At 41.1% G+C, this 243,793-nt stretch overlaps 1 protein-coding gene and 1 pseudogene across 7 annotated transcripts; both read left to right on the plus strand.

Annotated features, from left to right (window-relative positions):
* The first annotated feature begins 104,896 nt into the window (after positions 1–104,896).
* On the plus strand, positions 104,897–105,516 carry LOC110126610 (platelet-activating factor acetylhydrolase IB subunit alpha1 pseudogene; annotated as a pseudogene).
* A 12,455-nt stretch (positions 105,517–117,971) lies between these two features.
* Positions 117,972–240,296, plus strand: SYBU (syntabulin). 7 transcript variants are annotated; one of them, XM_070477241.1, is made up of 9 exons: positions 117,972–118,149; positions 161,162–161,242; positions 162,981–163,185; positions 184,217–184,414; positions 186,923–186,982; positions 225,937–226,039; positions 233,913–234,116; positions 236,271–236,420; positions 238,430–240,296. In XM_070477241.1, the coding sequence occupies exons 2-9, from the start codon at positions 161,219–161,221 to the stop codon at positions 239,529–239,531; spliced, it is 2,046 nt and encodes a 681-aa protein (XP_070333342.1). In that variant the 5' UTR covers positions 117,972–118,149; positions 161,162–161,218; the 3' UTR covers positions 239,532–240,296. The 7 variants fall into 7 exon arrangements, with proteins under 7 accessions (XP_070333342.1, XP_070333340.1, XP_020732030.2 ...); XM_070477239.1 differs by lacking the exon at positions 117,972–118,149 and adding an exon at positions 157,142–157,297; XM_070477240.1 differs by lacking the exon at positions 117,972–118,149 and adding an exon at positions 160,946–160,970.
* The last annotated feature ends 3,497 nt before the right edge of the window (positions 240,297–243,793 follow it).

Here is a 243,793-nt window from a genome sequence, read left to right on the forward strand (position 1 = left end):
GTTCCTGTGGGTCCCTCTCCCTGAGGAGAATCTTTGAAGGGGACATTGTGGGGTGAACCAGAATTTCAGTCACTGTGGTTAGTCACCAGGCCACAAGTGGTACTCACCGTCATGCTCCTCCACCTTCCATTCTAAACCGCCTGCATCTTCATTTGTGATCTCAGGAGGTGTGGGTGGCTTGTCTGGTGCACGTGTGCGTGCTAGGTCTCTTCAGTTGTATCCGACTCTGTGCGACCGCATGGACTGTAGCCCACCAGGCTCCTCTGTCCATGGGATTTTCCAGGCAAGAATACTGGAGTGGGTTGCCATGCCTCCTCCAGGGGAGTTTCCCAACCCAGGGATCAAACCTGCATCTCTTACGACTCTTGCATTGGCAAGAGGGTTCTTTAGCACTAGCGCCACCTAGGAAGCCCCTGTCTGAGCTGGTGAATGTTCAAATGTCTCTAGAACTATGTGATTCTATCAGATCTTCATTTTGTTCTGAAGCTGGGCTGCTGCCTTCATAAACATCCTCCACCTCCCCAGTTATGTCTAAATCGTCACACTTCTACAAGGGCATTTCCCCACACTGGTGTGCTTCGCCAGGTTTCCATTAGTGAGATATTTAGCAATTGGGACACCAAATTTTTCCAGGGATGATCTGCTCAGGATGGCATCTTCTCTGCCCACCAAGCGCTTAGTGAGATAGTTCCACACCCTTATCCTTCCATCTGTTCTCCTGGACCACTCTCATAACCACTTGAGTTAGCTTATTTCCTCTGAGAAGCACATACAATATGAGATTACACATATACATGTATCTTTTCAAATTAGTGTTTTGAGGGGTTTTTTTCGGATATATATACCCAGGAGTAGTCCTATTTTTAGTTTTTTTGAGAAACCGCCATAATGTTTACCACAGTGGCCGCACCAGTTTACATTCCCAGCAACAGTGTAGGAGGGTTCCTTTTCCCCCACATCCTCACTAGCATTTGCTTTTTGTGTTCTTTTTGGTAATCACCATTCTGACAGGTGTAAGATGACAGCTTGTGTGGTTTTGATTTACCTTTCCTTGATGGTTAGGATGTTGAGCATCTCTTCATTTGCCTGTTGGCCATCTGCATTTCCTCTCTGGAACAACAGCCTGAAGGCTTTCTTTATGTCTTTCCTCCGCCAAACCTGGGACAGTGTTGACCATTGAGCATGACAATAATGCTGCAAAACTGAATGGAAGTGAAATTTGCATTTGAATTTTTAATGGATGTGTTACTAAATTTTCCCATATTCCCAAGTCCTTTCGGTCTTAGGACAGGTTACAATACGTACAAGGCATACGAAGCACTATTTATAACAGCTCTTGTTTTTTTCTATTAATACTTTTTAAAGTTCACTTCTGTTGGTAGATTGACAACCACATTACAGTTCAGTTTGTTGGGGATTTGGATACAAAAGGAACTCGGGTGGATAATTAACATAGCCTACTACCTCTGAAAAGTCATATTTTTTATAAACACCCCTAAATACAGGTTGTATATTCTTAGTACTTATTTTCTGTTAAACTTAAAATGAATTCATGTCATAGGAAGCACAACTATTAAGGATTTTTGTTTTGTCAGATATCTTCTTTCAAACATAGCAGTTCTTTATAACCCTAGACGTTCATTTACTCATCATTGAAAAGGCTACTTTAAGATCCAGTGACCAGAAATATAAAGAGAAACTATATTTTCTTTCTAGTTGACTCTTGGAGCTATTGTAAATGCAGAAAACAGTGTTGGTGCCCAGCCAGCACCCATCTGCCCATTCCACATCAGCTGTGAGTTGGTCGGCTGTTAATGGTTTATAACCATTCAACCAATGGGAGCAGATTCATCCAGACAGTTACACACTGCCTCCCAGCCTCCCAGCCCTATGGGGAGCCCACAGACAATGACTGACACAGGGTGCAAAATCCAGCCTCCTGTCCTCACCACAGATCAATCTCAGTGATGTAATTCAGGCTTCAGCATTCCCCACCTCAGATTCTGCATCTGGGGAAGGCAAGCTAACACACACATAATAATTTTAATAATTTCGTAAGCTTTTACATATAAGCCATGCTTTCCTTTAAATAGCATGGTAAATTTCCCAGCAATAAAGTCCTAGGGGAAAAAAATAGGTTTGTAGAAAAATGATTGGAAAGAAATGCAAACTGTCACAGGTAAATTAATCTGCAGATCATAGCCAATAGCCTACTGACTTTGAAATCTGAAAAAAATAAAAATAAATTTATTATAAACATTTCAATTTTCCCTCTATCTGTGAAGGAAATATTTGAATAAAGACCTTCAAAACCTGGACTAGAATTCATCTCATCTCCAGTACCATGCAAACAAATTTTTATATGCTTAGGAATATGTGGGTGAAAAGAAGAGACCAATCACATGGAAAAACTCAATTGTTTGAAGAAAAACAATGATAGGAGAACAAAAGTGAACTTTTAGGAAACAACACTGAAGCAAGAATAAGACAACATTTAAAATCTCCAACTTATTAAAAAAGACATAGGAGGTATGCAAAGGAGTAAATCATGAAAACAGAATATTCTGAAATCAGAAAAGATTCTTTTTTCAAAATGAAAACCATGGTCACTAAGTCCAAATCTAAATAGAGACTCCCTTAGATCAATTATGAGAACTGTGTTAGTCATGATTTTTTATTCCATGCTTTCGGTGCATTGACATTTTGGGATCTTGCTGACCCTAGAAGGAATGACACTCCCAGGGCTAGCTAATTACTAGAGATAAAGAGAGGACTCATCTGCCAGTGCTCCTATCCTGTGCAAAGTAATTAATCGAGAACCTTTATCCCCACCCACCTCATTTATCAGGCTCTCACCCTCTGGACCACTTTCCACCCCCTCTAATAACTACATGGCCAGGTATCAGACAACCTGAGACAGTCTCTACATGCCAGAGCCCACTGAAGTTGGACTCCTAAACCAAACCTGTTCCCCTTGCCTCCTGACCAAATCTGGTGGTTCCCACATGGCCCTGTATGGCTTGCCATGCATTCTATTTCTAGGGGTCTAGTAAACCTCTTTCCTCATGACTGTCCTTCCCAGGTCTGGGTTGTCTTGTCATACTATTTTTTTTTTTATATTTATTTGACTGTTCCAGGTCTTAGTTGCAGCACATCAGATCTTCCATTTTCCTTGAGGCAGGAGGGATCTTTAGTTGCATTTAGTTGCAGCATGTGGGATTTTTAGTCCCAGCATGAGAAGTCTTCAGTTCAGGTCAGTTCAGTTCAGTCACTCAGTCGTGTCCAACTCTTTGCGATCCCATGAATCACAGCACGCCAGGCCTCCCTGTCCACCACCAACTCCCAGAGTTTACTCAAACTCACGTCCATCAAGTCAGTCATGCCATCTAGCCATCTTATCCTCTGTCGTCCCCTTCTCCTCCTGCCCCCAATCCCTCCCAGCATCAGGGTCTTTTCCAGTGAGTCAACTCTTCCCATGAGGTAGCCAAAGTATTGGAGTTTCAGCTTCAGCATCAGTCCTACCAATGAACACCCAGGACTGATCTCCTTTAGGATGGACTGGTTGGATCTCCTTGCAATCCAAGGGACTCTCAAGAGTCTTCTCCAACACCATAGTTCAAAAGCATCAATTTTTCGGCACTCAGCTTTCTTCACAGTCCAACTCTCACATCCATACATGACTGGAAAAACCATAGCCTTGACTAGATGGACCTTTGTTGGCAAAGTAATGTCTCTGCTTTTTAATATGCTATCTAGGTTAGTCATAACTTTCCCTCCAAGGAGTAAGTGTCTTTTAATTTCATGGCTTCTATCACCATCTACAGTGATTTTGGAGCCCCAAAACATAAAGTCTGACACTGTTTCCACTGTCTCCCCATCTATTTCCTATGAGAAGCATTAGTTGTGGCATGTTGGATCTAGTTCCCTAGCCAGGAATTGAACTCAGGCCCCCTGCACTGGGAGCATGGAGTGTTATCCACTGAACCACATGGGAAGTCCCTGTCTTATCACACTATTAAAACAAATCCTGGATACTCTCAAAACAAGAAAATATCAGAAAAATCCAAGTTAAAGGACATTCTACAAAATACTATTCTACGAAGTACTCTTCAAATTTGCTAAGGTCAAGAAAGGCAAATAAAGACCACCACCATCAGGCTGTAGGTGCTTAAGGAGACATAGCAGCTAAATATAATGTGGTTCATCCTGAAATGAACCTACAAGCAGAAAAGAGAACTTAATTTAAAAACTGGAGAAATTAAAATTGTCTATGCCTAGTTAAAAGTATTTTATCAACAATATTGCCTTAGTTTTGATAAATGTACTGTGTAAATAGTTATGTAAGCTGTTATTAGGAAATGTGTAAAGGCTATATAGAAACTCTCTGTGACTATCTCTGTAACTCTTCTGCAATCTAAAATTATTTCAAAATAAAACTCTACATAAAAGAAAGTGAAAAAAAAAACTATTTTAAGTCAATAAACAATAGAAGATCAGTCTAAATGATCCATTCAAAGGTCAAAAGAAAAGTATGCATATTAAAATAAGAGAAAAGCTAAAAGACATAAAAGATAGGATAAGAAAAATATAGTAAATGTATAATATTAACTACAAAAATATATGCAAAAGAGGAAACAGATATAGTAGTGAAAATACTTACATTTCAAGGAATACATAAAAGTAATTACCAAGTGAAATTAATGGAAAGAAACACCTTTGGGGAAAATCTTAATATTTCCCAATCAGGCAGAAAAAAAAATGTAGTAGATATAAAAAGGAACAATAGTCAGACTGACCTCAGATTTCCAAAGTGCAACACTAAATGGCAATGACCAACCATTTTGAATATAAAATTTTATAGACTATGAATTCCATACCCAATAGTTATATTAGGCATTAATAATATATGTATACATAATTATGTATATATAATAGTATATATACACAGTACATAAAACATTATTTATATATGAAATCAATATAAAATATTTTTGTTTTATATAAATATATATTTATATAAATACATATTTATATACATATATATTTTTATATATCCCAACAGCCCCCAAAATATACTTTATATGTGATATTTGTTTTTCACACTCAATTTTTGAAATGTGTGTTTTATACTTCTAGCACATCTCAGTTCAGATTAGCCACATTTCAAGTGCTCAGTAACCACATGTGACTAGTGACTACCATACTGGACAGAAAAATGGGCTGCAACATAGGAAGCTATGATGACCTTAGAGTAGACAGACTTCTAAAATAAGGCTCAAGAAAACTAATCATGTCAGAAAGATACATGAATTACATTTAAATTATTCATTTTTATTCATCAAAATTAACCATAAGGGTGTAAACAGATAAGCCATGGAGTGGGAGAAGGTATTTGAAACACTTATAAATGATTAAGCATTAAAGAATTCTTAAAAGTATAGCAAAAACAAATATATATATATATATATATTTCTGGATACAAAAGAAAAAAGGAAGGGATTTTAAAGGATGGTATTAGTGTACAAGAGAAGCCAGAAAAAAACCCAACAGAATTGTGAACAACACAGGCTTCAGTGGTTACACTCCACTCTTCCTACGGGGCTTCCAGGGAACGTGGGTTCATTCCCTGGTCAGGGAACTAAGATCCCACGTGTCACACAGCATAGCCCAGAAAGAAGTGTGAACAACAGAAATTTGTTTTCTCCCAGTTCTGGAGGCTAGAAAGTCTAAGATCAAGGTGCTGGCCGATTCTGTTTAAAGTAGGTGGAGAAGGAGGTGGGAGGGGGGACCGGGATGGGGAATACATGTAAATCCATGGCTAATTCATCTCAATGTATGACAAAAACCACTGCAATGTTGTAAAGTAATTAGCCTCCAACTAATAAAAATAAATGGAAAAAAAAAATAAAGTAGGGGCTTTTTTCCTGGCTTTCACACAGTGATTCTTTCACTGTGTTCTCACATGGTAGAGAAAGAGAGATGGAACCAGCTTAATCTTGTTTTAAAAAATTTTAAATAAACATTGTGTATATTTAAGGTGTACAATAATTACAACAGTGAAGTTAATTAACGTATATTTCACATAGTTCACTCTTGTCTCTTCCCATAAGGACACTACTCCTTTCAGATCAAGGCTTACCTTTATAACTTCATTTAACTTTGATTACTTCATAAAGTCCCTGTATTATCCAAACACAGTCACATTGGAAGCTGAGTCCTGAACAGATAAATTGCGGGCACACAAATCTGTCCATAGCACTCCATCCTTGGCCCCTCTAAATTCATATCTTTATCACATGCAAATGCATTCATTCCATCCCAACAGCCTCCAAATTCTTAACTCATTCCAGGATCAACTGTGAAATCTAAAGTCAACAGTCTTATCTGAATGTCATCTAAATCAGATATGGGTGAGACCTCAGGTAGCAGCATCCTAAGGCAAAAATCCTCTCCCTATGAACCTATAAAATCAGACAAGTTATGAGTTTCCAAAATAAGATGGTGAGACAGGCATAGAATAGACATTCCCATTCCAAAATGGAGAAGTGAAAGAAGGAAGGAAGAGCTGGAAGTTCCCAAATAAATCCAGAGTTTAGCAAATTCCATTAGAAATGGAATGGAGGCTTGAAGAAAGCTGTAGATGAAAGCTTATTTATCCCTCACAGTATAAAATGATTTCCTGATTATGATTCAGTAAGCCAGGAGTTCAATACAGAAGTGTATCAGAAGCACATTATGGAATATTGTAGATTGTATCAGTTACCTAATGGAAGAAAATGAAGATGCTTACAAGAAACAATTATTTCAATACATAAAGAGCAAAGAAACTCCAGATATCATGGAGGAGCTGTCTAAGAATGCTCATGCTGCTATAGAGAATCTGGCTTATGAGAAGAAAACCCAAGAAAGAAATTAAAAAGAAGAGATGGAATTGCCCCAAAATGTCTCTTACCCGGAAGAAAGATTAGGCAGCTCAAAGACAACCTTCCCCAGAGTTGGAGTGGGCTGCTAAGAGCTAATAAGCCAAATTGCAATATTCTGTGAAGATATTTGAGATGAAGATAATAAACTTACTGACCAAGCTGCTTTAAAAAAAAAAGCAAATTTCATTAGATCTTAGGCTGTAGAATAATCCTCTTTGGATCAGTGTTCTGTGTTCCAGGCTCACTGCGGGTAGCAGCATCACACCCAGAGCTCTGTGGGACACCGTGGCTCTGAGAGCCCAGACACTGAGGCTCAGGGCAGCAGCCTCGCTTTCCGAAACAGGAGCAAACAGCCTTGCCCCTGGGTCTGCGGTGGGAGTGGCAGCTCAGAATTGCTTTGGGGGTCATTCTTCCCTTTCCTTGAAGAATAGGGCAGACACATTGCAACCCAATAACTCTACAGTCTGGTCCTTTAGAATCTGAGAAGTCTGTCAGCCTTTCTTCATCCCATGCTACTTACTGTCTCTCTCCTTTACTTCAAATTGATAGTTCTTCTGGTATAATTCCACCTCTATTCCTGTTTCTGTCGAAACGGCTGATTAAGCCCATGAATCACATCCATGGTCTCCTTATCAAATGCTTGTTCATCCGCAGACTTCGTGTTCTCTTCAGAGCAACCTTTCTCATTTTTTGCAATAAGGACAGACTGAGAATTTTCTAAATCTCTACGCTGGATTCATTTTTGCTCAATAATTCCTTCTTCATCTCATGCTGCTCTTGCATTTTAGTATAAGCAGTCAGAAGGATCCAGGCTGTACCTTCAACATTTTGCTTAAAAATCATCAAATTTCATCCTTGACAAGTTCTACCTTCCACAAAATGGTTGAACCCAACTCACTTAAGTTCCTTGCCACTTTCAACAAGGATCACCTTTCCTCCTGTTTCTAATAATGTGTTCCTCACTTCCATCTGATACTTCACCAGAATGACCTTTAACATCCATATTTCTACCCAGATTCTGTTCAGGATTACTTATTTATTCTTAGCCAAAGAATACGTTTAATCAGAGAAGTCAGAAAATGCAGAAACAAAGGAAAACAATCCAACAAGACCAAATAATAATAGTTTAGGCAGTAAACATAGTCAAGGACCTTTAGTTCCTCCTCAAGGGCTATAGGTAACGTTCTGAACCACATTCGCTGAGCTGTCTGTAGATAACGAAACCCCCAGCAGGTGGGAGAAGTGAACCCCCTGATGACCAGACTGTCGCCATGACATAAGCTGCCACAATCCCAAGAGGTGGCTTCAGAGAAATGGGAAGAAACCATCCCAGACAGACACGACAGAATAACATGTAGAGAGGGGAGACATTCACGAGCTGGAATTTCACGAAGTAGCTGCAGTAATTACATGTTCTTAATTTTTAAAGGTTGTCTGGCTTGGCCTTCTTGCCAACTCCCCAAATAAAAGATCTACTACACCTGAAGATAACTACACTCTGAAGTTAATCCTTTTGTCTCTAATTTCCTGATTTTGCATTGCTTTCCTATCCTAAACAACGAAAGGATGACATAAATAAACTTCTTATGCAGTCATCCTTGCTTTCCAAATACCAACTAAGAATACTCAGAAGGCAGAGAGCATGCAGGTAAGAATGTGCCCCCAACATCTAGAACAGTGATTGGGACATAGTCTATGTGGGATCATTGTTTAAATAACTTAATTTTCTGATTTTAAAATGATGTTTTAATAAGAACCTTTCATCAGTCTTTATTCCCCCTGCGTCAAATGTGTAATGATTCTTCAAAAGAAAAGGATGAATTACCATACTGAAAAACACTGGGCTTGAACTATGTCATGATTCCATGAACTTTTTTCACAGATGAGAAACCTGTGCCCAAAGACTGTGCAAAGTCTCTCTTCTATTAAGTGAGGGCCAGGTCTATAGGAAAGCTCAGGCTTTTTAATTACTAAATGAAAGGTTTTTTCCTGCCTCCTTGTGAGTTTTCCCTTTGTAAGTTACCTGATCTACTGAATAAAGTGTGTCATTTATTATTTTTAATCATTTCCGAATTTAAATCATCTTCAATCATCTTGACCTTTTCTAACTTGCAGTTGAAATGTTATGTAAATCTTGCACTTGCTGCAAAGACTATGAAAGAGCAATTTTATGGCTAAGATGATTCTGATTTTTTACCCTAAAATGCAAATCTTATCCCGGGTTATTAATGCTGAGGCTGAAAAGTATAACTCAATTCCGTTTCCCATGTGTTCAGTGTTCTGAGGTAACCCGGAAAAGTTAGACACTCCTAAACTCTGGAGGTAACATCCGAAGAGGAACTCACACCAAGATCATTCATCTTCTCAGTACAAACATCACTCCATTACTCTCTTGAAAGGTTTCTTCTTGAATACAGCGTTTTAACTGCAATAAGAAAAGGCACCCAAAGTCCATTAGTAACTCTCTAACTTCTGAAGTTCAGTTTATTCCAAATGTAAAATATATCACTGTGGGAAAGCATTTGTTTTAATGAGAAAATTCCCCAAGAGAAGAAATACTTCTCAGCAATGCACTGATCATTTAGAATTTCCAGAGTCACTGTACTATACATAACTTTTGACACCTTATATATGGTTCTGAAATTTCTTAGAACCACAAAATGAAAAACTGTTAAGAGTTAATGTTACAGTCTTTACATTTTGTTCTCTGTTTAATACCAACATGATATTAATGCCACTCACTAAAAATAATTATAATGAATTATTTTCATTCATTCAAAAAAAGGAGATGATTTTTCACTTTTCCTTATTTTTTATCAATAATAATTTATTAGATTCAACATGAAGATTCAAGATACAATGCAATACATGATGTCCCTCCAATAGGAAAGGAAAAAATCTTAAAGGTCTGATCCTGAAAGGTCTCAGAAGTCATCTGTATAATTCTCCTCACTTTAAAAGAAATAAACTGAATCTGATGTTCAGAGACTTGAGCCAATTTTCATCCCAAAGATGACAAGATCCTTGAAGGAGCAGATAATGATCAAAACAACAACCAACTGTTCTCAAGCCTTTCTCTCTCCTATTTTAAAACATGAATTTTTCTTTCTTTGTACTGTCTTTAACAAATTGGATCTGTCTCCACTTTTAAAAGATCTGGGCAAGGATGACAGTAAAGGCTGTTTTGTTTCATGAAAGTAGGAGAGTCAGACACATTTCCTAATAATCTATACTAAATGCAGAGCTACACTGTGTGTTTTTAAAATTAACTGTGAACAGTTCTGACATGTAAAGAGGTGCTGGCTGTTCTGTTGCTGATACTGCAAAATGAATTGGGAGGAGAAAGCAACTCGCAAAATAAGATCCTTTTGACTTTTTCTGAAGAAACAGTACACAGAAGAATCTCACTAAACAAGATCACTGGTATTTCTCTCATGCTGTGTCCAAGCAGAAAATGATGATTAAAAATCAAAAACAGTCTTAGTCGTTATTTTCTGCCTGAGTTGTCACTAATGTCTTCTCTTCTTATTGGAGCCCAGGCATGCTTAAACCCTCACAGCCTTCCGACTCTTGACTGTCGTGTATCACCTGGCCAAAGAGTTTATTGCGCGAGAATGTGATCAACTCTCCACCAGCACCTCATTTCTCACATTTGTACCATATACGATCAGTATTTACATCTTACCAACACAGTGGGGAAATCCAATCATAAGTAAAATGGCTTCTATGCCCTTAAGAAGCCCAAGGAAGTAGAAATGTAAATCCAGTTGCAAAATGAGAGGAAAATGTCTGTGCTAGAGGAGATAATAATGCTTTCCTTACAGTGGCAGCAAAAAGAGAGAAAATCTTTCTTCCCCAGGGAACTGGGAAAGGTTTCACAGAGAAGATGAGGTCTTGAGTTTCCAGGTTAACGATGAGAAGGCATATAGAAAGGTGAAGGCATATAGAAAGATTTTTCAAGTATAAGGTACTCCAGTAGATGGTTAAAAAACAAAATCAGATGCTTAGAGAGGATGAAGTTATAGATAAAGAAGGAAATAATACTGGAAATACAAGTTGAAGCTAGATTGGGAAGAATTTTGCAAATGCTATTCAGTTCAGGGGCAATTTCAAATCAATGAGGATGGTTCCATTACGCACTGTGGAGCATCATTTTCCTTTAGATGGTTTTGATATGAAATCTTTTGTTCTGTTGGGTCAAATATCATTATATACCAATCAACTCAGGAACACGCTGTGTTTGGGGAAATAGATGTTAACACTGCAAAAGAAAAGTCAATTAGGATGCTTTGGGCTAAAAAAAAATAATAAACTCAAAATGGCTTCACTAAATATCTCACTACATGAGAAATGTTGAGATAGCTCCTGTTAAGGTTGTTTATTTCAGAACTCATCAAAACCATCAAAGGCCCAAGTTCCTTCCTTCTTTCAACTAATATGTTGGCTGTGGCTTTGAAACTAGTCCCTTCAAAGTAACAAGAGTGCTGTAGCAGCTCCATGCATTACATCTGCACACAGCACAGCTCAAAGACGGGAAGAATGTCTCTTCCTTTTATCCCTTTGTAAAACAGAGAAAATTTTTTCCAGAACCTGTTAATAGATATTCCTTCAAGTCTAATGACTAAGAATTACGTTATATGATTATTATTCCTAAGCCAGTAGTCAAAAGGAATGGAATTAGCATGATTAGCTTAAGGTAATCAAGATTTACTCAGTTCATCTTGAAGTATGTTGCCTCTAAATGCCAAATTTAAATCTCAGTTTTGTTAGTTAGCAAAGGATTAAAAAAAGGAAAGAAATGTTATCAGGTAGTGACCAGATAGTGTTTTCCATGAGAACTTAGCATAGGAGAGGCAGTATTATTTTGGTATTACATTATTGGGGTTTTCTTTGAAGACAAAATTTAACCTATGTCTGTCTTGCTTCACTTCATCTTCTTTATTACATTATCCTGTTAAACTCCTTCCATTAAATTGGTCAATTTCTGAAATTAACATTTTTGTATACTTATTATTTGTATGTTTTCTATCTCATTTCACTGTAAAGGGGTCTTGTTCTTGCTCACCACTGTGTCCCAATGATTAAAAGAGTGCCTGCAATAAACATTTATTGATGAAAGTTATAAATGAACAATATTGTTTTCATCCTGTGGGCAATTCAAATCAACACAAATTTCTTTTTTTTATATATTTATTTATTTGGCTGCATGGAATCTTAGTTGTGGGACACAGAATCTTTGATTTTCCTTCTGGCATGCCAGATCTTTAGTTGAGGCATGTGGGATCTTTAGTTGTGGCATACAAACTCTTAGTTGGGCATATGGGATCTAGTTCTCTGACCAGGGATCAAACCCAGGCTCCCTGTGTTAGGAGCGCAGAGTCTTAACTGCTAGACCACCAGGGAAGTCCCACAAATTTCTTATTTATTGAATGTGTATCCTTTTAAAACTACTATATGCATACTTTGTCAGATGTGTGTAATCATTAGAGGAAAGATGGTAGGGTACAAACAAAAAGAGGTATAAGAGGCTTTTTCTTCCAGGTCATAATCTGTCATAGTCTGACACAAAAGTACAACTGGTTTGTTTAATTTTAAAGCTTTAATTCTCTCTACTGGACACAATATCAGTAAGAAACCTAAAGCTCTGACTTCTCCAACTGAAGGGGAAAATGTTTAATAGCCTCAATTCCTAGATACAGAGATGAATTCAAATTAATTACACAATAGACTTAAGCACATGTAGAAGCATTGCCATTATATTATAGACTTGCCACATTCGGCATCCACTATCACACTAACTGTTGCAATCTCTTGCCATGACAGGATTCCTTGATAATTTTATTTCAAATTTGCCATACAGAATAAATTCTAACAACCTTCGTACCTCCCATCACTGCTAAACTCATGAATGATAATATGGAGGAACTCTTAGTTTATTCTGGGTCAGAATACCATAATTCTGAAGAAGGTATTGATACTCCAAATACTAAGTGATTAATTTCAAATATCCTTCCACACTCTCCCTACAAAGTTGATCAGCCTGGGCCCATCATAAATTTCCTGGAAAAAATAAATGGCTGCCTTTACAATAATAAGAATAAGAAGGCAAAAAAGCTGATAATTTCTGAGAATTTAGGAAGTGTCAGACACTATTCTCAGTAATTACACAAGAAATAATTCAACTGATCCTCAAAACAACCCTAACAGATATGCTAAATGACTTTTCCAAACTTGAGTAAGTGGCAGAGACAAGGCTTAAACCCAGAAGCCTGGCTCCAGAATCCCTGATCTTAATCATCACAAGTATTGTCTTTCAGTGCCTCAGTTGAATTACTGTCACCAAGGTCACAATAAAAGCAAGCTTTGAAAAGAAAAAAATAGCATTTTATATAAATTCATTTCCCATTCCTCTAATTTTAAAAGAAAAGCAAAAAGAGGTAAACAAAGGGCTAGGGTAAGGTGAAAGAAGGCTTCTTCCTATCCTCTCTTCTTTGTACAATTTTCACTAAAGTTCCTGTTAGTGATCTTAGACTTGTATAGAAGAGTCAACTTTTTTCAAAACCTCTTCAACATATAAGTCTTGCTCAATCATCTAAGATAAGAAAAGAAGCTAAGTAGACATTATAAATGCTATTTTACAGATAAATAATGTATCCATATAAATGTGTAGACAGAGGTACAAGGAACCTAAGATCTCAAATTTATATCCTGTCTTTAAAGGGGCATCACTCTGTAAAATATCCCTCAGTGATGTGTATGCACAAAGAGCAAAGAGAAGGAGATAAATACTTTACCTATTAGCTTGGTCTTGATTTCAAACTCTACTTTAGTTCCCTAATGTATTAGCTGAGACACAAAAAACAAAAAACTCCTTTTGCCATTGCTGGAGGTAGATCCACTGCTGCAAATAAAATCAGGCTAGACAGCCTTCTTTATCCTTTCACCTCTAAATTCACACACAAATCGTAGATCTTACCATTTGATGAAGAGTCTTCCTAGGCTCCTCTCTTAGGTTGCTATTGCTCTTATGTACCCACTGGGACAAATGCAGTGAGAAGTACCATCAATCAATACTTTATTTATATCTTCTTCATACTATACCAGAAGCTTCCAAAGGTGTGAAGATAAAACAAGTTAGTTAATTTTATCACAAGGTCATTGAGAATTCATGTCATATTCTACTTCCCTGCTAAAAAAGTGTTTCAGTTAAGTGGGCCAACAAACCTAGCAAGCAGATGAAGCAAGGTGATGTGACCCAGAAGACAGTCTGGCCCAAATAACAGGCTGCCCATAGAACAAAATGCCTCAGACTTTAGTCCTTACTGCTAAATGTAACCACGTAAGCTCTTTTCTTGTATCAAGCTTATCTTTATTTGCACAGGGAACAAGATCCCACTGTGGATTTTCTTTGTCTATAATTTCAAGGTATCCAGGACAATCACCTTCCAGTTTCTCCAATAAACTCCAGATATCTGGATATTGCGATCACAAAAAATCAGTATCATTTTTCACATGATGATTTTTGCAAACATTATACATATACACATCACAACAACCCGTCCAATTGGGTGTTATTGCCCTTATTTTTCTTAAAATGTTTTACTTAAGTAAAGACATAAAGAATAAGAAAGTTCAAATTACTTGTAAGACCACACACTTAATTTAACCTCACCCCAAAATCTTTTTTATTTCCTATTCATTATACTGTCTCACTTGAGCAACTTAATAACTCTATTTTCTCAATGTTATTTCTCTCTCCTTCCCCCCTATTGAATCAACAAATGGAAAAACATATTCCCAATTACAGCTTTTATAAATGCAAGAAGGCTGGCCCCTCAGCTTTGTGACATCAATTAGAAACATGCTAGGAAACAATAGAAAACCAGGCTCTCCTGTTTTCACATGAAACATGAAAGCTGTAATAATATTCTAAATTTTGGAAATACCTGTTAAGAGGACGTACGTACTTCATTTAAATTGGTTCTGTTTACTCTGTGATGAGTTCAGATATTTTCCCAGCCAGTATTCTACTATGTATCATTTTATCAATGAAGATAAACTTTGATATTAGGAAGTTAATTCATTTTTAAAGAGTCAGTTTAATTTAGTGAAAATATTCAGGACAAGTTCCCATTTGTTCCTGACTCAATATATAACATACTTTTGGTCTTATGTTGGACTTTTCCCTGAAATACATTTCTCTGTATGTTTTCTAGGGCAAAAGTATTTCTCTCAGTGACACCTAGTCATTGAAAAGTTGACTTTAAGTTGATAGATCAGCAGTTTTATAATGGAGAGTCTCCCAACTCTGCATTTATGTTCAGTTTCAAACTCTAATGACTTTATATGGGTGATTTTCTTCTTTCAACAACTGGAAAAGCACTGCTATTGAACCTAGTTTTACATATTGTCTCATTTTGACCAAAATTTCTGAGTCAAGCTAAGCATCTGCATTTTTTTCTCTAAGTCTCAGATAAAAATGTTTCAAAGTATGAAAACTAAGTCAAATATAAAAACCTTTGTTCTCCATGGAACTACAAATTTCTGTCTAGGTTGAATAGTCTACCTTTTATGGACTCTAATGCTTCATGAAAAAACAAAACATGGGTATACAGGAAGCACTTTGTACCTTTAAAAAGTATTATCTAAACTACAAATTGCTTAATTGTAATATTCCCTTGGGAACTGAAACAGCATTGGGGAGTTTCCAGAGTTCCACTTAGTTTAAGAGATGATTCAAACCTACTCTCTTAGATGGAGATTTTGGACATGGATTTCCTTAATTGAAGGTCCATATCCAGGATATATTAAGAAGGGACTAAAATCTGATGACACAACATTATACTCTCTAAGAAGAATCTTCTAATTAGAAATCTCCCTACAAGTAAGAGTAGAGCTTAATTTTGAATCCCATTCATTTTAAGATGTTCCAAGATGCAGCTACTTTTCTCATATCAGTTCATAGAGTCTCTTTTAGTTTGAATATGATTATATCCATTTTTTAAAATATATTCAAAAGACGATTCTACACACAACATTTATTTCAACGCATTCTAAAGCTCTTTACTCAAAATTCAGTGATAATTCCAACCTGTTTGTGAAAGTCTCTTTAAAACATAGTATAATTTAACATATACCATACCTAAGGAGATAAAATTTTAATAAAGGCTTAAAACAACTATATTCAGATTTATGTAGGTCCAGTATAATAAATACTTTTTAACTGAACCAATAAAATATATTATCTCTGAAACGGTTCTCCCAGTAATTATGAAATAAAGGGAGGAAATTAAGCTTTCCAGCTTTAGAGTGGGAGGAATATATTGTTCTTGGAAATTGTCCATCTCATGCCTACTGTTCAATTAATTTCCAACTTTATTTCACTTTTCTTTTCTTCTTTTATAATATTTATATATTTTCCATACATAAATGATCTTTTTTTCCTTTTCAGTTCTTGATCTTTCCATAATCTATATGTTTGGAAAATGCAGACTTGAATCTTGCTTAGTGATCCCAGGTAGAGATTTTCTTATTATGTTACTTAGAGACACATGCTGGAGTGTTACATTTAAAGACAGATGGCAAAAATCATATGAGCACTCCATGTGGCTAGCTCTGGATCCATCAGTTTTCAGCTGAAGAGGCTAGCTCGAGCATCTGCAATAATGGGCAGAAGAGAAAATAAAAATGGAGAAGACTAGAAATTTTCACTCATTAAAAATCTGCTTTATTTGCTCTGACACCAAAATATACTGAATTTGAAAGTTCTTCAGATGGTTGTGGCATAAAGCACTCCTACAGAGAAATGACTATTTTCTATATATACATAGCTTATTTCCTCTGAGTAAGAATTTTAACTGGGAGCTGGGAATATACACAGCTATCTTAATGCTTTATGGTGGCAGCAAATAGAACTACATATTGTATAGGAGTGCTCCATAGCTACATTTCAAAAATAATAGGTTAAAAACTAATAATATCACCCACAGATCCTCTCTTCTAGTTATCCTCATATTCATCTAAAAAAATTGTTACTGCTGCCAGATTTATATTTCCACCACTGAAAACCCTGTGCCTTTCAAGAATACAAGACTCTCCTCCAAGAAAACAAATTCTCCATTGTTTCTGAGACTCACCAAGTTTCACTTTATCTTGGGAATCTTGTTCCATCTGTGAAGTCCTGAATATAAGCTAAACTTCTTCAATAATGCCCCTGCTCCAGCTTCTAGAGTCTTTCCTAGGGCAGGTATGTCCCAGGAAATACTTACTTCAGCCAGGACTTAGGTAACTCTGACTTCATCTCAGAATGAAAGTAGATATATGTACTCAACCACACAGATGTAAGGACATCTAACTGTAATATAACAAGTTTATATTTATACACAGCCATATAAACATATATTTACACAGACATGTGCACACATATACATACACACATACACACATGTACTCTCTCTCACTATTGATGTGAGAAAGGAACGATACTGAAAGGATGCAATAATATAGTACCAGGGGCTGGATATTTGTGTCCCCTCATAATTTATACATTGAGACCTTATCCCCAATGTGATTATGTCTGAATGTAGGGCTTTTGAGAGCTTATCAGGTCATAAGGGTGGACAGGATTATAGTGTCTTTATAATAAAGAAGCTTCAGCAAGATTCTCAGACCTTCCAACATGTGAGGACAAACAGAAAATGATCTCATCTATCTATGAGCCCAAAACCAGACACTGAGTCTGTTGATAACTTCATCATAAACTTTCCTCCCTCCAGACTGTGAGAAATCAATGCTTATAGTCCATCCACTTTGTTATTTTATTCTAGAGGCCCAGACAAAAAACATAAAGTATGAGGAACAAATATTAGAAGAGAATTAAAATGTTAAAGTGAGAAGATGATCAAATGAAAGTCAAACTAGTTGTGACAGGTTATGAGCAAAAAAGACAAAAAAGTAGAAGAGATTTGAGGAAATGAAAGAAACAGGAACATAAAAAACCCTGAATCAAAGGAAAATAGATGTTCCCTGTCAGCAACATTACCAGAATAAGCTTACAACTAATAAACTAGTAAATCCTTATTACCAGGATAAGCTTACAGCTGTTACCTTCGGTCCTATCTGATGTCTTTGCCTTAATTTTGAATACTTTGCTAGTTTAATGTCTCAAACCTGCTCTAAGAGTTCAGGCAAAGCTCTCAAGTTTATCAAGAAATCTCTTGGAACAAACATTTGGAGCATGAGGGCTTGGAACAGGGGATATACCTAGACAGGAATAAATCTTTCTCTAAAATCAGTTCTGTATCTCTTTTGTCTTCTCTAGTAAAGAAAAAAAAAAGAACTTTTCTGTCATTCATTAATTATGCACCTATTATAGGCTGAACTGGTTCTAATATCCACCTTAAACATACGTGAAAGGGTGGTTTATTTCAGAACTTTGTAAAGACAACTAAAGAAAAAATTGACAATAACGGACCCCATACTAGAGAACAAAATCTTAATTAAAAGGGCTAACTTCAATCCCTGAGACAGATACATCTTGAAGTTACCCCAGTAAGTCACTTTAGGCTGATGGTCCACTCCTCATTTGCATAATCTCTTCCCCTTGAGTGTGGGCAGGACCTGTGACTTGCTTCTTACTAATAGACTATAACAAGGCGATGGGCCACCATTCTCTTGACTAAATTATATAATATAACAAAGATGATGGGCTATGTCAGTCTTATGGTGACTCCCTCTTAGCCAACTGAGTTAACTAAATCTCTAAATGAGATCACAGGCCCAACCAACACTTTTAATTCATCCTGGTTAGACTCCAAACAAAGGACCAAACCAATGCATGCCCAGAGTCCTAAAACAGGGAAACTATGAAATTAAGAAATATGTTTTGCTTTGATCTGCCAGATATGTGGTAATTTGTTACATAGCAATAGAAAAGTAAGACAAACATGTATGTATATAAACCTACTCTGAACTGTTTATGACAATCTTCTTAATTTTAAAGGTCTCCTTGATTATTATATCAAGAATATTTTTAAATGTCATCACACTTTAAGAATATTTTTGCTATAAAAGTTTTTGGAGAGAACTTTAATAATTTTGTTTATTTAAGAATATTTCATTTAATTTTTCTTGTTATTTTACCTCTATCCTAAGATATAACAGTTGAGTTAAGTTGCAGTTAAACAAGCGATAAAACGTTATCTTCTATGGATATTTCATTAAATGTTGACTTCTTTTAATTTCCAGGATTCTCTTCCAATACTAGAGTCATTTTTCAGGTTGCACATGTATTTATAGACCATCTGAAAACTTACAGCCCTAGGAATTGGGCCTATATTACATAATGGAAAAAATGGCCCTGAACAAAAACAATTATAAAGAATAAAAGATAAAGTTGTGAAATTCACTTCTAATTCTATTTCAATAAGGGTTTAATGAAACTTTTGGCAAACTTTGGCTGAGGGGAAATTTTCCCTGCTGCTTCTTTACTTATCCTGATTTTTTCACGATCTAATTTTAGATTCTTGGCAGACCCTTTTTGTGTTCCATCTTGAGCTTCATCTCACGTGAATATGCACTGGATATACAGGGCAGTTGCAAAGGCATTTCATTCTCTCTGAAGATGATGTTCCAAGTGATCACTAAGAATTTTCATGAATTAATGCTCATCGCTCCAGCTGTTCCCACTCCTGTTAGTTACCACACGGATTGGCTCAGAAGTGATAGAGATCGTGTCTCCTTCAATTCTCTTAAAAATGACTGCGTGGTGACCAATTTTTCTGGAAATGACTTCCCTAGTTGGCTGTATCTTCCAGCCTTTGTGAACACATCTCTTCTCTCCTCTGTGAAGAACCTGTTCTAGGAGGGGGTTGATGTGGTTTTGCTGAGAAGGAAAAGCCTTTCACATCCTGGGCACTCCACCTTCAATAAACACACTCCCCTCAGTACGAACCCAGTTCAGAAGTTATTCACTCCACAGTGTTTTCCTTATTGTGCTGTCAAACGTCATCTTCCCACTACCACAGCCAGGATCCTGCTGTTGGTCATCTTTTATCAGCCATGTGTCGCACACATTTTCTCAACCATTTGTTTACCACCATGTCTATGACTTTGTAAACAACAACAACAAAAAAAAAAAAACAGCCCCCTAAGGGCAGTTACCATATACCAAAAAGAAAGGAGGCTAAACGGAACGTTTCCATTCAAGCAAATCCAAACAGTAAGATATGACAATAGATAATGACATTTGAAAGTCATGAAACGAAAGGGAGTAGCAAAGGTATCTGAAATACAACTTAAAGGACAAAGCATGACAGAAGGTGGCTAGAAAGAGCCAGGATGTATCTACTGCCTTCTAACAGGGACTGCTGGCTGTGTTTCTCCATACGTTATCAAGAGGCATGCACTTGGCATGGGTATAATACCACGGCATATAGAGAAACAGACCTTGATATCATGTTTTGGAAATAAAGGAAATATGTGAAAAAAGATTTGCTCTATCCAGTTTTCAAGCAAAGATATGCATCATATAGTCTTAAAACACATAGTGTATTCTACACTGCATATGCTCTTGATAAAGATTAAGTGTTCTACATCAAAAGCCTTTGATTATACAACAATAATAATAGTCATTTGTTACATTATTATAATTAACACCAAAAGGCAGTATCGTATAATGACTAATCACCATGAATTTTGGAGTCAGATAAATCTGCATTGGAATTCAGAGACCTCCATTTGGTAATGGAAGGGCTTTGGATGAGTGACTTAAACTTTCTAAGCCTCAGGTGCATTTGTAAAATGTAAGAAATCATGCCAATAAAAAATTAGATACTCTTTATATAGGGTCTTGGTACATAGTAAGTGTTCATTATATAATAGTAAGCTTTTTTATTTACTTATTTACTTCAAATGTCTTATAGAAGAAATTATTTCTTTTGTACTTATATAGAGAGAGGAAGCTGTGAAGGAAAGGAAAATCCAGTCCAAAATAATTGAAGACAGTGGTGAGATTAAAAAACACATCATAAAGTCATGTATACTCTGCTAGATATAAACCATGAATTTTTAAAAATACATATTTATTTATTTATTTGGCTGCATTGGGTCTTAGTTGTGGTATGAGGGATCTTTGTTGCATCAGGCAAGACCTTTCGTTGAGGTGCTTAGTTCTCTAGTTTTGGGCGTCTTTGCTCTATGTCACGTGGAGTCTCAGTTTCCTGACCAGATGTCAAACCCATGTGCCCTGCATTGCAGCGCAGATTCTTAGCCACTGGACCACCGGTGCTCAGTCGCTCAGTTGTGGCCAACTCTTTGCAATTCCAAGGACTGTAGTCCTCCAGGCTTCTCTGTCCATGGAATTTTCAGGCAAGAATATTGGAGTGGGTTGCCATTGCCCTAAACTACAAATTTAACTCAGAGGTTCATAGAAGCTAACGTGAAGAGAAAAATGTAATCAGTTATCTGACTTAAAAAATAAAAATAGAAAGCCATGTTTAAAAGAAACCCAGGTAGAGGAGTTCCCTGGTTGTCCACTGATTACAAATCAGGAATCGAGGCTTTCATCACTGTGAGCCTGGGTTTAATCCCTGGTCAGGGAACTAAGATCCTGTAAGCCATGTGACATGGCCAAAAAAAAAGACTTTTTTAAGTAAATAAAAGAAACCCAGATATTCTAGGAAACTGTATCAAGTCTTTAGGTCCTCACGATAAGTCCTCTATGTGAAGTGTATACCTTTTCATCAATTACTTTTTTAGAGTAAGCAAATAGAAAAGAGTTTTTGTTTTTTATAATATCCCTCAAATTTGACTAATGGAATAATACTAAATGCCACTTAGTGACCATAATTTTAAAATAGGATAGTTTAGGTGCATGACTCTCCAATGAAAAAATAGTACATGAATAAATAAGTCTTAGTAATAACCATCTTTCTGTAGCACTTTGAAATCCATGATAATTTTTAATTCCAAAAAGTAGGTGAGAGAGGCAGGTATGGTCATCATCATGTGTGCATGCTCAGTTGCATCCAACTCTTTGTGGCCTCCAGGCTCCTCTGTCCGTGGGATTTTCCAGGCAAGAATACTGGAGAGGATTGCCATTTCCTACTCCAGGGAATCTTTCCAACCCAGGGATCGAACCCCCATCTCCTGAGTCTCCGGCATTGCCAGGCAGATTCTTTACTACCGCGCCACCTGGGAAGCCAAAGCAAGTATATTCACCCTCATTTTACAGATGTGGAAACTGAGTCTCAAATAGGCTCTATGACTTGCCCAGAGTTCTATAGGAGATCAAAACAGATACTCCATCTATTTCTTAATCTCATGCCCTTTTCACAAATCCCACTCCCTTTTCACAATAATGTTCTGAAATGGACTGACCACTGGAGAAGCATAGAGAAGACTCTAGCTTCTCCCACTCTCAAGGACAGAAACCATCTTGAACAACCTTGTTTTGATAGATAAAACCAGATTGAAAACTCTCAACAAGGCAGAGCTGTTTCCATAATACTAATGTCTTGGGGGACTTCCCAAAGGTAATTCATAAAAAGCAAGTCATCTAAAAGCCATAAGAAAATAAGAACAATCATGTTTTTTATTTTCATAGCTCTTCAGATTTCTCAAAGCATTTGCATATATGATAGTTTGTAGTTCCCTAAAGGAGGCTGCTCCTGTAAAGCAAATCAATTTCTTCACACCAAATGAGAGGCTATTTAACTACATCTTTTTCAAAGAGCTGCAGATTAAGCAAGAGAAAATAAAATTGGATATGGACCCTCTGAAATGAGATCCTTTAACAAAGCATAACCGAATTGGTGGGCCTTTACAAATACATCACATGGCATAGAAATTACTCATATATTGACAGAAAATAGTACACATAGCGGCTTACCAATTTGTAAGCTGATATTTTATAGCACATGAAAGAAAAAAATGCAAAATTCAGCAAAGAATAAATATTTTAAAGAGGAAGAAGAATTCATAACCTATACTCAGACCTCAAAAAAGATAAAAGATTCCAATTGCAGTTTGAAAATGTTATACTGCTATTTTTAAAAGCAACCCACAACTAAATGCAAAATCTGGCTTTAGGGGAAATATTTGCTAAGTTCTTAAATTATGGAATATTCTGGCTTCCAAAAGATGCAAATATTTGGTCTGTCAATAATTAAGTTTCTATGTTTCCTGTAGGCAGTTAGTGCAGGGATAGGAATGGTGGTGTGAAATTCAACAGTTACTAAAATTGAGCAGCTCGGAAAGAAAATGGGCTTTTAAAATTTTATTATCTAATATAGTTCTGAATGTGGCAATGACCTAAGGATCGTGAATATGGAAAGCATCTCATTTTGAGCAAAACGGTTTGATCCTAGCACCTCATCTTCTTCCAAGAAAATAACATAATCAGGTTGAGAGAATACACACAGAGCCAAGATTAGCCAATTTTAACTAATGCTTCCTGGAAATGGTGCACAGTGTACCAAAGGGGCTCCCATCACCTGGGTGGCACTCGCCTGGTGACAGGAACCTGAAAAGTCAAAGTCCCTCAGTCATGTCCAACTCTTGGCGACCCCGCGGACTGTGTCCATGGAATTCTTCAGTCCAGACCGGAACCTGACTTCACTGATTTCCGCAAAGTGTGCTCCTTACTCACCGGATCCAGGCTGATCTCTTAAGCCAATGTCTGTCGGGGAACCATCTTAAAACAATCAATGCAACAAAACCATGACCTCTCAGAACAAGACAGGCAAATAATTTCTTTGTATCTATCACAACATCAAATGATAACCAAAAAATATTTTTTCTTATTTTTTAATGTTCCACTGAGAAAACAGAACAGCTATTACAGGTGCAGTTTGGAGTTGTTGTTTTGTTCTTCAGACTGTAAGCTCGATTTTTTAAAGGATATGCTGCTTTGTGCTTAGACCACATCTAGCAAAATATGGCAGTTACTCATGATAAAATATCTTTAGTACAAGACCTTCCCATGGTCCTATATTTAATATGGGAACTAAGAGAATATCACTTGTTTTCTTTACTCATCTTCTTGTGTCTTCTTCCTTTGTTCACTTTCTTTGTTTTATCTGTGAACACAGGTAATTAACAAAAGTGAATTTATGAAAAATGCAATATTTTATAATCTATGAGGAAGACTCCAAAGGTAATAGGAGCACTCATGGAAGTATATTTGGTTCACTTTTTACTCAAAAATCATTTTGGTTTCCAGGTACTGTTTGACATATGATACCACTTCTCAGTCTAAATGTAGATTATGCTTCTATGACAACCTAAGCACAAAAGCTTTTCTTCCTCCTGCCATTGAAATAGGCGCAGAGGAACCCTTGTACAGCAACAGCATTGTTCCCAAGGCCCCTGGACTGGAGTGATGAAGTGCAAGTGACAACTTAAAACTGAGCAACATGTTCTGGATTTACTTTGTTGCAATCAATAAGGAAATAAGAGGAGTAAAGGGGGAGATATTTATCCTACTTCTAGAAGGAAGTAAGAATGTAAGGAGGAAAACACATCCTCCAGTTAAAAGGGTTGAAGGAGAGCAAATAACATCATGGGAAAGAGAGGTTTCTATTAGGGAAAAAATGACAAAGGGAATGGGCAAAAGGGGGATAAGAATGAAAGAAATTTTCCTAATGGCAGAAAGCACAGCAAAAGGGTTTAGAAAGCCTGTGAGAAGCAGAAGACTGGGTCAAACGATGGAAGCAGATGAATGAGGGCACAGTAATGAGTCCTGGTGATAGATAACATGGGTAGTTGAGTTTCTAATACTGACTAATCAGAAGAAGTTTCTAATACTGACTAATCAGTGAACCATGATAGGATCAGTCCTGAAGAGGCATGAAGAGACCTCAGTTATGTTCATGGTGAACGTTTTGAGCCCAAGAAATGAGTGAACACCTTCTCAGAGGACTCTGCCCAGATCCACCAATCACTAAGAGCTCTCTTGTCTCTTAACAGTAAAACCAAAAATAAAATAAAATAAAATAAAATAAACATAATGAGCTAAATCAGAAACAAAAAAAAAATAAAAATAAATTGACTAAACATTTGGCTGAAAAAAAAAAAGAAGTCATGCAGTCAAGGAAGGGACAGACCCTCATGGACTAGGCAGCCAGGACCAATTGCTTCCCTTAGTGAACATGGTGTAATAGCTAAAGAACTTACATCATAAAAGTGATGGAAAAACTAAACATTGTAGGATGATTTATCCTTAATGTATATATTATTTTCCCTAACATGGGTGGCTAAAAGGATAATGGTTACTGTTCTCTTCCATTTCCCCCAAAGGTGGCTAAAACTTTGTACTCTACCCAAGGCTCACTGCTTCAGAGAATCTGAAATTTGAAAATAAAATCTGCTGTGCATAAACAATAATTCCCCCACGGGTTAAATTTGAGGTGAAAACACTTGGAGTGAACAGGATAAAGGTTGGTGCTAGGAAAGAAGACCACTGAAAGAAGTTTCCTGGGAACTTCCCCGGGGGTCCAGTAGCTAAGACTCCATGCTCCCAATGCAGGGGGCCTGGGTTCAATCACTGACCAGGGAACTGGATCCCACAACTAAGAGTTTGCCATAACTAAAGGTCCCATGTGCCACAACTTATACCCACTGCAGCCAGATAAATAAATAAATAATAATTTTTTTTTAAAAACGGTGGAGGGGGTGTAGTTTCCCCAGACAGGGTAGGCTCTAGGGGTTTGGGTCGGCTTCCACAGTAGCTCAGTGGTAAAGACTCTGCCTGCAATGCAGGAGCTGCAGCTTTGATCCCTGGGTTGGGCAGATCCCCTGGAGGAGGAAATGGCAACTCACTCCAGTATTCTTGCCTGGAAATCCCATGGACAGAAGAGCTTGGCAGGAGCTACAGTCCATGGGGTTGCAAAGAGTCAGACACAGCTGAGCGACTGAGCATGCACGCAGGGTTTGGGGAGATGCCGTGAATACAGATAATACCCCTGGTGTTGATGGCTTGCGGGGTACCCAGGGAAGCCAAGAACTGGTTAGAAACGGTCATTAGGGACCAAGCCTAGAGTCCATGAATCCTCTCTAGGATTTTTGGAGAACACATTTCTGAGCTTGTAGGAAGTATCAGATCTTGCTAGGTGGGGAAGAGAAAAATGGAAAGCAGCTTTTCCAGAAAAAGGAGTTACAGGAACAAGGAGGGCCTTCCACCTCCCACATCTTTCTATATGCACAGAAGTATCCTTTCCCCCTCCAAATTTGGAATCCAAGGCTTGAGAAGACAATAAAAACACGTGACTGAGATTTTATTTCTCACCTCCTTAGAGAGTAGGGGCACAGAGACATGTTTTATTTGAGTTAGAAAATTAAATCAAAATAACTTTTCCTGTACTGATGTATGAGAAGGAAATACTTATCTTTTCCACATTAAAAAGAAATGTCCTTGAAAATTATCTTTCTTGGTTATTAGTCCAACTCCTCTCAATATTACAAAGTTGCAATCAAATCGGGATGTGCCGAAAGCCTGTGATGTGCCAGGAGCACTACATATATTACATGATTTAATCCCCCCAAGGTTTCCAGATAAGTTGCATCTTATGAAATAAATGCAAGATGCATTTATTTCTAACACATAAAATAACAAATGAAAGCGTCATTATGTTAAAGACTATGGGGATCAAAGAACATAGACATAGCATTCTCAGAGCTTTTTCTCCTTTCTAGGCATAAAAAGGATATGTGTGCTTTTGAAGCAAATAACTTTGGGAGTAAAATGTAAAAAAAAAAATTACATTTCTCTCTTAAAATATTATTATGTAATGTACTAATGTGGTTTTATTAAGAATCAGGTATTCAGACAGGCTGCCATTAGAGTAGCTTCAATTCTCTTTTAAAAGTAATCAAAAAAAAAAAGGAATCAAATCAGAGCCAGTAATAAAACCAAGGTTATGTAAAATTGAATTTGCCAGTAAAAAATCAATTTTTTAACCCAAACTAAAAGGAAAAAAAAGATAAAAATTACTCACTTCTAATTACAAGAAAGTACAGGGAAAGTTATGTTGATAAGTGCGGGGGATATATGTAAGATCTACCACTGTTTTTAATTCAGTTCTGAAAAGAAGATTCTGACTTCAGAAAAAGCACATAAAATTGACATAATTTTAGTGAAAGTAAATCTGAACCTCAGACAGGGATTTAAAATTGTGTTCCATTCAAGTCTGGAAGTTAAAATTTGGTGGTAGTGAAAATTAGGTTATTATAATAAATGAATGTTAGTGTTTTTATATACTTTATTAGCTCAAATTATTATCAACAGATGGTTGAAAAGCCACAATGCACCAGAAGGGAGGTGACAAGGGGAAGGACAGAATAAGGGCAAGATGAAACTCAAACAAGAAGGAGGGAGTCAAAGAACAGATTCTCAGATTGTTTCAGAGAGGAGGCCCCCATGGTCAAGACAGTTTTAGGACCCAACTCTCACAACACAGGTTCTGGAATTAGTTAACAGCATGATTTTCAATCAAGAAAGCAAGATGGAACAATCAGATTTCTGCACGTTGGATTTTTAAGCAGGAAACAGTTGACTTACAAGAGATCGATAAATGTAAGGACTCCTTCTTAGATGAGGTTGAAGGTAGAGAAAGGGAAACTTTATCAAAGGCTTTTAAGTCATGCACAGGCCTTGTGAAAATTAATTCCCATCCCAGGGTAATATGAGCCTATAGCCACACTCAGCCTGGAATAGCTGGAAAAGACAGAGGCCAGCAAGTATATTATGCCAAATGAAACGAACACATTTGAAAGCACCTGTCTCCCCTTCAGAAATTGCTCACATTAGGTCCTATATTCATTTAAACTAAACTAAACTGTTTTCTCCCATTCAAACATAAAATTGTTTGAAGAGATTTAAAGGCAACCACTCAGAGCTGCTATGTCACCAAGCAGGTGTAACAGAATGGTACAGACATAGCTAAGAGAAGGGAAGGTTAAGAGGCACCTTGCAGAAGTCAAGGTCAAAGCCACTTCAGTAGCCCAGGCTCCTGACTTCGATCCAGATGTCAAGATCTGTCCATTACTGGGAATTCTCCCTGCCCTCTATCTTGTCCAAAATGGATTAGCATCTTCAGAGTATTCTTATGCCCTTTTTATTTTTTCATCACATTAACTTTCTTCCACAAAAGAGAACTCTTGCTGACATAAATGTTTGATTAGAAGCTTTCATATATTCCAATATGAAATGTTCCCTCTCAACCAGGGCTCATGAAATATACATCAAACAAGTTCTTTGTACAGCATAAAACAAATTTCAATACTTCTCTTCAAATAAAATAATAACAGCGTTAGATTATTTCTAATTCCTATAATTGGCTTTTGGAGGTAGTTATTATAGCCCAAGGATATACATACATGAAATTCGATTTTTCAATAAACCTACCCTGTCAGCCTGTGAATTCCAAAAACCAAGGATAATAACTTTTTTGGCTTTTGCCCCAATTATCTTACTAGAAGACATTTGATTGGAGTCACTTGTAAAATTTTGCTAAACAGTTCTTCATAATTCACTTTATTAATAATAGCCTTAGTTCTCAATTACATTAAAAGCTATTGTACTACAGGTTTACCCTTCATCTTACCTCTTTCTTATTTGCATTCATTTTTAGGCAATTCCCTCCAGTGTCAAAACTTTAAACACCATCTGTGGGAATATAACTGAGAATATAAATATAGCATTTATATTGAAAGACTCTATTAAGACTCCATTTTGACAACTGAATAGTGTCAGTCCCTCAGATAAGAAACGTAACAGAAGGCTTATTTGAGAATGTTGCTGTTCAGTCTCTCAGTTGTGTCCGACTCTTTGCCACTCCATAGACTGCTGCACGCTAGGCTTCTCTGTCCTTCACTGTCTCCCAAAGTTTGCCCAAACTCATGTCCATCCAACCATGTTGATGCCGTCCAACCATCTCACCCACTGTTGCCCCCTTCTCCTCCTGCCCTCAATCTTTCCCAGCATCAGGGTATTTTCCAATGAGTTGGCTCCTCACATCAGGTGGCCAAAGTACTGGAGCTTCAGCTTCAGTATGTCCTTCCAATGAATATTCAGGATTGATTTTCTTTAGGATGGACTGGTTGGCTCTCCTTGCAGTCCAAGGGACTCTCAAGAGTCCTCTCCAACACCACAGTTCAAAAGCATCAATTCTTTGACCCTCAGTCTTCTTTATGCTCCAACTCTCACATGCATATGTGACTACTTGAAAACCCTAACTTTTACTATACAGACCTTTGTCAAATAAAGGACCTTTGTTTAAGAATTAAAAATAACTAATTCATCTTGGAATTGATAGTTTGGGGAAACTAATGATATTTTCAAAGGAAATTACCCAATAGAGCCTGGATCTCTGGAGAGGGTCTGAAGTAGTGGTGTAATTTTTATAGTCATCAGGAGATGATGAAACCATGGCTTTGGTGACATTATCAGGGGATTTATGTCTCATGAAAAGAGAAGAATGAAGGTAGGAAATTCAAGAATACTGAGGAGTAAAGTGGCTTCCCAGGTAGCACTAGTGGTAAAGAACCTGCCCGCCAATGCAGGAGATGCTGGAGACAAGGGTTCTATCCCTGAGTTGGGAAGATTCCCTAGAGGAGGGCATGGCAATCCACGTCAGTATTCTTGCCCAGAAAATCCCACAGACAGAGGAGCCTGGTGCCCTGCACTCCATGGGGTTTCAAAGAGTCAGACACAACTGCAGTGACTTAGCATGCACACAGCACACAGGAGTAAAGACAGGACCGAGGAAAGACACACAGGGCTGGGCTATGAAGGCTTGGATTCCACAACCTAACCCCCTAGAGGTGATGGCATTAGTAGTGGGGTCTTGGGGAGGTGCTTAAGTCATGAGGCTGAACTTTCATGAATGGATCCTTAGCCTCTTCTACTATGTAAGAATATAGCAAGAAGATGCTGTCTATGAACCCTGAAAGGTGCCCTCACCAGGACACAACCAGGCTGGCACTTTGATCTTGGACTTTTCACCCTCCAGAAGTGTGAGAAATGTCTGTTGTTTATAAACCACCCAGTATATGGTATTCTGTTGCAGCAGTCCGAACATACTAATAGAGAAATTGGTGTCAAAAAGTGGGGTACTGTTATAACAAATATCTAAAAATGTGGAAACAGCTTTGTAACTATGTAATGGGTAGAGGCTGAAAAAATTTTGAGTTTCATGATAGAAAATGTCTCCATTGCCGTTAATGGACCCCATTAAGGTCAATTCTGGTGAGAGCTTGAAAGGGAAAAAGAAGAGCTATAGAGAAAGCCTCAACTTCTTAGAGTATACCTAAGGAATAATAAACAGAATGCAGATAGAAATAGAGGAACCATAAAGGCCATTTAGATGAGATCTCTGGTAGAAATGAGGAACATGTTACTGGAAACTGGAGGAAACACTATCCTTGTTATAAAGTAGCAAAGTATTTCATTGAATTATTTCATCTTCTGGTATTTTACAGAAGGTAGAATTTTCAACCTAGGAAATTGTATCTTTAGCTGAATAGATTTCTAAGCAAGGTTTGGAGGTGCCACTTAGATCTTCCTGATCGCTTATAGTAAAATGTGAGAAGAGGGAAAATTACTTAATTGTTAATCAAAAAGAAAGCAGAACTTAGACATTTGGGAAATTCTCAGCCTTTCTGTATTGCAAGAAAGAACACTGAGGATGGCCAAGTGACCCTTTCATAAGGAGATTAGTAGGGATCAGCTGTCTCTAGAAACCAGAAGCCATTCTTGAAAAAAGTGGAAGAACGTCCCTGAGAGCGATTCAGAGATCATCAGAGCTGCCAGTCCCATCACAGGCCCAGAGTGCACAGGCTCGGGAGCATGAATGCCTTCACCTAGGTTCAGAGGACCACCTGGCAGAGCCATGAGCATAGAACCTCAAACTGCCGAACCTCAGAGCCCCAGCAGAGAGTCGTGGCGTGTGTGGGGTCCCCACCAAGTGATGACGGAGGTGACATTGCCCCCTGCTATGGGTCTGGAAGGCAGAACATTGAGTCCAAGAGGATTGTTCTTGAGATTTAGGGTCTTATGAAATTTTCCCCATTAGGTTTTGAACTTGCTTGGGACTTATATCACTCCTTTCTTCTGTTAAAAGATGAACTAAGGCAAAATTTTCAGAGTTTATTTGAACAATCAATTTGAATCAGACGGCATCAAACCGGAAGTAGTTAGAATCACTTCACCTATAGGAACTAGAGGAAAAACTTTTATAGAGAAGATGCAGAAGCAAAGCAAAGCGATTATGTAATTGGCTGTAGTTAAGCAGTCACCTGGTTTGGGAAAGGCTAGTTGACTGTTTGTCATTGGTCGTCCTTAGGTTTCACTTTCTTAACTTTAAGGCATTACACATTTAGGTTTTGATTCACTTGTATAGGCTACCATGATGTTAAAGCCACCTCAGTCTCATGGCTTACTTAATTCATTTAATACTTCTTACCTATTTCTCTCTTTTGAAACAGAAATGTCTATCCCATCTCTGTTCCACCAGTGTAATTTGGAAGCATATAATTTGTTTGATTTTCACAGGTTCACAGCTGGAGAGGAATTTTTCCCCAGTATAAATTTTACCTCAAGCCTCACTCACTTATCTCTGATTTAATGTTATTTAAATGAGACTTTGGACTTTAGTGTTGATGCTGGAACAAGTCAAGACTTTTAGGGTCACTGGGGGTGAAATGAATTCATTTTCTATATGTTGTTGTTCAGTCTGACTCTTTGTGACCCCATGGACTGCAGCACGCCAGGCTCCCCTGTCCCTCCTTATGAACAGAAACCCATGAACAGTATAAAAAGACATTTTGTATGTGAGAAGGACATAAATTCAGAAGGTCCAGGGGAAAGTTCTATAAACTTTGGGTTTGTATCCCTCCCCCAAAACTCATATGTTGAAACCTAATCCCAATATGCTTATACTTGGAGGTGGAGCCTTTGGGAGGTGATCAGGATGTGAGGGTAGAGCTGTCAAATGTTAAATCCTTCTGTTTTCCCAACTGGGGCCTTTTCCAGCGCCACAAAAGCTCGTTCAACTCTTGTACAAGATAGTCCAAGATGCCAGGTAACCCCTTAACCAATGAGGGATGAGAGTTGTTGAATAAATAAGCCAGTTTTCTCTTCCACTGACAATACTGAAGTACATTCTACACGGTCTCTCAGAAGACCCCCCAGAATTGAGCCCTATTTGTCAATGATAATAACCCACTCATTCAGGCTTTTCTCCTTTTCCCTCTCTCAATTTTCTCACACCATCTATTGCACTTTCTGAGAGGAAATGGAGTAGGACCCTATGGTCCTACCCTCCCATGTCCTCAGCCTGCCTTTTGCCTGTGGAAAAAATTCAGCCAAAGAATAAGTTTAATCAAAGTGAGAAAATGTGGAAACAAAGGAAAACAGTCAAAGGAGACCAAATAATAATTTTATTCATAAGCAAAGTCAAGGACCTTTGAGTAGTCCATAGTCCTCCACAAGGGCTATGGATAGTGTGTGCCTGTGTGTGCTAAGTCGCTTCAGTCATGTCCAACTCTTTGCGACACTATGGACCAGAGCCTGCCAGGCTCCTCTGTCCATGGGATTCTCCAGGCAAGAATACTGGAGTGGGTTGCCACACTCTCCTCCAGAGGATCTTCCCGACCCAGGGATCAAACCACGTCTCTTAGTCTCCTGCACTGGCAGGTGATTTCTTTTCCACTAGTGCCACCTGGGAAGTCTGAACCACGTCCGGTGAGCTGTCTTCTAGACCCTGAAAGCTCCACCAGCTGGAGAAGTTACTACATGATGACCAGACTGTAACCATGACATAAGCTGCCACAGTTCTGAGAACTGGCCTCAAAGAAATGGAAACTGCATTACTCTGGAACTGAAGATTAACTGTACCTGAAACAACCAAGATAACACTGATCAGTCCACCAATGACCAATGTGAAGATGACTGCCAGAGCTGACTGTGCTGTTTCTGCATGTAGCCCTGTCCCTCAGCCTATAAAAGCTCTTGCCCACTGATTGTCAGGGTCAGAGTCGGGGTGAGGGAATCAGACTTTGGATAGGAGTTCCAAAGACTGCCCCCACCATTGCCAGCATCTGAAATAAAGGAAACTTCCACCAACCTTGCCTCCTCATTGACTTCTGAGAGGTGAACAGCCAGATTCCACTTCAGGTTACAGGATTGCTTCCCAAATAACATAGGTGCAGTTATTTTACTGTCTCGAGGTCTGATTTGGGGTAAACCCAAACTAAAGAAAGTATCCTCCATCATTAGTATACAACTTAAGTATTTTTTAGAAGTAGAAGTTAGAGCAAATGAAAATCCCCTGGGACAGATCCAGAAATACCCGAGAGAATACCCAAAAGCAGATGGCATTAGTGATACTTTCATCTTTATATCAGATGCCTACTTATAGACACGGGCAGTTCTATTCATATATAAGATTCTTAATCTCCAACTTTTTGTTTTTTGATTTGCAAGGTTTTACCCACTGCTATGCTTTGGGAAACCAGATGACTTATCTTGGTTCTGTATGTCTTTGCTTCAGTCATTCTAGGAGGCATATCATTTTCTGTGAGGTGTGTCACTGCTCTGATAAACTTCTCCCAAGCCAACAGAAGATGGAGACCGCTTTAAATTTTCATTAGCTTCTTGATGCCTCATCCTGCTTGTCATCCTGCTTGCCTGCCATTAGAAGGCAATTATTTGATGAGCTCGTTTAGAGGAATGAAAATGCTAAATGATGTTCACTTAGTGGTAACTTAAAAATCTGATCTCATTTCAGAGCCAGAGTTCCTGCTACATGAGGGGAGCCCAAAGAGAGGTTGGGGGCACTTCATGAAGATGCAAAGAAGCTGTTTCCTACTGGGATAGACATTGTAAAAATTCCTAATGGCATCCTTCTCTCAAAAATTTGACATTTGTTACTCTCATAGTTAAAGTGAGTGATTCTCTCCTTGATTTCTAGATTATTTGATCCACCTTCTAATGTTTAAGTGACAAGCTTCATTTCCCAAATTCAAATAGCTAAATCTTCATTCTATCCCTACTTCAAATAAGGATACTACTCTTAGGTTTGTGATGCACTGTTTGCAACTCAACATTTTGACACTTATATGATTTTCTGAGGCTCTTCCAGAATACTACACTAAGTTTTTACTGTTGAAATCATGTCTCTTCTTCTTTTAAAGCATAATAAATAGAAATGGCTAAACCAAATGACAACAGAGAAATCAAACTGAAAACTCTATGAAGACTCCACAAAATCTGCTCAGCTAGCATGAAAATATTGCTCCACCAAGTTGGACAGATGCTATAAACCATTATAAACTTTGGGGAAAGTCATTTTAGCATTTGCTGCTTGCTTAAACTTGCCTAAGTGACTCAAAATGAAAAGATCACATGCAATAAACAGCCACCTCAATCTCATTTGGCAAATAAGTATTATACACCCAGAAGATGAAATAAAACCAGGGGTGAACCCATAAAATACACATTATGTGCAAGGTGTAATTCATCAGTGGAGAGCCTTTGTAATGGAGACAACACTCATGATCCCATACAAACAAGAGAAATTATACTAACCATGAGCTTACCCGACCTGTCTGCTACTCCCAGAATTTCAAGTCAGCCAAATACAAGAGTCATCTGATTGGGGCAGGATTTCTGAACCAGAGCCTCATTCTGAATGTTTTTATTTTTTAAAGCAGTGATCCCAAAATTGAGTGTTAAGAGTAGACTGGTGATTATACCAATAGCTCAAGCCAAGCTAGAGAGAAGAGGTTGCACATCTGCTCTGACTTTAATGCCAGCTTCCCTTCCCGACACCAACCCCTCAGAGAGCAGAGTGTGGGAGTGCCTAAATCGGGCACCATATAAATTAATCTGTCAGCTAGTTACGAATGAACTAATCCAATCTGAAATACCTCCACCTTATGAGAAAATAATCAGAATCAATTATCAGTGGGGAGCTGCTCTGTAACAGGTTTTATTCACTCTTATGTGTCTTTAATAATTTAAATATTGTATAGATATAATTCAAATTTTTAACTCATTTGAAAAATATAGTTTCCTCTATTTAATAAATAAATCTGCTTCATTAAGAAGCTAAGGAGTTGAGGAAATCATAATTGAAAAAGACACATGTACCCCCAATGTTCATTGCAGCACTATTTACAATAGCTAGGACATGGAAGCAAGGTAGATGTCCATTGACAGATGAATGGATAAAGAAATTGTGGCACATATACATGATGGAATATTACTCAGCCATGAAAAGGAATGCATTTGAGTCAGGTCTAATGAGGTGGATGAACCTAGAACCTATTATTCAGAGTGAAGTAAGTCAGAGAAAAACAAGTATTGTATATTAATGCATATGTATGGAACCTAGAAAGATGGTAGTGATGAACCTATTTGCAGGGCGGCAATGCAGATGCAGACATAGAGAATAGACTTGTGGACACAGTGAGGGAAGGGGAGGGAGGGACAAATTGAAAGGATAATGCTGAAACCTATACATTACCTTATGTTAAATAGATAGCCAGTAAGAATTTGCTGTATGATGCTCAAAGCCCATATTCTGACAACTTAGAGGGGTGGGATGGGGTAGGAAGTGGGAGGAAGTTTCAAAAAGGAGGGGACATATGTATTCCTATGGTTGATTCATATATGGCAGAAACCAACACAATAGTATAAAACAATTATCCTCCAATCAAAAATATAATTTAAATAAAGAGGCTAAGGAGGCAAGAAGTTGTGTCATGTTTCTTTCCAAGAATGAGTCAAAATGGGGCTTTCTACCTTGCTGCTCTCTAGCTATACTATAACCATGGACGAGTTGCTCTAGGTCTCAGATGCCTTATTTTTAAGGAGAGGAGATTGCCCTAGATTATTTGTGTGGATTCTTGCAGCTCTAACATTCAATAATTATTCAATGATCACCATCTTTTTTTTTGACATCCAGTTCTGGGTTATTTCATTTTATAAGTCAGAGGCATTTTGTTTTTGTTTTGCCTTTTAATAAAACTGGGACTATAGAAACATTAACTTAAAAATAGTCTGCCCAGGATCATCTCCATTTGGTTTTGATAGAGAACAAACCATTCAGATTTTCTAGCTAGTTATAATTCAAGAGTCATAACTCCTAGCTATATTTATGCCACTATGTGCCTGGCATCCTGCAAAGTACTTTACACATATTGGCTCATTTGATCTGCATGCCAGCTCTGTGAGGAAATCAATTCAGAAAAATCAGAAGCTCACCCATTATCTGGCTTTTGGAAGTGATTGAGGCAAGAATCTCTGGCTCAAAGCCCACGCTCTTCAGAACTACATTATAGTAACTTAATTAGGGAAAGAATAAAATACTTACATTGGGCACAGCCTTTCAGTAGGAAAAAGTTGTGTTGGCATTTCCTGAGGAACCAAGAAGTACTAAGAGGTGTGCAGAAAAATCAAGACAGACACCCTTGAGATGAACTGATAGTGTTCTCCCAATTCAAAAAAATCCAACAGAGTGTTATAAACAATGCATTTGAAATTGTCATTTAAGATAGTCACTATTTGAAAAAGACAAGCAATTCTACCTGATACATGAAGATTTGTTTTGGTTGCATAATAACTTCAGGAATGCCCAGCTGTATTAATGTGATCTCAGATTTTCTTTGAGAATGATAAAAGCATAGGTTTAATTTAAAAGATCAGGAAACAATAACAACAACAAAATATTCCCTAGAAAGCATGCAGCAAGGGACCAGAATTTTTTTAGGATCAATTTGTTTCTGTAGATATGACTTGAGAATCATAATTAATTAATTTCCTTTAAATCTGTGATAGATTAGCATTAACATATTTTCCTGTGTGAAGAAATCTCAAATATCATGACTATCAATTTGTTTTATGAAATTTTCTATTTTAATATATCTAATCTATAAAAGTAAGGCAATGTATTTCTTTTCATTTCTTAATAAGGTTATTATTGTTCTCACATTAGAATATTTCAATACTCCAGTACCTCGCAAGCTATTTGTGAATAGAAATCATATCTTCTATTTCTTATGACATGTTAGATACAAGCTCATTAAGTGTTCTAAATCACATATTTTCTCTGAAATATATCATCTGCACTTTAATAAAACTCAATTCCTATTGCCTGTTCCTTCAACCTCAGATACACAGTGATAATGAGAAAAAGATGATAAATGGCCATGTAATAAAATACCAAGCAAGAAATCATCCAGATTTAATGCCGCTTAATAGTGATTCAACAAACCCAAACAAGAAAGGAATGTACATATTTCCCTAACTCTCTTAGTGAATAGGGAATGTAATTTCTTTTCCTCACAGAACATGAAGAGAGAAGAAAAAAGTCTCCAAAATCATACAGAAATGATCTTATGATGGAATGAGTTGTCTTCCATAGATGCAGGCCCCATAAAATCACTATTCAGGAAGTAGCTTCATGAACACACAAACAGCTATAGTCAGTTGACTTTAAGTGAAGTTGATTTCCTCCACAATGAGGCTAATGAGGTGGGCTTGAATCAATCAGTTAAAAGATCATAAAGGAAAACTAATTTCTATGAGAAAAAAGAAACTCTACCTTGAGACTGCCAATACCAGGTCTTGCCCAAGAGTTTCCAGCCTGCCAGCTTGTCCTACAAATTTTAGACTTCCCAGTCCCTACTTGCATAAGCAAGTTCCTATTTATCAAATTTCATCTATATTACTCTTTATGCGCCTGTGTGCTCAGTCGCATCAGTCATGTCCAACTCTTTGTGACCCTCTGGACTGTAGCCTACCAGGCTCCTCTGTCCATGGGATTTTCCAGGCAAGAATACTGGAGTGGATTGCCATTTCCTTCTCCAAGGGATCTTCCCCACCCAGGGATTGAACCCATGTCTCCTGCATCACAGGCAGTTTCTTTACCGCTGAGCCACTGGAAAAGCCCAATTCTTCATGTATTTACAATTAAACCTTTTGGTCGAGGGAGAGGAAGGGGAGTTAGAAGAGGACAGAACCACTGTTTGAAACTTAGGTAAATGCTGCTGATCAAAATAAAGACAAGGATAAAACAATTCAGGTGGAAATAGAGGCTTCACTTCTAGACATGTTGAATTTCATAAAATGGAGAATTCCAGTGGATATGTAGAGGAGGCAGATGGAAATAAGTCTTAAGCTCATAAGAGAAATTATTATAGTCTAAATATATTATTCAGCCAGAATAAATATAGTTTCTGGCTGCCTAAAAAGCACATATAACACACATTCACAGTGAGGCTGAAATTTACACGCCATAACTCATATATAGAAAAGAAAAATCTAGCTCTAGTTATTGTCAAAACATAACTTACCTTCTAACCTATTCCACTCAAAATGTAAAACTTGTCTTGTAAAATAGCTCAGTGTAAAACTTGCCTAGTAAAATAACTCAGTGTCTTCTCATTTAAAACAGAGGTTGGCACAACATTGTAGAACAACTATGCACATGCTCAGTCGCTCAGTCTTGTCCAACTCTTTGTGAGCCCATGACCTGTAACTCGCTAGGCTCTTCTGTCCATGGGATTTCCCAGGCAAGAATACTGGAGTGGGTTGCCATTGCTTTCTCCAGGGAAGCTTCCCAGACCATTGAACCCAGGTCACCTGCGGCTCCTGCATTGGCAGGCAGATTCTTTTCTACTGAGCCACCTGGGAAGCCCGGAACTATATTTTACTAGAAAAAATAAATAAATAAATAAAGCAATTTCTTTTTGAGAAATATCTTCTCAAGTCAGAGTTGAAACTCCCCATCAGGGTTGTTTCTCCCTCCATAAACTTTTCCTTCTGGAAGTTTGCACATCACCAGGACAATCAGATGGAGGAAGAGTGAAGGTTGTTTCTGTCTCACAAGCTGCCCTTTAGGTTGTCACTGACTTTCACTGGGATAGTTAGTGTGCATTTAAGTGAGCCAGATCTATGTGGGATAAATTTGAGCTAGATTTATGTGGGATCAAATCTCAGGTAAGTCACTTAGTAGCTACAGGCTTTGAGAAAGGTGCTTAACTTGGTAGATATTATCTTACTAACTTAAAACACTGAGTTCTTCTCTACTTTCCAGAGTAAAAGGCAAATTAGAAAGTGATCGTCCATCGAGTGGGCTTCCCTTATAGTTCAGACAGTAAAGCAACTGCCTGCAGTGCAGGAGACCCGGGTTCAATCCCTGGGTTGGGAAGACCCCATTCCTCTTGGCAAGGTCAAGAAGGAAACGGCAGCCCACCCCAGTATTCTTGTCTAGAGAATTCTATGGCCAGTGGAGCCCGGTGGGCTACAGCCCATGGGGTCACAAAGAGTCAGACACGACTGAGTGTCACACACGTCCATAGAATGGTCCATCAAGATGGCGGAGTAGGTCATGTGCTCACCTTCTCCTGTGAGAACACCAAAATTGCAACGGGCTGTTGAACAACTATTGACAGGAGGATGCTGGAACCCCTCCCCCGAAAAAGATACCCCGTGTTCAAGGACAAAGGAGAAGCCTCAATGAGATGGTAGGAGGGGGGCAATCATGATAAAATCAAATCCCACATCCTCCATGTGCACAACCCACAAACTGGAGAACAATAGTACCAAAGAACCTGCAAAGGTTCTAGGCCCCAAAACAGACCTCCCAACCTGGGGATCTGGCAAAGGGATTGGGAATCCCCAGGGAATCTGACTTTGAAGGACAGAGGCATTTGATTCCTCAACTCCCAAAGGACTGGGGGAAACGGAGACTCTTGGAGGGCACAAAAAAAATCCTGTGTGCACCCGGACCCAGGGGAAAGGAGTCGTGACCCACAAGAGACTGAGCCAGACCTGCCATGACTGAGGGTCTCCTGCAGAGACATGGTCAGCAGTGGCCTGCTGCAGGGACAGGGGCACTGGCCCCAACAGACCTGGGAGGTGTATGTTTGCATAAGTCCTTTTGGAGGTCACCAGCAATCCTACCATGGAACCTGCAGACTCCAGGACTGGGTCACCTCAGGTCAAACTACTAACAGGGAGGGGGCACAGTGCCACCCATCAGCAGACAATTGAATTAAAGATTTACTGAGCTTGGCCCTGCCCACCAGAGCCAGATCCCCACAGACAGTGCCTCCCAGCAGGAAGCTCACACAAGCTTCTTATCCTCATCCATCACAGAGCAGACAGAAGAATTAAGAATGTCCCCATCCCACCAAAGGAATAGCCACACCCAGTGATAAATTCTTATGCATCAAACAAATAAGGCTCTCCTTAACAGAATCTCAGGTGATAATAAAACTTCTAGGAGTTCTTTTCCTCAGCTGAGTGTCTGTACACAAAGATTTAGGCCCTATACTGTTTAAGATTGATCCTATTATTTTATATCATTCCTGATGTGCAATGATGAAGAGAAGTAAAAACTATAAGAAAATTAAGCCTCCTACTACATAGGATTTTGTCCACAATCCCACAGGTCTAAGACAAAAGATTGCAATTTTAGAAGACAAAAGCTTTTAGGATGTGTTGTAGTTTACTCACTAAGTCATGTCCGACTCTTTTGTGACCCCATGGTCTATAGCCCACCAGGCTCCTCTGTCCATGGGATTTCCCAGGCAAGAATACTGGAGTGGGTTGTCATTTCCTTCTCCAGGGATCTTCATGACCCAAGGATCAAACCTGCATCTCCTGCACTGGCAGGCAGTTTCTTTACCACTGAGCTATTAGAGAAATCCTTTAGATGAGTAGAAACACTGTCATCTGCTTCTTTAAAAGGCTTTGCCTGGGTGGTTCTAACTGGCAGGAACTGACTTCATTGGTGCTTATTCTCTAAGTTACCAAATGAAGTCCAGTCACTAATAAAAATAATATGCTTTCTTTGCCTCTTAGCTCTTCCACAGAATCAGCAAGATTATTTATACCAAGAATCAGCAGGTTCTCCACGCAGGAGACATCTGTGACATATGTCATGAATTCACAGCGGTGACATCTTCAAGGCAGCCCCCCGCCTGGCATTTCTCAGTCTTTACCTAAGTCTAGACCTGGGGTGTCTGCTGATAATCAGCTGAACATCTGTAGTTTCAAAACTCCTACAAGGGAAAGCAAGGAAATATCACAGAACCCAACAGGAGGCTTTCTCAGGGAGAATGATTTCTATATGCAAAAAATAAAAATAAAAAATTACCACAACTATGGCGGTGTATCTGTTGATACAATTGCTACTTTCTGAGGATATCTCCTGCATTAGCATCTGAGGCTGCCAAGACATGTTGAAATGACACATTTTTAGCAGTCAGCATGAGAATGGGGCTGACTTCTGGGCTTCAAAGAACCAAAACCCACTGTGAGACACAATGCAATATCTACTGTGCTAACAGTTAGCACTGCTCTAGTTTTTCTTGCCCTCACCCCACCCTCATATCATTTAGACTAGAACCTCCCAAATAGAATTTGGAGCCTCCCATCCAAGCTTATTGAAGGGAGGATCTTCCATAGTGACAAATGCTTATTTATTTTCATATGTGGAAACATCAAATATCTCCTATGAGAAAAACCTGTTTGCAACTTAAAAAATAATTTATTCTTTGTATATATGACCACTTCTTTATCCATTCCTCTGTCAATGGACATCTAGGTTTCTTCCATGTTCTAGTTATTTTAAACAGTAGACACAGTGGAGGAAGGAGACAGTGGGACGAAGAGAGAAAGTAGCATTGACATATACACACTATCATGTGTAAAATAGATAGCTGGTAAAGTTTCTCTATAGCACGAGAAGCCCAGCCTGGCACGCTGTGATGTCCTGGGGTGGGGGGGGCGGGGGAGCGGGGTGGAGGGAGGATCAAGAAGGAGGAGATACATATATAATTATGGCTGATTCACATTTTTGAATAGCAGAAGCCAACACAATACTGCAAAGTGATTTTCCTCTAGTTAAAAGGTAAATTTTAAAAACATAATAGTTTATTCTTATTCTCTTATTCTTTTCTGCTCCATTGCATGCTTTGAGTTACTTTTTCACTTCTCTCAAGCTACCAGTTATTATCAGCTCTCCTACAAATATAATACTCTATCTGGCAGGTTGCAACAAGCAAGGCAAAGAATAAAAGGGCAGTCAGCTATCTGATTTAGACAATTATATTTAGGGTCCAATTAAATTTGTGCTCTCATATGTTGTAGGTTAGTTGCAGATTATAACAATAAGAAATAAGAAAAAGATTTAAAGTGAAATGAGACAAGCAAAAAAAAAAAGCTTAAAATTGGTAATACAGCCACTTGGCTATTTATTTCACTCTTCTACAGTCAATAATACAATGAGAATTTTACTTTTCAAATTGGCAAGAAAAAAATTGAAATTATCTGAATTGAATGCAATGAAATATGCACACTCATACTCCTAGGAGTGTTCTTGTAGCCTTTTAGGAAGCCAATTCAGTATCATTTTTAGGATCATTAAGGGCCCTGATGCATTCTGATCCTTTGCCTCAGCAATTCTGCTTCTAGGAATTTGCTCTAATAATCAAAGGCACATACAAAAACTTATTTACACAGGACAATGGTTATACAAATTATGGAACACACATAACATGGTCATTTTTAAAAATCATCTTTAAAAAATGATTATTATGAAAAGTATCATAATGTATTTGGTGGAAAATGTGGCTATGAAGCCATGTTAAATGTTTATTCCTCTCCTGGAAATAAATTCCTTTGTGGAAAGCCATTTGTCAATATTTCATAAAAAGTTATATTTACATGCATATGTACATATACATATATGGCTTCCCAGGTGGCACTAGTGGTAAAAAATCACCTGCCAATGCAGGAGACATAAGAGACTTGGGTTCGATCCCTGGGTTGGGAAGATCCTCTGGAGGAGAGCATGGCAACTCACTCTAGTATTCTTGCCTGGAGAATCCCATGGGCAGAGGAGCCTGGCAGGTTATGGGCCACAGGGTCCCAAAGAGTCAGACATGACAGGCACTTACATATACATATATATAAATACATAAATATAATGTAAATTTATGTACATACATATATATTTATAGTTTTTAACTCAGTAAATCAATTTCTGTTCACCTCTCCTAAGGAACTAATCCTAGCAGACACAAAGACCTGCATGTGTGTGCACGTGCACTCAGGCTTTAACACATGATTATTAATAATTTAATGCTAAAATATTAGAAAAAAAGGTTAACGCTTAAGCAAACAATTACAGGAAGGTGCTATTAAAGGGGCAATGAAGATAATACCATAACAGAAGAAGTGTCTGTAATTTGAAGAAAAGGAAGTTAAAAAGATTTTTATGTACACACTGCTATGTTTAAGACAGATAACGAACAAGCATCTACCGTACAACACATGGAACTCTGCTCAATGTTATGTGGCAGACTGGATGGGAGGGGGGGGTCTGGGGGAGAATGGATAAGTCCCTTTGCTGTTCGCCTGAAACTGTCACTACATTGCTTGTTAATCAGCTACATCTCAATACAAAACTCAAATTTTAATAATAATAATAAAGCAATAAAGATATCCACCACTAAAAGTTTTTTAAAAATAAAAATGTGTTTATAGAATATAATTATAACTAAGAAAACCATGTATGCAGAGGAAGAATGACAAGTTGTAAATAAACTGAAAGCAAAATGCTAATATTAGGGTATAACAACATTTGGGTTTTTCTCTTTTTTAGGATTTTCTTCCATGTATTGCAATTTTTTTAATAAATACAATAAAATCCTTTAAAAAGAATGGAAAGGGGGAAGTGACAGAAGTTTAACTGAAACACAAAGGCTTAGCTTAGGACAGCTGAGAAATGAGAACCCACAAGTCAGGAAAAAGCTCAGAAGGTAATTTCTCTGCTTCTGAGGGGAGAAATTAGACCTGAGGTTGACTTAGGGAGGAGTGTATCCAGACAGAGGATTCAGATGCCTCAAGAACTTAGAATCCTAAAAGAAGATTAAGTTTGGCTTTGAAATGTGATGGTTTATCAGAGAAGAACTCTGGGGATGGGAGGAGGGGAGGAGATTAATGTTAATACTTGTAATGCATGTCACTCTGAGTGAAGTGGTAGATATTCACTTGTGGCCAGTATTTACAGGATCCACATTCAAACTCTGCTAATGGAGGAAAAGAGCTACTCTCCGGAGTATACATCAGTAGGATGTTGACAAGAGGTCCCAAAAGAATCTGAGAGCCAGGAAAAAAGCAAGAGACAATGTCATGGTAGCCGAATTAGAAACTTTACCAATACTGTACCACTAAATAATACCTACTCCCAGATAATCAGAAGTGGAACCAGATCAGCTGATCCTTGGGGCTATTGCTAGAGGGGGCAAATGAAATCCTACCATAGCATTCTGGGCCGCTGACCTAGTCCTAGCCAAAAGGGAGAAACCTGAATGGAGCATAAGAGACAGTGAAGAAGTAACCAGGAATTGCAATAAAACCCTTCACTCCAATCAAAATTTTAACTTTCCATTTATTGAGCTTTCACAGATGGCAAAGCCTACCTTACATAATAGGCATGATCCATCACAATAAAATAGCATTAAAAAGTTTCATGTCACAAAACAGAACAAAGCCAAAAAAAAAAAAAAAAAACAGAGCAAAACAAATTACAGTTCCACCAGCTGAGCAGGGACTCAGAAATGCCTCCTTAAGTAGCTGCTTTACCATAAAAACACCAAATACTGAGTTAGTTTAATCTAGAGATATTTTTCAGACAGAAAATGTGATATCAAGTCAAGACAACAAGGAAGGAAACATGAAGGCCCCTGGGAGATGGTCTGTACAGATGAGTTTACACAATGGCTACCTTTAACATTAGGTGGGAACGAGAGAGGAGAATAGACTGAGCCTCAGGTGCATGTGCGGAGGGAGGAAGTAAGGAGACATGGCCATGTCAGCTGACCATCTTCCACTTCCTGTAGAAGCGCAGGACGTTCTTAACTTCCACACCCGCTTCAGTTGCCGCCCCCAGCACCAGCTGCAGGGGGTATGAGAGATTCCTAGGGTTGTCTAAACAGATGCCCGTGAGGATGGTGATCATACTGCTGTGGTCTGGGGTCTCCGGCCAGGATGAGTCCAGCAGACCTCTGCAGAAGTCAAGCACGTTATAGAGGTCCCAGGCATCAGAGTCTGGCCTGGTCATCCTGGGTCTCACCGACGTCACAGACACACAGGACTGGCAGAGAAGGTACTGGTTCCCTCTCTTCAGCTCCCCCTCTAGGAAGGTGACGGCTGCCGAAGCCCGCTTGTCCTCCTTTCTCAGGATATACAATATGTCCACCACAATGCTGGGTACGACGAGGAGAAACTGGCCGCTGGCGGCAAGCTGCCGGATGACTGGCAGGTGCTCACAGAGGGCCCGGGGGTCAGGGAGCAGGCAAGGGGTCAAAGCCGACTGAATCTGGATGTGCCTGAGAGTCTTCTCCAGCAGCACCACCTCGCGTTGGAGCCACAGTTGTACTACGTCTTTGAAAAATCTGATCCTGGAAGTTTTCTCTAGCAACTGCTGAGATGGGTTGTCTGGTCCTTCAAACCCAGGGCTCACAAAGAGCCCTGAATGAGAGTCGTACCTCAGGAACTGTCCAGGGAGCGTCGTGGCGAAGTGGCCAAAGCTTCTGAGGAAACAGACACGCACAGCAGCTTCATCCTGGGAGCTGAGTGGAGGTGGGTCCTGCTCCAAGCCCGCCCTCTCCTGGGAAGCCTGCCGTAAGCAGTGCTGGCCCAGGGCAATGTCCTCTGGGAGCTGCAGGAACTGGGGGAGGTGTGGGCCCTTGCAGCTCTGCAGTAGCTCACGGAGATGGTGGGACAGGCCCAGGCCTGGCTTCTGAAGGTCTCGCACAGAGGGCAGCAGGTTCAGCAGCACGGACAGGTGGTCCCACAGGCAAAACAGGCTCCACCGACGTGCGGTGAGGAGACTGCAGTTGGCGCGGAGCCAGCCCAGTATCACCTTGACCGTGGGCAGCAGCCCCTCTGCAGAGAGGACCTGCAGTTTCTTCTGAATGGTCTGGAGGTTGCTGCAGGGTTGGCTGATGGAGGCGTTCTGCCCCGAGCTGCAGCCAACAGGAGGCTCTGTCTCAAGACAGCTGCTCACGCCATCCTCTGTGACAGATGCTTTGCTGGAGGCAGGACTTGGAGGCTTCAGGAAACTGTGGCTGAAGACAGGAGCCAAATGGAAGCCACGTTTGCCTGGGAGCTTGTGGCTGGATGGGGCTGGCAGGCTAGCGGAACTGGTTGTTTTTAAGAGACCTGGGAGATGACTGGGAGGTTGACACGTCTTCAGCTTATCCCCAGGAGGGGAAATTCTATCTTTGGATTTGTCTCCACCCTTCTGCATTGCTTGTGGATTCAGGGAACCACTTTCCTCATCATCAGTTGTGTCTGAATAAGTGGTTTCACTGCTGAGTTCTAAACTGACTTGTGAGCATAAGGATGTGTTTTCATCTTCGTCTGTCTCATCCCAGTCACAGCAAAAATGAAAACTGGCTTCCGGGTTGTAACCCACACTGGAAACGTGAGATGACCCTGTGGGTTTTCTGAGATTTGCTGTGGCAGGGCCCAGGGCAGGGGGCTGGAGGGTCTTGCTGCCTCTCCCTGGCCTCCACCTTCTGTTGGTCTTCCTTGTCCCTGGGGACATCCACCTCTGGAGTCAGCGTCCCTCTCTGGAGCTCAGCCTGGAGGCGCGTCGTCACGTGTTGAATTAAATGGGAGAAAAGGGTCAAGGTGAAGGTGACCGCTGTCCTGTGCTGCTTGGAGCCCGCGGTCCTCAGGCTGTGCACGCTCATGAGGCAGAGGACCACCATGCGGAAGATGAGGAGGTCCGGGAGGAACTGGTAGCCTCTTGCGGGCTTTCTCTCCCTGGAGGCCTGGCTCTGGTCGGATGGACGGGGCCGATAGGACAGACAGAGACGGAAGTCTTCCAGAACCAGCTGGCACAGGGCCATGAGCCTGGAGGCTCTGAATTTCCTCTGAGGCTGCAAGAGGCTCTGAAGATAGAGGAAGCTAACCAGTAACCTTTTGTTATCCCAACACCGCCTCTGGCTGGGAGAGAGCTTCTTCCTCTGGTTCCTCTTCAGCCGGCTGTATCTTTTTCCCGCATGATGGTAGAGTCGTTTGAGGTTCCAAGACGCCCCTTTAAAAGGCACTTCCGAGTGGAGGCAGCGCTGGTAGAAGTATGTGGCTTCCACGTCATAGTACTTGCTCCCCGTGAGAGCTCCCAGCTGGTTGAAGGGCATGCCCATGTGTGGTGCCACTGACAGGGCTCGGTAATAACACTTCTCTGCCAGGTCCGTGGTGTGCAGGGCCAGGAACTCATTCTGAAAGCGGAACAAGTCTCCCAGGTACAGCAGGCAGCGGTGGCAGGCCATTCGCGCCCAGTCCACCTCCTCCTCCGACGCAGGACCCGCTCTCTGGCAGCCGATGAAGTTGATGGCACTGTGAGGCCAGTCGATGCAGCGCCATAAGCCCAGCTGGTAGTGCGCCTGCAGGAACAGGAAAAGGTGTTCATAGAACCTGAGGCCACCTTTCAGATGCGTCCGCAGGGGGCCTTCCCACTGTTTGGAGGAGTCCTTGTTCGTTCCGTTGGGCTTAAGCAGCAGCAGAGCCACGTCAGAGTACGCTTTCCTCCAGAGCAGCTCTTCCTGCTTTCCTCCCATAATCCACTGGGTGCAGAAACATGAGTTTAATGCAGACTTGCTGGACCATATCCCTGAGGGCCAGGACATGAGGCTTGAAAAGCTCTTCGTGGGCATTTCCTTTTAGAAGGAAGCAGTCGAGGCGCTGAGCTGCCCTGCAAACATCCTGGTAGAGGCGTCTGGCTTTCAGGGCTTCTACCCGGCTGCTCTCCATGGGGCTGGACTCTTCCCACGACACTGATCTGTGTCTTCTGAGAAAAAGACAAAAACTGTATATTAGTACTCACTCACAGAGTCAGGAGGACAAGATGGTTGGATGGCATCACCAACTCAGTGAACACGAGTTTGAGCAAGCTCCGGGAGATGGTGGAGTAGAGAGACTCCAGGAGTGCTGCAGTCACAGGGTCGCAAAGAGTCAGACATGAGTGAGCGCCCGAAGGACAGCAGAGAGGCCGAGGATGATAACAGTAATGGTCACCGAGCAGCACAGTGGGGATGTATAAGGGCCTTTGTGTGAAGGAGGCAACACCTTCAGATCTCAGTTTAAATACTGCTTTGTCTAAAGTTTAGTTAGATGCCTCCCCTTCACAGGGAACTGGCCTCCTTTGGGTTTCTGGGACTCAACTGGTTGTGAATTTTTCTTGACTGTATTTCTCCCCCCATAGCACATACATTATAATTGTCTATCATTCTAGCTTCCACATTGGACCACCAAGTTCTCTGAGAGAAAGGTTGAAATTAATTTACCGTTTGGTTCAAACAATACCTAGTTCAAGAGGATGCTAAGTAAAGAACAGTAAGTTAATGAAGGCTATTTCAAAAATCAGTTCCTCAATTATCCATTTTCAATTCAATGATTATAATGTATCAAAGCACTCCATTATACTATTTAAAATACATGCCTGAAATAAAATGCAATGTAATCTCCATAACTGCAATAAAATTTTTTAAATTCCATATCAAGATTAAATTTAATTAAATTATTTAATATTAATTTAAATACTGAGATAAGAAATTTTATCATTTTTATAATGTAAATTTATAATCAAGGTTGTGATTTTTTTTTTGGAGAATTCAACCTAGATTCTACTTAGTAAAAGTATTTGTAGTATAAATACATTTAAATAGATTAATATGTAAATAAAATATGTTAAATAATATTCAATGCAAAAAATTATAAAATTCCTTATCTTTCAGTAGAATTTGCTTTTAGACTGTCAGGATGGAGAAGAGAAATATATCTTATGATACAAACAGAGTTCATATAAAAGAAAATACAAAGAGCAAACACAAAATAGAAAGTGTCCTGTTTTCTCATATTAAAGAAAATAAATTTAAAATGAACTACAAACAATAATCACATCAAAGGAGTAAAGCATATTGTAAATTGTAATACATTATGTTCAAAGTCATGGTGAAACTTTTATAGACTTTACACAGCTGGAAGCATTAAAAGCTTTGAAAATAATTTTAAGTTTGTAAAACCATTTATGTTCATATTCTTTAACCAGCAACTTTATTCATAGGAATGATGTCTAAGGAAATTTAACAAAAGCAAAAACTACATTAATAAGAGGTCTCTTCCAAATGTATATCTAATAAAGGAAGAAAGGAAGGGAGATAGGGAGAGAAAAGGAAGGGACGGAGGGATGGAGGGTGGGAGTTAAAATTAACCCAAATAGTCTGTCATCAGTGAATTGCTCATACATATCTATATGTATGACAGAAAGTCATTGTGTCCATTAAATATAATAATTATATAGATTTATAAAAATAAGTACTTGGAAAAAGTGGAATATGAAATAATAAACTGGAAAATTATATCTTCAAAAACTAAAATATAATGTGTAAATATTAAGAGATTCATGTGACAATGACTGGGGTTTCCTCCCCAAAGTTCCTTAATACTGCTATAATCAGTCATTCTAATGTAACTTCTTAGTTGGTACAATTTATGAATCTATATTTTTGTATGACTAGCATTTTTAAAAAGTAAAAAAAAATAATAATAATTAAGCAAATTCTTTAAAACTTTGATTCAGTAACCAGAATAAATATCATTAAAATGTTAAATACATAGACTCATTGAATGTATAGAGTATACATGGAGCTAGAACAGTATACGAAACACCTACGATCTGTTGGTTAGTAGGATGTGAAAATTTGAGAAAAAGGATGGGGGCGAAGTAAGAGAAGGAATTTGGGGAGGAGAACAAGGAAACGGCCAAAATAGAGAAATTGAACGAGCAGTCGCTAGAGTTTTCAAATCTCCAAAGCAAAATCTCCATCAACCAACGTGAGGCTTTTCCTGGAATGGTACATAATGGTCAGCCCAGCCTCCCTCAGTCTTGAGAAAGCTGACTGAAGGGAGCAGGTACTGAGAATACACCTGGAAGAGAGAGATCCAGGTTAGATTCAAAGACACACACACACTTTTTCTAAAGGAAATTTCACTCCCAATCAAGTCTAAGGGGTTTCCCAAGAGGCTCGGTGGTAAAGAACCTATCTGCCAATGTAGAAGACGTAAGATAATTGGGTTCAGTCCCTGGGTTGTGAAGGTCCCCTGGAGAAGAAAATGGCAACCCACTTCAGTATTTTTGCCTGGGAAATTCTGAGGACAGAGGAGCCTGGTGGGCTACAACCCACTGGGTCTCAAAAGAATCAGACATGACTTAACGACAAAACAATAACATCAAGCCTAAGAGTCAGAAGCCAGACAGTTCAAGACAGGGAGAGAAAAAAAATCTAAGCCCCCAAATTTATTGTACTATTTTGGAAGATATGGATTCAATTTGAAAGGCAGATACCAATAGGAGTGGACTGAAGTCATTTTTACTGGCCTTTTCTCCTTTCCTCTTAACCTCTAATCACACCTATTAACTTCAGATGACAACAACCCCCAAAAACCCTCCTAGGATGACTGTGGGAAGCCTGTTGTCCCAAGATAATAGGCCTACATCAACCAGGATTGGACAAAGCTCACAAATAGGCTTAAAGACATCTCCCAAACTCCCAAGTTGGCCGCTCTGAACACAAAGACAGGCATAAATTAAAAGAGAAGGATTTTCTCCAACTTAAACTTTTCCAGTCTGAAAAATTCCTAGGAACGATCCATTCTCTCTGAATGAACATAAAAGTCACCTGGCTCCTGGCTGTGTTTTACTCCAACACTAATGATTAGGACCATGTAACCACTTACTTGCCAGAACTCTGTCTTCCTTGGAGGACATTTGGATAAATTTCCCAGCAGGCTTCCTGATATAAGGCAACTCAGCACAGCTGTCCCCAATGAAGCCAGGGAGCAGTCACAAACAATTCTGTGAAGCCTGGACTAAAACTCGTGAAGTCCACAGACATCATTAAATCCCCTCCTTGAGATGGCTGTAAAGGAGACTCTCCTCTGGACCATACACCTGAACTCACCAGTATGTCCCAACCTCTAGAGCATACCGCTCAACCTGCTGGTACCCCAGGCTTGGATCCCACATGCTAGGTTCTCAAAGCCTCTGGTCTATTATTTTGTTGACACACCTGGTTTGACTCTGCATAACTGGCATCAGCTGGGTACACTCTGGCCAAGGAGGCTGACTCGGGCTGCTCCCTCAGACAGGTAACTCAGGACCAGATATAACCCTGAGAGATTTGAAAAATCCATAGCCCTAAGAAAAAGGTGAAAATTCTAACATCTCATGGAGCACGTGTGTGTGTTAGTCACTCAGTTGTGTCTTACTCTTTGCGACTCTATGGACTATAGCCCACCAGGCTCCTCTGTCCATGGGGTTTCCGCAGGCAAGAATACTGGAGTGGACGCCATTCCCCCCTCCAGGGGATCTTCCTGACCCAGGGACCAAACCCATGTCTCCCACACTGTGGACAGATTCTTTACTATCTGAGCCACTTGGGAAGCCCCAAAATACTATGCTAAGTCACTTCAGCCACGTCCAACCTTTGCTAGAGAACGCTTAGGGGAAACCATATAGATATCTTCAAATATTCAGAAGACTATGATAAGGAGAAATACACCTTCTTCTGTATGGCACAAAGGGAAGTCAGCGTATCTTTACACAGATGTTAAAAAGACAGGTTTCAATTCAAGAAAGAAAAAAAAACAAAAGGTGAAATTTTCATTAAAGCTATCCAAAAATAAATGAGCTGATTGATGAGGTGGTCATCTTCTAGCCATGAATGGGTGAGTGAGTAAAAGTCACTCAGTCGTGTCTGACTGTTTGTGACCCCATGGACTGTATCCCGCCAGGCTCCTCTGTCTATGGAATTCTCCAAGCTAGAATACTGGAGTGTGTTGCCGTGACCTCCTCCAGGGGATCTTCCCAACCCAGGGATCTAACCTGCATCTCTTTATGTATCCTGCATTGGCAGGCGGGATCTTTACCACTAGTGCCACCTGGGAAGCCCAGAAATAACCTGATTGAGTACCAATAGTAAGCTGAGTAAATAAATTGTAATAAACATGTATGTAAAAACAGTACATGTTCTTACCATACAGTGGTAAAAATAAATGAAATATGCTGCATATATACATATGGATGTATTACACATAGTGTTGAATGAAAGCAGTAAGCAATAGGAAAATATATAAAATATGATGGTATTTATACCAAGGCCCAAATTAGGCAAAACTAAGGAAAAGTATTGCCTATGGATACATACTGAAATAGTAAAAACATAAAAGTAAAGGAATGATTATCACAAAGGCTCAGATTGCATTTTGGACTGGGCAAGTGTCGGGAACAGGGCTGAATCAGGAGGTGTACAGATTGAAGGTAGGATGATTTTAGCACTAATGATATCTATCTCTTCAATCAGAATGTGTGATGGATATATATATATACATATGTTATATATAACATACTATGTGTGTGTGTGTGTGTGTGTGTGTGTGTGTGTATTATATAGACTTCCTAGGTGGTACAGTGGTAAAGAATCACCCTTCCAATGCTGGAGAAGCAAGAGACTTGGGTCCAGTCCCTGGGTTGGGCAAATTCCCTGCAGGAGAAAATGGCAAGCCCCTCCTGTATTCATGCCTGGAAAATTCCATGGACAAAGGAACTTGGCAGGCTACAGTCCATAAGGTCTCAAAGAGTCAGACACAACTGAGTGACTGAGCACACACACACACATTTTACATATACATATATATATACATATGTATATATAGAGAGAGTGAGAGAGTGATGTGGCTAATGAATAATAAATATCATTAAACACTAACTGGTTTTGTTTTCTATTAAATAGATAGATTGATTTAATCTAATCAAGATATTCCAAATGATCAAAACAATTTTTGTGTGTAGAGCAGGAACTAAAAAAACAAAAAGATGTAAAGAAAACAAAAGAGTACAATTACCTCTCAAATAATCTATCAAAATACAAATAATTCCCAGACAGTTGAGACCAATGAGTGGTCAGTCACTTGTATAATACAATTAAGACAGTATGATGTGTAAGATCCCTTTTAGTCCAAGTCTAACATGCTTTACAAATAATTAGAGCACAAATCTTCCAGGTGTAGCATAAAACATTGCCTATTGCTAGCTGTAGTGTAGTGACACATTCTTAGTTTATTTCCTCCCATCATGGGCCATGAAATTCAAGCTGTGATTAAAGATTAGCTCTCAGGTATAAAGGATAATGTTTTCATCTATTTCTGCAAATCATATTTCCTTTTGAAAGCAATGTGGCTTTATGAGATAGCCCTTATGAAATAGCTTAATAATTATCAATTTTACACCTAATTATCAGGAGTACCGTGCCATCTCTTGGAGACTATGTTCCAGAATAAGACTATTGGAAACAATATGTACCTATACGTATATCACAGGGAAATCCTACATAATGAACTTTAGAGGAAGTCTCTAACAGATATTTGTAAAGCAAAATATCCCAAATCAAGATCCCAGAAATGTAAAGTGATTCCACTATGTCTGTGAGCCTCTGTTTTCTGCCCTACAACCCTTATTTTAAGAACATGAATAAATTAGAAAATATCCAGGAAAGTGTTTGAGATGATTAGTGATACACACAACATCAGTTTAAGAGGCTGTGGAGCGGGGGGGGGGGGAGGGGGGGGGGGGGGTTGGTGGTGGGTAAGGCCTGAATGGCCTAAGGACATTTATTCTAAAAAAGAACAGTTAGGGAAAACCATATAGATGTCTTCAAATATTCAGAAGACTGTGGTAAGGAGAAATACACCTTTTTCTGTGTGGCACAAAGGGAAGTCAGCGTATCTTTACATAAGTGTTAAAAAGACAGGTTTCAATTCAAGAAAAAAAAAATAAAAGGAGAACTTTTCATTAAAGCTATCTAAAAATAAATGAGCTGATTGATGAGGTGGTTATCTTCTAGCCATGAATGGGTGAGTAAAAGTCGCTCAGTCATGTCTGACTCTTTGTAACCCCATCTACTATACCCCGCCAGGCTCCTCTGTCCATGGAATTCTCCAGGCAAGAGTATTGGAGTGGGTTGCCATTTCCTTCTGCAGGGGATCTTCCCGACCCAGGGATTGAACCCGAGTCTCCTGCATTGCAGGCAGATTCCTTACTGTCTGAGGCACCAGGGAAGCCCCATGGAAGGGGTTTAATCCAAAACAGATGGACGATCAGGCACTCTGTAGATGAATTTTGCTTTTGTGTGGTAGACTGTCTTAAGTGACTGTTAACATTCCTTTTAAATCAAAGATTCTCAAGTTTTCTCCCATGATGATTCATTAATCTATTTTCAGAAGCTGCTTACCAAAATGCTATGGATTTATATAAAAACTAAAGTCACATTATCTGAACATTCATTTTAGCCAGAGAAGTTAGAAAATAAGTGCTTTTTCTTCATTTGATTATTTTGATTACCCTCAGTGGTTTAATCATCTTTACCAAATTTGGACAGGGTTAATCTGGAACACAATCTATGGCTTTTAAATAAGAGCTGCCAGTTTAAAAATAGCCCAGATGAACAAAGGAAATTGCAATTTCAATTCAAAAGGAGAACTAACACTAGCAAGTACCAGTGTATTGATGGAAGAGTGTGTACAATCATTGTAGAAAGCCAAACACTTTGGGGAAGAGAACTGCAAGGACAGACCTCTTTTTGCAGGATGAAATCTGAACTTTCCTGTCAGTGGCAAGGTTAAAGCAGTACACCACCCACTCAGAAAATGAATCAGACACAAAGAGGCAGATTCTCCCAGAACTTAAAGCACTTCTGAAAGCTGCCTTAACTCTTTCACAATACAGGGAAACAACAACAAAAAAAGGAAAATATCCAAAAATACTTTTGTAGGTATGAAAATTTAATACAATTAATGCTACAACTTATATTGGGACAATGGAAAGCATTCCAAATGTCCAACATTAGGGGGTAATTAATAAATTAATTATAAATATATATATATTTACATATATAAGAAATATATATATATAATAATTACAGTTTATCCAAGTAATGTAACATTACAGTATTCTGAAATTGTTACACTCATTATGTGTCATAACCATAAACCTTAAAATAGCAATGACTGGTGGTAAGTAGACAATAAAACTTTGTAAAACTATAGGTTTGTCATATTTTAAAAATATACACAAAAATATCAGTAGGTCAGACAAGATGCCAAGCTACCACAAGATGCTGGCTCTGCACCTGTGCTTGACCCTAGAGAAGCTGCAGAAAGAAGGGGGAGATGGGTGGATCCAGGAACATGAAACTGTGCAGATGACATCATCTTACACATCAAATAACTGTTAAAATTAATAAAAGCATTCAGTAAGGTCTAGGATACATTCAGTAAAGTCTGGGACTTCCCTGGTGGTTCAGTGGTTAAGAGCCCACCTGCCAATTCAGGGGCCACAGTTTCAACCCCTGGTCGAGGAAGATCCCACATGCCATGGAGCAACTAAGCCCACGTGCCACAACTACTGCGTCCCCCCTCTAGAGCCTGTAAACTGCAACTACTAACCCACGTGCTGCAGCTACTGAGGCCCTAGAGCACCTAGAACCCATGCTTCACAAGAGAAGCCACCGCAATGAGAAGCCCACACAAGGCAACAAAGAGTGGCCCCTGCTAACTGCAACTAGAGAAAACTCACACAGCAACAGAGACCAACATGACCAAAAAAAAATAAAAATCCGTTGTGTTTATATACACCAATAACAAACAAAATCCCCCAAAAAAATAAGAATAAAGAAAACAATCCCATTTACAATAACAACAAAAAAATATTTAGAAATAAATTTAACCAAGGACATGAAAAATTGAAAACTATAAAACACTGATGGAAGAAATCAAAGAAAACACAAATAAATGGAAAGATAACCCATGTTCATTGATTGGAAGATTTAATATTGTCAAAATGTCCATTCTACCCAAAATGATCTATCATTTTAATTAAAACCCCTATCAATATTCTAATGGAATTTTTATAGAAAAAGAAAACCCTAAAATTCATATGGAACCAAAAAAGACTCACAATACCAGAGAGCAGAAAGGTGGTTACCAGAGGTTGAGGGGCAGAGGGGAAAAGAGGAGATACTGATGAAAAGATACAAGCTTTCAGTTATAAGGTAAAGAAGTTTGGAGATCTAGTATACAGCATGGTGACTGTAATAACAATATATTGTGTACTTGAAATTTGCTAAGAGAGTAAATCTCAAGTGTTCTCAGCACAGAAAATTGCAACTATGGAAGATGATTGATATGTTAATTAATATGATTGTGGTATCATTTTACAATGTATGCCTATATCAAAACATCATGCTAGATACCCTAAATAAAGACAGTTTTTATTAGCCCAAAGTAAATAAAGAAAGAAATAAATTTTAGCGTATAACCATCAGAAACCTCTGAGGAGACAAGTTGGTTGGGTCCCAGTCAGATGGAGGTAATGAGGGAAGAGACATGGGCAGCCTAGATCAGAAGCGCCTCCAAAACCTCAGTCTGACTGAGGAGAATTTCCTTGTCCAATCTTTGATCCTACCTCACACAGTCCTGGATCATAGGCAGTATAATAGCAGGAGGACCAGGCAGGACCAACCAGAGCTAACTAGAGGCTTCAGGGTAATATCCAGGCAGGCGTGGACCCTGGAACTAGTGAGGAAGGGCAGAAAACAAGAGGTGCAGTTATGTGGCGGTTGTTTAGTCACCAAGTCATATCTGACTCTTTTGTGACCCCATGGACTGTCGTCCTCCAGGCTCCTCTGTCCATGGGTTTCTCCAGACAATATTGGAGTGGATTGCCTTCTCCGGGGGAAGCTTCTTGACTCAGGAATCGAACCCATGTCTTCTTCATTGCAGGTGGACTCTTTACCACTGAGTCACCAGGGAAGCCCAGAGACAGGTGGATTAACCCCTGATATTTGTGTTCTTTCTTCTCCTTCCATTGTGCCAAGTCCGTAGTTCTCAAAACAGGGTTCTTGATTAGCAGTATCAGCACCAACTGGTCACTTCTCAGAAATGTGAACACTCTTCTCCATCACAAACTCAACATATCAGAGAGTCTAGGGAGCGGGGGGCCCAGCAGTCTATGTTTTAAAACAAGCATGCCTGATGATTCTGATGCGCGTTAAAGTTATAGAGTCACTAGGTGGTTTCATCCAAGACAAGCAACCATTGGGAAAGAACTGTGCCCTGCGGGGAGTGAGAAAGTGGGTCACTGGGAGGTCAGGCTGTATCAAGTGTGGGGTGTCAGGTGTGGGGGAGGAAGGAATGTAAAGAGGGTGTGGTTTAGTCCAAGTGGTAATATCAGATTTACCACTGGTAAATAGACTTACCCGAAGTAACATCTGATTTCCTCAGAACCTGCTCCCTAAATTCATCTGGAGGAACACAAGTTCTTTAGAACAAAGACAACAAACTCAACACTCTGTAGTAGAAGAAGCCAAATTAATGGATTGGCTAAAATCAAGATTTTAAGTTAAAAAAATTTAAATAAAATATTTATCCTCAAAGAAACAAAACAGAATGTTAAACAGGAACCGGGAACACTATCATAAGGAGCCAGAATCTGGAGATTCTGAGTACAAAAAAATATAATCATTGAAATAAAAAACTCATAGAGGGAGTTGAAAAACAGAAATGATAATGCTTCGAAGACAGCCCCTTAAAAATAGAGTTAGGGGGATGGATGAGATCTGAATGATACTATTTATATAAAATAAAAGCACAGATAAACAAAACAACACAATAGATAGTCCCAAAATGTGTGTATGCATACAACTCAAAGAACATAGATTAAAGAATAGAATGACTAAGGGGATGTGAAATTGGAATAGGGATGGAAATGAAGAAGAAAAATAAAATAAAACGAGAAAGGCCTTGAACAGACCGTTGATATACTTCATTACGACAAGAAGTATAATAAACTCAGGTCTCTGCCTCTGAGGACCAAAAATAAGATCCTTTTTAAAAGAATCCTATTTTTAAAAACTGTAAAAAAAAAAAACTGTAAAGGAATACAGAAAATAATAGTAGTTGTGCTAGTACAGGATAAATTTATGGACATTTTGTCCATAATCTTAAAACACTGTAATTTTTCAATTTATAATGATATCTTAGCCAAATGAATAATTTCCTTCAGGAAGTTATTTATATGCTCAGATAATCTGACTTTAATCAATTTATAATTTGCAATATTGAACTGAATTTTTTGCAGTTATGAATCACAAGGAAAACAGTACCTTCAACGATGCAATGCCATTTTGAGACATTAATCCTTAAGATAAAGATACAGACTTTTCAGTCAGTAAATGTCATCAAAAAAAGAGGAAAATTGTCTTCATTTAAATTATCTAAGCTTCTGAAACTTGTGTCAGTTGCTTTGTTTTATTCATCAAAAACTCCTTTTCTAATGTTCAACCAGGTTAATGATGAACAACCTTTATATTGTTAGATCAAATTGCCTGACATTTCTCTCTAGATCTATGTGAAAATTAGAAACAGTCCCGATCTGCATTCTTGACAGCATGTTATTTTTAAATATTGTATTTAAATTTTGTATTATTGCACCAATAAATTTTTAATTGAGATGAAATCCCCATAACACAAAATTAGCCATTTTAAAGAGTAATCTAGTAGCATTTAGTATTTAGCATTTAGTATATTCACAATGGTGTGAAACAATCACCTCTATCTAGTTTCAAAATATTTTCACCATAACACAGCACTGTAAATCAACTATACTCCAATATAAGATAAACTTTTTTTTTTAATTTCACCAACCCTGAAGGAGATCCTGTACCCATTTATACAGTCACTTTCTAGTCCCCACCTCCCCTGCCTCTGGCAACAGCTTTTTGTCTTTCCGTCTCTCTGTGTTTACCTATTCTAGATATTTCCTATAAATAGGATCATATGGTATGTTTGTGTTGCTTTTCAGGTCACTTCTGAAAGAAATCACTTTAACTGCTCGAGCTATTAAAATCTCTGATTGGGACAGCCCTAATGGTTTAAGCCATATTGGTTTTCAAATAAATATTGTTGTTCATATAAACTCCAAACTTAATTGAATGTTGAGAAGAAGTTAAATAATAGAACAAATACAAATGATACATATCTGCCCAAGTCTATCTTTTCTTTGGGGTGCTAGCCACTTGCTGAGGCATGCAGAAGCTCCCCAAGCAGAGATCAAACCATGTCCTCCGTAGTGAAAGCTCAGAGTCTTTACCACTGGACCACATCTTCACCTCTGCCTAAGTCTAACCTCATCCGCTTCTACTGTCCTTCCAATCCCTAAAAACCACTATATTAGATTCCTCACAATGCCCTAAATCTCATGAACATGCGTGCTGTGTGCTAAGTCACTTCAGTCGTGTCTGACTCTGCGAGCCTATGGACTGTAGCCCGCCAGGCTCCTCTGTCCATGGGATTCTCCAGGCAAGAATACTGGAGTGACTTGCCATGCCCTGCTCCAGGGGATCCTCCCAACCAGGGATGGAACCTGCGTCTCTTATGTCTCCTGCATTGGCAGTAAGGTTCTTTACCACTAGTGCCACATGAACACTCCATGCCTGTTCATGTCTCCCCACCATTACGCATACTAATCCCTGGAATGCATTTCCCCCCATGACTACCTAACCCTTACTCATGACTAAGATAAAACATCACCTGCTCTTCCAAAGTCTCCGTCCAAAATGTTCTCTGACTCCTTTTCCACCACATCACCACTCTGCCTTGATCATGCCTCTCACATTGTACTTACCACGTTGCACTGTAAATAAAACATTTATATGTAATTCCTCTACTTGATACTGAATCCTTTTGTATCTCTAGTGCCTAGCACAATAACTTTAACTTTCTAAAAATCAACAAAGTATTAAAAGGGATCACAAATATACCATGGATCATCGTTAGATAACCTTTCATTAATAACAGTGGCCTCATAATTTGGTGCCTGAATAAGTGGCCTGAGCATCCCCTGAGAGCTTTTCCCAAATGCAAATTCTTGGATCACACTCAAGACCTACTGAGTCAGAAACTCTGGGAGGAGGCACCTAGCAATCTCGGATTTAAAATACCCTCCAGGGGCTTCCCTGTTGGTCCAGTGGTTAAGACTCCACCCTTCTACTGCAGGGGGCACAGGTTCGATCCCTGGTTGGGGAACTAAAATCCCATAAGATGCACAGCCAAAAATAAATAAATAAATAATATTCTAAAAAAATAAAGTAGGTTCTTTAAAAAAGGAAGAAAGTAAAGCCCTCCAGGTGATTGCAATGCACACTCAAGTTAGAATCATTGACCTAGAAAATTGAGACCAACAGAACAGCTGTCTTAACTTGGCCTCTGGAAAAACATGCTGCCTGGCTTTCCTGTGACCTGTGAGGCTGCTCTTCCCAAGTATCCTTCATTGAATCCTCCTCCTTTTGCCCACACCCCAGTACTAGGGTGCCTCTGAGTTCACGCTTCAGGTCTCTTCTCGGTCTTCACTCACTCTAGGCCCATATACAATTTCTAGACACTGATGACACCCAAATCTATGTCTCTCACCCCACCTCTCTAAATCCCAGACCCATATAAATCTGCCTTCTCAGTTTTTCCACTTGGATGTCTGCTTGGCATCTATGAGCTCTTAATCTTCTTCAGAAACCTATGATTCTCCATTACACCTCTGAATCTCAGTAGACTTGTTTGCCAAGTTTCTCAGACCAAAAACTTTAGAGTCATCCCTGACTCCTTTTCTTCTTGTGACACTTTAAAACCAACCACCCATCAGCATATTTATTCCTGAAACCTCCAAACTACATGCTCAACAATTTCTCACCCTCACTGGTACAGCAGTCCCAGCTGCCATTATCTTTGGTCTGGATTCCTCGTTAGATGAGCCTCTCTGCTAACATTCCTATTCCACTACCACAAATACACACCCATTCAGTTCTCCACACAACAGCCGAAATATTAACCAGATTTCCATTTCCCATCGCACATTTATTTTTAACATCCAAATCCTTTCCATGACCTATAAAACACTACATTAACTTGCCCCTAAAACCCATGACAACCATCTTCCCAATCATTCTTATATCCTCTCTTTTCTTCAAACACTCAAAGATTCACTTTAGGGGCTAGGCTTATACTATTCTCTCTGTTTATAATAGACTTCTCATGACTCTCAGGAAGGCTCTTCAGTGTTCTTCATTCCTATCTCTTTAAACTCTTTCTAAAATAGTAGCTGCCCTCACTATCTACCTCACTACTTTGTCTTAAGCACTGTTTGTATTAGTTATCTATTGCTGCTTAACAAGTTACCCCAAAACTCAGTGGCTTAAAACAGCACACATTAATTATCTCACAGTTTCTGTCGGTCAGGAGTCCAAGTATGACTGAGATGGGTCCTCTACTTCAGGGCCTCTCACAAGGCTGAAATCAGCTTCAACTGAGGAACAATCCACTTCCAAACTCACTCAGTGATTGTTAGCAGAATTCAGTTCCTTGAAGGCCACTGAACTGAAGGTTCCTTGCCACATGAGCCTCTGTAATATGCCTCTTATTCCATCAAAAACCCACAAAGGAGAAAGTCTGCTAGCAAGATGGAAACCTCAGTATTCTATAACCTAACCTGGAAATGCGGCTTCCCTGGTGGCTCAGTGGTAAGAAACCCGCCTGCAAATGCAGGAGAGATGGGTCCGATCCCTAGGTTGGGATCATCCCCTGGAGAAGGAAATGGCAACCCACTCCAGTGTTCGTGCCCTGGAAATCCCACGAACAGAGGAGCCTGGTGGGCAACAGTCCATGGAGTCCCAAAAGAGTTGGACACAACTTAGTGACTAAATAATCCGACCACTTTTTCCATAAGATGCTGGTTAGAAGCAAGTCATTAGGCACAGTCCATGGACAAGTGGAGGAGTTTGCACAAGGGCAAGAATACCAAGAAGTAAGATCATTAGTTCAGTTCAGTTCAATACAGTCGTTCAGTTGTGTCCGACTCTTTGCAAGTCCATGAACCACAGCACGCCAGGCCTCCCTATCCATCACCAACTCCCAGAGTCCACCCAAACCCATGTCCATCGAGTCGGTGAAGCCATCCAGCCATCTCATCCTCTGTCGTCCCCTTCTCCTCCCGCCCTCAATCTTTCCCAGTGTCAGGGTCTTTTCCAATGAGTCAGCTCCTCAAATCAGGTGACCAAAGTATTGGAGTTTCAGCTTCAGCATCAGTCCTTCCAATGAACACCCAGGACTGATCTCCTTTAGGATGGACTGGTTGGATCGCCTTGCAGTCCAAGGGACTCTCAAGAGTCTTCTCCAACACCACAGTTCTAAAGCATCAATTCTTCGGCACTCAGCTTTCTTTATAGTCCAACTCTCATATCCATACATGACTACTGGAAAAACCATAGCCTTGACTAGATGGACCTTTGTTGACAAAGTAATGTCTCTGCATTTTAATATGCTATCTAGGTTGTTCATAACTTTCCTTCCAATGAGTAAGCATCTTTTAATTTCATGGCTGCAATCACCATCTGCAGTGATTTTGGAGCCCCCCAAAATAAAATCAGCCACTGTCTCCACTGTTTCCCCATCTACTTGCCATGAAGTGATGGGAGATCATTAGGGGACACTGCAAAGGCTTTCTGTTTGTGTCCTAAGCATATTTCATATGTGTGAGTACATTCTTGAAAGTTATTTTTTTCCCACTTTAAGGCAGATACTGAGACAGGTGATCAAATTCATATGACTTGTAAAGATTTGGTCTGAATTTGGACTCAGGTGTGGCAGACTCCACCATGATCTTAATGACCACACCATCCTGCCAGGTACAGTGTGTTGCACTTATAACTCCTTTGAGTCTCCTTTTTCTCATCTGTAAGAGAACTGAACTAGAAGTCCTCTTAAGGCTCTTATGCCTTAATAACACAGTGTGATGTTAATAAATTCAAAATTACTCTGCCCTGATCCTAACACTAAATACATAAGGAATATTCTTCTCCTTTTGTTGAGAGAAGATGCAGAGGCTATGATTAGATAGATATATCTCATGATTTTTTAAATTATATACCAAATCAACAGAATTTCAAGCAAATGATATCTATGGCTTTATGCCCTATGTGAACCAAATAGGAAGATTTAGCTCTTCTTTTTTACTGTTCCCAATTTTCTTTTTTATGTTATTTCCTGGGGGAATTCCCATATGCTTTTCAATTTACAGAAATTGCAGACTGAGACACCCTTATTTCTCAAGACTTCCTTTACTCCCACTTCAACCTTTTTCCAGCAATGTGTATAAGTCTAATAAGAAAAGAATACATAATTAAATTAAAAGAGATCACTACTGCATATGTCACTCAATATGACATACAACACAATATTTCTTCTATTAACTTTCTTAGAACATTTAGCTCAGAAACATTATGCATGTATGGTAAAGCCAAAATGGTCATTTGCAAATAAAATAAAACCCAACTTCAATAGACTGAACTCAGCCTGCCTGAAAGTGATATCAAATTCTGATTTTCCAAACTAACTTAGGACTTATTTTAATCAACTATTGTATATCTTATTTCCATAATGAATACTAAAGGGAAAGATACATTTATGAGCACATTATTTCAGTACAAATAAAACTATTTCAGTTATTCACTCCTCCCACTAGTAACTCAGTTCAAGTCAGTATTAAATACATCAAGTATTAAATGTGCAATCAAGTGATGTTTCTTATGTTTGAATGGTTACCCAACTAAGCAATCCAGCAAAGAAGAAAACATATGTCAACTGAAGTTTTGTGTACAACCCAAGTAGAGTGAACAGTTAATAATTACAGTGCCTTCCATATAGTAAATGCTCACTGAACACTGAATATTTGAAGAATATGAGAAAGATTAACCATTCAGAAATTTTGAATCTAAAGAGTCGATACCATTACATGTTTGTTTCCAAAAATGTTTATGCAGTGTCTATTAAATATCAGGAGTTCCCACAGTGCTGGGAAACTGAATTTTTTTTTTTAAATCAGCAAGACAGGAACACTGTACTCAAGTAAATAAACTATATAGAGTGCTATGCAAAATACAACGTAAGTTTAAAACAGCGGCAACTCAGGCTGAATTCAGAGACCACCTGAACCAGATTTTAGAAGTTAATTACAATTAGAAGAAGCATGAAAGAATAGAGGGACTTTCCTGGTGGTCCAGTGGCTAAGACTCCATGTTCCCAATGCAGGGGGACTGGGTTTGATCTTTGGTCAGGGAACTAGATTCCACATGCCACAACAAAGATCGAAGATCCTGTGTGCCGCAATTAAGACCTGACAGAGCCAGATAAATAAATATTTTAAAAATAAAAGTATCAATTAAAAGAAGAAGAAGAAATAGAGATTCTAAGAAGGCGAAATCTCAGCAGTAAAGCAAGGCAAGCAAGATTTATCAAAAATAGGAGATAAGGAATAAGTAATAGAAACACCAGACTTTAAATTTTTAAAAAACTGCAACACTTTATTTAAAGATTTGCTTATTTGTTTGTTTCCTTAATGTGGGATAGGCAATATTGCCTGTACCATTCAAGGATAAAAAGAAGTAAAGCAGGTTTGTGAAAGTGTTAGTCACTCAGTTGTGTATGACTCTTTGTGGCCCCATAGACTGTAGCCCACCAGGCTTCTCTGTCCATGGAATTCTCCAGGCAAGAATATGGGAGTGGGTTTCCATTCCCTTCTCCAGGGGATCAAACCCGGATCTTCCACATTACAGGCAGATTCTTTACCTTCTGAGTCACCAAGGAAGCCCAAAGAAGGTTTAAATAATATGTAATCTGATGAAAAATATTGTTTAGTGGTTTAGATTTTATATTAATTTGCTAGGGCTGCCTGAACAAAGTACACAGACTGGAGAACTTAAACAACACTTATATTCTCACAATTCTGGAGGCTAGAAGTCCAAGATCTATATTTTAGCAAGGTTGATTTCTTCTGAGATCTCTCTGGCTTACAGGTGACTGTCTTCTCCCTGTGGTCTTCCTACTGTGTGTATCTATGTCCTAATCTCTTTTTATGAGGAAAACAGCCATATTGGATGAAAGTGAAAGTGAAAGTGTTAGTGGATCAGTTGAGTCAACAGTTTGTGACCCCAGGGGTTGTAACCCACCAGTCTCCTCTGCCCTTGGAATTCTCCAGGCAAGAATACTGGAGTTGGTTACCATTCCCTCATCCAGGGGATCCTCCTGACACACACACAATCTATAGACAGAAAACAGCAGCAAGTCAAGAAAAATGTACTCTTGATTTCTCCCTGTTCTGCCTTAATGTGGGGTGGGCAATGTGCCTGAACATTTTCAGGGGGGGAAAGAAATGTAAAGAAGGTACTTTAAGTGCCTAGAAACAATCTAAATGTAAATCATAAAGCAGTAAAGCTGGGGAAACCTTAAAGTTTATGGGGCCACATTCCTTCTCATTCAACGGAGGAAAATAAAGACCTAAAGGCTAAGTGTCTCCTCTTGAATGATTCATTTAATAATCACTATCCCAGTTAACTGGGACTTCCCAGGTGGCACAGTTAGTAAAGAATCCACCTGCCAATGCCGGAGATGCAAGCAAAGCAAGTTCAATCCCTGGGATGAGAAGATCCCCTGAAGGAGGAAATGGCAACCACTCCAGTATTCTTGCCTGGAGAATTACATGGACAGAGGAGCCTGGCAGGGCAACAGGCCTTGGAGTCCAAAGTGTCGAACAAGACTGAACACACACGCATCCATTCCAGTTTATTATATTTTAAAGAAACATGAAGTTTTTAAAGAACTTTGAATTTTGTGTGGGCTTAGTATATGTGGGCTTCACTTGTGTGGGTTTCCCTTGTGGCTCAGCTGGCAAAGAATCCTCCTGCAATGCGGGAGACCTGGGTTTGATCCCTGGGTTGGGAAGATCCCCTGGAGAAGGGAAAGGCTGCCCATTCCAGTATTCTGGCCTGGAGAATTCCATGAATTGTATAGTCCATGGGGTTGCAAAGAGTCGGACACAACTGAGCGACTTTCACTTTCTTTCACACTTTCGTAGTATATGTAACTTTAAAGTATTGGATTGGCCTAAAAGTTCATTTGGGTTTTTCCATAATGGAAATACTATAGTACCAGTTTTCCATAATGAATGTTCTGGCCAACCCTATATAAGGCTGTAGATGAATTCTGAGTATATTTACCTAGACCTGCGTAGTCCATTTCAGCAGCTATTAGCCGATAGGTTTACTTAGATTTAAATTATTAACATTAAATAAAATTAAAAATTCAGTGCCCCTATCACACTTCAAGAACAAGTATGGTTAGCAGCTACTATATTGCGCAGTGTAGATACAGAATAGTTTTGCCATTACACAAAGTTCTATTGGACAGTGGCAGCCCAGAGTATTCTAGAAATCAGCCAGCAACTTCTTCTAAAATGTCTAAGGAAGCTCAGCTTTATAATTCTCTCAAATTATAAAACAGGTGGCTCATTTCAATTACAAACACTTCATGTATTTTCTGGCAGAAAGAAGCTCCTTTCAAATTTTACTTTTGCATTTTTCAGCTTCCCTTTGACCTTCATCAAAGTCAAATTAAACTTGATTTTTGAAAGACAAAAAAAAAGTCACATTACTAAATTTAATCAATGTATAACATTTTTTAACAACCCAAAATGGCCCAATATAAATTCTATATTATTCCGAAAGCTTTCCTTTCCTAAAGAAACTGTGAATTTTCCTCTATTTCTGAAATACTGTGGTCAAGTCTGTGAATGGCAGGAGATTATTTATTATTTTATCTAAATTTGACTTATCCATGAGAAATTCCTTTACTTGCATGCAAATTTTAAACTAAGAAATTAAAATCATGAAGGCTGCTCCTAAATTTATGAAGAATTACAGAACAACATGAAACACACAAAAATGAATCACTTTATTTTTTAGCAAGAATATTATTCGATGAAGTTTACATTTTCACAGAGGAAAAGAATGTTATGAGAGGTAAGAGGTGTATTGAAACAATGATCAGGTGAGATTTGCCTTAAGAGCAGGTTTGAGAGCCCAGATGTTGTTCAGTTGCTCAGTCTGTCCAACTCTTTGTGACATCATAGACTGCAGCACGCTAGGTTTCCCTCTCCTCACCATCTCCCAGAGTTTACTCAAACTCATGTCCATTGAATTGGTGATGCCGTCCAACTGTCTCATTCTCTGTTGCCCCTTCTCCCGCCTTCAGTCTTTCCCAGCATCAGGGTCTTTCCTAATGAGTCAGCTCTTAGCATCAGGTGGCCAAAGTATTGGAGCTTCAGCTTCAGCATCAGTCCTTCTAATGAATATTCAGGGTTAACTTCCTTGAGTATTCCTCAAAGGGGAGTATCCGTGTCCTCAGCAGCAGCTGAAGATACAGACCCCAGAACCAGACCTACAAGACCACAGTCTCTGTGGAAGAAGCACGGGAATTTGAAATTTTAAGTGCTCCCAGGGTAATTCTTCCATCTAAAAAAATTTGAGAGGAATGTGAATGTTGAAATCTAACTGAAGTCTCTTATATTTGGCTTAATATCTACAGAAGTAATTAGCTATTCTGGCCATGTGTGTTCTGTATCCAGGCATGAAGAGTCCCTTATAGAGCAGATATTATTAAATGTATTGTTTTTCTTTTTGGAAACAGGAATAGTAACTTTAGCTTTAGGTATAATTAGAAAGTTGGAATATCCTACACACTGTGATTGCTATATAACTGCACGCCCAATTACATGATCCTTTTGGAGCATCTAAATGTCACTCTGTTGTACTTCTGCAACGGTTAAAAAAAAAGACCCTAAAGGGATATCAATCAAGGATACACCCTGTAGCCTCCCATGAGGGCTAACTGAGCACCTACTATGTGCCTGGAACTCATCCACACCTTTTTCACACATTTCATTGCATTCCTAAAACCCAGCCAATGCAACACTGAGCCCCATGTTGCACCAGTGAGCAAGGAAGCAAGAAGTCCCCAGAGAATCTCATTTACATCCTGAGATATGGTCACTGTCTGAGTCATCATCTACTCTCAGGGAAAAAGGGGTGGATATTGCACTTAAAACTTCCTTCCACCTGCTAAATCATTTTACTTAGCAAATGCCCTTAGTGTTTCTGGCAGAGTCCAAAGACTGCTGAGTAACAAGTACTTTTCTTCCTTTTTTTTTTAGAAGCCTGAGCCCTCTTCATCGGTTGATTGCTGTTCAAATAAAGTGAAATGATGACAGGAGTAGGCTAAGTGAGCTCATTCTATTCTCTTTTTTAAATACTAACGAGAGAATCTATCACCCATTTGAAAGACATTCAATCCCTGAAAACAGGATCTTAAGGCTTCATCAAAGCTTAAAGAAGCCTAAGGAAATTTTGGAAAGTAGCCAATTAGGTGTGTCTGTTCAGTTTGATGGTTTCCCCTTCTCTCTCCTTCACTTCTTTTATCCTCAGCTGTCTGACTTTCTTTATCGTTAGCTAAACAGCAGCCAAGGAGCCTGAGGCTATAAGTAGGATCTAAGAGATACCCATTAAACAGCTGGAGACCAACTCCTTGACAAAGATTGCACATCACAGACTTTACCCTGATCCTGGTCAGTCAGATTACTAAGCACTATTAAGCACAATGCAGGAGATGCAAGAGATGTGGTCTCGATCCCTAGGTGGGGAAGATTTCCTTGAGTAGGAAATGGCAACCCACTCCAGTATTCTTGCTGGGAACTTCCAAGGACAGAGGAATCTGGTGGGCTACAGTCCAGGGGGCCGCAAAGAATTGGAGACAACTGAATGACTGAACACACATATACATTAAGCACAAACCCAAGGGGGAAAATGAGGATTATCAGAGAAAACTTTTGTCACTACCAGAAGGGAAAAAAAAATCCTCTGAATGCATGCAAGTATTGGGTTATTATTTTTTCTCCCTTCTTAGACCATAAGCTTCTTGGAGGTAAAAATATTTTATGCATCTCTTCAACCTTGGTAGACACAGGGATGGCTCACGGTAAATGTTCAAAAACGACACAAGGAATAAATGGGAACTCATTAATGCACGCAAGTGTTGTCCTTCTGCTACTTTAAAGAGTCCCTTTTAAATTTTTGTTTGTTTGATTGTGGTTCCAGAGTCAGAAATGTGAACTTCTATTTCAGTTTATCCTTCCATACCTCGCAATTAGACTATTGCAGTTTTCCTCTAAGTGCTCAGAGTCTTTTATCCTAAGTACTACATACAACACTGAATTGATCTTCTCTAAAATATTGCTTTAATCATGTTAATTCTCTGCAGAGAAACCTTGTTTGACTCCTCATTCTGTGGTAAATAAAGTCTGAAACTCCACATCCAACATTCAAGACATCTTATTCATCAGCCAAATTTCTCCTTTCACCTTTGTTCCCTCATTTAGCCGATGTTCTTCCAGACAGAGGCAGTGATTTTGCATCAGTCTACAAACATGCCCTCAGATATCCATTTCATTTTATTTGTTCATCAACAAAAATTTACCCAAGGCCTCTTGCTAGCAAAGAATTGTGCTAGATGTCCTGTAAACTTATACTTGCTTTGTTTTCCTCAGTAAAACAATATGGCATTTCTTTAGTGTTAATTTAAAGGGGATCTACTGTGAATCTCATTATAGACAGAAGGTTCCCTTTGTATCCATTCTTATTTCCCTATGTGCATGTCTCTCCTTTTTTCAACGTAATAATTTTTTGCCTATGATTTGCTATTTAAAAAATCGTTGTGAGATAGATGTTGTTTAGAGTGCTAGGAAATTGAAACTGCTTCCATACTGAAAACTGTGAATCGATAAAAATAGAAATCTATAAAAACATAAAGTGGAAACAAAAGGAGATAGAGATGACATTTTCCAAAAATTTTGCATCAGGACACACTATATCAGGTTTCATGATGTGTAAATTTTGGAACCTTTTACACCATATTTAAAATTACAATCATGTCAGAAATAAAAAATCTTTAGAACTCACTGAACAAGTTTTCAGTGTTGAATCACTCAGAATTCAAAAATATAAATATGTATCAGCAAAGGGTACTGGATATATCAAACACCAAAGAAAATTTTAATATCTTTTCTTATAACAATTATTGTCTACTTATCTCTAGGTGAAACAAAATGAGTATTTATCTCAGAAATAGTGGAAAGCCCCATATAGCAGTTATAATCATATGAATAATAGCAACAATTATTGTAAAGAAGTATTAGTGATTCCAATTATTCTCCTGCCAACTTTTCCCTCATTCAGTGGTTTTCAGAGGTTTTTGTTGGACTTAGAAAAACTCTGAATATTAGAATATATTTTCACCACTGACCAACACTTCCAAAAATTCAAAATATGCTTTATTTGTGAGTTTCAAACGGCTCTAAGGGATGTTTATCCATTCAATTCGTTTAATAAATATTTATTTGATACCTATTATAGTCCAGGTATTAAGCTAAAACTCTTTGCAACCCCATGGACTGTAGCCCACCAGACTCCTCTGTCCATGGGATCCTCCAGGCAAGAATACTGGAGTGGGTTGCCAGGGGATCTTCCTGACTCAGGGATTGAACCTGGGTCTCCTGAATTGCAGGCAGGTTCTTTACAGTCTGAGTCACCAAGGAAGCCCCTATATTTTCAAACAGCTTACTAACTTATGTGAAAGTGAGAAACTGATGAGGTAGTGTCTATGGTCATATTTGAACAATGAGCTTTTGGCCACTGAGAACATTTGTACATCAGAGAACTGTAGTTAAAACCATCAACTTTACCCTCCGTCATATGGGGTTCAAACAGATTCTTAGTCTTACTCTCTGTGTGACCTAAGCAGTTCATTTAACCTCTCTGGTCTACTAAGTTTCTTCACCTGAAGAATAATAATTTAAGGACACGGACTTTGCAGGATTGTTTTGATGATGAAACATGTTCTGACGCAAGCTAAGCGCTCTGTAAATAATTTTGTTGGGTTTTTGTTGTTGTTGTACCGTTAGCAGCGGGAGTGACTGCATTTCAAAAGCAGTGCTGGGGACTTACCTGGTGGTTCAGTGGTGAAGAATCTGCCTTGCAATGCAGGCGAAGTGAGTTCAATTCCTGGTCAAGGACTAAGATCTCACATGCCTCAGAGCAACTAAGCCCATGCACCACAATGACCAGCTCACTTGCCGCAACTAGAGTCCATACACTGCAACAAAAGGTCCTGCATACTGCAGCTAGCACCCGATGCAGCCGAAAGAGAGGAGCACTGCGTCCTGAAGCACCTCCTACCAAAAGGAGAAGGACGTGTATGTCAGCTAAGTGGAACCATAAGCAAGTGAAAAGAGGTTTGAAAGGGTTTATATTTTTAAAAAAAGGTAATTCTCTCTTCTCCTATTGGTTCCCTATTGGGACACTGGCCTGAGAAGAGATGGAAGATAAGGCAAGGTTTTGAAAATTAAAATTGTAATACTCTCCATCCAATATAGACTGGGATTTTCAGTTGTTAGACTAGAAAGACCATGGTGTCTAGAAACAATGCTGAATTCAAATACAAGCAGCAAAAACTTTACTGTGGGGGAAAAGTACATATCAACTCTATTTCTCCAGGTTTGATTCACATGCACTCAGCATCTCAACAATTTTGAAGAGTCTCTCTCTCTCTCTCTCTCTCTCTCACACACACACACACACACACACACAAAATACACCTATTCTCTACACCAAAGGGAATCAGTAAACTAAGGAGTTCTTTTGCAAAATGAGGGGATATTTTTTCCTTTTTCAATCATTAAAATCTATTCCAGACTCATTATTTTCTTCTTCAAAATTGTCATCACTGTTGACCAGAGGTCAAAAATTTTAAACAAAATCACTTTTATTTGGTTGATGGAGCTCTGTAAACAGAAGTGTTAGTTCATATTCATTTGAACAACTAACAATTCAAATAAAAAATACACTGTGCCAGTATATTTCATCTACTCTATGTCAATACTCTGAAAATGTAGAGATCAAAATGATTATGTTGAAATCCTTAGGTGATTCTATCCATTTTCTTTTTTTCCATCTTTATTGAGATATAATTGACAACACTGTGTGAGTTTAAAGTATACAGGGTGTTGATTTGATACATTCATATATTGTGAACTGATTACTACCATAGCATTAGCTAACACCTCCATCATATCACATAATTACCAGTTCTTTCTTATGGTGAGAACATTTAAGATCTACTCCCTTAGCTACTGGCAAGTATGTAATATAGTATTATTAACTATAATTACCATATCCTACATCAGATCCTCAGAACTTATTCATCTTACAACTGGAAATCTGTACACTTTGACCAATCTCTCTCCATTTCCCCCACCCCTCAGCCCCTGTGAACTACCATTCAAGATACCCATTTCTGTGAGTTTGGCTTCTTAGATTCCACATAATTGTGAGACCATACAGTATTTGTCTTTCTCTGACTTATTTCACTCAGCACAATGCTCTCAAGGTCAATCTATATCATAGCAAATGGAAGGACTTCCTTCTTTATCATGGCTGAGTAATATTTCACCATGCTATGTATGAATATATACTACGTGTGCGTGCTAAGTTGCTTCAGTCATGTCTGATTCTGTGCAACCCCGTGGACTGTAGCCCATCAGGCTCCTCTGTCCATGGGGTTCTCCAGGCAAGAGTACTGGAGTGGGTTGCCAAGCCATCTTCCCAATCCATGGAATTGGGACCCAGATCTCTAGTGTCCCCTGCATTGACTGGCAGGTTCTTTACCACTGTTCACCTGGGAAGCCCCATGAATATATGCCACATCTTCTCTATCCACTGTTCCATTGACAGACCCTTAGGTTATTTCCATATCTTGGCTGTTGTGAATAATGCTTCAATAAACATGGAAATGCATATGTCTCTTTGAGATACTGATTTCATTTCCTTCAGATATATATCCATAAGTGCAACTTCTCTATCTTGTGGTAATTCTATTTTCAGTTATTTGAGGAACTTCCATTTTGTTTTCCATCATTGCACCAACAGTGCACAAAAGTTTGTTCACCTTCAGAACTGACATATTCCAAATGATACTGGCCAGACAAGCCATGCTCAAAGAACCAAATATCCAAGATGTAAGGTCTCTTAGCTAAGATTTGAGTAACCAAGAAGCAAACAAACTAAAGCAAACCCCCCAGGTGTGTGAAGCTTCAAGAGGTAAGAAAGGAGAAGAACATTCACCTAGCATCATTACTTACAGATATTTTACATAGATGTCCCTAATATCCAAAAAAGTTGAGTGTAGACTTGATTTCCGGCTGTGTTAAGTGAATTTAAGCTAATCATCTCATATTGTCGAGCACTGTTTCTCAATTTTAGGCCACCTACAACAGAATCACCTAGAATACTTATTAAAAACGAAAGTTTATGGGCCCCACCCTGGAATAACTGAAGTAGAATGTCCGCAGAGTAGCCTCCATAAATCTGAATTTTTGACAGACTTCCTTTGATAATTCCCATGTACAAGAAATTTGAGAACAAACATGTTTGGATTTCAATTCCACGTTCCAAAAGATAAAGAATTTCAATGTAAAAATAGTTGTTGAGCATCTACCATGCACCTTATTTTGTGCTAAGTGGTATTGGCCCAATTTTTGCCCTCGAGAAGCTTACAACAGTATGAGAGTGAAAACCCAGGATGCAGTCAAGCCAAGAAGTAATGTGTTGGTGGCAACAGGAATGCAGCAAGAGAGAATGGGTAAGAAAGACACTGCAGAGGTAGATTTTACACGATTTGGTAGTTGCTTGGGTATAGGAAGCTCAGAAAGGTCAAGGATGACTGAAGTATAGAACTGGTGCACTAGAAAAGCAACAGCCTCAGGGTGAGAGGTTAAATATTCCAGGAAGACACTATTTGCAACTTAACTAAGGGCATTCAAGACACATCAGGGCCAGAGATGAAGATTTGGAAGATTTAATATAATAATAGAGATAATAAATAAAGTTGTGGTTAGAAATGAAACCTCAAAAGGAGAAAGAAAACAAAGGTTGAAGGACAAAATATTAGTCAATATTTACGTTTAAGAGGACGTGGAAAACTTCAGCTGAGAAGACTTCTATGATGTGCAGATAGTGTTAAACATTTTTTTTGTGCCCCATTATGTCTTTAATCTCTACCATAGTGCCTGCCAAACTGTTTCACTTTTTCTTATTGACCTGCTTGTCTCCATTATTAGACTATGAGCTTTTTAATGGCTGAGTTAAGCACTATATTCATCTCTCAATCGCCAGCCCTAGTTTTGAAACTTAGTACATCATGGGTTCCCAAAGGGTAAAGGGATTAAAGGATGACGAGGTGGATGAATGGATGGAAAGATGAGTGTTGGATATACTGTGGAGGAGACAGGGTGGAGGGTGAGAGAGAGAGAGAGAGCAAGCCAGAAGAGGGCCATAAAGGTAAGGAAAGAAAGAATTTAAAATTTTACAACATGTTGATAAAATAAAATAAACAAAAAACCTACAATATCTCTCCTCACCTCTAAAATGTTATAAATTTACATTATAGGGTTCAAAGCACAAGCTGGAATCAAGATTGCTGGGAGAAATATCAATAACCTCAGATATGCAGATGACACCACCCTTATGGCAGAAAGCAAAGAGGAGCTAAAGAGCCTCTTGATGAAAGTGAAAGAGGAGAGTGAACAGCTGGCTTAAAACTCAACATACAAAAAACTAAGATCACGGCATCCAGTCCCATCACTTCATGGCAAATAGATGGGAAAACAATGGAAACTGACAGACTGACAGACTTTTTCTTGGGCTCCAGAATCACTGCAGATGGTGACTGCAGTCACAAAGTTAAAAGACACTTGCTCCTTTGAAGAAAAGCTATGACAAATCTAGATAGCATATTAAAAAGCAGAGACATTACTTTGCCAACAAGCATCCATCTAATCAAAGCTATGGTTTTTCCAGTAGTCATGTATGGATGTGACAGTTGGACTATGAAGAAAGCTGAGGGCCAAAAAAATTGATTCTTTTGAACTGCGGTGTTGGAGAAGAATCTTGAGAGTCCCTTGAGCTGCAAGGAGATCAAACCAGTCAATCCTAAAGGAAATTAGTCCTGAATAGTCACTGGAAGGACTAATGCTGAAGCTGAAGCTCCAATACTTTGGCCACCTGATGCGAAGAGCCAACTCATTAAAAAAGACCCTGATGCCGGGAAACGTTGAAGGCAGGAGGAGAAGGGGACGACAGAGGATGATATGGTTGGATGGCATCACCAACTCAACATGAGTTTGAGCAAGCTCTGGGAGATGGGGAAGGATAGGGAAGCCTGGCGTGCTGCAGTCCATGGGGTCACAAAAAGTTGGCCATGACCGAGCAACTGAACAACACAGGGTTCAGAAGTTAACTATCTTAAAAGTATCTCATGAGTTTATTGTTTATGTATGATTTTTCCTGCTAATTCTAAATATATCCAGAATTTCAGAATCCAAACTCTTCTCACTTCTAATATTTTGCTTCAAGACACCATCAGTTCTCTCACCTGAGTTGTTGCAACTTTCCGCTACATGATTTCTCTGCTTCTACCCTTGGTTCTCTATGGGCTCTTTCTCAAAACAACATCAAGAATGGTGCTTGGCAAACAGAAGTCAATTCTTCCCATTCCTCTACTCAAACCCTTCGATGACTTCCCATCTCACTTAACCTTAAGCCAAAGTCTTTAAAATGGAACATAAGGCCCCACCTGATTTCCCACTCTTCTCAAACCCCACCCCAAAATACTGCATCTCCATCCTCATCTCCTTCACCTCTCCCCACTGCTGTGTCTTCCAGTCCCACCGACCTCCTCGTTATTTCTCCAACATCCCAAGCATGCTTCTGCTTCAGGAACTCTGCACTTGGAGTTTCCTCAGCCTGGAATTCTCTCTCCCCATACATCCACCTGGTTCACCCCCTCATCTCCTTTGCTCAATTGGTAACTTCTCCTGAGAGCTTCTCAGTGAAGTCTTCCCTTTCACCCCCATTTAAAATCATAACCTATCCAGCACTCCCTCTGCGCCTTCTCTGTTATTTTTCTCCATAGCACATTTCATTATTTAACATACTTTTTTCTTTTTAAAAAATCTTTTTTATTTTATATTGGAGTATAGTTGATTAACAGTGTTGGATTAGTTCCAGATGTAGAGCAAAAGTGATTCAGTTATACAGATAGGTGTATCTATTTATTTAAATTATTTTCCCATTTAGGTTGTTACATATCGAGCAGAGTTCCCTGTGCTATACAGTAGGTCCTTGTTGGTTCTCCATTTTAAATATAGCTGACATCCTTTATATTTGTCCATTTCAATCCCTACATCTGCAAATCCTATTCATCCTCCAAAACCCTCCAGAACTTTACTATAGGTCCTCCCAAACAACGGTGACCCCCAACGCTCTCTCCAGTTTCTGAAATCTCTCAGACTTGACTATGTACGATATCTTTTTTTTTTTACAGACACTCAGTTACAGACACATTGTTACTCTAAGTGACCAAGTTTTCACTTGTTTTTCCCCCTTCAGCAGAGCTGTTAGTGCCTTGAAGGCAAACACCATCAGATGATTCTTTGTAGAGTCTCTCTTACCACTCAATACAGTCCTAAACAGGTAGCATGGTTTAGTTTCAATAAATATTTTAAGGAAAGAATAAATACTATGAACAATGCTGATTACCAGTTACAGAATTATTCCCACATGGCAGGCATAGTAACTGAGGAAATAATGTGGCATTATCATCACTTTACAGGTGAGAATTGAGTGACTGGCCCAAAATCTTCAGTCTGTAGAAGGTGAGCAAAGTACAGGACCTAAACCTAGTTCTGTTTAACTCCTCTGTCCACCTTCTAGTCCTCCTCCATCACTTCTCCAAAATTAGTAACTTCTGTTCATTAAGCACTACTATGAACCACGTACAATGCCAGACACTACACATGTTTTCTCACTTCACTCTCAAAACAGCACCATGGGGTAGATATCATCAACCTTGTCTCACAAATGAGAAAACTGTAGCTCAGAGTGTTAAGCACCTTGGCTAAGAACCTACCCTAAGTGACAGTATGACAGTGCTAAATTGTCAACTCAACTAAAATAATCTTATCAATTATGCAGGTGCTGCTTTGCCATTTGGATGTACAATAGTTGGAAGGAAGAATTACACTCTGAATTCTCAGGGGTTTGTTGGAGCTTATGTAGCTCCTATCAGTAATTTCCAGTAATCCCAGAAATTGCCTCACTTTGTAGCCTATTCCTGTCTCTTAATCTTTTATCGACTCCTGGCATTTAACTTCTGCAACAGGAGAAAAATGAATCAACAGGGTGATGACAATCTCAAAGGAGATTTTCATAATCCCGTTTGTTTTGGCAAGGTTTAATTTTCAACTAGAATAAGTGTGTTTCCTTCTCTCCTTTGTATGTTTGTGGTATTTTGTGTGCATGTGAGAGAGGGAGAGAGAACAGAGAGAACGACGGATAGATGGAGGGTTGGCTCCTGTTCAATTTCTTTATTTCCGAATCTGAAATTGGCTGAATGGTAAAGAATCCGCCTGCCAGTGCAGGAAACTTGGGTTCGATCCCAGGGTTGGGAAGATGCCCTGGAGGAGGAAATGGCAACTCACTCCAGTATTCTTGCCTGGAGAATCCCATGGACAGAGGAGCCTGGCGGGCTATAGTCCATGAGGTCACAAAGAGTCAGACATGACTTAATCGCTACACAACAACAACAGACCTTGTAAAACCCCAATTTACCAGTACGGTGATAGTCAAGGAGCACCCCATGAGGTGTTGCTTCAGGAGGCTCTCTGAAGCCTATTTCTGATTGATTGAGAGATTGGGGGAAAAAATTCAAATTCTGCACTTAAGAAATCAGAACCATAGTCTTCAAAAAGGGATGCCTTTGAGAAGAGAAAAAATTTAAAATGAAAGGAAGATTTGCTGAGCAAAGAACGATGACTCCAAGACAGAGAGAGAGAGAACCTAATCACATCTCTCAAACATGCAACTCAGTTGCCTGGCTGTTAATTCAAACTGATGAACTTTCCTCCATTGAGTGCTGTGATTACTGAGCCACTTCAGTCGTGTCTGACTCTTTGGGACCCTATGGACTACAGCCCACCAGGATCCTCTGTCCACGGGATTCTCCAGGCAAGAATACTGGAGTGAGTTGCCATGCCCTTCTCCAGGGGATCTTCCCAACCCAGGGATTGAATCAGCGTCTCTTGTGTCTCCTGCTTTGGCAGGTGGGTTCTTTACCACTAGTGTCACCAGTGTATTAGTAAAACCAGGTCATTTCTCAAGTCCTGCCTATGGCCAGGTTGTTGTGTTTTGGGGGGTTGGAGATTGTGTGTGTGTGTGTGTGTGTGTGTGTGTGCAGGCATGCACGCGCTTAGAATAGCTTCAGCACAGCACTTTGATCATATCAAACCACCCCTGTCATAGTATCACAGAAAAGTAATACAGCTTATTTGTTTACACAACACTCCAAAGGTCTTAGGGCCCCTCCCTTCTATTCTTCCAGTCTTGTTTTTCTGCACACCACTACTCCCTCCCTTGCCAGGGTGAGAGGATCGGACTGAAACAGGAGGATTTCTGAAGCCTCTTTATCCTCAGCTCAAGTGGAAGCAGTTATAAAAGACCTCTTGAATTAGAAAAAAATAGTTTTTGCTTTAGTGTTCAAATTATAAGTACATGAGGGCAGCCTACTTTTCAGATCTGATTCTTTAGAATCAGTTACATGACTCTTGAGAATCCGTTAGTTAAAATTGTAACTAGAAATACAAATACAATAACATAGAAGAAAAGGAGAGGAATGATGGAAGACAGGAGATTGTAAAAGGGAAAGAGAGAGCGGAGATGAATAACAAGTTCTTTCTGTTAGAAGGCAGGTTGTACGTTTTATATTGTTCACTCCTGCCATCTCGTGGTTACTGTGCAGTAATGCTTGCATCAGATGTGTAAAATCACAAAACAATAGAACTTCTGAAATAAAAATGTGATAGAGTCACCCAACCTCTGTGACAAGTTCCACCCCTTTCTCTGGTCTAGACATGACTGTGAATGGTCTGTATCTGTTAACGTCCACTGCATTTCACTACAGAGCCAAGGCTCCAAAGATGAAATCAATTCTAAGAAGTTTCATGATTTCCACTTACCCAGTGTCTCACATTGAGCAAGTTCCCAGAAAAGTTAGATTCTGGAATTCTAGGATTTCAAAAAGTTCCTTTTTCTAAATACTGAGTGAACCAATAAAACTCCATTCCTTACAAGATAATATTAAGCTCAAGAGAAAATATGCTAATAAAACAGAACTGTAGTTTCTAGTCACTGATTCAATAATCAGAAATAACCCCTGCCTTTTTCATGCTTGATAGAAAAAATACCTCAATCGTACATAATATCATCTTTACTTTTAATTTTTTTTTCAAGTTTTCTTTTTAATAATCTTGCTTCAAAACTTTGTTCTGGAGGTCAAGCCTTTTCCATTGCAGGAGAGGCTCCTCTGTCCTCTACCTTCTGAGGCTCTTGGCTAAGACACTCCCTACCCACCCAAACCTGTAATAAAAAACAGATTAATAAAAGAAGAACATGCTATGCTAAGTTGTGTCCAACTCTTTGCAACCCCACGGACTATAGCACACCAGGTTCCTCTGTCCATGGGGTTGTCCAAGCAAGAATACTGGAGTGGGTTGCCGTTTCCTTCTCCAGGGGATCTTCCCAACCCAGGGATTGAACTCAGGTCTCCTGCATTGCAGGGAGATTCTTTACTGTCTGAGCCACCAGAAAAGCCCAAAGGAAGAAGAAGCAGAGGTTTAAAACACGCACACCGCCTGTACACACAGAGATTCTCAGGAAAACTGAGCGACTCCCCAAAATGGCCCCAGCTAACGCCTTAAATACCACCTCTGAAGAAGAAGTGAAGTCGCTCAGTCGTGTCCAACTCTGCGACCCCGTGGATTGGAGCCTACCAGTCTCCTCCATCCATGGGATTCTCCAGGGAAGTATACTGGAGTGGGCTGCCATTTCCTTCTCCAGGGGATCTTCCCGACCCAGGGATCGAACCCGGGTCTCCCCCATTGGAGGCAGACGCTTTAACTTCTAAGCCACCAGGGACAAAAGAAGACCTTGGGGTAGGGTGTGGTTATGGGAGATTACTAGGAAAAGCACAACAAACAAGGATAAATTTGTTATGCAGATTTAAGTTGATGCCTTCTCCATCGATAAGAGTTTCTGGTGATCTAGATCATCCTCTCCTCCTGGCCGACTTCCCTGGTGGCTCAGATGGTGGGAGACCCAGGTTTAATCCAGGAAGATCTCCTGGAGGAGGAAATGGCAACCCACTCCAGTATTCTTGCATGGAAAACTCCAAAGATGGAGACGCCTGGTAGGCTACAGTCCATGGGGTTGCGAAGAGTTGGACACAACTGAGTGACTTCATTTTCTTTCCTTTTTCTCTTCCTGGCAGAAAGAGGGGAATGAAAGTGAAAGTGTTAGTCACTCAGTCCAGTCTGACTCTTTGCAACCCCATGGACTGTAGCCTTCCAGGCTCCTCTGTCCATGGGATTCTCCAGGCGAGAGTACTGGAATGGGTTGCCATACCTGGTGGCTCAGATGATAAAGCATCTGCCTGTAATGCAGGAGACCTGGGTTCGATCCCTGGGTTGGGAAGATCCCCTGGAGAAGGAAATGGCAACCCACTCCAGTACTCTTGCCTGGAAAATTCCATGGACGGAGGAGCCTTGTAGGTACAGTCCATGAGGTCGCAAAGAGTCAGACATGACTGGGTGACTTCAATAAGTCACTAAGTCACTACCCTTCTCCAGGGGATCTCTGCAACCCAGAAACTGAACCTGGGTCTCCTGCATTGCAGGCAGATTCTTTACCATCTGAACCACCAGGGAAGCCCCAGAAAGAGGGAGGTATTCTTAAAACGGACATTTCCCTTAGAAATGTAAATGTCTCCTACAAAAGGATAACTTCTACTCAGATTGCCGAGCTTCACTGTGTCTGCTGTTTCTTAAAAAGAACCAACTCAAAGTAATCCATATGCCACAGAGATCTATTTAGGGGTAGGGTGTATTTTGCTCCCTTCCACCACATTAGTGGTCATCAGGCCATTGTAGGAGGTTCTGTTGCAAAGTGAGATGTGCGGACTCAGCTGCTTTGTTGGAGGCTTGAGTAGCGCTGTGAAGATAGTGAGCACACTGCAGAAACAGCTGAGGGGCCCTGAGATAGTCTTACCAGAGTTGGATACCCATGGTGAGGAGCCTGATCTTTGCAAACAAGGTAATAGAAGCATTGTTTCTACCTTTTTAAGGGGGAAAAACACAAGGAAAGCTAGACTGAGAAGTAGTGAGCTGCAAGCATGACTGACTCGCTCTCTGAGAGTTTTGAAAAGGCATAAACCATTCCCAGGTTTAGACATGTGGATGACAAGCACAGAGATGGAAAGTGACAGGCTGAACCAGAGAAGCTCAAGGCACATTTTTCAAAAGAGAATTTGGGGAGGGGTTCAGGGGTGTTTGACTTAGATGTTGTCAACCAAGAACCCCAGAAGGCTGCAAATAAGAGTTTATTTGGAGTCTTAGGAATTGCGGTTAGGGAGACACAGATTCGGGTAAAACCCAGAGTGTTCAGCGAAGGGAAAGAGGCAGAGGTTTATAAAGGCAAAGGCCACGAGGTTGTTAAAGCTTCTGGCAGGTATTATTCTGGCTGGTTCTGGCTCAAGAAAGGAAATGCTATCCTTAACGGACATGCTGCCACAAGTTATTTAGGGCTAAGGGCTTCCCTGGTGGCTCAGAGAGTAAAGAATCTGCCTGCAATGTGGGAGACCCAGGTTCTATCCCCGGGTCAGGAAGATCCCCTGCAAAGGTTACCCACTCCAGTATTCTTGCCTGGAGAATTCCACGACAGGGGAGCCTGGCAGGCTACCATCCATGGGGTTGCAAAAAGCTGGACATGACTGAGAAACTAACATATACACACACAACAAGGGGACCAATAAGTACTTTGAGTTCTGAAAAATTACATACATATTCTGGATGCCTGGGTTAAGACCAGAGGTGGTCAAAATTCAGATTCCAACCAGCTGAAGTGTGCCAGAGTCACACTTCCTCAGTAGCTTTGCAAGTCCCTTTTAGAGAACTTTCTTAGCAACACTGACTAATGGAAGCCTATCTGAGATATTAGGTTGTGGGCATCAAAATTGGAAGAAGTAAAGGTGCATACATTAGAAAATGGAGCAGGCAGTTTATTAATATTTCATAGGCACCCCTATAAGGTTTCACAGTTCACAAAGAGCTTTGCATGCACTTCCTCATTCAACCTCAAAGTCTCCTGGGCAGATGACAAACTATGTTCTTATTTTATAGATGAGCAGAAATTGCCTTAGCAAAGTTAAGTGCCTCGCCCAAGGTCACAGGGCTGGCCAGAACACTATTCAAACATAGAGGGGAAAAAAAAAAAGAAAGGAAACTTTTAGATACAAAATTCCTTTAAAAGATGTGGGAGATAAGGCTGACAGAGTTTAAACAAAGACTTAATTCTGATCAAGAGTTTTAATGAGTTGTTATTCCACTCTCTCGCAGTAATTGCCTACTCTTGGGAGAGTTTTAAACCAAGTATTTCAGTCTGCAAAGCAAAAATAAAATAAAGCAGACAACATGAAAGGCAGAAAAGTCAAGAAACTGGATAATCTGTCAGATTAATATAAAACCTAGAGAAATGACACCTAAATAATCAGACTGTTTCTAAAACAATTGTTCTTTTTCCTATAACCTCTCAGCTTTTTTTAAAATGCAAATGTAAGAACTGTGAGCTGGGTGTTTTTCAGTGTCTCACTGAGGACTGTAGCACACGAGGCAACCTCTCAGAGAGCTCCTAGGAGGTGCTCTGAAGTGGTAACGGAGAGGCCAGTATATTTATGTATAGCCACGTCTCCTGCGTTGGAGGCACATTCTTTACCCGTCTGAGGCACTGGGGAAGAACCAAGGTGTAGGTCCTGAGCCAGGAGTCTTCCTGCCAGTTCAGGAGCCACAGGAGGAGCAGGTTCAATCCCCGGGCTGGGAAGACCCCTTAGAGGAGGAAATGGCAATTCACTCCAGTATTCTTGCCAGGATAATGCCACGGACAGAGGAGCTCAGCAGGCTACAGTTCATGGGGCAGAGTCGGACACAACTGAAGTGGCTGAGCGCATGCGCGCGCACACACACACACACACATGTATATATATGTGTGTGTGCGTACGTATATATATATATATATGAATTTTGGCTATGGAGAACATACTGTCAAGATCTCAGTGAAGAGTTATTGCTAGTCATGAGGATCAGATATCTTAGTCAACGATTTTAGTGCTTTTCTAGGTAAGGGAAGATGCAGGAATCTGAGCTCATTGAAATTCTTCCATATATATACATTTTAGCCATCAAGGGGCCCATATATCCAAAACAGAATGCTTCATCTTGAATTCTTTTCAGAGTGTACTTGTAGGTCAGGACTGTAGTAGCTAACAACCTGATCCTTGTGGAACTGGAATGGCAGGCAGCATAGTTTGCTTATAAACTTTGGCCTTGCTCTAAATCTTGGCCTGGGGATATAAGGTAAGGTACACAGAGTCCATCCTAAGTGATAGCAATCGAAGGGGAGCAGAATAGACCACCCCAAAATATGTCACTTTGGCACATGAGTTACTTTGAGCTAAAGGCAATTGACCCAGCAGACTCAGGGAAAGCTTGCTTAACTGCCTAAAAGATTTCAGGGACTTCCCTGATGGTCCAGTGGTTAAGAATCCGTCTGCCAAGGCAGAGGACCCCAGTACAATCTCTGATCCAGGAAAATCCCACCTGCTGCAGGGCAACAAAGCCCGTGTGCCACAGCCACTGAGTCCAGGCTCTAGAGCCTGTGTTCTGCAATGAAGAGAAGCCACTGCAATGAGAAGCCTATGCGCTGCAGCTAGAGTAGCTGCTACTCGCTGCAACTAGGGAAAGCCCGTGTGCAACAAGGAAGCGCCGAGCACCACAACAAAGGCCCAGCACAGCCAAAAATGTTTAAAGTTAATAAGAATAATAATAATAATTAGGAATCCTAGACCAGAAAAAGAGCTATTAAAGTAGCTTTCTTTCCCCCCAAAAACGTATATGTCTAGCAAGGTAAACTTCTGATTACCAAAAGTCTAGTCTTTTTATCTGTGAGTTATCCTCCACCCCTTTGAGGCCCCAGGCCCTTTACCATTCCTTAACTCGGGATAGCATACAAGCTTCAATTGCCCAACTTGTCCTTGAGTCATATCTTTTGAACTCCTGCTTGTATAAAATTTGTTTTTCGCCTGTTTATCTGCTCTATGTCTGTCTGTGCATATGTATTATCTATGTATGTATTTTATAAAATAAGGCTTTTCCTTCTCAGTCATTAAATCTCTCCAAATGCTGGAATTCTGAACTAGCAGAGGCTGAGCAATGAAAGAGAAAATTCACTTTTAATTACTTGTGTTCATTCACCTCATAATAGATTTAACCTTTTTCTTCATTATTTTACCATAAAGTCACAAGGTTTCTTTCATATGCTTACTGTAGAAGAAATGTAAAATTTTCTTACTAAAAATAAGAGTGATTAGCCCCTATAGGCGAGTTTGAGCACTCCTGTGTACATTTTGGCAGATATAATGAAGCCCAGGAAGAGTTATAGAAAACTTGGATGAGAACATGTTTCTGGAGATTCTGAAAGCAGTGGTAACAAGCCATGGTCTCAGACACAACAATTAAAATATGATCTCAGAAGCAGCCTCAATCAGTCCCAGACTTCTTGAACCAGACTGGCAGTGCTAGATTTGGATTTTAATGCACCGGTCTTATGAGTGTGAGATGTACTCAAACACTGAGCCACCAGTAAAAGACACTTATGTGGCTATTACTGAATGATTAAAAAAAAAAAAAACCCAACTAGCATTATTAAATGCCTTTTCTTTTAGTCTGGAGATAAATCTTTGAGGATAGTGTTTAAAACTTACTTTTGAAAGGACCCGATGAAAGTGTTTTCCCATGAATAAAGCAGCATCCAACTTGCATTATTCAAGGTGCTCTATCATAATTAATCTGAAATCCTTGTTCCCTTGATCTCTATGTAAACTTAACAGCAGTGGAATAAAGCAACATGAAAATGAATCTCTCACTTTATTATTCAGGAGTGGCAATACATAGTCATTATTCACAGATCAGTTTCTTCTGAGACCAAAACAATTAAGTCTATAGAAACTCAATTCTGCAGAGTGTGCAGCAGAAATAAATAATCTACCCTAAAAATGAGCAGCATCATAATATTGGCTTGGCTGCTCAATTTCTTTACAACAGAGGCAGAATCTTTTGTCCCCCAGCCTTCCAAACTACTAAATGAGGATGACTTGACATACAGAATCTTCTGTACCTCATACAGGAGTTGACAGAATTAACTGTGCGCCCAGTAGATCGACACGTGCCTTTCAGGTGCCGCTATTAGAGGCATGGCTGTTCCCCTGTCTTGGGTTGCCTCATCTCACTGTCATGGGGGCTCTAGGAGACAGCTTTGGGTTTGAACATGATTTGGGATTAAAAACCTCTAGTAATTACCAGCTGTGTGATTTGGAAAACTTTCTTTTTAGTCATCCCTGAGCCTTAATCTCTTCACCTGTAAAAAGAGGGTAATAATATCCTCAGCTCCCTGGCTGACTGGGGAGGGAGCGAGAATAAAAGAATGTGTGTAAAACGTGTGGTTCAGAGCCTGGCATGTGGTCCACCCTCGGAGCGCCTAGGCTGGATATATCTCCCGGCACACTGGTTGGTGGGCTGAGCTTACCGCTCCTCTGTGTGACCTGTGTAGGACTGCAAGGAAAACTATCCCGCCACTTGTCATCTTTGCTCCCTCGACTCCACACACCACCTGTAGTCCACCGGGTTCCTCTGTCTATGGGTTTCCCGGCAAGAGTGCTAGAGTGGGAAGCCATCCCCTTCTCCAGGCGATCTTCCCAACCCAGGGACTGAACCCAGGTCTTCTGCCTTGCAGGCAGATTCCTTACCTTCTGAGCCACCGGGAGGCCCTAGGAGTAGAAGATACCACAGAAGATAAATTAGCTTCAACTTATAGTGGATATTGGGGTTCCCAGAATGTATCTGCCATTACCCATCTCCATAGGAAATTCTTCTCTGGTCTTGCCCTTCTGTCGTCTCTCCAGTACGATTCATCTTAGATGCCTATCTACCCACCCCACCCCCCTTCACCATTACCCTGCCACTTATGTACACACTTCCCAATTCCTCATTTTTATTCAGAACAGTAGCATTTTAAGTTCACTCCTCCCACCATCCAGGTCAATCTTTGTAGACCCAAAAAATTATCAACAGGCCCTGCTAAACAAAGAAGCATCTATTTTGTAGGGGTTTTTCCAGCTTTATTGAGATATAATTGACATACAACACTGTGTAAGTTCAGGGTGTATAATTTGATGATTCAGTATATGTATATATATTGTGAAATGATTATCACCATAGGGCTGGATAACACCTCCATTACCCGATGTAATCACTATTATTTTGTGTGTGTGGTTTAGAACACTCAAGATTTACTCTCTTAGTAACATTCAAGTATATAATACAGTACTGTTAACTATAGTCACCATACTCTCTGTCTCTGTTTGACTTTTTATTTTACTTAGTAAAATGTCCCCATGACCCATATAAGTTGACATAAATAGAGGATTTCTTTCTTTCTCATGGCTGAATACTTCACTGTACAACCAGTCAGGCCTCTGTATCCATGTGATTCGCATCTGGGAATTCAACTAACTGCATATTGAAAATACCCAAAAAATAATCATTCTAAAATTCAAAAAAGGAAGCCTGGAGTTTGCTTCATGCTGGAAATTATTTACATAGCATTTATACTGTAAATGCTTCTTTGCAATCCCGACACTCAGCAAGTATTTGTTGACTTTTGAATGAAAAAAGAATCTCTGCTATTGAGAAAGGAAAGATTACTGGCATTATCTCTTTCACCACCACTAGGACTAAGTAGAGAGCAAATTAAATATTTACTCCCCTGTTGAAACAGTTACTTCCTTTTGAAAATCTTGGACTCTCAGTGAAGTCAGACTGTAGCTTGTCTAAGAAGCTCTGGAGAGACCTTCTCCTGGTTTCCAGTAGAAGACAGACAAATGCAAAAGAGAGATGACACAGTGTGTTGCGTAGTAGCCAGAAAATGGGCTTCTAGACAGAGCACTGGGTGAGCCATTAAAGTGGTTTAAGGAGACAGTGGTTTAAGAAGCCTGGTGGGCTACAGTGCTTGGGGTCACAAAGAGTACAACACGACTGAAGCAGCTTAGCACAGTGCAAGGAAACCGCAAGGAGTCAGGGGACCGTCCGGTTGCCTGGAGTCAAACCCTGGATCTGCCATTTACATCTTTGTGACCACAGTAAGTTACTTAACCTCCCTAGGCCTCAGGTTCCTCATCTGTAAAATTAGATTAAAACGATCAATAGAATCTACTTCATAGGGTAGTTATGGGAACCGAAAGAGTAAGTATATGTTGAGCACTTAGGTAGGGTAACAGGCACATAATGGTAACAGTTACAGCTTCAGCACTGTGCCAAGCTCTTCGTATATGTTAGCTAAGCGAGGCCTATAAGTTGAATAGACTGAACAAGATACTTTTAAAGAGCCTTTTGAGTTCCACCACTTCTAGTGATTTTAAGTAGACTAATTGAGATTACAGACAATAAGAACTCATTATTTTATTTGCATCTCTAGCTTGAAGATGAGAAAAATCGACACTTTGGGAAGTTATGTGACTTGTCCAAGACACAAGATAGTGAAGTCCCAAACCCAGGGGTTATGAATTGACCTGCTCCTATATGGATCTATTTTAAGATGATTAATTTATTAATGATGTGGACTTCAAGTCCAAACCATTCTCATTCTTCGAGTCAGTACAACTATTATCAAAATCCATACATTGTGTTTGTAAAGACCAGTGGCTGATGAGAACACTTTTTGCAGCAACATTCTAAAAATAGCTCTGGGGTGAGCACAAGCTTGCCCTGAAATTTTAAGATTTACCACAAGAGGGCAGAGCTGATCCAATCCTGGATCTCTCTCTCTTTTTTTTCTTCTCTTTTTTTAAGGTGTTAAAAGGGTTACACAGTGGCAGTGTAGACAATAGCATAAATTGGTAAAAATTGTTTTTAAAAACAGCATGTTCCTTTTGCAAGAGTCATGAAAATTTTCATGTATAATTCATCTTATTAAAATGTTTCCATATAGTAGGAATCCTTAAAAAAAGTAAAAAGCAATACACAAGACAATGGTCTTTGTAACATTTCCTACACTAGCTTTTTAAAGTAGAAGTAATCTCAATGTCTTTGTAGACTTAGTGAAATAAATAAATCATATATCAAGCTGGTGGAAAACAGTGCAGCTCTTTTATGAATATTTAGATGACTAAGGTATTAACATACTTATGGTAGATTAAGTAAAAAGCAAATAATATAAAGTTTAATTTATTCTGGATTGAAGGTATGTAAAAATCATGATTGCTTATTCAGTGGGACCAGAATGAGCCAAAGAAAAATGAAAACCATCCTTTTTTTTGGAAGGTAGAATTATAGGTAATTTCTTATATGCAATATTATTTATAGTGTCATGTATGCCATTATTTTAATCCTTTTGCCTGTAACAGAATCAGTGTTGAGTAGTCCACATTTTTAGAGTTTTCTTCAAAACATTTTCACCTGAATTGCCAAGAATGGCAGACAAGGCTAGTTTCTACTTAATCTCCATTAAGGATGAAAGAGACATGAAAAGAATAATAGAGCAGGAAGACAAAGGGAGCCCAGGTCTTTAAAGGTGTGTACTGTTCTGCCTGCCCTGGATGATGGCCTCTGGACTAGATGAGTGAACAAATTGAACACATTTGTGTAAGATCCTACAGTTATGAAGCCAAGCAAAACCATAATTGTTACACCATGAAAGGAAACTACAGAAATATGAAGCCATCCCAGGAACGTGAAGAATAGCACAATCAGCTTGAAGGACAGTCATGCACATGCAAGGACTGGAAAGGTAATTCTGGGAGACACTCCTCAAGGAGCCTCTTTATAAAGTACAACTACCAGGAGACTTCTTTTATTTCACATTATGATGCAAAGTTGAAAACTTTTAAGATCTCAGAGTAGCTTCCTCCTTTGATTGGTGCCAATTTTTCCATTTTTGGTGTAGTAGAAAAAGTGTGCCCCTTTAAAAAATCCACTCCTAAATTTATAGTTGCATGAACACTCAAGTTACATTTAAATACTGCTCCTTATAGTATTGTTACAATAACACGCAGGCAACATGTCAGTGTCCAATAAGGGAATAAAGACATTATGGTATTATATACCAATGCTTTGGGATACTATACAACTTTTGTAGGTTCTAACCTGTAGATTGGAGAAGGAAATGGCAACCCACTCCATTATCCTTGCCTGGAGAATTCCACGAACAGAGGAGCCTGGCAGGCTACAGTCCATGGGGTCACAAAGGGTCGGACAGGACTGAGCAACTATCATTCACTCACTCAACCTATAGATGCCTCCAAGGTTCATTGTCTATGTTAAAGTGCAAGTAGCCAAAATATGAGCCCACTTACTGAAAATAAATTGATTAGATATGTCTCTTAAAAAGCGTAAAGAGAAGACTGAAATTATTCACCATTCTGAGCGAGGAACGCTCTGCCTGCATTTCTACTGTTTGATTATGTGCAATTGTGATGTGTGTGGTTCGAGGATTTTTCATAGACACGTTCTGCACTCTCCTCAAATGAGCTTGTTTTGACAGTGTTTTGACCCCACTTTGTTAAATACAAACACGTTGTATATATTTCTATAAAACTTGGTTTTGAACATGATGCCTTTGAGAAACATTTTTGAAAAGGGGAAAGCATGATTGTATGAGAAAAGTAAGTAATCTAAAAAGTTGTTTGCATTTAAATAAAATCCAATGGAGTGAACACTTCTTGCTATAATCCTGGTCCCCTAGTAGAAATTCTAGCATAAAAGCTGGGTCACAAGGGGACATATGTTTGCCTATGGCTGATCCATGTTGGTGTATGGCAGAAGCCAACACAATATCATAAAACAATTATCCTCCCATTTAAAAATAATTTTTTAAAGTAAAAAGAAAGAAAGGAAATGCTTATCCAATGTTAAATGATATAACCCAGAATTTGAGAAGACGTGAATAAACAGACTATCCCCTTTGTACTGGAAAAAAACAACAACAGCAACAATTGGGTTGCCACACCATCCCTGAGCCTGAGCCCCCACCCTCTTGCATTTCCAAAGGAGGACACTGGGTTGGGGTGTTTTTGTGCAACGCCTCCTAGGCAGAGGGCTTTCTTAGTGGCTCAGATGTTAAAAACTCTGCCTGCAATGCAGCAGACCCAGGTTTAATCCCTGGGTTGGAAAGATCCCCTGGAGAAGGGAATGGCAACCCACTCCAGTATTCTTTCTTGGAGAATTCCATCAACAGTGGAGCCTGGCAGGCTACAGCCCACGGGGTCACAAAGAGTTGGAGACAACTGAGCTACTAACTTTTTTTTCCTAGGCAGAAGGGGAACTTGCTAGCTGAGGTCCCTGACACACCAGCTGAGAGTCCGCAGCAGCCAAGGTAATGAGATGCTGATCCATCCCCCGAGCCCAGCATCTCTGTCAGCCTTCCCTCCCCACCACCTCGCTGCCTGCTTCAACAATAAAGGAAATCAATGCATGTGTTGCACAAACCTCGAGTGTTCTGTGTCACCAGTAATTTCTGTCTATATTGCTTGCCCTTCGAATCCTGAACTCATGAGTTTTATAATTAACCTTGACTCAGAATAAGACAGCCACGCAAATGTCATTTGATATTACTGATTATTTAGGGATAAAGAGAGGAACAAAGGGACAGATGGACTCCAGGATCAAAAAAATGCAGCTTCAAATCCAGGCTCTGCGGCTTAATGCCTGTGGTCCTCTGGCAACTAAATCCTTTGGTTTCCCTATCCATAAAGTGTAGTGTGGTGGCCTGAAAAGTGCACCCCCCCAAAGACATCCATGTCTGAATGCCTGGATGTATTTATTACATTATAGGGCAAAATATAAAATGATGAAATAATGTGATCAGCCTTCCATTTTAGTGTGGTTACCATAATCATATTTTGGAGATTGGCTTAAAGGTGGGAAAGGGATGAGATCTGATGATGTTAAGCTATTCTTGAAGTAATCTGCCTGAATGATCTCAAGGCACAGTAATAGTCCCCTGACACTCTTTCGGTTCCAACTAGAGTAACTTGTATGAAAAGCATTCACTACTGTGCTGAGACGGAGCAGTCATTCAATAATGAACAGCATGTCCAAGCCTTCTTCTATTTTGCCCTCATAGCAATCCCACAAGGGGTTACTTTAAACATACTATAGAGGAAGACATAGAGGCTCAGGATGCTTAAGTGACTTATCTAAGGACTCAAGGCTAATATATGGCAGTCAAGTCCGATCCAGATTGGTGTGTCTGCCATATCGGGCCCTCTGAACCATTGCCCCATACTGTTTGCAGTCTCTGAAAATTCACTTGGGATCCAGACATCCACATGGCAAAGATGCAGATGGAATTCAAACGCAGGAGAACAAACGCCTTCCAAACCTTCAATTCTGTGATTCTATTGTCCTCCAAAATAGGGCAAACCTATGGAACCAGAGCTAATCCAGGGTAAATCTGACAGCAGGGAGTGAGCGAGGTGACGTGGGCACTGCGGATCCCTGAGATACTTGACTTCCATTCCCATTCACGGGCAGTGTCTACTGCATTATTTAGGATAATTAACTATGAGTCCCAAAGGATTATGTCAATTCCAACTCTTTTGCCTCTCTGATGCGGTGAGGATGAGTTTGGGAGAAATGATGAAGTATCTCCGTGAAAATGAATTCCTCAGGCCAAGTTCCCACTATGCATCCACCTTTAATTCTATTTTTCTCTCCCATCCTCCTTGATAATGTCATCATTTTAATAAGATTTCTGAGGATAAAGATCTCCAGAGGAACTTGTATTAAGCAATTACCCCAGGGACCAGCAAACACAAGCTCATGATATTTACTTAAACTTCTCAATTCTGTGGATATGTCAAGGTCTTTATAAACAGAACTGACTTTTTCAGGGTTGGTAAATTAGTGCCATGTCCAGAATAATTATTTTCACAAGGGAAATGATATGCCCTTATTTTTCATCCTGTTCATTGGTGACAGGGGCCATTTCAAGTAATTTACAAAATAAATTCTGAAAATTGTATGGAAATAATGTCTAGGTGAAATTATTATTTCTCTTTCACTATATCTCTTTCATGCAGTAAAAATTTATTTGTGTGTCATGAATATTGAAAAAAGAGTAAGATCTACAGGACCTATGCTCAAGATAAAAATATACTATCTTCCTCTTTGATGGATTTTGTTTCCAAGTGTTTAACAAGGCGAGAACATGAGAAAAGGACTTGCAATTGCAAAGTGGGGTGATCACAAAGATACCCAGGTAGGTTCATATCACTTATAGCAAACTGAATAGGGAACAACAACTGATTTTGGATCATTCTGTGGCAAAAGTTTTATTTGGTGGTGAAAAGAAGAAACTACTTTTAGATTTTTTATTCAGAAAAGGGGATCTTATCCACAAATCTCATTCCTAGGTATAAATCCAAAATAATAAAAGTAGGAACTCAAACCAATGTTCATAGCAACATTATTCACAAGAGTCAAAAGGTGGAAACAACACAAATGTCCATCAAGAGATGATTGGATTACAAAATGTGCTACATATACACACCAGAATGTTAATCAGCACTAAAAATGAGAGAAATTTTCATAGATGCTACAACACAGAGGGACTGTGAAAATACTATGCTTGGGGAAAAAAGTCAGACATATAAGGGTAAATATTGTTTGATTCCACTTATATGAGGTAACTAGAATAGGGAAATTCATGAAGACAGAAAGTAGAACAGAGGTTAACTGTTTCTGAGAGGAGGGTGGGGAGGGAGTTACTATTTAATGGTTACAGGAAGTGATGATTGTTATATATTGTTAATGTATTTCAGTTCAGTCCCTCAGTCCTGTCGGACTCTTTGCAACCCCATAAATCGCAGCACACCAGGGCTCCCTGTCCATCACCAACTCCCAGAGCTTACCCAAACTCATGTCCATCGAGTCGGTGATGCCATCCAGCCCTCTCATCCTCTGATGCCCCCTTCTCCTCCTGCCCCCAATCCCTCCCAGCATCAGGGTCTTTTCCAATGAATCAACTCTTTGCATGAGGTGGTCAAATTATTGGAGTTTCAGCTTCAGCATCAGTCCTCCTAATGAACACTCAGGACTGATCTCCTTTAGGATGGACTGGTTGGATCTCCTTGCAGTCCAAGGGACTCTCAAGAGTCTTCTCCAACACCACAGTTCAAAAGCATCAATTTTTCAACGCTCAGCTTTCTTCACAGTCCAACTCTCACATCCATACATGACCACTGGAAAAACCAGAGCCTTGACTAGATGGACCTTTGTTGGCAAAATAATGTCTCTGCTTTTCAATATGCTGTCTAGGTTGGTCACAACTTTCCTTCCAAGGAGTAAGCGTCTTTTAATTTCATGGCTGCAGTCACCATCTGCAGTAATTTTGGAGCCCAAAAAAATAAAAGTCAGCCACTGTTTCCACTGTTTCCCCATCTATTTGCCATGAAGTGATGAGACCAGATGCCATGATCTTAGTTTTCTGAATGTTGAGTTTTAAGCCAAATTTTTCACTCTCCTCTTTCACTTTCATCAAGAGGTTAATGTTTTTAGTGCCACTGAATTATGCACTTACAGTTAAAATGAAAAATATTACGTTGTGTATATTTCACCATGATAGATTTTTTTTAAGAGATCTTATCTATTTCACCCTGAAAAGATTTAGACTCTACATAATGTAGAGGCAGTTGCTCTGGGACTATGAATCGCAACGAAGTCAGTCATGAACGCTTGCATGCTCAGTCATGCCAGAGTCTTTGCAACCTCATGGACTGTAGCCTGTCTGCCAAGCTCTTCTGTTCATGGGACTCTCCAGGCAATAATTCTGGGGTGGGTTCCCATTCCCTTCTCTAGGGGATCTTCCTGACCCTAGGGATCAAATCAGCGTCCCCTGCACGGGCAAGCAAATTCTTCACCACTGTGCCACCTGGGCAGCCCCTGGTTATAGAGGCATTGAAGGACCAGTTTACAACTTTTCAAAATTAATGAATCCTTGAAGAATCTTCTGGAAGTGATGTGCTCCTCCCAGGTCGGGGCAGGGCAGACAACACTGTGTGCAATTCGTGGGACAGGGATTGTGGCTCCCTGAAGTCTCCCCACTGGCCTCTCCGAGATAGCAGTCATGAGACTCAAAGAACTCTGGAGCCGGCTATGGAGGAAGTCACATGACTTTCAGTAAAGGAAGGGGAGTCTCACTGGCACGTGACCCCCCAATTCTCTCAAGGTCTAGAGAAACTCTGAAATCACAGATGGGACAACAACAGAAGAACCACTGTAAGTCCAACAGCTCATGGACTCATGAGTGCAATCTCAGCTTCGTCTAAACTAAGTTTCTTTCTCGTAACCTGGGATCACAAATAGTGAATGGTAATCAAATCAGCACGAAGGCTAAATAATTAAATGATAAGACTTCATCTCTTGAAAATATCGAATCATGTTAATAAGCTATTTCATTCATCTTTGGGTCCATTTTTGAGACGTGTCTGCACAGAGCTCTTTTTTTTTTTTTTAAGGAAAACTTAATAATATCCTTTCTGAATAAAAAGAGGATTTTGTTTTGTATCCGGTTGTAATTTGAAAAGGAACAATGAAAATTATACATTTGGAATAATGTAGGAAATAAACACCCCTTCATTACTGGTCACAAAGTTCTATTTTTATACGACTAGTTAATGCTTACTATTCTCTCTGAAATTTCTAGAGTTGGCAGCACTTTCATGCATTTAGTAGAAATTGGTACTTTATAATCTTGGGATGAGAAGTGTAACAAATTTGAAAAGTTTTAAATAATAATTTTCTTTGTTTCTGGCTCTCATCTTATTAAGCATCCAGCTTCTATGTTGATTCATTCTTAACAGATCAAATAATAAAAGCATCTGAATGCAGACTATTCCTATTGCATTTCTTTTAAACATACAAATCAGCATCTAGAGATGAAAAGAAAAAGAAAATGTATCATGACTTGTATATTTAAACTGTTAGGATAAATAATGGATCCCTTTGAGATTTTTGTGAATATAGAGTGCCACCAAGTCAAATGACACATGTAATTAAGCCTAGTCTAGCCACAGTCTTTAACCATTCCCAAATCTGAAGAAAATGCTGTGTTTTATTGTAAGTTCATAGTCATCTTTTCATAGACTCTAATAAAGCCAGCCTGACAGAGTTTGTGGTAAGAACATTTACCCCTCCAGGCACAACATCCCATATTCATTGTCCTGCTGATCTCATTTTTAAATAGTCTGTGTGTAGTACTTTCCCTCCTCAGTTAAAGACCATAGGAAAGATGGTCTAAGAAACAGTCACTTCGAAAGTTTTCCATCACACTCTGTTTAGAATTCAGTGAGTGCATAGTCAACCAAGATTTGGTGCATTTATACTAAGATAAGATTGACACTTTTTACTGTGACAACCACTAGAAATCAATGTGGTCGTTTACAGTTTTATTTAACTCCTTGCTGTCTCTTTTATAAGCTATAATTGTAGTATGATCTGTAAATCTTCTTCAGGAAAATCTTCAAAAGCCTCCCTTTGGATAATCTGAGAGGTGGTACAATTGAGCAGTGCTTTCCAAAAAGTAGCGTGTGTGCCACTGCTGAGATGCAAGCTGATTTCACAGGAGCACAGTTAGATTTTTGTAGTAGTCGTGTTTTCATTTTCATGGTTTTCTCATCTCTATTGCAAGTAACACTGCATCTCCATTTATAGTAGAAATACAACTTCCTGAATTTGCTTCTGAATAGTTGTATTTGAATTAAGAATGGATATAGGAGCTTCTCTTACGGTCCAGTGGCTAAGAGTCTGCCTTGCAATGCAAGGAACACAGGTTTGATCCCTGGTCCGGGAAGATCCCAGAGAAATTTTTGTTGTTTCTAAGACCAGTCCATCTGAGATATTTTGTTATAGCCGCCTAGATGGACCAAAACACGCACTATGAAGGTGTCTGAGGGGTGGCCTCACAGACCCAAGTCCGGGCTCAGACTGAGGGAGTGTCCTTCCCTCAGCCAGCCCAACCTGGATAAACCCAGGCCTTCGTTTTGCCAATCTGGTGGCCAGGTGGGAGCCTGAGTCTGTGCATATAGACCCCTCATCCCTGCTAGAAAAAATGTGTGAATGAAGGTGAGCCAACACATCATCTTTGCCTGACGTGGAGAATGTATCCTTATTTCCAGAGGAAGAGAGGACACTGTTCCTAAGGCAAAGCTTTGCAGCCCAGCAACCACGTGAGTATTGAGTCCACAAACCCCTTCTCCCCCGGATCCAGATGCAAAGAAGCTGGGAGGAGAATAGTCATCTCTCCTTTCTCATATATTATTGAGCAGTCTATGCCCTTCTGCATACACACACACAAATGATCATATTAGTCCAATTGGATTAGTTCAATGCATATCATTTTTAAACCTCTGGGAAAAGATGGAGAATACTTCCCTTTGTTTTCAGAAAATCTGATTGAAGCAGATCATACATATGTTTACAAAGGATAAAGAGCCAGATTAATTTAAATAGATGAAGCTACAGGGAGCATTAGTCACAGACATCATTCATTAACAAAAGCCATCTGAAAAAATGAGAATAAAAAGTCGTCAATGGGTAGTTGAAATTCATTAAAATATATACCCTAATCTACAGTCCTTACATAGCAAATCCCAAGGTAAACCTAGTTATAAAATCAAATCCTATTGTACTATTTTTTAATACTAAATCCCAGGGTAAATTTATTAATAGTTGTAAAATTCAAACGCTAGTGTAAAAGAAAATTATTAAATATGTTAAAAATTAAGTATAAATTTAATAAATATGTAATGGCATGAGTAACAGAAATGAAATCAAATATTCTGACCATTCCTTTATTTATATATATTTTCTGTTCTTGAAAATAAAAACCAAATTTTTATGAATCTCACATTCAGTATTTGTTGTTAAATTAAGTAACACTTCCAAATGAAAATGTTAGCCTTAGAACCACTGGGTCTGTATATAGTCTCTTTTAGTGAATTACAGCAAAACTGTAACCACAGAATCTTAAATTTGCTGGGTCATTGGATAGGACTCTGAAATCTTTTACTACCAGGGTTATTTGTTGTGATGCTCTTAATTACAACTGTACTTAATGTGTTTCAGTGCTTCCTAAAAACTAAGATTATTCTTTATTTAGGAGCATACTGAAATTTCAGGCTCTATTATACAGTTTGTTTTGTTTTGTTTCCTCAGAACACAGATATAGAGTATCTTTAACCCTGTTAAACCAAGACAATGCAATATTGCTACATTTCCAGAAGGGAAGACAATAGATTTCCATCCATGATGGATGACATTTAAAAATCTCTGTGTCCTCTCGGCCTTCTAAATACATGTGGCTAACAACATGAAAGAAAAGAGGCAGAGAAGAAATAAAGACTAAGGGAAAGAATTGAGGCAGAATGACAGGCTCATTAAAATGTGCAGAAAGCATCTCAGACTCCCTCGAGAAAGCTGTTATCATGAAATAATCACATTGATGAACATGGAAAGAGTGGACTCCGGCAGGGGCCTTCTATTGCACCCAAGAAGTTGGTGATTATATCCTGGAAATATGACCTTGTGAAAGCCTGGCTGTTTTGTTGCTTAATAGAGTTCACAGAGAATGCTTGTCTCCAAAATGAGATTTCTCCCCTATTCACTGTGCGGCCTGGGCATCTTGACAGGATGAGCAGGGGGCCGTTTCTCCTAATCAAGGGAGGGGTGGGAACCCCTGGGGGCAGAAATTGTAAGCAATCAAGCTCAACTTTTGCAGGAAGAGCTCTTGCCTTCTGCTCAGATGCCAAATGGTCATAAAAGAAGGGATAAGGGAAGCTACTAGAATTTGGTGGAAATAGCATAAGTCAGACAGACCCATTTTTCTTAGCAATTATCCCATTTCTCTCTCTGAGGCTGTGAGAAATATTCCTTTGCTGCTTGAGCAACCTATCTATGTAGACTCTTCAGCTCTTTAAATTAAAATCTTTGTTGGTCATTCCAATTTCTCCCTCAGTTAGTTCAAAAATCTTACATATAGTTTAATCCAAAAACACAGACAAGGCTTTCTGAATTGTTGCACTGAATGAAGTGCTTTTCCTCTTGTTGCAGCTGGACTGGAAGACAATGGGAAGGACAACGGGGCAGGTGGAGGGGGGGGCAGGTAGTAAATGAAATAGTACAGCCCACGTGTGAGGGGGGCCTTTGGAAAATTCCAGTTCTGAGTTTGTAAACAGGGACAACAGTAAACAATCCGAAACACTAATGGTTTCTGGTTTAACATAATTTATTTTTTAAATGAAAAGGCAAATAGAAAAAAAAAGTACTCTAGGATTCCTTTACTATTTTCTCAGCTATGTATTTGTATGTGCTCATACATATAAATATAAATGCATTAAAAAGATCAGAAAATGATATTCTGATATTAATAATGACTACTTTTAGGATACAGTCAGCTGGGGTGGAATTAGAGGGAGGAGCGGAAACAGACTAACTTAATAATCCTGATTATAGTTCTTCCTTGCTTGAAATACTCCCGCAGGAGTATACTCTTGTATTACCTGTGAAAACTAATCAGTACTTTTAAAAGATGGAAAAAATGTGGTTCATCCACAACAGAATCTGGGTATGACTGTGAAATAGAATGCTGTATAGACTCAAGGATTCCCCTTTAACCAAGGGGAACTCTAAATTGAACATTCCCACCACGGAGGTTCTATCCACATAGAAAGTTTCTCGGAGGGTAAGTCAGAGATCCATACATGCTTAAAGACCACAGATCTTGGATATTTGTTTATCAAAATGAAAGTGTTAGTCACTCAGTCGTGTCTGACTCTGCAAACCCATGGACTATAGCCCACCAGGCTCCTCTGTCCATAGAATTCTCCAGGCAAGAATACTGGACTGGGTTGCCATTCCCTCCTCCAGGAGATCATCCCAATTCAGGAATTGAATTCAAGTCGCCTGCATTGCAGGCAGATTCTTTACGATCTGAGCCATAATCAAATAATATTTTCTCAGGAAGCTCCCCAAATATTCCCAAGACGATATTACAAGAGATCTTCCAGTGCCTTCTAACTCTGTTAGTTGCATGCCAACCCCACTGAACTATGAAAATTCAGGACAATTTTGATTGACAGACCTGGTGTGATTTCCCTGTTGTGGGTTATACACCCTGTGTATTAGAGATCTAAGAAAAGACTCATTTGAACCGTCGTGTTTCTTCATACCAAAACTTTGACAGTCTTCAGTGTGGGACCTAAATATTGAGCAGTTCAGGACATGTCCTGGGGGTTAACACAGCACATTTTCTAACATAAGACTAAAAAGCTGCCTAATGAATCTCCTAGAGCACTTGCAAACACAAGTTAAGAAACCAACTGAAAATATTGGCGATTGTGGGTTTTCAGCCTGAGAATTAAGCTCCAGATTTTAGTGCACCCTGGAGTCGGTAATGTCCTGCGGATATTTTTGTTTGTTACAGGCCTGTGTTATACTAGCGATGCAGTGTTGGGTGGCAAGAAAGACAGGAAACATTCCTAACTAAAGCCAGGCATCCAAGGTTCTCACATCATCCTCTCGTCAAAATCAAGGGGCAAATTCATACCATGCATGCCATGTGCAGCTTCTAGAACAGAGGGACAAATTGTCCCAAATGTTTAAAATCCTTTTAGCTGAATCCATTATATGAATATCTGACAATTGTGAACTAAGTCTCATTTAGCATGCTCGGATGCTCTCACTTAAGGCAATAATTACTGAAAAGAATGAGTTGTATAAACCTCTTTCCCAGCACGTTGGTTGACAGGACACCCCACTGGCTATAATGCAACCCTCAGGCAGAGCTTTTTATATTCAATGTTGAAAAATTATCCCTTGTAAATGGCAGATTGAGAATTTTCACTGTCAATCTTGCTTTCCACTCAGCTACATTTCCATTTCACAGAACATCTTGGATCTAACTCAGGGAGGTCCCTAAAAATATAGAGCAAGAATAAATCCAAAAAGCGGAACAAAGTCTGATGACAAGAACCTCTCTGCTAGATCAATGACAGGAAAATCTCCTTTCGGCGAAAATTCTTTCAAAGGGTGTCTTTCAAAACCCTAAGGTAATACCCTGCATCCAGGGCAAGAATATCAAGAGCAGCGGGGGTTGGGAGGATTTCACCTCCAGGACAAGAACTATGTTTGCACTACATCAGGGGTCACATTGCAGAAATACATAGAGTTTAAAGCTGCAAGATACTGTTACAAGTCTTCTAATCTGACCCACTGTGGATATTTCCATCCAAATGGAAATTCAAACTCCATGTGATTACTCTTCATAATGTGTCATTCACAGCCTCCTGAAAAGTGTCTTTAATGTTGGGCAGCTGTCACCCCATTTTCTTAATCATGAGCCACAACTTGAAGCCTTTTAATTTCTACCCATTTTCCCCTCCAGAACCAAATAACCCAGCTGATTTTGAGCTGTAGACTTCCCCGGCTAAGCTATATAATCACATTCTTTTTGCATACGTGCTCAGTCGTGTCCAACTCTTTGTGATCCCACGGGCTGTAGTCTCCCTGGCTCTTCTGATCATGGAATTTTTGAGGCAAGAATACTGGAGTGGGTTGCTATTTCCTTCTCCACGGGATCTTTCCGATCCAGGGATCAAACCTGCAACTCTGCATCTCCTGAATCAGCAGGTGGATTCCATAAAATCACACAACTCCCCCTTTAAAATGTTATAATTCATGGCATTGTTTGATGTGGAATAAGTTAAAAGCAATTTTAAATGACTTTCATTTTTATATATTATCAAATATTCTATTAGAAAGTTTATTATCCTCATGAATAACAAGTAAACATGTAAAAATAAATTTTTATTTTTCCTTGTTTATCAAATCCTATAAACTAGGTAGTTTACTCACATGAGAAAATGCATTTAAATTGTACTAGGTATATATACATGGTTTGGTGAAAGACTGAATCTTGAACTAAAGATTAAATTTTAAATACCTGTTTCAGTTAAGAAGCATGTTATTTAGGCACTTGGGATACAATGATGAAGAGTATGCAGAGTCAGTCCCCACCTCTGGGATTCTGATTCATTTTTTCAGGAATAAGTCTTTAGAGTTGTATTTTGTTAAATCCACTCAGGAGATTCAACTGCACACCAGACTGACACCACCAGTAGCTGGTAAGTGCAGGGTGTCTACACTGAATGAACTGCAGATTTAAATTATTCACGCAGCATATTTGCAATACCTATATCTGACAAGGAACCCATATCCAGAATATACAAAGAATTCTTACAGAAAATTTTAAATGAGACAAGCACAGTTAGAAAATTTGCAAAATCCCCCATGGACATAAAAGAGAATATCCAAGTAGCCAATAAAAAGGGTTGCCACTTCATTAGTCATCACAGGAATGCAATCTAAAGCACATTGTATTAACACCTCTTACCCGCCAGAATGGCCAAAATGAATAAGCCAGACAACACCAAGTCCTGTTCTAGAATGAAGAATAACTCAAATTTTCATCTGCTGTTGATGGAAACATACGTCTTCTTTGGAATACAGTTTGGCAGCATCAGACAGAGCTGACTGGATCTATGTCCTATAGCAATTCCTCTTCTGTGAGTATGTACCTTCCTCTGTGAGTACATATTTTCACCATAAAACACGTGGAATAATATTATGTACTATTTGCTATAGCCAAAAACTGCAAATAACTCAGTCCCTCAGCAGTAAAAAGGATAAATAAACTGAAGTATATTCATTTATGGAGATACTGTATAGCAATGAAAATGAGCAAACTATTACTGTATCCAAAAACATGAACAAATCTCACAATGTTGAGCAGATGTAAGACAGAAAAAGAGTATATTCTGTCATGGTTCAATTTTATGAAAATCAAAATCTAGCAAAACACATCTACAGTGTCAGAAGTCGAGACAGTGGTTAGCCCTGGGGGAGAAAGTGACTGGGGGAGGGCATAAGAGAGGTCTCTGCACTGTTGGTTAGATTTTGATTCTTTATTTGGGGGCTAATTACATGAGTTTGCTCATTTTTTTGGAAATTCACACTTAGGATCTTATATTTTTCTGAAGGCAGTCACAGTTCAAGAACATTTTTTGATGACTCCTGATAGTAAAAATAATAGCCCTGGGGGGAGGACTATAGCTATCAAGCTGCTTCATCTGTGACCAGGCGGGTAAGCTCAGTTCAGGAGGATACTGGGCCCAAGGTGCCTCTTCCAATTCCACTTTGCTCATAACAAAGTTGGTCCCATGAATCCCTGATTCCTATAGCTCTTCCTCAATTGCTTCAAAATCTGGAAAACTGATGTGCTTTTCATATGACCCTCAAATCCCAATACAAAGGCATTTTATTGTTTCAGAGTTTGTGTGTTACCAAAAACGTGGGAAATTCAGCATGATCACGGTATAGAGGAAACGACAGATCGTGAAGACAGAACTGAAGGGGCAAATGGAAGATGGATTGTGAAGGATATTTTACACCATAATAAAGAAGGTTTATTCTTTATGGTTGGCAGTAAGAAGACTATGGAAATCCATAAGCAAGGTAATGAGATAATTGGATTTCTTTTGAACTTATTCACTGGAGTAATAAAGCTATGGATTAAATAATAATTGTACCATTTATAAGGAAATTCAGTCAATGAGCTATGTTATGCCATATAGTACAATATTTAAGCATAAAGAAGACTTGGATTTAAATTCTTACTCTGCAATTAGTTATGCAACCTTGGTCCTCTCATGTTTAATCATCTTCTATGCAATAGTTCCTGGCTCAAAATGTTGACTTGAAGGCTAATTAAATGAGAAACTAGGTGCAAACAGGTAGCAATGGATAATAATGGCATTTGTTAGTCGTCAAACATTTGAGATATTCATTGTCACGTCCAATATATGATGTTTAGGATAATCATTAGTATGGCAATGCTGTTCAACTTCAACCTGTGCTGTCCATCAAAATGATTCATGAAGTTTCTGAAAATAAATCTGTCCAGGTCCCTTCTCAAGATTCTGATTCAGTGATTCTGTGGGGGCCCTAAGCATCTGCGTGTACTTTAGATTCCACAGATATTCCACAGATGCACAGACACAGTCACAAGAATACTTAATTAGTATGTGGGAGATTAAACACTACTTTCAGATCCCCTGGAGAAGGAAATGACAACCCACTCCAGTATTCTTGCCTGGAGAATCCCATGGACAGAGGAATCTGGCAGGCTACGGTCCATGGGGTTGCAGAGTTGGACACAACTGAGCGACTAACACACTTCAGATTCATTAGTGATATGTCTTGTATATATACCATAAATAACATAGAAGTTGGCTTAGAGTTCATGTCTCTGTACCTCAGCTTCCATAATCACAATGTGAAGAAATATGAATAGTAGTTTTGTTCAAAACAAATACCATGTCAGAGGCATACCTGTAGCTTAATATAATAACACATACATGTAAGACCAGGAAAGCTAAGGCGTGTTCAGAGGAAGGGATCCAGGTGAGGCGACGAAACAGCATCTATACAGGTTAGTCCATAATTCACACATACAAACGAGTCAGAGGTCAAGATGTTCCGGTCAGTTAGGAACCAAGAAGAAAAGGAGAAACTGGTGCCTGCCTGGAGGATCGGAGCCAACAGAAGGCGAGTGAGAGACAAGGAGGAATGGATGACCTGAAGATTCCCAAAGCTGGAAGTCAAGGTAGATGATCAGAAGCCGGGCGGTCAGCAGGAACCAGATGACTTACAAATAAGATGAGCAGAACAGATACCAGGTATGAGAAAAAGGAGAGCTGGCAGGAAGCCTCCTATATTCTTCCTGTTGCAGCAGGAACCAATCTAGACTTGAAGGTGAAAGCAAGTGAATGCATGAAAATAGAGGAGGCAAAGTTTATGGAAGCAGGAATAATACAAAATCTCTGATAAATAACACTAGACATCTACAAAGATGCAAAAACATGGAGAGATGCTATTAGCATTCAATACTACTAAAACAAATTTATATTCAAGAAGCTATGACACATGACAAAATATATCAGAGTAATGTGATTTAAAAAGAAAAATGGACCCCCACACTCTCCCAGGGTGAGCCAGCCGCCGCCCCAGAGTGACCCCCAGAGTGACCCGCCTGGGGCAGGAAGCGCCAGATGAGCCCACTGTGAGGCCGCCGTGGGGGAAGCGAGGGTTCCCAGTCCCACCTCCCCTCCTAAGTGAAGGAGCTGAGGCCCCAAGACTAGTGGAGAAAGGAACCCAGCCAGCAAGCAAGCTCACACAGCGTGCACCACGTGCGCCGGATGTCCCTGCCCCATCGTGAAAGTGAAAGTCGCTCAGTCATGTCCGACTCATTGCGACCCCATGGACTTCTCCAGGCCAGAATACTGGAGTGAGGAGCCTTTCCCTTCTCCAGGCGATCTTCCCAAAGCAGAGATCGAACACAGGTCTCCCTCATTGCAGGCGGATCCTTTACCAGCTGAGACACAAGGGAAGCCCAAGGATACTGGAATGGGCAGCCTATCCCTTCTGCAGCAGATCTTCCCGACCCAGGAATCAAACCGGGGCCTTCTGCATTGCAGGCGGATTCTTTACCAATTGAGCTCTCAAGGAAGCCGCACCATGGTAGCCGACAGCAAAGATGAGGAACCTGAAGTCTTCTTCATCCGGGACTCCTTGGTCCAGCTCACGGACCAGTGGGGCGATCTGGCGGGAGCTGTTTGCCGCTCTGCATGCACTTACCTTTGGCATTGGCGGTGGCAGCACGCAGCATGGACTGTGGTGTCGGGAGAACGGAACCGGGAGCTGGAACACCTCCGCCCCTAGACGGTGGTGGTCTGGGTGCGTACCAACAACCGCCGGCACACCTCAGAGCAGGTGACTGGCGGCATCAAGGCCATAGTGCAACTGGTGAACGCGGCGGCAGCCCCAGGCATGGGCTCATGGTGCTGGGCCTGCTTACTCGGGGCCAGCGCCCCAACCCACTTCAAGAGAAAAACCGACGGGTGACTGAGCCCGTACTGGGCAGCTCTGGTTGGCCACCTACGGGCTCACTTCCTGGATGCAGATCCTGGCTTGGTGCACCCAGATGGTACCATCAGCCACCGTGACACGTATGACTACCTGCACCTGAGCCTTCTGGGGTACACATCTGTGTGCCGGGCCCTGCACTCCTTGCTTCTGCATCGCTAGCCCAAGACCAGGGACAGGGTGGTGCCCCCCTGCTGGAATCCACTCCCTAAGCATCTGCTTTTCCTGCAACATTAAATTTTCATTTTTCAGTCCCACCCCCAAAAAATGGAGCACAGAGAGTAATTTCATTCATTCATTCAACCAAATAACAATAATTGAAAGTCTTCCATTGTCAAGTCTTGTGCTAAGCACTAGGTATATAAGGACAAAAACAGAGCCTTTGGGACTTCCCTGGTGGTCCAGCAGTTAAGAATCTGCCTGCAGGGGACACAGGTTCGATTCCTGGTCTGGGAAGATTCCACATGCTCTGGGGCAACTCAACCTGTGTGCTGCAGCTACTGAAGCCCATGCGCCCTGGAGCCTGTGCTCCGAAACAAGAGAAGCCACTGCACTGAGAAGGTGGAGCACATCAATTAGACTGTAGCCCAAAAGCAGCAACGAAGACTCAGCATGGCCAAAAATGAATAAATACAATTTTTTAAAATACAGTATTCAAGGATCTTACTATCTAGCAGGAGCAACGAAGATGGAGTTATGTGACATATTCAGTCCTATGACACAGTTAATATTAGAGTGTCAGGGAGGACTTCCCAGTGTGAAGCTTTGAAGAACTCACAGGCATTAGTTATATAACCCACTGTGAATGAACAGCATGTTCAAGAACAAGATGGCAAGGAGGGTGCGGCATGTTTGAGGACTTGGAAGTAATTCAATGTGGCTGCAACATATGCTGTGAGGTTAGGAGGAACGGAAAGTTGAGGCTGCAGAGATAGACAGGGGACCACTAATGAAAGACCATGTTAAAATGTTTGGATTTTCTCCAAAATAGAATTTTCTCTGACTTTGTCATTTTAAGTATCATATGCAAGGATCTTGCAGCAGAAAAAATGAAATGGAAAACCAAATAACATATGAATTCAGCCATGCAATTATCCATGTGTGGTCAAATAGGAATTCTAGTTAAAAATAAACTAGTTTAGACCCAGTCCTGAAAATATAAAGGAGCCTCTTTTGGGGGGAGTCAGATACAGCTGCAGTGCATACATCAAATTTGTTTCATCGCTTCAGGATTTGGTGTTGCAAAGTCATCTTAAGAAAGTCTACAGATATCACACTTAGGCCTCTAGACAAATCTAACTCTATTTGGCATTAATTTTTAAAAATAAGTACAGATTTTACAACATCTTTGAAAATGAAGGATGGGGAGAATAAAGAATCATTATATCAAACAAGAAGAATGTGTTGATTTAACAACAAAATGGTTAGAGGTCCGTGTTTTTTGACAGGCATACATTTTCAACTATCTTAGGATATGTCAGTTGAGGGGACAGTCCCAGTTAAGACTATAAGGAAATTATTTAGGAATTTTACCCTCTTTTTTAGCCACACATTCACTAATCAATTTTTTTTCTCTCTTATTCTTAGGATGCTGGGGTAAAAAATCTACAACTGCGTGGTTTGAAGACACCACAAATTTAAGATCTGCAGCTTCGGCAGGGCTCCATGCCCTGACCAGCATCTCTTAGTCCGCTCTTCTTCTTTCTCCCAGCACCTACGCTAAACATTCCCCTCTTTCCCAAGCCTTCCTGCTCACTTCCGGCAAATCGTCTTGTTCTTACCGGATGTAGGAACTGAGTGTGAGAGATTACATACACAGTTGACTAAAGATTGTGAGATCAGCAGATATCCAAGGAAAACTTCCACATTGAGGAATAACTGACAGGGATGACAAGGAGCCTTAGAGAAAGCTGAAAGGAGGAAAATTAGGAGGCAACCAGAAATTTTAGTGTTACAAAGCCCATACAAAGCCCACTTGATACTGAGAGATCAAATATGTTAAGTGTCAAAGGGTCCACTGAATGTGGCAATATAATGATCATGGTAAATAGTGACCTTATTTCAAATAATTTTAATGGAGCAATGAGAATAGAAATCAGATTCTAGTTGACTGAACAGAAAATGAGAGAGACAGGAAAAAGCAAGTACATAATCTTCTTTCAAGAAGTTTGTCTGTGGGAACTTCCCTGGTGGTCCAGTGGTTGGGAGCCTGACTGCCGATATGGGGGACATGGGTTCGATCCCTGGTCTGGCGGGATTCCACTTGCTGAGAAGCAGCTGAGCCTGTGTGCCTCAACTACTGAGCTGGTGCTCTAGAGCCCACCAGTCTGAAACCTAGAGCCCATGCTCCACAACAAGAGAAGCCACCACAATGAGATGCCCGTGCACCACAATGAAGAGTAGCCCCTTCTCACCACAACTAGAGAGAGCCCACACATAGCATTAAAGACCCAGTGCAGCCAAAAATAATACATATAAATAAATAAGTGTATGGTTTTTTTTAATGGCATTTCATCATGAAAAAAAAAGGTTGTCTATGAAACAGAAAGATGTCATGACTGATTTAAAAGGACAGAGGACTAAAGGAAGGTTTCACTGTGGATACGGCAATGGTGGTGAAGGTAAGCAGAGGTGATTAGGAGGTGGCAGAGGTGATGGTGAAGATGGTAGATGTGAAAAGGGTAGAGGGTAGCAGTCGTGGTGGTCTTGGAGATGATGAAAATGGTGGAGGTGGCAGAGGCAGCAAAGGTGGTGATGTAGATAGATGCTGAGGCAGTGGTGGTGGTGGTGTAAGTGATGATGGACGTGGGGATGGTGGTTTTAGTTAAGACGGTGATGGTTGTGGTAGCAGTGACAGTAGAAACGGAAACGGTAGTTTTAAATATAGAAAATTCTCGAGCATGTTTATCTACTAAGATGAAAGAACCAGTAGGAGAGAGAATAAAGAAAAAAGGATGGAGCTGGTCCCAAAGGATAAGACAAGGAGGTTAGAGCGCAGGTGGAGGAACTAAATTGCAACACCATCTTCCAGAGGTAAAATTCCCATAAGGAACTACCTGCGGATCTCCAAATGTGTCATAGATTTCCATGCCTCTCGGCCTCTGCACAGGTGCTATTCCTTTAGCCTAGAACACCCTTTCCCTCCCTCATCTTCTGCGTGTTACTTCTATTTTTTGTTTCCTTCAAAATGGAATTTCATATCTATCCCTTTCAGGAAGACTTTTCTAATCCCTTCCTCCAGTTTCATAGGATTCCAAATCTCTGGGCTTCCATAATATGTGGGAACTTTTCATACTATATTGTAATTGTTCTAGTTCCTGCTAGAATGTAAGATCCATGACAGCAGATATCATAGTTCATTAGATTTTCATTTATTAATTCAACTAAATTAATATACCACTACTACTAATAATAAAAATCATTGAGCACTGACCACATGCCAAACAATAGTGGGCAAATTTCAACCCATCTCCTGTTTTCATGAAAACAGTCATACCCAATCAGCTGCTTTCACACTCCATCAGCAAGTTGAGCAGTTGAAACAGAAACTGTATGATCCTCAAATCCTAGTGTTTTACAATCTGATCCAAAGTAGAAAAAGCTTGACAACCTCTGGTTTAATCAACAGGGATGTTAGACTGAATCAGCCTTGTCCCACGGGAGTCTGTACTTCAATTGGAGATACAGGCAATTATAGCATAATGTGGTAAGTATTTTAATAGTGGAAATGAAGTGTACTATGGGAGCACCTTGGAGAAACACTTATCTGAAGTTTGGGAGATCAGGGATTCTGCATATCTAACATCTAACACTAGTTAGCAAATTAATAGTGGACCAGTTTTTTGTTTTTTGTTTTGAAGGGAAGAAATCACTTAGGACATGAAATATTCAAGTAAGATACTAAGGGATATGGTTGAGACAGCATTCCAAAAGACTGCTGGAATTTGCACCTTAAGGGAACTAAATTAAGATCTCATTTAATTACTACATCCAGCTCACTACAAAGCTCAATTATCCAAGTCTTTCAGACTTGTATCCTGTTCCAAAGAGGTAAGATTCCAGCTAGGGTCTCCCCAACAATAAAACAGAAACTCTGGTTTAGCTACTGAGACTGAAACTTTAGTTATAACATTTGGTGAGACTTGGGAGACCTACATAAAATTTTTAGTCTTCTTTTGATTCCTTTCAGAAGATTTTATTGTGATTTTTCAAGGCCTAACCTAAAAACATGACCTTAATAGCCTCTTGGTCTCTCTTTATTTTACACACACACACACACACACACACACACACACACACACTCACTCACTCACTCACACTCCTATGTTATACTCAGTATTATCTCACATATGATACATATGATGCATACATCTATATATATATATATGTATACACTATATACATACAATATTACAATGTATGTATGTCTACATCCTTCTCTTATACAAGATAATCTCATATCTTTAAAAAATATGTTCATATTCAAATCTAATAGTACAAATTTTTATATAGACTTATCCTATATCAGAGAGGGCGAACAGGTTCTACGGAAGTACTACTGTGGCACTGTGCGGAGAAACTTGTAAGGTCACTTTTGAGCACATAAGAACTAGAGAACAACAATCCTTTAGCGATGTTGACCTTGGATGCCAGAGGTGAAATGTGAACATGGGTCAACTTATTTGCCATTCCTGTCCCTTAAGAATTTCAAACAGGAGCTTCCCTGGTGGCTCAGTGGTAAAGAATCCACCTGTAGGAGACACGGGTTCGATCCCTGGTCCAGGAAGATCCCACATGCCTCAGAGCAACTAAGCCCATGCACCACAGTTGAGCCTGTGCTCTAGGGCCTGGGAGCCACGTGGCACAGCCACTGAGCCCGTGTGTCCCAGAGCCCGTGCTCCACAACAAGGGAAGCCACCACGGAGTAACCTGAGCCCCGCAGCTAGAGAGTAGCCTCCACTCGCTGCAAGCAGAGAAAAGCTTGCGCAGCAATAAAGACCCAGCACACCCAAAAAACAACCAAATAACATTATAAAAAAAGAATTTCAAACATTCATAAATTTGTTAAAATGCAATCTTGCTCAAGCTTGCCACAGGGAAATGAGCAGTGGCTTGCTCCCCCAAGAACTGAGGCAGGTGAAAAAGTTCTTGTTGGGGACAACCTTGATGGAGAAGATAAGAATGATAACTTACATTTGCAAAGTACTTAATTGATTCCAAAGTGACTTCATGGATATTATCTCACTGAATCTCACAACTTCCTTTACTTTACAGATTTCAAAGCTGAAGTCAGTAGGGCTAAGCAGTGGTTCACTCATGGACATGTGGAAATTTTGACATATATTAAATGCAGGGAGTTTGACTTCCAGTTTTGATACTTTCAGGGACAAAGGGCACCATACTAGGTTATTGGTGTTACCCACTATTCTGAAGTTAAGAATGATTAGGTGTAACTACACATTATTTTACTCATTCATGTAATCAACATTCATCAAGTTCCTACTGTATGCAAGTCATTATCACAGAGATTATGAAAATTTATTTGAAATGTTGTCAAAAGATGGTTTGCAGAAACACATTATAGTATAAGGCAAGAACTTATTACAAGTGTTTGTTTAAATGGTCAATGGAGGAAAGTTACATGGCTCAAAATAGCCTGGAGTTAAAACTCCCCTTCAGGTCCTCCCCACCATTCTATGCAAAACAAAGAACTCTCTCACCCGAAGAAAAAAATGGACATTAAGGTTGATTATGCCCAGCTCCCAGCTGGTCCAGCCTCTGGTCTATCTCCAAAATTCCTTACCCCAGCCATTTAAGAGATAACTACTCCGAACAAACTTGGAAAAGAACAGGCCCCCTTAAGACAGTAACTTTCCACATACATGCCTATATGTACTTGCTCTTTTCTTGGATAAGCACAGCAGCTCGCTAATCTGACTGCTGCCCCTTCTCGCCTCATTAAAGGTGGTCTGTTCCTGTAAAGTGCCAATCTCCCTTCTTCTGAACCTTGCCTTCTCTAACTCTGTTACCTTACAGTCAATGTAATAAACATATAAATATCACCTCCCATGGGCACTGTTCTAGGTGCCAGAGACATAAATAAGAAGAAAAAAAAATCCCTAATGCTCAAAGGCATTTTTTTTCTTCATTTGCTGAATTCCCAGTCATTCTAATACTGCTTTGACTTCCATACACATCACCTGGGCAGTGTGTTACACCTGAGAATTTGAGTTATTTGCTTTAGGATAGGCTCCAGAAACCCAAAGTTTTAACAAGTCCCAAAATATCTCTGTGGCAGGTGGTATTGCTCTATGAGCTTCACCATGAAAAAGGCATCATTAACCCTCTCAAAAAATCATACTATTGTGTAAAATGCAGGACCCTGGCTTGCTGGTTTCCAGTCTGCTAGTCTCCAAAAAAATGAATACTGAGGGTGTTCTTCCATTCAGGCCTCTATGATCAGTGCCAATTTGAAATAGTCTGTACACTGAAAATATGACCTCCATAAACCTTAAAAATTTGGTGATGATGGTCTATATCTATACCTGTGTCTGTTCTAATATGTATCTATAAATATGTGTGTAAAACCATATGGTACAAAATACACAGTGCTTTCACATTTTTCAATACTTCTCGAATAATCTTTAAATATAATGCCTTGATCACACTCTTACGCTCACATATGCATAATCAACAATCTTGGGAACTGCTCTAATCCTTTCACACCTGTATCTTAAAAACTTGTTATTTTCCTACTTATTTTTCCTTTAACAATGACCTTGATAGCCTTATCTTACTGATTTACTTTGCATAAAATTTTTAAAGATAATCATTTTAATTTCATGTAAAATTAAAAAGGTCTCTTGCATGAAACCATGCACTGCACATAAATACTTACATCCTAGCAGACAACTGCATATTGCAACCATATGATGTAATGCCACAAAGCTGTTAAAATGATTGTGTAGCAGAATAATCAATAATAGATAAAATCACATAATGAGAGGGTAACAGGTAGGAAGGCCAGAGGTCCCCAAGCGGCAGGAGGAAATAAACTGCAAGTGGCAGACATTTTTTTTCCCTTCTCTGTTGGCTAAACCAGTTCTGCTAAGACTAGCCTTTTTTTCCTCTTCTCAAACCTTGGGCTGATAATGGCTCAACAAACCAGCATTCATTCCAATTGTTTTATGTTTGGGGATGACATATCTTGTGCCATTCTATCTCAAAAATGCATATTGTGGGAGAGGGGCCTGGTGAAACTCCCTCAGCCTTGAGGTGCCTCTCTTATCTGATTAGCAGCTTGCTAACAGACAAAAAGGATTTGCCTGCAATGCAGGAGCTACAGGAGACACAGGTTTGATCCATGGGTCAAGGAAGATCCCCTGGAGAAGGGCATGGCAACCCACTCCAGTATTCTTGCCTGAAGAATCCCAAGGACAGAGGAGCCTGCTGGGCTACAGTCCATGGGGTCGCAGAGTCAGACACGACTGAAGCAACTTTAGCACGCACGCACGCACAATTGACATAAAATGCCTTGCTAAAAACTAGCAAGAGGGCATTTTACTGTCCCCTTCTGGTGTCAGCTTTCCCTATCTCTGTTATACTTTAATAAAACTTTGCTACACCAAAAGCTCCAAGTACTCAAGCCTCGTCTTTGACCCCAGATTGAAATTCTCTCCTCCAGAGGTCACAACTCCCAGAGTGACACATGGCCGCAGCAGTAACCTTTCAAAATGAAGTTCTGTGGAAAAATCAAGTTGCAAAGCTTTAACAAAAATTGCATAATTAGGGAATTCCTTGGAAATGGCAACCACTCCAGTACTCTAGCCTAGAAAATTCCATGGGTGGAGGAGACTGGTAGGCTACAGTCCATTGGATCGCAAAGAGTCGGACATGACTGAGCAACTTCACTGGACTGGTGGCTTCCCGTGGCTAAGATTCTGCATTCCCACTGCAGGGGACATTGAGTCCGATCCTTTATCTCATCAAAGAACTGAGATCCCACAGGTCTCGTGATAAGGTCAAAAAACAAAAAAGCCACAAACCATATAACATACAGATGTAAACATATATAATACAGACGTTCATTAAAAATGTAGTAAAGTTTATAATAATAGTCACCTCAGAGAATGGGATACAAGTGATTTAAATTTTTCTGGGTTTTTTTTTTTTTTTTGCACTTATGGATTTTCTAAATTTTCTGTAGTATATTTGCGATCAGAAAAAGGTACTATTTAAGAAGACAGTATATTCAATAGTTTTATTTTATTTTAAAAGTTACATAAGATGAATATTCACGTGAACGTTATTTTTTTTTCCATTTATTTTTATTAGTTGGAGGCTAATTACTTTACATCATTACAGTAGTTTTTGTCATACATTGAAATGAATTAGCCATGGATTTACATGTATTCCCCATCCCGGTCCCCCCTCCCACCTCCCTCTCCACCCGCGTGAATGTTATTTATCTTTGAGTGAGAAATAACAAATGATTTTTTTTTCTCCTTGGTGATTTTCTGTATTTTTAACTTTTCTATAATATGCTTGTATATTTTTACTGTAAAGAATAAAATAAAAAAGAAAGAATAAAATAAAAAAGAATTACAAGGAAAATCCAGCATTGGACTAACAAATTATTCTCCAAAGGTAGAACATTAAAACATTGGGTATTTGGGGGCAATAAGAGCTTTTAGGGCACACATAGACTTCATTTGAGTATCTGAAGTCAGTAATCTCTGGCCTCACTATTTCTTCCTCTAAATTAAAAGAATTTTTTATCTAAGAGCAAATTCCTTTGGGAAAGATATAGTAATTGCTCCCAGAGTACTAAGTAAAGATTATTGTGAAAGCAATAAAAAATAAATTTTCTAAAACACAAAAATTAAAAGACACACAAAAATAGGCTCCCAAGATAATTTTGATAAGAAAATCTAAATTGAATAGTGGCTTTACAGAACTAAAATATAGAATTATGAAGCCACTGTCAAATCTAAGTTCAACTGGGAAGTTGGGGGTATTTGGACACATCATGCATTAATGAAAACCCATTTCTTCAAACAGGCCACTAGGCCCTTCTCACTGCAAAGGTTGTTGAATGGATTTGAGGCACACATTTGGGCCTTAATAAAAGTAATAACGTTCGATCTCTGGGTTGGGAAGATCCCCTGAAGAAGGGAAATGCTACCCATGCCAGTATCTGGCCTGGAGAATTCCAAGGACTGTATAAGTTCCTGGGGTCGCAAAGAGTTGGACACGACTGAGTGATTTCACTGTCGTTTTCAGGTGGCTCTAGCGGTAAAGAACCCGCCTGCCAACGCAGGAGATGTAAGAGATGTGGTTCGGAAGTTCCCCTGGAGAAGGGATAGGCTCCCCACTCCAGTATTCTTGGGCTTCCCTGGTGGCTCAGATGGTAAAGAATCCTCCTGCAATGCGGGAGACCTGGGTTTACTCCCTGGGTTGGGAAGATCCCCTGGAGACAGGCATGGCAACCCATTCCATTATTCTTGCCTGGAGAATCCCACGGACAGAGGAGCCTGCTGGGTTACAGTCCATGGGGTCGCAAAAAGTCGGACATGATTAGAAGTGACTTAGCACAGCACACAGCAAAAGGAATAACAGTGTGGTCATGAGGACCTTCATATTAAACGGTCAGCCATGACTGAAGCCTCAAATTTGAGAAGAGGTTCCCTATCCCCTTTGACAAGACACTGTTGCTATGGTGATGGTTTGCTGGCCTATGGCTGAGCGTCTTCAGATGGCTTTAGCTTGTGGGGACAAGCTAAGACATGTTGGAACCACTCTCCTCACACAGCAACCTGACTAAAGAAAACCCTTTACATTTAAGAACAAATTATCCATTTTTTTACAAAAAAAAACCTCTGTGGCTTGGAAGTTGTCTATGTGATGAAAACTCTCAAATGTTTACCTCCAACCTCTAACCTTCAGACTTCCACTCCATTAGCACCATTTAGATGCCTGATTATTATTTAACATTTCACATGACCAAAACAGGAACTAACCATTTCTTTCCATTCTCATCCCAACCATCACAGTCACATCTTGACCTATCAAAGAAAATTATATCCCTATTCACTCAGTTATTCAGATCAAAAACCTTGGCATCCTCACCACATTGTCTATTTTAACTTCTCTAAAACAATTAGCACCTGACTGATTTGTTTGTTTATACAAACTAATTTTTTTATCTGACCCCATTTGCTGTGCTGTGCTTAGTCGCTCAGTACCACTCTTTGGGACTCCACGGACTGTAATCCAGCAGGCTCCTCTGTCCACGGGATTCTCCAGGCAAGAATACTGGAGTGGGTTGCCATGCCCTCCTCCAGGGGATCTTCCCAACCCAGGGAGTGAATCCAGGTCTCCCTCATTGCAGGAGAATTCAGTCTGAGCCACCAGGGAAACCCAAGAATACTGAAGTGGGTAGCCTATCCCTTCTTCAGGGGCTTTTCCTGACCTAGGAATTGAATCAGGGTCTCATGCATCGCAGGTGGATTCTTTACCAGCTGAGCTACCCAGTAAGCCCCTGACTCCATTAGAATATCAGATTTTGCACAGTAGAAATGAAAACTATTTCATTCACCGACACACTTCTAGCACCTAAAACAGTGCCTGATATACAGTAGGTACTCAAAGAAAAGTTAGTCACTGATCCTGTCTCGTCCTATGGTATCAGATTCTTATTTTAGAATTTTCAACAATATTCTGAAGAATGTGATGTGGTTGTAGACTACTTACTTCCCCTGGGCATTTGTTTCTTCATTTATAAGATGAAGGATATTAAATAACCTGCACATTTCCATTTATGCTAAAACTTCATAACTGTGATTCAAGCTTACATGAATTATAAACTAATCCTCTTCCACTCAATTCACTATTGATTTCCACTTAGCTCCTTCTTGCTGTCATAAATAAGACTATACGTAGTCATAGTTCTCAAAGCACTTTTGTTTCCACTATTTCCTTTGACACCTCAGATTCGTGGAGCTATACTTACTACTTATGTTTAACCAGTGAAGAAGTACAGGCTCGGAGATGGTATACATGTTGTTCAAACTCACCATGCATCTCCTCTCACCAAACCAATCTGTTGTGAATAAAAGTTGCTGGCTTGGCTAAGACTTTAAACATTCTATAGTCACACTGTAGACCTAGGAATTCTAATAAATAATTTTTCTTCAAAATATTTTAAATAAATATTCATCAGCATGTATGTGGTTTAAGGGAATCTAATACAGGTTTCCAATCTTCCCAAGGATTTTGATTAGGCTTTCTATAAGAAAATAGAAAGTTACTGGTATGTTTAAGTTGAGTGACAAAAGCTGAGCAGACCCACTCCCTGTTTACCTTGCCATAGCATCTAATATTCTCCCATTTGACTATTTCTTTGAATAAAGGCATTGCCTCCAGAAAGTCCCAGCAGTGAATAGGAACAAAGAATAACCAGAAATACTTGGGTCCAAATCCTCACTCCACCATTTACTAGTGTGTTGTTATTGTAAACAAGTCATGGACTTTCTTTTCTTCATCAGTAAAGAATGACAGCTTAAGGAAAATGAACAATTACATGAGATGACATAAACTGGTGTCTGGCACATAATATACATAGCGAAAGTGAGTTCCTGCCTGTCCTGGTAACTTAGAGGAGTAACAGCAACCTAATCAAACTTTAACAAACATGCCTTAAGGAAATGGAAAGAGGAAAAGGAAAAACAAATTAAGTCTGGAATGTGGTACTGAGTAAATGCTGCTCAATTAATAAATAAATTATAATCAAGTTCTAGCTCTATATATTTAAGGCAGTGAAGAACTGAACTTCAAATATTCTTAGCACAAGACAATTACAGTTTATCTCCATAAAAGAAAAGCTGGCATTTCTTTGCAATCACTTTAACTGAATATGTTTTTCTTTAATTTTGGGTTCCTGAAAGGACCATGTGGCTTCTCTGCATCATTTGAAACTTCCCAACTTGTGAGCTGGTTATTTAACATTATTCTCAAGTCTAGAGAAGCCAAACAAGAATTTTCTTTAGTTTCGCGCCTGCCTGGATGCTCGCACTGGTCTCTATTTAAATCTAGAATCTAGGAAGAAACAAGTAGGTAAGGGAGAAAGACTTTTTTTTTTTAACCCAAGAACTGAGGAAGCATGATTGACACATCTCAAAGGCTGGAGTTGGCGATATTTTAAAGTCCTTTCCATCTCCACGATTCTATAAACCTCCAGGGGGTTTCTTCTAAAATGAATTCTACAACACTTTCCATAATTACACTGCATTCTTGCAACATGTCCAGGGAAGTGTGAGTTCAGGGGTTTGTGCTTTGATGTTGATCTAAAGGTATTTATTGTATTCTTTGGATCCCCAAGGAATGAAGCCACTTTACCCTGGGGGCCCATCTGCCTCTGCCTAAAGATGTAACCAGTTCCATGGTGAAGATCTTTAGTAGAGCTGAACGTTCTTCATGGGGCTGCACAGGCCTCTTAGAACGTCGTGGGGAAGAGTACCTTCCCACCAGTCGCTGCCAAGACCCACCTTCCCAGGAAAGCAGGTAGTGGGGCTGATGGACTAGTTTTGCATTTGGACCAACCCACGAATTGGAACGGCTTTCTTCCCTGTGCCGACATTTCCTTCCGCCTTACCTAAAATCAGTGCGAATTTTATCTCTATTGCACTGCTGCCGCTGGGGTATTTTACTTGGTTTTTAAAGCCCAATCGCTATTATCTCCTGAGAGGTAGAAAGTGATTGACCACGTTTATTCTCGGGGTCAGGAAATTCGGACACTGACACCTTGTTTAGACGAGGCGCCCAAGGTCAACAAGGAGAGGCTGCAGGTAAGTCTTGGCCCTGAATTTGGGCAGTGTTTCCTTAGCTGCTTCACATAGGCTGCGGTCGCGAGAGGAAATTTTCCCCGGTAGAGGCCGTCCTCAAGGGCACCTCAGGGCCACGCCGCGGGGTTCAAGGGTTTGCATCTCCCGCGCGGGGACCGGGTATTGCTTCTCCCGGTGAGTGAAGAGCGCGAGGCGGACTCCAGCCTCAGTGACCCCGGGCATCCGCACGCGCGCGAGAAGGAGGTCGCGCAGCGCACACCTTCCCGCCCTTGGCCCGGCCTCCCTCCGCGGGCGGGAAGCCGCAGCCTCCGCAGTGCACCGCCCCGGCGGCTTCGGGAAACGAGCCTGCGGCGAAGGCGGCTGCGGGCCTGGGCGACCGAGCCCGAGCCTGCGGTCGGCCGTCCCCGGAGCAGGAGCCCGCCGCCGCGCCCCGCCTACTGGTCCCCGGCCCGCTGGCTCCCGCCCTTCTCCCCACGCGGTTCGCTGCCCGGCGGCTGCAGGGGCCAAGGGGCCGCCGCCCGGATCCCAGCGCGCGGGCGGAGAAGGCACCACGTGTCCGGCCCGGGCAGGCGCGGGCGGAGCGGGCAGTGCCCGGCTCCCAGAGCCCGAGCGCACACCCGCGGCGGCGCCGGGTCCCGTCCGCACCCGACGCCGGCCCAGCCGCGCCCCGGTCTCCCGGGCGCGTGCGGATGCCTCCTCCTGGACGGCGCAATGGGGCCTTTCTGGGAGAGAAAGGGTAAGAATGGACACCTGTGAGGGCTTTGCGAGCAGTGCCCACCGGCGCCGGAGGGCGACGGATGCTCTGTGGTCCAGAGAGGGCGGAGATGGATGCTCGGGCCCCGGGCGCCACCCCTTCCAGTGATGGGGGCGGGGCGGGGGTGGTATCCAGGGTGCTCGGGCACCCGCAGAGAAGGTGGTGGAAAATGGGAACTTTCGGCAGAGGAAGGCAGCTGGGACAGTGTCCCTGTTTGGTTGGTTTTTGAGATGATTGAGCTGGACAAGATTCTTGTTGAAACAGGAGAGGCTGACCAGGCCGTCGGTGGGCGGGGGGGGGGGGGGGTTGTTCCTTTAGTAATTATTGGCGGAAGTGGGGCTTGGAAAGTGTGCCTTTTGATAAAGAAGGTTCAGTAAAGAATTGATGGTATCCAGAAGGAAAGCCTCAGGCGATCTCTCCAGCGGCACGGGTGGGTGCAGAGTCCCCAGAGCACACTTGTCAAGTTTCTCCTCCCTTAGGCATTTTTCACCAGATTATTTGGTGAGGAGGGAGGACATTTTTCATCAGTGTGTTAGAAAGGCTCAGTTGATGAGCTCAAAAACATCCTCATACTGGATGGCATCTTCTTGCTGGGTGAATTTAAAATAGGAGTGAATTGTAGAGAGCTGGAAGGTTGAATTGGTGCGTGGGAGAAGATTTTTAAAGCTTTAAGTGGAAGAAGCCACTTGGTGTAAACCGCTTTCCTCTTGTCTTTCTCTGGTTCTCCAGTGTTAAGCAAGTAGTGACATCAGGGAAAGCGGGAAAGTCCACTGCTAGGTTCCTGGAAGGTTCTATGGTTCTGACCCCAGACCCTGAGCAGCAGAAGCAAAGAGCAGTTTCAGGGTCCTGAGTCTTGCTTCTCAGAAAAGAGCCAAATTTGAACCCCGCAGTTCAAAATTTTCAGCTTTAAGTGTCTGCTGCCGCACTTGGCTGGGCATATATTAGAGATGTTTGCTTCTTCTTCTTCTTCTTCAAAAGATGTTTTAGAGGCAAGGAAGTCAGGTTATCACAGTGCCAAGTTTTCTCCACTTGTGCTTTTGGAAGAGCAGCAACATTTGTCCCCTTGAGAGATGGGGGAAATCGTGTTTTTTACTTGCTTCAGACTTTAGAGCAGCAGTGTATTATCATAATGCAACATTTGGTTTCCTAATTTATGTGACAATGACACTATTTTAATGAAAAATACATTTATAACACACCGTTCGATCCTTGTTGATCTCCACATATTTAAATCAAATTTTATTAACTTGATTTGCATGCAGTAGTCTTTAAAATGGTATTATAATTGAGTTCAGGTAATTATATGGGTACTTAAATGCTGGTGTCCTAAAAAATAGTTCAGATCTTCACTTATATAGATGAGCTGCTGAGTCTGGCAGAGAGTAAGTAAGTAGTCCAAGAATATGAATTAGTCAATGGCAAACTTAGAACCAGCCATCTCCTAACACCCAGTCCTGTGGTTTTCTCACATTTTAGTAAAAGTGTGTAAGAGATAAGCTTAAAAGAGTAATCTTACAATTGGCCTGATGGGCAGCACTTAGAGATGGGGGTGAAAGGGTCTGTGACTATAACTAGGTAGCATGAAGGAAATCTTTGTCATGATGGAAAGGTTATGTATCTTGATTGTGATGATGGTTATATAACCATGGTATTATATGTGTGTGTGTGTGTGTGTGTGTATGGTGTATATATATATATATATATGTACATAGATATATACATGACTGAGTGACTAACACTTTCACTTTCATGTCCATGACATGTCTTTGGGACACACGAAGCTCCTCTGTCTGTGGAATTCTTCAGACAAGAATACTGGAGTCAGTAGCCATTCCCTTCTCTGGGGGAATCTTCCCAACCCTGGGATCAAACCTGGGTCTCCTGCATTGCAAGCAGATTCTTTTTTCTCTGAGCCACCAGGGAAGCCTATATATATGACTCTTTATCCCTTATATATATAAGATAAAGTGTCATAGAGCTATGAACACACATTGCACTAACTCAGTCTCCTACTTTTGATATTGTACTGTACTATGTAAGATAGACTCACTCGGGGAAACTGGACAAAAGGCATATAGGAATTCTCTGTACTATCTTTACTACATCCCATGAACCTATCATTATTTCAAAATAAAAGCATTTTTAAAAAGTCATTTTGTAAGTATATCAAATTCCAAAGCATGTTTCTCCATGGGATAAGGCATTATTTCCAGAATCTCAGTTACTCTGGTGTCCTTGACAATGTTTATTATTTCTAAATACAAATTGTAATTCTCTTAATACTATCATTTAAATTGACACACTTTTTTTTTCACTTGAGCCTTCATCTAAGGAGTAATATCCATGTAATATCAGGTTGAGGTGTTATGTTACATGTTCCAAAATTTGTAAAAATAGAAATATAACTTTATTTTATTTAGAAATATAACTTTAAAGAGACTTATCCACCTAAATCACCACCACCCTGGGAATGCTGTGTAATGTTAAGGCTTTGAGAAGTGTTCCAGGGAGTGGTGAGGGAGGCAAGCCCAGCTCTGCAGAACAGCTCAGGATCAGTGCTGCAGAGACAGAGAGAACTAGGTCGCCTCACATCCATTTGAGACATGGCCTCTCATTCCTTCTGGAAAAAGACAATTGTCATTAAGCTTTTTAAATTATAAAATATTCCTAAAATAACTTCAAGTCTTTACCAGAGTGGAGCATCTCAGCAAGAATATAGCAGTTAGAAGCTATATTTGGTTTTTATTTCTATAATTTATGATAATAATTATTCAAGTTGTCTCCCAGGCTTAATCACCAAGTCATCAGTATATGGGATTTTTCTGTCTCTCTTTTCAGATCATGTTAACTCATTTTGCTTAAACTGTGTGGCCTTTGGTTTGCTATAGAGCTCTCTTTGAAAATAACCCATGGATGAGAAAACCTTGGCGTACTCAAAGTGAATTTTTAAAAATGGTGTGAAAAAAGATAGGTACTTAAGTGTGGAAGAATCCTAACAGTATTATTAAAATGCATTCCTAAAAAAATGCTTTTAAGGAACTTTAACTCATTGTGCCTTTGCTAATTCTAAAATGAACTTTGTGCTAAGTCACTTCAGTTGTATCTGACTCCTTCCAACCCCATGGATTTTAGCCAGCCAGCCTCCTCTGTCCATGGGATTTTCCAGGCAAGAGTACTGAAGTGGGTTGCCATGCCCTTCTCCAAAATGAGCTTTGGTGATCATAAAACTTCAGTGAGAATGTTCACTCATCAGGAAGGAAAAAAAAAATAGCATTTTCTCTTAACAAAAGCATTCTTCAGGGCCATGATTTTTTAATTTAAATAATCTATCTTCAAACATTAAAATGATCTATTGCCTTGTTCTTAACTTTGCTTCTCAAGAAACATAAGCATATCTCTTGGACAACTTAAAAAAATCTTCCTGAACCTTCCAGCCAACAACTTCCAGATTTGAGAGGAAGGAATATTGATTTTTCGACTGTGACTGAATCAACATAAGGAGAAATAAACTTAGTCGTATCCTAACTCCCCCAGTTATTTCTGACCCTTTGTTTTTTTAAATTTTTAATTACCTACAAAATCAGATGGGATTATTTTGAATACATGGCAATTTTTCAAAATCATTTTTCTTACCCCTCCACCAATATGGATAGAAAAGCCAGAAATTGTATTAGACCAGATTCATTCATAGGTGTATACTAGACTTCACCATGCTTGCCGCCTCATTTTAGAATTAGCTTGCCACAGCGTTCAGTTCAGTTCAGTTCAGTTGCTCAGTCGTCTCTGACTCTTTGCGACTCCATGAATCGCAGCACGCCAGGCCTCCCTGTCCATCACCAGCTCCCGGAGTTTACTCAAATTCATGTCCATCGAGTCAGTGATGCCATCCAGCCATCTCATTCTCTGTCACCCCCTTCTCCTCCTGCCCCCAATCCCTCCCAGCATCAGGGTCTTTTCCAGTGAGTCAGCTCTTCCCATGAGGTGGCCAAAGTACTGGAGTTTCAGCTTCAGCATCAGTCCTTCCAGTGAACACCCAGGACTGATCTCCTTTAGGATGGACTGGTTGGATCTCCTTGCAGTCCAAGGGACTCTCAAAAGTCTTCTCCAACACCACAGTTCAAAAGCATCAATTTTTCGATGCTCAGCTTTCTTCACAGTCCAACTCTCACATCCATACATGACCATTGGAAAAACCATAGCCTTGACCAGATGGACCTTTGTTGGCAAAGTAATGTCTCTGCTTTTTAATATGCTGTCTAGGTTGGTCATAACTTTCCTTCCAAGGAGTAAGCGTCTTTTAATTTCATGGTTGCAGTCACCATCTGCAGTGATTTTGGAGCCCAAAAAAATAAAGTCTGACACTGTTTCCAGTGTCTCCACATCTATTTCCCATGAGGTGAAGGGACCAGATGCCATGATATTAGTTTTCTGAATGTTGAGCTTAAGCCAACTTTTTCACTCTCCTCTTTCACTTTCATCAAGAGGCTTTTTAGTTCCTCTTCACTTTCTGCCATAAGGGTGGTGTCATCTGCATATCTGAGGTTATTGGTATTTCTTCCAGCAATCTTGATTCCAGCGTGTGCTTCTTCCAGCCCAGCGTTTCTCATGATGTACTCTGCATATAAGTTAAATAATCAAGGTGACAATATACAGCCTTGACATACTCCTTTTCCTATTTGGAACCAGTCTGTTGTTCTATGCCCAGTTCCAACAGTTGCTTCCTGACCTGCATACAGGTTTCTCAAGAGCCGGGTCAGGTGGTCTGGTATTCCCATCTCTTTCAGAATTTTCCACAGTTTATTGTGATCCACAAAGTTGAAGTCTTTGGCGTAGTCAATAAAACAGACATAGATGTTTTTCTGGAACTCTCTTGCTTTTTCGATGATCCAGTGGATATTGGCAATTTGATGTCTGGTTCCTCTGCCTTTTCTAAAACCAGCTTGAACATCTGGAAGTTCTCGGTTCATGTATTGCTGAAGCCTGGCTTGGAGAATTTTGAGCATTACTTTACTAGCGTGTGAGATGAGTGCAATTGTGTGGTAGTTTGAGTATTCTTTCGAATTGCCTTTCTTAGGGATTGTCACAGCGTGATGGGATTTAAAAACAAAGATGAGGTGTTTCTCTTTCTATACTGATGTTGGAACAACCCCTGCCACGTGTCTGATGATTTCATCCTCATCTCTAATTTCTTTAGTTTGTGGAAAGTTGATCAAAGATAAGGCAGCATATCTGGCTTATTTGAATACCAAAGTATTCAAAATGTTGATCTATGTGGAGTGTGATCATATCCCAACCTATACTCATTGATTCTATATCATACCTAGTTCAGTATTTTACCCTAGCAGCATGGCAGGCGCACAATAAATATTTTAAAAAGAAAATTTAAAAGAATAATTAAAACTGTTAGCTAACAACACCCATGTGTCACAGTGTAATGTGTTTTTCACTGAGAATTTCATGTCCTACACTGAATGCTGAGCAAAACTTCAGAATGCATTTAGCACACAAAAATACGCATTTATAAAGTGCCCCTATGACAATGTCCAAATAGGATAAATACAGTGTGTATACTCCATAAGAGCAAAGATTTTTGTTCCTATTGCACTCCCAGCACCTAGAACAGTACTTGGCAATAGCATGTTTCTAATAAATGTCCTCAAATGAATGAGTAAATGATAGAAGACATGTATATATAACATAAGTGTATTCACATTTTTGAAAATATATTAACATTAATTTCAAAATTCAGCTCCAGGTTATTTCCCCATATGGTCTTTTGAATTGCCAGATTGTGGTTAAAGTGAGTACTTCTAGTGTAAGGGCTGCCCATGCCTTCATTGGAATTTTCCTTATATTGAGATAAAATTTGAACTCATCTAATTGTAATGTCTGACTGTCACCTAGCCAGAAATTCTCAGCAGTGATATGTGAAACCTTGCCAGAGGCCTCACCCAAGGTCACATGTCCCAAGCTGGCACCCAGTGGGTCAGATTCATTCTACAATTGTATTTTGTTTTGTTTTAAAATCAGGAATGTGTGTGTATGTGCTCAGTTATGTCTGACTCTTTGCGACCCCATAGGCTGTAGCCCGCTAGGCTCTACTGATCATGGAATTTTCCAGGCAAGAATACTGGAGTGGGTTGCCAGCTCCTTCTCCTGGGAATCTTCTGACCCAGGGAGCAAACCTGAGTCTCCTGTGTCTCCTGCATTGGCAGGCGGATTCTTTACCACTGAGCCGCCTTCAACCCAGGAGAGTATTCATGAATAAAAAGTTGCAGTTAAATTTTTTAAAGTCACAATGATTCACATAAAAATCCCAGATTTCTGACTTCCCTGGGAAAATAACACCATTTAGAGCTGAGAAGTGGCAGCTGGGGCACAACCTTCTGTATTCACAGTGCTCCTTACATTCCATTTGATAGTATACTGGGCCATTTGGCTTATTTGTGTTAATTGCCTGGTCTAAGTAAACTTCTGTATTTACAACATCTGACCATGTCTCAGATTTACTAATTTTAACCCTATTTGCAAAAAAAAAAAAAAAAAAGACTAGGCTTGCTAAGTTATTCTTTGGAGACCAAGCTAATTTCTGAATATTCTTTACTTTTTCAAGTGCTCAGAAGCCATCTTTTTATTAATTTGTTTCAGAATATTGTCTAATATTTTATGTTGGTTTTAGAGACTGTTCCTTCTAATTTGTGAAAATCAAAACTATGTATTTTATTTCTAGATTTTTATGCTCTTCGCATCTCTCTTCATCTCCAGATTCTTTAACAACACTAAAAATATTATAATCCTGTTTGTAAAAGGTGAGATTATAATGTCCAGGACATGATTTGTCAAATGAACTAAATGCCTTATGAGAAGCTAGTAGCATTAATTTGCTTGAGTTTTAGTATCCTTTCCAAATTTTATTCTGTGCTTTTTAGTTTGGAGATCATTTTAATTGACAGAAAAGCAAAAGAGTAACTATAAACTTCCATCTTCTCATAGCTATCCATCATCCACCAATATTAAAAGAACTGTAATAAGTTGTGACTGTACATTTTTGTCTCTTCTCCCTTCCAACATAATTAAAGAGAATATTTTTCTCATTCTTAATATTTTTGCAAGTCACAGTTCAAAATTAGATTCCAGTCTTTCTGTTACTTGGAGAAGGACATGGCAACCTACTCCAGTATTTCTGCTGGGAAAATCCCATGAACAGAAGAGCCTGGTGGGCTACAGTCCATGGGGTCGCAACGAGTCAGACAACTGAAGTGATTTAGCACACTTCCTGATACTACGAAAGTATTGCTGCATCAAGTGTGCCTGGGAGCATAACCTTGGATTTTTCAATTTTTCACATAATAATAATAGTATGTATTATCATACTATTTAGCTCAGATTTTAAACTGAGCCATTTTAAGTCTGATACATGGTGATGATGTAAGGGAGAGATTACAATATAAATATCCTGAGTTACCCTCTGAATTGAATCTGTAAGATGAATACAGGAAGGAAAGGGCGTGACAAGTTATTTAATTCTCTGAAACTATGGAATAAAATATGAACTTACTCTCAGAAGTGCATGTATTTTCTTATCCCCTGAAGAAAACTTCAAACCTTTGGTAACCCAACCACAGTCAGTTACCTGAGTTTAAAACCATAAAAATCAATTTAAGTTCAGCTTACTAACACTGAGCATTTCCTTCCCAAGGGCAGAGCTGACACCTTTGTAGAACAAATGAAGAATGGGGTGAAAGGTAATATTAACCTGTCCTCTCCCTTCTTTCTTGGTTTAACCTGTGCCCAGGGAAATTCAATTCATAATTTCATCAATTTCACACCATTAATACGCATTAAATTAACTTTAAAAGGTAGGATATAATAGTTTGAATGAGTTGGAACCATTAAACCTAATGACACTTAAATACATTTATCACAGTGATGCATGTCTTTAAAAGGGCCATTATGTTTTTCCATAAGATAGAAGGGGTTTGAAAGTGTAAACTTAATTTTATCCAGCTGAACATTTGTGCAGAGTATTCATTTGATCCTTAAAACATATGAAAATGGAAGATCGCTCCCATTAAGTTATTTCTTACATTTCAGCCTAAGCGGGATGTTTTCTGTACCTCTCAAAAGGCTGAGTGCGTTTAGCGCTTTGTCCATGGTGCTGAAACTGGCTGTACCTTAGGGGCCTCACCACAGGATGAGATAGAAAGGGGAAAAAAAAGAATTGACATTTCTTCCAGTTAAGGACTTATAAGAATAAATGAACCCATTGTTCAACTTTATAATCAGCATAGCAAGAAAATTTGCACATCTTTACAAGTTTATGTATTGAATAGTGTGCAAAATGAAGGCTGAATTGGCAAATATTTGTTTTTAACTAATTTGAAGTACAGCTTGGGAATTTTTGCCATTTTTTCCTACACTTCTTTTATTCATTAAAGTATGCCTATAGCAATAATATTTGACTTTCATCCATCTCTATTTGTTTTTCAAAAACTCTTAATCTTGGATCTTCATAAGCCCATAATGTTGTTTGTCTCTGTGACTTTTATTACAATAAATACTTTGGGCATTCTCCCTATAGTTTTAAGGGCTTCCCTGGTGGCTCAGGGGTAAAGAATCCGCCTGCAATGCAGAAGATGTGGGTTCGATTCTTGGATCCGGAAGATCTCCTGGAGGAGGGCATGGCAACTCACTCCAATACTCCTGCCTGGAGACTCCCGTGGACGGAGGAGCCTGGCAGGCTACAGTCCATAGGATTGCAAAGAGTTGGATGTGACTGAAGCAACTGAGCACGCACTCACATACAATTTTAAACCACAGGACAGCCATACAGCTTCAAATAACGGACCAATATTTGAATGGTAGAGAGAACACTTATTATCAGTTACAGTTTAAGTCAGTGAATGTTATTGTTGTTCAGTCCCCAAGTCGTGTCTGACTCTCTGCAACCCCATGGACACACCAGGCCTCCCTGTCCCTCACGATCTACTGGAGTTTGCCCAAGTTCATGTCCATTGTATCGCTAATGCCATCCAACCCTCTTATCCTCTGTCACCCTCTTCTTCTGCCTTCAACAAAAAATTCGGATATACGCCTCTGACCCTGAAAAACCTAAAATTGAATAATTATTACATGTACTTGTAAAATAACACAAGCCGTATATATCATTAAAATTTAAGCTCATTGAGGGACTAGATCTGCTTGCCATTTTCACTGCTTTGTTGAATGAATTAGAATATGAGTGAATGATTAACTGCAAAGCTGGCTAGAATTGGTGGCATCATTCAAATGTCATTGATTTACAGTTACTTTCTTTAGAGGAGGCATGCATGCTCTAGTTACCAAGTTATAGAAATTGATATACATTTGTCTATTTTTCTCAGTGCACTAAATTACCAAGAGTAAAATTAATGGCTAACATCATTTTAAATATGAGGCATTGTTAGGTGTTTATCTGTGTCACTTCACTACAACTATTATAATTCTCTTTTTATAAATGAGGGAAGTTAAATGACTTTAAGTAATCCAGGCAACAGTAATGCAGGATCCGAACTCAGAACTATGCCTGAACTCTTAGCCATGACTTTACCAAAACCCCAACATATTTTTGAGCATTCTGGCACCTTTGTAAATTCCATGTCATCATACAGATTCTAGCTCTTGGGAAATCTTTCTCTTGACCTGTTTATGAAAGGTTTCTTACCTTCACAACCTTCCTTTTTTAGCTAGCAGTAAAGAAGACACTTTTTCCCCTCTTTACAGCTGCAAAAGGAAGGTTTATTTATAGTGAAGAGCACAAAAGCCCAGACCCAGAGGAGTCCTTTGAGTTTATATGGAAGTAGAGAAAAAAGTGACAAAGTTGAAAAAGAATAGTTAGGCTCCCAGTTGAGAATTTTTTTGGGGGGAGTTACAGGGGGGTAGCTACAGAGCAATAATAATTTTCTGGCTGTTGATTTGTTCTCTCTTCTTTTTGGAATGAAGTAGCTGTGGCATGAGTTTCAGCCAAAGTCTTGAGGAAAAATGTTCCAGACAAAGTGACATTTTTTTCCCCTAACAAGACCAATATCAAACTGAGGGTGTAGACCAGTTCTTTTTTATGCAATCATATTAGACTTATTTATAGAAGTTTCTTTAAGAAGTCTGCTAGGTCACTTTTTCACACTGTTTCCCAATCTGATATTTCTTGTATTTATGATGCATTTTTAAGATAAAAAACTTTTTAATCCATCATCTATTGTTTAGCTGTCACCACTGATCAATACTGAATTTTGTCCATAAAATTCATCAATAATCTTGAACTCAATTAAAAAGTCATAGTATTGGTCACATTCCATAAGAGTACTAGGAAAATAGATTTGGTAGAGTGGTTGTTTTAAGCACATACAATTGTTACCATTCATAAATTTGCATTCTGATATCCAGCTGAGAAACTTTAAAATGAAAAATAAATGAAATCCAGTAGAGCTGAAAACATTCCATGTCCTGGCAATACATAAACATTTATTTCCCTCATTGGAAAAGGCAAAAGCAGTCTGATTATCTGATTTTCCTTGCTGAAATAATGATAAAGTTATGTGTTAGGTGAAGTGACTGATATATTATTTATGTGCTCATCAATAAATATCTACAGAGACTTATAAATTAAAGATATGAAGGGTTGATCACTGCTCTAAAGCCTTTGGCCACAGTCATTCACTGAACTGTGTAATCTGTTATATAATTTTCCCATATAAAGAGGAAAGAAAACTTTTGAGGAAAACAAACTTCATCAACTGTATAGATAGTGATAATATGAGATATTTTTAGATTATTTTTTTAATTAAGATTAAATAGTAATCATCTGCTTTATAATGAAAAATCATCTCCTATGTAATGAAAATCAGCATTAAAAATGATTTGAAATGAAATTTCTCCTATACTTTAAAACATAGGCTAACATATGAATAAGTCATATTGTTAGGTTTTTTCCTCTTCATGTCCTTAACTTCATTGCATTTTTCATCCCATTGTGCTCTGTCTGCCTTGATCTATATTTCACTGCCCTAAGGAATTTCTTTCTCTTTTTGCCTTCCTGCTTTCATCTGCCAGTGAAAATTCTGGACACTCGGGAGAAGAAAGAGGTGGAAAAAATTCAAAGACATATCCTGGACTTCCTTAATGGACATTCACAAGAAGTGGAAATTTTCTTTTCGCAATGCCTCTAATATATCTTTCAAAGGAGATGAAAGAGCATTAATGTGACCACAAATTTTGAACCGTTCAAATTTACACATTCACCTTGTGGCTTGTTTTACTGGTACACAGGGGAGGTCCCACCTCTGGGACTTATTTTTTTCCCCATCAGGGTATTTTAAGCTTTGTCAGACTGCATCAGTGTTTTCTAGAGCTAGCAGGAATGCAAACTGCGCTTTTAGCATTAGCATTCTACTTAGAACAAAGGGAGGCGCCTGGAAGCCCTACACCTCAGTGCAGATTCCTTTGGTTTCCGTAGAAAGGGTGGTAGCCATGGCCATCTAACCCTTGGGTTCATTTAAACACTCTTGGCTCCAGAACTGAAGCCTCATAGAGCTCTTTACATTTGCCTGAGCCAGTGCTTTTGATTATTCTCCTTACTGATAGGTAAGTTTGCTTGTGGTGATGAAGGAGGAATATTGGTTTTGCTAGGGAGTTATATTTTGGGCCAAAGATTTGTCAAAAAGTATTAAGGAAGGTGTGGTTAACTAAATCACATTTTATAAAATGTTGGTGATTTTTCCAGAGAAGCCTAGTTTTACAGTTGTAAGGAATCTGGAGAAATTCTAAGATTCCAAGTGAGGAATTTACACTGCCTGATTTATGATTCTTGCAAAGAAATTACAAATGTCTTATGAAAATATTAACCTTTGTTGTCATTTCGGTAGAAGGTAGCTTTCTTTTTATCTAGCCATAATAAAATAACTTCCTGTGTTCTTCATCATGAGTGCCTCTGATCTGTTGACAGGAGGAAACTGCTAATGAGAGTGGCATATTGTCATTCCTACAATTGCCAAATAGATAGCAGTTGAGTGATTGAATTTCAGTGAATTTCTATCCAGAGTTTATGACAGACTCCATAATTTTATCCTGCAGGCTTTGTTTTAGAATGTAACTGAGTAATAATACTCTTGATCTAGAAGCATTTTAATTAAATTATTTTGAATGTGATATGTTAGTTGTTTTGAGGTTGTACAAATTGAATGCTTCTGTAGCATATGAGAGTTTACACCTGCTGTCCTGACTAGGAGCTGTCAGAGATTATGGCTAAAGTGTCTTTCTGCTGTTAAGTAGAAATGCCGTATTATTGGTTGCTAGACTATCTAGTATGCAGATTTTAAAAAATAATGACCACGAATTTAATAATCTGATTTACAAGTTGATGGAGATGCTTGCAAGTGAAATGTGAATTTAAATATAGCCGTTTTATTATAGGTTCCAGTCCCAGCTGACTAAGTGAATGTCAGTTGAGTTCCCAACTCAGCAAGGAAAGTGAAAGTGAAAGTCACTGAGTTGTGTCCAACTCTTTGCGACCCCATGGACTATGCAGTCCATGGGATTCTCTAGGCCAGAATACTGGAGTGGGTAGCTGTTCCCTTCTCCAAGGGATCATCCCAACCCAGGGATTGGACCCAAGTCTCCTGCATTGCAGGCGCATTCTTTACCAGCTGAACCACCAGAGAAGCCAGTCTCAGCAAGGAAGAGAGGGTTATTTCCTGCTGCAATAAGGCAGCTTTAAGTAAGACTTAACACTGTTTTTGCAGACGTTAAGAAATCTGTCACAAAGATGATGATGATTGTTACCATCCGAGTTATCTCATTGCTGATAACATAAACCGCTATCATACTTGTGCTGTGCTAATTCTTCACACTCAGCCGGTACCCTGAACTTCATCTAATGTGAAGTTGTGTGTGTGCATGCGTGTGTGTGTGTGTGCGCTTAGTTGGTCTGTCGTGTCTGACTTTGGACCCCGTGGACTGTAACCCTCCAGGCTCCTCTGTCCATGGGGATTCTCCAAGCAAGAACACTGGAGTGGGCTGCCATTCTCTCCTCTATGTGAAGTTACATGGGTGCAATATAACGCAACTGCAAAAGAATAATGCCCTCTTTGTGGATGGAAACAAACTAAATGTTTTCCGACCTTAGCTGCATAGTAGAATCATAGAAGCCCCCGGCCTTCTTTTTTTTTTTTTAAGTTTCTCAAGTAATTCAAAGATGTAGTCAAGGATGAGAACCACCACTTTGAAAAGAATTATCTTCCTACATAATTTTTTCAAATCTTTTGAAAATGGTCTCCCATCTACTTTAGGCAGCAATAGCAGATACTAAAGTGATTTATCTAGTTTTGAGGAGTGAGCAGGGGCAGGGGATTATCAAATTTAATCTAATAATCTTGAGTTCAGAGCATGTCAAATTTAAGCTCATAAGGCTGTAAATGTATTTAGCCTTGAGAATGCAAAGTAAGATGTTTTATCTAAATGCTGGTCTTTTTGAAGACAGATGTGGAAAAGTAAAATTAAAAAGTGTTCAATTTTACTTTTCCGTGTCCATATCTATAATTAAGTATACAAAACAGTGTTTTGAGTTGTTCAGTAGCATTAATGACACTTTTATCCCTGAGACCCATTTCAGTCTGTAGTTTGGAACACCCAAGCCAGTTTCTGTATCTAGAACAAATGTCTAGAGGGCAACTGAAAGAGTTCAAGAGGTAGTGCATGTTAAAATGTCTAGTAAGGTGCCTGACACACAACGAATGCTTAATTTAAATTAGTCTTCCCCTTCCTTCTTCAGATTATTAATATTAACATTAAAATATCCAGATTAACCTTTAGGCAATAACTATGGAAAAACTATTATGTCACCTATAGTAGGTTAATTCCTCTGTGTTTTTTTTTTTAAAGTGAGTTAATTCGAAGCTTTGCCTGGAATAGGATGTGTATTTCTTTATAATTTATTTTATAATAAAGAAAGGAATTCAGAGTAGCTAAGAAGTCACACAGGAAATGCAAGGTTTATTAATTTGCCCATATGTTATTAAAAGAAGAAAAAGAAAGTGATTAAAATTCACCTTTATTTTGGTGTAATGGCAAACATGCTGCTATTTGTTTTACAATTTGCAATTGTGTGAGTGCTCTCATCATTTTTGTTGTTGAAAAGATTCTGGGGATTAATTTCTGTATATTGTTTTCTTTTTTCTTTTTAAGTGTCATGAATTCTTTTAGTTTTTTGGACAACCCTTGTCATTTATTGACACAAGTTCTTTAAAGGGCTTCCCACTCAAATCTTAAGTCATGTGTATACCACTTGCCTGTATCCAATGAAATACACATTTGAGCTCTGTTTTCCTTTATCTTCCTTAATAGAGAGGGGAAGAGAGAGAGAGGTATTTTCCTACAACGTATGCTGTGAGATCTCAGTCAATTTAAATGTTGATAACAATGGGCTGCTGCCAAAGCAATCCACTCAATGCCAACCTGACATGCTCTTAACTACACAGAAAATCTCATTCTCTCTTGGGTACCCTGTATACAACTCAGTTTATTAAGAAAATATTTGTCATTTTTAATCATATGATTTCGGGACATCAAGCTGTAAATCTTAATACAGAAATTGATTTTTCTATTTCAGTTGAATTCTCAAATTTGGATATCAAAAACCTGACTGTATTGTGAAAGTGGTGGAGAAGGAAATGGCCACCCACTCCAGTATTCTTGCCTGGAGAATTCCATGAGCAGAGGAGCCTGTATGGCAGGCTACATACAGTCCATGGGGTTGCAAAGAGTCAGACATGACTGAGCGACTAACATTATATTACATTATTACTGTGAAATTGGAGTTAGCTGCTGTTGAGACAGAGAATCCAGAATCTAAGTTGCTCAACTACAGTTTATTAAATACACAGCAACCATGAACTGACAGACGTTCTTGATATCCATTCTCATAATCATACCCAACTACAGGAGAACTTAATTTGTTAATGTCAGTAACTGTTGTCCTGAGATAACTGACTATGAATCCATCTTAGACATACGTAGAAGTGGGTACAGGAAGAGTTACTTCTAAAATTCATTTTTGTTTCTTTGTTTTATTTTTTAATATTCAGGACTGATATTAAATAGATGGTGCAGGGGGAAAGTACAATCTGATATTAAAAAAAATGTTTTCATTCCTATTCTTAAATTACATAGTACATTTTAACACTCAATTTATTAGTTTATTTTGACTTCATCAATGAGTTTTTCAAAAAGGTTTACACTAATGTCTCCTTTTTATTAATAATTCAAGTAGGGGAGGAATACACTATGCTCATTTTAAAAATTAAATATTAATAAAGTCCCCACAGCATCTTGAATGCATATTAACTCATAAGCCTAAATCAGCCTCTTCATGCAAGAAGCATAAACTAATTTATATAAGTAAATAAATGTGACATGAACTCTCCCTAAATTGAATTAGAGAAGGTTTTATTTTCATGTTTCAGAAAATAATATTTCTGAAATGTGTAAGACTAGTTGGAAACTTTTCAAGCGTTGTAATTACTCTTTAGTTGTTTTATGGTAGAGTGCAATTGGCCTAATTCGTGTGGCCAAAAAGTAATTTCCAGTGGAACTGGATACCCACTGGAGCATCGCTGTAAGAATATGTCTGAGGAAGGCCATCTGCCGTCTTCATTGAGCTTCCCTCCAGCCCCCAGGAAAGGAGATTCTTTGAGGTTTAGGCTGAGTGTACTTCTCAGAGGACACATCTAAGAAAATGCTCTGTGTGTATATATTCCTTCTATCTCTAATGGTATGAAAAATGAATAAGAAGCTTATGAAATATGCACTCACATAGCTTTCCTCTTTTATAAAAAAAAAAAAAACAACTCTGCCACACCCCTGATAAAACGAAAACCTGAGAAATTTGAAATAAAATTTGTTTTGAACTTAATATGACTTTACAACAAAGAATGGTTTTCTACCTATAAATTTGAGTTCACTATATCGAAAGGAATAATTGTGAAGGGAGAAACCAACATTACACTTGAAGTCAGTATTTTCATACTTAATTACTATGCTATAAATTGCAAAAAGCCAGTAGCTCATTCAGAAGATTCATCATTTGGGCGGTGTTACCTCAGTCAATTCTTTAAAAGGAACCTGTAGATTCATTTATCCCTTACAGCATAAAAAGGAGAAATTCTATGTTAAGATTCCCTTTGATACCTACGTAAAATAAAGAAATTCTCTCCCACTCTCTCTTTTTAGAGAAAAATAGAAATAAAATAATTGCATTATACCTAGAATGATATTATATATGGAAGGAAAGGAGGGAGGGAGACAAAGGAAGAAAAGAAGGAAACAAGGTGTTTGCTAAAAACTGACATCCTGGCAGAGATAGGGCAGGTGTTCTTTAATTTAAAATTTCATTTAGAGATAGTCTACTTAAACACCAATGATAGAAGTGAATCACCATTTTTGTGTTCACTCAATAGTACTCACATAACCAAAAATAATTTCACAATAGCCTCATTAAAAATAGTATTATAGGAAAAAAATCATACTATGGTTCAAGAGGTGTTTAGAAATTAAATGAGCTAATAAACATGAAAGTGATTTGTAAAACTAAAGTTTATATGCTAATATCATTATAGTTATCTTTTCCTGGAATTTTCATTTTGTAAATGTGAAAAGTCTGACTTTTTAAATTTCTTTAAAATAGAATCTTACCTTTTTAATATTCAGTTTGATAATTATTGTAATTATTATTGATGTATACATAGAGATGTTGGTAGTAGCCAATAACAAGTTATTTCTACATCATGTTTCTTTGATGCAGAATTTTATTTATTATAGTTCTGTTCATAATTCCATTACTATAACTTATACTGAAAATAGATGTACTTTTGATAAACATTCATCAGCTATTAAAGGTTTAAATAAAGTCTTTGCATAAGCTTGTATGGATTGCCCATATTTTAAACCTGTAGTTAGGATCCAGGCTTATTCTACAGTACCTACGCAAAGACAGTGGTAATCAAGGCATACACACTTATTTAGACTAATAAATAAATGTTCTTTATATAGAAACTGTAAAATCAATGGATATACCCCTTCTCTTGAGTCAGTAATAGCCTCTGGCTGCCTTTCATTTTCTTGGGCAGGTTGGGCAAGAGAACCAGGAAAAGGAACCAACCCAAAGAAGTTTCCACTGGTAGAATCTCTAACTTGCACTCCAGAAATCAAAATATATGGTGTTTGAATGAAACATCATATTGTATTAAATCAGAAGTGACAGTGTTTTCCACTTAAAATTCAACACATTGGTATGTTTTATAGAATACTGCTTCATGAATGTAATCTACTTAATCAGATTTTATAAGCATTTTTGCCATGACCAATAAATATCTTCAGTCTCATAGATCAGTTGCTTTCATAGAGTAATTACGTAAGTCAGGGAAATAAGCCTGCATTTCCACTGCCTGATAAAACTTTTGCTCTGTTTTCAATGTCTCTTCTTCTCTAGGCACTCAAATATTTGTCATGTGGATGAATTTCATTTGTACCTAAAATCTAACATAACTGAATTAAATACACACATTTCCTATGTTCACAAAGTGCACATAATAAAAATTGAGGAGGATTTCAAGTTATAAGTTACTGAGCTTGAGTTATCAGCACAGTCTTTTTCACTGTAACTTTTTCAAAGGACTATCCAATTTGGAAATAAAACATTTACCATTCATTGCTGCCCTAGTGCAGTCAGAGCTGGGCAATGAACTGCATACATCCTGAGAATCTCTAAAACATATTCATCTTTGCCAGAAGTGGTCTGAAAGAGCAGGATATTCTTGCCATTTTAAATAATTCCATGAAGTATATGATTGTGGCTTCATTTTTCTTGTTGGAAAATTGTGGAGTGACATTGCCCCCAAAACCACTTCTTACCCCCTATTCTCCTAGCACATATACATACATACAAAGGTGGTAGAATCACACAGTATGCTGGGTTGAGGTTTTCAAGAAAGCATGCAGAGTAATACTTTATGCAGAGTAATAGTATGCACCTAGAGCCAGGCATCTTGGAATGCGAAGTCAAGTGGACCTTAGGAAGCATCACTACGAACAATGCTAGCGGAGGTGATGAAATTCCAGTGATGCACTCAATATGCCAGCAAATTTGGAAAACTCAGCAGTGGCCACAGGACTGGGAAAGGTCAGTTTTCACTCCAATCCCTAAGAAAGGCAATGCCAAAGAATGCTCAAGCTACCGCACAATTGCACTCATCTCACATGCTAGTAAAGTAATACTCAAAATTCTCCAAACCAGGATTCAACAGTACATGAACTGTGAACTTCCAAATGTTCAAGCTGGATTTAGAAAAGGCAGAGGAACCAGATATCTAATTGCCAACATCCACTGGGTCATTGAAAAAGCAAGAGTTCCAGAAAAATATCTACTTCTGCTTTATTGACTATGCCAAAGTCTTTGACTGTGTGGACCACAACAAACTGGAAAATTCTTGAAAAGATGGGAATACCAGACCACCTGACCTGCCTCTTGAGAAATCTGTATGCAGGTCAAGAAGCAACAGTTAGAACTGGACATGGAACAACAGACGGGTTCCAAATCGGGAAAGGAGTACATCAAGGCTGTATATTGTCACCCTGCTTATTTAACTTATATGCAGAGTACATCATGAGAAACGCTGGGCTGGATGAAGTACAAGCTGGAATCAAGATTGCTGGGAGAAATATCAATAACCTCAGATATGCGGATGACACCACCCTTATGGCGGAAAGCAAAGAACTAAAGAGCCTCATGATGAAAGTGAAAGAGGAGAGTGAAAAAGTTGGCTTAAAACTCAACATTCAGAAAATTAAGATCATGGCATCTCGTCCCATCACTTCATGGGAAATAGATGGGGAAACAGTGAGAGACTTTATTTTTGGGGCTCCAAAATCACTGCAGCTGGTGATTGAAGCCATGAAATTAAAAGACACTTGCTCCTTGGAAGAAAAGTTATGACCAACCTAGACAGCATATTAAAAAGCAGAAACATTACTTTGAAAAAAGGTCTATCTTGTCAAAGCTATAGTTTTTCCAGTAACCATGTATGAATGTGAGAGTTGGACTATAAGGAAAGCTGAGTACCAAAGAACTGATGCTTTTGAACTGTGGTGTTGGAGAAGACTCTTGAGAGTCCCTTGGACTGCAAGGCGATCCAACCAGTCCATCCTAAAGGAGATCAGTCCTGAATATTCATTGAAAGGACTGATGCTGAAGCTGCAACTCCAATTCTTCGGCCACCTGATTCGAAGAACTGACTTATTGGAAAAGACCCTGATGCTGGAAATAATTGAAGGCAGGAAAAGAAGGGGATGACAGAGGATGAGATGGTTGGATAGCATCACCAACTCAATGGACATGAATTTGAGTAAACTCTGGGAATTGGTGATGAACAGGGAAGCCTGGTGTGCTGCAGTCCATGGGGTCGCGAAGAGTCGGACACGACTGAGAGACTGTACTGAATTGATGAAGAGTAAACAACAAACAATAATAATAAAGCTCAGATTATCTTTGAAAATTCTTTAAAATGGCTGTAGGTTCACCATTTAGCCAGTTTCCTTTTAACATCGGAACAGGTCGTGTTTTTAAAATTAGTTAAATAGCAGATGAGCTTCTTGGTTTATAGTTAGAACCCTTGTATAAAAATATTTGTGTCTTCAGACCCTAGAAACACACATGATTCAGTGAGTTGTGAGAACTAAAGAATAACAAATTCACATCTCCCATTTCATTTTAACTCCCAGGCCTAAGCTAGAAAATGCCTACACTATTAAAACTTTCTCTCCCTCTTTCTCAAATTGGATAGCTGAATTTGATTGATTTAAATGAGAATGTGACAAGACAGGATTCTTTTGCCAAAAAGTCCATTAGCCTCCTAGGATTACAGAGCTCATGGTGTCAGACAAACTCTCACTTAAGGGTTTCCTGGGAAGCATTAACACATGCAATGAGTTTGAGCCTTGGCATAAAAAAGATATGAACTGGAGTGCCATTTCTACCAGATATGTCAATTTGGACAAGATAACTTGAACACTTTGAGCTTCAGTTTTCTTAATTTTCAATTGTATATGAATTATAATACCCACTTGAAACATCTGTTTAGGGTTAAATGAGAGAATTTTTAATTTTTAATAAGTGTACTGTAGTGTGTACCATAAATGTTAGCTATTGATATAATCAGGGGATAAGAATAAGGATTCCTTAAGGCTTTTTTTTTTTGGAAAGCTGTTACCTTTGTTTAAACAAACCACCAGAGGGTAGTAGAGAACAAATAGTTTGTATACATTGTTCCAGGTGCTGTCTCTGTGAAATTACCACGATCCTGTCCTCATATTACATCTATCTACCTGTTCTATCTGGTTTCCCAGGTGACTCAGTGGTAAAAAAAAGTCACCCGCTAGGCAGGAGACGCAGGTTTGATCCCTGAGTGGGGAGGATCCCCTGTAGAAGGAAATGACACCCCACTCCTGGCAAGAATATCTGCCAGGAAAATCCCTATGGACAGAGAAGCCTGGCGACCTACAACCCATGGGGTCGCATAGAATTGGACATGACTTAGTGAGTAAACAACAACAAGAGCAACCTGTTCTAAACACATGGAATAAGCTTTCACTATTCTTAAATACCCAGATTTTACATACGGCCGGGAATAGGCTCGACTAAGTATAAATTGCTTTATTCCTGAACTAAAGGAGAAAGAGAAATAAAATCTTGCTTTGAAGTGTTTTGTTCATGCATAGTGTTTGAAAGTGTTAGTCGCCTAGTCATATCCGGCTATTCCGACCCCATGAACTGTAGCCTGCCAGGCTTCTCTGTCCATAGGATTTCCTAGGCAAGAATACTGGAGTGGGTGCCGTTTCCTTCCCCAAGGGATCTTCCCGACCCAGGGATAGAACCTGGCTCTCCTGCATTGCAGGCAGACTCTTTATGGTCTGAGCCTCCAGGGAAGCCCACGTAGTGTTTTAAGTGGTGGGAAATATTTCAGGTTCTACGTAAAACACAAATGGATGCATCTTCTTTGTGATACTACCAAAAGATACCAAATTGATGGTAGTAAAATTCGGTGCGTTTCTTGTTTATTTAGGGAGTGCAGGTCATTACGCATGCCTGCTCAGTTGCTCGGTCGGTCTGACTCTTTGCAACTGCAGGGACTGTAGCCCACTAGGCTCCTCTCTCCCTGGGATTCTCCAGTCAATAATACTGGAGTGAGTGGCCATTTCCTCCTATGGGCCATTGTAAAAACAATTTAAATAAACATACTTGAAATATATCTAAAGAGTTTCAAGCTGCTACATCTTTTCACTCTCTGTTTTATGCAAGGATTGTGTATGAAAGTCAACATTATCATTATAGCATATGAATTCTGGGTGAAAATGAGCTGGGATGTGTAATTTAGAGAGTAAGCCGGAAATTCCCTGGTGGTCAGTGGTTAGGACTCTGCTCTTCCACTGCTGGGAGCCTGGGTTCTATCCCTGAAGAGGGAACTAAGATCCTCTGGTATGGCCCCCCAAAAAAAAAATTTATAGAGAGTAAGTTAAAACAAGATCACTGAGATTGAGGAGATGGAACACAAGAGATTATTATGTGATTCTAATCTATTTGGCTCAACAATAAAGAATCCGCCTGCAATGCAGCAGGTACAAGAGACACAGGTTCGATCCTTGGATTGGGAAGATCCCCTGGAAGAGGAAATGGCAATCCACTCCAGTATTCTTGCCTGAAACATCTCATGGACAGAGGAGCCTGGTGGGCTCCAGTCCCCAGAGTCCACTCTTTGGGGTCACAAAGAGTTGGACACAGCTGACCACAGAGGAGGAGAATCTATTTTCCAAAGGTTACAAGTTCATAAAAAATGTAGATAATGATATTAATGGATTTGTACCCAAAACTAGGGTTCATGCTATATTTGTAAACATATAATGTTCAAACTTTGAATAGAGCAATGGTTCTCAATCAGGGACAATTTTGTGCTCCAGGGGGCATTTGGGAATGTCTGGAGACATTTTTGATTTGTCAAAACGTGGATAAGGACAGTCGTGGGGGTGATGCTACTAGAATCTAGTGAGTAGAGGATGGAGATGCTGCTAAATGTCATACAATGAAAGGACAGGCCCTCACAACAGAGAATTATCAGGCCAAATATGTTAATAGTGCTGCTGTTCAGAAACCCTGGAATAAAGCCATGGATTTTCAAAGACTCTTGGTGCATCACTGGATGTTTTCCATTTCTATCCCAAGTCCACACTGGTAGTGTCGAGAAGAGCTCTCTACTGAGAAGCACAGCAGTTGGCTTGGCGTTCATCTTCCATTTCTAAAGCAGCAGATTTTCCAACGTTTCCATTTAAAGATTGTGCCATTTTCACTCAGTTTGTGATGGGTATTAAATGTGCTTTGGAAACTTACAAGCTCTCAGTAAAGACAATTAGCAGAAAACAAAAACAGGAGAGCAGGTGTCTAGCTTTTTTCCCCCCCAAATGGCTTTAATGCAATCAAAAATGGGAAGTGTGAATAAAGCTGTTTTGTGTTTCAAGTAGGAGCATTTGGAAGTATTGGTATAATGCCTTCGGGACATGAAGTCTTCAGTTACACGATCACTTATTTAGAAATGTGATGAAGTGTGAAGAAACTGAACCAGCAGGAGAAATCATTTAAATTTTTAAAAAATCTCAAAAATAGTTTCATAGAGCATGTATGTGGCTACAAATCAGCTGGCATATGTAGGAGAGACTTTGAGTTTAACTGTCACAAATCCACTGACTTCTCTTATTAGTAGCTAAAAGAGAGCCATAGGAGAAGAAGAAGGTAATTTATCGACATTATTGAGCTGATTTGGAGGAAAAATGGAACTTCTCACTTTTAAACTATAATTACACTTGATTTGCCTATTTCCAATCCAACCAAAAAATAAAACATAAATTTCAAAAACAGGTAAAGCAAATCTGTCTTCCCAATTGAATCTTCAAGACTTGAAAACCTTCAATTGTAATTACATTTACTAGGAAACTGTCCAGGTTGACTGCTTTATCCAGCTAATTTATGCTGGTGTAGAGACCTATCCTGTCCAATATGGTAGTATTAACCATGTGGTTATGATGGAGTCCTTGAAGTGTGGCTGGGCTGAATTGAGATCTGTTGTAGTTGTGAAGTACAAACTGGAATGTGAAGACTTTTCCAAAAGAGAAAACTTTCATTAACGATTTTTATATGGATGACATGTTTTTGGGGAGGGTTTGTCCCATGCCACACAGCTTGCTGTATCTTAGTACTCTGATCAGGGATTGAACCTGGGCCCTCAGCAGTGAAAGCTCAGAGTCCTAAACCACTGGATTCCAGGGAATTCCTGACATGTTGATGCGAAAATATTTTGGATATGCTGAGTTGAATAAAATATATTTTAAAGTTAAATTAATCTATTTTTTTCATGTTGCTGCTAGAAGATTTAAAGTACATTTATAACACTGATTATTTTTACTGAACACTGCTGGCCTAGACCATTCAGGTGTTAATTGAGTAATCACTTGAGCTCCCCTGGCAGCTCAGACTATAAGGAATATGCCTGGGTGTGATCCCTGGGTCAGGGAAGATCCCCTGGAGAAGGAAATGGTAACCGACTCCAGTGTTCTTGCCTGGAGAATTCCATGAACAGAGGAGCCTGGTGGGCTATAGTCCAGGAGGTCGCAAAGAGTCAGACATAACTGAGCAACTAACACTTCATGATTAAATGAGCATGTAAGAAATTATGACTATATGGGAGGGAAATGCATAAGAATACATGGATTGCTAATCATTCTACTATGCAGTACCATTTTCCTGGTGTTAACGCCCATTTGCAACCTACAGGAACCTTCTGCTTTCACCAGACAGGCTCTTCCCAACCTTCCTTCCTACACCTAGTGCTCTCTCTGTTTTTCAGCTCACAAGCTTCCCTTTGTCTGAGATACCTCTCCTGCCTCATCTTTACTTCATTCTTCAAGATCTAACTCAAAAACACTCCTTCTTCATAGGTGGTTTTCCCCAGCTGCAAGTGACCTCCTCCATTTCTGAACTCTTCAGCATCTAACCTGTACCAGCCTTCCTCAAAGTATGCTTCTTCTAACACTGGAACTGCCAGAGTTACGTTTTCTAAGAAAAAACGTTCCATGGTTAAATGAGTTAGGGAAACACTGACTCAAAGGAAGTCAATTGGTGTCTTTTACTGCAGGATTTCTCAGGGCCCTTAATGGCTTAATATGTATTGAGAATTTTTAAAGAGCCACTTGGTATATAGCATTTCCTAGTCCTTGTTGACGATGGACTATATTTTTTTCACCAAGAATTTTATAGGACTGAGTTACTAGCAACACATTTTGAGAAGTAATGCATATACCACTAATCAGCACGTATTCCATTGTGGCTTTTTTCCTCTTTTGATTCCAGCCATTACATATATTGTGTGCCTTTAAATTTTCAAATTTTTATTTGTTGTTTCCTAACATATACTGTATGTGATTCATTGAAGCTAGAAATAATCTTGGTTAGCCCTTTGCAAAATTACTGAATTACTTCAGTAATTGTTGGTTTAGCTTAATATATAAGTGATCATACTTAATACTTACTTTGCACAATATTTGCACAATACTTTCAAATTTAAACTGTTAGGTAGTGGTGCAGGACAGTTTAACCTGTTCAGTGTGGAAAAGCATCAGCAACACGAAACAAAGCCAATAAATACATGCAGTATTTATTTGAGGACAAAAGGGGTAGAATCTTGAGAATATGAGCTGGGAGTCAAATCAAAGACTAGAAAATGGGAGCAGAAAAGAGAATTTTAAGTAAAAAAAAAAAAAAATTATGGTGAAGGAAAGACAAAGATGGATAATAAAGTATCACCAGAAATATTTTTGGACTTCCTTATAGCTCTGATAGTAAAGAATCTGTCTGCAATGCAGAAGACCCTGATTTGATCCCTGGGTCAGGAAGACCTTCAGAAGAAGGGAATGGCAACCCACTCTAGTATTCTTGCCTGGAGAATCCCATGGACAGAGGAGCCTGGCAGGCTACAGGGCTACAGTCCGTGGGGTCACAAAGAGTCGGATAGGACTGAGCGATTAACATTACACTACTACACTACAGAGGTATTTTAATTGTGATGTAAAAAGCACCTCCATCAGATGTTGGTTTGCCTTATGTTAACTGTGACTCATTTTTTCAAAAATATGCCCTCAGTGACCAAATTTAAAAGCCTGATTGATTCATTGCAATTATATACATATGCATTGACTAATCAAAGTTAGAATATTTTAAGCCAGTCATAAGAGTTAAACGGGATACCTGATAAATGTCACATTAGGTGTGATCCAGAGACTTTTCTATCCTATTCTGTCCTTTATTGTTCCTATCTCTGCCCTAATGTCCTTGTTTTATTCATATATATTTATGAATGTGACCTTCCCACCCCCAGGTAGAATATGAGTGAGGGAGACTGAGAAGGTTTTATACCTGTTTATATTTCTGATGCCTGGCCTATATTTGTGGACCCCCTGACAGTGGCTTTATGCATCATGTTGAAGAAAGGGGTAGCTATTTGCTTGATTTCCTCCTAAAAAATCAAGAGTATCTCAGGATCCAAATTCTCCTTGATAACCCCTGGTAAATGTCATCCATGACTTTTCTGTATGGCAGATGTCTTAATCAATTTTTATCAATAAGTGTGTATTTATAATCTGTTTACTATGTTTGACACAGGTGCTTTGGAAGGGTAAAAAGAAAGTAAAATACATATTTCTTTGCTTTTAGGATTGAGAGGAAAATACAAACAGATAAATAGAAAACAAATGGAGAATGGGTGCTAAATTCTGTGACGCATATACTTCAGAAAGGGGGAACTGAAAGCAGGTTGGGATACAAAGAAATTTTGCAAAGTAACAAAAAAATTTGCTTGCAAATTTTTGCAGGCAGAAAGTAAAGTCCACTTTCTGCCTGCCAGTGCAGGAGATGCAGGTTCTATCCCTGGGTTGGAAAGATCCCCTGGAGAAGGAAATGGCAACTTGTTCCAGTATTTTGCCTGGAAAAGAGGAGCCTGGCGGGGTGGCAAAAGAATCTGACCTGACTAAGTGACCAAATGACAGTGAAGCCAAGGGCGTGAGAGACCAGAGGGCCCAAGAAGATTTTTGAGGAGGGGATCTACAGGATGAATCATATGCTAATAAATCCTGTTCTAGAGTCCTGTATAGAGTAAATTCATATATAGACGCAGATATAGATTACAGTGAAGGAGAGGCTACATAAGGAAGACCACGTAGGAGACCGTTGGCTTTAGCCTACATTGCGACCCCATGGACTAGCTGACCAGGCTCCTCTGTCCATGGCATTCCCCAGACAAGAGTATTGGAGTGGGTTGCAATTTCCTTCTCTAGGGGATCTTACGAATCATAGATATTTGTAAATATTTATGCAGGCAGAGGTGAAGAGCTCTTATGAATCTGGCAACGGGGTAGTGATTGGTAAAACTTACTGTTCTCTGTGTACAAAAGAGCAAATTCAAAATGGGCCATTGTGAAATAACAGTGCTGCTTTTATTGACTGTGTGGGCTCCTCGTTGAAAAAGGACAATATAAATAAACATGTAGGCAGTGAAATGCACCAGAGAGCTATCCGATTTGACAGCCTCTACCCCTGTTACCCGGGAGAACCTCAAACTGCAGTCATTACTAGAAGTCTTATAGGTGCTGGGGCGAGTAAGAAGTGACTGATTGTCAAACTGTTTGTTATTTCCTATACAATGGCCAAACTGAAAATTCCCTTGGCTAATTTTCTCTCATTGCCCAAATGGAAGTCCATTGTGGAGTCGACTTGGGCAATACTGTTACTGAAAGTAAACATAAGGCTCACCCACATCATTGGGAAAGTTGGCAAACAGGATCTAATAATCAGTGTTTGGTAAACCCAGTACTTTTCCATCCTTACAAATGGATCTGAAAACACAAGTGCTTGGTGACCACAAAATGACATATACATTCTGTGTGGGTAGGACTCCTTTGCCAAATGTTAAGCCATTGAGTTTAACAGAGGTCAAGCAGGTGAATACAAGGATCAAAGAAAATGTAATTCTTCACAACATCTATGAGCTTGGAGTGGATGTAAATAACAAGCATATTGGTTTAATGGGTAATAGTATTAGCGCTAATCTCCAAATGAAGAGAGAAGTTCCTGACCTGCTCAAGCAGGAAATGCCCCCTCTGAGTTTTGATACCTCCATCTTAATTGCCATTGAGAGAGCCAGCAGCTTCGGTTAAAACCTTGGCTTTTTTGACATTTTTGCCACACTTACCTCTCTTTATAACATATCAAACAACCCCCTTTGTCTTTGTGAATTAAAAACTTCAGCAGATTTTGTGGAAGACCGCTTAACAACACTGAAGAAAGCAGATGGAATGCACTGGTTGGAGCATAAAACAGGACAGACACGGCCCTCCGTGGATTACCTGTGTAAGAGCCTGTTTAAAAGCATGGTCAGTGAGAAAACCACAGGTTCAGGCCTATAAGTGAGAATCCAGAGAGACCTGAAGATGTTGTTTAGTCACTTAGTCGTGTCCCATTCTTTTGCGACCCCATGGACTGTAGCCCGCCAAGCTCCTCTGTCCATGGAATTTCGCAGGCAAGTACTAGAGCTGGTTGCTGTTTCCTTCTCCAGGGGATCTTCCCAACCCAGGAATCGAACACGCGTCTCCTGCATTGGCAGGTGGGTTTTAAAACTGCATATATCACATTTGGGGGTATTTGTAAAGAAGGTGCATCCCAGAGTTTAAAATTATTGGATATAAATAGAGACCCAACAATGAACATGCCTTAAAAGCATATGCAGTCAAAGAACCTGACATGTTTATTAATCCCTTTGGAGGGCTGCTGCAGTAAAATCCTGCGGATGCTTCCCAGTTGGCTAGAGAATAGGATTGCTCCAGGGTTTCAGGTTGAAAAGCCTCACACAGCTCTCTAGACAAGAAAGTTTGGCACTGGTGCTGAAAAACTATGAAGACATATTCCCCAATATTTATCATATGATTTATATATTCTGCAGTGATTTCCAGTTTCAATGGCAACAGTGGAAAGGAACAGATGAAGCCAGGTTACAGGAATAGGATGCTGGAGAAAGGACTTGAATATCTAATGCACATTTCTATGGACGGCCCAATGCCAGGAGTATATAACGGCAGACCTGCTGTCAACCTTTTCTTTTTAAAACTCACCAGAATAAACACATTACCCTTTGGCAAAAAGAACATCAGAAAACCTCAGCTTTGAAGGAGAACCTTATTCCTTCTGATAAAAAAAGAAACAGGATTTTCTGTTCAAACCACTTCTGTAAATCACCATGATCTCTGGCTATGTTTGTAAATGATGGATAAGTGATTAGTCTGCAGTAAAGTGTCATACTAGAACTACGATAGCAAAATAAAGTGAAGTGAATACATTTCCCACCATTCACGGCTGTTGTTCCTTCCTTTAGTTTGTGATGCTTATAGAAACAGCAGCACTCTGGAAAATAATTCAAGGGATTCAACCAAGGGGAAAAAAGACTTGTTTGATTCTCACTTGACCGTATTTCTTATTTTAAAGAAAAAATACAGCATATGTTCTATATCAACAGGTAGCATTCTTTTGTCATGGTTTTTTTTTCTGTGTTTTTATTCTTGCTTTATCTTAAAATGGGCTTCCCTTGTGGCTCAGCTGGTAAAGAATCCATCTGCAATGCGGAAAACCTGGGTTTGATCCCTGGTTTTGGGAAGATCCCCTGGAGAAGGGAAAGGCTACCCACTCCAGTATTCCGGCCTGGAGAATTCCATGGACTGTGTAGTCCACGGGGTCGAAAACAGTCGGACATGACTGAGTGACTTCACTTTTCACTATCTTAAAATATAGCTTAAAGCTAGAAATTGAAGTATGAATATTAAACAGATCATGTTGTTATCCTATAAGTGTTAAAATGATCATATTTTATTTTGCTATTTAAAAGTTGCTCCAAAGGATGCAGTACGGCTTAACATTTGAATGGAGTTCTTCATTCTACCTTTATTCTCCATGGCCATGTAACAGTCTAAAAAACACTGCTTAGGACAGTGTGCAAGGGCAGAGTGAAATAAAAATCACACCTGCTACCAAGGCAAACTATTTAAATTTCTACCAATATTTACAGAAGTTCTTGGTACACAGCCAAGAAAGGCTCAATGAATATTTATTGAATAAATAAAATCACTTATTTATAAAAAGTCTGGAATTCACAGGATAGGATTCTCAGCTGTAAAAGTAATACCCTGTAAGGCAATTTTTAGATGGACTTACAGAAACTGCCTAATTATTATTTTCTTTGGCTCCATTGTATTTAGTGATGAATAATTTTCTTATTTTAAAACAATATATTTCAGATACCCATTACTGCATAGTGAAAAGCCAAAAATAAGAACTAGAAGGTTTTAAGCCTATATTTATTCCCCATTTGCAATATTTCACAGTCCTTTTCTTTAGGAATACTTCTAAATTTAGAACTCTATGGAGAGAGATACTGACATTAGCACAGGGAGGGGGAAAAAGCAATTTATATGCAAAAATACACAGTTGTTTACCATGGGAGATGGTAAACAGCTTATGCATACTAGTTTTAACAAATTCACACTTCTATACTTAGTATTTCTATACTTAGTATTTTTATATACTTAGGAAACTGGCTGCTCGCGTGTGTTTTAAAAGGGTTTATCATATGGAGTTTTCTAATATTCTCTTCCCAATTAACTATTTATTAAAAATCTTTCTAAGTTCCAAAATAGATCTGCTAAAATCCTATATTTATTTGAAAAAGTTGCATTTTCCTGAGTTTATTGTAACAATACAAATACAGCAATGCAACCATATGAATATTTTAAAGTATAAATGCCACTGTCTTTTAAAAAAAATAAATCCTAATCTAGAATTATTTTCAATTTCAATACTAAAAGTCAAATAATTGGTAGGGAAAAACAAGAGAAAAACTGTAAGGAAGAATCATGGGAATACTTTTGCAAAGGCGGTTCTTTGAATTCTTACTCAAGAGAAGTGAGTTCACTAAAATAATGAAGCTAACTAAGCTTATTATTTTATAATGAATAAGATAAAATATATGTATTTTCTGTGGCAGAAGTTTTCAAGTTCTACCAGTTTGAAAGTCACTATTTCACTTGATCAATAAATTCTTCTGAATTGCCCTTCAATTCATGTTACAAACCCAAAAGCTAACATAGCTCTGTGTTCACCGTATCTTTAATATGGCTTTCTCTTTCCATAATACTAGCCACCCGTATAGTTCCAGCAGAAAGTATTTCAAAGCCAAAAATCATTTTGTTCTATTTCACACCCAAGATGAAATTCCATGACTCTAACAAAGTCGATTTTTCAATGAATACATCTGGAGGGCAACAGGAACTGGGTGGTGGTTGGAGAGATGGAAGTTAGAGATTGAGAAATGTTGTAAAGAGAAGGAACAACGCTGGAGAAAGTCAAAGGTAGAATGCAAGGATTAGATCACGTGAGATCTTGTAAGTCATAAGAGGGCAGTGGTGAGCACTGAAGTGTTTCAACTGGGGCTGGGGGATACAGGGTAAGGGCTGATCAGATTTGTCAAAAGACATCATTCTGGCTATTTTAAAATGGACCAAAGGGACAAGTCTGTGCACTTGGTTAGAAATCCAGGCAGTCAGAAATGGTAGAAAAATGAACATATTTTAAGGATAATTAAGAGATAGAGCAGATATGAGTTAAGTTCCAGTTCGTTGTAAAGGTGATGGTGAGAGAAGAGCTGAGAGTTTGTCCAGCTTCCTGAGTCTGCACAATGATATCATTTATTAATTTCAGGAACTCAGGGAAAAAAGTTCCACCTTAAGAGGAGTACAATGGATTCAATTTGGAATATAGTGAGTTTTGGAACCTGAGATATCCATATGGGATAGTTATGGAATAAAAATTTATAAAATGTATGGGAGATCTGTGTATAAATAGTAATTGAAGCAATTGAAAAGAAAGTTATTACCTGGGGAACAGTAAGTAAGAGTAAGAGGATCAGGGCTAGGCTGAGGACCACCAATATTTAAGAAACAGACTAGAAGGATACTGGGTCAATAGGTAAAAACAGGAGGGTTCTGTTATGGAAGAAAAGTGGGTTTCAGAAATGCAGGAGTGTTTAATTGTGCCAAAGACTGATGAGAGATGAAGATTAAGGTAAAAACCAGTCGCTAGAATTAACCACACAGAAATGATTTGTGACTTTGGGCAAGAGCTGTTTGGTAGAATGGTGGGTATAAGTGCATTAGTGGGTTAGGTGAAGAAGCAAGAAAGGTATGAGACCTGGGAATATCTACTTTTTTTTAAAGAAGTTTTATGATGAATGGGGAGAAGCAATGGGTAATACTAGAATGATACAAAAGTTCAGAGAGTTATTTCCTTGGGAAAGGTTTCAGGATGTTTAAATGCTGATGTGAAGTGTCTGATAGAAAAGTAGGTTACAGTTATCCAAAAAAAGAAACAAGTATAATAGCTAGTAATAACAGCTAACACTCACTGAATGCTTAATATATACTAGGCACTCTTCCAAGTTCTTCATATGTAGTAACTCCTCTGACGCTCTCCAGTAGGTACTGTAATTATTCCGTTTTGTAGATAAGGAAATAGAAACCTGGAGAGTTAGAAGGACTAACTGATGGAATAACTTTTGCTTAAGAAGTGGAAAAGCGCAGCTAAAGAAATTACTCTTGTGCAGAAGAGAGACAACTTGCGTTCTACAGAACCAGACATGGGAAGAATGGGGTGGCAGCAGGTGAATTTATAGGTCTGGAAGCAGGAGATTGAGCCAGTTCTCTGAATAGCTTCTAATTTGTCAGTCAACCAGGATGGAAGGGTATTTGCACAGCAGGAGATGGAGTGGTAGACTGGTAGGTTTGAAGCACCAAAAAGATGTCAGATAGACCCTATAAAGATTAAGAGGGGCTGCAGTGCTATTAAGACCATCCAAGAAAGATCCAGACGTCTTGGTGTTGAGTCAGCTATGGAGATTTAGAAAACTTCAGAGAAAAACCAAATGGGTCAGGGATATAGCGAAGGACAGGGATGAGTAAGAGGTGCCCAGCCATTTGATGGGGACTTACTTGAACCTTCTTTAAAAGTAGGGTATGCTGCTGCTGCTGCTAAGTCACTTCAGTCGTGTCCGACTCTGTGCGACCCCATAGACTGCAGCCCACCAGACTTCCCCATCCCTGGGATTCTCCAGGCAAGAACACTGGAGTGGGTTGCCATGAAGTAGGGTATAAGTATACTTAATTAATTAGGTAGACAGGGGATGGATGGTGTCCAAAGATAAAAAGTTAAAGAATAGATCTTGCCTCTCTTGGTAAACGTCACATTGCGCTTTAAAGTATGTAGGTTATTTTCAAATATCATTTAATACTGATTTCAAACAATTCCACATTGATAAGAGAACAGACTCTATGATTTCAATACCTTTAGGCCATGAAATTTTTGCCCCATGTTTTATGTCCCTGGATAGGTTCCAGTGCCTCCTGGTTTACAGTCTATGGGAACTTGAATAGAATTTGTATCCTGCTATTTTGTGAAAATTGTATAAATCTGAATTATGTTGAATTGGTTCATAGTGCTTTTCAGGTCTACTGGGTCCTTCTACTTTTCTGTCTATTCATTCTATTTCTGAGAATTTTCATATTGAAACTCCAACTAAAAATCTTATCTACTTAAAAATAATTGTAATATATTGTGGAACTATATATAACTTTGTATTTTTCCAAGTCTCCTGTAAATGTGTGGTCATATTTTCATAATTTAAAAAATAAAAATGGAGAAAAAATAGATCTTGGTAAAGTGGTACATGGCAACTGTACCTCTGCTTAGCTTTTCTGTAGACTAAGAAACTGCTCAAGAAGTCTATTAATTTCAAAAATACACTTTGGAATATATCAGGTAGGCACTATCAGAACATGACTTTAATATGACTGCCTATGACTTACCTTGCTTGTCTACAGTGACTCAGTGGGTAAAGAGGTGAAAGGAGCTTGGAACTGTTGTCTTTTGAACCACAAAAGTGAATATTATCCTATACCCACTGAATACTGATTGTATTCATTGGCATTCAGTTATGTGTAGCCTTAAACTATGAAAGTTTTCTGAAAGTGCCCAAAGTTTCAATAAAGGCAATACTAAGGCAATCCCAAAGAATCCTCAAACTACTGCACAATTGCACTCATCCCACACGCTAGTAAAGTAATGCTCAAAATTCTCCAAGCCAGGCTTCAGCAATACATGAACCGAGAACTTCCAGATGTTCAAGCTGGTTTTAGAAAAGGCAGAGGAACCAGACATCAAATTGCCAACATCCGGTGGATCATCGAAAAAGCAAGAGAATTTCAGAAACACATCTATTTCTGCTTTATTGACTATGCCAAAGCCTTTGACTGTGTGGATCACAATAAACTGTGGAAAATTCTGAAAGAGATGGGAATACCAGACCACCTGACCTGCCTCTTGAGAAACCTGTATGCAGGTCAGGAAGCAACAGCTGGAACTGGGCATGGAACAACAGACTGGTTCCAAATAGGAAAAGGAGTACATCAAGGCTGTATATTGTTACCCTGCTCATTTAACTTATATGCAGAGTACATCATGAGAAACGCTGGGCTGGAAGAAGCACACGCTGGAATCAAGATTGCCAGGAGAAATATCAATAACCTCAGATATGCAGATGACACCACCCTTATGGCAGAAAGCGAAGAGGAACTAAAAAGCCTCTTGATGAAAGTGAAAGAGGAGAGTGAAAAAGTTGGCTTAAAGCTCAACATTCAGAAAGATCATGACATCTGGTCCCATCACTTCATGGGAAATAGATGGGGAAACAGTGGAAACAGTGTCAGACTTTATTTTTTTGGGCTCCAAAATCATTGCATATGGTGATTGAAACCATGAAATTAAAAGACGCTTACTCCTTGGAAGGAAAGTTATGACCAACCTAGATAGCATATTAAAAAGTAGAGACATTACTTTGCCAACAAAGGTCTGTCTAGTCAAGGCTGTGGTTTTTCCAATGGTCATATATGGATGTGAGAGTTGGACTACGAAGAAAGTTGAGCATCGAAAAATTGATGCTTTTGAACTGTGGTATTGGAGAAGACTTTTGAGAGTCCCTTGGACTGCAAGGAGATCCAACCAGTCCATCCTAAAGGAGATCAGTCCTGGGTGTTCATTGGAAGGACTGATGCTGAAGCTGAAACTCCAGTACTTTGGCCACCTGATGTGAAGAGTTGACTCATTGGAAAAGACCCTGATGCTGGGTGGGATTATGGGCAGGAGAAGGGGACAACAGAGGATGAGATGGCTGGGTGGCATCACCGACTCGATGGACATGAGTTTGAGTAAACTCCGGGAGTTGGTCTTGGACAGGGAGGCCTGGCATGCTGCAATTCATGGGGTCACAAAGTGGGACATGACTGAGCGACTGAACTGAACTGGTTTGTTTTATGAAGACAGCTTTGTTGCAAACCAAACAAACTTGAGGTATCAGAATAGAAATTTACCAGCGAACCAACAGGTGGCAGTATAACATGGTGTTCTTGAATTTTTAAATAATTTAATTAACAATTAGGGCTGCAGAAGTCTTTCAAAGTGGAAAGAAGGTGGAGGCAGAAGGTAGACAAAGTGAGGGAGGGAAGGGAGTGGAAAGAAGGGAGGAGAGAGCAAGAGGAAGGAATTCTGAAGGAGCCAAAATTGCAATAGTACTTATTCATCCCCCAAAATTCACCCCTAGAAGTCTCAGAGTCCAGTCTGATTCACATGCTGGCAAGCCCTGGGGACTGTCATCTTTCATGGTGTTAACACAATAGTAGTGTATCAGCTGATGGCTATATCCGTATCTCTGTTAACTAGACTGTGAGATATTTGAGGACAGATAACACTGTTAATTTTTTAATGCTCTCGAACCAGTGCCTAAGCTAGTGTCTGACTCAGAATAGGAATAAAATAAACATCAATGGGTGAATGAATGTATGAGTGAATGAATGATAGATATCTGGCCATTTATCATGCCATCTGCTCTAACCTTTCCCAGCCACCTTTAGGAAGAAAAGTCCTGTCATCTTCTTTTCTAATTAAAAGTTGTTTTTCACTTTATATCTCATAAATCATCTGGGTGAAATATCATTTTCCTTTAATGACTTTAAAATAAAAATCATTAGGATGAGCATGCAAATCAAGCAGGAGGCAACAGTAGTGTTGGAATGGTTTGGTCCTGAGGGAGAGAAGATATCTATGAAATCCCAACCATGTGCTACATAAATGATAGACTTTGCATGGATTCTTATCTGATCCTTACAACAGTTAGTATAAACAAATTACTGTTATTAAGTCCTCTTATAGGTGAGAAAATGAGGATAAGAAAAGTTAATTTTTCCAGAAACGCTAACAGATGCAACTTGATCTTTCTTCTTTCCTTCCTTCCTTCCTCCCTTCCTTCTTTTTTTGAACTAACATTAGTCAAAGGTTTATTACCTGCTGAGTCCCAGAGGGGTTAAAAACTTGTCTAAGGTCATGCAGTGAGAAAGAGGCAGAGGACTCAAATCTGGCCTCTAGGACTTGAGAATTCATGTCCTTTATTAAAGTGCATTTTTCCATCAAAAATCTCTTTGCAGACTTTGGGAACCTCATTTCACATTCTTGATTTCCTTTGAATTAACATCACATTATGGCAAGCTAGTAGCTATGCTTTTGAATAGAAAAGGACACAATGTTTCTACCAGCCTACCACCCTGGAGTCATTTCTCCAGTCTGGACTTGCTAACTCTCCCCCAACCAGCTCTTCCTGAAACTTTTGGCTAGTATAATTGACACCCAGGACTTGAGAAGCCAGGCTTGTGCTCTGAACTTCCAGCAGCAGCCCCATCTGTTTGTCAACAAGCTGAGAGCATCCTAGCTCAGAGGATTCATGCCCAATCAGAAGACAAACAGAAGGTATTTTATGAGGGAACAGTCAGTATTAGCCTACCACAGTCATCCAGAAATAGCCGGATATGATGGCGTCGAAGGCCTAAAATGCCATATGTCACTTAGAATCATATTCTCATTTTAACAGCGCTATTTTTGATGCATGGTAGATCAGCCTGAAAGCAAATACATGAAAATGCTAACAGAAGGAATATGGATAATTGATGTTGGGGCAATGAGATGATGAATAATATTTTTATTTGTCAAAATTTTGACTGTGTGGTTTTATACCTTTAAAAACAAAACATTAAATTTATCTTTTTAAAAGCACTTTTATCTCTGATGAAATAGCTAGAGAGGACAGATGAAACATAGGCAGGTGAAAGAACACAGACCAGATTCCCAATTCTGGCTTTATCTTCCTACAGACTTTTCTGCAGTGGATTGGAAAAGAGCTGCAACTACATTGTTGTTGTTTAGTCACTACGTTGTGTCTGACTCTCTGTGACCCCATGGACTGTAGCCTACCAGGCTCCTCTGTCCATGGAATTCTCCAGGCAGGAATACTGGAGTGGGTTTCCATTTCCTTCTCCAGGGGATCTCCCCCACCTAGGGATCCATCCCAGGTCTCCTGCATACCACTGAATCACCAGGGCAGCTACATAGCAAGGACTGAATTTATTCACTAGATCACATGATTTCTGGTGGTAAAGGAAAATGGTTCACAGGAATGGCCTCGGAGGTGGAAACAGAGCAGAAATCAAATGTGTCCTCAGCTCCACGACTGCAGAAGTAATCCCTCCACCCCCTCCAGCCAGCCGTGCTGGAGCTTCCAGGTTTCCCCTGGGCTCCTGTAGCTGCCATCATAGTAGTTGGCCTCTAGGGGCGCTCTGCTCCATTTTGCAATACCGCTCTCGTCCTTCCAGTAGACAGTCTCAAAACCCTCCTCTTTGCCCCCAGTCTTTTAGCAGAAATAAAGGCAGAATTATTGTTAAAAATATAAAAGCACATTTGCTAGAAAACTGAAGGGAAAGCAAATTCAAGGAAATAAATGATATAAGGGAGAACAGATTATTTTATCTTAATGTAACAACTCTAACCACAGACCTGCTTTCTGAGAGTCCAGATTATAACATTTTTTTTCTAAACCTAGACTGCTGTGGATGCTGAATGAGTCCACCAGTGCTGCTCAGCTGAGGGACCTGTTCTGCCCCTGCCAGGTCTGAGGAGACTCTCAGCCTTCACTCCCCATCTCTCTAGGTAGCTAGCTAATCCCAAGTGGGTTCAGGCAACTTTTAAAGGCCCAGTCCTGGTCACACTTTCTGGTTTTCCTTTGTCTCCTAGGAAAAAAAGACCCAGAATTCAGCCTCTGGATTTAGGCCTTCCTATGTCGACCTCACAGATAACTTCCTCCACCTTTTCTGGAAGTCTGGAGATCCACGCATCTCCCTGTCTTGTCCCATCATTTGAAGCATCTCAAAGCTCAGTTTGTCCTATCTGAGTGGCATCCTTGACACTCATACTTTCTGGGCATCTTAATCTCCATCATTCTAATCTACTGTCCCAATAAGCATACAACTACTTGTCCATCTATGTTTCCCCAGTTTGTTCGATACAATCATCATACCTGTGTCCTTGGCTAATATCATCCCTGATTCTCACAAGTGGGCAAAAGGCCACAAACAGCAGACAGCTTTGGAGAGGATTACCTCATGTCTGCTGCCCCACCAGCCAAGCAGAAGACTGTATCCTTACCATCCTTCAGAGCCGCCAACCCCCAACCTCTGCCTCCCCACCTGGACTTTCCCTTCATGCCTGTTCTTCATCTGAGAGCTCCCTCTGACTGAAGACTCCTTTGCAGGGCCGAGATAACTGACACACTCTGAACCCAGCGAATGTTCCAGCCAGCCTTGCCTCAGGTACCCACTCCCCCGATTGCTCCAGATACTCTCTGGACCGCCTCCTCAGGGAGCGACCTCGCAGAATTCTACCCATTACAGTCTCACAACCTCAAAATCCCTTAACCATATAGTAACAACACATACGAGAAGAGGAGGTTGAATCACTCACACATGCTCTTACGGGAAAGCAGGCAGCTCTCTCCCTGGTTAAGAAAAATATGGGTCTCCACCCCACCACAAAAAAAAAAAAAGAAAAATCCCAGGATGCCCCAGAATGCAGTTTCTTTTCTACATGACGTGTTGTAAAGCACGTCAGCTGCTCCTTGTTGCCGTGCAGATCACCCAACATCGGGTCACGGAGACAGCCGGCGGCACTGGCTCACACCGCTGACAGGATTAGGAGGGTGCTTTGTCAGCCCTGACTGAGGCCGAGGGAGCCCCCAGCACACGCAGGTGAGCTGAGAGGCAGAGCGAGCGAATGAATGTGGGGGACGGGAGGTATCTTGGTTGAATGGTACAGACATTTTTTTTTTTTCTTTTCCTCTGTGGCCGTGCATTTGTACATTTGTATTGTAATTTCTGTGAAGTTTGCCGTCTGGGGGCTTCCTGTCAAGAAAAACCTGTCCTTTATGATTTATCTGGTTTCAGAGACTGATGAACGACATGCACATCTCAGGACTTGGGGCGGGGAGGGGGGCTCAAATAAGATTATACATGTGAAAGAGCTCGGAAAATAGAAAGTTGTGTGCACATGAAAGGTACGAATCATTTAATTGCAAATTTCACATAAGCCAAGCAGCAATTAATTTACCCCAAATTTGGGCACATAATTACATAAACACATCCCTTGTCTCCCAATCTGCTGTACCCTATCTCCTCTGTTCTTCCTAGGTCTGGGCAGGGGTATTATTTATAATCTCAAAGGATTCCAACCTTCGAAGTAGTTATTTTCTTTAAAAAAATCAGCATTCTAGTCATTTCTAAAGGAAAAGCCACAAAATTCGAAAACCAGAGAATAAGTATTGAAATAGAGGTTATTTTTGAGCAGATCAGAGCTGACTATATTATACTGTATTAGATTATCTCTCTTTGATGGTATGATCCTAATGTTATAAGACACCTTCTCTTAATGACGTGAGAAACACTTGAGTGAAATTAAAGGCAAGACAGATATTAGCATTTGTAAAACTTGCCTTTTAGAACAGCATAAAAACAGGCTTGGGTTCCAAAAGTACAGAGCTAAGAGGCGTTTGAACACTAAATCACCAGCCTTTCCCTTAGCAGGGTTGCTATGGTGACAGCAGGACTACAGCACAGCCTCTCAAGGCCTGCACTTCTGCAGTAAAAGGCTTTCACTGAACACATGTTGGATTTTTTTAAGGCACACACCCCATCATCAAATACAAAGCCATATTGGAGGCAGCTTTATCTGAGTCATTTTCTAAACAGAAGTTTTATCAATGTTCTTTATCTTGTCCTCTTGGGCCCCTTAAGGGGTTAGAGAATTTACTCTTTCATGATTCATTCATTTGACTGTTAAACATGGAGTGCCTACGGTGTCAGGTGGAGAAGGAGATGGTAACCCACTCCAGTATTCTTGCCTGGAGAATTCCATGGACAGAGGAGCCTGGCAGGCTACAGTCCATGGGGTCACAAGGAGTCGGACATGACTGAACGATTTCCACTCACTCACGGCGTCAGGACCTGTACTAGGCACTGCTTACATCCCTGGTGAAGACAGACAAATAAGGGGATTCTGATACAAAATCATAACAGCTCTTCCCAGGTGAATTGTGTGCAGGTGTCCTGGAAGTATGTAAGGACTTATCTTTTGGGGAGATCAAGGGAGGTTTCCTGAAAGAAGGTGTTTCTAAAATGAAAGTTAATGTATTTTTAGGAGTTGAGGAGGATGGGTAGTGGGGTCCAAGAAATGCTCTAGACAAAGGGACCAACTGTGTGCAGTAGTCTGGAGGGAAAAGAGAACATGATACTTCCTGAGAACTCAAGTTCTACGATTTGAGGGGTATCCATTTGTATGTGGAGGGGGAGTGGCAGGGGCAGTGGATGGAGGGGGTGGTGGTGGTAGGACTGGTGAGGGGAGGAAGGATCTCAGGAGAGCAGTGGAAAGAAATGAGATGGGAGACATACACAAAGCCAGACCATGAAAGGCCTTTATGCCACATTAAGGAGTTTGAATATTACTTGGAGGACAACTGGGAAATCATTAATGAGTTGTAATAAAAAAGCATGGCTAGAAAGGCCTTGTGGAAAAATTGCAAAACTGGCAAGAGAGGAATGAGAGGCAAAGTTGGAAGGAAAACAACTTTAGTTAGACCACTATTGTAATAATCCAGGACATTTGTGGTTTAGTCTTTAAGTGAAGATAATGCAGTCAAACAGAGGCTAGGAGTAATCAGATCCAAGACATTATTTCTAGGGTAGCATGAAGATCATTTGTGGTTTCTGCTATTTGGGGGCCATAGGAAGGAGAAGTCAAGAATGTGAAGTTCTGACTTGGACAACTCAGTGGAGGGTGTTTCTGCTTTTATGCTCCCAGATTTAATTCTGAAGAGGGACCTCAGAAACACCTTAACAGTTTGACATTAACAGTCCAATCCTATCACACAGTGTATGTCCTTGGGCTCAGAATTTGGGCTCAGAATTGTAGGAATGATTCTGGAATGCCACTTTCCTGAAGCCCGTATCTGAGACAGCTATGAGCTGTATAAAAGTATGAATTAATCACCCCTCCCTGACAAAATAAGGAATCTTAAGATTATCAACTTCACTGCTTAAGAGAGCCAAGTAAATCGAAAAGACACGAAGATGTATGTAATAAAACTTCTTTATGGATATAGAGGAGGCAAATTGATTTCACTAATCCTCTGATTTCAAGCTTTTTCTGGACTCACTGTACATTCCTAGACTTGAAAGTTGAAGACTCAGAAAAAATGCTTTTTGGAGGACAAACCGATGGTTCAGGTTCAGATACCATCTTCAAGGATCATTGTCCTCCCGTTCTCCCTAGAACACTGGGTGTAACAACCAGACTGTTCTCCATCCACATTGCTTCTTAGAATATTCTCCAATATAAAGGGCCTCTAAATTATTATATGCAGACTTGCATTATCAGATAAAACTGAAGTGTAATAAGTCAAGGCCCAGGACCCACACGATGGATGATCCTTATTCAAGGTCCTCAGTTGGACAGGTTTTAGAGCTTTTTTTTTGAACATATTTGTCTTTCTCAAATGCTTTTTCTGTCATGTAAGAGGATGCAGCAAATACTGAATGGAAAGGCTGGATGAGACCTTACTGCCCTTTGGAAGGTTCTGTTCAAACAGTAGGTATAGCTGTTTTTTTTAATCCTCTTAGCTACACTTGAGGAGGGTGTTATTATTATTATCCCTCAAATTTAACGAGCATAAATTTGTAGTTCAGAGAGGTCAAGAACTTTAGGCATATAAGCACTTCGCTAGAAGGGAGAGGAGTGGTGCCCCGAACCGGTTTTCTAAGTTCGAGTGAGGCGTCGCCAGGGCCGCGCGCCGGGCACTGATGCCCGGCAGGCGGGCGGCGGTGGTTCGGAGCTGGAGAGGGGGGCAGCCCGGCTTCCCAAGCCAGCGGTTCCTTCCCTGCGGCTGTGCCGCGCCGCCAACGCCAGGCCCTTCTGATGCAAACCCCCCGAGGAGGAGCGCAGCCTCGGAGAGCCTGGAACCCAGATGCTGTGTCAGGCCTGCAACACTGGCTTGCCGGAGGTCCGGGTGGAGGGCGACCCACGCCGTCTCTCCGGCGAGGTAATTGTGCTGGAAGCTGGACGCGGACAGAAAACCCGGAGGACTGGGAGGGGCCGCGAGGCAAAAACTTTCCCCTGGTACAGGCTGGTTCTCCGTGATGTCACAGCTCTTCTGGGCTCTCCTCTCCCACGTGCCCCCCTTTCGAACCTTATACCAGGTGCCCAAAAGCGGGTGTTGGGCTTCTCCGGGCTGAAGATGCTCGGAGCCTCTGTCCGCGACCCCTCTTAGGGTCGGGCTCGGCCGAGCGGGAGAGGCGCGCGAACCTGGGAGGAGAGCCCGCTGCCAAGTCGGGCGGGCGGGGCGCGCCGAGGAGTCTCTTCAGGGGCCGGCAGGTGAGGGAGGTCGCGGGAGAGGGCGGCGCGACGGCAGCCGCGGTGGCACCACGTGTCCGGCCGGGGCGGGGCGGCCGGGCGCGCCCTCCGAGCCCAGCGCGAGCGGCGGCGGCGGCGCGTCGGCCCCGCTGCAGCGGCCGCCCGCGGCGCGCTCCGGCTCAGCATAGTCTCCTCGACCCCGGTGCCCGCAGGTGCCACCTCCTGGACGGCGGCAGCGGCGGCGCGAGGAGCCGGCGGGCGGCGGCAAGATGGGACCCCTTCGGGAGACCAAGGTAAGGAGGGCACGTCCGGAGGGCTCGATGGCTCTGTCAGCGAGCGCCGGAGGGAGAGGAGAGGTGGGCACTGCGGGGAGGGGCGCGGATCAGGTGAGAGCTGGAGGGGTGACCTTTAGGATTGCGGTGGACGGGGACGAGGAGGTGGCGGGCGCGATAAGAAGGCAGGGACTGTCGTCCAGGTGATGAGATCCGAGACCCGGGAGATGGGGAGGTAGTACTGTGTTTGGAGGGTTGACACTGAGGATTAAAAAGATGGACTCCGAAGGGTTAATCCCATCCCCTGAAATTGGAGATTTGGGATCTAACTCTCAATCGTCGTCCTCCGTGTGCGATGTGACTAAAAAGGATTTGATGTATTGGTGAGTGAGAAATAAGGGCTCCAGCATCGGTTCAGGGTCCGCCTGGTGCCCAGCGGAGCGGCTGGCGTCTGATACCCGCCGGGTGACAGCAGAGATTCCAGGCTGGGTGCGGCTTTCGCCCCTGGATAGGGCGGGTGCCTGAGCGACCTCGGGAGTTACCCGCGGCTGGGACTTCCCCTTCAATTCCTGCACTGAGGGCCTCCCAGAGGTGTTTACCTTGGCAGCGACCCTTCCTGGTAAGCCGCGTGGAAATGAGCAGGAGGTCACGTTTCCACACAGTATTCCTTACCTAATCCAAGCCCTTTTTCAATTGCAGAGGTTGGAGGGAGGGGTGGGTTTTTTCCTGCAGAGAGCTCGTCCTGGGAGTCCATTTTCTTACGGGAGGGTGGGGGTGACCCCGACCGACCAGCTCTTGACTGCAGGCCCCCGTTCTGCATCTAGGTGACGTGCAGCAGTCTTGACTGAGCATCTCTGCCTCTTTTAGCTTCAGTTTCCTCATCTGTAAATAGGGACGCAAATTAGTGTGCTCTCTGTGGCCTCCGTTGTTGGAAAGATTAAACAAAATGATGCCTGGGAAAGCACTTTGAAAATGGGAAAATATTGCTGAAATACTGCTTTGGGGGCATTTTCAAAGCCCTTTGCACTTGATGCTGTGTTTTGAAGGAGAGAGAGAGGGAGAAAAAATGTCTTCATCTGAGTGTCCTGTAAGGAAAACAAAACCTAAACATGATGAGAAAGGCAGAGCCATCTTACCCGGTATTGAATTTTTGTTTGCTTTCCTGTTGGCGACAAGCCTTGTGTACCAGGATATTAATGAATAATTAAAATCCTGGCTGGAAGAGGGGGGCATTTGAAAGATAAGGCTGCATGATCTATCTAGGGAAAACTGTTTCTGGTATAGGGGTCTGCTTTGTCAGGAGACAGGAAAACAGAAGTCAGATTGTCACAGCTAATTCAGGGAAAGCAAAATGGAAGTCTGGAGGAAATCAAGTAATAGAGTGTGCTGTGAGTTATAAAGAGCCTTTGAGAGAGCTGAAAGCTTGAATGTGCTAGGAAAAGCCAGAGTGGCAAGGTGAGTTAGGCATGAAAGAAAGGAATAGCCTTCCTGCTAGCAGCTGAAAGTGTGTGTGTGTGTGTGTGTGTGTGTGTGTGTGTGTACACATCCATGCTGCAGTGTGTGATCTTCAATAAATTAGAAGGCTTAGCTCAGTAGAAGAGTTTTGGAGCTCATTTGAGCTACTGAAACAAGGACTGCTCTGTGAAGATTTAATATTCAGGAATGTGGCTCCGCAGACGCCGAGCCCAGAAGGAGCAGACTGGAGTTCAGAGTGGGCAACAAGTGTCCTTTTGTTTTCTCTCTGATGTCCGATTTGGAGAAGGAGCTGAGAGTACAGCATCATGAGAAGGAGATTGCCCGAAGCCGGATTCCCCGCTTGATTCTTCGGCCCCATCTGCCTCAGCAGCAGCACAAGGTGTCCCCAGCTTCTGAGTCTCCCTTCTCGGAGGAAGAGAGCAAAGAGTTCAACCCCAGCAGCTCCGGGCGCTCAGCGAGGACCGTGAGCAGCAACAGCTTCTGCTCAGGTACGATTCCCACGGGAACGACTGCCGGAAGTGAGTGCACTGCGGCTGCGTCGTGAGGGGACCTGGGGCGGGCCCCTTAGAGTCTCAGAGCAGATGTCTGTTACTAGGATGAACAGTATGAGATTGCATCTTTTTTACTCTTTTGACCTACGGATACAGCAGTTTCAAATGGTTCAACCTGATGGAATTTCATCTCTGTTTTTATGTTATTCTAGTTGATAATTTTCTTTGTGAAATCTTAACTTCTTTTCTCTATGGCTGTTTGTAAAATGTATTTCTTGGTTAAACTGGAAAACGTAGCTTACATTTCGTGCAAGCAATCTTTGTAAGCCTGGGTACTTCTGTTTCTGAAATTCCCAAAGATAAAGCAAGTCCTAATGAATGAGGTCAAGATCAAGGTGGTTTATATCCCAGTACTGGCTTGACCTTGTATTTTAGAGGGAAAGAACACATGGTTTGAAGTTACGGACCTGGCCTTTCTACGAACGCTTACAAGGTGTGGGACTTTGGGCAAGTTGCTTAACCTCCTTAAGCCTCAGTTGTTACATCTATAAAATGGGATGATAATACCTACCTTGTAGAGTAGCTGAGAGGTTGAAAGAGACTATGTACTTAAATGTATTCCTAGCACAGGGCCTGCCCTGCAGAGGTGCCTGAGAAATGATGATTCTTAATACAAGAACACATGTTAGTTTTGATACATGTTTAAGGAAGTTCCTTAGAGCTGTGAGCATATTTGGTAAAGGCACAGATCCCTTCCTAGCTCCTAGAGCTGCTGCCATTTATCGATCGACAGAGTCTGTTACACAAACTGAAGCACGTGACCTACAAGGACTTATATGCTTTGAAAAGCATTAGGAATTTGGGTAAAATTTAAAGGAGTGACTGTCTTATGATTCATGAAGAATGTTTCACAAAGGATAATTCTTAGAATTTATTTAGGGAAAATGTAATCTGAAGATTAACACATGCATGAAAAGGAACAGATGAATCAAGGTGCTATGATTAATGCCCTAATGAAGCAGGATACAATATTCCATTGTAGTTAGTACCGGTGATTAAATTTTCAGGGATTTTAGAAGTGTAGCTTTAGATTTATTATATACTTTCACTAAATAATTCCACCCAGTACATAAGTTGTATATTAGAAATACTGTGCTGCTTATTTTTAAATCCTTTTCACCATAATGCCTCAGATTCTCTGTTTGATTTTGAAAATATATATCAAAACATTATATTTTAAAACTGATTATTGCTGAATCCAGTGTAAAATGGAGACCCACTGATGGTTTGCTTGACCTTCTCCCAGGAAGAAAACAAAAGGAAAACTACTGGAGCTGTAAAGATTCCTGGAACTCAACGTGGTGTTTGCAGAATGTAATGCTGTTTACTTTTCACTCCCTTTTCAAGCTCAGGAATCACTCTTGCTGGATGTGGATGAACCCAGGGGACTATCATTTCATACTGACACAGCTTTGTTTGCGTAACTCAATTCCACATTTATTCCTGAAATTCTCTCCACAACATCACCTTCTCTCTGACTAACTTTAGCGTGAGCAGTGTTACCAGCAACAAAGAAAAAGTTGGCCAAAACAAAAGAAAGAGCCCCAGTCAGATCTTCAAAAATATATTTAGCAAACAGATAAAATTGTTAATTTCAGCCATGAATCATTCTTTCCAAGACCCATTTCCTGGATCAACCCTTCTTCCCAGGAGCCCTGTCTCCCACTAAGGCCATAATGCTGTACATGAAAATCGAAAGTAAATATTGATCCTTCTGCCATTAACTAGCTGAGAATTGAGTGGCACAAGCTTCTAATGACTGGTGTCTATAAACCTACCTTTTGATCTTCAGTCTTGCATCTTGCCTCCAGATAAGACTCTCTCTGTTCTGAAGTCTCATCTTCCTGCTTGGCAGTTCCCCAAGGTTTGGGTTGGTGCCTTGTCATTCTTTACTTTCCTCTCCTAAGAGCCCTGGTAAAACCCCATGATGGCTTTTGAGTGCTGTGCTGACTAAAATAGACAGGAGCAAGGTCTTTGTGGGGGGGCGTGTTAATGATGCTTTCAGAGGTCAGTTAGTGGATGAGAAATAAATGGGTTTAGTGCTATAGGGAGTATTAAAGCTGCAGGCAGTGGAGTTGAGAATGTAAAACACATCCAACCAGCAGGGGGAAATAGCTGGTTTTAATCCAGCCACTTTAACGCTGAAGCTACAAAATATGTTGGTTATCATGGCAGTTAAGTCAGAGACTGAAGTACATGCAAATTGTAAAAATACCATCCTTTGCTACAATGAAACTCAAATAATATAGAGATATCTGTTACTGCCATAACTTCCTAACTTTACTGTGATCATTCTGCATTAGTCTGTTTTCTGTATTATAAATCATCATCTTTCACTAACGTGAAAGAGGGCAAGCAGTTAGAGGGATTCTTGCAATCTGGTAGTGAAATGAGAGAGAATGTTGTTGCTCAAACACAATGCAATTTAATTTGAAAATTACAGTTTTAAAACTGCAAACTAGATTCTTTCTCTAAATCTGTATCAAAGGTTGTATAAATTATGAAGAGCATCATATATCCTAAGATACTCAGTTTTTAAAAAAATAGTTCATTGAGTTTATATAAAGTTAAATTTACTTATTATAAAGGATTATCCTTTATTTTGAGAGTCTGGCTTTCCTATCATTTGTATTATAACAAAAAATCCTGACAGTGGTTGGAATTATACTTCAGCAAAATAAACGACAACTCCATGTTGAAATGTCCTCCACCTCCACCCTCATGTCTTTCCTTTAATTTTGCTGATCAATGAAATTAAAAGCCCGGCACTATTTTCAGAGTGACCTGTCCATTTTTTACCTACTTTCTTCCTTCCCTCTCTCCACTGCCTTCTCCCTTTTCTTCCCACGGGAGCCTTGACAGGAACATTTAATGATTTGATATTCTGTATGCTAATTTGTCTGTTGTCTCTATCTCGTTTCAGAGGGAAGAAGTTGTATGTGACCTTTCGCAATTCATTTGGGGTGTGTCCCCAAAGAGCTCTTCTCTTAATAGCTTCTTATTAGCAGAATTTCTCTGAAGAGATGCATATGCTTTGTGCGCTTCATCAGCACATGTGTTTTTGCACTTGGACATCATCCTCCTGTTAAAGGAGTTTATTCTTTTATTCTATTCAATCTATTACAGTTTGTATTTGAACTTCATGGGTTTGCAAAGAGTCGGATATGACTGAGCGACTGAACTGAACTGAACTGTGACCTCAGGTGGGCGCAGTTAAGCTTATATTGTATTAGAGGCCAGGCTCTCTTTTGTGTGAATGGCAAAGAAAAAACTGCATTCTTAAAAAATGTTGACTAATGCTTTCGTAAAAAAATACCTAAGGAAGTACTGTTTAAAAAGTTAATGGAAAAAAAAAAAAACCCTGCTTTCATGTCCTCTCTTTTATTTTTTGTCAGTTTTTTTAACCAATGTTCTCTCATAAAATCACCCTGTCTTCCTTCCGTCTCCCTCCCCTCCCTGTTTCTTGTTTTAACATGCCCATGAGAAGTGACAAAACCCATATCTGTGATTTGTGGTCTGGGTGTGGCCCACTGAATCTAGGCCTCTGTCCGTTTTTCTCCTCCCCCACCCCCCCTTTTTTGTTGTTAGTTCGTTGCGTTTGTGTGTTTATCATTGTGGCCACAACTCCGGCCGCTGTTAGGAACTCTGATGACCTGGGTGTCACTTACAGCAGTCACCTGACATGATCAGCAGCATGCCACGCAGTTCTCTTTGCTTAGTTGAGGCAATAATTACCCCGTGGAACTGGGAGGCAGATGGATTGCTGGGCTTTAGGCTAGTTCTCCTTGGGGTGCCTTGTAAACATGGCAGGTGGGGGAAATGATGCATACAGTACACTGATGGTTTTATGGGAGACCAGTGATTGCTCTGAGTTATTTCCATGTTTCTAATGTGCACACACATACACAGTCAAGTGTATGGCCTAACCCATTAAAAAGCGTGTACCAGATCAATCAGCTGAATGGACAGCATCTGAGAAACTGATTCTTTGCAATCTAATCCTGGGTAAGGTGTTTGCAGAAATAACTTTGGCAGTTATAGTGGCTGAGAAGAACTCCGTCTTTGGGCGCAGTGACCTAGAGGTAATCATATGGTTGTTTGTGGGAAGAACAATTACAGCAAATTACAACCTGACTAGTGCCCTGCCGAGGCATAATGCCTCCAAAAATCTGCTTGGCCTTGCCTAACAGAAATATTTCTGCTATGCTTTTGTCCAGTTGAGGAAACTTGGCATCTGGATAGAGTAAGCCTTTGAATATAATGATCAGAATTGAGATGAACTGATTAAACTGAAGTGAGCTGCAGTACTGAATTACACTATAATTGAATGACTGCCAACCTGCTGTGAAGAAAAACAAAAACTAAAACCCTAAGAATTTAGTATCATTTTAATGAGAATGGGACCTCAGTTCTGTTGCATGATACATATTTCTGATGCTTAGCTGCCTCAGCATCAGAAGTAAGTAATGAAATAGGTTGCAAATGAAGGGCACATAGACAGTGCTTCTTTGAGGATGTGGTAACTGCAGATAGGGGGACAAGAGCAAAATTTTTTGTCATTTAATAAAAAAAAATTACTTAGTGTGAACAGTAAAAGGTTGGAGTTGGACCATGCCTGAAAGCAAATCATGGTACTTCCTGTGAACATCTTTTATGCTGTAGAATTCTCATGTCTGTGACGTTTATCACTTCAAAGTGTGGTGTTTGTCTACTGTCAGATCACGAGGAAAGCTGGTTTAAAATGCAGATGCCTTGGCACTACCCTAGCTTGTTATTCCAGGATGGAAGGACTCAGGAATCTGTATTTTATAGATTTTCTGGATGACTTTTACCTTATGAAGTCTGAGTCTCTATTTTGTGGTCTGTGTGTGTTTAGGGATTTTGTATGAGGGATGTGAGGGGTATGCCCCAGTGGCATCCCAAGATGAACAAGTATCAAAAAAGCAGAAGTGGTGGCCAGCCAAGCAGTTTAAACCCATGGCATGGGACAAGGAAAATGCTTCCACAGTTCCTGGAAATTACAACTTCTCAGTCTGTATTTACAATTCCCATGCCGTTAGTCTTAGCGATAGTATTATTTATGTCTACATAGTGGCTTAGCTTGTGTTCAGTTGGTAGAGAAGTTAAAAGTAGGAGAAAACAGTTCCTCCCTCTATTTTCCTGGATAACCCTCCTTCTGGATATACTATCTGTGGCTGGACTTTTAATTCTTTTGCATTTACTTTTTTGGCATTAGGATGATTTGAGGTACATCAGAAGCAGTTGTACTGGGTACATCATGAATGTGCCCTAAACACCCAGTAGGTTCACTGAGAGAGATGGAAAAAAAAAAAAAAGAGAGAAACTGAGGCCTGGGAGTAGCAAGACATTCAGCTTTTTGCAAACTTCCATAAAAACGTATTAATCTAATAAGCATTTATTCCGTGCCTGCTAAGGATCAGACTACGGGTACAGAGATAAATAAAACACAGGGATTGGAAAAATCAAGTATTTTACTGCCTTCACCCTAATAAAATATCAATAAATAGGATGACATGTTTGGAGGCATTTCCCACATGACTGCCTTTCTCTCAGTGATTTTGTATCTGGTCATTTTTACCCACACCCTCTTGACACACACACACTCCTTCCTTGTAATTTGAGTTTGTTGTTCTGTTTATTATCTGCACTGGCCTCTCACATTTCATAAGCTCAAGGGTTCAAAGAAGTAGCATTTGTTAGTGTGGTGTAGTAGATAAACATGAGGCTTGGCATCAGCAGACCTGAGTTAAAAGCATGAAATAAGATTAGAAAGGTGGGCAGGGCCAGAGCAGTAAAGGCTTTATTCACCTTGTGAAAAGCTTGATCCCTGAGGTCCAAGGTCCATACAGGAAGTGGACCAGTAACGTAAAGAGTGAGGCCACCTGGATAGATGACAATAGGTTTGGACTCTAGAACTGGACAGTGTGTGCCCCTTCTAACAATAGTCAGAGTTTTTCAGATTCAGTGCTTTGCTTTTATTTTTTTTTTTTTGCCAGTATATGGGTCAAATAGCATACATAAGTAGCTGGATTTAGCTCTTGGACTGCCATTTTGTGATTCCTTAAAATCCTCCAGAGCCACTGAAAGAGAAGGGAAGGGTTTTCTGGTTTATGACTAAATGTGGAAGATTGGATAGGAGGAGACAGAATGATGGTGAGAGCCTGCCTGGTTTGAAGGCCATTGTGGTGACAGTCTAAGTGAAAAATGATAAAATAATAAGTGTGAGGACTGAAGCCAGAATGTATGTGTCTTAGTCACCAGTTTCAAGTGGAATGGGTCTAAATTTCCACTGGATGAACCCAAATGAAGTAGCAGGACTGGAGAGGAGGATGAGTCAGGTGAATGGACTCAGATTAGGCTTTGCTGCACTTGAGATAAAGGTCTGGAGCTGTGAAGAGAAGTCAGAGATGTTCATAGCTGAAGTCAGTCAAGGGATTTAACACAGCTTTCCCTGCCATCTTAAAGTAAAGCATCGTGTAAAACCTTTTGTGAAGAGATATGGCATAAAGTGAAGAAGCAGTCAGCTTAGGACATGTCCTGCTAATGGAAATTGTTAGTCACTCAGTCGTGTCCGACTCTCTGTGACCCCTTGGACTGTAGCCCGCCAGGCTCCTCTGGCCACGGGATTCTCCAGGCAAGAATGCTGGGGTGGGTTGCCATGCCCTCCTCCAGGGGATATAATCGGTTTATTACATGAAAGAAACATTCCTGTCCAGAGGAGTTCCGTGTCTCTAATTATCAGAAAGTCATCGGTGTAAGAGAACAGGCCCCCAGTGCTGTGACAGCTAGAGGAGAACTCTCTTGCTAAGAAAATCAGAAAATATCCCACTCCAGAGTTGGTACATGGAAGCCAGGAGAAAAAATAGCCATCCAGTTTATGTTTTATTTAATTGTGTGTGTATATGTAAGTGTGCGAAGTGTGTGTGAAGTGCCTGTGTGTAGTGATTGGTATGTGTATGTGTATCTATCTGTACAGACAAGACTGCTGGGTGCGCCTGTACTGTTAGCTGGCTTTGCTTTCACCCACACTCCGCTGCCTTCGGGCTTGGACTGTGGCATCTCCTGCTTTGTAGACAGTTGGGCCCCACGTCTCCTGGAGCAGAGACCCTCCCAGCTGCTCCGCGCACTGCTGCGTGGTCAAGGTGCCCGCCCTCTGCTCATCACCCGGGGTTATACTGCTCCCGCTCCAGGAGGCCAGTCATGTCAGGCTGACTGCTGTCTCTTTTTAGAGAACCTGAACCAAACTTCCCAGTGCTCATCATGGGAGGTCGCCCAGCTCTCACCCGCAGCTGGTAGAAACCCATCCTTCAGCTTTTCCCTGCTCAGCCTGAATCTTCCCAGCACGCCTTCTCTTCCCAGCTGGCCCTGCTTCATTCTCTTCTCTTCATCATGGGGGTCCCTGAAGATAGAATTCCTCTTAGGTGTTGACCCAGCCCTCAGAATTCTTGAGACCCTGTGGATCCTAACCTGCCCTTCTAGTTATCCTGAGGTGTGTATAGGATTCCTCTTAGATGTTGACCCAGCCCTCAGAATTCTTGAGACCCTGTGGATCCTAACCTGCCCTTCTAGTTATTCTGAGGTGTGTTTGAGAGTTACTTTTCTTTAATGCTAATGATTATATGTTTTCAATTCAAAACTAAGATCCATGTGCAAACACATATGTCAGAGTAGATGTAATCACACTTATATTGCTTTTTGCCAAAGTGAGATCCTGCTTTAGTGACCCGTGATCCTTTCTAAGGAAGTATTTATCAAACACCTATTGTGGACAAGGTGCTATTCTGGAGCTGAACAAGAGTGATGAGCAGCCCTGACAGGATTCCTGCCCTCCTGGAGTGTGTATTCTAGGCGGTACCTGTGCCTGTCACTGCTTGTCAGTCCATAGAGGTGCCCCCATTCACTGTACTGACAGCTCGTGTTCCACTGGACGGAGGGCTTCATATATTCAGCCCTTCTTCTGTGGATGGACATTTCATCTCTGAGGCTAACTTTTCAAAATTCAGAGTTTCATTTACTGAATGTCACTGAAACTCCTGAGCATCTGTCTCTTTGTGTTTGTATCTTTTGTTAAAACGAATACCCTGATTCAACATGTTTTGTTTTCTCTAAAACAAAATCTTTTTTTTTTTCCAAATAGATCAAGATGTAGGAATTAGACTGTAATAAGCATTGTTTTTTCCTTAACGTGCTTCAACATTTCTCCATTGTAATGCCTTACTGCATCTTGACCGACACCATCTTCAAATGCTCAGTGTGGGAAAAAACAGAAAGGATGAGGAAAAGATTTGCCTTGCTACAAGAGTGTCTGCCTCTGTCCATGGAAGTTTTCCAGGCAAAAAATACTAGAGTGGGCTGCTGTTTCCTTCTGCAGAGGATCTTCCCAACCCCGGGATTGAACCCGCATCCCTTACATCTCCTGCATTGGCAGGAAGGCTGTTTACCACTTGTGCCACCTGGAAAGGGGTTTGCTACAAGAGAGCTCACTGTAATTCAGGTGTCCTAAGACTGGTTTCCCTGGTGGCTCAGACGGTAAAGCGTCTGCCCGCAATGCGGGAGACCCGGGTTCAATCCCTCAGTCAGAAGGATCCCCTGGAGCGGGAAATGGCAACCCTCTCCAGTATTCTTGCCTGGAAAATCCCATGGACAGAGGAACCTTGTAGGTTACAGTCCATGGGGTCCCAAAGAGTTGGACACGACTGAGCGACTTCACTTTCTTTCTTAAGAGTGGTTTGAGGTTTACTTGTTATAAGGTTTTCAAAAGATCAAAAGATAGCTCCTCTGTCTGACTCTGTGCCTCTCTTCTTTCCTTACTACCTGCCAGCTCCCTTCCCACCCTGCCTTTCCCTCTCTGCTATCTTCTCCCAACAAAGAAGCTTTAAAAAAACAGTCTTTATAAGTGCATAGTTTAGAAGCTGCAAATAAACTCATATTACTAAGGAGAGGGAAGATCAGAAGCATTAGTAACATCCCTACTTTGGAAAGATCATAACCCTGTGAAAGAAAGAGCAGAAGAAGTAAAAGCTTGAGAGACAGAAGAATTCCCCCACCCACCTCCCAGGGCTCACCTGTCTCCTGGCAGTGACTGATCCACCCTGGTTCCCAGTTTCAGCATCGGCTGCTCCCTGACCAAAACTCCTAGATAAACGTGTCTTTATGCTACTCTGACTATTTGGACCAACTTGTTTTCCCTTCTAAATTCCCCCCGTGGTTGCTCCTACAAACGAGACAATTTGGCACTTGGTGAAAAACCAAGTGGAAGCCTTTGTTTCAGAAAGCAAAGGTCCCGTGAAGAGGCCGACTCGCCTCACCTTGCTTCACTACATATCCTCTTTTGCTGCCCAGGGCTGCACCAGAATGACTTTTATGGGAGCACTCGAGGCTCCAAAATAGCTCAGAAATCCCGGGAATGTTTATATGGGAAATGATTATTTTGTCTCCAAGAAACCAGGGAAACTTTCATTAAATAATTTCTCTGTTCTCTGCTTGGTTTTTATAGACGTAGGTTACGTGTCTTAGCGGAGGTGTTTCATTCCAATTGCTCTAACAAGTTCACCTCCATCAGCACATACATATGCTGTGTTTTTACGTCCTTCAGAGTAAATAAGCTCCCTTTGACCCCCTTATTACCTTGCAGCTGCCGTTCTACTTCCCTGTTCCTCTTCACGAGCAAAACTTCATCCTATCTCTGTAATCTGTCCTTATCAAGCCTGGGAGTGACCACATTAGCAGATCTGACATTCTCTTGTCCGCCTTCATTTTCCTTGATTTTCCAGTGTGACTCAGTACAGCTGAACAAGCCTGTTTCTTAGGAAAGATTTTCCTCCTTGGCTTCTTTGGTTCCCGGCTTTAAGTGCCCCCGTTGGCTCCGTCCTGCCCCTTCCCGCCTCACAGTGTCCCGGTGCCTCAGTTCTCAGTCCTCTTCTCTTCCTGCCCTCCCCAAGAGCTCAGATCTTTAAATCCCTCCCTTGTAGGATGGTGATGCTCTCCAGTCCAACCTCTCCTCTGAGACTTGTGTGCACACACAGTCAGTGTAGTCATGTCTGACTCTGTGCGGCCCCATGGACTGCAGCCCGCCAGGCTCTTTATCCATGGGATTCTCCAGGCAAGAATTCTGGAGTGGGTTGTCATACCCTCCTCCAGGGGATTTTCCCCCACCCAGGGATTGAACTCACGTCTCTTAAGTCTCTTGCATTGGCAGTGGTGTTCTTCACTGCTAGCGCCACCTGGGAAGCACCCTCTAAGCTTTAGGCTCACATATCCAGCTGCCTATTTGATATCTCCAGTGTCCCGGTTAATTTGTGCCTCAGATTTAACATATATCAAAAGCAGAATTCCTTTTGGTGGGGGGAGGGTGAGCTGGGTCTTTCTTGTAGCACATGGACTCTTCATCGACTCTTCGTTGTGGCATGCATGTTCAATAGTTATGGTACACATGTTTGGTAGTTGTTATATGTGGACTCACTATTTGTGGCACATAGGCTTAATTGCCCTGCAGCATGTCGGGTATTAGTTCCCTGACTAGGGATGGAACCTGCATCTCCTGCATTGGAAGGCATATTCCTAACCACTGGACCACCAGGGAAGTCCCATCAGAAACAGAGTTCTTAATTTCACCCTCTGTAAACTCATAAACCCATTTTTCTCCAACTCAGAAATGACCATCGTATTCTCTGTTGCTTAAGCAAAGAACCTGGAAGGTATTCTTGACCTCCTACTTTTCATTGCCATAACTAATGTATCCCCTATCCATCTCCTTTTCTCAATTTTTACTACTACCGCCTCAGTCAAACCACTGTCATCTCTCATTTCTACTATGCAGTGGTCTCTATGTGGGTTTGCTGCTTCCATGCCTTCATTCCTAAAGGGGTTACACAGCATGGGTGTCCAGAAGAAGACTCTGGATTGACCTCTTTGAATTCATACCCATGGCTTACTGTGGCCTCGGGGAGGTAGCTTTGTAGTGCTACTTTTGTACGCCTGTCTTTTTCAGCTCAGTTCAGTTACTCAGTCATGTCTGACTCTTTGCAACCCCATGGACTGCAGTACATCTTGCTAGTGCCTGTCTCAAAGAGGATATTAGATTAAGTTAATTAATTAAAGGTTTAGTGTTCTAAACATGCCTGATACTTAGTAGGCACTCAATAAATATTAGTGAGACCTAATATCACTAATATAGTCTGTTCTCCACAGGCCAAATGGTTGTCATTTCTTGCTTGATGCACATGATAGCTTCCATTGCACTTGAGATAAACGTAGGGTTCTGGCCTATGTAGTCCTGTGCATGCTTGGACTTCCGCCTCCCTTCATCCTCATCATCAGTCCTCTGTCCTCACATTTTGCTGGCCTCTTCTCAATTTCCTCAGTGTACCAGACTCCTTGTTGTTCCCTCTTCCTTGGCTTTTCACTTCCCTGCCTTTTCCATGATTGATTCCTTCTCACTTTTTTGATCTCAGTTCGAATTGCCTCTTTAGGACCTTCCATGACAACCTGTCTAATGAAACACCTTCCCATCTCCCACCCAGCTACTCTAAATCACCTAGTTTGTTTTGTTAACAGTACATCACAATCAAAATTTCTTCCCTATGTTTTTTTTCACTTGCTTATTAACTCTCTCTACCACTAGAATATGAACACCTTGAGGACAAGGATCTTAGAGTCTTGGTCGTCATTACATTTTCAATATCTTGAGGACTATCTGCCATGCAATAGGAAATCAGTAATTATTTGTGGGATGGATGGATGGATGAATGAGATTCTTACACTTCAACATTGGCAATTGTGTAGTGTCACATTGTATAATGCTGAAGCAAAATTAGGGTGGAGCCTTGTAGACTTATGAATTCTCACTCCAAAAAGATGCTGAAATTAGGTGAGGGAATAGAATTGCAAATTTTGCTACTGAAAACCTACAGTGCAAAATTATCCGAGCAGCATGCATTAAACGGTCACTGTATTGAAGCAAAAACTGAAAACAACTAAGAGTTTCTTGCCTCAAATCTTGTGGTCTGTTTATAATGAGATGGCTTCTTTCTAACAGCTTCCTTTGTCTGTTTTTAATTTGAGCATTCCCCAAATTTCTGCTGTTTCCTCTTGGAACAAACGTAGGTAGAAAAATTTAGAAAACAGCTCATGTTGGTAAGAAAAACAGGGACTTCAGAGTCAGACAAAGCTGAGTTTGAATCTTTGAATTCATCCCTTACTAGCTATGTGACTAGCTTACCTAGTCCAAGCCTTAGTTTTCCCACGTATAAAAATGAGATATTATTAAAATTATATGATAAAACTAGTATTCTTGCCATATGATAGCTATGCAATAAATGTTACTTTTATCTTACCTACATCCTTTCAGAGCATTTGAATAGTTTTTAGTAAGAATTTCACAGGGTTCAGATTAACCATGAATTTAAACTATGACATTTTACTTGTCTCCCATCAGACTATCTTCAGAAATGTCAATGTCTGGAGCAGTAAATTATTGTTCAGTTGCTCAGTCATGTCTGACTCTTTTCAACCCCATGGACTGCAGCATGCCAGGCTCCTATGTTCTCCACCATCTCCTGGAGTTTGCTCAAATTTATATCCATTGAGTTTGTGATGCCACCCAACCATCTCATCCTCTGTCACCCACTTCTCCTCCTGCCTGACCAGTAAATAGTAAATATTTCCTGAGCAGTAAATAGTAACACCTATAACAGTGTCTGGCACATGGTAGATACTCAGTAAGTATTTGTTGAGCAAATGAGTAAGTTGTCTGTAAACCAACTAGATTTCTATATAGTTTTATGTTTCTTTAAAATGGAAATGATTCTTCCTCCAAATTATTCAGCTGAACATTGAACAGTATCAAACCATAACTGAATGTTTCAAGACCTTATGGCACAAAACCACATTTTCCTCCGCCTGCTGTTATTTTTAAGTTCTTCTGGAATTGTTTAGTTCAGCATTTTGGAAAACCAATGAGCTGTGAGAACTAAGTTCAAAAATGAACCAGAAGTTTTAGAGATGTTTCTTGGACTTTGAAGAAATATTTTATCAGTAATCTTTAGATTACAAGGAAGTTGAAGTTGGGACTTGGTCATCATAATTGTCACCAAATGTGTTGGATAGCACTGGTTGTTAGGCACCTTAAATATCAGTAAATATACACACCATTGGGCAATCCTAATATTTTAAAATGTGGGTTAAATATATATAACCCTGGCTTCCCTGGTAGCTTAGCTGGTAAAAATTCTGCCTGCAGTTCAGAAGACCCAGGTTTGATTTCTGGGTCAGGAAGATCCCCTGGAGAAGGGATCGGCTACCTACTCCAGTATTCATGGGCTTCCCTGGTGGCTTAGATGGTAAAGAATCCGCCTGCAATGTGGGAGACCTGGATTCAATCGCTGGGTTGGGAAGATCCCCTGGAGGAGGGCATGGCAATCCACTCCAGTACTCTTGCCTGGAGAATCCCCATGGACAAAGGATCTTGGTGGGTTCCAGTCCAGGGAGTGGCAAAGAGTTGGACATGACTGAGCGACTAAACACAGCATAGCACATATATATGTATAGGGGCTTCGCAAATGGTGCTAGTAGTAAAGAACCTGCCTGCCAATGCCAGAGGCAGACGCAGGTTTGAGCCCTGAGTCGGAAAGATCCCCTGGAGGAGAGCTTGGCAACCCACTCCAGTATTCTTGCCTGGGGAATCCCATAGACAAAGGAGCCCGGTAGGCTACAGTCCATAGGGTCTCAAAGAGTTGGACGTAATATAGCACACACACACACACACACACACGCATATATACACACACACATATACATATATATATATATATATTCACTTTGCAGAAAATATTCATTGCTTTCAAATTTTCACCAGAAAAGCATTAACAAGTAATATGGAAAGGATAGATTTCCTAAAAATTAAGAAAACAATAACTGTTAGCATCTAACCTTACACTGCATTTTAAAATGAATTGCAGATGGATTTAATATACATGAAAACTGAAATTATAACAATCTAGAAGAAAGTATGAAAGTGAAAGTTGCTCAGTTGTGTCCAACTTTTTGTGACCCCATGGACTACAGTCAATGTAATTGTCTAGGCCAGAATACTAGTGTGGTTAGCCTTTCCCTTCTCCAGTGGAAGAAGGTATAGGTAATATTTAATTGATCTTGGAGTTAAGAATGATATTCTAAGCATTAAAGCATTGAAAGAAATCACAAAGGAAAATACGGGGAGATTTGACAACTAGAAATAGAAAAGGTTGGTTGTCAAAAACATTTTAAACTAAAAGCCAACAATAAATTTGGTGAGCCATGCTGAAGGACTGTGCCTTCCATATGTAAGCATTTCTTACAGATTAATAAGAATTCCTCGATACCTTAATAGAAAAATTTTCAAAAACATGCACAGTACATAGGATAAGTAAAAAAAAGACCAGCGAACATATGAGAGACATTAAGCCTCACTGATAAATACATGCAAGCTAAAGCATCAGAAATACATTTTTCATATTAACTTGGCAAAAATGCAAACAAACTAGTATTCATTACTAGCATTAATTTAATAAGTAGGGTACTCTCATATGATAATAATAGGAATATAAATTGCCTGAAATTTCTCAGAAGTCTTAGTAATTTTGCTTTTAGAGATATGTTCTATGAGGTAATAAAAAAATGTGACCAGAGATTTATCTGTAAAATGTGTTATTAAAGCAATTTCAATGATAGAAAATTGCAAACAACCTAAAAAACCCTTCAAGAGGGAATTGATTTTTGGAAACACTGTGTTCCTGTTTTAAACAGTTACTCATTTAAAAATAATATTTTTGAGAAACTAAATAACATATTTTGAAACTTTTAGAAACATACCCAAAGAAAGATGAATACTATAGTCAACCCTAATATGCTGCTTGTCCGTTCTGTCTAGATTAAGTGATAGCAAGATGTTGTCGTATTTGCTGCATCTATCTCTTTCTCTCTTTTTTACTTTGCTGAAGCATTTTAAAGCTTATATCCAGACATCATGCCATTTCATGTCCATACCTTAGCACTCATTTCTCTAAAAAATGACCATTTTCTTGCAAAAATTAGTGCCATTTTCATTACTAACACATTTAACATAATTCCTTGGTACTATCGAGAACACTGAAATAGCCCCAGTCATCTCAAAAGTGTCTGTTTCCTTCCTCATGGTATTATTTAAACCAGAGGCCAACAAACTTTTCTGAAAAGGACCAGATAGTAAATAATTTCAGCTTTGCTGGCCAGATAATCTCTGTTGTAATTATTCACCTCTGTTTTTGTGCTTGAAAGCCACAGTCCACACCATGTAAAGGATTGGGCTGTTTTCCAGTAACATTTGATTTACAAAAGCAGGCAGCGAACAGGATTTGGCCTTCAGGCTGCGGTTTGCCAACCCCTGATTTAACTCATTCCTGTTCTCCATATTGTGCGGTGGACATTAGCTTTAAAGCTTGATTAGATTCAGGGGCAGTTCTTTTGTGGCAAGAATCATTCATGGGGAATGCTGCGTGCTTCATCTCATAGCCCATCAGAAGGGACATAGTGTCCATTGCCCCACTGTCAGTCATGCTAAGGATACTCAGTGGGTACAAATGGGTAAGGCTTGAGCCCTCACTACAGACTCTCCGTCTGCCTTTTGTCTAATGGTTTCATCCATTGTGTTTGTTGCCTAAATCTGTTATTCCATTAGAAATAATTGCAAAGTTCACCCTTGTGCACCATGGGTTTGAACTGCATGAGTCCACTTATACTCAGACTTTTTAAAATAAATATGTGCTATGAACTAAGGTTTGTTCAATCCTTGAATGTAGAACTGCATACATGGTGGATCAACTGCTACATTTTACTTGGGTTTTCTACTGCATGGGGTCTGCACCCCCAACCACCAACCACCCATGTGTTCAAGGGTCAACCATAGTAACTTTCTATTATTCCATCTTACTTTCATTAACCAGAATGCTTCTGTAAGAAAGAACTTTCCAGTATCAGTGAGTGAGTTAAGTTATCCTTAAATACAGATTTTCCAGTAACAGCTTTTACAATCAGGATTTTTTTTGTTTCTTCTTAATTGTCAAATTTAAGTATAAAAATTGGCCCCTTGGTCACTTCCAATGATTTCAGCAGGTTGGGATTTTGGGGGTGTTGAAATGGCCTTTTTTTTTTTTTTGGTTTATTTTGTAAGATTATGAACTCATAGATTTTTAAAATATATCCAATGATTATCAGTCATTTGCATTTATTATTATTTCTGATGCTCAAATTATTCCATCTTTGGCCAATGGGACCCCTTTGTTTTGGTTCCTACTAGTCTTAAAAGCTTCTTTCTGTCTAACCTAACAAATTCCAGGGAAAATTTTTCAATTAACAGAGTAAAGAAACTATAATGTATGTTGAAATTTTTTAAAAAAAGAAAACAAGCAAGTAAATAATATGCATAAAAAATCAGTAAGAAATATACCAAATAGTTAAATATTTCTTATTGGCAGTACAATTCTAGGAAACTATTATCTCTTTATTTTTTTTACTTCTTCGTACTTTTCTGTATGCTAGATGTTTTGCATTAAAGAGTATTACTTTTATAATTTAAAAACCCAACAGAATATTTTCTTTAACTTAACAAGTTTCTTTAGTACATTTAAAATAATATACAAATTATTTTAAAAGGTGCTTTTACGCACTTTCTTCGGAATTGTAAGTAGAATAATTGTACAATTTTTAGCTGTATCCCATATTCTCAAAGAGCTTATAATATAAAGAGAAGAAAATAGATTAAAAAATCATTATTTAACAAACATTAGATATTTGTTTCTCCCATCTGTCTTTATAGACCTTAAAAAATTTTTCCCTTAAAATCAATTTGGAAACGAGTTAGTAGTATATTTCTTACAGCACTTGAGGTGGGCCACAACTTCTGGAGGTTCCTAGGTCTGTAAATATTTTTCTATTATCTTTAATCCTGTGGGTTGACATATTCAAAGAAAATAAACAGGAACAAATCAATGAAAGAACTTATTCCTCAGTATAAATAAAAGTGAATATTCATTGGAAGGATTGATGCTGAACCTGAAGCTTCAATACTTTGGCCACCTGAATTGAATAACCAAATTGCTGGGAAAGGTTGAAGACAAAAAGAGAAGGGGACGGCAGAGGTTGAGATGGTTAGATAACATCACCAACTCAATGGACATGAATCTGAGCAAACTCTGGGAGATAGTGGAGGACAGGGGAGCCTGGTGTGCTGTAGTTCATTGGGTTGCAAAAAGTTGAACACAACTTGGGGACACAACCACAGCAGCAAAAATAAGTGAAAGGGGACATATAAATTAGTCTCCTTCACTGCAGGTGGTGATCATTTGGCCTTGACGAGGGTCACTTTACCCTGAGATCCACCAGGGGCCATCCTGGACTCATGTAAGTGGAATTTTAAATTGTTGACCCCGGAAGGAAATCATCTCAAATGGATCATGCTGTAAAACATGGAAAGTGCTCCTATTGCATGTCTATTCCTAAAATGAAATTATACTTACCATGAATAATGCCATGAGAAAGAAACATAAAAACTCAACTATGTAAGAGCTGGTGTGGGTGTATGTTTAAGCGTGTTTTAAGAGAAAAACCCCTTTTCAATAGAAGTGACAATCTCCTCCACTCTCTTTCTAAAGCCTTGGAGCAAAGTTTTTCTTAAAACCAAGTTGAAATGTTCTTACTTTTCTCAGGCATTCTGGAAATTTAAAACAACCCACACTTTTCTGGGTAAATCATTCAGGATTTCTGCCATTTCCTGCCCAGAAACAGTTTCTTCGTGGTATCCTCTTAGAAATTTCTGTCACTGATAATTCCTTTATACTAACATAAGTAATGAGAGCTGTATTTCTACAAGACAGATTTAACAGTCAGAATCGCAGCAGGAAATAGAAGCATGAAGTATTTCACTGAAGCAGGTTTAATAAATAAATCTACTATGTGCTGGATCCACATGTAGTTTGGCACATAGTAAGATTAGACTTGAACAACCAAAGAACATCAACTTGACTGTTCTTAGAATCTTGGAATAGATGTGAACTAAGACTATTTTACATAGAATTTTGGAAAGGAAGGACTGGTGGTCTGCTTCCAGCTATGATCATGAAGTTAAAAAGGAAGAGAGGAAGAGGAGGGAAGGGGAAGGGGAGGAAAGAAAGGGCCCTAAAAAGACCTGTGGGAAAAAAGAACCACTCCTTCAGTGCTGTGCAGAGGAAAACATCTCAGGTGCCACAGTTAACCAGGTGACTCTCTGGTACTGAATTTCTGTTGTTTTTGCTCGGGTCTTAGTTTGCATAACTTAAAGTGTAGTCTCTGCAGTAGGAAAATTAATGGCCCCGCCCTTTCCAAAACTAGATTCCTTTGTCAGTGTTGGTTCCATTAGACAAAACAGGCAAATACCCCAAGCTTCTCTCATAACTCAGTTTTTCTGGGGTATGAATTTGCCTTAACAGGCTTGCCAGTTGACAAGAACTGCGTGCTGGGAGTGGTATTTACCAACTCCCTTTACTTGCTTATAAGCTCCATCAGTATGGGGGCTGAGTACATTCCTGTGGCTGATTCAGTGCCAAGACTCGATATATATTTGTTTAACTAATGAAAGACGATGTCTCATATTCCCATCATTTCCCCCTCAATATGAAGTGTAATACCAGACAGTTAAGAGATGATAAATGAATACTAGTTTACTAGGTGGTGATTCAAATGCTGTATGAGGTACCTGAAGTTAAAGATTTATTTAGGTATTCATCTTCTCAATCCCTGCCCTGGAGATAATGGCTGTAAATTTTGATGACAGGTGAGACATACATGCCAGGTGAAAAACTGCTACTGCCTTCCGTAAACTGCTACCGTTCTGAATAATTTTGGTCCCCAATTTTTAATCAGACCCATAGTCCTTGAAATGACTAGTACTGAAAATCTGGCATGCACACGTTCCTTCTTGTTTAACTCTGGCTAAATGATAGTAGAACCGAACAAAACACATTCGTTTTCTATTTAAATTACAGTTTTGACAGTGTTTCTCAATACTGGAAATTGTTTAATTTTGTCCCTTGGAGTCAGAGTTCTCAAGAAAAATTGCTTTCGAGGGTAGAGAATCTGAATGAAGCGTGACTTTTTGTTCATTTGGGCCATCTCTCTTTCAAAAGAAGTAACTTACGGAACTGACTCGTAAGGAAATACTTTTAAAGACAACAGGTAATTTTGGATGATTAGACTTCATTCGTTTGGGTTTATCTGCTTTGGGATAGGAATCAGGAAGCAGGCTCTCCTGAGGCCATGTGCAGACCTGTGGAGCCTTGTAAAAGTACTGGAAACTGTCTTTGCACCTTAAGAAAGGAGCTCAGATTTCTTTGGACCGAAAGCATGGGACAGGCAAAAGTAAGAAGCCAGGGACAATAGTGAAATAGCTGAGCTGTAGCAGCCAAGAGGATTCTCATCACTTTGTGATTCAGAGCCACCATTTCTTCAGTTCAAGAAGAACATAGCACATTTAAAAGAGCAGCAAAGACAGAAGATATGAACTGTGCACTAAAAACCATTTACTTCCAGAAATGGACCACTGGGATCTGATATAGGCTATTATGTCCAAAAGTCTAAAAGGATACATCATTTTACTAATGCCAAGTTCACTTTGTTCTAGAAGCTGGGATATTTCATAATAAAAATTGAAATAAAGGCCAAAAATGAAACGATGGCAATTGCTTTTTAGATGGATTCTCTAGTCATGTTAATTCAGGCAACCAGTATATTTTATTCAGTCCTAGTTCTGTTTCTGTCTTCATTCAAGCCATGACGTTTTATGATAGTCTTTGATAGATGGCAAATTATTTTAGTTCCTTTAATATTTATAAAAGTATAATAGTCCTAAAAGTTATTAGTACCAAATTCATTTAGTAGTATTCACTAGTACTATTCATTTTTTTGCCTACTTAGTTGTTAAAATAGCTCTGATGTCAAAATATTTCCATATAATAAAGAATTTTTCAGCAATGAAAATTTACCACTAATTGATTATTTTGAGTAGACATACTTTTAAGTAACACTGATTGGCTTTACATTCCATACACTTCTCCTCAACACAGTACAAATGAATTAATCAACCACTATAAACATTTAATAGATATGGAAAGAACTTACAGGAATCAGCAATGTAGCTTTCTTGTTTGCTTACTAAGCATTTATAAGATCACTGCATATTATGCATATTAACTTATAATAATAACTATGGTAGTTAATATATAGCTTGAGAGTTAAGGGAACATTTATGATTTGAATATTATTTTTATTTTACCCATTTATCCCAGACAGCAAGATATCTGATTGATGTCCTTTTGGTTTGGATAGGTACGTTCGATGATAAAACAGGATCACTGCCTTCTGCTTCCTTGAACTTCTGAAATCAGCTGTCTTCTCCTTCAAACTCTGGCAACCAACTGATGGGTCCAGTAATTGAAAACTGGGCGTGGTCAATAACATTCAAGCAGTTTTTTCCTAATACAGACAACCCTGAGGAATTCATATCAATAATTCTGAATTGCTCTGACAAATGTTTTGTTACTAACCCCATCAGAAATCTGTGGATGAATATAAACCAGAAGTATACTACCTAAAGCCCTAAAACAGACAGGTATAATTTAGGTTTGGACAACAGGAATGTCACAGAAATATTTGTGATCCAAAAGTCTTACAGGGTTTTGCCTTAGAATCTGTTCTTTGATTGTTGATATTTCCTTTGTTAACGTGATTGGCCAGAATATGGAAAATAAAAGGCAAGTCATCCACAGGAGTTAGCCTGCGCCTCCTGAGCTGAGTACGTCGTGCGTGTGAGCGCGCGTGGGCATGGCTCACTGCCTGGCTCCCCCGCACCATCATTGATTTCCTCCTCCTCATTAAACACTCGTCGATTCCTGTCTTCCAGATGACACAGGCTGCCCTAGTAGCCAGTCAGTATCGCCTGTGAAGACGCCCTCCGATGCTGGGAACAGCCCCATTGGCTTTTGCCCTGGAAGTGATGAAGACTTTACCAGAAAGAAATGCACAATTGGAATGGTTGGTGAGGGAAGCCTCCAGTCAACGCGACACAAGAAGGAACCTAAGTCAGGCCTTGTAAAGCCAGGTAAGTGGCCTTACTCTTCATGTTCTCATCAGAGCCGTATGACTGGAGTGATTTCATGTGAAATTTGAAATGAAGCCCCTGGATATCAGCATGAGGAACACTAATGCAGTAGCTAGTACCCAGAAATCTCTCTCTCTCTTTTTTTTAAATAAAGAGGTAGAGCAGAGAGTGGAATATTTCCTATACTAGTTGTTAATTGAGAATGCATAGTGACATATGTGCCTATTATAAAGACATGTTAAAAAGGGAGGAAATTTGAACAAATGTTAACTGAATGGTCTAGCAGACATTTAAACTATATAATTAAGTCTAGCATAAATTATACTAAGAAATTACTTGGTACCATCTAAAGTATGCACAGATTATGAAAAGAACAGGTTACCTTGAGGCAGATCTGTAAGGCTGGGAGTGCTTGCTAACCTAGCTATTTTATTTGCTTTTTTTAAGACTGAAATATGAGTATGCTGCTGTATGTGTGTGTGTATATGTATATATATAGAATGTTCAATAATGACAAAATAGTAAAAGCTTTGAGATGAAATGGAGATCATTATTACAGTGAATAAGATGCCATGAACATCAGAACAGTTCTCAGAATTTGCAATATATCAATAATATTTTACATCTCAAAATATATACAGTGTATGAGCAAATAAAGTTTTAGTGAAACTAAAGTTATGGCTTGAAAGTAAAAGGACCTGAATATTGGCATTGAGAGACAACCCCCTATTGCCTTATTTTCTTCAATATCACCAGTTGTGCTATACATATTAGTGAGCCTGAAAAGACAGATTAATGGCTTGCATGAGTTCCATTCTTTACATTTGTCTTCTAATTTTTGTTTGGTGATGACATTATTGTGCAAGGAGCTGTAGGTGGCTTTATTTCAATGGAGCCAAAGCTTGGTCTTTGTCTGCTTCCATTGGAAGGTCCTACATCTACTTCCATCTCTCTCCGCTTTTGTTCTTCGTGAATAATTGATATGCAGAGCATATCTTAATGAATTATTCTTCATCTTGCTTTTGGTCAATCAAAGAAAATGTCGTTTAGTCTGAGAGCAAAATTTAAACTGTGTGAGGAAGAAATCCTTTATTTCCTATTGGTTCCTGGTAAATGTCAGCCAAGTTGAATTTGTTAGTTGTCTTTTGCTTTGGTGTAATATGAAAAAGAAAGGAAATGATACACAGTGGAGAAGACAGCATAGGAGAAGATGGGTATTATAAAAAAGATGTTGAGGACCCCTTTTTATGCCTTTTATGCTCTTTTATATACTTAAGACAGAGACAGTGAGTTAAAGAATGTCACGTAATTATTGTATTGTTGTTGTTACTGAGTCGCTAAGTTGTGTCTGAATGTAATTATAGTCAAGAAATAAACCATTACCTTGCGTATTCAGAAACTAGAATGTCCTTCCTCTCTTCCCCAGCTCGGCTGTCCTTTTAAAAAATTAAGATAATTCACATACTATAAAATTCGCCCCTTTAAAGTATACATTTCCATGGTATTTAGTATATTCAAAATATTGTACAAACATCACCACTGTCCAATTTCAGGGCATTTTTATATCCCTCCAAAGAAACCCCATACCCATGAGATGTCACTGTCCACTCTTCCTTTCTCCCAGCCCCTGGCAACCACTTACCTGCCCTCTGTCTGATTTGCCTGTTCTGGACATCACGTATAATGGCATCATACAATCTATGGCCTTTTGTGTTTGGCTTCTTTTGCTTAGCATGATGTTTTCAAGGTTCATGCACTAGCCCGTCATTCTTTTTATGGCTCAGTAATATTCTGTTGTATGAATATACCACATTTTAAAGTAGACTTTTGGTGAGCGATTTTGGGTGTACAGAAAAATTGAGCACCCAGTACAGGGTTCTCCTATCCCCTACCATATCTCATATTTCATACCACTACCTCCAGCTTCCCCTGTTATTAACATCTTGGCTTAGTGTGGTGGGACACCACACTTTGCTTATCCGTTCACAGTTGACAGATATTTGGGTTGTTTCTACTTTTGACCTATTGTGAATAATGGTGGCATGAATAGTCACATTCAAGTTTTTGTACAGACTTTCAGTTCTCTTGGGTGTATACCTAAGACTGAAATTTCTAAGTCATATGGTAACTCTATGTTTAACCCTTTGAGGAACTGCCAAACTTTTTCCCCTAATGGCTGTACCACTTTACATACCACCAGCAATGTCTAAGGGTTTCAATTTCTCCACATCCTTATCAACAGTTGTTATTGTCTATCCTTTTGGTTATACTTACTCTAGTGTGTGTGGAGCAGTATTTCATTGTGCTTTTGATTTCCATTTCCCTGATGGCTAAAGATGACGAGCTCCTTTTCATGTGCATATTGACTGTTCGTGTATCTTCCTTGGAGAAATGTTCTCAATTTTCTTTTAGCCAGTTGGGAGCAGTCACCAATAGGTTCTGCTTCTGCAGCATACAGGATGTGAGTTTAAGAGCAGAAGCCCTGTCATCCTCTTTTTGTATTCCTAGCACACAGGGTCCGGTGTGTATCGAGGGCACAGTCGACATTGGTTGACCTCAACAGCAAAGGTAGGCTATGGCATTGAGAATGTAAAATGCTTCAGGAAAGAGTGTCAGCTTCAGGGATTGCAAAGAAAAAAATAGATTTTTATTGTGAAGATATTGTAGGATTTGAATGCAACCTGAAATTATTTTATTTCTGTTATTCACCACCTGCCACCTCCCCTGATCCCCACCTCATTCTCAAAACATTTTACAGTGGTGACTATACAAATAAACAGTGAAACAAGAGACGAGTGTGGGGCAGCAAGAACACACTAAGTTAAATGGCCGTTAAGATTATCCTTGGCCTTCCTTGGTGGCTCAGATGGTAAAGAATCTGCCTGTGATGTGGGAGACCTGGGTTCGATCCCTGGGTTGGGAAGATCCTCTGGTGGAGGGCACGGCAACCCACTCCAGCATTCTTGCTTGGAGAATCCCAAGGACAGAGGAGCCTGGCAGACTACAATGCATGGGGTCACGGAGAGTCGGACATGGTTGAGTGACTAACACTTTCACTTTCATTTCAAGATTACTCTTGCGCTTTCTTGTTCCAGTGATCACCGCGGGCTCGGTCACTTCAGTCATGTCTGACTCTTTGTGACCATATGCACTGTAGCCCTCCAGGCTTCTCCGTCCATGGGATTCTCCAGGCAAGAATGCTGGAGTAGGTTGCCATTTCCTCCTCCAGGGGATCTTCCCAACCCAAGGATTGAACCCGTGTTTCCTGCACTGCAGGCAGATTCTTCACCACTAAGGTCCAGGGGAAGCCTTGTTTCAATAATCATCATAAGAATAATCATATCTTAATGTAAGGTTAAAAACCCTATGTGTGTGCACAGAATTCACCCTGAGCAAGTCTTGGTTCCTACAGAAGATACTTGTTGAAGATCAGCTACTTGTCTTGCTGAGGATATTTAAGTAGAAAGTACAGACAAAAAGACTAAAAAGGAAGGGGGTGGGAGAAAGGAAGAGAGGGAAGAAAAGAAGGAAGGAGGAAAGAAAGGAAACACGAGTTGTTCTTTATGCTGTTTTGATAATAATGGATCCTTTGAGAATCCTGAAGGCCATGGACCCATACTCCAGAAAAATATGCACAAAATATCACATACTATTTCTGAGGTTTTATGGGCCCCCTTTATTAGGATTTTTGACTCCTAGTTAATCACCCTGCCCAGAGGCAGAGCCTGAAATAGCACCTTTGTCAACTGCTTTGTCAACTGCTAAGCAGTGCTGACCTCATGATCTTTTGATTTATTTGCATTTGGTCAAGGTCACAAGGGTCCCTAAAGTGTATTTTTTAGTTGCCTGAGATTCCTAATGTCATCACTAAAAGGAGTTGCTTGAGCTTTTGAATGGGTCCGTATCTGTACAGTGCTGTGGTGCTTTAGTCGCTAAGTTGTGTCCGACTCTTGCGACCCAATGGACTGTAGCCTGCCAGGCTCCTCTGTCCATGGGATACTCCAGGAAAGGATACTGGAATGGGTGGCCATTTCCTTCTCCAGTCTGTAGGGTAAGCTCTTTGTATTTAAAGCAGTCTGCACTGGGACCTATAGCTCTCTGACCTTTCAGCAGAATAAACCTGTCAGTCTCGTAACTAAGAAGAGAGGAAATTCTGGACACAAGGGCCTTGGGTTACTCCAAAATTTATAAAATGCAGAGAATGTGTCGTTAAACCACAAGAAGATACTGCTCACCGGTTATTAAAATGGTCCATCTCCTCCGCAGCCCCAGGTGACCATCTCCCCTCAGCCTAAACTCATCTTCCACTCTTGGTGTGCGCTCTACTTTTTTAAAATAAATCAACTCATTAGAACCAATACCAGTTTATTAAAATAGCAAGCAATTAATGTCTCCTACACAGATGCTCCAGGGCCCTTTAACATTAACCTGGGCCCATTTAATTTTAGGTCTGTTGTTCTAGATTCTGGAAACTGCTGTTCACCTTGGAAAGGAGTTATTGAAATGCCCCTTTGTTCGTTCAGATAAAGAGCTAATAGTGTTGTATGTGTGTGTGTGTTCTTAGTCACTCAGTCCTGTCCAACTCTTTGCAACTTCATGGCCTGTAGCCCCCCAAACTCCTCTGTCCATGGGGATTCTCCAGGCAAGAACACTGGAGTGGGTTGCCATTCCCTCCTCCAGGGATCATCCCAACCCAGGGATAGAACCCTGCATCGCCTGCATTGACAGGCGGATTCTTTACCACTGAGCCACCTGGGAAGCTTCATAGTAATGTTGACTGGGTACCTAGTGCAGAAGGAGAAGGAATTGTGTCACACGATGCCCGGAAGGGCTTAGTAAGGTCAGCTGAGCACGCCCGCACTCCCAGCAGGGCACCATGACACGCACAGCATGAAAGCCCTGCCTTCTTCTCGACTCATGCTGGAACTTCTCGGAGGCAGTGCGCCTTCTGTCATTTTGGCTTCTATCACTTAATGCAGGTTTAATTAAAAGTTGTCACCAAAGAGCAAAAGAAAACAACCCTGCGGTCAGTTGGATAATGGCTTTGCCTTTTCCGTGTTTTCATGAGTCAACTCAGCAGATGTTCAAGACTGCATCTCTAGAGCCTAATACAATGCCTGTCATGACACAGGTGTGCAGTAAATCCTTCAATGAGAATGGAATTATGTTTAGTGTGGGAGGAGCGTGGGAAATACAGGCAGAGATGACCTCAGCATCATCCTTGGTCTTGGGAACCTTATCATTCAAGACAGGTAACCGTACAATAAAGCTGAGCTGTAGTACAGATTAAAAGGAAGGGAATGAAGGCATGCTGATAGGGAACTTTTTATAATAATGCATTTTTATGGGAATATACTTGATTTACAATGTTGTGCTAGCTTCTGCTATACAGCTGCGTGAATTAGTTATACATATACATGCTGTGCTATGCTAAGTCGCTTCGTTTGTGTCTGACTCTGCAACCCTATGGACTATAGCCCCTCGCCCGGTTCCTCTGTCCATGGGATTCTCCAGGCAAGAGCACTGGAGTGGGTTGCTGTGCCCTCCTCCAGGGGATCTTCCTGACCCAGGGATCGAACCCACGTCTCTTATGTCTCCTGCATTGGCAGGCAGGTTCTTTACCACTGGTGCCACCTGGAAAGCCCATGCATATACATATATTCTCTCTTTTTCAGATTCTTTTCCTATATAGGTCATTACAGTGTGCTGGTAGAGTTCCCTGTGCTATAGAGTAGGTAGGTCCTTTTTAGTTATCTATTTTTGTGTATTAATAGTAGTGTATGGGCTTCCCAGGTGGCGTTAGTGGTAAAGAATCCTCCTGCCAATGCAGGAAACATAAGAGACGTGGGTTCCATCCCTGGGTCTGGAAGATCCCCTGGAGTAGGAAATGGCAATAAACTCCAGTATTCTTGCCTGGAGAATCCTATGGACAGAGGAGCCTGGCAGGCTACAGTCCATAGAGTCTGTTGGACATGACTGAAGCAACTTAGCACACATGCCTGCAATAGTAATGTATATATGTCAATCCCAATACTTTTTGAGAGATCTATGTTGTTAGCATTCCTTCTCTCAGATGCTTATCCTGATTTTAGTTCCACAGTCAGTTTTCCTGATGAGATTGTTGTCAGCCAGAAAGGAAAGTTTTAATTGGATTTCTGCATTAGAACATTAAATGATTTTCCTGGGCCCCTTTAATGCTTGATTGTCTACTTGGGGAGCATCTTAACCCGAAGGAGAAAAAGATCCAGTCGGTCCCTGTTCTACAAATGCAAGTACTAAATCCTTCCTACACAAGGCTTGTGGGAGAGCTGGGGAAAGAACTACACAATTTGAACAAATAATTAGAAAAAGTGAAAGGGAAGGGGAAAAAACACCTGCTGTTTAAGGAGGTAGATCAAGAGCAAATGGTTAGGGTCACTATAATTGAAAAGAAATCCACATTTAGAAACTGAAATGTTGAAATCTGCATGTGAAAGATGTCACCGCCCGCCATAGGCATTCAGACTAAGTTGGTATTCCCGTCATCAGACACCACCCAGGCTATTGAAATCGGAAACCTGGCCAGATGAACTGTAATAACCTCACCACAGTAACAGAGGATGGGTGACTTTTCAAAAGACAGTTTCCCACTTTCAGAGGCATTTGCTAGGAAACTCAGAAGGCACCAACTGGATTGGTGATTAATCAACACTGGTTTTGGTAGACGGAGGCTCTTTCGCACACAGCCTGCCGGTGTTCCCGTGCTTATCAGGGGCATCGTCCCTTTGACTTCAAAGTTAGTCCTGTCAAATAAAAGGGACAGCATGCAGGGTGGGGCACGAACGGGGCATATGTTCTTACAATAACTTGGCTACGAAGAGGAGACTCAAGAACTTAGCGTACAGTTCTCCGCAGGTTACTCAGCTTGGGATTTCTTGGGGGGAAGGTGTGAATGGATGGTGGGGCGGGGCTGCGGGGACACTTACTAACCACCAGACTCAGGAGTCCAGCATACCGGGTTCACATCTTCATACCACCTCTTTGTAACTGTGCACTCTTCAGCTACCTGTTATCTTCCAGAAACTTTGTGTTTGGCATCTTCAGAATGGGTTATTGTGTCCATTAAACAGATTAAAGAATGTAAAATGCCCAGCGTTCCATCTGGCACAAAGCAATTCCTTAGCAAATGTTCGTAACGGTCATTCGTTGCTCTTAAAATAGTTATCAGAGATTCCTTGCACTTTGTTTACAGGAAAATCCTTGAAACTATCACACAGAACTTACGTTTATTAAAACAAAACTCTAGCATGTCATGTTCTCCCAGTTCACATAAAACAGGAGGAGTGTTTGCTATTGGAGGACACTGGAGAGAGCATGAGTTGATTGACAGATGATGGTTTGACAAAGAGGAAAGAGAAAATATGAAGGGGAAAATATGAAAAAAGCAAACAGAAGACCACTAAAATACATAATGGCCTATTAAATGTTTTGTAGCACTCGTGTGTGTGTGTGTGTGTGTGTGTGTGTGTGTGTGCTCAGTTGTATCTGACTCTTTGTGACCCCATGGGCTGTTGCCTGCCAGGCTCCTCTGTCCCGTGGGATTTCCCAGGCAAGAATACTGAAGTGAGTTGCCATTCCCTACTCCAGGAAATCTTCCTGACCCCGCATCTCTTGCATCTCCTGCATTGGCAGGCACATTCTTTATCACTAGCACCACATGAGAGGCTTCTTGTAGCACTAATGCAATAGTTAATGTTCTAGAAACAGAGTGAGTCATTGTGATGGTGTAGTTGGCAGAAAATGATGTGTATGAAGGCAGGAAAATTCCTGAAGCATTTTAGAAATATTTTCATAGAATGGAAAAATTAAAATTTTAGTGCTAAAAGAGATTTGGGTTATATGGAAACATTCTGCCTTCTTTGGCAGGCAGTGCTTTTCTAATAGCTTTTAGTTTCAATCAAAGCTCTTTCAGCAGCAAAGCCCAATCTCAAATAAAGTCTTTAGTCTGTTTCAGATGCTAAACATATCTGGAAGACTATATTAGATGTAATCGTGTGCTTACATGACTCTGAAATTTGATTAAAAATTGTTGTAGCTCATATTTATTGAGCCTTGACTGTCCCAGGCAAAATTCCAAGGACTTCACTCATTTAATCCTCATATCAGTGTGAGAAGGGGGTATCATTGTCCCCTCTTTTACAGATGGAGAAACTGTGCCATAGAGACACTAATTCATGCGAGGTCACAGTCTGTAAATGGATTCTAAATAGGATAGTTTTGCTTTTGACTCTTAACTACCACACTGGTTTGTAAGGTCCAGCGTCAAAGGACTAATTTTAATTGTAACAGGGAAGTATGACAACTGAGAAAGATTAGTTTATATAAGACAGGGATTTTTAAAAAAATATCTGTGGAGCCCTATAGATTAGCTGATACAGTCCATATACATATTATGCTGGCTGCTGCTAACCAAATCAATGAACCTCAATGTAACTTCAATGAAATACAGAAAATTGAACACAGGAGGCTATTTGGATGCAGATCAGGAAAATAAACCATGAAGATGTCACCATCAAAGAATGTTAAGGTCTTCAGAGTTTTCCACTTAATAATGATCTACTTCTTTCTCTACTTGTCACCAGTGTTTTATGTGTAGCTCTGTGTGTCATCAATAGTTTCATAAACAATGATTAGGTTTTGCCAACTTAAACAGGAGCTTTTGCACTGATACCGAAGTGGATCTCTGAAACTTTCCCTCTGAGAGAAAAAATGTCCCCCCAGGAATCAGCACAAAATGTTTTATAATGAACTGCTGTATAATCTACCTCTTCTCTCCAGCAGAGACCAGATCGGCAGGAAAAAAAGCTTAACTGTGATGAGGAGCCCTGGGTGTTTATCTTTATGGCAGGGTCTCTTACATATTTACTCTCATGCCTTTCTCCCATCTGTGCCTTTGATGGTACACCCAATCAATGTGATGGGGCCAAATGGTCTGCTAATGGTTTTCCCATAAGAATTAGTGAGTTCTAATCCTCTTCTTCTCAGAGGTGACTGCTGTCCATATCCCAGGTCTGCTGGGATTTATTGCACCTACAGTGTTATAGCTACCAATTTGGGGGCCCGCCAGATGCTTCCTAAGTGCTCTAATGTGCTGAGAACAAAGCGTTAGTGGTATCTTACACATAGCAGATGCCCCAGCAGACCACACACCCACCATTAAAGATATTTATCGACTACCAGCCCAAGAGAAATAAACCTGAAAATTTCTTTTATACACAAACCTATAAACTAAGAGTTATAAATCATGCAGATATATGCTGTAGGTTGGGCTTCGCCCCCGTCCCCCGCCAATTGAGAAGAGTTTATTGAGGAGACTGCATGCACAGAAATGGGCTTAATTAAGGAAACCCAACCAGTATGGGGCTTCCCAAGTGGTGTGAGTGGTAAAGAACCCGCCTGCCAATGCAGGAGACATAAGAGATGTGAGTTTGATCCCTGGGTCGGCAAGATACCCTGGAGGAGGGTATGGCAACCCACTCCAGTATTCTCGCCTGGAGAATCCCAGGGACAGGGGAGCCTGGAGGGTTTTAGTTCAAAGGATTGCAAAGAGTCAGACACGACTGAAGCAACTTAGCACATAGCACAACCATTCCGGGGATGGAGCAGCTTGAAGCCCTTCCCTGGTGTGAAGAGGCCAGAGGAAGGTTGAGATGCCAGAACCCAGAGCCAGAGAATTCCCAGGCTGCATGTGAGGGAACCATGCACTTTGGTAGCAAAGTGTTAGTCGCTTAGTCATGTCTGACTCTTTGCAACACTATGGACTGTAGTCCATGGTGTGCTGCAGTCCATGAGGTCAAAAGGAGACACGACTGAGCTGACTAACTGGACTATAGTCTACTAGGCCCCTCTGTCCATGGGATTTCCAAGGCAACATTACTGGATTGGGTTGCCATGCGCCCCTCCAGGGAATCTTCCTGACTCAGGGATCGAACCCGGGTCTCCTGCATTGTGGGCAGATTCTTTACCATCTGAGCCACTAGGAAACCCAGCAAAACAATGCACCTAACAAGAGAGGAGGTGGAGGGGACTTCTGTCTTCTCTGTCTGTATAATTCGCTGGGTGGCGTGTGGGTGGACTGGGCTACTGATGAAAGTTATGTGTTGAACCAAACTTATGTAAGTTCGTTGGGGTAATTCAGTGAGTTACAGTCTTCTACCACCTGAACCTGTGTCTAACAGCCAAGGTTCAGCAGTAGGCAATGTGGATGCTGGCCACGGTTAAGTGAGGTGAGCTTCGGGAAACTAGCTACAGTGGACTTACAATCCAAGCCATTTTGAATTCAAGTCCATTACATGGACTGGAATGTTTGTGGCTTTGCAGGAAGGTGATTGCTGTGTAAGAGTCTAAAAGACAGCAATCCTCACTTCACCACCTGTAAGGATTCTGCTCAACTTCAGTTTGAATCCCGGCTGTACACTGATGGACCAGCTTTCACTCATTCACTCAACAAGTATTGATAAAGCATTTATTCTGTGCTGACACCATTGTTCCATGCTTTTGGGACAGAGGAAGGGAAAAACAAACAAGATGCCTGTTCTGTTGGAACCTGCCTGATATAGGGAGATGGCTGATACACAAGCAGACAAACAAGATAAGTTCAGATAGTGACACGTAAAACAAGGTAATGCTATAGCCGGTGACGAGCGTTGGGCTGGGAGTGTCTGGGGAGGTGACATTTGAGCTGAGAACTTAGTCATATTCCTTTGCACTTGCAGAGGGTTTGCGGGGACAGTGAGCGAAGCCGTGAGCTAGGAAGAGGAAAGAGTAGTTGCAAGTGAAGTCTGCATCCAGCAATGGGAACCTACTGGCCAGTTTTAAGAGAGACATAATTTAATATATGGGTTTCCCAGGTGGCTCAGTGATAAAGAATCTGCCCGCCAATGCAGGAGTCACAGGAGATGTGGGTTCGATCCCTAGGTCAGGAAAAATCCCTGGACAGAGGAGCCTGGTGGGCTACAGTCCATAGAGCACAGAGTCAGGCACGACTGAGCATGCTCTCAACGCAACACAATTTAGTGTATATGTTCAAGGCCCTTTTGGTTGCTCTGTGGAGCTTGCATTATCAATAGATTAAACTGGAAGCAGGTTAATGAAGGAGAGGCAGTGAAAACAGAGCCAAATGTAGGAGACAGTGTATATGAGTGAATACAAGGTCCTGCATTTTCCTAATGAGATTAAAAATATTTTATTTGCTAACCTGAGTAAACCTTTAGAGATGGATGAAATAGTGAATAGCTGGTAGGTTTTTTAAATTTATTTTTTTAGTTAAACATACAAATGTATACTCTGTTATTTATTTAGAAGTAGGGATCTTGTTATTCATCATTAATATAAAAAATTTATGACCCTCCTCCTCCCTGGAGCTAGTTTTCAACTCGGGTGTCTTTCCCAGAGCAAGTTATCTTCACTTCTGCCCAATTTGTTTGATACAAAGCCATTTTGAATTCATATCTGGAGCTCTCATTGGACATTATTTTTGAGCCTGCGAGTACTGTGAGGGTAGCTGTTAATGTATAAGAGGCTCCCAAATCCAGAGGTTAAAAACTAGACAGAAGCTGATCTTCGTCATAAAACAGTCCCTAGGTGTTTGCGAGACCGAGGCCGGTAGGTAGCATGTCAGGTTGGCTGTCCTCCTCCAGGAAGAAGGAAGGGAGAGAGGGACCAGGGGATACTCACCCAATCATTTTAGGGTCAGGGCACAGAAGTGGCACATGTCATTTCCAATTATATCCCAGGACATCTTGGTCAGCTGGGCATCTATTATTATGGAAGAAGGAAAGAATGGGGCTGGACATGGGACGACAGCTAGCAGACCGTCACAGCACCCACGGAGAGCATGGAGGCAGGTGGTTTTTCTGCTCCCCTGTAGAGGCAATGTCAGTATCAGTCAATACCCAGAGCTATTCAGTTACTAAGTCCAGTTAGCAAAGAGAGTACGTTTTTTTTTCCATCTCCATAACTTAACCTTTGACTATTGCTATTTAATGGCAGGGGCGGCAGAGCATGAGACTGTTGGATGGCATCACCGATTCAGTGGACATGAACTTGGGCAGACTCAGGGAGACAGTGAGGGGCCAGGGAGACCTGGCCTGCTGCGGTCCACAGGATTGCAAATAGTCAGACACAATCTAGCGACTGAACAACATTGCTATTTAAATTGATCTTTAAAAAAGGCTGGAGGAGTCTTACCACAGGAATAATTACAAAATCTAGCTTTGAATTTCTTGGCCCCCTCCATTTTAAACAATTCCATCAGCCGACCCCTGAAGGCAGCGCAAAACAATACCGACTGAGGTCGATTCAGTCCCATGTGTCTTTTTCAAATGACACTTTTTGATCAAAGAAGGTAATTATAAGAGAGAGCTTTATAATAAGAGGCTTTGGAAAGACTTTAAAATAAGGAGCTTTCTTTTGTGTGAGGTAATTGTGGGAAGAGAGTGCCTCACCTTATATTTAGGTATTGAATAGGGTGTACCACGTCACTTGCCAAGCAGTGGGAGGCAGGGGAGTTCACATGCTGGATAGTTTCTTTTGTAAATATGAGGAAATGGTTCCCTTTTGTCATATAGAGGAACAATTAATACTTATCTTTCTCATGTTGATGTGAGAATCATAACATGTTATGTATGTAACGGAGTACAGGCCTGCCTTAGAGATTTTGTGGGTTTGGTTCCAGACCACTGCAGTCAAGTGAATATTGCAATGAAGTGAGTCACATGAATTTTTTGGTTTCCTAAAGTATATAAAAGTTATATTTACACTCTACTGTAGTATATGAAATGTGCAATAGCATTGGGGCTAAAAATATATACATTTAAAAATACTTTATGCTATCATATGCAGATCATCTGACAACTCACAGTACCACATACCTTCAATTAAAAAAAAAAAAAAGCAGTATCTGCGAAGCACAATACAGTAAAACACAGTAAGGTGAGATTCTGCCCATATGTGCATCGAGTAAATACTGCACGACACTGAGAGGTAAACGTGCATGTCCTATACCTTTGCAAAAATCAGTGTTAGCATTTGGCAAGTGTTTGTAGTTACAGCATTTTCCTGTTGTGCAGTGTGTGCTCAGTAAATGATCACTGAGGTTATTAAATGAGCAAAGTTTACAAATAGCACAACTTTAAGGTATTTGAATGCTCGCTTACCATCTTGTTTGCATTGGTCCTATTTTATCACCGTTACCTTCTTAGTAAGAATTATTCTAATATAATAAATGGCTTTTCTGGAAGCTTAACAAACATCTTTGCTCTCCTGTTTGGAAACACTGTGCCAACAGTTGTCTCACACAGCCTTCAATTCCATTTTCTCCCTTCAGAACAACAATTGTCTCCTGGTCCTCCCTCCCCGGGAGGACTGTGAAGTGCCTTGCATATTTAAATAGCTGGAAGTCAGGAAGTACACTGAGTATTTTCCTCAAAGTGTCACGTGCTTGCCATTCCATGTAGGAATGTGTTGGGTTTTGATGTAATTTCTTCCTCGCTCTTTGGGATATAATCACTGTCGAAAGACTCTTAAGTGTTGCTCCACAATTGTCAAAGAAAGCCTGTAGGCCTTTACCTCTGTTTGACAATTTGATGTTTCCTTAAATGCTTTGTGTCCATTCATGAGGGTGATGGTTTCATTTGAAATGCTGCAGTCACCAAGGAGAAGCTCTTGTGCTCTCTCCTGATTGGCCAGCCTCCCCTCTGCCTCCTGTTGCTATGGTGCCCAGCAGAGTAACTTCCTTGCCCTGTACAAGTAGGAGGCTCGGTCTCCATGGATACCCCACTCTGAGACTGTACTCCACGGAGAGATGAGCTGAGCTGCACATACTGTATTTCTGCACAAGACATACCCCAGCCTGAGGTGGGAGGCTGTTTGCAGAGGCAGTGTTTGCCATGAAAGTCTACGGAGCTTATCTTCTAAGTAAGTCATATTAGTCACAGTAAGTAAATAATTATATTGGATCCCAGAGGATATGTTCTTTGTGTATATGTGTGTGTCAAGTTACTTGTGGTAGGCTAAAAATGTAGTCTGGAAACAAATTTTCAACTCTGTCTACCTTTCAGATATCCTGAATGCAGAGTCTGAAACTAAACTTTGAAAACACACACCTATATTGTTTTAAATACCCCTTGTCATTTGTGAATCTGCCATTTGAGGCAAAAGGGAAAAGATGGACATGGATGATTACATTTTAGAATGCTCTCCTAACTCTGAGCCTTGCATGCTGCATTTATAAATGCAGAGCTTGTCCTTCCCCAGTGACGTGCTATGGGAATAGATGAACGAAGGCACAATTAATGCTAATTGGCCCTGCAGAGAGTGTGCGATGGGGCCTCTGTGTCAGCTGAGACTCGATGTATTTATTATCAAGAATGATCTTGCTTATGTGCTCATCTCTGCCAGTTCACCATGGAAATTACTCAGAGACCATCCCTCTAACCAGTTTTAATTTATTTTTCTCATATAATATTCAGAAAAAATTCAGAAACTCTTCAGGTCCATGGAATTGGGGTGGGGAAGAATTTTGTGTTTATTAATGATTTGCTCTAACACTTCCGCTTTATTGTACCTTCCAAAAACATAAGGGTTGGGTTTGCAATGTTGTAAAACACATGAGTCATCTTAGAGCAGTTTTCATCTGCTGGGTGAATGATTAATGCCTGCGGTGTTAAAATTAATGAGTGGAAACAAAAGACTATATGTATGGTCACCCCAACTTTAGTTCAGTAATTCTAAAATTACATTAAATTAGATCTTCACACTGTCCGCAGTAGGTAGCTGGCTCTAGACAAAAAGCAGAATATACACTGTATTGGTATAAGAGTGATTCATTTTTAGTATATAGAACAGTGAGCACAGAGTGTCACATTAGATTGTAAATGTCTCTTATTTTCTCTGCTCATGACTAACCATTCATGCAGAGGAGAACCGGTGTAATGTCATCTCTTCCAGCTGTTAGTCATGGCTCGATTTTAATTCCCTCAAATGGTGAAAAGTTACCACCCTTTGAGGATGTGAATGTCCTGGTGACTCCTGGCTCTGATTTTGTCACTGAGGTCGGGCTTTAGGTCACTGTCTTAATATTTTATAAATATAATTTCCACTCATCAAAGGGGCAGCAGACAAATAAAGGTTCATGATACACTCTGTAGTGATCATGGCTTTAAAGACATGGAAACAACGTCCATGACACTTTCTGCAAAGTTTTTCACCTCATTCGTTGTGGCTCAGTTGGTAAAGAATCTGCTTGCAATGCGAGAGACCTGGGTTCAATCCCTGGCTTGGGAAGATCCCCTGGAGAAGGGAAAGGCTACCCACTCCAGTATTCTGGCCTGGAGAATTCCATGGACTGTATAGTCCGTGGGGTTGCAAAGAGTCGGACACGACTGAGCGCCTTTCACTTTCACTTCCGGTATTATAGGCTCCACTTCCTGTTTTTATTGTGCCTGTGACAAATTCTCCTGCGCATCTCTGCAAACCAGCAGAGTATGGGATTTTTTTCAACCTCAAAATATCGGAATTTGCTCTCTGTTTCCTCATCTATATCAGTTCAGTTTAGTCCAGGTCAGTCGTTCAGTCATGTCCGACTCTTTTCGACCCCATGAACCGCAGCATGCCAGACCTCCCTGTCCCTCATCTATATAGTGAACTAATAATAGTACCTATGACATTAGGCTGCTTTTGAAAATTCAGTGACATCATCAGTAGCCCGTGACATATACTAAATAGTCACTGCTGTTGTATTATGATTACTGTAAGCATCATTATCGTTTCTACAATGGCTTGTAGTTAAGGGAGGGTGTATCGAAGGGCTTGAACAGTTCTTTGGTTTGATTCCATTCAGCTTATCAGATTTCCTAGCAAATGCTAAGAACCTAACCATGTGCTTGATGCTCGGTCTTCTGATGGGAATTATGACATTCAGTGTACTTGAAAATGTAGACAACAAAACAAAACGTGCGATGTGCAGTAGTTTTTTCTTTTCAGATGTGTGGCTTTCTGTTTTTGTCAGATGGCCGTATCTAGATCTACATAATGAAATGTTTGCCAATTCATTTTGCTGCCACTAACGGATATGTAAGATTCCACAACAGATATGTAAGCTAAAAGGGGTTGGGCCGTAGCTAAGTGTAGTTAATATTTATACCTTGTATTAAAAATGTGACATTAAAAAACTTAGGTTCCGATTCTAAGCTCACTTCCTTTCCTGAAAGGCTTTCTATTCAGTGTGCCATAAATGACATATTTTGAACGAGAGCCGTTTCATTAAGTTGAGTTTTGGGAGTGATGAGAAAGGAAAGGAAGGGAAATGATTGATTAATCTGTACAAAAATAGGCCCCATGCTGGGGTTTTTCTTTTTGCACTAATCCTCTGTGACATCTGAACCAAAAAAACAGAGTAAAACCAATGCCATATGTGCAAAGCCTGCTGGTGCTGATTTTAAAGCGCATGAAGAGTTGACCCAGATAATATTTTGCAGTTTTATTTTCATTACAATGTCATTTTCATTTTCCATTTCTTCTTTCTGGCATGTTCTCTTCCTTCCATCTGTTTGCCCTGGAAAGAACGTGGCATGTGGAATAAGGGCTATACCAATTTTGCTTGAATGGAGAAAAAGGGGAGGACATTTGTAGAAGGCAATTTAATATGAGGTCTCTAGAGGCTGTGGATCTGGGACTCGCTATATTTCCAAACATAGAGCTAAATATATTTTGCTAAACCTAATTTCAGATGCAGTATCACTCAAGTAATGAAGCTAGAATAAGCCTTCTCTTGGAATATTTCAAGGCAAAAATCAAATCCATAGCAACATCCCACTAGCACAGCGACCTTTTATCTATATGACACTGGTCTGTGACCAACATAATCCCCTCTTTCCTTTCCCATTGACTTTAGTCAGACAGGCACACGCTCCGATGATGCACAATTTGTCGAGCGTTTGTTAGGTGACCAGTGCTGCTGTCATGAGTTGGGGATCACGTTCTTCTGTTGACATCTGAGGAGCATTCTGAGGTCTCAGTTGGCAGTTCTGTTTGTTGAGTCCTTTTGTATCCAAGAGAGTTTACAGCAGTTTCAGGGGGAGGGGTGTTCCCTCGTCCTGTGTGGTGGCAACATTATTCAGGGAAACTGGATCTTCCCGCAGTTTTGGCTTCTTGTGCTCACCCTTGTGGCTGAGATAACGCAGGCTCTACAAGCCTCTGCCAGGAAGATCTGATTTCTGCCCAGGCGACTGGCGGGCCTGACCATTCTTGAGAGATGGAGGCTGTGCCTGAACCTGATCCTGGGATCTGTGGGCAATGCCGTGGTCTCCTGCATGGCCGAGCCCAGCTTACCAAGGGTGATGGAGGGGTTTTGTCTGTGCAGACCTGAGGCCTTCTTGAGTTTGGGATGAGATTCTCCAGCTTTGCATTTTCATCCTTTCTTTTCTCTCCTGTCTCAGTCACCACTTAACAGATGTGAACTCAGGGTGTGCATACGTGCTAAGTTGCTTCAGTCGTGTCCGACTCTGTGCGACCCCATGGACTGTAGCCCGTCAGGCTCCTCTGTCCATGGGCTTCTCCAGGCAACCCAGTAGTGCTCTTTATTTGTTGCTTCAGCAACTCTTTATTGATGTGCCAGCCAGTGAGCCAGGCACCGGAATACAACAGTAAGCCAGGGGCTCCACATACGTGTGTGTTTCTGGGGAAAGTGCTGAGTCCTCTGAGTATACGGAGGAGGACCATAGAACCCAGACTTTGGGGTTCTGGGAAGTAATGCTAGATTGACACTTATAAAGAGTAAAACCAGGTTTTTAAGTGTGAAGACGCTCAGGGATCTGAATTTTACATGCCATTGCTGTTAACTTTATTACTATGTACTTCCTTGTTGTGTTTTACCTGCTAAGTCATGTCCCACTCTTTTAAGACCCTCATGGACTGTAGCCTGCCAGGCTTCTCTGTCCATGGGATTTCCCAAGCAAGGATAATGGAGTAGGTTGCCATTTCCTTCTCCAGGGAATCTTCCTGACCCAGGGCTCCAACCCAAGTCTCCTGCATTGGTAGGTGGATTCTTTACCACTGAGTCACCAGGGAAGCCCCGTGTACTTCCTTTGAAGGTTTTAAAAAGTTACCATGTTGTAGTTAACATGACTCTTTGCTCTACTAGGATATGAGCCTCTTTAGGATGTGGACCATGTTTTTTTCCCCTTTTTTCCTTCCTTTCATTCTCTCCATCCCCCGCATTTTGTTTCTTATTTTAAATTATTTGTGCTGCCTTCTTTCTTTCTTTTTAAATATTATGTATTTAATATACTGCCCATAAAGAACAGGTATAACATATGTAAGCTAGGCTGTGCTGTGCCATGCTAAGTTGCCCAGTCGTGTGAGACTCTTTGTGACCCCATGGACTATAGCCCACCAGGCTCCTCTGTCCATGGGATTCTCCAGGCAAGAATGCTGGAGTGGATTTCTGTTCCCTCCTCCAGGGGATCTTCCCGACCTAGGAAGCTAATCCACATCTTTTACATCTCTTGTATTGGCAGGTGGGTTCTTTTACCGCTAGAGCCACTTGGAAAGCCCATATGTAAGCTATAGCGAATAATAATAAAGCAGGCACTGTGACCTGCCTTCCACTCTAAGAATTACCACCCCTGAAGCTGCCTACAGGCTCTTCCAGATCCCATTCTTGGCCTTTCTCCAGAGGTAACCACTACATTGAAATGTGTGTTTTATCAATTCCTTTCATTTTAAAAATAATTTCTACCACCTTAGGTATGTGCCCCTACAAATATGTTGGAGCCCAAGGATAAAATTTAAACATGGAGCCATTTGCCTTTGTGCTCTCCCTAAGTCGCACAGGGCCTGGAACTTAAGAGGTCCTCATTGGATGTTTGTGGACAGATGGATATGCCCTTCTAGAGCCTGGAAGATATCTTTGTGATGCTATACATCAAGGAGATACTGGAATTCAGTTTTAGTCAGTTTATTCCTTTTGAGCCGTGTTGATTTTGTTCCTTTGGGATGCTTATGGAGGTAGGCCACAAAAATGAGTCACATACTGTTTAATTGTTTGGGGAGACTTCCTACTTGGGCTTCCCTGGTGGCTCAGTGGTAAAGAATCCACCTGCCAATGCAGGAGATGTGGGTTGGATCCCTGAGTCAGGAATCTCCCCTAGAGAAGGAAATGGCAACCCACTCCAGTACTCTTGCCTGGGAAATCCCATGGACAGAGGAGCCTGGCGGGCTACAGTCCATGGGGTTGCAAAGAGTCAGACACAACTTAGCAACTAAACAACAAACAACTTCCTACTTATCCTCTTCATTTCACTGCCATGCAGACAACTGTCCTGTGGTCCTAAAGAGAGTGGCCTTAATGTTTTTTTCATAATCTGCTTTGCTTTTCCATTCCATTGTGGCTTTTCTTAGAACAGTGTGGAAAGGGGAGGAGAGAGGTGGAGAGACTAAGGACACTGAGTACACTTGAATTAAAAGTTAACTTGCGTCCGGGGGGGTGGGAGGGGCAGAGGAGCGGGGCAAGCAAAGGGTTGGCCGGGGAACGCGTGCTCCGTGCCAGACATCACTTTGAGTTGAGAGCCTGGGGAAGGTTCCATTAAACAAATCCATGGAAATGCAGAGCATAATTTGTGTGCAGAGCATAATCTGATGGTGAGAGAGCTTCATTCTTTTTAAATGCCAGGCACCACACAAGAACCAGCAGAGAACATTTTCAGGGAGACATTCAAAAACATTTTGTTCAGAAGCTTGAGAGTCTCAGTAGTTTTCAGTGGGTTAAACAATGGGGTGAGGTGACCTTTGGAGCTTGCTGCTGGGAGCTCAGCTTGTTTGCAGAATGCCTGGCCTCTGCCCAGGGAGCACCCAGCTCTGAAGGCACAGTGAGAGCATGGCGTCTCTGTGAAGTCCCCTCCCCAGAGGTGCCAGGCTCTGCTGGCCTTGATCAGGTGTCCCAGGGCAAGAGTGCAAGAGCTGGTTCACCTGCCTCACACCTGCTTTCCTCCTAGCCCGTCCCTCTGCTCATCCAGATATCCTCTTTTGTGTTGCCAGGTCCTTGCCCAGAAACATGCCCACGTGACTTCATTTTTCCCTCTCTCCTGGATTTTCACTTTAATTTCTTGAACACACATCTGAATTTAAACAAACCCCGTGAGACCTTCCGTTGCTCCATTTGCTTGCTTTTGTTCTAACACTCTGTACAGATGCCAGGAATAATTTACTCAGCTTGTTTTTATTTTGTTGACATTTGTGCTTGCAAATAAAAAATATTTGCGTTAAAGATTGATTGCGTGTTCCATTGCTCAGTCATGTCTGATTCTTTGTGACCCCATGGACTGTAGCCTGCCAGGCTCCTCTGGCCATGGAATTTTCCAGGGAAGAATACTGGAGTGGGTTGCCATTTCCTTCTCCAAGGGATCTTCCTGACTCAGGGATCAAACCACGATCTCCTGCATGGACAGGTGGATTCTTTACTACCACCTGGGAAGCCCACTTACAGCCTACCCTTCAGAAAATATTACACAGTGGTCAAGGTAGCATTGATCTTGGAGCATGTCAATCCATTCTGACTAGAGAATTCAATTTTTCACATAGTCCTCGCACCATATGAGAAACATTTTTTCCTTTCACTTGGCAGAGATAATTACTGGGTTTTTCCTCTTTTTGACTGTGTGGAGAACATACATGTGGCCATTTCAGCTGTTCGTTTGTGTGGGTAGCTCTGCAGTCAAGTGCGTAACATAAGATCAACATGAACATGTTAGTCGCTCAGTCGCGTCCGACTCTTTGTCATCCCATGGACTGTAGCCCACCAGACTCCTCTGTCCATGTAATTCTCCAGGCAAAAATACTGGAGTGGGTTTCCATTCCCTTTTCCAGGGGATCTTCCCCACCCAGGGATTAAACCTGGGTCTTCTGCATTGCAGGCAAGTTCTTTACCATCTGAGCCACCAGGGAAGCCCAGTGTAAGATGAGGTGTCTCTTAATATTTAACTTGCTCTGTGCTTCTCCTGTTTTAAATCCTTTTGTACAACTAGGGTTTCAGATGATCTTGAATCTATGCAGTTACCTTTGTGAACCTAAGAGCTATGTGGAGAGGAACTCTGTAGGCAGGGCTCTTTCCCCCTCAGATACAGCCCAGCTCCGAACTCTAATAGTCACCTGCCTGGCCTTCCCACCTCCAGTCCCTCCTGCAGATTTCACTGCTGCAAGATCTCCTTAAAACATCACTCTGTTCATAATAACACCCTGTTCAAAACTCGCCGTGGCACCCTCTTGCCTTCAGAGTAAAGGTCCTTCTTGTTGTTCAGTCGCTAAGTCATGTCCAACTTTCTGCAGCACACCAGGCTTTTCTGTCCTTCACTATCTCCCAGAGTTAGCTCAAACGCGTGTCCATTGAGTCAGTGATGCTATTCAACCATCTCATCCTCTGCCTCCCTTTCCTTTTGCCTTCAGTCTTTCCCAGCATAGGCCCTTAGCATAGCTTTACATTCTTCAACTCTCTTCACCTCACCTTTTTGGCCGCATTTTTCTCATCTGATCAGTATATCCCAGCCAAAGAAGGGGTTCATATATTCTAAATATGCCGTGTTTTCCTTCCTCTGGGTTTCAGTTCATACCACCCGCTTCACCGCAAGTCCACTCCGTTCTGCACTCCCAGCACTTGATCATGTTCTCCCGACTGCTCAAGGCATCTCTCCCTTGACATTGTCCCTGCCCTCTTCTGCTCACACAGCCGAGAGGATTTCTTCCTCCTCTGTGGCCCCCTAATACCCTCTATCTGTCTTGCACTCAGCATGTCCTCTCATCTCCTAGTTGTTTGTCTCTGAAGCTTGTTTGCTCCTGAGAAGAGCCTTGAGCCCTGGAACTATACTTCTTGTTTCTTCCCCTGAGTGCCTGTGCACTGCTCAACACACGTTTGAATTGAATGCTATCATTATGGTTTCCAGTTCTTAGATCATTGTGAATTCTGATGACAAGGTCCCAAGCAGAGTGGACAGAGAAGAAAGCCAACGCTGGAGTTAGACTGACCAGCTCTGCTGTTAGCAGCTCCGTGACTTGGAGCAAGTTTCATCACCACTCAGAACCTCAGTTTCTTCTTTTACACCCTGTATGTCTTTAGAACACATGTCTTTAGATTCAAGAAAATATCAGAGGTAGATGAAGTAGGCTTTTAGTACACAGCAGCTAGTAATGTTCGTGTCTGACTCTGTCATCTGTTGTATTAGTTATCCCTTCAAGGTCTGTGTAATCTCTAGTCTGCCATCAGCACCAGGCCATCCATGCTTTCATCTGTGTCATTAATAAAGCATGTTAAATAGGGTAAGGGCAGATGCAAAGCCAGGTGACCCGTTACTAGAGATTTCCCTCGAGGTTGGCAGGCAGTCCATTAGTCAGCATCCTTTGGGTCCTGAACCTTGCTGTCATCCAGTTCCCATGGCAGCCTTGCTCATAAGATTTTGCGAAGTGTTGTGACCAATTGCCTGCTGAATTCCAGGTAACCCATTTATGTGGCCGCCCCAAATCATAACTCCGTCAGGAAAGGAATGAAAAAAAAATTTTTTTATGACTATAGGTTCTTAGTGAACTCTTGCTGGCTTCTACTTACTTTATGAAGGGATCTTTTCTACAGTTTTACTGGAGATAACACCAAATGTAGCAGTTTGTGATTTCCAGGATTTATCTTTTCTCTGCTTTGATAACCTCTGTACTTGTTCATCACCAACCAACTACATGTCCTCCTTTGTGATTTCCCCCAAATTGGTGGTATTTCCACAATCATATCTGTAAGTTCTTTTAGTACCTTTCTTCATTCGGTAAATATTCTTCCGAGTCTCCTCTGTCACGTACAGTGTTTAGAGTTGGGGGATACAGTGATGAACAAGACAAAAGTCTTCCCAAACTGCATGGGTTTTGCATGCTAAATTGGGGGCTGAAAACTTAAATTTTAAGAAATTTAGGCATATGGGTAGGCATGTGTGTGTACACAGTTACTTCAGTTGTATCTGACTCTATGCAACCCTATAAACCCGTAGCCCACCAGGCTCCTCTGTCCATGGGATTCTCCAGGCAAGAATACTGAAGTTGGTTGCCATGCCCCCCTCCAGAAGACTTTCCCAACCCAGGGATCAAACCCACATCTCCTGCATTGCAGGTGGATTCCTTACCACTGCCATCACCTCAGAAGCCCTGTTGGTAGGTAGGATTGGAGGGAAATAACAATGGACTGTCAACCCAAACTGGAAGGAGAGAGAGAGGAAGGTAACTCAGTCGAGAGCCTTTCCAGGCGCCCTTGCTGAACACTGAGTACGGAGGAACTTTCAGTGTTAGGAGATCTTTCAAGGCCACAGCAGCTACTGGGTATTCAGCGCTGCATTAGACACGGTGCAGTCACAGAGGAGCCCTCAAGGAGCTGACAATGGGCTGGGGAATTACAGCCGGTTGCAGTGAATGAAATGAATGCTCATTAAAATTCTGGGTGGGGTGAGAGCGTAAAGAAAGGGCTTCTGATCTCTTTCCTGAGGTAGTTAAAGGTCAACGCTAAGCTGAGACCTGAAGAACAGGTCGTAGTTAGCCAGGCCCAGAGGGAAAGAAAAATCATCCATCTAGGTGAAGGGAATGGTTTCTGTGAAAACTGGGAGTCCAGAGATGGTTGTGCTGCCTTCCAGAAATGTCGATGGTTCCACCAGCCGTGGTGCAGTTGTGGCAGTCAGGACAGATTCTACGGACGGCTTGTAGATCATGCATTGAAGTTTGGACTTTATCTTCAGGACACGAGCACCATTAGGGGTTCAACAGGGGAATCACCTAATGAGATTTATGCTCTGGAGCAGCATTGGAAGATGGAGTGCTCAGGGCCACGATGAGCAGCTGGATCACAGTGGGTAGTGGTGTCATAATTCTGGCAAGAAATGATCGTGGCCTGGGGTGGAGCATTTAGGATGTAAAGAAGCAGACAGATCATGGAAGTTACTACAGACAGATTCGAGTAGATGGCTGCAATCTATAGTTAAATATTGAAAACCAGAGTCATTTACTGTAGTGGTTCTCAGACTTTAGCATGCATAAAAGATCGCCTGGGCGTTTGTAAAAATGTGTGTTATGGGAATGACTTGAGGAAATGTTAGTGGGCAGAGTTGGGATGTGAGTCAAGAATCTGTGTTTTCAGCAAGTGTCCAGGTGACCCTGATGCAGACGGGCCTCAGTCCACACCTTCAAAACCTCCTCTCTCTGAGAGGTTTTAAACTGGCAGTCTCTTAAGTGTATCCATGATATGTTAACTTCTCATTTAAGAATGAAGAGTCGATCCTATTTTTAAAAATTTATTCATTTAATTATTTATTTTTGGCTGTGCTGGGCCTTTGTTGCTGCTCCGGCTTTTTCTCTGGTTGCCCTGAGCCGGCCTCTCGTTGTGCTGGCTTCTCTTGCTGTGGAGCACAGACTCCAGGGCGCTGGGGCTTCAGTAGCCGTGGCCCTTTGAGTTATTGCAGTCCCAGGTGCTGAAGCACGGGCTCTTAGTTGTAGCTCACAGGCTTAGCTGCTCTGAGGCATGTGGGATCCTCCTGAATCAAGGATGGAAGCCGCGTCTCCTGCATTGGCAGGCGGATTCTTTACCACTGCACCGTCAGGAAAGCCCCAGTCCTATTATTTTTGTTAAGAATAGGTGATGGGTTCAGGTGCTAAAAGAATTTTAAAAGAGCCGTCCCCTGGCTAGTGTGGTCTGTGTTCACTGATTGCTTGCTCCCTGGTAAGGGATGCGGGGCTTCCCAGGTGCCTCGGTGGTAAGGAATCCACCTTCAGTGCAGGAGACGCAGGTTTGATCCCTGAGTTGGGAAGATCTCCGGAGGAGCAAATGGCACCCCACTTCATTATTCTTGCCTGGGAAATCCCATGGACAGAGGAGCCTGGTGGGCTACGGTTCATGGAGTCGCAAAGAGTCAGACACGACTTAGCGACTAAAACAAGGGAGGCAGAACAAAGGGTGATAATCTTATTAAGACTCCTACAGCAGATGGTTTGTAAATGAATTTTCAAAGGTTTCAGCAAGCCCTTTGCTTGAGCAAGCCAGCAACCACTTATGAGGAAAATAAAATCTCCCCAGCTCTTACTGAAGCTGTGCATTCTTAGTGTTCAGGGCATATTTTGATGCCTGTTATTGTGGTATTTCTCAAGCTTAAATGTCCACCTTCAAATCCCAGCTTCACTATATACAAGCTGTGTAACCTTGAGCAAGTTACCTGTTCCCTCCTTCTGTCATCTGTAAAATGGGAGTAAAATTGTACCTGTCTCATAGACTTGATATGTATTAGATGAGAATATGTGTACAGCATATTGACAGCATGTGAACATAATAAGCCATTTCTAACCACTACTGAGATCTGTAATAAATTTATCACTTGAATTAAGAATTTCATCATGTAATAAAGTCTTCACCTTCTTATTTAAGTCATGGTGCTTTTAAAAAACACATTTATGGAGCCCATATGCAAGAATGCTTCAAGAAACTTAATATTTAGCAATACATCCCAAACATGGGGTTAAGTCAGCCAATAAGTAATAATGCTGAATATTAATACATGAATAGTAATATTAATGCACTTATCACAGTCCCCATTATGTCACTGAATCCTTATAACGGTCCCATATGACCAGCATGGGATCCCTTTTTAGAGTGAAGAAACTGAGTCGTAAAGAGGTTAATCAATCACCAAGGTCACACTGGCATTAAATGAAAGATCAGATATCTTCTCTCAGAACCCACCAATGCTAGACTCTGCTTTTAACCACAGACGTTAAATACGTACTGTCAGTTACATGAAGCAGTTAGTAACACTCAGTATTATGCCAAGTAAAATCAGAAATTGACTCATTTTGAGTGTGAGATATTTAAAAAGTTGTTCCCAAAATGTATGCTGTGGTGTGTAGCTATATTTTAAATCAGAGGCAAGCTTGCTGCTCTGTTTCTCAGCCATTCAGGAAGCCAATACATGTGGCCTCAGTCAGAGGGTGTATTAGAATGATTCCCGAGCTTTAGTGTTCAGATACCGGAAGGGCTTGTTAAAATACGAGCTTCCCAGGTGGCCCAGCAGGTTAAGAGTCTGCCTGCAGTGGAAAAGACACAGGAGACGTGGGTTCGATCCCTGGGTGGGGAAGATCCCTGGGAGGAGGGCACAGCAACCCCCTCCAGTATTCTTACCTGGAGAATCCCATGGACAGTGGAGCCTGGTGGGCTAAGGTCCATGGGGTTGCAAAGAGTTGGACACGACTGAAGCGACTGAGCACGCACCCCTGCAGAGGCAGGGTTGGTGACTGAGTGGGTCGGGTCTGAGTTGCTGACTCTGTAGGTCTGGGGTGGGGCCTGAGAATCTGCATTCCTGATAAGTTCCCAGGTGATGCTGCTGCTGCTGATTTGGAACCACACTGTGAAAACAACTGTCTTAGAGGAATGGGAAGATGGTTGGTGATTTTAGGGGCAGAGGGTGGTTTAAAGTCTACCCTATAATCACCAGACCTACTTCACCAACATAATTATTTAAATTCACAAAGATGTTCTGAAGCAACAGAATGTCAGCCCTAGCATGTAGATGCTTAGATGCAAATCAGAAGATGGTCATCTTTACTTTGGTTTTAACATTTCTAGAGCAGAGTAGTTGCTTTCTAATATAGAGACTTTTGTATAGTAGCTCCCCCTTCTCTTGGAGAAGGAAATGACAACCCACTCCAGTATTCTTGCCTGGAGAATCCCATGGGCAGAAGAACCTGGCTAGCTACAGTCCATGGGGTCACAAGAGTTGGACACGACTTAGTGACTAAACCACCACCCCCTTCTCTAAAACAGCAGGACCTGATTTAAGACTCAGCTATGTATTCAGATGGAGAAGGAAATGGCAGCCCACTCCAGTACTCTTGCCTGGACAATCCCGCAAATGGAGGAGCCTGGTAGGCTACAGTTCATGGGGTCGCAAAGAGTTGGACATGACTGAGCGACATCCCTTCACTTACATATTCGGAACTTCACCTGTGATGCAAACCCAGCATTTGGTCTTAAAACTAGTTACTTAACTGTTAATAAGTTCTGGGCTGTGTTAAGCCATTACCTGTCTCCCTCCTCTGCCCTTTGAGGGGCAAAAGCTTTCTCCCTCTATGAGATTGTATGTACAGTCTAGTAAACTCAGTCGGTTTCTCACATTCATGGACTGGTCTCATTGTCTAAGCTAAGGGGCGGGGTCATAGCTAAACCCAGTAGGACATCAGGTGATTCTTGAGATTTTAGGGTTGCTCCAGGTCAGAAGGACGCGAGGGCAAAGAATCACCTTGGGCATGTTGTATCCTAAAACTGAGGTAGAGGTAGGGTAAAGCAGAGTCTAGTTTTATGTTAACTCTTGATTCTTCTTAACAATGAGAGGGAAGGGATATAAAGACAAACGTGTAAGCACAAATGACCCACAGAGCATTTTCTTTTGTCCATAGACTATATAACATAGAAGTAGATTTACTCTTGTGGTATTTTTCTTTGGAGGATTTGATCCTCTGGAAATGCAAGTGGATGCTTATCAGAATGCAAAACCTAGCTAAATGAGTAGCTGGAATTAACTGAACTAATTTTCTCATCATCAGAAGAATTAAGACATAAATTATGGAATAAGTCATACAGTAGACTATTATAGAGTTGCCAAATGAACGTACTATAACTATATGGAGTATTTTAGCAACATAATTTTGAGTGGAAAATTTCCCAAATACTATACACATCATGATAACTTGTTTATTAAAAAGTGAAAAATAGATGAAACAAGAAAAGAAATTTGCCATTTGGAAATTCAAATAGATGTGATCGCTCTTTGAAAAAATGAAAACCATGAAATGGTGAACAGGCAATAGGAAGAAGAAGCAGATGTAAGTTGGTGTCAACAATCTAGTGTTTGTGATGAGGGCGGTTTCTTCATTTATTATATTAACTGTGAAGACATAAACAAAAACTTAAATAAAGAAACCAGTTAGTAAATAAAAATAAAGGTAGTCTTGCATGAGTCAGTGAGGAGTGTATGTCAAGAACCAAGGATTTGATTAATCCAGTTCTGTGCCTCTCAGGCTCATATTTCAATGCGGACAGCAGGTGGGAAAATAGCTTTCTGGGTTGCAGAGAAAATAACGCAGCCCCACTCTCTAGGTCCAGGCTTGAGTCCGTGCAGCGCTCTGTGACCTCAAGTCTCGGCCGCCGCCTCTCCCCTTGACTCAGTCTGGACAGCTCTTCGGCAGAGGTCACCGAGGAGCGGGGAGATCAGTAGCTCATTGAAGATTGTCAGTGGAGTCACTTCAGACAAGACCAAAGCTGCAGTGTCCCTGGAGTAGGAAAAACATAGATGTTTTCTTTTCTTTCCTATCCACCTGCCTGAGAAAGGTCACATTTACATGTTTTCTCAGAGAAGCAAAGGTAGGAGTTCTAGAAATGGAAAAGATCTGTATCCCACCAAACTTTGGCGCTGTGTCTTAGAAGGATTTTCAACTCACCTGGGTCTAAACTGCCTTGATGGCCTCGTTCCCGATGCTGCCTCCCCTCCCCCTGCGGCGCTGCTGTCTCCTTCTGCTGCCCCTTCACCCCGGACGCGTCTCCACACTCCTCCTGCTGCAGTCTCCGGAGAGTCGTGAATAGTTTCCAGAGCTCGCTGGTTCACTGAGCATCTCCTGGGACTGTAGTCCTTCCAGGAGGGAACAGTGTTTTCCTTTGTTGACCTCTTTTAGCACCTAATGTATCTCCCTCCTAAGAAGTTTGCCTCTTTCTGAAGAAACAGTTTCAGCATCTCAACTCGACATTTACTAGGTGTGCAGAGTAGCTGATGAAATCTCACCCCCGTGGAGATGCTGTATCCTGAGTGTGTATTTGTGACCCCCCCGACCCTGCAAGAAGGTTCGATGGTTAGCTGTCTGTTGTTTAATGTGCTTGAGGCTGTCCTGTGAAATTGGAAGATTCAGTCAATACAGCCTAGGTCTGAGGATTTCCTCAATTTAGAATCTAAAGGGAGGAGGCAGGATCTTTACCATCCTCTGGGAGAATCTTCTCTTTATTTTCTTGCTTGTTTTGAATCCTTGCTCATGACTACACCCCACACTACAGCCTCACCTCACTCCTGCTCTGGGCTCTCCACCTCTTGGTCTGGGCTCCCCGCCTCACTCCTGCTCTGCACTCCCCACCTCACTCCCGGTGTATGCTCCCTGCCTCACTCCTGCTCTGCGCTCCCCACCTCACTCCCGGTCCGTGCTCCCTGCCTCACTCCTGCTCTGCGCTCCCCACCTCACTCCCGGTGTATGCTCCCTGCCTCACTCCTGCTCTGCGCTCCCCACCTCACTCCCGGTCCGTGCTCCCTGCCTCACTCCTGCTCTGCGCTCCCCGCTTCACTCCCGGTCCATGCTCCCAGCCTCACTCCCAGTGTGTGCTCCCCGCCTCACTCCTGGTCCATGCTCCCAGCCTCACTCCCAGTGTGTGCTCCCTGCCTCACTCCCGCTCTGGGCTCCAAGTCATCTCGGACTGGGCCCATTATGTATTGGGACCCAGATGTGATTCAGAGAGGGAGATCATGAGAAGAAAAATAAAAATAATAGCAATATTTTTTAGTTCTTACCAAGAGCCTGGCCCTACTTTTTACATGCTTTACCTATACTAGTTTACATAACCCTTTCAACAACTCTGTAAGAGAGCTGCCGTTACCATTCTCTGTCCATAGAAGGCACAGAGTGGCCAAGTGCCATTCCCAAGGTCAGAGCTAGTAACAGGCTACTGAACTGTATTACCTCATAAAAAGTGAAGAGAAACAACTTCATGGGGATTGAAAATGCTAGAGAGAGAGAGAGGATAAATTATTCAGGAATCAAGGTGAAAGGATGTCGCAATATTCGAAGTGGAGCAAGGCCAAAGTGCTGACAAGATCCAGTGATGTAGCTCCAGAGGCAGACGGGTTAAATGGAGTGAAGAGAAAGGTCAGGGCTGCTGCGACCTCAGGAGAGTGCGGAGTGTGAGACGGCTTCCTGGGGGTGCTGGGTGGCGGCCTCCCAGGGGCCTGGGAGCGGAGAGTGGGCCCCGATCGGTGGGCCCCGTCTCACGTGGCGGTGACCGTGACGAAGATGCCGGGAGGCCGTCAAGACCGTTCGGTCTTGGAGTTTATTTTAGAAACTGTGCTTAAAGACAGAGTGAGATTTGGAAAGAAAGAAATGCTGTTTTAGCAGCCTGCTGTGTGTCTCTGCAGCAAATCATAAATTATGTCATCTTCTTCCTTAGCAAGTGGGTGGTTTTGTTCCATTCATGGTCTCGAACTGCTTGCGGAGAGGAGGGCCTCACTAAGCGTGGAAAGTCAGGGGACTTTGAACAAGACCCATCCCTAATCCTTCCCCCTTATATCCTGCAGCCCCAGACGAGAATCCGAGCCCTGCTCTGCCTCGGTAGCCTTAGTGACACGCCAGTCCCCAGTTCTCCGCCCCACACACCCCTTCACCACCTCCTTCCTCCCCATCAGCTGTCTCCGCAGCGACACCCCTGCTCCGAACCCACCACTGCCACCTTGAGTCCTGCTTTTTCCCTGAGTTAGGTTTTCCTGCCAGACGCGGAGGGCAGGCACCTCATTTTGGTAAGCACTGGATAAACACGTCTCCTTAAATAGAAGCAGCAGGCTCACCAGCTGGCTTTTTTTCCCTAAGTGGCAGCAACTCAGTTGAATAAACTTGACAAGTCAAAGATGAGGAACATGTAAGAGTGAAAAATTCTTCAAGGATTGGCTTGTGTTATTGCCAGGCCCGCAGGATAATCGGTGTGGATGCAGTTCATGGCCCCCATGGAGGCCGCCCTTCCCAGACCTGCTTAGCGGAAGGCCGGCCGTGTGGCCGAGGGTTGCCCTTCGAGCCCCTCCTCCTAAGGGCCTGCGCCCGACGCTGCTTCATTGTGGGAGGCTCTGCCCGCACGTGTGTTTCCTTGGTTTCACTTGGCATGTCAGCCAGGGACAACACGAGCCTCCCCGAGGGCTGGGGCTGATCGGATGACCCCGTGGAGAGCTGGCTGGGCTGTGAGCTGTCTCAGTGTTGGATGATTGCTGATACCCTCAAGTCCAAAGTGCTCAGCCCTTCCTCTTTAAAACTGGATTATGAGGACTTCAAAGCATGGATAAACTGCTAAGCGTCCTACTGGCTTTACAAACCGACGTGTGTGCACATGAGCTTGGCTGGAACTGGTACCTTCTGTATGTCCCCCCTTTCCTTCCAATCCTCTGAGAATGCATCTAGCTCAGGAACGTGCTTCTGGAGGGCTGCGAGGGCAGAGATCCCTCTCTAAGTTTCACTCCTCTCTCCTGTCTGCCTTGCCCTCGAGTGAAGCCCTCTTAACTTCTGCTCACTTGCCTTCCACTTGCCATGGAAGAAAGCTCTTGAGTTTGACCAAACTGGAGAGAGATTCCCTGTGCTCTGTATCTTTGGAGATCGCCTCCTCACAGTGTGGTCCATGGCCATCTGCTGCACAGTCATCTATGTAATTACTTAAAATGCTGATTCATGGGTCACCCCTCCTTCCCAGCCTTCTAAAGGAATTTCTGAGTGAGGCCCAGAAATCACTTCCTAGGTCACCCTTATGCACAGTAAGTTTTAGAAATCATAGCATTATTAATAATTATTATCAGATTAATATTTATGAGCATGTCAAGCACTTACCATGCATTTTACTTCCCATTCATTTCAATTTCACCACAACTCTACAAGGTAGAAATCACCACCTAGAGCAGGGCCTGACACATAGCACACAGCAGATGCTCCATACGTTTTTATTAAAAAATAAGTTAACCTTAAATATATGTGTGTGTGTATATACATATATATCTCAGTTCAGTTCAGTCACTCAGTTGTGCTCAACTCTTCATGACTCCATGGACTGCAACTTGCCAGGCTTTCCTTCTAAATTATTCAGTTCAGTTAAGTTCAGTCATGCAGTCATGTCTGACTCTTTGCAAGTCCATGGACTGCAGCATGCCAGGCCTCCCTGTCCAACACCAGCTCCAGGAGTCTAATCAAACTCATGTCCATGAGCGATGGACAATGATGCCATCTAACCATCTCATCCTCTGTTGTCCCCTTCTCCTGCCTCCAATCTTTCCCAGAATCAGGGTCTTTTCAAATTGGTCAGTTCTTTGCATCAGGTGGCCAAAGTATTGGAGTTTCAGCTTCAGCATCAGTCCTTCCAATGAATATTCAGGACTGATTTCCTTTAAGATGGACTGGTTGGATCTCCTTGCAGTCCAAGGGACTCTCAAGAGTGTTCTCTAATACCACAGTTCAAAAGCATCAATTTTTCAGCACTCAACTTTATAGTCCAACTCTCACATCCATACATGACTTCTGAAAAAACCATAGCTTTGACTAGATGGACCTTTGTTGGTAAAGTAATGTCTCTGCTTTTTAATATGCTGTCTAGGTTGGTCATAACTTTTCTTCCAAGGAGCAATCATCTTTTAATTTCATGGCTGCAGTCACCATCTGTAGTGATTTTGGAGCCCCCCAAAATAAAGTCTCTCACCTGTTTCCATTGTTTCCCCATCTATTTGCCATGAAGTGATGGGACCAGATGCCACGATCTGAGTTCTCTGAATGCTGAGTTTTAAGCCAACTTTTTCATTCTCCTCTTTCACTTTCATCAAGAGACTCTTTAGTTCTTCTTCACTTTCTGCCATAAGGGTGGTGTTATCTACATATCTGAGGTTATTGATATTTCTTCTGGCAATCTTGATTCCAGTTTGTGCTTCATCCAGCCCCGCATTTCACATGATGTACTCTGCATATAAGTTAAATAAGCAGGGTGACAATATACAGCCTTGACATACTCCTTTCCCGATTTGAAACCAGTCCGTCATTCCATGTCCAGTTCTAACTGTTGCTTCCTGACCTGCATACGGATTTCTCAGGAGGCAGGTCAGGCGGTCTGGTATTCCCATCTCTTTAAGAATTTTCCATAGTTTGTTGTGATCCACACAGTCAAAGGCTTTGGCATAGTCAATAAAGCAGAAGTAGATGTTTTTCTGGCACTCATCTAACAGATGTTTTATACACACACACACACACACACACACACACACACACACATATATATGCCTGCTTCCTACCTGCTAAGTCACTTCAATCATGTCAGATTCTTTGCACTATAGCTTATAACTTACCAGGCTCCTCTGTTCATGGGCTTCTCTGGGCAAGAACACTGGAGCGAGTAGCCATATCCTCCTCCAGGGGATTTTTCCAACCCAGGCATCGAGCCCTAGTCTGTTACGTCACATCCTACATTTAGGTTCTTTACCACTAGTGCCACCTATGAAGCCCATATACATACACACAGACACACACATATCCTCCATAAATAAATAAGGAAACTAAGGTTTACAGAGGTTAAAAACACTTGGCCAAGAGCACATGGCTAGTGAGAGGTGGAGCCAGGCTTATGTAGAGCCTTCTTTGGGTAGAGCTTGTTGGTGTGTGAACTTTCAGGCTGGCGCCCCCTTCTGGGCATGCTGAGTTGTGCCTGGCAGTGGTGCCAGAGGACCCCAGGGGCACCTGATTGGCCTTAGATTGAACTGATTGATCTCTATCATTCACCTCCTGGCCATCTCTGATAAATCGGCAGGATCACACTTATTAGTAAGGAAGATAACAGGCCCAGGGAACTTGGATGACTGTTCACGAAGCCAAACGGACCCATTCTCCTGCCCTGTACTCTGCTGAAGTTGACCAATGCAGTGTCTTAATTTTCCTGGGAGGTGAGGTAGAAGGATGCTAGTTATATCCTCAGGCCCTGTGGGAGATTAATAAACTCTTTGCCCTGGTCAGAAATGTTCACTTTCTCTTCCCTTCTGGAAGTGTATTTATACTCTGCTCTTTGTTTATCATTTCTTCCATCCACTTTTCTTGGTTGGCAGGTAGATTGTATTTCTGCCAAATACAGGTAGCTGAGCCAGGCCAAGATAAAGGAGCGAACCTGATGGTGTTATCCTTGACCTGTTGGCCCTCTATGCCTCCTCTCCCATTCTCCCTCCCTCCCTTTCTCAGGGGACTGGCCTTTGCCAAGACTTGAGCTGTTGTAAAGGTGTGTGCATTCTCCCTGGGCTTTTCTGAAAGCAGGCTTCTAATGCAGGAGCAACTCTAGAGATTTTTGGAGGCCATCCATGGAGAGTTTGTTTTAGGACCATGGATTTTTTTTTTTAATATAATCTGATTAATTTATTTATTTTTGGCTGTGCTGGGTCCTCGTTGCTGTGTGGGCTTTTTCTCTAGTTGTAATGAGCGGGAGCTACTCCTCGTTGCAGGGCGCAGGGTTCTCATTTCTGTGGCTTCTTTTGTTACAGAGCACAGGCTCCAGGGGCCCGGGCTTCAGTTGCTGTGGCACATGGTCTCTAGAGCACAGGCTCAGTAGTTGTGATGCACTGACTTAGTTGCTTCTCGGCATGTGGGATCTTCCTGGACCAGGGATCGAACCAGTGTCCCTTGCATTTCGAGGCAGATTCTTAACCACTGGACCACCAGGGAAGCTCAGGACTGTGGATCTTTATTACATACTCTATCGTGTACACACACACGTACACACATACGGTTAAAAATAGAGACATGCTGTCCACTGAGGGAAGACCACCACTTGTAAAGAATGACCATAAAAATGCCTGACTCAAGTGAGATAAAGCATTTCCTGTTGTGGGGCTTTTTAAGGGAACGATGCCTGAAAAAGCCCTCTTCCAGCCCTCAAGCCACGGTACCAGTAATTCTAGTTAGAAATAATTCTAGCTAGTAATAATAATGCTACTTAGAAATAATAATAGCTTTCCTGTAATGAGTGCTTGCTGTGTGCCAGGCACTGTCTTCATTTCTTTTCCTGTTTCACCTAATCCCCACAGTCCCTTAGCACTACCTACTCTTAATATTTTCATCCCTGTTTTACAGATGAGGAAACTGAGGCAGAGAGAGGGTAAACAGCTTGCTTGAGGCTCCATGGAGTTAACAGAAGAGCCATAATTCAAACCCAAGTGGCTTGACTCCCAAACCCTCATAATACTGCATTATATGGTGTGACTACTTTTATTATGATGATTTGCCTTCAAAGTCTTAGACTTTCAAGGAAAAAATCAATTGTCCATAATTGTACTATTCCCCTACTTATAATTTTTATAACAAGAGTAATACATGCACGTGGTTAGAAAAGCCAGATGGCCCAGGAAGTTATAAAATGAAAATAAGAGTCTCTTTATATCCTCATTGTCCTATTTTCAAGGGAAACTATTATTACCAGATCTCTTTTTGTTCCTCAAGAAAAATGTTCTGTACATGTAGCAGGTTATACATGATTTAAAGATTTATTTACAGAGAAGCAAGCATGCCACACCCACGCTTCTGTATCTTGCTTTTCTGGTCGAGTAATAGGTCTTTTCATCTCAGCACGCACAGGTGCATGTCACCCCTTTTCATGATTGTAGAGTATCCATTTAGTTTGCTGTACTGCCTGACTTAAGCTATCAGTATTGATGGACAGTTCACTTGCCTTTTTGGATGCTTATGTGCAGGATAAGTTCCCAGCAGTACAGTTTTCTTTTTTATGCACATTGCGCCAATTCACACCAGTGTTTTGCCCCAAACCCTTAACAGAACCAGTGTTATCAAATTCTGACATTTTTTTTTCCAATCTGATGAAAAAAATCTTTTTTATTTCCATTCTTAATTTTATAAGTGAGATTGTATGGCATTTGTTGTTTGTTTTTCTTTGTCTACCATCTGACTGTTCATGTCCTTTGCCCATTTTTCTGTTCTTTTTTTTTCTCTCTTTTTTTCCTAATTTGTTTGAGCTTTTGGTAAATTAAGGAAATTAGCCCTTTATCTATAAATATGTTATAAATATTTTCGTTCAGTGTATTATTTATCTTTGACTGCTATTTTATTTTCATGTAGTTAGATTTATGTTTATAGTTCTGTAGTTAGATTTATCAATACAAAATTATTCACTTCTACATCAGACATGATCTGATATGCAATCATGTCTTCCTGAAAGGTTGTAAGTACCTTTTCCATTTTATAATTACAGAAAGGATTTATCTTCATTCTGATTGATGTTCGTATGGAACTGCCATACATTTAAAAGCATATATAAACGTTTATAAACAGAAGTTCAAATTTCAAGTATGTAGAAGTGAATAATTTTGTATTGTTAAATCTAACTATATAACTATAAACATAAAATCTAAGTACATAAAAATGCAACAGACTCAAAGACAAATAATAAACTGAAAGAAAATATTTATAACATATTTATAGATATATTTCAATCAATTTGTTGATCTTTAGATCAAATATTCCCTTTCTGACATAAATACCTATGGAAGTTTTGGGATTAGTTTGCAATAAGTAAAACAAAAATCCTTTTTCGGCTGTGAAGCATGTCTTGGATTCCTTGGCTGGGCCCCCAGAGCTAAGCTCTGCAGCTGAGAGTCAGTGCTACTGAACAGACTTGGAGTAGCTTCATCTGTAATTACACATGTCCACTGCTCCAGCGGCTCCTTAATTGTGCTGCTTGGCCTTAGTGAAAATGGCTCCTCTCCCTTCCCTAGAGACCTTTAAATAGAAGATCTGTGTATCTGTGTGTGGGGACAGGGGATGGGAAGATGAATTGATGGGGGTCTGGGTGTTTTTTTTTAATTTGCTGATTCTGTTTGAGGTGGAGATATAGGTGGCCAATCTGAATTAATCTGATTGTTTTGTGGTAACAAAGGATAAAGGAAGGTTTAGGGTTGCTTGAAGCAGTGGTTTAGGTTATTAGGTTTAGGTTATTACCACTTCGTAGACGTTAGGAGTTCTCTGTTCTCAGAGGCCTGTGTGATATTCTGATGAATGAGGAATCCACAGTGTCCTGAAAGCAGGCAAAAATAATAACGTCCTAAGAGACTGGATCACAGACAGTGTTTAAAAAAAAAAAATACATCTAGTTATCAGTAAATTTTGCCCATATTTTTTGTTTCCATTTTCCCTTCCTTCTCCAAGTCCCAGCCTTACCATCACATGCACAGAATGCTCATTACCCTAAGCTTATGAATAAAAGTAAGGCCTCTCAAGAGGATCCAGCAGCACCACTGAACAAAAACCCACAGAGCTTCTGGAAGCTGGCAAGCGCAGCTCCTTTATGGCCGGAAGGTGCTGTCTGCTACCCAGTGTGTGTGATCACTGGACATCAGCATTGCAAGGTATCTCAAAGGCCATCAAGTGCATCCTCCCTTTCAGACCTGGGATCCTGCTCCACCTACCCCAGTACCTGATCGAAGACAGTATTGATGAGGATATTGACTTGGATATGCACATTTTAAAATTCCCTTCGGCTTTTCAAGCACAGCTCTTCAGTGGCCAAATATTTTTCCCTGTGCTTTGCTGAAGCAGTCCCTGTGACATCAGAGATTTACCAGTAGGTGTCTACATACCAGCAGATGGGGGCAAATACTTCCTTGTCCCTCAAAACTGCTTTAGGCTCATGCCATCCAAAAGATTCCTATGGAATATATATTAAAAGTCTTAAAATGAGTATACACTTTGTTTTAAATGTTCTACTTTCAGGAATTGATTCTAAGGAAATAATCAAACAAGAATGTAAATCTGTATGCTCAAGGGTACCCGTTAAGCCCACGTGGGTTTAAGAGCAGGCGCTCTGGGGTTAGACGGCTTGGTTTCCCTCTTGGATCCATTTCGTTTTGTGCCACTGGCTATGTGTCACTCAGCTTCTCTCCCTTATCTCTAAAATGGACTGATAGCTGTCCCTACCACATAGAGTCTGTCCTGTCATGAAAAATAAGTGACTTAACATGTAAAAGATGCTCAGCATGGTTTCTGGTACATAATGTTTGCTATTAATGATAGAAAAATGGACATGGCCTACATATTCATTGATTCAATAAAACAAAATGTGCCATGTTTAAAGTTATTCATATATTAAAAGAAAAACAATTAGGTTACATAATAATGTATTAAGTATGAATGCTGAATAGTTATATACCAAAAGGTTATTTTTTGGTGATGGAATTACAGACTATATTTTCCCCTCTGGATCATTGCCGTTTTCTAAATCTTCCACAAAAGAAATGCATAGTATAATAAAAGCTGTCTTTTTAAGTCCTGCAGAGTAATAACAACAGCTAACATTTATTGGGCGCTTACAACAGATCAGGTGTTTTTCTGAGACAGGAGGTAGATACTCATTGCTTACAATAACCCCATGAGGTGGGTGCTATGATTATCAATCTCCATTTATAGATTAAGAAATCGAGGCAGAGTGAGGTGAAATAATGTGCCTACTATGTCTTACAGCTCATAAGCAGTAGAGGTGGGATTTGAACCTGGGCTGCCTGACTCAGGGCTTTTGTTTTTAGGTTAGGAACTCTCTTTGTATGATTCTAGTAACCCACAAGAGCATTGAACTACATACAGTACCCCCTGCAATCACCTAGTTGTATACACTGTTTAAAGGGAATACATAAAGAGTGCCTCTCCTTCTTGATATCTTTGTTGTAGCTAATAGATACATAAGAGGTTTTCAGGTCTCCAGCTGTCCTCTTAGTTATCCTGTTCAGTAAATGGGGAGAATATATTCAGATGCCATAGTAAAATTGATTTTTCTGTATATCCCTTTTTTAAAAAGAGTGCATTGATTTTACATAACAATAATCAAACTGTAAATAGTTTATATTTTTAAAAGCCATCAACAGAAATAGGTAAGTAGCATTTACATTCCTCACTATAATATTACTCAGATAGTCTTGAATACAGTTGTACCCTGGATGGGCCTTCTCAGTCTCTTTCTTATGTGCACAAGATAAGTTAGAAAAGCATGGATCAAAGTGCCCTAAGGCCTTGCAAACACTAGCAAGTCAATATATTGAGTACCAGTAGCAATAAGTTTAGAACGACGTGGTCCCTTCAGTTCAGGGTACGTAATTACTGCAGAGGGGCTTCCCTGGTGGTGCCAGTCAGTGGTAAAGAACCCACCTGCCAGTGCAGGAGACATAAGAGATGCAGGTTCGATCCTGGGGCAAGAAGATGCTCTGGAGGAGGGCATGACAACCCACTCTAGTTTTATTGCCCAGAGAATCCCATGGACAGAGGAGCCTGGTAGACTACAGTCCATGGGGTCGGGGTTACAAAGAGCCAGACAAGACTGAGGCAACTTAGCGCACACACACACACAAACACAAATTTCAGGTCAGAGGCATCGTTAAATAACAATGGATTTTCAGCAAACGTCAGTTTCTGTTCTAGAATTTCCATTCTTATGCAGGCAGTTAAATTATATTGATGGGTCTTTGCATACCTTTTAAAGAATGAAAATTGGGTGTCTCAGAGTAATAATTTTACATCAGAAAATAATGTCTTACCCTTGATGGCTGCAACCACAGGACCTATTTTTGAAAATCATCCACCTTTATCATTTTATAACCAACCTGGTAATTTGCTAGCAGACAAAGTTGGAGTAGACTGTCAGGACGACTGTGTTCCTGGGTAGCATTACCAATCATGAGTCCTTGAAACTGTGAAATACTATAGTTTAGCCAACACATTACTCAGAGGCAACTAATTAAGTTCAAGGAGCTTCTGGGAGTTCATTACATCATTAGACAAAGTCTCTGAAATCCAGAAGGAATAGCCAGCCCCGGTTCTGATAAATTGCTACCTTAATCCTCCCAGAATTCTGCTGGGGGCTGGGATTCCCAGCTGTCATCTGCCCTAAGGGGTCCTTCCTGATCTCTTTTCCAGAAGAGGCTGACCTTCCCAAGAGGTCCTAGAAACCAGACAAGGGATCTTTCTCTTTGCCTTGCTGTTAGTTGCCTCCCCCTTCAGCAAAACCAAAGCACAGCGTCAGTAAGAGCATCTGTTCACCAGTGGGCTGCTCTGACCGCCTCCTGTCCTCACGGCTCATCTTGGCTGTTGGGGAGATAGTAGTTTATTCAGGAACCTCCCCAGCTCCCGCTTCTTTTACGGTCTTCTTGGGACATGTTATCATGGGGGTAGCATGGGGATTTGGTCCTGGACAGAATTCATCACCCACAAGCCTTAGGCAAATAAATCAGCTTTTGTTTCCTCAACAGTAGAAGACAAGATTAATATCTGCCTTACAAAGATGTCAAGATTAATAGGTCAAGGAACAGAAAGAATCTTGAACAAGGGCCTGGAACCTAGTAGGTTCTCAATAAAGAGTCACAATCATCAGGACTTCGGTGGTTAAAGTTCTGTGCATCCAAAGCAGGGGGCATGGGTTTGACCCCTCACTGGGGAACTAAGCTCCTACCTGCACACAACGCAGCCTAAAAAATAAAATTAAATTAAAAATAAATGATTACTAGTCACTGCCTATCAGAAACTCAAGGGATTTAGATTATTCATATTTTCCTCAATCAGAAATGTGATCTGGTTCTGAGTTCTAGGCCAGAAGAGTCACAAATTGTGGCATAGGAGTTGAGAAACAAGATCAAATAAAACTGTGTGCCTCGATTGATTTTTCCAAAAGCATTTGGAATTTCATCTTTAAAAAAAAATCCTCTTTTTTTTTCTTCCTGTTGTCCTGTTACCTCTTCCAAGCCCCTGAACTTCCAGCTGATCCATGAAATGTTTTTATTATTACTATTTCAAAACTTTGTTTTGTTAAAAATGAATTTATGTTAGTTATTCCACCATACAGCATGTTTTCAATTATACACTGAACCCTAGTCTGTACTTAAAACTTACTGTGATCTTTGTAAACTAATAAACAACCCTTCCACCCACGCCCAAAAACTGCGGTTTCAAATTTCAATTATCATTCACAGGTTCCATCACTGGTCACTGTGAACTTTTTTCACAGCTCTCTGGAAATGTTAAGTTCCTGCTGTTCTGTTAAGGTTGTGTTCTTCATAGAAAAGCTGCAGCTGCGGTCAGAGAAGTGGAGGATCAGATAGCGGGGCTTGGAGCTGTTATCGGGAGCGCTGGCTTTCCTCCTATTTCGAGCCGGTTGATTATCTCCAGACCCTAACGTGCCAAATTCAAGTATGGCTAGCCGACTGCAAAGCCGAAAGATAAACTCTCCTGGAAAAACCGCTCTGGGGCTGACAAGCATGCTTTTCATGCTGCCGAAACGTTGGGGTCGGGGCGTTCATGTTCCGGGCACGCCCGGGGAACCGGGAGGGAGCGGCGGGCGCTGTCTCCCGACCGGGTGACCGCAGCTCGTCCGCGGGAAGCCCGGCATCTGTGAAACCGGCCTCCCGGTGCTTCCAGGCTGTGTTTAGGCGGCGCCGTCTTCATGCCTGCGCCTCCTCTCGTCGGCTTTGAGGAAAACGCTGGGAGCCTGGGAGCGCTGGAACCCCGCCACGTGCTGCGTCCGTGTGCAAACGCGGGAGCCGGGGACCTCAGAGGGCAGGGCATCGGCCAGCGGGCTGTCGGGTTGCGAGCTTCCTGCCCTTCATGCTTCTCCCCCGCCTTTGTTTTTTCAGGTAGTGAAGCCGATTTTAGCTCTTCGAGCAGCACCGGCAGCATCTCGGCTCCTGAGGTCCCCATGTCTGCCGCCGGGAGCAAGCGGTCCTCTTTCTCACGCAAGTAGGCCCGCCTCCAGCTCCCGCTCTGTCCTCGTTAAGACGCGATGCACGGGTGGATTACCTGTCCTTAACTTGTTTTCCTAGACACCTGGCTTTACTGCTGTCCATTTCCGTTTCATGATTCTTCAGTGAATGGGTTTGGGGTTGGTGGCGGTTTTCAGTGATTCACGGTTGTACTTTGCCCAGCCTTACCTGCCGTGGTCACGTGGTTGGCCCCGCGTGCACCCATGCAGGGCTCCCCCTCATCCTGTCCCCGGCTTGGGGAGCCTGCTCCTCCGGCCCCCACCTGTGTGCTCATCTGGGGGTCAGGCTGGCTGTCTCCCACTTCCCACCCAGCCTACCCCTTCTTGAATCTGTCCTCTTGGCGGCAAAGCCTCTGACTTCACCCTTTCTTGCCTCTAGTTGAGCTTTCTTTTTGTGAAAGAAGCATGGTGACCCTCTGGGCCGCCCCCAATATTCACTTGGGGAAGGGGTGAAGAAGGTATAAAGTTCATAGGTCGCGATGCCCCCCCACCTCCCAAAAGAAGAAGTCTAACAAAAATAGTGACCTGTGTGGGCTCTTGGTTGGAATGCCAGCACCACTAGCCCCAGGCCTTGTGGCCCCCCAGCACATTGTTCAGCTTCTCTATGCCTGAGTGTCCTCATCTGGAAAGTAGGGTAACAGTCATACCCACATTGTAGGGTTTATTTGTTGTTGTTTAGTTGCTGAGTCGTGTCTGATTCTTTTGTGACCCCATGGACTGGAGCCTGCCAGGCTCCTCTGTCCATGAGATTTCCCATGCAAGAACACTGAAGTGGGTTGCCATTTCCTTCTCCAGGGGATCTTCCCGATCCCAGGTATGGAACCCACATCTCCTGCTTTGGCAAGCAGGTTCTTTACTGCTGAGCCACCTCGGAAGCCCTGTAGGGTTTATAGTTAGGGTTAAATTAGTTAATGGAGTGAAGTGTGTTTACTTGTTTGAAGCACAGTAAACATCAGCACATGTTTGCCATCGGTGCTGTTTGGATTGGGGGAGAGAAGGACCATGAGGAAAAAGGGGGCCACCGTTCACATTTGGTGGGACAGGCTGTCAGCCCCAGGATTCTCTGCTGCCATCTGCAGCTTCATTTATTAAATTAGAATTTATTGAGCATCTATTATGAGGCAGTTTCTAGAGATATGGCAGTAAACAAAACTTAGGAAAACTATATTCGTTCTAGGAGAGAAAGATAATGCATGTAAATAATATAAATATTTTTTTAAAAACATGCAGAAAAAGGATACAGAGACCCACAGTGTGTGGTATATTCTGAACAGGCTGGTTCTGGGAGACTCTGTGATGAGGTGAGCTCTGGGCAGGGACCTGAACAAAGCAATGGAGTGAGTCACATGACCCTGGGAGTGATTGGTCCCTTGACTGCCCTGGGCCACAGTGTCCAAATGTGTAAGAAGGAGGTTGGACCACATGATTCTTAAAGTCCCTTTTCTGGAGAAAAGCTGTTTAGTTTCTAACTGCTTGCATTTCCAGGACTGAGCAAGCAAATGTTTCCCACTTCTCTTGGGTGAGCAGAAGATGTAGCTAATATTTATAAAGGGATCTGAGGCCCACAGTGCAGAGTTTTATTGTTAAAAACAAAACTGAAGCCAGAGAAACTTGTAACTAAATAGTGAAGTCTGCAGTGAAGAACAATTGTTCTATCTCCAAATACCATGTAATTTGGAAATAAAGTGCCTCTGGGATCACAGGATGAGGATATAAACATTCTCTGTACAGATCAGATGTGGCTTGCTCTGAGAATAAGCCATTTACCTCACCCATTCAAGGCATTAGCACATACCCATGGTGCAAGGCATCAAAGGACAGAGAAGCGAAAGAAGAACTGGCCTGAAGAGAAAACCAATTTTAATAAGCATCTCAAAGGGATTTGAGTCTGTCGTTAAATTCCAAGGTAATGTCAGGTGTACTGACTGACTTAGAGAAAATATTCTAGTCTGGAACCCATGAATTCCCTCAGTGATGAAAAATTGATGTTTTGAACATAAAATAGCTTAATATAATTATGTGCAAATCAGATATATACTTAATAGACAGGAAATTGAAATAGGCAAGTGTTCTGTTCATTATGCTCACTTTTTAAAAATCTGACCCAGGCACAGACAGAGCACCATCAGTAGATTTCTGGGATGGAATGGTGTGGGTGTTTCACGTAATCTGTGTGTTCTAAAGGACCATGTGTTGAGGACAACTCTGGATGGGCTGGTTCAGTTCAGTTTAGTTCAGTTGCTCAGTCGTGTCCCACTCTTTGCGACCCCATGGATAGCAGCATGCCAGGCCTCCCTGTCCATCACCAGCTTCTAGAGCTTATTCAAACTCATGTCCATTGAGTCAGTGATGCCATCCAACCATCTCATTCTCTGTCGTCCATTTCTCCTCCCACCTTCAATCTTTCCCGGTATCCACACTAAACTTTTAAAGAGCTTATGATCCTTTTGGACTTCCCAGGGGGCGGTAGTGGTCAAGAACCCGCTTGCCAATGCAGGAGTTATAAGAGAAGCAGGTGCCATCACTGGGTCAGGATCCCCTGGAGGAGGGCATGGCAACCCACTCCAGTACTCTTGCCTAGAGAATCCCATGGACAGAGGAGCCTGGTGGGCCACAGTCCATGGGGTGGCAAAAATTCAGCTACAACGGAAGTGACTTAGCACGCAGCACATCCCTGCATTAAAATCGAGGCATCTCAGCACTCAACCACCAGGGAAGTCCTGAAGAGAATATTTTTGACAGGTAATTTCACAAAGGAAATGGCAACCCACAGAGGAGTCTGGCAGGCTGCAGTCTATGGGGTCGCTGCATGACTGAAGGACTAACACTTTCACACTTCACAAACAAAACTTGGAAGATTTACAAACGACCTCCTCTTAGAAGAAGCCAACTCACTGGTCTTTCTGAGAAATTCTCTTTCTTAAACCAAAACTCTAATCTGACTAGAGGCACCTAGAAGTGAAAAAAAAAAAAACAAACTCAGTATTTGGAGTCAGATGGACCTGGGTTTGACTTGAGCATCTATCATTTATTAGGTACAAGAAACACCCAGAGCTCCCAGCTTCAGTTTCCTGTTCTGGAAAATGGGGTGATGATGGTATTTACCTTCCTGATTTAAATGAACTGAGAGATCTTTGTTACCCTATGGACTAGCCCACCAGGCTCCTCTGTCCATGGGGATTCTCCAGAAAAGAATAGTGGAGTGGGATGCCATGCCCTTCTCTAAGGGCTCTTCTTGACACAGGGATTGAATCTGTGTCTCTTACGTCTCCTGTATTGGCCGGCAGTTTCTTTACCACCAGCGCCACCTGGGAAGCCTCTTAACACAGTGCCCAGAACTCAGGAAAAGAGTCATTAGATGGTTATTTTTAGTCAGTAGTGATAAAAATAATACTAATGAATGGGCAACATGCTGGTGCTGCTGTGGCCGATGGTGGTGGTGGTGGCGATGGTGATTATCATATCAGTTTGCTCAGGCTGTTATAACAAAAACACAGACTGAGGCACTCTAAACAGCAGAGATCCACTTTCCACTATTGTGGAGGCTGGAAATCCAAGATCAAGGTGTTGGCAGGACTGGCTTCTTGCGGTGGCCCCTCTCCTTGACTTGTAGATGCCCATCTCGTCCTTCTTTCCTCACATAGTCTTTTCTCTGTGTCTGTGTCCAAATTCCCTCTTCCTATAAGCACACTAGTCAAATTGGATTGAGGCCCACCCTAGCACATTGTTTTAACAGAAATACCCTTTTTAAAGCCCTATTTCCAAATACAGTCACATTCTTAGGTGCTGGGAGTCAGAGCTTCCACCTGTGAATTGGAGGGGGACACTGTTCAACCTGTAACAATGATGATGAAGATGGTGAGGGCAAGGGTGAGGATGTTACCTGAAGGAAAGGGCAAGGGCTGGGGAAGGGAGATTTCCCTGGGCACCTTATGAGGATCCCGTCTTCACCTCCCTGTTTCTCTCATCTCCAGTTACTGGTTCAGGTTTGCAGGAAGGGGCATGGGGTAGCAGAATTCTCTTGTCTCTGTGGACTGCATTCGTCTTGTCCACCAAACCAAGGGACTTGGGGAGGGCTAGGAAGGAGGCATCAAATTTGCCTGTGCACGGCCTTGACAAGTATGGAATCCTGCTTTTCCATTGAAATGTTTTTTTGGTTTTTTTTTTTCTTATCATCATCCATGATGAGTTTGAACCCACATAAGTTAGCATTTGAACTAAACTAAATGTAAGGGATAGAATTGATCATTTAAGGCATGCAGTTTCTTTTTTAAATGTTAGCTCTTAGAAACAGTCTAGTAACTCATTTCCTGAAATATATTTCAAGACTCAATTGTACTTGAGTAGTGTTTGATAGCTTGAAGAGTTTTTGCTTTTTTTTGTATAGCAGACGAGTTCTTACAAAATCCTCACCTTATTTAATTTGTATGTCACTAATCATACATCTTAGTGCAAGCACCAAACTAAAGAAGTTGGTGGCGAATTCTTCAGGTTAATAACCACATACCTAGCCAGTAGCTAGTATACCTGTTTACAAACCTAAAACAATATATTCCATTTGTGGAAAGCTGGAGACATATCTGTAGAGTTAAGAGGCCTGGATTTAAATCCCAGTTGAGTTGTGAGTTCTTGGACCAGTTCTTTTCTTTTTTCCCCTGCTTGCTTGTGTGCTAAGTTGCTTCAGCCGGGTCCAGCTCTTTGTGACCCCTTGGAGTGTAGCCCGCCAGGCTCTTCTGTCCGTGGGATTCTCCAGGCAAGAATACTGAAGTGGATTGCTATGCCCTCCCCAGGGGATCTTCCCAACCTAGGGATAGAAAATGAGTCTCTTTCATCTCTTGCATTAGCAGGCGAGTTCTTTACCACTAGCATCACCTAGAAAGCCCTTTCCCCCCTGCTGAGCTTCATTTATTTCTCATAACTTGAGTACTTCCCATACTTCACGTAATATAAAAAAGAAAGTGATCATCTGACTAGCCTTACTGTCATAAATCTTATTGCTGTGATGGTCAAAGTTAAGCGAAACAGTGTTCATAAAACCCTTGCAACAGAGCGTGGGTTGCAGAAGGTTCTTGGTGAAGATTTCCCTGGATCAACATGAGGGGTACCGCTTTACTTTTTCTCCTAACTTGTAATGGTTAACCCTCCACATTTCTCATAGCCACATGAAAAATAGTCAGGCCAGTTGGTGCCAGACTTAGAAGTAAAGCAGAGAGAAGCACCTCCCAAGCCAGAGAACATGTTCTTTCCTGCCCCGCCCCTACCAGAGTTGCTGAAGTTGGTTTGTCACAAAGCCATCAGCCCATCTGTTCCATATAAAGTGTCCCCTTTCACAAAAAAGAGGAGGCAGAGTCCATTTGGATGATTTCAAAAGGAAAGAACTTTTTAACTTTAGAATTTCATGATGTTTCATTTATATGTGATTTACTGGGTTGAGTGCTAGTTCAAATTGTATTAGATTTTAAGTAATTGCAATTTTGGAGCCAAGTAGACCCCAAGTGCACACACTTATACTGACATTCATTTGTGTTTCTTAGTGAGATGTGTCTGTTGGATACACTTGCAGTCAAAATCGCAAAGAGAGACTGTCAAAAAGCAGCCCTGCTCTATGAAGAGTATCGTCTTCCCTTTTATTTCCTTGTAACGTCATCAAGATATATTGCTGACATAGATGTACTATCCTATTTAAGTAATTTCTACATTCTTAAGATGCTTCCTTACACTGCGTTGTTGTTGTTTAGTCACTGTGTCCGACTCTTTGCGACCCCATGGACTCTAGTCCGCCAGGCCTCTCTGTCTATGGGATTTCCCAGGCAAGAATACTGGAGTGGGTTGCCATTTCCTTCTCCACAGGATCTTCCTGACCCAGGGATCAAACTCATGTTTCCTGCATTGGCAGGCAGATTCTTTACCACTGAGCCACCAAGAAAGCCCATTCCTTACACTGTTTTGTATATATGTGTACTCAGTCATGTCCAACTCTTCACAACCCCATGGACTGTAGCCCGCTAGGCTCCTCTGTCCATGGAATTCTCCAGGCATGAATACTGGAGTTTGTTGCCATTTCCTTCTTCAGGGGATCTTCCCAACCCAGGGATAAGACCCACATCTCTTGCATCTCCTGCATTGACAGAGCAGATTCTTTACCACTGTGCCACCTGGGGAGCCCCATTCCTAACACTAGGGAGTGTCAAATCTATGGAACTAGATTAACAGGAAAGTTCAAACAAGATTATCCAAAAATAGTACCTTGCAGTTGAATTGCCCTTAACAGCTTATCCAGTGTATTCAACATGCATTCTTTATTTCCACATCACCTCTGTGAAAGTTATCATATCTCCCCAGTAGTAAGTGGCTTACTTGCTAAGTTCCTAGTAAGTGGCAGTGCCAGGACTTCAACCCAGTTTATTCACTTAGCAGTCATTTAGAGAGAACCTACCTGTGCTGGGAGGTAGTGGGGATGTAAGAGCACAAGCTATATTTCTGCCCTTAGGACGCCCTAGTCTGGTGGGAAGGAGTGACAAGCCCACCATGCTGATGCACTGTGATAAGTTCCATGGTGAAGTCTGCACAGCGGGGTGGGAAGCACCAGGGGATGGCAACTACACCAGCCTAGAAAAGGAAGAGTCCAGAGAAGGCTGCTTGGAGAAGGTTCCCATCCATCTTGAAGTAGGAGGTATCCAGAGGCTCAGAGCAGGGAGCAAAAGAACTTCTAGATAGAGAAAATAAGTTCAAAATTGAAAGGATGATGAAGAGCATGGACCACGAGGAAATTAAATTGTCTGGAATGCAGGGGAAGGGGGGAAGAGGGGCAGAGAGAGGATGGGTTGAATGTGGTGGTGTGGGGATGGGATCAGACCTTGTCAGCTGTATTAAGGAGTCTGGATGTTTTTCTGGAAGCTGAATGGCTTTGAGGAGGCCAGTGACACTCAAGTTGCACGCTGGAAAAGCTGCTTTCACTACAGGGACAGCCTCCTTGCTGAGAGGGCAAGACAAGAGGCAGGGAAAGAAAAGGGGTAATATTTCAGCAGTTCAATGATAAAGGCTTTCGTGCTAAGTCATTGGGGGCTTCCCAGGTGGCTCAGTGGTAAAGAACCCACCTGCCAATGCCAATACAGGAGATGTGGGTGCCATCCCTGGGTTGGGAAGATCCCCTGGAGGAGGAAATGGCAACCCATTCTAGCATTCTTGCTGGGAAATCCTATGGACAGAGGAGCCTGGTGGGCTTCAGTCCACAGCATCCAAAAGAGTGGGACACAACTCAGCAACTAAAAGAACCACAAGTCATTGGGAGTAGAAAGAAAAAGAAAACATATAGGTGGTTAAAATTATAGATGATACATTTATGTGGGTTGTATTTATCTGTCCTGGTTTTTCCTTCTTCCTTATGGGCAAACTCCTTCTCCCTGCTCCTCCGAATGATCCACCCCAGTTTTCTGACCCAACATGAACAAAACCCGAATATTTTAAAGTAGAAACAGGTATATTGAAATAGACGCCACATCTTTAAAACAGCCTCTGAAACGAAACTAAACCAAAGCAACCTTTTACATGGTTTGTGTTCTTAGCAGGCAGCTGGGTTTAATCCAAAACAAGCTTTATGGTCAGAAACTATTTGAAAGAACAGCAGAGGGAGGGAGCCCTGTGCTGACAACACAGGAGAGAAGATATCTCGGGCAGGTGGGAAGAAGGCGCTTATAAAGCCAAGTTGCTCTAATCATTACAGGGTTGACCCCTTTCAACCCTATAGGTTGGATTTCCTCGGTGGTGACTAGGTTTAAGAAGGAATAGAACGTTCGCACTTGGGTATTCCCGGCCCCAGGGATTCTAACAAGCTTCATGCTTCTCTCCCAGTCGAGGTCCCCACGGGCGGAGCAATGGAGCTTCGTCCTACAAGTCTGGCAACAGCCCACCGTCCCCGCGGGAGAAGGACCTTCTGGCCATGCTTTGCAGGAACCAGCTGAGTCCCGTGAACATCCACCCCAGTTATGCGCCTTCTTCCCCCAGCAGCAGCAACTCCGGCTCCTACAAAGGAAGTGACTGTAGTCCTGTCATGAGGTGAGTGCCGTCTGTCTCCAGACCCATGGTTCTTAGTTCGTCCTACTTGTAAGCTTCTCTTTAAGAAAAAAAAAAAACATATATATATAAAACTCGTGATGGCTTCCCTGGTGGCTCAGTGGTAAATAATTCTGCCTGCCAAGTAGGAGAGTCAGGTTCGATTCCTGAGTCGGGAAGATCCCCGGGAGGAGGGCATGGCAACCCACTCCAGTACTCTTGCCTGGCCAATCCACCAGGACAGAGGAGCCTGGTGGGCTACAGTCCATGGGGTCGCAAAGAGCCGGACACGACTGAGAGACTGAGCGTGCATGCATCCAGCTCTCAACCCCCTGCCTTGTTCTGCAATATGACATATCTCTTTCCTTTCCCCGCACTCAGTAACAGTCCTTCAAGGGCTGCTGCAGGAAGGACAGGAGCCACAGTTTCTAATAAGGTTCAGCAGTCCCAGGAATTACTGGCTAGGCAGGAGAAATGGCCCAGCAGCAGTAGGACAGTCCTACGCATTTCCCTGCAAATGGGGAAGGGTCATTCGTGTGTTTGCTGGTTCATTCAAACACCAGATGTTTATTGAGGACCACGCTGTGTCCAGTGCTGTGTGAAGCACTGGGAACAGAGCCATGAACAACAGAGGTCCCTGTGCTGATGCCCAGAGGAGAAGAAAAACAGTAGCCATCTACTGACAGAAATGCATTAGGATTATTCTGCAAATACCTGTCATTCTATGTAAAAGCTGGGAACTGGGAATTCCCTGGTGGTCTAATGGTTAAAGACTTTGCCTTCCAGTGCAGGGGAGTGCGGGGTCAGTCCCTGGTCAGGGAGCTAGGATCCCACATGCCTTGCAGCCAAAACATAAAAACAGAAGCAATACTGTAATGAATTCAATAGTGACTTTTAAAATGGTCTGCATAAAAAAAAAAGTCTTAAAAAAAGGTGGACACGGGATCCATTTGGCAGGGTCAAAGGAGGCCTCTCTGAAAAAGCAAAATTGAAATGAGATCTGAAGGTCAAGCAAGGAATGAATTAGTCCCTGGAAGGCATGAGGTTGCAGAAAAAAGGAACTGCACATCCAGATGGGCCCTAGCAGGCCAGTTGGGAACTGGATGCTGGGCACGGGCCATCTTGGATGGAGCGTAGGCTCAGGGCCAGCAGGGCGAATGCGGGGGCTTGGCGCGGGTCCTGAATTGGGGAAGAAGCTGCCAGCCCTCCTTCTTCCGTCTTCCTCCTCCAGGGCGTCCAGGTCTCATAGTCAGCTCTCTTAGAGCAGGAGGGATGCCCCGCTCTCGGCCAGGCCTGACAGGGGCCAGGTTCCAGTGAAGGAAGCTTCACAGAACACTGGACGCCTCTCTTACAAACCCTATCTGATGCGAGTAGACCAGCCCTTTTCCCTTCAAAAGAAGGAAACCTTCCACCACATCAGCACACTCACATCAGGGACTGATATCAGAACAATCTGAATTCAACCAACAACAATCAAGATCTTTAGGCAAGTGGCACATTGTGTGGAACCAAGGTCATCTCGCTCCCTTCCTGCCCCCACTCATTGTCCTTTAACATAACAGCCTCTTACTCTGAACTGACTGGCGGGTCTCTGGACAATTGTGCTTTATTTTACAGGAGATCGTCCCTAAGCCACAGAAAATCTCCCACTCCTGGCCCCACCCCTTTGACAAAGCCCCGCCCCCAATCTTCCCAGTTATGCGCAGTCCTAAGAGTGGCAGGTGGATGACTGTCCCCCTTCTGAAGTGAAGGGAAGAGAAGTGAAAGTCGCTCAGTCATGTCTGACTCTGCGACCCCATGGACTGTGTAGCCTGCCAGGCTCCTCTGTCTACGGAATTTTCCAGGCAAGAACACTGGAGTGGGTAGCTGTTCCCTTCTCCAGGGGATCTTCCCAACTCAGGGATTGAACCCAGTTCTCTCCCGCATTGCAGGCGGATTCTTTACTGTCTGAACCAGCAGGGAAGCCCAAGAAGACTGGAATGGGTAGCCTATCCCTTCTCCAGGGGATCTTCCCAACCTAGGGATCAAAGTGAGGCCACTCACTGTTCGGCTTTAAGATCCCAGCACACAGCTGCCGTTTCTTCTCAAGCTGTTTAAGCTGTGCCTTGACTTTTCTTTATAGAAAAAGTAATATTTCATTTACTTGGATTGTTTTAGGCGGTCCGGAAGGTACATGTCCTGTGGTGAAAACCATGGCGTCAAACCCCCAAATCCAGAGCAGTACTTGACCCCTCTGCAGCAGAAAGAGGTTACGGTGCGACACCTGAAGACCAAGCTCAAGGAGTCTGAGCACCGACTGCATGAGAGGTGAATGCGCATTCCTTGCACGCTGTGGTTTAGAACGCTTTCTTTTTCCATAAAGTGAACTGTGAACCCATGCTATAGAAAAGAAGAAAAATGACTTCATTTAATTTTTGTCGTATTTCTTAAATCAGTCTCTCAGAAGAGTCATTTGATAATCCTGAGTGATTTGACTCTTTCAGGAGTTCAGGGAACCCTCCTGGGTTGGAAGGGACCCTCCGCTTTTTCTGGGTGTGCCTAGCTTTGACGTGAAGAGCTGGGTGTGTGCGGAGCTATTTTTAAAGGACAGAACACTTGCGGGAACAATGCCTACTCCCAGTAGAGTGGGTCACACACAGTTGGCCCCTATGAAGCCCTGTTTATCTGTGTCAGAGTAGATGGCCCTGTGTATTGTGATTCCTGCAAGCTATTTCTGTGCTGAAGGAAAAGGTTCATTATTCTTGGCCAAGTGTTAACGGTAATTTAAAAAAAGAAAAACAACAGCCCAAGCTTAAGAGATCTTATCTCACAGGGAAAAGACCTTTGACGTCTTGAGACAGGCCAGATTTTCTGCCTGTGATGGTTTTCTCGTTGGTTTTTCTGAGAGCTCTGACCAGGGTTGACCGTGACATGAGTCAGATCCTACTTTCTGGAAGTCTTGGTTTATGTTTTGAGGAATCTTTGGGACAGTTTGAATCTCTGAGAGGGAGGTGTGGAAAGGCAGTGAAACTAGAGAATAGTTAAACCTAAACTTAAAGAAGCAATACATACAACAGCTCTTCAAGTATTTCAGGATCCTGACTATGTGGTCTTGTCATATTTACTGAGAGAATGAGGACATACATTTATATTGACTAGGAAGAAACTGTATGTAAGGAAAAAAATTTTTTGACAAATATCTAGAAATACTGTCCTGTGAAGAAACTAAGCATTCCCTTCAGTGTAGGATGAATCTAATGTCATCTTGCCTGAGAAGAGAGAGAATTATCAACATTTCATAAAGTCCTTGCAACATGTAAATTTTTATGATTTAAAAAAAATTTAAGTCATCATTGGAATATGATCAGAACTGTTTTGCAATGCTAAAGCTTATCAGTCTGGCTTCTGCCTTTGACACATAATTAAAAGTGATATGGACTTTCCTTCCACAAATTATTTTGTGGACATACAAAAGAATAGGCTATGGAGATTAAAGCAGGCTAAGAGACTCCAATGTGTTCTAATAAAATAATTTCCAATATTAAGTACAGGACTGCCTCGGAGATATTGCAGGTTTGGTTCCAGACCACTGCAATAAAGCAAATTGCTATAAAGAGAGGTATATGAAATTTTTCACTTCTTAACACATATAAAAGTTGTTTTACTACACTAGAGTCTATTAAGTGTGCAATAGCATTATACCTAAAAAAAATGTACAAACCTTAATTTAAAAATATCCTAATTGCTAAAAAATGCTAACCAGTGTCTGACAAAGCAGGGTTGCCACAAACCTTCAATTTGTAAAAGACATAGTATCTACAAAGCATGATAAGGCAAAGTGCAATAAAACTAGTCTGTCTGTATTAAACAGAAGATAATGCTTGAAAGATGGCTCAGACCATAAAGAATATGCCTGCAATGCGGGAGACCTGGGTTCAATCCCTGGGTTGGGAAGTCTTCCTGGAGGAGGGCATGGCAACCCACTCCAGTATTCTTGCCTGGAGAATCCCCATGGACAGAGGAGCCTGGTGGACTACAGTCTATGGAGTCACAAAGAGTCAGACACGACTGAATAACTAAGCAGGATGCTTGAAAAAGGAGAGAAAAACAATCATAGCAAAATGTTTATTCTGATTCTAGTTACTGTTATTATTTTAGCTATTTTACAATTAAAGGGGGGCAGTTCTGGGCTAATACCTTCAAAAGAAAGAAAAAAAATCGAAACCTACGTAGCCTGTATGTTTCCGGTGGAAAAGCATGGGCTCCAGGCGGGGTGTCAGAGTTGGCCTTTTTTATTTATTTTTTTTTTCTGAGCCTCGCTTGTCTTCCGGCTCTAGGGAGAGTGAGATCGTGGAGCTGAAGTCCCAGCTGGCCCGAATGCGCGAGGACTGGATCGAGGAAGAGTGCCACCGGGTGGAGGCCCAGCTGGCCCTCAAGGAGGCCCGGAAGGAGATCAAGCAGCTCAAACAGGTCATCGAAACGATGCGGAGCAGCCTGGCCGATAAAGACAAAGGCATTCAGAAATATTTTGTGGACATCAACATTCAGAACAAGAAGCTGGAGTCGCTCCTCCAGAGCATGGAGATGGCGCACAGCGGCTCGCTGAGGGACGAGCTGTGCCTCGACTTCCCCTGTGAGTCCCCGGAGAAGGGCTTGGTCCTTGGCGCGGCCTTGGGGCCGACGGAGGATGCTCTGTCTTCGGAGGAGCCGGCCACGGAGGAAGGGGCCGACAGCGAGCTGCTGGGGGCAGACGGCGCGGCCCCCGTCGAGGATGTGTTGGAGGAGCTGGTGACAGGCGCCATCCCGGAGCCGGAGCTGCCCGGCGCCGAGGTCGTGGCGCTGGGCGGCGAGGCAGCGGCGGTGGGCCGCGGAGGGCGCCGCGCAGTGGCGGAGCGGGCGGTGCAGACCGACGTGGTGCCCTACAGCCCGGCCTTCTCCGAGCTCCTCCGGCACGTACTCCGGCTGCAGGACCCCTGTCCCTCCTCCAGCGCCGCGACCCCCGACGAGGAGTCCGGGGACGACTCGACCGATAGCTTCCCGGAGCCCATCTCCGCCTTCGTGGTCGATTTAACTCCCCGGAATCCCAACTCGGCCATCCTTTTGTCTCCTGTGGAGACCCCGTCCCCCGAGGCGCGTGGGAACCGCCTCATGAGAGAGCTGGATTTTGCGGGCTCGGAAGCAGCGGCGGCGGAGGAGGTGAGGCCAGACGGCCCGGGCCCACTGGCCCGCGCGGGGGGCATCGCCGGGCGCTACTGGAGCCGCAGCTTCCTGGTGGATCTGCTGGCCGTGGGGGCCCCCGTGGTCCCCACCGTGCTGTGGGCGTTCAGTACTCAGAGGGGGGGCACGGATCCCCTGTACAACATCGGGGCCCTGCTGCGGGGCTGCTGCGTGGTGGCCCTCCACTCGCTCCGCCGCACCACCGAGCACATCAAAACCTAAAGAGACGATGTGGCTTCGGGGGGGGTGGGCCCGCCTGCCCCCGCCCGGTGCCGAGCGGTGTCCGGTGGAAAAGCCGCGGGGTCCACCGGTGGCTGGCCTGGTTCTGTCGTTCTTTGCTCCTCGGTATTTGATTTGCACTATATTTAGTTGAAAGCCTGTTCCCTGTTGAAAACCGGAGGTATCTTCAAAGGCCTGGAGGCCTGGTTCGAGTCAATGTCCCACCGGTGTGATAGAGAAAGCATGTTCGTGACCCTGCCCTTGTCGTCCGAGGTGCCCGTGCTTATTATCCTAGTGGTTCAGGAAGAGAAAATGCAGAGTTTGCACTTTCAAGACAGCTTCTGGAAGGCTGGCATGCTATCTCCTTGCTTCGCTTTGTGCCGTTCTTCAAAAATGTGTAATTGTTAACAGCATTCCAATGGTCTTGTGCATAGCAGGGGACTGTAACCAAAAATAAAAATGTATTTGTGTAATGGGTTCGAAGAAGTCTTGAATAGCTCTTTAGTGTCTTACTTGGGGTTGATAAGGTTTGAGTGTTTGCAGTTGTTTATTTTTAACTAAATGTAGCTCCAGAGTCTGAAATGGCTTGTGTGTTCCTAAACCTGGTAATTGATGAAACTGTATGTAAGGTTTACATTGTATTAACTTATTTTTCACTTATTCTATATAGTGTTTTGTTGAAAATCGTTTGTAACCACACACTTCAGCATGATAAAATAAAGATTAGTGTTTCCATTGAAATAAATGTTCTATCCTCCTATAAAATAACTCTCTGTGATTTTACTTCTGCATGTGACAAGAAAGACTATATGGATGGCACACCCTTCCATCTTTAATAGTTGGAGCTGTAAAAGTGGAATTAAATGATAAAGAGGGGGAAATAATTGTTCAAAAAAGGTGAGGACTGCCCACTCTATCTTTTAAAAAGCATTCTTTTCTGGGCTTCCCTGGTGGCTCAGTAGTAAAGAATCTGAGACATGGGATCGATCCCTGATCTGGGAAGATCCCACATTCCGTGGAGCAGCTAAGTCCATGTACAACTGTTGAGCCTGTGCTCTAGAGCCTGGAAACTGCAACTACTGAGCCGAAGCCCCATAACTACCGAAGCTCGAGAGCCCTAGAATCCCGTGCTCTGCAACAAGAGAAGCCCCTGCAAGGCGAAGCCCAAGTACTGCAGCGCAACTGTAGAGCAGCCCCTGCTTGCCACAACCAGAGAAATGTGTGTGAACAATGAAGACCCAGCACAGCCAAAAGTAGAAACAAATGAAAACTACAATTAAAAAATGTTTACAAAGCATTATTTCTGAGTAAAAGTAGCTTTGATTGTCTGCTCTGAAGTTATCTGGACACTTGTTTGCCCCCATGTTGGGTTGGCCACAAAGTTGTTCATGTTTTTTCATAAGATATAACAGAAGAAACTAATCGAACTTTTGGCCAACCCTGTACTTACTCAGGTATACTGAGTGTTTTCAGGAATTTGGGTTGATGTTGTTTGAAAGCATGCTAGGGGTTCAGAGATGGAGGAGATACCGCACCATTTGGCTCCTGCCCTTGAGTAATAGGGTAAGGGTGGGTGGCTGGAAGGGATGAGATAGTGTCAAATCTGTATTATTTCATTTGTTCTTTACACCAGCCTTGAGAGGTGGGTATTATTCTATTTTACAGTTAAGGGAGCTGAGCCTTAAAAGAGGTAAATTGCTCAGAATGTCATCATTGATCTCTAGAAGCCAAGGTTTCAAGTGTGCAAAGCACATGCCTTTTCCACTTTGCACACGAAGGGAAGAGACTGGAGAATATCCTAAGTTTTCACTCAGAAACAATTCTTCCATGGCACTTAATCAGCTTTGTGGGCTAAGTCGCTTCAGTCACGTCTGACTCTTTGCGACCCCATGGTCACATGTAGCCCACCAGGCTCCTCTGTCCATGGGATTCTCCTGGCAAGAATACTGGAGTGGGTTGCCATGCCGTCAGACATACTATATTTTTGCTGACTATGTCTTAGTGCCCATCGCCCCCACTAAGATATTAGGGATCTGTTCTGTTTTATTCACAGATAAATGTCAAGAACTTAGAACAGTAGGCGGCACATAGTAGGGAGTTCTAATCAGAGCTGTTGAATGAATTCATCAAACAAATACTTATTGGGTGCTCTCATCCTAGACACCTTGCTAGGTCTATTATCAATAGTGAAGGGGACAGACAAGGATTCTGCCCTCAGGGAGCTTACATTCTATCTGTGAAAGACACAGAACATGCCATCGGATGAACAAGGTAACTGAATAATGGCAAGCGCTTCCAAGAAAATAAGATGTTTTGACCAAGAGGTTTGGGGGTAAAGGCAAGGAACACATATCTGAAGAAATACCAACAATGTTAGTATTAATGGATGAAAGAGAGCCAATCAGTGAAGATATGGGAGGTAATGTTGCAGAAAGAACAGAGGCAAAGTTCCTGAGGCAGAAAAGGGCTTGATACGTTAGAGGGAAATCAAGGAGGCCAATGTGTCTAAAGCAGAGTGAGGGGGAAAGAGGTGGTTGAGAATTGGAAGACAAGCTAGTTCATACGGGGCCATGCAAACTGTGGGAGGGTTGGTTTGAATTTATTCCCAGAGCAGTGAGAAATATTAACAGACTTTATAGAGGGCAATGATATAATCTGGTTTTTCTCATTCTTTTTTTTTTATAAACTCTGCGTCTGCTCTGTGCAGGATGTACAGGAGCAGGAGTGGCAGCAGGAAGACCGTTGTGATAGTCCGTGTGAGTGATGATGACAATTTGGAGGTAGAAGTGGATATAGAGATTAAGTTGAATGATTAAAGATATATCTTGAAAATAAAACTGATGTGATTTGCTGATAGGTGGAATATGGGGAGGAGATGAGGTAGGGTTTAAGGAAGAGAAATTAAGGATGTCTCACAGGTGTTTGACTTGAACATCTGGCTCAAAAGTGGTGTCATTTACTGAAGATGGAAAAGTTCAAGAGAAATGAGTTTAGAACAATAAATTTGAGATGTCTATTAAATATCTGTGTGGAAATGTCAAGAGAGCAATTGCATGTATGAATGTGAAAATCACAGGAGTCATCAGGACCAGGGTTCTTCAGCGTTCACACACTATGTAAAACCGTGGGATGGATGAAATCATCCAGGGAGAGTGTAAAGAGGAGAAGAAGGCTGGGAACTGAGCCCTGTGGTGCTTCCACATCTAGATAGAGGTAGAGGATGAAGAACCAACAAAACATCTGGAGAGAGGCAGCCCAAAGGCAGGAGGAAAACTTAGTGAAGGCAGGATCCTGAAAACCAAGAGCAGAGAATGGTCAACTGTGTTGAAGTCCTATTGGAAGCTGAGTAGCATGAGAACAGATAGATGTCCACTGGCTTTGACAACTAAGTGACTTAGTGACTGTGGAGATCATTTTCTTTGCAAAAATGGGAATTGAAGCCGGATGGGAGTAGGTTAGAAAATGAATGGAAGAGAGGAAGAATCAGTGTGTGCAGCTAACTTATTTTGAAGTTTTACTGTGAAGAAGAGGAGGGCTGTGGGTAGTAATTATAAGGGGATATGAGTTACAAGGATTTGTTTTATTTTTTCCAATACAGAGAAGAAATAATGTTTGTACACTTTTGTGATTGAGCCAATGAAGAAAGAAACTGATGACCTAGGAGAGAAAGAATTAATTGAAGGAGGGAAGTCCTTGGGAAGTGAGAAGGGACAGGATGGAGCCATGGAGAGAAGTGGGCTGTCTTGGATAGTCAGTCCATTTCTTCTGTGGGACACACACACCTCAGGGACACACGTGGGCTCTCACACAGCACACGCTCAGTAGCAGAGGGACTTGGCGGAAATGAAAGGGAAGCTGTTTCTGGAAGTGAATAATCGGAAGCCTCCCAAAATAATGAACCATGCTGACTCAGGTCCCTTCCTGCAGTCCAGCCCAGACCAACACCTAGATACAGTCATCTTCCTTACAATCCCTCCCTCTGTTGTTTATTTTTTGTCATTGCCAAGTTAAGCATTTTTTTAAAAAATTACAAGAGTGCTTTTGGTATCCATGTGTTGCTACAGAAACGAATAGAACCACATAAACTCAGCACTGTTCTCCTTCATCAGTTCAAGATGGATGGAAAGATGGGTTCTGGTGAAGGAGAATTCTCTATGAACTACAAATGTTTATGTTGATTATCACATTGGAGGCAGCTGATCACAAACAGCAACTTGTTTTGTTGTCTTAATGACCTGTATCTTTTTAAAATGTAAACCAGAAGA

Source organism: Odocoileus virginianus, chromosome 15 (assembly GCF_023699985.2).
Source record: "Odocoileus virginianus isolate 20LAN1187 ecotype Illinois chromosome 15, Ovbor_1.2, whole genome shotgun sequence".
Lineage (NCBI taxonomy): Eukaryota > Metazoa > Chordata > Mammalia > Artiodactyla > Cervidae > Odocoileus > Odocoileus virginianus.

What these genes read in the sequence shown, in the direction of transcription:
- SYBU (XM_070477241.1), top strand. Translation starts at nt 161,219, where the DNA reads ATGGGACCCCTTCGGGAGACCAAG. An exon ending in CAGCAACAGCTTCTGCTCAG is followed by an intron (nt 163,186 to 184,216) that starts GTACGATTCCCA and finishes CCTGTCTTCCAG; the next exon opens with ATGACACAGGCTGCCCTAGT. An exon ending in GGTTGACCTCAACAGCAAAG is followed by an intron (nt 186,983 to 225,936) that starts GTAGGCTATGGC and finishes TTGTTTTTTCAG; the next exon opens with GTAGTGAAGCCGATTTTAGC.